The sequence below is a fragment of the Schistocerca americana genome, chromosome X, assembly GCF_021461395.2.
Source record: "Schistocerca americana isolate TAMUIC-IGC-003095 chromosome X, iqSchAmer2.1, whole genome shotgun sequence".
NCBI lineage: Eukaryota > Metazoa > Arthropoda > Insecta > Orthoptera > Acrididae > Schistocerca > Schistocerca americana.
The window spans coordinates 791,706,249-791,994,606 of record NC_060130.1 but is presented as its reverse complement, the minus strand read 5'-3'; the positions used below and the strand labels follow the sequence as shown (position 1 = coordinate 791,994,606).

The 288,358-nt window shown below is 41.3% G+C and overlaps 1 protein-coding gene and 1 long non-coding RNA gene across 2 annotated transcripts; both read right to left on the bottom strand.

Annotated features, from left to right (window-relative positions):
- Window positions 1-127,590: 127,590 nt before the first annotated feature.
- Window positions 127,591-287,317, bottom strand: LOC124555096 (glutaryl-CoA dehydrogenase, mitochondrial-like). Its single transcript, XM_047128893.1, has 10 exons — window positions 287,069-287,317; window positions 275,089-275,118; window positions 213,174-213,308; window positions 210,304-210,537; window positions 203,312-203,441; window positions 169,346-169,565; window positions 150,140-150,369; window positions 141,375-141,535; window positions 141,166-141,288; window positions 127,591-127,963 (listed from the first exon to the last, which is right to left on the bottom strand). The coding sequence occupies exons 1-9, from the start codon at window positions 287,142-287,144 to the stop codon at window positions 141,224-141,226; spliced, it is 1,281 nt and encodes a 426-aa protein (XP_046984849.1). The 5' UTR covers window positions 287,145-287,317; the 3' UTR covers window positions 127,591-127,963; window positions 141,166-141,223.
- LOC124555097 lies at window positions 226,084-226,821 on the bottom strand. The gene is made up of 2 exons (XR_006968517.1): window positions 226,464-226,821; window positions 226,084-226,356 (listed from the first exon to the last, which is right to left on the bottom strand). It is a non-coding gene; the product is annotated as an uncharacterized LOC124555097 (long non-coding RNA).
- Window positions 287,318-288,358: the final 1,041 nt, after the last annotated feature.

Sequence of the window (288,358 nt, the reverse complement as noted above, 5' to 3'; positions counted from 1 at the left end):
TTACCTCGATGAAAACTGTCTATTGACACACAGTCAACATGGGTTTAGAAAACAGCGTTCCTGTGAAACACAACTGGCTCTTTATTCACATGAAGTGCTTAGTGCTATTGATAAGGGATTTCAGATCAATTCCATATTTCTGGTTTTCCAGAAAGTTTTAGACACTGTACCGCACAAGCGGCTTGTAACTTCTTTGCAGATGACACTGTCGTTAATCGAATAATAAAGGCATCAGAAAATCAAAACAAATTGCAAACCGATTTAGAAAAAATATCTGAATGGTGCGAAAATTGGCAGTTGACCCTAAATAACGAGAAGTGTGAGGTCATCCACATGAGTGCTAAAAGGAATTCGTTAAACTTCGGTTACACTATAAATCTGTCTAATCTAAAAGCCGTAAATTCAACTAAAAGCCTAGGTATTACAATTACGAAGAACTTAAACTGGAAGGAACACATAGGAAATATTGTGGGGAAGGCTACCAGAAGACTGCGCCTTATTGGCAGGACACTTCGAAAACGTAACATAACTACTAAGGAGACTGCCTATACTACGCTTGTCCGTCGTCTCTTACAATACTGCTACGCGGTGTGGGATCCTTACCAGATAGGACCGACGGAGTAAATCGAAAAAGTTCAAAGAAGGGCAACACGTTTTGTACTATCGCAAAATATGGGAGAGAGTGTCACAGAAATGATACAGAATTTTGGCTGGACATAATTAAAAGAAAGGCGTTTTTCGTAGAGACGGAATCTTCTCACGAAATTACAATCACCAACTTTATCCTCCGAATGCAAAAATATTTTGTTGACATCGTCCCACAGGGAGAAACGATCATCACGATAAAATAAGGGAAGTCAGAGTTCGTACGGAAAGATATAGGTGTTTGTATTTTCTGCGCACTATAAGAGATTGAAATATTAGAGAATTTTGATGGTGGTTCGATTAGCCATCTGCCAGGCACTTAAATGTGATTTGCAGAGTCTCCTTGTGGATGTAGATGTAGATTCTTTGCTGTGTGGGGCAAATTACCATTGCACTACGCAACACTTGCTTCACAACTCACTTACGCATCTATTATTCTGCCTTATTTGTCGACGTAGCTTGGCTGATGGCCAGCGCTGTCACTATAATACTCCGTGGAGGCCTCCATCCTACTTTCAGCGCTTACAATAAAGATTTATTACTTTTAGCAGAATTCTGGGTAGTGTCACTACGCAGTGTAGTAGGAGTAATACCTCCTATATTTTGGATATATCGGTTTTTCATTCAGAATGTTGTGTGCTTGTGACATGATCGTGTTACGCCTCACGTACGAACAGAAACGTCTACCAGCCCATGTCAGAATTCGACAGTGGCAGAATCAAGAACATTCGAAACTGTGGTTTATCGTTACCCGATATCACTACTTGCGTTGGTTGTCATCCCACGATTGTCACGCAGATATGGAATTAATGTGTTCAGTAGATTTTTATTCAGCGACATGAGGGATCGCAACAATCACATATGTCTGGAGCCCGTGGGACATGCATATTCATTCAGCTGTGCAGGATCACAAAGCAAAGTTACATGGCAAGAACCAGGAAATGGGTTTGCTTACTACACGACAAGTATCCACGCGGAGTGAGAGGTTACGTCAAGAGGACTACGTACTATCAGTGCAGAAACCATTGCTGCTGCAACCCTTGACACATCAGCAGAGGTAGGTAAGGTGACAACCCTGAACACAGGAGTGGCGCCATGACACTCTTTCTGCGTATACCATCATGGTTTTTCAGCATTCCCGTCGCTGTCATACATGCTCCAATACCTGGTATCATGCTATTCAGGGCCAATGCGTAGAGGAAATGTCTACTTCTGGTTCTCATAGCCGGTAACTTGGACAGCAGCCGTTACATTTCCGACTCCTTAAGGTCAGTGATATTGCCTTATATTTGAGGTCTCCAACAGCTGTCAGGTGTCATGTGTCAGGTGTTGCAAGTATGAAGCAAGTAATGGTTTCCCATGAATTAGCATTTCAGCACATAACGTGTCATCTAGCACTGCAGCTGTTTCCTAGCTAGTGGAAGTGGAGCGTTCTGGTTTTGCACAGATATTAATTATACAACGAAACTAAATTTCGTTGAGAGGCGAGCAGTAGAAAGAAAGAAGGAAAGTTCAATAGCCAATCATTCTGTTTTGCACAGCGTGGTCACCAAAGATATTAACTAAACAACGAAACTAGTCTTTGTACAACGAAGACGATGGAGACAAAACGGAACGTTGGGGCTCAAATCCTCAATGACGACAGTATGATTATGTACCGAATACTTCCTCAGTGGGAGAAGGATGGGGAAGAAATTCGTTTGCATCTCATTCAAAGAATCGACCTGGAAATTGCTTGCATCGTTTCAAGTGAACCATAGACAATCTTAACCTGAATGGACAGATGATTTACTCGAACTCTATTTGTATTGGAAGGAGATCTACTATCTTAGCAGAAATAAATTATTGTCCATTTAATGCATCAGACGAAGGGAGTCAAATCTATATTGGCGCTTTGCACACCTATTATCAACATTAATAACTGATGCGCCATTTTAAGATACTCAGGGAAACTAGCAATGAAGTAGTTACACAGACCAAGAACAAACTGGTTTTTTTTTATATCTAAGATTTTAGAATTGATTTTAGCCACAGTTGGGGCATTGAATCAAAAAGTGAAATAAGGCATCCTCTATCCGCTCTTATTTTTTTGATCATAGTTGTTTAACATGCACTTCTACGTGAAATATGCATTTGTAACTCTGGTTTGTGCACTTCTAAATCACATGTACGAGGATTGGTTCCTGTAGGTTTGCCCTATTGCCGGTCTGCTTTCTAATTAGTTCCAGGAATATCCACCAGATGGAGTTGGAGGTTATTTTGTGAGCTCTGACTGTACAGGTCTGAGCGAGATTGATGTTGCATGATAAGTTAGTTACGAAACATCTATGCTGTAGTTTTTTGCACTAGTGTTGTTGAACAGAAATAATATAAGATGAACTTGAAGAAGTTACGTGAATCACCTTGATGTTTTTTCCTACATATGCAGAGAATAAACGCTGAAACGAAACCGATAACCTATTATTGACTTTGTAAAAACTTTTGCAATAAATCTGTAAAACTTGTACAGAACATTTACGATTGTGGACTACCGGGAAACGAAAACGTCTGAAACAAAAGCCACTCCAATTCATGTTGTTTGTGAGGACTGTTGTTCTCCCTCTGATACTAATAATGATGAGAGTGATTATGCGGGTATGGCATTAATTTCTCAGGGTTTAAATCGGGATTAACTAATAACTCACCAGAGATCTCAAGGGAAACTAGCAATGACGTAATTACACAGGCCAAGAACAAACTGTTTTTTTTATATCTAGGATTTTAGAATTGATTTTAGCCACAGTTGGGGCATTGAATCAAAAAGCGAAATTAGTCTTTCTCTATCCACTCTTATTTTTTTGATCATTGTTGTTTAACATGCACTTCTACATGAAATGTGCACTTGTAACTCTGGTTTGTGCACTTCTAAATAACACGTACGAGGATTGGTTCCTGTAGGTTTACCCTATTGCCGGTCTGCTCTCTAATTAGTTCCAGGAATATCCACCAGATGGAGTTGGAGGTTATTGTGTGAGCTCTGGCCATACAGGGCTGACTGAGGATGATGTCACATGACAGTTCACTTAGGAAACAAGTATGCTGTAAGTTGCACTTGTGTTGTTGAACAGAAATAATATAAGTTGAAGTAGAAGAAGTTGTGTAAATCACCTTGATGGTTTTTACTACATATGCAGAGATGAAACGCCGAAAGGAAACCAAAAACTTATAATTGACTTTGTAAAGACTTTTGCAGTAAATCTGTAAAACTTGTACAGAACATTTACAATTGTGGACTATAGGGAAACAAAAACGTCTGAAACAAAGGCTCCTAGGATGCCTGTTGGTTGGGAGGACTGGTGTTGTCCCTCTGATACTAATGACAATGACAGTGATTATGATCTTGTGGCATTAATTCCGTTGGGTTTAAATTGGGATGACTTAATAACCCACTAGAGATTTCAAACCGTCAAAAGAAGCTTCTGAATTACTGGCTTCCAACAAAAATGTACTGGATCAAGGAACCAAAGTTACCTTTTAGCATACAATAGAAAAAGTATGCTACCCTTCTTGCTCTTGAAATGGTTCATTAGATGCAAAATATCCCCAATGATATTGAAATAATTTAAATAAATCTCTACTGTAACTACGTAATAGCTTTAGTACAACAGAACGTCAAGAGAAAATATCTCTTCCAAGATGTGATTAAACAATTTGTGGAATAAAGGTAAATACTCATCTTGTTTCAATGAGAAGTGGCAGCATTCGCATAATTTGGGTATGAATAGGGTCTCACATTTTTTACTAGCCTGTGATGATACTATTTCTTAATATTACTTGATTTATTTCACAATTAGTTTCTCACCCATAGTAAACCATAATACACAGTTTTTTCTTAGTGTCAACTTTTTACCAATCAACATGACAAAAAAATGTAGTCTCATCACCAAAACCTCTTTTTACACAGAAGGAGCCCATTTTCACATGATTGCTGATAACAACAACATTATGTACGATGTGTCACACACAAAATCTTAAAAGTCAACTCAGCTAACAACTATGTCCAATCTGATTTGGGATGCATACAGTTCTATATAACACAAATTGTTGTCCAAAATGTTCTAGAATTTCTTTGTGAAAATAATTATTATGACATCTGTTTCTAGAAACAGTGATGATTTATGCAAAAATTATACCTTTTTAGGGTTACAAAAATGCGATTTGGAAAAGAAATTTTATATATTCCTGAAATAAAATTTAGAAATTTAAAAATACACCACGTCCCATGATTTGTTTACATATTGCAGTATTAAATTATTATGTCTAGCGGAAATGTTTCTGGTGAAGGTAACTGCGGTTTTTGAATACACTGAAGACTCTGGTCTGATGAACAATCAATTACGATTTTCTACAGCTCATATAACATTTGGAATTTTGGTGAATACATGTGATATACGAAAGAAACTGTATATATGAAATGAAATCCAATAAAAAGCTTTAAAGTTAACAATTATTTTTAAATACAGACTTCTGTAAAGTGAAATCTGTAGGATGACCAGTTTTCATAATTTTATGTCTTCTTGGTTTAACTCGCACTAAAGAGGTAAATTTGGAAAAGAATACTATTACATAAATACTTGAAAGTATCGCCTACCTATATAAGAGTCGTAAATCTCATACTATGCGATCTAAATCGGTATAAATGTTAAACAAATGGATGTGGAATCGTATCTTTCGGTTTTGCCCAGGCTGGTGTCGTAACGACCTGTTGATCCAGGAAGCCCTTCATTTTTATTTTTTATACTCTCAAGAACACAATCTCGTGTTCTGCACGAAATTAGCGAACACCTGAGGAAATGGGTCTTCCTGAATGTGTTCTAGATGATCTTCATGTGTTTGTGCACAGCTCAAGGTAAGTTTGAAATTTGTACTAATACACAATGGTAACAAATTCAGTTCAATGTCAGCTGCTCCCTCAAGGGAAGTTAAAGAAGAACATAAAATCATAGTTTTGATCTTTGAGAAGATTAAGTCTCATAAACATCAATGGATGGTTTGTCTACACTTATGAATGGTAAACTTTCTCCTTGGTTTGCAAAGTGCTTCTGGCGTCTTTGGAATAGCAGAGACCAAACACATTACTGTGTTAGAGAAAATAATGGTCTAAGAGAGAAAACATGCACGGAGGGAGAAAGAATATCATTAACGACCCCTCAGTTGGACGAGAGAAAATCATCTTTCCTCCACTGCATATCAAGTTGGGCCTTTTGATGCGATTTGTAAAGGCTTTTGATAAGAACGGGTCACGTTTTGCATACATAGGGAAAAATATTTGAGGAGTTGAGTACGGATAAATTAAAGCGGGAATATTTGACATTCCACAAATAAGGCAACTAAGCATATGAAAACTGCGGAGGTCCGCTACCAAGGAAGATCGGATATGCACGTGGTGCAGTTAACTGCTGGAATTTAAAAATGGACCGCTCCCTAATACACTCAAGAATGTCATAGAAAGTAAGCTTCCTAAATGTTGAGGGACTAGACGTTTTCATCAGTGACTTTTTTATTTAGTATAGAATAATATTTATAGAATACAATAGTAAAACTATTGTTTCATATTTATCCATGGACTCATATTAAAACAGTATAACAAATAAATCACTAAAATCTTGTACTTTAGAATTTTGAGCTCCTTGGTAAATATTAATGAAATGTTTGAATTCATGGGATCAAATTCTCAGAAAATCAGCTCAAAACACTCCGGTGTTATGCAAATAAATAGCACTTTATACGAATATTAATGCTATCTTTTTCACTCAAGGTTAGTTAATGCAATTATTGTAAGCAACATAAAAGTTGGAGCATTTTAAACATTTCATAGGATTTTTAGCCAGCTCATTGTTACACTGATAATAATGTATGTCTTTCCTCGTGAGTATTAACTTTTGCTCTGTGGTCTGTGGTAATGACGGTTAGAATGTAACGAACATTGAATCAGAATTATTACAAAGGGTCACTGTCTTACTTGAAAGGGCAGGGTAGAAAGAAAATGGTACCGCCCTAGGTGGCCGAGCGGTTCCAGGCGCTGCAGTCTGGAACCGCGTGACCGCTACGGTCGCAGGTTCGGATCCTGCCTCGGTCATGTATGTGTGTGTTGTCCTTAGGTTAGTAAGGTCCAAGTAGTTCTGAGTTGAAGGGGACTGATGACCTCAGAAGTTAAGTCCCATAGTGCTCAGACCCATTTGAACCAAAGAAATTGGTCATAACCTTGTTCGAGGAGCCATAACATCCTTTGCATGAAATGAGTTAGAGATACATCAGGAAATGTTAATCTTCCTGAACGAGAGTCCAGCGTTTCCGTGCCTGTGTCACGACGCACATAAAATACAATTTGGGCTCCAGATGTGCTGCAGATATTGTTTATTATCTGTTGTTTGATTCTGCTGAAAGAACAAGTTTTGGGAAGCACTCGAACATGTTGGGTTGGCTACACCAAAACTGGCTACCTCACGTGAACCGGTCAATGCGAAGGCCCTCGTGATAAAATAAAACGTTATAAACTACACAGAGGGCATCCACCGCATTCACCAAATTTCATCACTCAAACCCAGCGAGGTGACGAAGTGGGATGACCCACAAGTCACAGTTAAGAGACCAGTGGTTTGTATCTCAGTCAGTCCATCCACATATAGGTTTCCTGCAGTCTTCCAAGCATAAGCATAGACTGGATAATGATGAGAAAGAAACCTAAATGTAAATGCCATTACTGAGATTCGAACCACAGGTTCTATGCCGTTTTCAGAGGAATCTTATACCATTGTCCCTGAAAAATATTGGGAGCGTCAAGTAGTGATGATGGAAGTGAGTAGTGATCAGGTACACTTCATTCCCAATTTGACGATGAAGGCTCAAAAATGCTGAGATCTGTCACTGTGGTGGCCAGGGGAGATGTGACAACTCAATCTATTGGTCACAATCCAGTCCTGGACTATGTGAGGTGTGCGAACAGGAACCATGTCTTCCTGGAACACAGCATCTACATCTATATGGTTACTCTGCTGTTCACAAGAAAGTGCCTGGCAGAGGGTTCAATGAACCACCTTCAAACTGTCTCTTTACCGTTCTACTCTCGAACGGAGCGCGAGAAAACGAGCACTTAAATTTTTCTGTGCGACCCCTGATTTCTCTTAATTTATCGTGATGATCATTTTTCCCTTTGTAGGTGGGTGCCAAGAGCATGTTTTCACAATCGGAGGAGAAAACTGGTGATTGAAACTTCTTGAGAAGATCCCATCGCAACGAAAAGTGCCTTTGTTTTAACAATTGCCACTCCAATTCACGTATCATGTCTGCGGCACTATCTCCCCAACTTCGCGGTAATACAAAACGAGCTGCCCACCTTTGCACTTTTTCGATGTCATCCGCCAGTCCCATCTGATGCGGATACCACACCGCACAGAAACATTCCAGAATAGGGCGTACAAGCGTGGTGTAAGCAGTCTGTTTAGAAGACCTGTCGCACCTTCTAAGTGTTCTGCCATTGAACCTCAGGCTTTGGTTGGCTCTAGCCACAACATTATTTATGTGATCGTTCCAATTTTCGATATTTATAATTGCAATCCTTTACTATTTAGTTGAATTTACACCCTTCAAAATTGTGTGACTTAACGCGAATCGAAATTTAACGGATTTCTTTTAGTACTCATGTGAATAACTTCACACTATACATTACTCAGGGTCAACTGCCACTTTTCACGCCATACAGATACCTTATCTAAATCATTTTGTCGTTCGTTTTTGTCATCTGATGACTTTACAAGACGGTAAATCAGAGCATCATCTGCAAACAATCTAAGACGGCTACTGAGATTGTCTCCTACGTCGTTACCATAGATCAGGAACAATAGAAGGTTTGTAACACTTCCTTGGGGAACGCCAGATATTATTTCTGTTTTACTAGATGACTTTCCGTCTATTACTACGAACTGTGACCTTTCTGACAGGGAATCATGAATCCAGCCGCATAACTGAGGCGACATTCCATAGGCACACAGTTGGTTAGAAGATGCTTGTGAGGAACAGTGTCAAAATCCTCCTGGAAATCTAAAAATATGGAATCAGTTTGATATCCCCTGTCGATAACACTCATTACTTCATTATTATAAAGAGCTAGTTGTGTTTCAAAAGAATGATATTTTCTGAATTCTTGCTGACTACGTGTCAATAAATCGTTTTCCTTGAGGTACTTCATAAAGTCAGAATACGGTATATGTTCCAAAATCCTATTGCAAATCGATGGTAGTGATACGGGCCTGTAATTCAATGGATTACTCCCACATCCCGTTTTGGGTATTGGTGTCACTTGAGTAATTTTCCAGTCTTTAGGTACCGATCTTTCTGGGAACGACGGGTTGTTTCTAATTGCTAAATATTGAGCCATTGTATCAGCATACTCTGAGAGAAACCTAACTGGTATACAATCCGGACCGGAAGCCTTGCTTTTATTAAGTGATTCTAGCTACTTTGCAACACCAAGGATATCTATTTCTATATTTCTCATCTTGGCAGTTGTTCTTGATAGGAATTCAGGAATATTAACTTCGTCTTCTTTGTTGAAGAAGTTTCTGAAAATTATGTTTAATATCTGTTCTTTAGTGGCACTGTCATTAGTGACTTCACCGTTGTTATCACGCTGTGGAGGTAGGGGAACTCGGGGCAGAACGGGATAGCAGGGCACAATGGGAAATTGCTCTTTTCTAGACTGCACAGTGTTGCAACCTGCTGTATGGCCATGTAACTATTTCTCCGAATGTAAGGGAAGTGAGGCAGCCATCCTGATTTAGTTTGAAGTGCGAGATCAAAGTCAATTGTTGTCCGTCACGTTACCGCTTGCGTTGTTCTAACGTCTGGTGAGTTTCAACGCCAGGTAAGTTGTTAATTGCATACCCTAAAATGACACATTCCCTTAAATTGCATGGTATTTGTTATACTTTAGTTATTTAATGCATTTAAATCCGTTAGTTATCACACTCCATAAAAGTTGTTAACCTTAAAAGTGCTCTTGCAGCGGAACGGGACAGGGCAGAATGGGATAGTGTCCCGTTCTGCTACGTCGTATTTTGATACAAGTAGAAAGCAAACCCAGCCTGGATGTTCATGGATGCCAGACTCTCCCAACCAGCTACGTTCGCCGAACAACTCAGCCTTCCAGATATCGTCCGAGGCTGTCATTCCAATCTCACTAATCTGTCAATATACTCAGCGGAGTACAAGACGAAAAGGAAAAACTATCGTATTAACAGATTCTCCTTATAAGAAGGAACTGCAGAATGCTGTCCAATGTAAACTAGGCCTACAGAAAGGAGGAGGATGCACAAATATAAACAATGTCAGGACAAAGACGTCAGGTGCAGTGCAACTTACAGTAAAAATTTCAGACTGTACACCCAAAATACTGAAACAGTGGACATCAAAGACGTTAAGAAAAATAAATGAAAGAAGTGATGGAGAAGAGGGATCAGAGATGGAGGATGCTGAGTGTCTCTACTGTGGGGACTTCTACACCGTTTCTAATGAGGGCTGGGTAGCATGCCAGAGTGGGCACACAATTCATGTGCTGGCATAGACAGTGAAGATGAAGAGGAAATACTGATTTGTGACTATTGTCGAAAGGGCTAGTAGCTGGTGGTTTGGTGGTTACTAAGCATTGTACATTTTTCAGAATGACATTAAAATATTTTGTTATTTTGAAGAATGACTCTTTAATTATTTAAATTACACATTGCTTAGTCTGAATTGCCTGTTATACAACATTTTGTCATAGTTTAATACGATATTCGTAATTCAAATTCAACGTGTATGCAATAAATTAACAAAAGGTACCCTTACCCATTCTGCCCGTGGGTGGGGCGGAACGCGCAATATGCAAAACTTTCTTCGAAAAATTGTAAAAAATGCAAAATGTATTGTTTTAAGTGATTTTAAAATAAGGTACATTAGGTTACATTACAAGGTGTTTTTTTATCACTTTGAGAAGTTTTTCCTTGTGTTTCCTTATTTTATAGAAATTCTTAAACGTTAAGTATCCCGTTCCGCCCCGAGTTCCCCTATTAATTGCGTCTTGCCACTAGTGTGCTTTATGTATCGCCAGAATCTCGTTGGGTTTTCTGCCAGATTTAGTGACAGAGTTTCGTTGTGGAAATTATTGAAAGCATCTCGCATTGAACCACGCACTATATTTCGAACTTCTGCAAAACTTTTCCAACCTTGGTTATTTTGCGTTCTTTTAAATTTGGCATGCATTTTTCGCTGTGTCTTCAACAGTGATCTGATCCGTTTTGTGTACCATGGGGAATCAGTACCATCATTTATTAATTTATGTGGTATGTATCTCTCAATTGCTGTCGATATTATCTTTTGGAAATCATTCCACAACTGGTAGACTGATGACCATAGATGTTAAGTCCCAAAGTGCTCAGAGCCATTTGAACCATTTGAATCATTCCACAGCTTTTCTACACATACATGATCAGATCGGAAGGGGTGTAGACTGTCTTTTAAAAAGGCGTTAAGAGCAGTTTTATGAGTTTTTTAAATAGATATACTCTGCATTTCTTTTTGATGATTGTAGGAGTTGTGGTATTCAGACAAACAACTACTGCCTTGTGGTCGGTAATCCTTGTATTCGTCACGATACTCACTATTTGTCCAGGATTATTTGTTGCTAAAAGGTCAAGTACGCTTTCGCACCCGTTTACGCTTCGAGTTGGCTTATGTACTAACTGTTCAAAATAATTTTCTGAGAAAGCATTCAGTACAATTTCGGATGATGTTCTATGTCAGCTGCCTGCTGTAAACGTATAATTTTTCGAGCAAATCGAGTGTAGATCAAAGTCACCACCGACTATAATTTTATGAGTGGGGTACCTATTTGAAATGAGAATCAAGTTTTCTTTGAACTGTTCAGCAACTACATCATCTGAGTCGGAGGGTCGGTAAAATGACCCAGTTAATAGTTTAGTCCGATTGTCAAGTATAACCTCTACCCATACTATTTCGCAGGAACTATCTATTTCAATTTCACTACAGTCAACTACTTCTGACAGCAGTAGGAATACTCCACCACCAATTGTATTTCATCTACCCAATCTGAAAACTGTTGGACCTTTAGAAAAAATTTATGCTGAACTTGTTTCCGGCTTTAGCCAGCTTTCTGTACCTGTAACTATTTGATCTTCAGTGCTTTCTATTAGGACTCGTAGCTCTGGTTCTTTTTCAACACTGCTACGCCAATTTAAAACTATAATACCGATCGTTTCTACAACTAACTTACTGTGTTTTACCTACCCCCTTTTAGACGGACGCCCTTTCTGTGGTTCCCTGAGGCCCATTAACCTAAAAAACCGCCCAGTCCCTTCCACACAGTCCCCGCTACCCGTGTAGCAGCTTCCTGTGTGTAGTGGACTACTGACCAATTAAGCAAAACCCAGAAACCCACCACCCGATGGCTCAAGTCAAGGAATCTGCAGCCTACACCGTCACAGAACCGCCTGAGCCTCTGATTCACACTCTCCACTCGGCTCTGCACCAAACGACCACAGTCCATTCTATCGACGATGCTGCAGATCACTATTGGAGAACAAATATTGTACCATGAAATGGATCTGATCAGACAAAATTGACACACAATCCTAGGCAGTAATATGACCTTGCAGAGTAACCATGGGGTCCAAGGAATACCACGGTATGGCTGAATAAATCATCACCGAACCCTCGCCATGTTTCGCTCTTGGCAGCATGCTGTCTGTATCGAAGGCTTGGGACATGCATATACCAGACATTAACTCGCGGAGCAATTGGAAACAGTGTAAAACAAGACTCAGCCAACCAAATGACATTTTTCCATTGTTCCACATTTCAGTTCTTATGGCTTCAGCACCACGTTTTCCTGTTACACCCATTCCAGTCGCTAAAACTTGGTTTCGAAATCACACATTAGCCTGCAGTTCTCTGCTTATGAAGATCCCTTCCTGTTGTTTTGGCGCTGACAGTGTACTCGAGTGCGAAATTGAGTTCTGCAGTGATTATTATAGCTTTTATCCTCTTATTCTTCATCACTGTCCTCTTCAATGATAATCTCCGGTGGTTACTCAATACACACTTTCGTTCGCATTGTGACTCAGAGGACGCGTTTCCGCTCTCATTGTATTCGGTATAAATCTTTGATACGGCGCCTCATGAAACACGAACCACTTCAGCTACTTGGTAACAGAAGCAAATACCATAAAAGTACTGCGAATCTGGCCATTTATGAATTCACTTACCTCTGACATAACACACTTACAGCTACACAGAACACGCATTGAGGGCATTGCACAGGTGCCGTTCGTGATCAGATACAACAGCGCACCCAGCAGGTTTGGCTAGCATCTGCATTTATGTTCAAGCATCCTTTGTATTTCTCGCAGTGCTTCCATGTTTTTGTCCAACACCTATATATCTGGATCCAATGTCGAACACCCTGTATATCAACATCCATACACTGCAAACCACTATGAAATGTATGGTAGAGGGCCCTTCCAAATGAAATAATTACTGTTTCTTCTCCTTGCATTCACGTACGGTTTTCATGAAAAATTACGTTTGTACGCCTTTATACGCGCTGCGGTTAAGCTAATCCTGTCCTCTCGATCCCTGTAGGGGCGTTGTAGTATATTCCAAAATTCGTCTACTAAAACTGGTTACTTACACTTTGTATGTAGATGTCTGCCAGTCCAGTTTCTCCAGAATTTCCGTGACACTGCCCTGCAGATCAGACAAACCTGTGATCATTGCTGTGTCATTTCTCTGTATACGTTCAGTACTCTTGTTCATCCTATTTGGAAAGGATTAGATACACTAGTGCAATATTCTAGGAAGTGTCATATGAGTGTTTCGTAAGCAGTCTCCTTTGAAGACTGAGTACATCCAAGTATTCTACCACTGAAACGAATTCTGCGATCTGCTTTGCTACTGCTGAGCAAATGATATGGAATTATTCAGTTTACAGGGTACGTATATATGACGACTGTTTACGTTAATGAACCCATTAGTTTTTTTCCTACTCACTCAACTACATTTAAAAATATTTTCTATCTCAGGCTTCCGGTTTTTAAAGAGAAGTTCGCCCATGAAATAGAACTGGGTCCTCCAGGGAAAATGATTAAATTTTGCTGCGCTACCTGTCAGACGTAGTACGTTATGGTAGAAATGATCAAAAAAATCTTTGCTGCGTATTGATCTCCTTTGTGAGTCATTGAAAGCTTTAATAATGGGTACTAAAGTTCACTTTTTCCTCTAGAGTTGCAGGTGAGTAAGTCACTATCATTCTCAAATTGTGGTAGATTATTTATGAGGAATTTGTGACATCACAGTTAAACTGCACAGCACCTTGAAGAAGTAACTACATGTCGACCGCGTGTGAACATTACTTACTTTTACTTATTATTCTTACTGCACGCTTTGGGCAATCAGTACCCTATTTCTAATTGCTAATGTCCCAAGAAAATTACTAGATGAGTCATTTTTCAGAGTAAATACGCTAAATATGTTAGTATGTTGTTTCCAAGACTAGCAATTATACGAAGAACATCTACAAGTAGAAATGATCAAAAAAATCTTTGCTGCGTATTGATCTCCTTTGTGAGTCATTGAAAGCTTTAATAATGGGTACTAAAGTTCACTTTTTCCTCTAGAGTTGCAGGTGAGTAAGTCACTATCATTCTCAAATTGTGGTAGATTATTTATGAGGAATTTGTGACATCACAGTTAAACTGCACAGCACCTTGAAGAAGTAACTACATGTCGACCGCGTGTGAACATTACTTACTTTTACTTATTATTCTTACTGCACGCTTTGGGCAATCAGTACCCTATTTCTAATTGCTAATGTCCCAAGAAAATTACTAGATGAGTCATTTTTCAGAGTAAATACGCTAAATATGTTAGTATGTTGTTTCCAAGACTAGGAATTATACGAAGAACAAAAGTAGCTGAACTTCACTGTTTGAGAAACTCAGCAACACGCTTGTTCCAGTTCAAGTTTTCATCAGTATGTAGACACAAAAATCTGAAGCATTCTATCCTGTTTACTGACTCCTGTTCTTGTGCCACGTCTATTGCTGATATTACTCTGTTTATTGTACAGAACTGAATATAGAGTATTTTCCCAAAAATTAAGGGGGAGTCCAATATCCGAGAACCAGTTAATAACCCTTTGAAAAACATCATTAACTATGTCTTCTGATGCTTTCCCTGTAATGGAATTTTTTAAAATACAAGCATCATCTGCAAAAACGTACCAGTTTTGCGCTCAACTTTGATTCCGCAAGGAACTGTTGTGCACAGGGACCGTAGACTACAAGGAAGGAGACAAACACAGCATTCAGTCGCATTTCCATTACTTTTCTTACTCTTGCATATGCGAAGAGCCGGCCGTGGTGACCGAGCGGTTCTAGGCGTTTTAATCCGGTACCGCGCGACTGCTACGGTCGCAGGTTCGAATCGTGCCTCGGGCTTGGATATGTGTGATGTCCTTAGATTAGTTAGGTTTAAGTAGTTCTACGTTCTAGGGGACTGATGACCTCAGATGTAAAGTCCCATTTGCTCAGAGCCATTTGAACCATATGTGAAGACGGCTACTTAGAGCCGAAATCTAGATATGCATTAGTAGTAAAACTAATGGGATCCCGAATGATTGCCGTGTGTCTCTTCTTCGTTAAATTCTGCGAGCATCCCATTTCATTCCTTCAAAACCTGTTACATCCAAGTATTTGTATGTGTTGACAGATTCCAATTAAGACTCGTTGATATTGTAGTTATAAAATACTGCATTGTTTTATTTTTGCGAAGTATGTAATTTTGCATTCTTAGGATTTGAAGCAAGTGTCCAGGTGTTGCATCACTCTGAAATTCTATCAAGATTAGGCTGAGTATGTGTGGACCGTATTTCAGGCACATCTTAATTGTAAATAAGTACACCATCTACAAAAACTTTGAGGTTAATGTTAATATTTTCTGCACTGTCATTAATTTTCAGCATGAACAGCAAGGGCCCCAACACACCTTCCTGGGGAACATGGCGTCCCAGGAGAAATTGTCAATATTCAGGCATGTCACAGGAACGATCGTTTGAAGCAAAAAACTTCATACAGGCATATGCCCTATTCCGAATGATTTTCGAAACAGAACACATTTAATGTACATCATTATTTTCTGTTTTCTTCAATAAATTGACAGCTTCACTCATTTACAACAGTTAGTAAAATTATTAGTTTAACAAAATATCAGCTCAAAAATATAGCACATTCATCTCCAAGTATTATGGTACACGTCACATCACAGCAGATGAACGGTACACAATCAGTGTTCGAGTATCCCAGCGCCAACTTCATTGCGTTTGGTCACTCCTGGAGAACATGTTGTGTTACCTGTCAGTGCCTCAGCATGTTCCCTAATGAGGGTAGCAGTGTCCATGATGCGACCATGCGGTTCATCTCTCGTACATATCTTTCGCTTGTACATCTGAAACTTCATCCAACTTCAAAGTCAAAAATTTAGTGATGTAATACCTGGCGATCTTAGTAGCCTGTTAATTGGACTACTTCGACCAAACCAGCGACTAGGGAAGAACGGCTGAGAAGTTTTCTCGTACGTCTGGTAAAATGAACAGGGTCTCCATAATGGTGGAAGTACATTGCAGTTCCTGAGGCCAAGAGAACGTTCTCAAGCTTTCAAGATGCAAATCATTCTGTCTTGCTATTCGCTCTTCTAAACTGATTGAACCTATGAGCATTTTACTGACCGTGTCACACCAGTGATCGTAAAAAGAACTTGTAAATTGGGTGCCACTGTAGCGTGCAGATTTTGCTGGGGCCACCGATAATTATTGAGTGTGTTGTTGATTACGTTCCATATAAACGTGTCTATATGACCAAAAAGTAATAATGGAAGCAAATGACGATTGTCATATAACCAGTGACAAAATGTAATTACGGTGCTATTGTCGCTATTATGAAGATTGTGAAAAGGTGGTATGTAGAATGGGTAAAAGTAACCAGCGAGGGCGAGGACACAGGTTGTTGCGACAGCGGCGCTTCCCAGGGGAGTGACACGCCAGAAGACGACTTGGCTGCTCTTTGCTCTGCGGTTGCAGAGGCGGTTTTACGTTGGTCTCAACCCATACCCCTCAGACAGGCGGTCGACGGGGGCTGACGTTGTGACGGCGAGTCCCTCCCTGGGTCTCATCATTTGCGGAAGCAGACAGGAGCAGCAAGCCAGCAGGGCTATGACGCCAAGTCTCACAAACGACCGAGTGTGGCGTCAGACACAGCCTGGCCTCGAACCATAGGCTGCTGCTGGCGCTGCCCAGTCGTCTGATTGGCCAGTCTTTGAGTGATTATTGCATGTTGACGTAGAACATGGGCGGTGGCCACATTAATGTTACGGGACCGTGCAAAATTCAGAACCTGTATGCTTCCAAATCACCTACAGATTTATTCACGTATTCTTCCCATTACACTGTATAAGCACTATGAAAAATGTCATTATTTTCTATCCTTCCTGGGGAGCAGTTTCAATGGCCAGCAATGTATTTTCGATCGTTCTTACAATGTGCTACAAGGGTGTCATCAACTATTACCACTGGCGGATTCTGATATCTATTCCAAAAGAATGTTTGCATATATCTCCACGGTTGCCCGGTGTTGCAAGTATGAAGCAAGTAATGGTTTCCCATGATTTAGCATTACAGCACATAACGTGTCATCTAGCACTGGAGCTGTTTCCTAGCTAGTGGAAGTGGAGCGTACTGGTTTTGCACATATATTAGTTATACAACGAATCTAATTTTCGTTGACCGAAGAGCAGTAGAAAGTAAGAAGGAAAGTTCAATAGCCCGTCTTCTGTTTTGAACAGCGTGCTCACCAAAGATATTAACTAACAACGAAACTAGTCTTCCTACAACGAAGACGATGGAGACATAACGGAACGTTGGGGCTCAAATCCTCAACGACGACGATATGATTACGTACAGAATACGTCCTCAGTGGGAAAAGGATGGGGAAGAAATTCATCTGCGTCTCATTCAAAGAATCGACCTGCAAGTTGCTTGCATCGATTCAAGTGAACCATAGACAACCTTAATCTGAATGGACAGAGCATTTACTCGAACTCTGTTTCTACTGGAAGCAAATCTACTATATTATTAGAAATAAATTATTGTTCATTTAATGTATCAGAATGAAGAAGTCAAATCTATATTGCCGCTTTGCACACCTATTATCAACATTAATAACTGTTACGCCATTTTAAGATAATCAGGGAATCTAGCAATGAAATAATTACACAGGCCAAAAACAGACTGTTTTTTATATCTAGGATTTTAGAATTGATTTTAGCCACAGTTGGGGCGTTGAATCAAAAAGTGAAATCAGTCTTCCTCTATCCGCTCTTCTTTTTTTTATCATTGTTGTTTATCATGCACTTCTACGTGAAATGTGCATTGGTAACTCTGGTTTGTGCACTTCTAAATCACATGTACGAGGATTGGTTCCTGTAGGTTTGCCCTATTGCCGGTCTGCTTTCTAATTAGTTTCAGGAATATCCACCAGATGGAGTTGGAGGTTACTGTGTGAGCTCTGGCCGTACAGGGCTGGGCGAGAATGACGTCGCTTGATCTATGCTATAGTTTTTTGCACTAGTGCAGTTGAACAGAAATAATATAAGTTAAAATAGAAGAAGTTTCGTAAATCTCTTTGATGGTTTTTGTTACATATGCAGAGAATAAACACTGAAAGGAAACCGAATACCTATTATTGACTTCGTAAGACTTTTGCAATAAATTTGTAAAACGTGTACAGAACATTTACAATTGTGGACTACCGGGAAACGAAAACGTCTGAAACTTATGTCACTCCGATACCTGTTGTTTGTGAGAACTGGTGTTGTCCCTCTGATACTAATGATGATGACAGTGATTAAGCCGGTACAGCATTAATTACTCAGGGTTTAGACTGGGATGAGTTAATAACGCACCAGAGATCTCAAGGGAAACTAGCAATAAGGTAATAACACAGGCCAAGAACAAACTGTTTTCTTTTTATATCTAGGCTTTTTGAATTGATTTTAGCCACAGTTGGGACGTTGAATCAAAAAGTGAAATCAGTCTTCCTCTATCCGCTCTTATTTTTTTGATCATTGCTGTTTAATATGCACTTATACATGAAATGTGCATTTGTAACTCTGGTTTGTGCACTTTTAATTCACATGTATGAGAATTGGTTCCTGTAGGTTTGCACTATTGCGGGTCTGCTTTCTAATTAGTTCCAGGAATATCCACCAGATGGAGTTGGAGGTTACTGTGTGAGCTAGGCCGTACAGGGCTGAGCGAGAATGACGTCGCTTGATAATTCAGTTAGGAAACGTCTATGTTGTAGTTTTTTACACTTGTGTTGTTGAACAGAAACAATATAAAATAAAATAGAAGATGTTGCGTAAATCACCTTGATGGTTTTTGCTACATATGCAAAGAATAAACGCTGAAAGGAAACCCGAAACCTATTATTGACTTTGTAAAGCAATAAATCTGTAAAACTTGTACAGAACATTTACGATTGTGGACTACCGGGAAATGAAAACTTCTGATAAAAAGCCACTCCAAAACCTGTTGTTTGTGAGGACTAGTATTGTCCCTCTGATACTAATGACAATGACAGTGATTATGCGGGTACGGCATTAATTCCTCTGGGTTTAAACTGGGATGAGTTAATAACCCACCAGAGATCTCAAGCTGGAGCTCATTTTTAGATGATTGCTGATAACAAAAACATTACACACGATGCGTCAAATACAAAATCTTGAAAGTCAATTCAGCTAACAACTATGCCCAATCTGATTTGGGATGCATAGAGTTCTATGTAACACAAAATTTTTGTCCAAAATGTTCTAGAATTTCCTTTGTCAAAATAATTATTAGTACGACATCTGTTTTTACAAACAGTGGCGATTTATGCAAAAATTATACCTTTTTGTGGTTATATATTCCTGTAGCAAAATTTAGAAATATAAAAATCTACCATGTCCCAAGATTTGTTTACATATTGCAGGTTTAAATTATTAAGTCAAGTGGAAATTTTCTGGTGAAGATAATTACAGTTTTTGAATACACTCAAGACTATTGTCTGATAAACAATCAATTACTTTTTTCTATAGTTCATATGACATTTGGAATTTTGGTGAGAAACTGTCATATATGGGAAAAACTGTATATATGAAATGAAATCCAATAAAAACCTTTAAGGTTAACAATATGTTTAAATATAGACTGCTGTTAAGTGAAATCTGTAGGATAACCAGTTTTCATAATTTTATGTCTTCATGGTTTAACTCACACTAAAGAGGTACCTATATAAGAGTCGTAAATCTCATACTATACGATCTAAATCGGTATAAATGTTAAACAAATGGATGTGGAATTGTATCTTTCGGTTGTGCCCAGGCTGGTGTTGTAACGACCAGTTGATCCAGGAAGCCCTTCATTTTTATTTTTTATATTCTCAAGAAGACAATCTCGTGTTCTGCACGATATTAGTGAACACCTGAAGAAATGGGTCTTCCTGAATGTGTTCTAGATGATTTTCTTGTGTTTGCGCACAGCTCAAGGCAAGTTTGAAATTTGTACTAATACACAATGGTAACAAATTTAGTTCAATGCCAGCTGATCCCTCAAGGGAAATGAAATAAGAACATAAAACCACAGTTTTGATCTTTGAGAAGATTAAGTCTCATAAACATCAATAAATGGTAAACTTTCTCTTCTTGTGACTCTGGAATAGCAGAGAAAAAAAACATCACAGTGTTGGAAAAGAACGGCCAAAGAGAGAAAACATGTTCGGAGGGAGGAATAATGTCATTAACGACCCCTTCGTTGAATCATATCAAGTTGTGCCTTTTGAAGCAGTTTGTAAAGGCTTTTGATAAGAACGAGCCACGGTTTGAATATATAGGGAAAAACGTCTGAGCTGAGAACGGAAAAATTCAGGCACGAATATTTGATGATCCACAAACAATGCAACTCTGCATATGAAAACTGCCGAAGAACGCTACCAAGGAAGATCGGATATGCACGTGATGGCAGTTTACTGCTGGAATTTAAAAATGGACCGCTTCATAATACATTGAAGAATGTCATGGAAAAGAAGTTTCCTAAATGTTCAGGGACTGGATGTTATCATCAATGACTTTTTTATTTAGGATATAATAATATTTATATAATACAATAACAACATTATTGTTTCATTTTTTATCCATGGACTTATATTTAAACAGTATAACATATATTTCACTAAAATCTTGTATTTTAGAATTTTGAGCTCCTTGGCAAATATTAACTAATTGTTTGAATTGAGGGCATCAAATTCTTAGAAAATCAACTCAAAACACTCCAGTGTTATGCAAATAAATAGCATTTTACACGAATCTTAATGCTATCGTTTTCAGTCAAGACTAGTTAATGCAATTGTAGTAAGAAACTTCAAACTTGTAGCATTTTAAATATTTCATAGGATTGTTTGCCAGGTAATTGTTACACTGATAATAATCTATGTTTTTACTCGTGAGTATTAACTTTTGCTCTGTGTAAATGAAGGTTAGAATGTAACGTACCTTGAATCGGAATTATTACAAAGGGGCACTATCTTATTTGAAAGGACAGTTTAGAAAATTGGTCATAACCTTGTTCAAGGAGCTGTAATATCATTTGCATGAAATGAGTTAGAGAAACATGAGGAATTGTTAATCTTCCTGAACGAGAGTCCAGTGTTTCCATGGCTGCACCACATCGTACATAAAATACAATGTGGAATGCTGATGTGCTGCTATTATTTTTTATTATCTGTTGTTGGATTCTGCTGAAAGAACAAGTTTTGAAGTACTCGAACATGTTGGGTTGGCTACACCAAAAATAGCTACCTCACGTGAACTGGCCAATGCGAAGGCTGTCTTGATAAAAGAAAACCTTATAAACTACACAGAGGGCATCCATCGCGTTCACCAAATTTCATTAATAAAACGCAGCGGGGTGATGAAGTGGGATGACCCAGAAGTCACAGTTAGGAGATCAGTGGTTTGTATCTCTATCAGTCCATCCACATTTAGGTTTCCTGCAGTTTTCCAAGCATAAGCTTGGATAGGAGACTGCTGAGAAAGAAACCTAAATGTGAATGGCCTGACAGAGATTCGAACCACTGCCCTCCTGACTGTGAGTCCTGTGTCTTCCCACTTCGCCACCTCGCTGGGTTTGTACTTTCGTCTAAGGAAAGGATTATTCTCCTACACAGATATGTGGACGTGATTACGCATGCGCGCGTGTCTGTGTGTGCGTGTGTACGTGTGTGTGTGTGTGTGTGTGTATGTGTGTGTGACTGTGAGCTCGTGGTCATGTGCTCGGCGGAAGGCAGGCTGGGGCGACGGTAGCAGACACGCGAAGGCGTACCTCCAGGAACGTTACGACGCTTTCTCGTGTGTCGGATAGCCAGATGACGGATTTACTACTGTTCCTGTTCCCTTGAACAATCTTATAGTACACAGCCATCTCTGCAGAAGCAGAGAAAGAAGGAGGAACTTCGTAACTTGGTCATTTCTAGCACTAGTCTATATCTACATCTACAGGTCGTGGACACAAATATGGAACAACGTAAAGTACATCTTACCACGCCTAACGCGGCGAAGGAAAAAGCAGCTTCTAGTCACCACAGAACGGCGAAATACAGGTTCTGTGCCGTTTTCAGGGGAATCTTATACCATTGTTCCTGAAAAATATTGGGAACCTCAGGTAGTGATGAAGGAAGTGAGTAGTGATCACGTACACTTCATTCCCAATTTGACGATGAAGGCTGAATAATGCTGAGATCTGTCACTGTGGTGGCCAGGGGAGATGCGACAACTCAATCTCTTGGTCACAAACCAGTCCTGGACTATGTGAGCTGTGCCAACAGGAACCATGTGTTCTTGGAACACAGCATCTACATCTACATCTACATGATTACTCTGCTGTTCATAAGAAAGTGCCTGGCAGAGGGTTCAATGAACCATCTTCAAGCTGTCTCTCTACCGTTCCACTCTCAAACGGTGCGCGGGAAAACGAGCTCTTAAATTTTTCTGTGCGAGCCCAGGTTTCTCATATTTTATCGTGATGATCATTTCTCCCTATGTAGGTGGGTTCTCGCGATCGGAGTAGCAAATTGGTGATTGAAATATCATGAGAAGATCCCATCGTAACAAAAACCGCCTTTGTTTTAATGATTGCCACAATTCACGTATCATGTCTGCGGCACTATCTCCCCAACTTCGTGGTAATATAAAACGAGCTGCCCTCCTTTATACCTTTTCGATGTCATCCGGCAGTCCCATCTGATGCGGATCCCACACCGCGCAGAAACATTCCAGAACAGGGCGGACAAGCGTTGTGTAAGCAGTCTCTTTAGAAGACCTGTCGCACCTTCTAAGTGTTCTGCCATTGAACCTCAGGCTTTGGTTGGTTCTACCCACCACATTATCTATGTGATCGTTCCAATTTAGGGTATTTGTAATTGCAATCCTTAATTATTTAGTTGAATTTACATCCTTCAGATTTGTGTGACTTCCGCGAAACGAAATTCAGCGGATTTCTTTTAGTACTCATGTGAATAACTTCACATTTTACTTTACTCAGGGTCAATTGCTACCGTTCGCACCATACAGATTCCTTATCTAAATCATTTTGTAATTTGTTTTGGTCATCTGATGACTTTACAACACGGTAAATGACAGCATCATCTGCAAACAATCTAAGACGGCTACTGAGATTGTCTTTTATGTCGTTAATACAGATCAGGAAAAATAGAGGGCCTATAACACTGCCTAGGGGAACGCCGGATATTATTTCTGTTTTACTTGATGTCTTTCCGTCTATTACTACGAACTGTGACCTTTCTGACAGGAAATTACGAATCCAATTGCACAACTGATGCGATATTTCATAGCCATGCAGTTACGTTAGAAGACGATTGTGAGGAACGGTGTCGAAAGCCTTCTGGAAACTTAACAATATGGAATCAATTTGAAATCCCCTGTCGATAACTCTCATTACTTCATGACTATAAAGAGCTAGTGTGTTTCAAAAGAACGATATTTTCTCAATCCGTGCTGAATACGTGTCAAAAATGGTTCAAATGACACTGAGCACTATGGGACTTAACAACTGAGATCATCAGTCCCTTAGAACTTAGAACTTCGTAAAACCTAACTAATCTAAGGACATCACACACATCCATGCCCGAGGCAGGATTCGAACCGGCGACCGCAGCGGCCGCGCAGTTCCAGACTGTAGGGCCTAGAACTGCTTGGCCACAGTGGAAGGCAGCTACGTGTCAATAAAGCGTTTTCTTCGCGGTACTTCATAATGTCCGAATACAGTATATGCTCCAAAACCCTACTGCAAATCGACGTTAGTTATATGGACCTGTAATTGAACGGATTACTCCTGCTTCCTGTTTTGGGTATTGGTGTCACTTGAGTAATTTTCCAGTCTTTAGGTACGGATCTTTCTGTGAGCGAGCGGGTGTATATAATTGCTAAATATGGAGCTATTGTATCAGCATACTCTGAGACGAACCTGACTGGTCTACTATCAGGACTGGAAGCCTTGCTTTAATTAAGTGATTCTAGCTGTTTTGCGACTGCGAGGATATCTATTTCTATGTTTCTCATCTTGGCAGTTGTTCTTGATTGGAATTCAGGAATAGTTACTTCCTCTTCTTTGTTGAAGGTGTTTCGGAAAATCGTGTTTAATAACAGTGCTTCAGTGGCACTGTCATCAGTGACTTCACCGTTGTTATCGCGTAGTGATGGTATTGATTGCGTCTTGCCACTGGTGTGCTTTAAGTATGATCAGAATTTCTTTGGGTTTTCTGCCTTATTATTTGTCCAGGATTATTTAATGCTAAGAGGTCAAGTATGCTTTCACAAGCATTTACGCTTCGAGTGGGCTTATGAACTAATTGTTCAAAATAATTTTCTGAGAAAGCCCCAGTACAATTTCGGATGACGTTTTATGCCTGCCGCAGTTTTAACGTATAATTTTTCGAGCATATCGAGGGTAGAATAATGTCACCACCGACTATTACTGTATAAATAGGGTACCTATTTTAAATGAGACTCAAGTTTTCTTTGAACTGTTCAGCAACTGTATGTTCTGAGTCGGTGGGTCGGCAAAACGACCAAATTAATAAATGGTTCTAATGGCTCTGAGCACTATGGGACCTAACATCTGAGGTCATCAGTCACCTAGAACTTAGAACTACTTAAACCTAACTAACCTGAGGACAGCACACACATCCATCCCCGAGGGAGGATTCGAACCTTCGACCGTAGCGGTCGCGCGGCTCCAGACAGAAGCGCCTAGAACCGCTCGGACACTGCGGCCGGCCCCAATTGATAGTTTAGTCAAGTTGTCAAGTATAACCTCTACCCATACTATTTCGCAGCAACTATGTATTTCCATTTCACTACAAGGCAAACTACTTCTCACAGCAATAAATACTCCACCACCAATTGTATTTAACCTATCTTTACTGGAAACTACTAGATCATTAGAAAAAATTTCTGCTGAACTTGTTTCCGGCTTTAGCCAGCTTTCTGTACCTATAACTATTTGAGCTTCAGTGCTTTGTATTAGGGCTTGGAGCTCTGGTTCTTTCCCAACATAGCTACGACAATTTACGACCACAATACCGATCGTTTCAACAATTGACTTACTGTGTTTTACCTGCCCCATTTTAGACAGACGTCCTTTCTGTGGTTCCCTGAGTCCCCCTAATCTCAAAAAACCGCCCAGTCCCTTCCGCACAGCCTCCGCTACCCGTGTAGCAGCTTGCTGTGTGTAGTGGTCTGCTGACCTATTAAGCGGAACCCGCAAACCCACCACCCGAAGGTGCAAGTCAAGGAATCTGCAGCCTACACCGTCACAGAACCCCCTGAGCCTCTGATTCAGTCCCTCCACTCGGCTCTGCACCCAAGGACCACAGAGCGGTACATCGACGATGCTGCAGATCACTATTGGAGAACAAATATTGTACCATGAAATGGATCTGATCAGACAAAATTGACACACAATGCTTCACAGTAATGTGACCTTGCAGAGTAACCATGGGGTCCGAGGAATACCAATGTATGGCTGACCGAATTATCACCGTACCCTCACCATGTTTCGCTCTTGACAGCAAGCTGTCTGTATTGTAGGCTTGGCACATGCATATGCCAGACATTAGCTCAGGCAGAAATTGGAAACAGCGTAAAGCAAGACTCAGCCAACCAAATGACTTTCTTCCATTGCTCCATATTTAAGGTTTTATGCCTTCAGTACCACATTTTCGTGTTATACCCACTACAGTCGCTAATGCTTGGTTTTGAAATTCCACATCGGCCTGCAGTTCTCTGCTTATGAAGACCCCTTCCTGGCTTTTGGTGCTGACAGGGTACTCGAGTGCGATATTGAGTTCTACAGTGACTATTACAGCTTTTGTCCTCTTATTTTCCGTCACAGTCCTCTTTAATGATGACCTGCGATGGTTACTCAACACACACTTTCGTTCGCATTGTGACTAAGAGGGCGCGTTTCCACTCTATCGGTATTCGGTATAAATCTTAGATACGGTGCCTCATGAAACACCAACCACTTCAGCTACTTGGTAACGGAAGCAAATACATAAAATCACCAACAATCTGGCCATGTATGAATTCACTTACCTCTGACATAACACACTTATAGCTATACAAAACACTCTTCTGGCCACGACTGACACGTGCAACGTATTGAGGGCATTGCACAGGTGCCGTCCGTGATCAAATACAACAGCTAATCCAGCAGGTTTGGCTAGCATCTGCATTTCTGTTCAAGAGTGCTTTGTATTTCTCGCAGTGTTTCCATGTTTTTGTCCAACACCCGTATATCTACATCCACTGTCTAACCCCTGTATATCTACATCCATACTCTGCAAACCACTATGAAATGTATGGTAGAGTGTACTTCCACCTGGCCTGTGTGGCCGAGCGGTTCTAGGCGCTACAGTTAAAACTGAAGTGATATCGGGTGTTCCACATGGAAGCGTCCTGGGACCTCTGCTGTTCCTGATCTATATAAATGACCTGGGTGACAATCTGAGCAGTTCTCTTAGGTTGTTCGCAGATGATGCTGTAATTTACCGTCTAGTAAGGTCATCCGAAGACCAGTATCAGTTGCAAAGCGATTTAGGAAAGATTGCTGTATGGTGTGGCAGGTGGCAGATGACGCTAAATAACGAAAAGTGTGAGGTGATCCACATGAGTTCCAAAAGAAATCCGTTGGAATTCGATTTCTTGATAGATAGTACAATTCTCAAGGCTGTCAATTCAACTAAGTACCTGGGTGTTAAAATCACGAACAACTTCAGTTGTAAAGACCACATAGATAATATCGCGGGGAACGCAAGCCAAAGATTGCGCTTCATTGGCAGGACACTTAGAAGATGCAACAAGTCCACTAAAGAGACAGCTTAAACTACAACTGGTTCGTCCTCTGTTAGAATATTGCTGCGCGGTGTGGGATCCTTACCAGGTGGGATTACGGAGGACATAGAAAGGGTGCAAAAAAGGGCAGCTCGTTTTGTATTATCACATAATAGGGGAGAGAGTGTGGCAGATATGATACGCGAGTTGGGATGGTAGTCATTAAAGCAAAGACGTTTTCGTCTCGGCTAGATCTATTTACGAAATTTCAGTAACCAACTATCTCTTCCGAATGCGAAAATATTTTGTTCAGCCCAACCTACATAAGTAGGAATGATCATCAAAATAAAATAAGACAAATTAGAGCTCGAACAGAAAAGTTTAGGTGTTCGTCTTTCCCGCGCGCTGTTCGGGAGTGGAATGGTAGAGAGATAGTATGATTGTGGTTTGATGAACCCTCTGCCAAGCACTTAAATGTGAATTGCAGAGCAATCATGTAGATGTAAAATGCACAGCTCCTTGAAGAAGTACCTACATGACGACCGTGTGTGAACATCACTTATTATTACTTATTATTCTTAATGCTCGCTTTTGGACAATCAGTACCTTATTTCTAACTGGTAATGTCCCAAGAAAATTACTACATGAGCCATTATTCAGAGTAAATACGCAAAATATGTTAGTATGTTGTTTCCAAGACTAGCAATTATACGAAGAACGAAAGTAGCTTAATTTAACCGTTTGAGAAACTGAGCAACACGCTTCTTCCAGTTCAAGTTTTCATTAGTATGTAGACCGAAAATCTGAAGCATTCTACCCCGTTTTCCGACTGCTGTTCTTGTGCCACGCCTATTGTTGATATTACTGTGTTTATTGTACAGAACTGAATATAGTGTATTTTCCCAAAAATTTAGGGAGAGTCCAATTTCCGAGAATCAGTTAATAACCCTTTGAAAAACATCATTAACAATGTCTTCTGATGCTTTCCCTTTAACGCCATTTCTTAAAACACAAGCATCTTCTGCAAAAACGTACAAGTTTTGCGATCAACTTTGATTCCACAAGGAACTGTTGCGCACAGGGACCGTAGACTACAAGGAAGGAGACAACCACAACATTCAGTCGCATTTCCATTTCTTTTCTTACTCTTGCATATGCGAAGAGCCGGCCATGGTGACCGAGCGGTTCTAGACGCTTCAATCCGGAACCGCGCGACTGCTACGGTCGCAGGTTCGAATCCTGCCTCGGGCATTGATGTGTGTGATGTCCTCAGGTTAGTTAGGTTTAAATAGTTCTACGTTCTAGAGGACTGATGACCTCAGATGTTAAGTCCCATACTGCTCAGGGCCATTTGAACCATATGTGAAGACGGCTACGTAGACCCGAAATCTAGATATGCAATTAATAAAACTAATGGGTCGCAAATGATGGCCGTGTGTCTCTTCTTCCTTAAATACTGCGATCATCCCGTTTCATTCCTTCAAAACCTGTTACATCCAAGTATTTGCATGTGTTGAGAGATTCCAATTAAGACTCGTTGATATTGTAGTTACAAAATACTGCATTGTTTTCTTTTTGCTAAGTACGTAATTTTGCATGCTTAGGTTTTGAAGCAAGTGTCCAGGTGTTCATCACTCTGAAATTGTATCAAGATTAGTCTGAGTATGTGTGGACCGTGTTTCAGGCAGCTCTTAACTGTAAATAACTACACCATCTGCAAAATGTCTGAGGTTACCGTTAATATTTTCTGCACTGTCATTAATTTTCAACATGAACAGCAAGGGCAGCATCACAATTTGCTGGGGAACAGGGTGTCTCAGGGGGAATGGTCAATATTCAGGGATGTTACTGGAACGATCGTTTGAAGCAAAAAACTTCATACAGGCATATGCCCTATTCCGAATGGTTTTCGAGACACAACACGTTTAATGAACATCGTTATTTATTTTCTGTGTTCTTCAATAAATTGTCAGCATCACCCATGTACAATAGGTAGTAAATATAACATTATTAGTTTAACAAAGTATTAGCTCAAAAATATGTTTTTTAGCACATTCATCTAAAAGTATTATCGTACACGTCACATCACAGCTGATGTACGGTGCAGAATCAGTAATCGAGTATCGCAGCGCCAACTTCAATGCATTTGTTCACTCTTGGAGAACATGTCGTTTTGCCTGTCAGTGCCTCAGCACGTTCCCTAATGAGGATAGCAGTGTCTATGATGCGACCATGCGGTTCATCTCTCGTACATATATTTCGCTTGTACATCTGAAACTTCCTCAAAACTCAAAGTCAAAAATCTAATGACGTAATACCTGGCGATCTATGTGGCCAGTTAATTGAAGTACTACGACCAAGCCAGCGACTAGGGAAGTGCCACAGAGAAGTTTTCTCATACGTCTGGTAAAATGTAGAGGGTCTCCATAATGCTGGAAGTAAATTGCACTCCGAGTGTGTAAGAGAATGCTCTCAAGCTTTCAACATGCAAATCATTTTGCCTTCTTATTTGCTCTTCTAAAATGAATGAACCTATCAGCATATTACCGATCGTGTCAGACCAAACAGTGATCGTAAAAAGGACTTGTAAATTGGTTTCTACTGTAGCGTGCAGATTTTTGTGCGGCCATCGCAAATTTCCCCATGAACCATGGACCTTGCCGTTGGTGGGGAGGCTTGCGTGCCTCAGCGATACAGATAGCCGTACCGTAGGTGCAACCACAACGGAGGGGTATCTGTTGAGAGGCCAGACAAACGTGTGGTTCCTGAAGAGGGGCAGCAGCCTTTTCAGTAGTTGCAGGGGCAACAGTCTGGATGATTGACTGATCTGGCCTTGTAACAATAACCAAAACGGCCTTGCTGTGCTGGTACTGCGAACGGCTGAAAGCAAGGGGAAACTACAGCCGTAATTTTTCCCGATGGCATGCAGCTTTACTGTATGATTACATGATGATGGCGTCCTCTTGGGTAAAATATTCCGGAGATAAAATAGTCCCCCATTCGGATCTCCGGGCGGGGACTACTCCAGAGAATGTCGTTATCAGGAGAAAGAAAACTGGCGTTCTACGGATCGGAGCGTGCAATGTCAGATCCCTTAATCGGGCAGGTAGGTTAGAAAATTTAAAAAGGGAAATGGATAGGTTGAAGTTAGATATAGTGGGAATTAGTGAAGTTCGGTGGCAGGAGGAACAAGACTTCTGGTCAGGTGACCACAGGGTTATAAACACAAAATCAAATAGGGGTAATGCAGGAGTAGGTTTAATAATGAATAGGAAAATAGGAATGCGGGTAAGCTACTACAAACAGCATAGTGAACGCGTTATTGTGGCCAAGATAGATACGAAGCCCACGCCTACTACAGTAGTACAAGTTTATATGCCAACTAGCTCTGCAGATGACGAAGAAATTGAAGAAATGTATGATGAAATAAAAGAAATTATTCAGATTGTGAAGGGAGACGAAAATTTAATAGTGATGGGTGACTGGAATTCGAGTGTAGGAAAAGGGAGAGAAGGAAACATAGTAGGTGAATATGGATTGGGGGACAGAAATGAAAGAGGAAGCCGCCTGGTCGAATTTTGCACAGAGCACAACATAATCATAACTAACACTTGGTTTAAGAATCATGAAAGAAGGTTGTATACATGGAAGAACCCTGGAGATACTAAAAGGTATCAGATAGATTATATAATGGTAAGACAGAGGTTTAGGAACCAGGTTTTAAATTGTAAGACATTTCCAGGGGCAGACCACAATCTATTGGTTATGACCTGTAGATTAAAACTGAAGAAACTGCAAAAAGGTGGGAATTTAAGGAGATGGGACCTGGATAAACTAAAAGAACCAGATGTTGTACAGAGATTCAGGGAGAGCATAAGGGAGCAATTGACAGGAACGGGGGAAATAAATACAGTAGAAGAAGAATGGGTAGCTTTGAGGGATGAAGTAGTGAAGGCAGCAGAGGATCAAGTAGGTAAAAAGACGAGGGCTAGTAGAAAACCTTGGGTAACAGAAGAAATATTGAATTTAATTGATGAAAGGAGAAAATATAAAAATGCAGTAAGTGAAACAGGCAAAAAGGAATACAAACGTCTTAAAAATGAGATCGACAGGAAGTGCAAAATGGCTAAGCAGGGATGGCTAGAGGACAAATGTAAGGATGTAGAGGCCTATCTCACTAGGGGTAAGATAGATACCGCCTACAGGAAAATTAAAGAGACCTTTGGAGATAAGAGAACGACTTGTATGAATATCAAGAGCTCAGATGGAAACCCAGTTCTAAGCAAAGAAGGGAAAGCAGAAAGGTGGAAGGAGTATATAGAGGGTCTATACAAGGGCGATGTACTTGAGGACAATATTATGGAAATGGAAGAGGATGTAGATGAAGATGAAATGGGAGATACGATACTGCGTGAAGAGTTTGACAGAGCACTGAAAGACCTGAGTCGAAACAAGGCCCCCGGAGTAGACAATTTTCCATTGGAACTACTGACGGGCGTGGGAGAGCCAGTCCTGACAAAACTCTACCATCTGGTGAGCAAGATGTATGAAACAGGTGAAATACCCTCAGACTTCAAGAAGAATATAATAATTCCAATCCCAAAGAAAGCAGGTGTTGACAGATGTGAAAATTACCGAACTATCAGCTTAATAAGTCACAGCTGCAAAATACTAACACGAATTCTTTACAGACGAATGGAAAAACTAGTAGAAGCCAACCTCGGGGAAGATCAGTTTGGATTCCGTAGAAACACTGGAACACGTGAGGCAATATTGACCTTACGACTTATCTTAGAAGCTAGATTAAGGAAAGGCAAACCTACGTTTCTAGTATTTGTAGACGTGGAGAAAGCTTTTGACAATGTTGACTGGAATACTCTCTTTCAAATTCTAAAGGTGGCAGGGGTAAAATACAGGGAGCGAAAGGCTATTTACAATTTGTACAGAAACCAGATGGCAGTTATAAGAGTCGAGGGACATGAAAGGGAAACAGTGGTTGGGAAGGGAGTAAGACAGGGTTGTAGCCTCTCCCCGATGTTGTTCAATCTGTGTATTGAGCAAGCAGTAAAGGAAACAAAAGAAAAATTCGGAGTAGGTATTAAAACTCATGGAGAAGAAATAAAAACTTTGAGGTTCGCCGATGACATTGTAATTCTGTCAGAGACAGCAAAGGACTTGGAAGAGCAGTTGAATGGAATGGACAGTGTCTTGAAAGGAGGATATAAGATGAACATCAACAAAAGCAAAACAAGGATAATGGAATGTAGTCTAATTAAGTCGGGTAATGCTGAGGGAATTAGAATAGGAAATGAGGCACTTAAAGTAGTAAAGGAGTTTTGCTATTTGGGGAGCAAAATAACTGATGATGGTCGAAGTAGAGAGGATATAAAATGTAGGCTGGCAATGGCAAGGAAAGCGTTTCTGAAGAAGAGAAATTTGTTAACATCCAGTATTGATTTAAGTGTCAGGAAGTCATTTCTGAAAGTATTCGTATGGAGTGTAGCCATGTATGGAAGTGAAACATGGACGATAAATAGTTTGGACAAGAAGAGAATAGAAGCTTTCGAAATGTGGTGCTACAGAAGAATGCTGAAGATTAGATGGGTAGATCACATAACTAATGAGGAAGTATTGAATAGGATTGGGGAGAAGAGAAGTTTGTGGCACAACTTGACCAGAAGAAGGGATCGGTTGGTAGGACATGTTCTGAGGCATCAAGGGATCACCAATTTAGTATTGGAGGGCAGTGTGGAGGGTAAAAATCGTAGAGGGAGACCAAGAGATGAATACACTAAGCAGATTCAGAAGGATGTAGGTTGCAGTAGGTACTGGGAGATGAAAAAGCTTGCACAGGATAGAGTAGCATGGAGAGCTGCATCAAACCAGTCTCAGGACTGAAGACCACAACAACAACAATCGAAAATTATGTGTTGTTGATTAAATTCCATATAAACGTGTCTACATGGGCAAAAACTATTAATGGAAGCAAATGAAGATTGTCATGTAACCGGTGACAATATTCAATTACGATGCTATTGTCGCTATTATGAAGATTGTGAAAAAATAGTATGTAGAATGGGTAAAGTAGCCAGGGAGGGCGACGACACAGGCAGCTGCGACAGCGGCGCTTCCCAGGGGAGTGACACGCCAGAAGGCGACCTGGCTGCTCTTTGCTGTGCGGTTGTGCGTGGGTCTGAATCCATACCCCTCAGACAGGTGACAGACGGCGGCTGACGTTATGACGTCGAGTCCCTCCCTGGGTCTCATCATTAGCGGCAGCAGACAGGAACAGCAAGTCAGCAGGGCTATGTCGCCAAGTCTCACAAAGGACCCAGTGTGGCGGCAGACACAGCCTGGCGCTGCCCAGTCGTCTGATTCGCCAGTGGTGCTCCGGCATTGTAGTGCAGCTACGCAGCAATTACCAAGTCCCTGACTCGAATAACGGCATATCCTCAAATTCAGCCTCATTTATACACCATTACTGCCCATTTCTTGCTCTAAAACCTGGTGGCTAGTCACACTGCCCATAACAGAGAGACCTGCTTCAGTGCAGTGGCAACGACCCAATTGCTACATCAGTATGAATTACCACGAAGGAAACTGTCTATTGACACACAGTCAGCATGGCTTTAGAAAAGATCGTTCCTGTGAAACACAACTAGCTCTTTATTCACATCAAGTGCTTAGTGCTACTGACAAGGAATTTCAGATCGATCCCACATTTCTGGTTTTCCGGAAAGTTTTAGAAACTGTACCGCACAAGCGGCTTATAGTGAAATTGCGTGCTTATGGAATATCGGCTCAGTTATGTGACTAGATTTGTGATTTCCTGTCAGAGAGGTCACAGTTCGTAGTAATTGACGGAAAGTCATCGAGTAAAACAGATGTGATTTCTCGCGTTCTCCAAGGTAGTGTTATAGGCCCTTCAATGTTCCTTATCTATATAAACGATTTGGGAGACAACCTCAGCAGCCGTCTTACGTTCTTTGCAGATGACGCTGTCGTTTATCGAATAATAAAGTCACCAGAAGATAAAAACAAATTGCAAAACGATTTTAAAAAAATATCTGAATGATGCGAAAATTGGCAGTTGACCCTAAATAACGAAAAGCGTGAGGTAAACCACATGAGTGCTAAAAGGAATTCGTTAAACTTCGGTTACACAATAAATCCGTCTAATCTAAAAGCCGTAAATTCAACTAAAAGTATAGGTATTACAATTACGAACAATTTAAACTGGAAGGAACACATAGAAAATATTGTGGGGAAGGCTACCAAAAGACTGCGCCTTATTGGCAGGACACTTCGAAAACGTAACAGAACTACTAAGGTGTGGGATCCTTACCAGATAGGACTGACGGAGTACATCGAAAAAGTTCAAAGAAGGGCAGCACGTTTTGTATTATCGCAAAATATGGGAGAGAGTGTCACAGAAATGATAAGAATTTTGACTCGACAAAATTAACAGAAAGGCGTTTTTCGTAGCGGCGGAATCTTTTTACGAAATTCCAGTCTCCAACTTTCCCCTCTTAATGCGAAAATATTTTGTTGACACCGACCTACATAGGGAGAAACAATCACCTCGATAAAATAAGGGAAATCAGAGCTCGTACGGAAAGATATAAGTGTTTGTTCTTTCCCAAGCTATACGAGATTGGAATAGTAGAGAATTGTGATGGTGTTTCGATTAGCCCTCTGCCAGGCACTTAAACGTGATTTGCAGAGTATCCTTGTAGATGTAGAGGTAGAATCTTTGCTGCGTGGGGCAATTCACCATTGCGCTAAGCTATACTTGCTTCACAACTCACTTACGCATCTCTTATTCTGCCCTATTTTTTGACGTAGCATGGCTGATGGCCAGCGCTGTCACTATAATTCCCCGTGGTGGCCTCCATGCTACTTTCAGCGCTTACAATAAAGATTTAAAACTTTTACCAGAATTCTGCGTAGTATCACTACGCAGTGTAGTAGGAGTAACACCACCTTCATTCTGTATAAATGGGTTTCCCATTCAGAATGTTGTTTCCTAGTGAGATGATCGTGTTACGCCTCACGTACGAACAGAAACGTCTACCAGCACGTGTCAGAGTTCGACAGTGGCAGCATCGTGAACATTCGAAACAGTTGTTTATCGTTCCGCGATATCACTATTTGCCTTGGTTGTCATCCCACGATTGTCACGTGATACGGAATTAATGCATTCAGTAGATTCCTATTCAGCGACATGAGGGATCGCAACAATCACATATGTCTTGGGCCGAGGGACATGCATATTCATTCAACTGTGCAGGATCACAAAGTAAAGTTACATGCCAAGTACCAGGAAAAGGGTTTGCTTACTACACTTCAAGTATAAACGCGGAGAGTGAGGTGACGTCTCAAGCACTACGGACTATCAGTGCAGCATCCATTGCTGCTGCAACCCTTGACACAGCAGCAGAGGGAGGTGTGGTGACAACACTGGACACAGGAGTGGCGCCATGACACTCTTTCTGCGTATACCATCACGGTTTTCAGCTTTCCCATCATTGTCATACATGCTCCAATACCTGGCATCGTGCTATTGAAGACCAGTGGGTACAGGAAATATCTACTTCTAGCTCTCATAGCCGGTAACTTGGACAGCAGCCGTTACATTTTCGACTCCTTAAACCCAGTGATATTGCCTTATATTTGAGGTCTCCAAAACGTTATGTTTCACCAAGACTATGCAAGACGGCATGCAACCACACTGTCCAAACCTACCTCTATACAGAGAGCGTACAACTGTAGTCCTGGGCAACACGTTCTCCAGATCTCTCGCCCATTGAATACATTTGGTCACGGGTTGCCAAGAGACTAGGATGCTTGCACTTGACACTACAATTGGCATGTAACTGAAGCAGCATAGAGTGTTGCACCCATACCACTCACACAAGCTCAGTTCAACTCAAAGCCCAGCCAAATGAGAGCCATTGTTGCTGCCAGAAGTGGCAATTCTGTGTACAGCTTGCGCTACTAATATTAATGTGACCACCTGAGAAAAGTCTGAATGAACATGTTTTGCAGCGTGAGATGTGTAGAAAGGGTCAGTGAGGTTCTAGGGGTACAGAGAGGGATGTGGAGTCATGCCGACTCCAGGGCCATAGCCAGCTGGGTTTCTCGGTTGAGGTTCCATGGTGGGATCGAGCTGGTCCCACAGATTCTCAACTAGGTTCAATCCGGAGAGGTTGGCGGACAGGGGAGAACAGTATACTCATCCCGGTGCTCCTCGAAACACGCACATACACTGCAAGCTGCAGGTAGGTGGCATCGAGTCAAGGAAAAACTAAATTCATGAAGGGAACAGATGGATATAAGTATTTTGTTGAAATATTGTGCCTCCTGGATGATGAGATTATCCAGGGAATGCCAGTGAAAACAGTGCCCAGATCATAACGCTCCCTCCTGGTTGCAGGATGTTTCGTTTTATACATTCCTATGGAACATAATACGTGATTCATCTGAAAAAGACAGCTGTCGAGACACTCAGTGACCGCCAGTTGAAGCATTGGCGTGGAAATCACAGCCTTTGCCGCCGATGACTTGCAGTCAGCATGGGTTGCTTGAACCAGCGACCTGCTCCAGGGCTCATACACAGCGAAGTTCGCTGAACGTTCGTTGAGGAGACACTGTTGCTACCTCCTTGGGTCATCTAGGTGGCCAACTGCTTAGCAGTTGCACGTCTATTCCCATATGCACAACTTCATAGCCGTCGTTCACCTCTGTTATGTATGGCCCGTGGTGCACCACAGATGCCTCAATGCCAGGTTTGGATGCTAAGTATACTTTAACCACAGTGGCACATGAACGGTTTACAAAAATAACCGTTTCGGAAATACTTCCTTCCTTGGCCCGAAAGCCAACGATCATTCCCTTTTGGGCATCATATAAATCACTCCATGTCCACATTGCGATAACAACTGCACTGTTTTCCACATTCCCCCGTCACTGCTGGTGGTGTCAGCTGTCACTTCATATCTTTCCACATTGCGATAACAACTGCACTGTTTTCCACATTCCCCCGTCACTGCTGGTGGTGTCAGCTGTCACTTCATATCTTTGAGTGGTTATTGCATGTTGACGTGGAACATAGGCGGTGGTCACATTAATGTTACTGAACCGTGTAAAATTCGGAACCTGTATGCTTCCAAATCACCTACAGACTTATTCACGTATTTTTTCTACTACACTGTATAAGCACTATGAGTAAAATGTCATTATTTTCTATCCTTCCTGGTTAGCAGTTTCAATGGCCAGCAATGTATTTTCAATCGCTCTTACAATCTGCTACAAGGATGTCATCAACTATTACCACTGGCAGATTCTGATTTCTATTCCAAAACAATGTAAGCATATATCTCCACAGCTGCAGGTGTTGCAAGTATGAAGCAAGCAATGGTTTCCCATGAATTAGCATTTCAGCACATACTGTGGTATCTAGCACTGCAGCTGTTTCCTAGCTAGTGGAAGTGGAGCGTTCTGGTTTTGCATAGATATTAATTATACAACGAAACTAATTTTCGTTGAGAGAAGAGCAGTAGAAAGAAATAAGGAAATTTCAACAGCCCATCATTCTGTTTTGCACAGCGTGGTCACCAAAGATATTAACTAAACAAAGAAACTAGTCTTCGTACAACGAAATCGATGGAGACAGAACGGAACGTTGGGGCTCAAATCCTCAACGACGACGGTATGATTATATACCGAATACTTCCTCAGTTAGAGAAGGATAGGGAAGAAATTCGTCTGCATCTCATTCAAAGATTCGTCCTGAAAAGTGCTAGATTCGATTCAAGTGAAACATAGACAACCTTAATCTGAGTGGACAGATCGAACTCTATTTCTACTTGAAGCAAATCTATTATCTTAGTAGAAATAAATTATTGTTCATTTAATACATCAGAATGATGAAATCAAATCTCTATTGGCGCTTTGCACACCTATTATCAACGTTAATAACTGGTACACCATTTTAAGATAATCAGGGAAACTAGCAATGAAATAATTACACAGGCCAAAAACAAACTGTTTTTTATATCCAGGATTTTAGAATCGATTTTAGCCACAGTTGGGGTGTTGAATCAACAAGTGAAATCAGTCTTCCTCTGTCCGCTCTTCTTTTTTTGATCATAGTTGTTTAACATGCACTTCTACATGTAATGTGCATTTGTAACTCTGGTTTGCCCACTTCTAAATCACATGTACGAGGATTGGTTCCTGTAGGTTTGCCCTATTGCCAGTCTGCTTCATAATTAGTTCCAGGAATATCCACCAGATGGAGTTGGAGGCTACTGTGTGAGCTAGGCTGTACAGGGATGAGCGAGAATGGTGTCGCTTAATAGTTCAGTTAGGAAACATCTATGTTGTAGTTTTTTGCACTTGTGTTGTTGAACAGAAATAATATAAGTTAAAGTAGAAGAAGTTGTGTAAATCACGTAGATAGTTTTTGCTACTTATGCAGAGATTAAACGCTGAAAGGAAACCAAAAACTTACTATTGACTTTGTAAAGTCTTTTGAAATAAATCTGTAAAACCTGTACAAAACATTTACGATTGTGGACTACTGAGAAACGAAAACGTCTGAATCAAAAGCCACTCCAAAACTTGTTGTTGGTGAGGACTGGTGTTGTCCCTCTGATACTAATGACGATGACAGTGATTATGGGGGTATGGCATTAATTCCTCAGGGTTTAAGCTGGGATTAGTTAATAACCCACCACAGATCTCAAGCCATCAAAAGAAGCTTCTGTATTACTGGCTTCCAACAAAAATGTACTGGATCAAGGAACCAAAGTTACGTTTTACCATAAACAGAAATAGTATGCTACCCTTCTTGCTCTTGAAATGGTTATCTGAGGCAAAATATCCCTGATGAGCCATTCCAATTGAAATAAATCGCTATTGTAACTATGTAATAGTTTTAGTTCAGTGGAACGTCATGAGAAAATGACTCTTTCAAGATATGATTAAACAATTTGTAGAATAAAGGTAAATACTCATTTTGTTTCAATGAGAAGCGGCAACATTCGCCTAATTTCCCAATCAACAAGACAAAAAAACGTAGTCTCATCTCCAAAACCACTTTTTACACAGAAGGAGCACATTTTCACATGATTGCTGATAATAAAAACATTACACACGATGTGTGTCATACAGAAGCTTAAAAGTCAACTCAGCTAACAACTATACCTAATCTGATTTGGGATGCATACTGTTCTATGTAACACAAAATTGCTGTCTAAAATGTTCTAGAAATTCCTTTGTCAAAATAATTATTAGAACGACATCTGTTGTTACAAACAGTGGCGATTTATGCAAAATTATACCTATTTTTGTTACAAAAATGCGATTTGCAAAAGAAATTTTATATATTCCTGTAATAAAATTTAGAGATATAAAAATCCACCACATACTAAGATTTGTTTACATATTGCAGTATTAAATTATTATGTAAGCAGAAAACTGAAGACTATTGTCTGATAAACAATCAATTACGTTTTTCTACAGCTCATATGCCATTTGCAATTTTGGTGAGTACATGTCATATCCAGCATCCTGGATGCTGGAATGTGCAAGGTATTTCCACTAAAATAAATTTACTCCCTGCAGAACTTGACATGTTCAACATGGATGTTGTCGTACTCTCTGAAACAAAGAAGAAAGGCCAAGGAGAAGAAGAACTGGAGAATTATGTACATATCTGGAGTGGGCTATCAAAAGCAGTAAGAGCCAAAGCAGGAGTCTCCATTATGATAAAGAAATCATGGAAAGAAAGAATCACAATTTGGACATCCATCAATCAACGTATAATAACTGTTGAAATGACATTATTTGCTAGGGAAGTTGTGATTATTGGCGTATATGCACCCACGAACGACACAAAAGATAAGGAGAAAGATACATTTTGGGACACCCTCAGGGAGACTATTGAAAAAATCCCAAGAAGAAAGGAACTGATTATCATGGGAGATCTGAATGGAAGGGTAGGAATTAGAGAATCTTGTAGAATAGTAGGAAAACATGGAGAGGACGAATGTAATGACAATGGAGAACGATTGATTGCAATTTGTGAACAATTTGAATTAAAAATTATCAACACATTTTTCAAACATAAGGACATTCATAAATATACTTGGCAACAGACCACCAAAGAACTTCGTTCTATAATAGATTATATTATCACTAGGCAAACAAGTAGTTTCAAGGCAGTAGACGTCAGATCTTATAGAGGAGCTCAGTGTGGATCAGACCACTATCTAGTTAAAATGAAGTCTTTCTGGCCATGGAAGAATGCAAGGAGTGATACAAGTAACATAAATAAAACGAACCAGACTGAGAAAGATGAAAATTTACCTTTTAATATTGACAGCCTACAAGACGAAAGTATCAGAACACTCTTTGCGGCCAGGATGGAAAGGAAACTGGTTGAATCATTTGAAGGAAGTACAGAGGAAATATATGACTATATAAAAGCTAATGTGAAAATCATAGCAACAGAGGTGTTGGGTAGAAAAGATAGCAACCACAACCGCGCAGCAGAGTGGTGGTCAGAGGAAATAGAGGTCCTCGTTAGAGAAAAACGAAATGCGTTCCTTCAGTGGTTGAATGATAAATCAGAAGAAACAAGGTCAATATACAAGGAAAAGAAGAATGAAGTGATGAAAAAAATAAGGATGGCAAAACATGAAGCATGGGAAAGAACATGTGCCAAGGTGAATAGCAAATTAGGATTTGGGAGAGCAAAAGAAGCATGGTCAGTATTGAAAGGGCTTCGACAGGATACAAAAAGCAAAACTAATCTCCAACTGATAACACAAAAGAAATGGGAAGAGTATTTCCAAAAATTATTAAATGAGGACAGAGAAGAATATCTAGAAGAAGGAACAGGGGAAGATAAAGGACATGAAGATGATGAGACCCATATTTTAGAAAGTGAAGTACTTCAGGCGTTGAGAACAGGAAAGAATGGTAAATCACTGGGACCAGGCAATATCAGTCTGGAGTGTCTGAAATATGGTGGTGACAAAATTGTGAAACTAATAACACAGCTCTTCAACAAAATGATACATGGAGATTCAATACCCAATGAGATGAAGCTAGGTTACATTAATACAATATTTAAGAAAGGGGATCGCAAAATATGTTCAAACTATCGAGGAATTTGTGTTACAAACACATTAATGAGAATTTTTGCGAAAGTAATTAAAAACAAACTGGAAAAAAATTTTAGAACCCAAGAAGAACAATGTGGATTCACAGCTGGGAGATCATGTGTAGACCATATTTTCACATTGCGACAGATTTTGGAGAAACATAGGGAAAAATCAAAAAGTATAGGATTAATTTTCATAGATCTAGAAAAAGCGTATGATACTCTTCCAAGAAACTTACTTTGGAGAGCACTACATATGGCAAACATAAACCCTTCCTTGATTAAAATAATACAACAGATGTATAAAGATAACATTTGCCAAGTGAAAGTTGGTAATAAACTTTCACAGAAATTTAGAACAAGCAAAGGCCTTTTACAGGGCTGTCCCATGTCACCATCATTATTTAAAATCTATATAGATATTAGCCTTAGAACATGGTCTCGTAAATGTAATAGTATGAGATTAGAAATAAGAGATGGAGTTTACCTACATCATTTATTATTTGCTGATGATCAAGTAGTCGTAGCACAAGATGGGGAGGATGCTAACTATATGTGCAATCAACTAGCAGTAACATACAAAACTTGGGGTTTGAAGATTAATTACCAAAAAACAGAATGCTTGACTAATGATTCAGATGAGCTATACATTGAAGGAAAGAAAATCAAAAAGATAAACACTTTCTGTTATTTGGGATCCATTTTAGAAGTCGAGGGAAAATCAGAGTCAGAAATCAATAAAAGAATTAGTAGCGGACGGAGGGTCATTGGGATGCTTAACTCAGTCTTATGGAGCAGGAATGTAATGAGCAGAACTAAAAAATTAATATAGAAATCCATATTAGAGAGTGTGGTTCTGTATGGAACGGAGACCTGGACAATTAACATGAAGCACATTAAAAAATTACAAGCTCTAGAGATGGACTTTAGGAGAAGATCGGCAAGAATCTCCAGGAAAGAAAAGATAAGGAACACCGAAGTAATAAGGAGAATGGAAATAAAAGAAAGAATATATGACGTAATGGATAGGAAGAAATTACAGTGGTACGGGCATGTACGACGAATGGAGGAAGCCAGAATACCAAAATTGATACTGGAGTGGGAACCGGATGGGAGAAGACGAAGAGAACGACCTGTGACCACCTGGCTCCAAAATGTACAGCACACAATGAGGAGAATGGGCGCAGAGGAAGAGGACACGCAAGATCGAAACACCTGGAGAAATATTTTGAGAGTATAGTTTAAGAACGTTTATTGTTTGTATAGTAATTTCAAAGTAAATTATTATGTTGGAGATAAGCCTCTGTAATGAGGAAAAGCTCAAAATAATAATAGTAATAAACATGTCATACACGGGAAAATCTGTATATATGAAATGAAATCCAATAAAAATCCTTAAGGTTAACAATACTTTTTAAATGTAGACTTCCGTAAAGTGAAATCTGTAGGATAACCAGTTTTCATAATTTTATGTCTTCATGGTTTAACTCCCACTAAAGAGGTAAATTTGGATAGAATACTATTTCGTAAATACTTCAAAGTATCGTTTATCTATATAAGTGTCGTAAATCTCATACTTTACGAACTAAATCGGAATAAATGTTAAACAAACGGATGTGGAATCGTATCTTTCGGTTTTGCCCAGGCTGGTGTCGTAACGACCTGTTGATCCAGGAAGCCCTTCATTTTAATTTTTTATACTCTCAAGAAGACAATCTCGCGTTTTGCACGAAATTAGTGGACTCCTGAGGAAATTTGTCTTCCTGAATGTTTTCTACTTGATTTTCGTGTATTTGGGCACTGCTCAAGGCAAGTTTGAAATTTTTACTAATTCACAACGGTAACAAATTGAGTTCAATGTCAGCTGCTCCCTCAAGGGAAATGAAAGAAGAACATAAAACCACAGTTTTGATCTTTGAGAAGATGAAGTCTCATAAACATCAATGGATGGTTTGTCTAGACTTATGAATGGTAAACTTTCTCCTTGGTTTGCAAAGTGATTCTTGTGACTCTGGAATAGCAGAGACAAAACACACCACAGTGTTGGAAAAGAACGGCCAAAGAGAGAAAACATGTACGGAGGGAGGAAGAATGTCATTAACGACCCCTTAGTTGGACGAGAGAAAATCATTTGTCGCCCATTGCATATCAAGTAGGGCCTTTTGAAGCAGTTTGTAAAGGCTTTGGTAAGAATGGGTCACGCTTTGCATATATAGGGAAAAATGTCTGAGCTGAGAACGGAAAAATTCAAGCAGGAATATTTGACGGTTCACAAATAAGGCAACTCTGCATATGAAAACTCTAGACGAATGCTACCAAGAAAGATCAGATATGTACATGATGGCAGTTTACTACTTGAATTTAAAAATGGACCGCTCCATAATACATTCAAGAACGTCATGGAAAAGAAGCTTCCTAAATGATCAGGGACTGGATGTTATCATCAATGACTTTTTTATTTAGGATATAATAATATTTATATAATACAATAACAAAATTATTGTTTCATTTTTTATCCATGGACTTATATTTAAACAGTATAACATATATTTCACTAAAATCTTGTATTTTAGAATTTTGAACTTCTTGGCAAATATTAATGAATTGTTTGCATTCAGGGCATCAAATTCTTAGAAAATCAGCTCAAAGTACTCCGATGTTATGAAGATAAATAGCACTTTACACGAATCTTAATGCTATCGTTTTCAGTCAACACTAGTTAATTCAATTATTGTAAGGAACATCAAAGTTGGAACATTTTAAACATTTCAAAGGATTTTTAGCCAGCTCATTGTTACACTGGTAATAATGTTTTTACTCATGAGTATTATCTTTTGCTCTGTGCTCTGTGGTAATGAATGTTAGAATTTAACGAACCTTGAATCAGAATTATTACAAAGGGGCACTATCTTACTTGAAAGGACAGTTTAGAAAATTGGTCATAACCTTGTTCAAGGAGCTGTAATATCATTTGCATGAAATGAGTTAGAGAAACATGAGGAATTGTTAATCTTCCTGAACGAGAGTCCAGTGTTTCCATGGCTGCACCACATCCTACATAAAACACAATGTTGAATGCTGATGTGCTGCACTAATTTTTTATTATCTGTTGTTGGATTCTGCTGAAAGAACAAGTTTTGAAGTACTCGAACATGTTGGGTTGGCTACACCAAAAATAGCTACCTCACGTGAACCGGCCAATGCAAAGGCTGTCTTGATAAAATAAAACCTTATAAACTGCACAGAGGGCGTCCATCGCATTCACCAAATTTCATTAATAAAACCCAGCGGGGTGATGAAGTGGGATGACCCCGAAGTCACAGTTAGGAGACCAGTGGTTTGTATCTCAGTCAGTACATCCACATTTAGGTTTCCTGCAGTCTTCTAAGCATAAGCTTAGACTGGAGAATGATGAGAAAGAAACCTACATGTAAATGCACTGACAGAGATTCGAACCACTGTCCTCCTGACTGTGAGTCCAGGATCTTCCCACTTCGCCACCTCGCTGGGTTTGAGCTTTAGTCTAAGGAAAGGAGTATTCTCCTACACAGAAATGTGGAAATGATTGCGCATGCGCGCGTGTCTGTGTGTGCGCGTGTGCGTGTGTATGTGTGTGTGTGTGTGTGTGTGTGTGTGTGACTGTGAGCTCGTGGTCATGTGATCGGTGGAAGGAGGGCTGGGGCGACGGTAGCGGATACGCGAAGGCGTACCTCCAGGAACGTTACGACGCTTTCTCGTGTGTCGGATAGCCAGATGACGGATTTACTACCGTTCCCGTTCGCTTCAACAATCTTATAGTACACAGCCATCTCTGGAGAAGCAGAGAAAGAAGGAGGAACTTCGTAACTTGGTCATTTCCAACAGTAGTCTATATCTATATCTACAGGGCGTCGACACAAATATAAAAAAGCGTAAAGTACAACATCTTACCACGCCTAACGCGGTGAAGGAAAATCGTTGCAATTCTAAACAGCTTCTAGTCATCACAGAATGGCGAAGTACAGGTTCTGTGCGGTTTTCAGGGGAATCTTGTACCATTGTTCCTGCAAAATATTGGGAACTTCAGGTAGTGAAGATCGAAGTGAGTAGCGATCACGTACACGCCATTCTCAATTTGACGATGAAGGCTGAATAATGGTGAGATCTGTCACTGTGGTGGCCAGGGAAGATGCGATAACTCAATCTCTTGGTCACAAACCAGTCCTGGACGACGTGAGCTATGCGAACACGAACCATGTCTTCTTGGAACACAGCATCTACATCTACATCATTACTCTGCTGTTCACAAGAAAGTGCCTGGCAAAGGGTTCAATGAACCAGCTTCAAGCTGTCTCTCTACCATTCCACCCTCGAACGGTGCGCTTGAAAACCGAGCCCTTACACTCTTCTGTGCGAGCCCTGATTTCTCTTATTTTATCGTGATGATCATTTCTTCCTATGTAGGTGGGTGCCAAGAGAATATTTTGGCAATCGGAGTAGAAAACTGCTATTGAAGTTTCATGAGAAGATCCCGTTGCAACGAAAAACGCCTTTGTTTTAATGATTGCAACTCCAATTCACGTATCATGTCTGTGGCACTATCTCCCCAACTTCGCGGTAATACAAAACGTGCTACGCTTCTTGGTACTTTTTCGATCTCATCGGCCAGTCCCATCTGATGCGAATCCCACACCACACAGAAATACTCCAGAATAGGGCGGACAAGCGTGGTGTAAGCAGTCTCTTTAGTAGACCTGTCACACCTTGTTCTGCCATTGAATATCAGTCTTTAGTTGGCTGTATCCACAACATTATCTATGTGATCATTCCAATTTAGGATTCTGTAACTGCAATCCTTAATCATTTAGTTAAATTTACACCCTTCAGATTTGTGTGACTTGCTGCGGAACGAAATTCAGTGGATTTCTTGTAGCAATCATGTGAATAACTTCACACTTTACTTTACTCAGGGTCAATTGCCACTTTTCGCATCATACATCTACCTTACCTAAATCATTTTGTAGTTCGTTTTGGTCATCTGATGACTTTACAAGACGGTAAATGACAGCATCATCTGCAAAACAATCTAAGGCGGCTACTGAGATTGTCTTCTATGTCGTTAATATAGATCACGAAAAATAGAGGGCCTATAACACTTCCTTGGGGAACGCCGGATATTATTTCTGTTTTACTTGATGTCTTTCCGTCTATTACGACGAACTGTGTCCTTTCTGACAGGAAATCACGAATCCAATTGCACAACTGATGTGATATTCCATAGCCACGCAGTTAGGTCAGAAGACGATTGTGAGGAATGGTGTCGAAAGCCTTCTGGAAATCTAAAAATATGGAATCAATTTTACATCCCCTTTCGATAGCTCTCATTACTTCAGGAGTATAAAGAGCTAGTGTGTTTCAAAAGAACGATATTTTCTGAATCCCTGCTGACTACGTGTCAAAAATGGTTCAAATGACTCTGAGCACTGTGGGACTTTAACAACTGAGGTCATCAGTCCCCTAGAACTTAGAACTTCTTAAACCTAACTAACCTAAGGACATCACACACATCCATGCCCGAGGCAGGGTTCGAACCTGCTACCGTAGCGGTCGCACGGCTCCAGACAGAAGCGCATAGAACCGCTCAGACACGGCGGCCGGCCCCAATTGATAGTTTAGTCAAGTTCTCAAGTATAACCTCTACTCATACTTTTTCGCAGGAACTATCTATTTCAGTTTCACTACAAGGCAAGCTACTTCTGACAGCAATAAATACTCCACCACCAATTGTATGTAACCTATTCTTTGTGAAAACTGTTAGATCGTTAGAAAAAATTTCTGCTGAACTTGTTTCCGGCTTTAGCCTGCTTTCTGTACCTATGAGTATTTGAGCTTCAGTGGTTTGTGTTAGGGCTTGGAGCTCTGAATCTTTCCCAACACAGCTACGACAATTTACAACCACAATAGCGATCGTTTCTACAACTAACTTACTGTGTTTTACCTGCCCCATTTTAGACGGACGCACTTTCTGAGGTTCCCTGAGTCCCACTAATCTAAAAAAAAAACGCCCTGTCCTTTCCACACAGACCCCGCTACCCGTGTGGGAGCTTCCTGTGTTTAGTGGACTCCTGACCAATTAAGCGGAACTTGGAAACCGACCTCCGCGGGCGCAAGTCAAGGAATCTGCAGCCTACACGGTCACAGAACCGCCCGAGCCTCTGATTCACACTCTCCACTCGGCTCTGCACCAAAGGACCAGATTGCGTTCTATTGACGATGCTGCAGATCACTATTGGAGAACAAATATTGTACCATGAAATGGATCTGATCATACAAAATTGACACACAATGCTTGCCAGTAATATGACCTTGCAGAATAACCATGGGGACCAAGGAATACTAGGGTATGGCTGACCTAATCATCACCGAACCCTCGCCATATTTCGCTCTTGACAGTAAGCTGTCTGTATCGTAGGCTTGGGACATGCATATGTCAGACATTAACTCGGGCAGTAGTTGGAAACAGTGTAAAACAAGGCTCAGCCAACCAAATGACTTTCTTCCATTGCTCCATATTTAATTTTTTATGGCTTCAGTACCACATTTTCCTGTTACACCCATTGCAGTCACTAATGCTTGGTTTGAAATTCCACATCGTCCTGCAGTTCTCTGCTTATAAAGACCCCTTCCTGGCTTTTGGTGCTGACAGGGTACTCGAGTGCGATATTGAGTTCTGCAGTGACTATTATAGCTGTGGTCCTCTTATTTTTCGTCACAGTTCTCTTCAGTGATCATTTGCGATGGTTACTCAACACACACTTTTGTTCGCATTGTGACTAAGAAATCGTGTTTCCGCTCTCTTTGTATTCGGTATAAACCTTTGATACGGTGCCTCATGAAACATTAACCACTTCAGCTACTTGGTAACAGAAGCAAATACCACAAAATCACGAACAATCTGTCCATTTATGAATTCACGGACACTCTTCTGACCACGACCGACACTTGCAACGTATTGAGGGCATTGCACAGGTGCCGTTCGTGATCAAATACAACAGCGCACCCAGCAGGTTCGGGTAGTATCTGCATTTATGTTCAAGAATCCGTTGTATTTCTCGCAGTGCTTCCATGTTTTTGTCCAACACCCGTATATCTACATCCATTGTCGAGCCCCTGTATATCTACATCCATACTCTGCAAACCACTATGAAATGTATGGTAGAGTGTACTTCCACCCAGCCTGTGTGGCCGAGCGGTTCTAGGCGCTACAGTCTGGAACCGCGCGACCGCTACGGTCGTAGGTTCGAATCCTGCATCTGGCATGGATGTGTGTGATGTCCTTAGGTTAGTTAGGTTTAAGTAGTTGTATGTTCTAGGGAACTGATGACCTCAGAAGTTAAGACCCATAGTGCTCAGAGTCATTTGAACCATTTGGTAGTTCCAACTGAACTAATTAGGGTTTCTTCTCCTTCCATTCACGTACAGGTTTCGAGAAAAATGACTGTTTATATGCCTTGATACTCTCTGTAGTTAACTTAATCTTGTCCTCTCGATCCCTGCAGGGGCGTTGTGGTATATTCCATAATTTGTCTACTAAAACTGGTTCCTGACACTTTGTATGTAGGTGTCTGCCAGGCCAGTTTCTCCAGAATTTCCGTGACCTGTCCTACATGGTTACTCTGCAATTCACACTTAAGTGCCTGGCAGAGGTTTCATCGAACCATTTTCATACTACTTCTCTACCATTCCACTCTCGAATGGCGCGGAGATAAAGGAACACCTAAATCTTTCCGATCGAGCTCTAATTTCTCTTATTTTATTATAATGATCATTTCTCCCTACAAAGGGGGGTGTCAAAAAAAGATTTTCGCGTTCGGAAGAGAAAGTTGGTGATTGAAATTTCGTAAATAGATTTCGCCGCAAAGAAAACCGCCTTTGTTTCAGTGACTGCCACCCTAACTCGCGTATCATAACAATGACACTCTCACCCCTATTGCGCGATAACACGAGACGAGTTGCCCTTCTTTGCACTTTTTCGGTGTCCTCCGTCAATCCCACCTGGTAAGGATCTCACACCACGCAGCAATATTCCAGCAGAGGACCGACAAGTGTAATGTAGGCTGTCTCTTTAGTGGGTTTGTCACATCTTCTAAGTGTTCTGCCAACAATGCACAGACTTTGTTTCGCCTTCCCCACCATATTATCTATGTGGTCTTTTCGATTTAAGTTGCTTGTAGTATTTAGTGGAATTGACAGCCCTTAGATTTGTGCGATTTATCGTATACCCAAAATTTATTGGATTTCTTTTAGAACCCATGTGGAAGACCTCGCACTTTTCTGTGTTCAGTGCCAACTGCTACTTTTCGCGCCATACAGAAATTCTCTCTTGATCATTTTGTAATTACAATTGACCGTCTGATGATTTTACTAGACGGCAAATTACAGCGTCATCTGCAAACAATCTAAGGGGGCTGCATAGATTATCACCTAGATCATTTATGTAAATCAGGAACAGCAGAGGGCCTATGGCACTGCCTTGGGGAACACCAGGTATCACTTCTGTTGTACTCGATGATTTACCATCTATCACTACGAACTGTGGCACTAGAGCAATATTCTAGGAAGGGTCGTATGAGTGTTGTGTAAGCAGTGTCATTTGAAGACCGAGTACATCCTAGTATTCTACCAATGAAACGAATTCTGCGATCTGCTTTGCCTACAGCGCAGCAAATGATATGGAATTATTCAGTTTACAGGGTACGTATATATGACGACTACTTACATTAATGAACACATTTATTTTGTCATACTCACTCAACTACATTTAAAAATAATTCCTTTCTCAGGCCACCAGCTTTTAAAGCGAAGTTCGCCCATGTAGTACAACTGGGTTGTCCAGGAAAAATGATTCTAATTTATATTTAAATCTTGCGGCGCTACCTGTCAGACATAGTATGTTATAGTACAAATGACCAAAATTTTTTTGCAGGGCATTGAACTCCTTTGTTAGCCACTGACTGCTTTAATAATGGGTAATAAAGTACATTTTTTCCTATAGTTTTGTAGGTGTGTAAATCACTATCCCTCTCAAATTGTGATGGATTATTTATGACGAATTTTACTAGCGGATATATGTATTGTGACACTACAGTTAAAATGCACAGTTCCTTGAAGAGGTACCAACATGACGACCGCGGGTGAACACATATTATTCTTACTGCTCGCTTTTGGGTAATCAGTACCTTATTTCAAACTGGTAACTTTCCAACAAAATTATTTCATGAGTCATTATTCAGAGTAAATACGCAAAATATGTTAGTATGTTGTTTCCAAGACTAGCAATTATACGAAGTACAAAAGTAGCTGAACTTCACTGTTTGAGAAACTCAGCAATACGCTTCTTCTAGTTCAAGTTTTCTTAAGTATGTAGACCCAAAAATTTGGAGTATTCTACCCTGTTTACTGACTCCTGTTCTTGTGCCGCTTCAATTGTTGATATTACTCTATTCATTGTACAGAACTGAATATGGTGCATTTTCCCAAAAATTTAGGGAAAGTCCAATTTCAGAGAACCAGTTAATATCCCTTTGAAAAACATCATTAACAATGTCTTCTGTTGCTCTCCCTTTAATGGCATTTGCAAAAAGTACCAGTTCTGCGATCAACTTGGATTCCACAAGGAACTGTTGTGCGCAGCGACCGTAGACTATAAGGAAGGAGAGAAGCACAGCTTTCAGTCGCATTTCCATTAGTTTTATTACTTTTGCATAGGTGAAGACGGCTATTTAGAGCCGAAATCTAGATAGGCAAAAGTAGTAAAACTAATGGGGCGCGAATGATTGTCGTGTGTCTCTCCTTTCTTAAATTCTACGATCATCCCGTTTCATACCTTCAAAACCTGTTACATCCAAGTATTTGTATGTGTTGACTGATTGAAGTTAAGACTCGTTGATATTGTAGACATAAAGTGCTACATTGTTTCCTTTTTGCGGAGTGCGTAGTTTTGGATTCTCAGCACTTGAAGAGAGTGTCCACCTGTTGCATCACTCTGAAATTCTATCAAGATTAGACTGAATATCTGTGAATCGTATTTCAGGCAGATCTTAATTGTAAATAACTACACCATCTACGAAAAGTCTGAGGTTACCGTTAATATTTTCTGCATTGTCATTAATATTCAACATGAACAGCAAGGGCCACATCACACTTTCCTGGGGCACAGGGTGTCCCAGGAGGTATGGTCAATATTCAGGGTTGTTACAGGAACGATCGTTTGAAGCAAAAAACTTCATACAGACATATGCCCTATTCCGAATGATTTTCGAGGCAGAACACATTTAATGTACATCGTTATTTATTTTCTGTATCCTTCAATAAATTGCCAAATGGTTCAAATGGCTCCGAGCACTATGGGACTTAACGTCTGAGTTCATCAGTCCCCTAGAACTGAGAACTAATTAAACCTAAGGACATCACACACATCCATGCCCGAGGCAGGATTCGAACCTGCGACCGTAGCGGTCGCGCGGTTCCAGACTGTAGTGCCTAGAACCGCTCGGCCACTCCGGCCGGCAATAAATTGTCAGCTTCACACATGTACGCATGTACAACAGTTAGTTAATATAACAATATTCGTTTAGCAAAGTATCAGTTTAAAAATATGTATTTTTAGCACATTCATCTCCAAGTATTGTACACGTCACATCACAGATGATGTACGGTGCATCATCCATGTTCGAGTAACCCAACGCAAACTTCAATGCATTTGTGCACTCTTGGGAGAACACGTTGTGTTGCCTGTCTGAGTGCCTCAGCATGTTCGCTAATGAAGGCAGCAGTGTCCATGATGCGTCCACGCAGTTCATCTCGCGTATTCATCTTTTGCTTGTTCATCTCAGACTTCATCCAACCTCAAAATCAAAATAGCGTAAGGCCTGGCGATCTTAGTGGCCAGTTAACTGTACTACCACGACCAATCAAGCAACTAGGGTAAGTGCTGTTGAAAAGGTCTCTCATACGTCTGGTAAAATGTAGAGGGTCTCCGTAATGCTGGAACTTCATTGTGTTCCGTGTGGCCAAAGCAACGCTTTCAAGCTGTTCAACATACAAGAAATTCTCTCTTGTCATTCGCTGTTCTAAAATGAGTTCAGATGGTTCAAATGGCTCTGAGCACTATGGGACGTAACATCGATGGTCATCAGTCCTAAAATGAGTGAACCTATCAACATGTTACCGATCGTACCGCACTAAACACTGCTCGGAAAAAGAATTTGGAAATTGGTTTCCACTGTAGCGTACGGATTTTCCTGTGAACATCGATAATTATTACGTATGTTGTTGATTACATTCGATATAAACGTAGCTTCATCAGTGAATAGTTTTAATGGAAGCAAATGAAGATAGACATTCAACAAGTGACAAAATTTAATTACTGTGACATTGTCGCTAATGTGAAGATTTTTGCACATAGTATTTGAAATGGGTAAAAGTAACCAGCATGCAATGTTAATCACACAAGTGTTCGTGGGACACTGATACGCGCAGAGTGTCGCCATATGCTTGTAGTACGAAGGGCGTTTGAAAATTCCGTGCAAAAATAAAAACTACTTACGTGTTTGGGGTAAACCTTTTTTATTCTTCGACAAAGTCTCCTTTTAGATTTATACACTTCGTCCAACGCTGTTATAATTTGTGGATCCCTTAACGAACGATTGGAATTGTCCAAGACTGCAAAATAGCTATTAGTTGCTGCAATCACCTCCTTGTTTGAATAAAATATTTGTCCCGCCAGCCATTTCTTCAAATTGGGGAACAAATCCTAGTCCGAGGGAGCCAAGTCTAGAGAATAGGGGGGATGTGAAACGAGTTGGAATACTGTTTCCAATCATTTAGCGACCACAACTGCTGAGGTGTGTGCTGGTGCATTGTCGTGGTGGAAAAGGACTTTTTTGCGGTCCAATCGCCGGCGTTTTTCTTGCGGCTCAGTTTTCAAACGGTCCAGTAACGATGAATAATATGCACCTGTACTAGTTTTACCCTTTTCCAGATAGTCGATGAGGATTATCCCTTGTGAATCCCAAAAGACACTCGCCATAACCTTTCCGGCCGAAGGAATGGTCTTCGCCTTTTTTGGTGCAGATTCTCCCTTGGTAGCCCACTGTTTGGATTGATGTTTGGTCTCAGGAGTACAGTAATGTATCCATGTTTCATCCACAGTGACGAATCGACGCTTAAAGTCCTGCGGACTCTTCCTCAACAGCTGCAAACCATCCTTGCAGCACTTCACACGATTCCGTTTTTGGTCAAGCGTGAGCAATCGCGGAACCCATCTTGCGGAAAGCTTTCTCATGTCCAAATGTTTATGCAAAATATTATGTACCCGTTCATTCGTGATGCCCACAGAACTAGCAATCTCACGCACCTTAACTCTTCTGTCATCCATCACCATATCATAGATATTATCAATGATTTCTGGAGTCGTAACCTCCACAGGGCGTCCAGAACGTTCAGCATCACTTGTGCCCATATGGTCACTCCGAAAATTTTGAAACCACTTATAAACTGTTCTAATTGAAGGTGCAGAGTCACCGTAATGTTTATCAAGCTTCTCTTTAGCCACACGAAATTCTTTTTCGTCCATGTTTTGACAGTCACTTGAGTTCCTTGATTCACACGAATGCGAACCACAAAGAAATAGACCAATATGGCTGAAACTTGGTGTGCGTTCTTTCCAAAGATGCTACTAATTAAACATGACCTCGATACGCGCCTATGGTGCCACCTCTCGGACTCTGCAAGGACTTTTCAAACGCCCCTCGTAGGGCTAGGCCGTGCCATTGCAACAATGTATTGCTGTTCCTGTACAGGTTGTTGAAATACGTGTTCATATGAAAAATGGGAATTTCGAAGAATGCCTGTTTCATGCAATGTGCTGAAAACTTGGGTAAACACTCTATGACTAGGAATTCCACGTGTCGCAAAGCGCCGACGGTATTCTTCGATAGCCGTAAACATACACTATATCTACACATTCTACATTAGTGTATTTGTGAGGCATTTTAGCCAGTGTATGTACGAAAAAAGTTGACCAGCACTTCTCTCTGATACACTCTCACTCCATCGCACTATTTCACTTACTACAAACCATGGGCAACTGCACGTTCAACAGGCTAGTTTAATGGCAGAAAGACATCCAGAGCAAACAGGTTGAAAGCAACGAGGCAGGTTGGCCTAGAATGAAACGTCAAAGATGCTGGCTCGGTAAGACACAGCGCGCGCCACCAGCCCAAAAACAAAACTACATTAAATGCGTATTATCTCAGAAACTGGTCTCAATGGGGCATATGTCCATATGAACTTTTCTGCTTTAATTGAGTGTTTCTGTCACACCCACGAATATAGAGCTACATTTTTGTGTACTTTGGTAAATTGGGCAAAAAACCGATATCGTCTCTTGCTCACCGACCTACATCTATATCTACATCTACATCTACATTTATACTCCGCAAACCACCCAACGGTGTGTGGCGGAGGGCACTTTACGTGCCACTGTCATTACCTCCCTTTCCTGTTCCAGTAGCGTATGGTTCGCGGGAAGAACGACTGCCGGAAAGCCTCCGTGCGCGCTCGAATCTCTCTAATTTTACATTCGTGATCTCCTCGGGAGGTATATGATTCAAATGGCTCTGAGCACTATGGGACTTAACATCTGAGGTCATCAGTCCCCTAGAACTTAGAACTACTTAAAACTAACTAACCTAAGGACATCACACACACCCATGCCCGAGGCAGGATTCGAACCTGCGACCGTAGCAGCAGCGCGGTTCCGGACTGAAACGCCTAGAACCGCTCGGTCACAGCGGCCGCCTCGGGAGGTATAAGTAGGGGGAAGTAACATATTCGATACCTCATCCACAAACGCACCCTCTCGAAACCTTGACAGCAAGCTACACCGCGACGCAGAGCGCCTCTCTTGCAGCGTCTGCCACTTGAGTTTGCTAAACATCTCCGTAACGCTATCACGCTTACCAATTAACTCTGTGACGAAACGCGCCACTCTTCTTTGGACCTTTTCTGTATCCTCTGTCAACCCGACCTGGTACGGATCCCACACTGATGAGCAGTACTCAAGTATAGGTCGAACGAGTGTTTTGTAAGCCACCTCCTTTGTTGATGGACATTTTCTAAGGACTCTCCCAACGAATCTCAACCTGGCACCCGCTTTACCAACAATTAATTTTAGATGATCATTCCACTTCAAATCGTTCCGTACGCATACTCAGAGATATTTTACAGAAGTAACTGCTATCAGTGTTTGTTCCGCTCTCATATAATCATACAATAAAGGATCCTTCTTTCTATGTATTCGCAATACAGTACAAGTGCATGACACCTACCGATTTCAACCCTTTGGGAAATCGGTACCGACGCATCTACAGGAACCAAGCACACTGCTCTGCTAACGATACCGCGGTAGAATTTGCGATGGAAAGTAGCAGTGGTCCCAATTTGCCCGCCCAACACAGAGAAAGCCAGAGACAGCTGAAGATTCACTCAATAGTTGTCACCCTCAGAGTGTGTTAATGTTCAAATGGTAATACAATTTAGAACAAAAAGAAGAAAAAAAAGAGAAAAGAAAACGATGCACCGCGAAGGAATTATCCCAATGGGACGGAAATCGGTAGATGTGATGCACATGTACAGATGTTATAATTTCAGAGAAATTGAAGATTTACTCAAGTGAAAGAGCTTCACAAACTGAGCAAGTCAATAACGCGTTGTCCACCTCAGGCCCTTATGCAAGCAGTTATTCGCTTGGCATTGATTGAGAGAGTTGTTGGATTTCCTTCTGAGGGATATCTTGCCAAATTGTGTCCGATTGGCGCATTAGATCGTGAAATCCGAGCTGATTGGAGGGCCCTACCCCAAATGCTCGAAACGTTCTATATTTGGGAGAGATCAGGCGACGTTGCTGGCCAAGATAGGGTTTGGAAAGCGCGAAGAAAAGCAATAGAAACTCTCGTCGTGTACAGGCTGGAATTATCTTGCTGAAATGTAAGCCCAGGATGGTTTGCGATGAAGGGCAACACACGAGGCGTAGAGCATCGTCGATGTTCCGCAGTGCTGTAAGGGTGCCGTGGATGCTGTAAGGTGCCTCTTACGCGAGAAAGACATTTTTACCAGTTTTAATAAGTTATTGTCTCTTATTGATTTATCACGATAGTTAGGAAGTGCTGTAGTCCGTAGCCGGCCATGAGTCGGAGAGCATTTCACACGCTGGCTGGCTAGGTGACGAAGCGACCATATGTCGCCCGTAGTGGGGTGGGGCTCGGCGCTGGACCGTAGCAACAAGCGTCAGCCTGGGAAATATACATGACGGGAAGTACCGCCATCTTGGCGCCAAAGTCACCGAGTTTGTTTATTTATATTTAATAATTAAAGTCATTTATGACAACACGAATACTAGGAGGAGCCTCTGGATGTTTAAAACTATTTATCATAATTTTGCCTCGTTAAAATTCACACCTGTTCATTAACAAAAATAGTTCAAATGGCTCTGAGTACTATGGGACTCAACTGCTGAGGTCATTAGTCCCCTAGAACTTAGAACTAGTTAAACCTAACTAACCTAAGGACATCACAAACATCCATGCCCGAGGCAGGATTCGAACCTGCGACCGTAGCGGTCTTGCGGTTCCAGACTGCAGCGCCTTTAACCGCACGGCCACTTCGGCCGGCGTTCATTAACAAATGCATATCTTAGTAAGTACGAACTTGATCGGAAATCCACGAACTGTGACGGGACTAGTAAGAGGTGCGGACTGCGCGCCAAAGTCGGCAGTCGGCGTTAAGAGCTCTTTCTGTCTTGTTCGATGGTAGCCATACTCTCGGTTACGAGTAGTTTGTGACATGAGTGTTTCATTATCGATCTGGTAGGAATAAAAGTGATATTACGGCTTTCTGAATGTTAATTTCGAGTAAATAGATACCCCAAAGTTGATCGATAGCAATTTCAGATAATTAGCTTCCACCGACAGAGACATCCAATGCGCCAATGAAGAATCTGCATGGGACGAGATTTACGAGAGCTGCACCGCGCACAGGTAGGAGGAAATCCGACGACACGACCCACCTTGGTGCATCAAGGAAGGTCCGACTTACACTCGCAAATTCCAGGTGAAAATGCTGATCAATCATACTGTACGACACATATACCACCCTCTACGGACTCGCGGCTAAGCTGAGTAATAACAGTATCAGGGGATCTTGCAATGCGAGGGGATCTTGCAATGCCGACAGAAGGAATTCCCCTGTCGGGCCGTATGGCGGGCAACGGTCATGTTTGTGTCCCACTGATGTCCACGTGGTCTCAAGACACGTCTTCGACCTGGCATCTCATTGACTGGCGCAGAATTGTCTTCAGTGATGAGTCTCACTTCGAACTGAGCTACGACGACCAGAGAAGACGTGTCTGGAAACGCCCCGGACAGTGGTGGGACACCAGCCTGACTGTCGCCCACCATATAGCCCGGCAAACAGGAGTAATGGCCCGAGGTGCCACTTCATTTCATAGCAGGACCCCTTTGATTGATATCCGCGACACTCTTACAGCACAGTACTGTAACCTACTTCCTTTGTTTTCGGGTTGCATTTCCTTAGGATTCTTCCAATGAATCTCAGTCCGGCATCTGCTTTACCGACGATCAACTTTATATGATCATTCCATTTTAAATCACTCCTAATGCCTACTCCCAGATAATTTATGGAACTAACTGCTTCCAGTTGCTGACCTGCTATATTGTAGCTAAATGATAAAAGATCTTTCTTTCTATGTATTCGCAGCACATCACACTTGTCTACATTGAGATTCAATTGCCATTTCCTGCACCATGCGTCAATTCGTTGCAGATCCTCCTGCATTTCAGTATAATTTTCCATCGTTATAACCTCCCGATATACCACAGCATCATCCGCAAAAAGCCTCAGTGACTTCCGATGTTATCCACAAGGTCATTTATGTATATTGTGAAATAATGAGCATTTACTTGTATTTACATTTTCATGACATTTACCGATTTCCGTCTCGTTCAGATGATTCCTTCGTGGTGCGTCGGTATTTTTTTTTCTATCTTGGAGTGTCCTCCTGTGTCTCCACATAGCCGGCCGCGGTGGTCTAGCGGTTCTAGGCGCTCAGTCCGGAACCGCATGACTGCTACGGTCGCAGGTTCGAATCCTGCCTCGGGCATGGATGTGTGTGACGTCCTTAGCTTAGTTAGGTTTAAGTAGTTCTCAGTTATAGGGGACTGATGACCACAGATGTTTAGTCCAATAGTGCTCAGAGCCATTTGAACCATTTTTTTGTCTCAACATAGAATAACAGCAGCCTAACAGCGAGTTGACTGAAAAGCATAAGTTGTGTGTGACGATGCTGCAACTCCAATTCTGGTGGTGGCGCCGGCCGGGGTGGCCGAGCGGTTCTAGGCGCTACAGTCTGGAACCGCGCGACCGTTACGGTGGCAGGTTCGAATCCTGCCTCGGGCATGGATGTGTGTGATGTCCTTAGCTTAGTTAGGTTTAAGTAGTTCTCAGTTATAGGGGACTGATGACCACAGATGTTTAGTCCAATAGTGCTCAGAGCCATTTGAACCATTTTTTTGTCTCAACATAGAATAACAGCAGCGTAACAGCGAGTTGACTGAAAAGCATAAGTTGTGTGTGACGATGCTGCAACTCCAATTCTGGTGGTGGCGCCGGGCGGGGTGACCGAGCGGTTCTAGGCGCTACAGTCTGGAACCGTGCGACCGCTACGGTGGCAGGTTCGAATCCTGCCTCGGGCATGGATGTGTGTGATGTCCTTAGGTTAGTTAGGTTTAAGTAGTTACAAGTTCTAGGGGACTGATGACCTCAGCAGTTAAGTTCCACAGCGCTCAGAGCCGTTTGAACCATTTCCAATTCTGGTTTTTTAGTATAATTACATCAGTTAGTGACCACCAGTGTTCCATTTACCAACAGGCTATCAATTACAGCATAGGGACCCGAGCTACAAGAATTTAATATGATTTTTCTAGTTGCAATACATCTCTTTGTATTGAAAAATACCTAGACGTAATTATTTTATATAGGTTTATTTTGCTTAACTTTTCAGTGGATAGCTGACACGAACTAAGTCAATATGTAGCCCTGCGCTCCTTCGTGTCAAATTCCCAGCGCTCAAACACGTGGTACTTCAGTTGTCAATATTGCCAAGATTTAAACGACTGGATTTTTATTTAGCGTATGGCTGATACAGACATATCATAAAATTAAATTACGTATACATATGTACATATTAACACACAAGAAACTTTAAACGACTGGTTTTTTATTTAGCGTATGGCTGATACAGACATATCATAAAATTAAATTACGTATACATATGTACATATTAACACACAAGAAACTTTGAAGTTTAGCACCTGAGAAGATGTTAAGCAGGCGCACATCTGTCACTGCTTCTCACCGACCTTTCCATTCTTCAAGAGGTTTGAAATCCTTAGCAACCACGACAGCAGCATCCCACAGAGTTGGATGGCGTGATTTCAGTCTCTTGCGATTTAAAAGTGGCAGGTCGCTATGCACGGGCAGGTTAGAATTCCTGCAGATCTTGTGGAATTCTCTCGCAAGAGCAATACTTCTGCGTAGATCAGGAGGCATTATACCGGTTAACAGTGGAAGCCAATAAACAGGAGTAGATCTCTTGTCCTAGGGGTGGGAAATTGCCCCTAAAGGGGGAAGAATCAGCAATGATCAACAACATGAGGATGCAGAAGGCAATGGAAACCACTGCATTAAAGACATGTAACGTGTATCCACAGGACATGTGGACTGTAATTGAAGAAGTGTCATGATGATCTCTTCATTGGCAAAAGATTCCGGAATAGTCCCCCATTCGGATCTCCGGGAGGGGACTGCCAAGGGGGAGGTTACCATGAGAAAAAGATTGAATAATCAACGAAAGGATAAAGTTCTACGAGTCGGGGCGTGGAATGTCAGAAGCTTGAACGTGGTAGGGAAACTAGAAAATCTGAAAAGGGAAATGCAAAGGCTCAATCTAGATGTAGTAGGGGTCAGTGAAGTGAAGTGGAAGGAAGACAAGGATTTCTGGTCAGATGAGTATTGGGTAATATCAACAGCAGCAGAAAATGGTATAACAGGTGTAGGATTCGTTATGAATAGGAAGGTAGGGCAGAGGGTGTGTTACTGTGAACAGTTCAGTGACTGGGTTGTTCTAATCAGAATCGACAGCAGACCAACACCGACAACGATAGTTCAGGTATACATGCCGACGTCGCAAGCTGAAGATGAACAGATAGAGAAAGTATATGAGGATATTGAAAGGGTAATGCAGTATGTAAAGGGGGACGAAAATCTAATAGTCATGGGCGACTGGAATTCAGTTGTAGGGGAAGGAGTAGAAGAAAAGGTTACAGGAGAATATGGGCTTGGGACAAGGAATGAAAGAGGAGAAAGACTAATTGAGCTCAGTAACAAGTTTCAGCTAGTAATAGCGAATACCCTGTTCAAGAATCACAAGAGGAGGAGGTATACTTGGAAAAGGCCGGGAGATACGGGAAGATTTCAATTAGATTACATCATGGTCAGACAGAGATTCCGAAATCAGATACTGGATTGCAAGGCGTACCCAGGAGCAGATATAGACTCAGATCACAATATAGTAGTGATGAAGAGTAGGCTGAAGTTCAAGACATTAGTCAGGAAGAATCAATACGCAAAGAAGTGGGATACGGAAGTACTAAGGAATGACGAGATACGTTTGAAGTTCTCTAACGCTATAGATACAGCAATAAGGAATAGCGCAGTAGGCAGTACAGTTGAAGAGGAATGGACATCTCTAAAAAGGGCCATCACAAAAGTTGGGAAGGAAAACATAGGTACAAAGAAGGTAGCTGCGAAGAAACCATGGGTAACAGAAGAAATGCTTCAGTTGATTGATGAAAGGAGGAAGTACAAACATGTTCCGGGAAAATCAGGCATACAGAAGTACAAGTCGCTGAGGAATGAAATAAATAGGAAGTGCAGGGAAGCTAAGAAGAAATGGCTGCAGGAAAAATGTGAAGACATCGAAAAAGATATGATTGTCGGAAGGACAGACTCAGCATACAGGAAAGTCAAAACAACCTTTGGTGACATAAAAAGCAACGGTGGTAACATTAAGAGTGCAACGGGAATTCCACTGTTAAATGCAGAGGAGAGAGCAGATAGGTGGAAAGAATACATTGAAAGCCTCTATGAGAGTGAAGATTTGTCTGATGTGATAGAAGAAGAAACAGGAGTCGATTTAGAAGAGATAGGGGACCCAGTATTAGAATCGGAATTTAAAAGAGCTTTGGAGGACTTGCGGTCAAATAAGGCAGAAGGGATAGATAACATTCCATCAGAATTTCTAAAATCATTGATGGAAGTGGCAACAAAACGACTATTCACGTTGGTGTGTAGAATATATGAGTCTGGCGACATACCATCTGACTTTCGGAAAAGCATCATCCACACAATTCCGAAGACGGCAAGAGCTGACAAGTGCGAGAATTATCGCACAATCAGCTTAACAGCTCATGCATCGAAGCTGCTTACAAGAATAATATACAGAAGAATGGAAAAGAAAATTGAGAATGTGCTAGGTGACGATCAGTTTGGCTTTAGGAAAAGTAAAGGGACGAGAGAGGCAATTCTGACGTTACGGCTAATAATGGAATCAAGGCTAAAGAAAAATCAAGACACTTTCATAGGATTTGTCGACCTGGAAAAAGCGTTCGACAATATAAAATGGTGCAAGCTGTTCGAGATTCTGAAAAAAGTAGGGGTAAGCTATAGGGAGAGACGGGTCATATACAATATGTACGACAACCAAGAGGGAATAATAAGAGTGGACGATCAAGAACGAAGTGCTCGTATTAAGAAGGGTGTAAGACAAGGCTGTAGCCTTGCGCCCCTACTCTTCAATCTGTACATCGAGGAAGCAATGATGGAAATAAAAGAAAGGTTCAGGAGTGGAATTAAAATACAAGGTGAAAGGATATCAATGATACGATTCGCTGATGACATTGCTATCCTGAGCGAGAGTGAAGAAGAATTAAATGATCTGCTGAACGGAATGAACAATCTAATGAGTACACAGTATGGTTTGAGAGTAAATCGGAGAAAGACGAAGGTAATGAGAAGTAGTAGAAATGAGGAAAGCGAGAAACTTAACATCAGGATTGATGGTCACGAAGTCAATGAAGTTAAGGAATTCTGCTACCTAGGCAGTAAAATAACCAATGACGGACGGAGCAAGGAGGACATCAAAAGCAGACTCGCTATGGCAAAAAAGGCATTTCTGGCTAAGAGAAGTCTGTTAATATCAAATACCGGCCTTAATTTGAGGAAGAAATTTCTGAGGATGTACGTCTGGAGTACAGCATTGTATGGTAGTGAAACATGGACTGTGGGAAAACCGGAACAGAAGAGAATCGAAGCATTTGAGATGTGGTGCTATAGACGAATGTTGAAAATTAGGTGGACTGATAAGGTAAGGAATGAGGAGGTTCTACGCAGAATCGGAGAGGAAAGGAATATGTGGAAAACACTGATAAGGAGAAGGGACAGGATGATAGGACATCTGCTAAGACATGAGGGAATGACTTCCATGGTACTAGAGGGAGCTGTAAAGGGCAAAAACTGTAGAGGAAGACAGAGATTGGAATACGTCAAGCAAATAATTGAGGACGTAGATTGCAAGTGCTACTCTGAGATGAAGAGGTTAGCACAGGAAAGGAATTCGTGGCGGGCCGCATCAAACCAGTCGGTAGACTGATGACCAAAAACAACAAGCGTTGCATGATGACTGTTCATCCAAACAGGTGCACAATACTCAGCACTTGAGTACACCAAGCCCAGAGCTGAAGATCGCAGGGTGGTTGCTGAAGATCACCAGGTAGTTCCACATAGCTTATGTTGTTTCGAGTCCTCAACTTTTGAGCTAAGTTAAGAAGATGTTGTTTGAAGCGTAGTGTACGGTCCAGGATGACTGGTTAAACTGGTTAAAGGAATTCTGTGAGCGTGAAGTGAATTCGATGTCGTGAAAGGCCTATTTCTTACACGCTTTATTTCACCCAAATCAGGATCCATAAATTTTTTGCCTTTCTTGTCATCAGGCTCACATTTTTGACCTCTTGAAGCTGGGCTAAACCATTCTTAGACAACGTAGTGCAGGAAGTGCGCAAGATATTTAGGAACCCATGGCGTCCGACAGACGGCTTATTGACTCGTGGCGGCATAGCAAAAGTCACGCGGCCACTGTGAGTGTCTTAGAGGGAAATTCGAAAGTCATGTAAAAAAATGGATTACAAAAGCACAAAAGTACACTATCTGATCAAAAGCGCCCGGACATCTATTGATGGACATTAATATGCGGTGTGTCCACCCTAAGACCTCCTGATGGCTTGAACTCTGCTTGAGACACTTTCAATGAGGCGTCTGAATATCTGTGGAGGAATGACAGCCCATTCTTCCTTAAGAGCCGAAATCAGATGCTGTAGCTGTGTTGGACACTGGAGTATGGAGTGAAGTCGACGTTCTAACTCGTCTCAAAAATATTCCATCGGCTACAGGTCGGGATTCTGGGCAGGTCTGTACATTTCAAAAACGTTATTCTCCACAAACCATTGCTAGACAGATGCTACGTCGTCATTATGATAAACCAGTCGTCTCTTCTGAACTGTTCCTCTGCTGCAAGCAGTACACAATGCGGTGACAGGTAAAATCTATTCATATCCTCCCGCATTCATTGTTTTCTTAACCGCAATAAGGGGGCCACATTCTAATCACGGAAAACACGCCCATACAATGACACCATCTCCTCCGAACTTTACTGTTGGCACGACGCATGATCGCAGGTGACGTTCTCTGGGCATTCGACACACCCACCCGTTCACTCGAATTGTCATAGAGTGTAGGGTGATTAATCACTCCAGATCACTCTTTTCTAGTCACACACTGTCCATTCACATCGCTCTTTACACCATACCAAGCGTTGCTTAGCATCGAATACAGAAATGTGTGGCTCGTAAGGATCTGCACGGACATTGTTCCCCATTGTTTTTAACTCCCTATGCACACTTCTTGTGTTAGCTGGTAGCGCTCTCGACTCATGAGTGATTCCTTCCGCTGGTTTAATACGTTTTTTTTTACAACCTTCTTCCACAATGCTCGACGGTCCCTGTACATCAGTACATCAGGTCTTCCTGGTCTTGGTTTATCTTTGGTAGTTCCTCTGAATTTCCACGTCGCAATTCACTTCATCAACAGTCGACTTCGACAGTTTTAGAAAGGTGGAAATGTCACTGTTTTACTTCCAGTGACTGGTCAGTGCCGTCCACTGTGGCCGAGCGGTTCTAGGCGCTTCAGTCCGGAACCGCGCTGCTGCTGCGGTCACAGGTTCGAATCCTGCCTCGGGCATGGATGTGTGTGATGTGCTTAGGTTAGTTAGGTTTAAGTAGTTCTAAGTCGGCGACTGATGACCTCAGATGTTAAGTCCCATAGTGCTCAGAGCCATTTGAACCAATTGACTAGTCAATGGCCGAAGTCACTGAACTCTCTGAGCGACCCATTATGCTGTTCCTGTTCCTCTACTGAAAACACAATACTGTCTACTTCCTTTTATACAGTTGGTTCTGCCTCTCATGACATGTAATTTGCAATTCTGCATTACTTCGGAATTTCCAGATACTTTTTATCAGATAGTGTGTTTTTTACAAAAACTGAGTATTTTTAGTGTAGTAATTACACCAATTGTAAAAATTCCAAAAATTTTTCAACATCACTATTTCAACACTGTAACGGATTTACCCATATAATTGCAGAACAAATTACACAACTTCTGTTGCGGCTGTATCTGCCACTGTGGGTGCATAACAAAAATGTACTAGCGAAGTAAAGCTAGCTCTGTAATAATACTTTTTTTTGCTTTCTGTGTAATCTATTTTTAAGGACTACCATAAAAGACGAACGAATAGAACTAAAGGGAATAGCATAATTGCCAAACGAAATTTCGTATGATTTCATTGTAAGCTTGGCATTTCACTAAATCATAAAGCCGGCCGCTGTGGCCGAGCGGTTCTAGGCGCTTCTGTCCGGAACAGCGCTGCTGCTACTGTCGCAGGTTCTAATCCTGCCTCGGGCATGGATGTGTGTGATGTCCTTAGGTTAGTTAGGTTTAAATAGTTCTAAGTCTAGGGGACTGATTACCTCAGATATTAAGTCCCATAATGATTACAGCTATTTGAACCATTTAAATCATAAAATGGGTAGTAAAATTTTATACAATCAAATAATGAAATGTAAATGTTCCGTTATAGGCTTTCAGTGCGAAAATGGTTCTACAGTGCTGTTTTTGCAGTTAGTTACTGTAAAATCTGCTCTGGTGTAGTCCATAGCATGAGTTCAGCCTGTAAAGTCCGACTCATATTACATTTTGGAAACTATCTGTGATAATTCGGTTACAGAAGTAAGTATAACTGTTCCTCGTTCCTACTCATAGGTTCCCTAAGAATGAAAACCGAAGGCAGCTTTGGATACAGGCCCTGAAACGGAAAAACTTTAAGCCATCTGCGCATACGCGCCTTTTTGCATATACAAGTGAGATTATAATAAGGTGAGAGCACCTATAGTCAACACATGAAGAGAATTTTTTTCTGCCTTCTAATACTATTAAATAAATGTTGGCTCCAAAATTATTTTCTGAAGCTTAAAAGGCTCACCTTTCATGTAAAATATCGTTTTTTTTTTTTTAACTGATAGTTTAAACTTTTGTAAAAATAGTAGGAACTGAACCTTTGAAGCGCACCTAAAATCGATACTCTAAAATGGACCTGCTCCTAAAGTCGACAATTTTGGCACCTATAGTTGACATAATTCCCATATCCCATTTTCTTTTATAAGTGACTAGAGCTCAAAACGCGGCGAATCCAATATTTAAAGTTTTGACAAGAGCCCACTCTTACTGTTTAAAAGAATTTTAACGACACTTTACTTTAATTGATAGTTTATAGTAATTTCGTCCCGCTGCCCACCAGAGGGGCGTTCGATGTATTTGTTAGATTTTATAAATGGTACTGTGGACAAATCCAAGTCAAATGTAGTTCTGACATAATTTTTCGCAAATAAAAAAGTAATTTTTGTTGGAAGCGTTTGGCAGTCAAATGAGAAATGTGGGTAAAATACGATAAAAACATAGGATGGCAGACAGCTGATTTGAAATCCCGCCACGTTTTGCCAACAGTCACGTGGTTTATGTTGGAGACACACCAGCTCTATAGCTTCTGCACAGCAATACCAGTCTACTAGTATCTAAGGTCGAAGACCATGACTGACTTGAACAGTTTTTAGATTAGCATAATTTAATACAGGTGTAGTCAAACAGCGCCCCAGCCGCTCTCTTGCCTGGCGATCCGAACGCAGCGGCGAGTGAGGCTGATGTATGAGCAAGAAAAGGCTGCAACGCCGCGAAGGTTTGTCCAACGTGAACGACAGAAGCGAGCGACAGCGCGTGACGTCACGCTACGCGTCGCTCCAGGGACAAGCAGCAGCATTGGGCCAAAAGCTCGGCTGTCCTGCGTACGAGCGACCATGTCGCGCTACAAGACTGCTGCTTCCGACCAGCTGTTTCTATAAAATGGTTCCCCTAAACTTTAGAATACTGTAGCTGGAGAGTGAAGCTACAAACTTAACTTTGCTTAGGAAAATAAACCGAAAAGGGATGCTGTGCATGAAATTTACTAAGGGAGGAAGCGCCATGATTTATACCATCAACTACGAAGATCACCAGACAATTCTTCGAATACACGTGAATGAGCAGAGGAGCATTTGACTATCTCATAAATAAATTAAACACGAATGTTTTTTACATGATCAAGAACTTTTAACAGCCGATAAATACGGAAGAATGACTGACTAGCCTAAATATCAAGAATAAACGTACACAAAATAGACTGAGCTGTGGTGTAACGGTAGCGTTCCCGTTTTGTGAAAACAACTGTGGAAGGGTCGTGGGTTGACCCTCAGCACCGCCAAAAGCCAGCCCACCTCGAGAAAAAAGTGTGCAGTGAAAGTGAATAAATGCAATAGAAAAAATGGTTCAAATGTCTCTGAGCACTATGGGGCTTAACATCTGAGATCATCAGTCCCCTAGACTTAGAACTACTTAAACCTAACTAACCTAGCTGGCCGACGTGGCCGAGCAGTTCTAGGCGCGACAGTTTGGAACCGCGCGACCGCTACAGTCGCAGGTTCGAATTCTGCCTCGAGCAGGCTCCTTAGGTTAGTTAGGTTTAAGTAGTTCTAAGTTCTAGGGGACTGATGACCTCAGCAGTTAAGTCCCATAGTGCTCAGAGCCATTTGAACCTAACTAACCTAAGGACATCACACACAGCCATGCCCGAGGCAGGATTGCAACCTGCGACCGTAGCAGCAGCGCGGTTCCGGACTGAAGCGCCTAGAACCGCTCGGCCACAACGGGCGGCCGCAACAGAAAAGATAAAGTGTTCCTCCTCCCGTCACAAATAGTCAAGCAGTAGTCTAAAGTGTTTGTTCTCAGTGAAATCAGTGCTACAATGTGCTCCCCACTAAACATCTGTCATGCTCACATCCAAATCAGAGTCAAAAGTACCACCAGTGTGTTCTAAACGCGTGTTTGTTAAAAGAGACAGCATTCACTTCCTGGCATGGAGTGTTGCATAGCATTCATGTATACTTCATTATTTGTACTACTGTATATTCTTTTAGGATACAGGCATTACTTAGTGAAAATTGCCTATTAGAAAAAAAGTCCTGCCGCTTCCTATATTTTAACTGACTGCGCCACAATACCGTATACTAAGTTTGGTATAAGTTATACTGTTTACACTGCATCGCGAAGTATATTTTTAAGGTCGTTCCAAAGTACTTGATCTTTAAGTGTATACGCACCTATTCCAATATATCACACACATTAAATTCCTAATAAATTACAATGAACAACCATGAAATTTTACAGATATTTGATGTTGCGAACGTAATTCATCAGCAACCAGTGTTAAGGCCAAGCGTTTTAATTATTCTTAATAGTCTGTAAAAGTAAAGGATACAAAATATTTGAAAAGACAGTCAAACGTCTTGTGAAATGATTTTCTAAAAGTATGAAATAAAAAATATTAGAGAAACGTTTGATGCACTTCATTTTCTGTTCATGATTTCGAGCATCATTCAAAGGCACGTAGAACGTTTCTCTGGTCTATTTATTTCTTTTACACAAATTATTTCACAAAATATTTGACCGATTTCTTTCGTTTTCTATTTTCAGTTTTATTCAGAAAGCATAATCATACTTGACTCCTCGTTTGCTTTCCGAAAGTCTTTTGTTCTCAAAAGTCCTAAATATGGCACTTGATGCGAAGGAAGCCTTTTTGACATTTAAATACCGCACCAATGTATCTTTTTATGTGCAAAATAGCTAGGCCTTGAACTGATTACCTTTTTGACACTTCAGTTACACAGCTTGGCAGCTGCCTTTCGTGAAATATTTCAATTTTTCCTCAACTCATTAATCAAGTTTTCCTTAATTACCCTGATTACTTTAAAGCAGTTAAATATTTTCATGCAAAAATAGCTCTCACGCTGGTCACTTTGATACCCCATTTGCCTGTTTCTCTCTCTTTGTTTGGCTACGAACATTCGGACAAAACCACAAGATGTAATTTATAGGGAAGCTTGTTTTCGTCTGCTCGAGCTTTTACAAAAACGTATCGAGTGTTAATCATATGATAAAATAGTCCTTTCTGCGTGCTGTCATTTCCATAAAACGTCGTTTCGATATCTTGAACCGTTCATGAGATTCGACGATTTTTACCACCACTTGATTCCCGAAGCGCAGGAAAGGATTCAGACGCGCCGCGAGCGACCCGTTCGCGGATATAACAACCAATGCCTCGATAATGAAAAGAGGTATCATTCTGATCTCAACTTTAAATACAATTTAGATATATTGGTAACATTTCATGCGCAATAATGTATGGCTTGAAATGAACTATACGGAAAGTCTTTGCAATGTGTTTCTACCTCTGCAAATTCTTAAAAATTTCGTGCAGCCATGTATTCAGTTACGTGCAGCACAGTAACTATGACGAATAACGAAAATAAATTCAGACGTTTATCGAGCAAAGATATCAAACTATAACATGCGGAAGAATCAAAGTTTTCTTAAAATCGGATGATACGTATTCCATAGCTGCCATCGCGACCGCTCCACTGCTTTGCCGAGTACGAAACGTGGCTGTCGCTCTGTGTCGCGCGTCCTGCAACGACGAGATTCAAAGACGTTTGAATTCAAACGTCGCTATAGTTCAACTCTTTTATCTTGGCGGTTCGCGCATGCCCGCCCAGACGCGGGAGATTGCTGCGTTGCCAGTTGTACGCGCCAAGAGAAGCAGCGCCATAGTATAGTTCGCAAACTTACGTTTCGGGGGGAGCGCACAGTTTATGAAGTAAATCCACCACGGCCGCATTAACCCTTTTGCTGCTACAGCGACGTGCTCCCCGCATTCCGCGATGTGCGCGATTTTATCATCATTGAACTACTCGCCTCTGCAGACACATGGTGTTTCGACTGCTTTGACACACTTTATCACTCGATTTCACAAAAACTATTTGGCCCAAGAATTTGATTTTTACACATCGTCTTGACTGATACCTTCCCCCCATAAATGACATGATTTTGTTTCGATGTTCAAGGCAGTTATTGTGCAGCATTTGATGTAGTAAACCATTGCACGAAATTTTGAAGAGTTTGCACTGGTAAAAGTCCATAGCGTATACTTTCCGTATGGTCGATTTTAGTTGCCACTAGAAATTTCAAAATATTACATTCAAACGAATAAAATTCATGAAGTAAGACACTTCAATATTGTTTTTAAATAAAGAAAATACTTAGCACCAAACACGGTTTGAACTCGGAACCTTTCGTTTAACGACCTTACACTTGAACCATTATGCTAACGCACCTCGACATTTAATTCGTCTCCCGGAGGACTTTAAACTATCACGCAAAATACCGAGAAACACTGTTGGTATGACTATGAACTACGTTTCGTTGAAGTACAATAGGAAATAAACAATTACCGCTGTTCTTTATTGCGAAAAAGCGGTTAGTGAGAATGATACCAACACCTTTCCTTGCTATCGCTATTAGGAGTCTTATTGTTTGTTTGGTTTAATTAATTAATAGAATATGAAGCAATTGGTATAAAGAATGCTTTTTCCAAACTTTCTACAAAGGAAAGTCTGCTATCAAGACATTGCTTTTGTTCAATTACTTTATTTATGACTGAACATTTCTAAAACTGAAGACACTTGTCTGTGCTCTGCACTGCAGCCAAGCTCTGGCAACGTCGTTCTCTGTTCATTGGCTGACTGTCTTTTGTGACGTCAGATGCGCAGAACGAACCTAAACTCGGCCGCCATATTACTCAATGTTCAGTGGCAGCTGTTTTATTTTACTGTAGTTTGAAGGCCACGTAATGTGCTTAATGCTCCATCGCACTGTTGTGTGTTGGAAAAACATTCATTGGAACATCATTACAAGACTAGCCACAAAGGCAATAAGCTGCACTTGCCTTCTGACAAAGAGAAAAAAAGCCTGTAGCGAAAAATCTGAGTTAAGGCTATACAGAGCAGTGAAAAAATTTTGTATGGTCGACATTATCAATTAACTTAAGTCATTAAATGTCTTAAAGCAAGTGGAGAATCATTTCGTAACAGATATGGCCCTCAAGATTAATGATATGCAACCAAAGTTAATGTTATGGAAAAGCCAGCTTCAGGTTCATGACATGGAACATTTCCCACAACTCGGGGCAGTCATTTGCATCAGATATTATCGACTATATTTCAATAATTCAAACATTTCATTATGAATTCTCAAAAGAGACTTCAAGACGTAGCACTTTGATGATTAATTTCGATTTATTTGTCATTCCGTTTTCGCTTTTGGCTGCTGATGTACCTCGTCATTATCTCCAACTTGGGTTGATAGCTGTGCATTGTTGCTCCTGGCTCAATGACCTGCCTGTCCTATCCAGCTATTTACAAGACTCCTCAAGAGCAATATCCTTGACTGCACAGGATAGCCGCTAAAGTTATGTCAGTGGTTCAACGTGTGTGTGGTTCAAATGGTTCAAATGGCTCAAATGGTTCAAATGCCTTAACATCTGAGGTCATCAGTCCCCTAGACTTAGAACTACTTAAACCTAACTAACCTAAGGACATCACACACATCCATGCCCGATGCAGGATTCGAACCTGCGACCGTAGCAGCCGCGTGGTTCCGGGCTGAAGCGCCTATAACCGCTCGGCCACAGCGGCAGGCATGTGTGTGTGCAGATGGTTTTTTTCTGCTATGAAATCCAAAAAGTCCCGCCAACGTTTGGTTTTAACAGATTTTAATCCGTGTAACTACATGTATTTGAGTGTATCACGAACCATAATTCCAGATATATGACATTCTAAAATCCAAATGTCTATAAATTTATAAACATAGCAACTTAATGTTAAATGCCTGTATGTAAAGCTTTTTGTAGTTAAAGTCATTGTATTACCACTATCTAGCACACTTATTGACTTATGTATTGCTCTGGCAGAAAAACAAAAAGTTAAAAATAAACACTAGCAATAGAATCCTGCTTATAAAAGTATGCTGCAGTATTCGCATATCAGAAGTAATCACACTGTATTGCAAATATGATTTCCTAAGTTACCCACGTGTGCAGTCTTCAGCATATAGTCGGCTCACTCACACACCTGCTCGAAATAGCGCAGTGGCGGATGAAGCTGAGCTGACAGCTGCACTCGCAGAGCGTGAACATGCTCCAGGAGCGCAAGGTTTGGCAGTTCCTATTCTGTATCATTCATACCGATCAGTGCAGTAGGTTGGCCTCGGTAGTGATGTCATTTTTGGTTATTTATCCGAAGTTCCTATTCAGTAAGCTTCTGAGACCTGTTACCGATTGGTCCTCCTGCCGATTTTTCGACAACTGTACTGAGAGGTTTCAGATTTTAATATGGCCCTCTCGTTCGGTTCGGTGGGATTTATTTACAGCTAGAGTTTGGAATTTGATATATTGAGCGGTTTTAGCTTCGGATTTAGTGATTGTGTTACTGAAGAATCACCTGGACGTGTCTGGGTGGAAAGTTAGTTCATAATAGACTATTTTCCTTTGTTAGAAATATGGTTTGTATTGTTACTGTGAATGATTATAACATAGAAAACTATTTCGGTCAATATTCTCACAAAATACCTCTTTTTTTTACGTAATTAATAGTTTAAAAAATCATTAAATGTCGAAACATCGACTGTGCTGTATGTCACATGAGTGTTAGTTGAAATTACTACTGACTTCGCATACTTTTTCCGCAAATGGTTTATCTGTTAATTATCGAAACGCATTTAAAACTTTTAAGTAACAATGCAATGGAATTTTGTGAAACCTGATAGAGGAAACCTTCCAAAATTTCATGTATTTACGGCTTACGTCCACATCATTCAGCAAGGAAGTCAGCCTGTATCTTTCTCGACTGGAATTATGTGGAATAAAGTACTAAATACATGTGAGTTGTAGTAGCCAAGTAACACATTCTGAGACTTCATTAATCATCAAACTTAAGCATTTTTCTGAAATATTCGTTGTAATTTACACATAAGAGCACGCTTTCTCAGTAATGAGTAACTTTGATTTCGTGACTTCCATCTGTTTAAGAAATGAAAGATGACATTCCCGTGTGTGAAACAACTGACAGTGGAATTTATACTTTTTCCTGTCACAAATAATTCACCATTTTTTCTGAATACATGGTGATCTCCGAGTTTGTGGTCAGACAGGGATCTAAGAGCACAACTTAAATTACTGAGAATGAAACTAGCAGCAATTTGCATTATACTCTAGCTTCTCACAAGTATTTATCTGCGATTGAATCCTTAACAACAGTAGACTGAGATGAAAGATTCCCGCCACAATATTTTTAGACTATACTACCACATATGAAACATTTTGAGTCATCAGATGCATGTTATGAACTACAACGAACTTATAAAGCTGAACTCGCCAACTGCTACGAAAAGGCGATTTCTTAATTTTGTTTTTATGAACCAAATCATTGATGTAACATGTAGAGAAGTAGGTACTTCATCATTTGGATCTCTAGGAGCGAGTTACAACCAAGTTCTACGCAACTTCTTATTCTTTGTCACTCTCTTAAACAATGTTTCGGGTTCATGGAAATGTGTTCCGACTATGCAACTAATTGAAGGCAGTTTGTTTACTGCCATACTCTTCTTTTATTTATGAAGCATCTTCACAAATAAAAGAAGCTAAGCGCATATAGCAATAAACAAACTGCCTTCAATTAGTTGCATAGAGGAATATACCTCCATGAATTTTGAAGCAACTACGGAACGCTGGAAAACAGAAAAAATGACAATTTTTGTTTGGGGGGGAGGGTTTTCTATAGATGTATTTGTACAATGTGGCACTACAATCCATTCCTAACCCATATTGCGAAACGTAAAATCCAAAACAAGACATTGATGTGAATAATTTGACATTTATGACAGTTTCCAGAACACAATCAATATTCCATCGTTATCACGCATTCATGGAAGCCCATAGTCAGCGAAATTTGAACAGTATTACATACTCTAACCACACTTTCCGGTACTGTGAAGAATAGCGAGCCGTCTGTCGGCTGCTAGCCACTTTTGGTTTGTGCTGCTGGAGTGCGCATGCGCCGAATTGAGGCAGATTGCTTTTGACGGGTTGGTGTGAGGAGAACTGACAACAGCGTCTCGGTTCGCTAGGACCGTTCGGCATCGCTTCCGAAATGCTTACAGAATAATGTTGAGGTTCTCCTTCGAAAACAAGACAGTTTGGTGCCATCGCGTACCGAACCGATCGGCAAAATGGCGGAAAGATACAGAAGAGGGCCCCAGGCCTGGTTTAATATCTGACAGTGATTTGGATTCCCCCGACAGCCTGAGTATCAATATGGAGGGAAGCTCAGGGTTACTCAGGCTTCAAACCACGGGTGCAACTGGTTCCTGCAGAGGGCGTGGCCACCACTGCAGACACGTCACGTGGGCCCATCCAGACTTGACAGTGTTCCTAAATACCGCGACTCCAGACTTGTGCGGCAGTTCTCGCTATTGCCTGTACCTTCGATATGTGCCATTGATAACAGAATGATTATTGGCTGTGTTTACGTTTTTCGATTCGGTTCACGTCCTGCACTGTCTGTGCCCTCTTACTATGACTTTCGCTACTCTTTGAACTTTCCTTCTACATAGCAGTACACGTCATGAACACCATCGTCTTTGCCCACAGGAACCATCTGTTTATTCCACCGGTCTCTGCGTCACTGTCAGTGCGAGTGATCGCTCGTAAACTGTGTTCTACCTGCGCCAAGTAGGATAGAAAAGTGATGACGTGGGCTTCCTCTCTGAGCACCTATTCACTGTGAAGCATAGATCCTGAGCTTCTAAATTTGTGGACACGGATTTACAGCTCCAAATGGAATAACAACTGCAGCGATAGGAAAAAGCAGTGGTAATTCCCACAGCAGCACAGACGAAAAACAGGAGTTGCTACTCCAACTACTGCAAAACCAAATAGATTCTGGTCCTGATGGATCAATTGGGACTGACAGATCGCCTTGTCACCTCCTGTCAAAGGTGTCATCGGTTGCAGCAAGGAGGGATGTGGGGTCAGCACACCACTCTCTCAGCCGTTATTGACTTTCTTGATCTTGGAGCCGTTACTTCTTATTCAAGTAGCTCCCCAGTTGACCTCACAAGGCTGCTATATCCCGGCCCAGTCCTCCCATAAAGGAAAAATCCCTGGAAGTACTGGAAATCGAAACAGGGCCCCCACATAGCAGCCAGACACACTGACCACTCAGCTACGGAGGCAGACCAATTGTTTAGAGTGGTGCAAAAACTACACACACACTAGGACAACAATGTTTTGATCTTTCTGATGCTTGTGGATTGCTGACTGACTACTGCGCTCGCCTAACCTATGTAGTTGAAACTAGGCTCAAATTTAACATATACACTACGCAGTGCAAGCAAATATACGCAGCATGGGCTGCTGAAATGCAAGGCTTAGCACTTAAGTGTGATTCTTCCAGTAAACGGTGTGGCACATCGTATGCAGTATCATTTATCCTTGATATTATTATACGTCTAGCTCGTGACGGAAAAGTTAGAGAGAAAGTTTTAGAGTCATCTGTTCCACCACTGAGCGATGTGTTAAAAACTACCTAATCACACAAGGTAACAGCGTCACTGCGAGCTGTGTTTCACAGTACTTCTGCTATCAGCCTTATAAGCAGCAGTAGTAGTTGTTGTAGTAGTGTTGTGTACATAGTTCCGCGTAGTCAGTGCGTACACAACTTTCCCAATAGAGCGCGCCCCGCTAAGCACAACAGAGCAGGCGCAGCGCTCGTCCATCTCCGCACTATGAGATGGCGCTGTCTTAGAGACGGACCAAATTCTGCTTCCGCCGATCCGCATATTAATATGTAATGCAGCCAATGAGATTGCTGCTAACATAGAACCTTTTCTCCTCACGGATCACACTCGCGCAGTGATACCTGAACGCTCGAGGTATTATAACGAGTGTACAGACCGCCAATTAGTCAGTCTGCAGTGCATTTGTCTGTACCAGTCTATAGTCAAGTTTCAGTCTGCGCCTAATAAGATTATCATATTCCTGTACATAGCCACGAAGATAAATGTATAGGCACTTTATCAAGTATCAGAGATAAGTAAGAATAAGATTAACGTACCAAGACCAAAGGAACTTCAGATTGTCAATTGTAAACAGCATCCAGAATCAAGTTACATAGTATCTATGATTTTTATTATTTTAATAAATGTGTGTGAAAATTAATCAAGTTCTGTTTAAAGTTGGTCACCGTCAATCTGCTACTCTAAGGGTGCAAGTGGCATTTCTATCGTCTGACCTAATGGCAGAAGATAAACACACCATGATAAGACCACGAGACATATTCCTGACACTCGCCTACTTCGTTAGAGCGACAAGTCAAATAATCTGATGGTGTGTGTACTGAAGGTCTTACAGTACGGACACCACGTCCGCAGCTCGTGGTCGTGCGGTAGCGTTCTCGCTTCCCGCGCCCGGGTTCCCGGGTTCGATTCCCGGCGGGGTCAGGGATTTTCTCTACCTCGTGATGACTGGGTGTTGTGTGATGTCCTTAGGTTAGTTAGGTTTAAGTAGTTCTAAGTTCTAGGGGACTGATGACCATAGATGTTAAGTCCCATAGTGCTCAGAGCCATTTGAACCATTTTGAACGGACACCACAAGTAGTGTTAGTCGCCGTTGTATTCTGTGATCAGCGGATGTCAACCAATCATCATAATCCTTATTACCGAGCACTAGATCGTCTGGTAGTCTGGCGAAGCAGGATTCAGTACTTACCGCAGTAGTTAGCGGTCCACTGCCCTCATTGTTGGTAGACGTGCACAAATTGTTCGCTGTCGGGGTGCCCCAAATTCAGAAGAAGCTCATACAAAAGTTTTTTCCACGTCGTTATCAAAGAGTCCCAGAAACGTTTGTGAAATCAAATCGTATCCAGATTGCGACCAAAGGAATGAACGATGTCGCTGCCCAGTCCGTGACGTCAGCTATTTTGCATGCTGCAAACGGAGAATATAGCAAGTGTCTACCTTGTCCGGCGGGAGACAACAGCAGCAACCAGTGCGCTGCATGCTATCTTGCCAGTGCCAATAACAGCAGCAGACGATGTGCAGAAGTTCATGGTGCAGCTGGAACTTAATGGAGCAGTGGCAGAATTCCAGTTGCACAGAGGCATGAACATTATACGAGAATGCAGGCTTTCTCGGCGAATCTCGATGATTAAATCTTCTCGGGTTGACAGCCGAGTCAATGCATTGGTCTCCAGCAACGTTTCAGCAAGTTTCTATTCACAGACTATCCTCGAGTCCAGTGGTGTGGGAGGGTAAGCAGCACGGCTGCTGTTCCTCCGTCGACCTCTCAGGTTGATTGGTGGCCTCTCGTTGGAATCGGCATGTGGCTACTTCCATCGGTTTTTGAAGTAGGCTTTTGCTGCTTAATCTTCAGGGGCAGGCTTCCGCCCGCCCGAGCGCCACACTTCCTTCACCCACTTCTCCGTGACTCGGTAGACAGTCGCAGGGGCTGAAAATAGGGTGGGCATTAAGCAGACGCAACTTCTTCTCTTTATTCGCACGAAGTAATGGCCGCTATCGACAGGGGATCTCAAGTCGATTCCGTATTTCTAGATTTCCGGAAAGCTTTTGACACCGTTCCTCACAAACGACTTCTAATCAAGCTGCGGGCCTATGGGGTATCGTCTCAGTTGTGCGACTGGATTCGTGATTTCCTGTTAGGAAGTTCGCAGTTCGTAGTAATAGACGGCAAATCATCGAGTAAAACTGAAGTGATATCAGGTGTTCCCCAGGGAAGCGTCCTGGGACCTCTGCTATTCCTGATCTATATAAATGACCTGGGTGACAATTTGAGCAGTTCTCTTAGGTTGTTCGCAGATTATGCTGTAATTTACCATCTAGTAAGGTCATCCAAAGACCAATATCAGTTGGAAAGCGATTTAGAAAAGATTGCTGTATGGTGTAGCAGGTGGCAGTTGGCGCTAAATAACGAAAAGTGTGAGGTGATCCACATGAGTTCCAAAAGAAATCCGTTGGAATTCGATTACTCGATAAATAGTACAATTCTCAAGGCTGTCAATTCAACTAAGTACCTGGGTGTAAAAATTACGAACCACTTCAGTTGAAAAGACCACATAGATAATATTGTGGGGAAGGCGAGCCAAAGGTTGCGTTTCATTGGCAGGACACTTAGAAGATGCAACAAGTCCACTAAAGCGACAGCTTACACTACACTCGTTCGTCTTCTGTTAGAATATTGCTGCGCGGTGTGGGATCCTTACCAGGTGGGATTGACGGAGGACATCGAAAGGGTGCAAAAAAGGGCAGCTCGTTTTGTATTATCACGTAATAGGGGAGAGACTGTGGCAGATATGATACGCGAGTTGAAATGGAAGTCATTAAAGCAAAGACGTTTTCGTCGCGGCGAAATCTATTTACGAAATTTCAGTCACCAACTTTCTCTTCCTAATGCGAAAATATTTTGTTGAGCCCAACCTACATAGATAGAAATGATCATCAAAATAAAATAAGAGAAATCAGAGCTCGAACAGAAAGGTTTAGGTGTTCGTTTTTCCCGCGCGCTGTTCGGGAGTGGAATGGTAGGGAGATAGTATGATTGTGGTTCGATGAACCCTGCCAAGCACTTAAATGTTATTTTCGTTATTCGTCATAGTTACTGTGCTGCACGAAATTGAGTACATAGCTGCAAGAAATTTTTAAGAATTTCCTGAGGTAAAATCACATTGCGTAGACTTTCCGTATAGTTCATTTAAGGCCATACATTATTTCGTATGAAATGTAATCAATATATATAAATTGTATTTAAAGTTGAGACCGGAATGAAATCTCCTTTCATTCTTGAGATATTGGTTGTTATATCCACGGACGGGTCGCTCGCGGCGCGCCAGAACCCTTCCTGCAGTTCAGGAATCAAGTGGTCGTAAAACTCGTCGTATCTCATAAAAGGTTCAAGATATCGAAACGACGAATTTTGTAAATGACAGCACGCAGAAAGGACTATTTTATCATATGATTAACACTCGATACGTTTTTGAAAACGTGTGAGTAGAGCGAAAACAAGACTCCCTACAACTTACACCATGAGGTTTTCTCCAAATTTTCATAGCCAAACAAAGGGTGAGAAACAAGTACACGGGGTATCAAAGTGACCATCATGAGGTCTAGTTTGGCATGAAAATATTTAACTGCTTGAAAGTAATCAGGGTAATTAACGAAAACTTAATTAATAAGCTGAGGAAAAATTGAAATATTTTACGAATAGCTACTGTAAATGAAGTGTCAAAAATTTCATCTGTTCAAGACCAAATTATTTTGCACACGAAAAGATACATTGGTACGGTATTTAAATGTCAAAAAGGCTTCCTTCGAATCAAGTACGTTAAGAAGGCGACAAACGAGGAGTCAGTAAGATTATGTTTTCTGAATAAAACTTGAAACTAAAAAATGAAAGAAATCAGTCAAATATTTTATGAAATGATTTGTGTAAAAGAAATAAGTAGATCAGAGAAACGTTCTAAGTGCCTTTGAATGATGCTCAAAATCATGAACAGAAAATGAGGTGCACCAAACGTTTCCCTAATACTTTTTATTTCATACTTTTAGACGAATCATTACACAAAATGTTTGATTTTCTTTTCAAAAAAATTGTAAGCTTTACTTTTACAGACTATTTAGAGTAATTGAAACGCTTGGCCTTAACATTGACTGCTGATGAATTACGTTCGCAACATCAAATATCTGTAAAATTTCATGATTCATTGTAATTTATTAGGAATCAAATGTGTGTGATATACTGGGATAGGTGTGAAGATCAAGTTCTTTGGCAAGACATTAAAAACATACTTAGCGATGCAGTGTAAACAGTATACATAAAACTTAGTATACATAATTGTAACTGAGTCAGTAAAAATATAAGAACGGTCCAGAATCGAAACCTTTTCTTTCGATAGGATCTAGAGAACTTTATTGGATCAAATTCACTTATTTCTGAGTATACATCTATATATATTTCCCATGTATTTATTTAGTTTTATACATTTAACGGGATCCTACTACCGCCACCAGAAGGTTCCGAGTCGTCTTCGCGTAATGAATGTAAGGGGGATTCCCTCTAAACCGTTTGCTCTAAGGATCACTCGTATGCCGTGAATCATTTTTAAGTGAGCCTACTAGTACTCGGAATGCCCCAATGGGCAAGAGGATCTTCGAATAATGTGGATAAATAGTTCGATAGTCGTGTGCGGTACAATGCATGGTGGCGGAATGCCTCATGAGTCGTTGTCAGGTGGACCCACAGTCCAGAGCGTTTTCGGGAGCGGCTTGCAAAATGTAATACAGCACCATGCCGTTCAGCCAGTTGACGGCGTTAGTTCTCGTAGTGGGAAAGAAAGTGGTATCTGGGTGTAGGAGTTCGTCTGGCGTGACAGACCTAGACCTCTGTCAAACACGTAATCACGAACAATATACACTACCCCTACACCACAGCTAGCATTTGTTCACAGGTGTCAATTTGTTTACTTACGTTTGTATTTAGCGTAGTTAGTCGTGTAGTAGTCATTCCTCCGCATTTATTGGCTGTTAAAAGTTTTTGATCATGTAAAAAAATATATTCGTATTTAATTTATTGATGAGATAGTCGAATGCTCCTCTGCTCATTCACGTGTATTCGAAGAATTTGTCTGGTGATCTTCGTAGTTGTTGATATTTATGAAATTCTCCATGGAGTTTCCTCTCTTTGTAAATTTCATGCACAGCATTCCTTTTCGTTTTATTTTCTTAAGTAAATCTAATTCTGCAGCCTTACTCTCCAGCTGCAGTATTTTACAGGTTAGGGACGCCGTTTTCTAGAAACAGCTGGTTGGCTCTAAGCAGCAATCTTGTAGCGCGACATGGTCGCTCGCACGCAGGACGCCCAAGCTTTTCGCCCGATGCTGCTGCTTGCCACTTGAGTGTCGCATATCCAGAAGTCACTCGCTGCCGCTCGCTTCTGTCGCTCACGCAGGACACGGCCTAACTATAAGCCTTACTTGAAGGCTGAATTGGTGAGGTGTTTTGTCTTTGCGACATTTACTTCTGCTTCTAGAGTGGAAGGGTAATGGTCATGGCATTTTTTGTGGGTCCTGTCGTTTGTGAGAGAAGTGTTTTATTATCCTGGGTTTATCTGGGATTAGCTAGTGGGTTTTATGAATTTTCATGTTAATAGGGGTCTGGGCTTTCGATTCTATATTCTCTTGGGTTGTAGTTACCAAGGGAACTTATCAGCGCTTTCAGGGATTGTCTACCTCTATCGTAGGTAGAATGCTTGGGCGATATTTTTATACCTTGTTTTAAGAGGTTCTATATTGACGGCAGCGTGCAAGTCTGCAGTGGGGAAACTGGAGTCTACGTGTATGGCTCTTTTCTAGGCTCTGTTCTTTGTTGCTTGCACTCTTTTGATATGGGATTTTGCAGTGTAGCCCCATACAGGACAGGCGTATTCGAGGATAGGGCGCACTAGTCTGCATTGGCTGTTCTCTCTGTTTAGAATGGGGTATAGTACGTGGAGCCTTTGACTTTCTTTTGCCCTCAGGGCTTCTATGTGTCTATGCTATGTGAGGCCATAGTCACCCCGAGGTACTTTGTCGGGCCGCCACTCTATGTTGCGCCTGTGGTGACGATGGCTCTGAGCACTATGGGACTCAACTGCTGAGGTTATTAGTCCCCTAGAACTTAGAACTAGTTAAACCTAACTAACCTAAGGACATCACAAACATCCATGCCCGAGGCAGGATTCGAACCTGCGACCGTAGCGGTCTTGCGGTTCCAGACTGCAGCGCCTTTAACCGCACGGCCACTTCGGCCGGCCCTGTGGTGACGGAGGGTGGGGTGTGGGCGGCGGCGTGAAGGTCTCTTCCCTTTCTAATGCGTAAGCATAATTGCTTGTGTTTTTCCACTGTTCAGTGTTATGCGCCATTTCTTGGCCCATCTGCCCGTTTTGTCAAGGATGTTTTTTATCGTATAGTGACTAGGTTCCTGTTTGAGCTCTGTGCAAAAAGGGCTGTGTCATCAGCGTACTGCTCTGTTTCTACCGCCGGTTCGGTGGGGTGTCCGCTGTGTATAGGTTGTATAGGATGGGACCTATGGCGCGACCTTGTGGTACTCCTGCATGGATGCGTCTTTTTGCTGAGTGTGTGTTGTCAACTTTTACTGTGAAACTTCTGCCTGACAGGTAGCTTTTTGTGAGTTTGACTATGTGCTCTGGGAAGTCCTGCGTGTACAGTTTATATAATAGTCCCTCGTGCCAGACCGTATCAAAAGCTTTGGCTACGTCTACTAGGACCATTCCGCAGAAGTTAATTAGTTGTTGTGGGGCAGCATGGCCTCTCTGAAAGCCAAACTGCGTCCTGGGGAGTATCTGCTCTCCTGCTATGTGCTGCTGTATGGGGAGAAGCAGGAGACGTTCATATAGTTTGCTTAGTGACAGTAGCAAACTTATTGGCCTGTAATGTTGTGGAAAGATTGGATCTTTGCCTGGTTTCGCGATTCCAATCACTTCTGCATGTTTCCATTCGTTAGGGAACTTGCGTGATCTCATTGAAGATGTCCGCGATGTGCGTACTCGCTACTGGGGGAGTCGTTTCAACAGCTCGTTTGTGACTTTGTCGTGGCCAGGCGCCTTGCTAGTTGGTAGCGATTTTATGACTGCTACTACGTCTTCTGCGGTGAAGAGCGGTAGAGCGTCATTTTCATCGTCTTCATCGAGGAAGGCGGCCAACTGCCTCCTGCCGATGGTGTCGTGTTCCCTATCCTGTGACTCTGCTGGTTGGAATTGTTTTTCGATGTCCGCGAGCGTGTTAGCCTTGTCAGCAGCACTGAACGTGAGGCTTCGCTCACCGTGCAGAGGGGGCATTTTTTCGCGTCTTTTGGTAAACTGTTTGGTTGCCTGCGAAAGGCTGTTGTCTTCTACTTTAAGAGTGGAGAGACATGCGGACCATTCCTGGTTCCTGTGTTCTATGAGGGCTGCTTTCAGCTCTCTCTGGAGCCTGTTAAGCAGTCTTCTGGTGCCTGGGTTTCTTGTTAAATTTCAATTCCTTCGTGATCGTATTTTTGTTCCTAAGCTCAGTAAGCAGGTGCGGTGGGAGCTGTTTAGAGGGGGGGTCGCTTTCTGGAGGCCTGGGTGTGGCTTCCTGAGCTGCATGTAGGACCGTTCCGATGAGGTGGTGGAGCGCCTGTTCTGTGGTTTCTGCTGTGGGAGGCGGGGTGTCAGCAATGTCCGTGGCCAAGTCATGACGGAATTGCTCCCACTTGGTGTTTTTGTATGAGTACTGACGCTGCTGACGCAGGTCTCGGACGGTTTCGTGTTGGCGAAGAAAACCTTTCGCCAGCCGAGGCTTCCAGCGGCCCGGGGAGTGGAACCCACCCCGAACAGGTTTCAGGCGGTGGCTGATGAGCCAGAGACAACACATAACAACACGATAGAAACACAAACACAGAAACAAGTCACCCACCAACTCCCTCCAATTGTAGCAGAGTTTTCTCAGAATTACGAGGAACTCTTCGAGTTGCTAAAAACAGAAATCGGGGGAGGTGATGACAAAAGAAAAATATCACTACAGGCACTAGATGACTACAATACAGTCAAAACACTTTTCACGAATAAAAACATACCTCACTACACGTGCCTCACAAAAAAACACGAAACAAGAATATCGTCATCAGAGACCTCCCAAGACGACTGTGCCCCCAAGCAATCAGAACAGACTTGACTGCCCAGGGGTACGTCGTCGAGGCCGTGCAGCAGATGGGCAAAGTGGAGAGCAAGTGGCCACTTTTCCAGGTCACACTGCCAGACATCCCACAGAACAAAAGGGAAATTAAGATGGTCCTGGCTGTGCCTGTCAACACCGAGCCACTCCGCTGAAAAAACAAGACGGTGCAGTGCTTCAGATGTCAGGGCCTAATCATATCGCCGCGCACTGCACCATGGCGATAAGGTGCAGAAAGTGCACTGAGGCCCATGACACGAGGTCATGCACACTAAAACCTTCGGAATCACAAATAAGGTGCGCGCTGTGTGGCAGAAACCACACAGCGGGTTACCAAGGTTGTGAGGTCCACAAAAGACACTCACAGCGGGCAAAGGACGCAAAGGACCCCTCCCACACACGAAAACAAGACACCACCACCCCATTCGGACACACAAAGAAACAAACACACACAGACAGGGCTTGGGTAAAACCAAGACCAGACACACCAAGGGCAACATACGCTGAAGTGGTTTCTCCCTCGAGAAACCATGAAAACGTAGCCCTATCACCACAACACCAAACACAGTCACAAGAACAACACTGGGAAACACACAACAAGAACGACCAGATCCACCAAGACAGAGGAAGCTCTAGGGAACTCCACACTCAGTTCACCCTCTCGGATCAGTTGTTAGGCATTATGGTGCAGACCATGAATCTCGTCATGGAAATGATGAAGGAATTTAGGGAGGCCCAGAAGGAGAACACTCAGATCCTCGTTGCCCTTCAGGCAGCAGTCCAGCAGTCGCTCCCCTCTGCGACTTCCACAGCGGTTTCAAATCCCATCATGGATATACGACCATACACCCAAGGCCTGACAATGTGCATCTTTAACGCAGATGGCATTGTTAATCAAGAGGTGGAGTTCAGAGAGCTCATAAAGGAGTTCTCCATCGACACATGCATGATGGGAGAAACCCACCTAAAACCGGGAATAAAAGCGAGAGTCCCCAACTACGTTAGCTACCGTAAAGGCAGGCCAACCCAAGGCGGAGGGATGGCCATATACATAAAAAGAGGGATCCTCCACCACCAAGTATTCTTACCAGCTACCAATAAAATCGAAACCGTGGCTGTGGAAGTAACCACTGCCACCGGACCCCTAACAATTGTTGCAATCTACCGACCCCCACAAGACGAGATAGACGAGGGAGATATAGCTGCTTTAGGGCAAATTGAAGGCAAACTCACAATAGGAGGCGACTTCAAAGCCAAACACCTCGATTGGAACTCTAGAGTAACCTCCAGAGCAGGCGCCAAATTGCGACGACTAGTGCGCGACCACCACTTCAAAACATGGGGTCCGGTCGAGCCCACACATTTTCCAAAAAATGGAGGTAAGCCCGACGTGTTAGACATAGCCCTCACTAGGAGGATCGCGGGGTTTGTGGCCGCAAGGACAATCAACAGAATGTCCTTCGACCATAACCCAGTGATTCTAGAGGTCGATGTGGGAGAATGGGTAGCACTTCCACGTTACCAGACGTCTTACAAACGCACAGACTGGGAGAGATACTGAGAAACTGTCGCCCCTGATATCGCTCGCGCTCCGCCACCTACTGCCGAAACAGTAGAACGAGCGCTACAAGACCTAACAGGCAACATTCCACAGGCAGCGGAAGATGCCACTCCCCCACAAACGGATGGCCCGACCCCGCAAGTACAACTCCCGGAACACTTACTAGCCCAAATCCGTCACAAGAACAGAGTGGCGAAATAGTGGAAGATCACCAGAAATCATGCTACAAGGAGGCTGCTCAATCGTCTGCAGAGAGAGCTGCAGATAGCGCTCAATGAGCACAGAAACCAGCAATGGCAAAACCGCCTCACAGCTCTCAAAGTAGACGATCACACACTATGGCAAGCAGCCAAACAATTCACGCTAGGAAGCCGCCACTGCACGGCGAGTGGGGTCTAGCCTACAGCCATGCTGAAATGGCCAACGCCCTCGCCGACTCTTTCGAGAAGCAGTTCCAGGCAGCAGCACCCCAGGATGAAGAACATGAAGGGGTAGTCCATCGTCAACTGGCTGTCTTCCTCAATGCTGAGGAGGACCCAGAGGACATTGCAAAAGTAATTAGGTCCTTCCCCACAAAAAAGGCGCTGGGATGTGATAGTGTTACCAATCAGTTAGTTAAAAACCTCCCACCCTCGGCTATCGAACACCTCGCGAACTTCTTCAACGAGATTACTCGTTCCTGTGAGCTCCCAGCTTGCTGGAAACACGGGGAAGTGGTCGCGATACACAAACCAGGGAAAGACTCTCTATTCCAGCAGCACTACAGGCCGATTACACTCTAGCCAACTCTCAGCAAGATCTACGAGGGCCTCCTGCTAAAAACCCATACAGGAACATATTACCAGAGAGCAACTTCTGCCGGATTTCCAATTCGGATTCCGGCAGAACCACTGTGCCCCACAACAGATCATGAGAGTGGCTGAAGCAGCCACAGAAGGCTTCAACCACAGAGGCTACTGCAGTATAGTGCTACTAGACGTAGCCAAAGCCTTCGACTCAGTATGCCATAGTGCACTACTCTACAAGTTGTACACTCAAGGGTTCCCCGGGAACAAAGTTAAGCACATCAAAAGCTATCTCACGGATAGAACTTTCTCTTTCAAAGTAGAAACTTCCACCTCCACCAAAAGGCGTATTCGTGCTGGGGTGCCACAGGGATCGGTCCTGGGGCCCGTTTTGTACAATCTGTACACTGCGGACACACCAACGGCCCCCCTAGCGCACACCGCACAGTACGCAGATGACACAGCCTTCTGGACTCGAAATGCGAACAAGGATCTGGTCATCCGTGGGCTACAAAGGGTTTTAGATGACACAGAAACTTGGGCCTGTCACTGGCGCAACTCCATCAACTCTGAAAAGACGCAGATTATGCTGATCACCCGGAGGCTCGAGGAAGGCGCGGACCTTCTCAACGCCCTCCCCTCCACCTTCACCTGAACGGAACCCAACTCCCCTGGCGCAGATCCGCCAAGTATCTTGGCGTAACCTGGGACTCTCATCTTACGTGGGAACCCCACATAGACGAGGTCCACAGGAAGGTCTGTGCTAGAATGTCCATCCTACACCCAATCCTCAACACTACCAGCTCCCTTCCCTGCTCTGTAGGAGTGAATGTTTATCAGGCCCTTGTACGGCCAGTAACGGAGTATGCATGCCCTGTCTGGGGATATGCGGCGAAGCAGCACCTGGACAAGCTCCAGAGGTTGCAGAACTGCGCCCTCAGGAGAGCATTGCATCTACCCCTGGGATTCCCCACAGACGATCTGCACACCGCAGCTGAAATCCCACTCCTGAAAGAGCGTTTCCAATATCTGGCAAGGGCCTTCCATGAAAGCTCTTCCAGATCAGGAAACATCCTCATCCACTCCCTACGTCGGTATGACATGTCCCGCGACAAGCACAAACGCCCATTGACGATCTTCGACGACTAAGTCGAAGAGAAAATCCCTATATCCAATCCCTAATCCTCCTGCCTCCCCCTTAATATCATTCATCTCGCCAACCTCAGGCAAGTAGCAGACACACACAGAACATTCATCACATTACACAGACACCCAAAACTACAGAAATAATCACACACACAAGTAAACACGTGGAGTAAAAGCCAAAGGCTACAAACTCCACTAAACACGTCCCCAAAGAGGGAAAAGTATCAAATGAGAGTGAGTGAACCCGACACTTCGCCTGAAGATGGCAAGTAAGAAACTTGCTGAAATGTTGCTGGAGAACAACGCATTGAATCGGCTGACAACCCGAGAAGATTTTATCATCATAAGCATGACCATGTTTCTGATTAATTTTGACACGTAACAGTGCACTGAATCCTCACAGCTGTCGTGTTCTTGGCGTAGAACTGTGACGTACAATGGACAATCGACCCCATTGCTAGATCAGATCGTAGTCCAAGATCAGTATAAAAATAACGCTTGGCAGCTAAAGTTGGTAGTAGAAACTCTTGGGTGACAACCATCATGTTTGGCCCAGACACGTTTACGGGTTTTGGTTCCCAAATTCAAGATCAAGTAAATCTAGTTTCAACCGTGATTCCAAGGAAGCTGATACATTCTGTGCGCAATACAAGCAACTGTTTGCATTAGATTTAGCAACAGTTTAAAGTCCATGAACCCTTAAAGTAATCAGCAGTACCTTAGATTTCTAAAGCACTTCCAGTGCCTGTTTTCCATGTACTACCAAGTTACAATGCGGAACTAGATAGATTGCAAAGTACGAGAGTAATATCCCGAGTCTCGTATAGCCTGTGGAACGCCCATGATTATAATTACGAAGCCAAATGGATCACTTAGAATGTGTGTCGATTTTAGGTCTACGATTAACGCTCAAACTAATGTAAATCCGTACCCATTCATAGACAAGGGGAATTGTTGAAAAAGTTGGATTGGAGCCACTATTTTTCCAAGGCAGACCTCGTTCAGACAAAAATTTTAATAACTAATACGCCAGTCGCCTTGTATCGTACTGACAGATAGCCGTTTGATGTTGCGAGCGTTCCCACAACTCATTAAAGGTATGAGAAAAAAACCTGCAGAATCTAAAATTTTGTTTTAGCGGCTTCAAGCCCATGGCCTCCATTGTCGCCTTCGTGAATGTAGTTTCTTTGAGCCAATTCTGAAATACCATGAACATATACACTCTCTAAGACAAAAGAAAAAAAAAACAATGTACCATGAAGAAATTATCCAAATGGGATGGAAATCGGTAGATGTGATGTAGTTGTACAGACAAACAATAATTTCAGAAAACTTGCACGATTTATTAAAGTGAAAGAGTTCCATTAATTGAGCAAGTCAACAATGCATTGCTCCACGTCTGGCCCTTATGCAAGCTGTTTTTCGATTTGGGATTGCTTGAAAGAGTTGTTGAATGTTCTCTTGAGAGATATCGTGCCAGATTCTGTCCTAATCAATTGCATAAAAAAGGAGTTAAATTCGAGTTCGGAGGCGCGCCAGAAAGCTTTCTTGCAACTTAAAAAGTGACTTGTGTTGGCCCTTTGCTTAGCAAGGTTCAATCAGGGCAAGAATTTAATGCTAGCTACTGATGAGTGAGATTGTAGCACTGGTGCAGAGCTTTCTCACAAATACGCCGATGGCACTAAACAGCTACTTGCATTTTTTATCTAAGACATTATATGCCCTGCAATGAAATTACTAGCAAATAGAAAAAGAGGCGTTGGCTGTCACATACGGCATCAAGAAGCTTCATCTATATCTCTCGCACTGAGTCTCACCTCTCACTGAACACAAGTCCCCTATTTCTATCCTGTATCCACTTAAAATTTCACGACAAGGTGGCGCAGTGGCTGCAAGATTGGGCGTTATTCCTTAGTAATTACAACTCCGAGATCCATTATCGGCTCACCACGAAAGACTCAAACGCGGACGCATATTTTCACTTGCCATACAACCCGGATGCAAAGTATGACAGGGACGAAGCACTACATTTTGCGTTAGATGCTGATGAGCGACACACCCTCGACAAATTCCCAATTATGGCACGCGAATACCAACAAATACAGGCTTTTGTCCTCTGCTCCACAAAGTGTTATCTGTCGCACAGCGGGCCTGACCAGAACGCCTACCTAAGGGCGCAGACTCACCATGGGGCACATATTTTTCGCTATGACACTGGCTTAGTACTATGTATGTGGGGTGATAATTCTGGCCATGCTCCAGCCCTGCATACTTAAGTTCCTCCACACTGCATGTTGAGCATGTGCAGAATGAAAGCAATAGCGCAGCAATCAAGTGTACTCGCCAAGTCCAGAACTACTAGTCCTCTGTCCACAGTCAGCCAGCCCTGGCCCAGTGATTCAGCCCTGGCCACGCCCTGACCATCCCTGACAAAGTGTACATATTGATCTTGCCAGAACATTCTGAGCACTGTTGTTTCTAATTTCTTACACCCTCTCTAAATTTTCATATGTGGCACAGATAACTACCACAATCATGTCAGCTACCATCTATGCCCTCTCCATCATATTTACGATAGGAAGAGCACATTCCACTGTGATTTCCGAGAACCCACTTTTCAGGATTTTTGTAAATGCAACGGTATTAGAAACTGACCAGGGCCCATCACCATCCAGAATACAATTCGAAAGCCGAGTATATGGCTAGGACCTTCAAAATACAAATGCGCCAGATAATGATGGCAGTCGACTCTGGGGAATCACTCACCAGCTTCCTCGCAACCTACTATTTCGTTGCTGTAAACGGACGTAGTTTGGCAAAACTTTTACATGAGTGCAGACTCTGCACTCTCTTCGACCTACAGTGCTCGACTCAGCCGTCATACTGCCCATACACACAGCCTTATCAACACCTGGGCTCCCACGTGTGGGCTCGTACTTTCGGTCGGAACACCGTGTTGATCCAAGGTGTCGTCGTTGGTTATAGGAGGTGGCAAATGTTTGAGCTTGCAGCCTTCCCGGAGCACATAGTGAGACATCACGATCAGCTCCGGTTGCAACGAGACATAGCACACCCCAGTTCCCCCACTCTGCCAACTGGGCACGGTTCATGCAACCAGGCTGGGAAAAACCTGCCTTACAGGCTACCTACCACGCTACAACCTCTGTCCCCGTGTTAGGCACCAGCAAGGATCGACAATAACCAGTGAGGGCAACTCCCTAAGATACTTCCAGCTCCTACCAACGCCTGAGACCCTCTCGCTAAGTAATTGCCAAAGGTTGACCATTCTCGGAATGAGGTGCCCATGAAGGCTGACCTGTTTTGCCCACCTGGACTACAGCCGTCACCCACTCCCCTGCAGGTACGATTAAGCAGTGCCCCAGAAACAGAGGATCTGCCAGCAATTCCACTAACAGCGCCAATATCAAACCCTACCGATCGCGACGGGGAAATACCGCGGTAGCCTTTTGCGAGTATTCTAACATCTTTCTCTCCTCTCCCTCAACGAAGTCGCCACACGCAGAGCCATTTCCGGCTCTGTGTGCCGACAAAAGGGGGAAGGGTTTAGTATTCGACGGTGATTCGGATTCCCTATCCAGTCCGAGGAGGTCAGAAATTCGGGCTTCATACCACGGCCGCCACCGTCGCTGCATAGATGTCACGGCGGCCCCTTCCACTGACGCGACAGTTCCCGCAAATACAGCGGACGCATATTAGTCCGGTAGCCCTCGCTATTCTCTCTAGCCTTCGATACAACCATTCATAGCAGAGTGATTGATCTTTTCTGTGTTTACGTTTTTCGATTCGCGTCGCTTCGTCGACTGATTGCGTACGCTACTCTTTAGTCTTCATTTCTGGCTGGCTGTGCACATTGTGAACTCTGTTGTCATCGACCACAGGAATCGCCTGTTCGTTCGACCGGTCTCCGAGTCACCGCCATTGCGAATGATGATAAACTGTGTTTTAAGTGTGCTGAGTAGGATAGAAAACATAGAGTATTATTTATTTAGATAACCAGACTGAAATGTGCTCCCATCATCGCACAAAAAAGGCGAATATGTCCTGGGCACTGTTAGGGAACAAGCTTTTCGACTTATCTGCCAGCTTCAAAGACATTTAAATCAAAATAACTTGAAATATTGGCCGTTCTTTTACTTATTAGTATTACTACTCATGTCATGGTAGCGTAATGCGTCGTGTCAAGTAAAGTAACATGATGCCATGTTTTGTATCCCGCCTGGAAGGCGACGCGTGGGTAGGAGCAGGAAACGGTAATACACGTCGGTACTGCAAGAAAGTAAAAGTGGTTTATAAATATATACAGGGCATACATAACTTTGTAATGATGAGCAAGCCTAAACCCGTCGTAAGCAGAGCAAAATATATGAATTGAAGCTGAAGTGAAGTGTCCCGACCGTCTGCTCTTGATCAAATGGGCAGAATCTGGAGCGGAGCTCGTAGATCTGGACAGCACCGACTAGAGGGCGCTGTCGTCGGTGTCTGTCGTAGTGCCAACCTAATAACTTTAATACGCCGTGGATCGTTGCTATCGATACCACACCATGTCGCATAACATGACACATAACATCATGTCATTCAACATGGCAATTGTTACGTCGTGCAATATGACACAATGTGTGATGCATGTGTCCCCACTCTGAGATAATTCCTATTATAGATGTCCCCTACTCTCGGATACTTTCTACTGTAGATTCGTCCTATTCTCTAGAAGCATAGACATTTGTGTCTGTATATTCTTACACCCCTCACCATACATGTAACAGATGGAGAATTTGGGGGAGAAATGGTCCCCTCGGGAAAAAAAACTTCAACCTGCCGACATGCACAAATAAAAGAATTGTTTTAGAGTCCCCACAGGAACAAATCCACCCCTAGAAATTTTATTCCATCCCTCCCCCATGAAAACATGTTTAGCTGTTGCATATATGCTCTTCAGCCATATTATATTATACAGTATATCGTTTACTATGGCTAGCGAATCTCCTGGATTTTGGGCACGGGATCAAGGACTTTAGCCTATAAATTGCAAGATAGAGATGTGCTACCACCTTGCAGCTAAGAGAGTTCACTGCGCTGGGAAGTAGGGTTAACTCGGAAAAAAGCGCGAATACGTCAAGATATTTTGATTTAAATGTCTTTGAAACTGTCACGTAGTCTTTTACCTCCCTAACTCTGTCCAGGACATATTCGCCATTTTTGTGCTCTGACAGGAACACTTTTCGTTCTGTTTCCCAACTTTTACTCTAACATAATTTTGACATTAGACTGATGTAGAATTTTGTTGACTCAGAAGATGACTGATCCGGTATAGATTTTCTTACTGTCTTTCGAACCATGTTGCTTATATCTTAAGAAGGGTAAAAGCTTTCATAAAACAACAGGAAAACCATTAGTTAAATGTATTTGTCTACCTTCATACAAAATGTGGACCAATTCCCATAAGTCTGAGATATAGAAGTGGCGCGTGTAAAAAAACTTACAAAAAACTTGTTTTTGTCACGTAAAAACAGAATGGAGCTAGATTTTTGAAAGTGAGCTTTAAATTCTGTCGTAATGATGCATTTTTTATTTATATGATTCACTTTAAACCGTTTCTGCACATTCAGTTCACGCAAGAACAAGTTCCAAGTGTTGCGTTTAGCTCTACTTTAAACCATCGTATCTCGCCAATGGATAAAGGTTATTGGGTAAAGAAAAAATCGTTTTGACTTTATCCATATATCTGCCTTCGTGCAGAGTTTTAACCCATTCGTACATGTTTAATGTATGTAAGTGGTGCGCTTGGAAAATCTTCGTGTATTTTGCACGTAAAATCCAAACGAAGCAAGATTTTTCAAACGGTTAAAACTTACATTAAACGCCCGATACGCCGGTGGACCAAAATTGAACCATGAGTCTCGTTCCAGTCCGGAGTTATTTAAGAGTGTTTTTGCGCGTCAAATCCGAACGGTGCACATACAAATGGTGACCTTAGATGAGCGTTAAATGCATCCCAATTAATATCTTTTGCAAAAGGAATTAGGCGATTCGTACAATTTGCCTAGGCTCCAGTTCCGGTTCATCGTTCAAACCTTGCTTAATATACTGTAACATAGCTACAGTAAGACAGATTTTCGAATGGCTATCAAATGGCCGCTGGTCCAGGCTAAACCAAACACTTTTTTACCTCATGTTCTTAGCTCAAATAGGAACCGAGCACCAAGACTATTCCCACCCCCACCCCCAAACCGGGATTCTGCGCACGGTATTTTCACGATTACTGGACTTCTTCAATCTTACTATTTCTTTATAATAGGTTAATGTTGCGACTGGCTGATGTATGAGTATTAATGAAGGTAAAGACCCACAAATGTGAATGACTAAAACTAGGAAATAACACAAAGTTGAGTCACGTAGCTATCATTGCAGGAAAGTTTAAAGTCTAGTATTCGGTGACGTTTTCGTCCTTAGTACACCGTGTTTCTACACCGCTTGTGTGCCGAGCGCTGCGTGCACGACTCACCGTTAACTTGAACACTTTGTCCCCGTCGTGGAGTGTCTTGCTGTGAACAGTGGCACCGTCGGCAGACTGCTTCTCGAGCACCCAGCCGCTGGAATTTAGCACGATGAAGCCTTTTATTAAAGCGTCAAAAGCTTCAGTACAGTATTCCATTACTGCAGACGCAGAAAAGAAGACGCCTTAAAAGCAAGAAGCGAGACGCAGGTTTACCACGCGAATGCCTGTTAAACAGAACGCGCAGTGGTTTTAGTGCTCAGTCTAGCTGTATTGTGAATCACATTTCCTTGAATGTCCCTTCCTCTTGCGAAGACCAGCCTTGACTCATGGCTGGAGACGTTGTAGCTTGTCTTGAGCGCGAAGCCACCTGTGAGGCACTATTTCATCATCAAAGCGACTGTGGTCGTGTGCTGTATTATTATGCGAGGTTAACTTAAAAGGTTTGTATGAAACTTTTCTTTAGGTTAATAGATACTTCCAAGCAGACAGAACTAAGTTTGTCGTTCTTAATGGTGCGACACCAAAGGTAGTTAGTTTTCAGTATCTCGAGGTGGTATAATGGTGCCGAGAATACAGAATATCGCAAATTCCGGAACTCTGTAAGTAATATAATGAGAAACAGCGATTTTGCAAAAACCTTAACATTCACTGTGGAAATATGTGCATCTCGTGTTCTATAATGACAAAAGTGATCTAAATAAGCACAGCGAAAACAGACAAACACGTCGATGAGTTCGAGTGTTCAGCAACCACGTCATGTCACAAATTCACCGTGCTCTAGAAGAAAATGTTCGTTGGTGTGTAAAACGAGCAACGGAGGGAATAGTGCGTTTTAAATACAAAGTAACACAATAGTTGAGTGAATGCTGAACAAAAACAGAAAATATGGCTGTATACAAAGGAACGTTATGTTTATTTAGGCCAAAAACTCATGAAGAAGATCTCATCACAGTGTGAACAGATGAACTGATCTACTTGAAACACAACAGTGTTGATTTTTAGAGCGTCGGCTTGGATTCATTAAAAGAATGACTTACGAGGAGAACACGACAAGCGCCATAACCTGTTTTCCTAGAAAGTGGAGGAGGAGTCAAAATAAGCGAACACATGCCTCGGCTTGTCTGTAGATGCTCGTCCGTTTATGAGAAAACGACAGTCAAAGTTTTCGACGTAATTTAGATGTCTTTTAGCCGCGTCAAGTTCAACAGTAGTGGTGGCACACACGCTAGTGTCATCGCTTCGAGCTTTTCCACCCTGTATTCGAAAGCCGATTTTTTTTCATTTATCTACCCATGTCTGCAGAATATTACTACACGAGTGATTTTTCCTACGTATATTGAAGTAGTATTGCCCTTATTCGTCCACAAACTATTTGTCCGTTCAACTAATTACGCAAAATAAATGGATGAGAAAATTATTTGAAATTGTTTTCGGTGAAATTCCTTTAGTGTGTCTTGCCAGGAATATTGGTGATGTTGCGTACTTACACTTTTGGAAAAGTGATCTATCATGCATGGTTTGAAGCAAAATTGTTGCCAACACGCGAAATCTTTATCAATGTTAACGCCGTTTCTTTCTCGAATGAGACTCAAACCAGGAACTGTGACTGTGGCAAACCTTCTTCAGGCGATGCTCATGGTGTTCGTAATTTCTATGTTCCAAATGTTTCTACGATTGGTGTCATTCAAGGGAATGCATGAAATGTTCCTGAAGAATAAGCGTAACAATAAAATATAAGAATGAATTTAAGAATTAATATAAAAATTAATATAAGAATGAATATAATAACTGATATGAGAATGAATTATAAGACTAGGAGAATTTAAAAAGATTTTAAACCCTAAAAAAACAATTCAAACATATATTATATAATAAATATATGACGCGTATTGTAAAACCCAGTTGAATTTTAGATTTAATATAACGCCCTTACGTTCCCTAACCGGATAAGAAACATTCTTGTAGCAATCTTCTGCGGACATGGGTAGATCAATGAAAAAACAAACAATAATCATGTTTGGAACACGCGGCTCAAAAGTGAGAAGCCACGACGCTAGTTGCTATGAAACCGTTTCGGTTTAAGTTGTAACGCACTAAACGGCACATAAACTGTGTCGAAAAATATGACCGTCGTTTCTGAAATACGGTCGGGTATCTACAGATCAGCCGTGACAAATGTTCGCTTATTTTGACCCCTCTTCCACTGAGTGAAGTTTCTATGAAATCAGGTTGAGGTGCCTGCCGTGTTCTCTATGTAAGGAATTCTTTTAACGAATCAAGATCGTCACTCTTAAAATCAGCATTATCTTTTTTTTTTCAAGTAAATGAGTTCATCTATACTGTAGCGCCAAAAAACTGGTTTAGGCATGCGTGTTCAAATACGGAGATATGCAAACAGATAGAATACGGCGCTGCGGTCGGCAACGCCTATATAAGACAACAAGTATCTGGCGCAGTTGTTAGATCAGTTACCGCTGCTACAATGGCAGGTTATTAAGATTTAAGTGAGTATGAACGTGGTGTTACAGCCGGCGCACGAGCGATGGGACACAGCATCTCCGAGGTAGCGATGAAGTGGGGATTTCCCCGTGCTACCATTTCACCAGTATACTGTGAATATCAAGAATCCGGTAAAACATGAAATATACGACATCGTTGCGGACGGAGAAAGATCTTGCAAGAACGGGACCAGCAACGACTTAAGAGAATCGTTCAACGTGACAGAAGAACAAACCTTCCGCAAATTGCTGCAAATTTCAATGCTGGGCGATCAACAAGTGTCAGCCTGCGAACCATTCAACGAAACATCATCGATATGGGCTTACGGAGCCGAAGGCCGACTCGTGTACCCTTGACGATTGCACGATACAAAGGTTTACGCCTCGCCTGTGCCCGTGAACACCGACATTGGACTGTTGATGATTGTAAACATGTTGCCTAGTCGGACGAGTCTCGTTTCAAATTGTATCGAGCGGATGGACATTTGTATGGAGACAACCTCATGAAACCATGGACCCGGCACGTTGGCAGGGAACTGTTCAATCTGGTGGAGGCTTTGTAATGGTGTGGGTCATGTGCAGTTGGAGTGATATGGGACCCCTGATACGTCTAGATACGACTCTGGCAGGTAACACGTAAGTAAGCATCCTGCCTGACCACCAGCATCCATTCTTATCCACTGTGCATTCCGAAGGACTTGGGCAATTCCAGCAGGACTATGCGACACCCCACACATCTTGAATTGCTACAGAGTGGCTCCAGGAACACTCTTCTGAGTTTAAACACTTCCGCTGGCCATCAAACTCCCCAGACATGAACATCATTGAGCATATCCAGGATGCCTTGCAACGTGCTGTTGCACCCCTTTGTGCCCTTCGGATTTATGGACAGCCCTGCAGGATTCATGGTGTCAGTTCCCTCCAGCAGTACTGCAGACATTACTCGAGTCTATGCCACGTCGTGTTGTGGCACATCTGCATGCTCGCGGGGGCCCTACACGATATTAACCAAGTGTACTAGTTTCTTTGGCTTCTCAGTGTATTAACAATTTAATGAGATCGGTCTTATGAGTATTTACCTGAATGAGCATAACAGCCCTTGATGAAGGGTAACAAATCCGGCAGTGAACTGGAACAATCGTTAATGTGTACAGAGCAAGCTTCTAAGAAAATTCAAATGGCTCTGAGCACTATGGGACTTAACATCTGAGGTCATCAGTCCCCTAGAACTTCGAACTACTTAAACGTAACTAACCTAAGGACATCACACACATCCATGCTCGAGGCAGGATTCGAACCTGCGACCGTAGCAGTCGTGCGGTTCCGGACTGAAGCGCCTAGAACCGCTCGGCCACAGCGGCCGGCAAGCTTCTAAGAATCAAAACGGCGTTTTACGTAAATCTGAGAACACTATGCCAGTGAGAAATAAATTCTATGTCCTGGCCATGTATGAAGATCAAGAAATGGTCACTAACAATGACACCTTGAGAAACAAAGCCGTAATTAAAGAACAAAACAGGAATGCTGTAAATGAAGTGAACTGAATTTAGCCTGAGTTATCTAAACCAAACGTTTCTAGTAACGTAGGAACCGCACAAACGAAAGGCACAGCAGTGCTCAGTACAGAGAATACAGAGAAGGACGGAACAGTGATAACTGTGGGGCCAGTCATGGAAGTGGCACGAACGAAATCATAAGAAAAAATCTCTACCTTCATTAGGACTGGGACCGTGTCAGCGTTAGAAATAGCCAACCGTTATTGTTAGCACATTCAAATACAGAGAAACGAGTAGCAAATTACTGATAAAGCTCTACAAGACTGTGTAGAAAATCTAACACACAAATGGTTCAAATGGCTCTGAGCACTATGGGACTCAATTTCTGAGGTCATTAGTCCCCTAGAACTTAGAACTAGTTAAACCTAATTAACCTAAGGACATCACACACATCCATGCCCGAGGCAGGATTCGAACCTGCGACCGTAGCGGTCTCGCGCTTCCAGACTGCAGCGCCTAGAACCGCACGGCCACTTCGGCCGGCTCTAACACACACTAATGTAATAATCATAAACACTCCACTGCGTTATGACTTACCGTCATAGTCGTGTGTCAACAATGAATCTGAGCATAAATATTTGTTTTGCAGGAATTTTAAGAATACTGGAATTATGTATATAAGTTACTTGAGACTCAGAATTCATGCGAATCATGGACTACACCATAAATAAAAAGGAAAACAGCTTTTGGCAGCGAAAATTCTGTTTTAGGACGCCTGGAAATTACAGGCACTCCTAAAACAACTTCTCAGTAGTTGCTGATTACAAACTGATTAACAAAGAAAAGTGCGACGAAAACATTTACGAAAGCCAATACACTGCGTACTGAAACCATCATTGCAAACTACAACAAGCAGCTAATGACAACCCTATCAAGAGGATACTTTCCTTCTGAGATAAACACCAAACGCAGGTCCACCCAAGCACGAATCCAGCAATAAAGTAAGGACAGCGAAAAAGACCTACCAACAAATCACTACGTGATCCATCCAGAATCACCATCGTCACCCACAGAATTGCAAACTAAGGTCAAAATGATCTAAAACAAATTTAACAGCAGCACCAGCATCAGCAAAAACACGGAGAAAGTGACTGAGACCAAGAAGATAAGTAGCGAAATCATAATCAGTAACAACAGCAGCAGACCCTCAGAGAATGGTCTGAGATCAAAAGATGCACAATAGTGAGTCACGATTTTTTGTGATATTTCTATCATGAAACGTATATCGAAAAGATAGAGAGAGGAAGTGTTTACTGTAATCGCTAAAAATATTGTGTCTCTCCAGATCAAATTGTGTCTGCGAAGTTATCTAGACGCAGGTAACCAGCCTAGGTAAACTCAGTCATCGAATTGTTTACCAGCCACCCGATAACCCTGTGACAGTTGTAGAATCATTCAAAGGTCAACTTTCAGCAGCGCGGAAGTAACCTGCTCATTCACTGTTAGTTGGAGTCGACTTTAACCTACCTAGGGTGGGTGTTTATCGAGTCGTTCCCGTTAGCTGGGAGAGGGAATCTAGTGAAGTATTTGATTTGCATACAACTAATTACATTTTCTTGATCATGTACCAGGCATCTACATATTGAGTAAAAAAATCTGAATTCAAACTATCCCAATAAAATTCTTAAAATTTTACATTTCTTCCTGATGCTCGTTGCAAATGCAATGAATAGCGTAATACAAAAGTGCAGTAATAAGCAAATAGTCGTTTCAAGCGTATACCTCCGTTTATCATTCTTTATTTCAAAATGATCAATACGATGACGAACATTTTTTGGAAAACATAATACTTACGTATTGTACTTGACCAAACATCAAATGGAATGTTTTTATTAGTTGCAATCCACAATGAATCCAAATATTACATTTATGTGATCATATGTATCGCTTTGTATGTAGAAAAACTGTATCCTCCAGTATATCAAAATATATAGATCGTCTTCTTTACTAAAGGAACCTTGCCCACTCCTGATACAGTTCACGCTTCTGTAGGTTGCTGCTTCCTGGCAAGACTTACAGAACTTTCTCTGCCACAGATGATGGAAATTTCGTCCATCATAGCGAAAATAGTCTCTCTTAAAATCAGACTAGTCAGCTCTAACCACGACCCACTTAGGAAGCTTAGGAAAAACCGGCCAAACTCCTTCAACTGAACAAAATCTCCTTCCTCCTGCAGGCCGAAAGTGGTCGAGATGACTGCAGTAGCAAACTGTGCATTGGCAGCCAGGAAATCATATGTTCAACAGCCCCTATTTTTCGGTGATGGATAAAGTTTTTCTCCGAGGATAATCAAAATACTGATGCTGAAAAATTATGTAACATGCTTGAGCAAAAGATGGTTAATGTTTATAGTAGTCACATAATACTCCCGCAATTACTGTTCGACAATAAACACTTGGAGTTCATGTATTCATCACACATACATGTACAGGGTGGTCCATTGATCGTGACCGGGCCAAATATCTCACGAAATAAGTGTCAAACGAAGAAACTACAAAGAACGAAACTTGTCTAGCTTAAAGGGGGAAACCAGATGGCGCTAAGGTTGGCCCGCTAGATGGCGCTGCCATAGGTCAAACGGTTATCGACTGCGTTTTTTAAAAAATAGGAACCCCCATTTTTATTACATATTCGCGTAGTACGTAAAGAAATATGAATGTTTTAGTTGGACCACTTTTTTCGCTTCGTGATAGATGGCGCTGTAATAGTCACAAACATATGGCTCACAATTTTAAACAAATAGTTGGTAACAGGTAGGTTTTTTAAATTAAAATACAGAACACAGGACGTTTGAACATTTAATTTCGGTTTTTCCAATGTGATACATGTACCTTTGTGAACCTGTCATTTCTGAGAACGCATGCTGTTACAGCGTGATTACCTGTAAATACCACATTAATGCAATAAATGCTCAAAATGTTGTCCGTCAACCTCAATGCATTTGGCAATACGTGTAACGACATTCCTCTCCACAACGAGTAGTTCGCCTTCCGTAATGGTCGCCCATGCATTGACAATGAGCTGATGCACGTTGTCAGACGATGTCGGTGGATCACGACAGCAAATATCCTTCAACTTTCTCCACAGAAAGAAATCCGGGGACGTCAGATCTGGTGAACGTGCGGGCCATGGTATGGTGCTTCGACGACCAATCCACCTGTCATGAAATACGCTATTCAATACCGCTTCAACCGCACGCGAGCTATGTGCCCGACATCCATCATGTTGGAAGTACATCGCCATTCTGTCATGCAGCGAAACATCTAGTAGTAACATCAGTAGAACATTACGTAGGAAATCAGCATACATTGCACCATTTAGATTGCCATCGAGAAAATGGGGGCCAATTGTCCTTCCTCCCATAATGCCGCACCATACATTAACCTGCCAAGGTCGCTGATGTTCCACTTGTCGAGGCCATCGTGGATTTTCCGTTGCCCAATAGAGCATATTAAGCCGGTTTACGTTACCGCTGTTGGTGAATGACGCTTCGTCACTAAATAGAACGAGTGCAAAAAATCTGTCATCGTCCCGTAATTTCTCTAGTGTGCAGCGGGAGAACTGTACACGACGTTCAAAGTCGCCGCCATGCAATTCCTGGTGCACAGAAACATGGTACGGGTGCAATCGATGTTGATGTACCATTGTCAACACCGACGTATTTGAGATTCCCGATTCTCGCGCAATTTGTCTGCTACTGATGTGCGGATTAGCCGCGACAGCAGCTAAAACACCTACTTGGGCATCATCATTTGTCCCAGGTCGTGGTTGACGTTTCACATGTGGCTGAACACTTCCTGTTTCCTTAAATAACGTAACTATCCGGCGAACGGTCCAGACACTTGGATGATGTCGTCCAGGATACCGAGCAACATACATAGCACACGCCCGTTGGGATTTTTGATCACAATAGCCATACATTAACACAATATCGACCTTTTCCGCAATTGGTAAACGGTCCATTTTAACACGGGTAATGTACCACGAAGGAAATACCGTCCGCACTGGCGGAATGTTACGTGATACCACGTACTTATACTTTTGTGACTATTACAGCGCCATCTATCACAAAGCGAAAAAAGTGGTCCAACTAAAACCTTCATATTTCCTTACGTACTACACGAATATACAATAAAAAATGAGGATTCCTATTTTAAAAAAACGCAGTCGATATCCGTTTGACCTATGGCAGCGCCATCTAGCGGGCCAATCATAGCGCCATGTGGTTTCCCCCTTCAAGCTAGACGAGGTTTGTTCTTTGTAGTTTTTTCGTTTGTTGGTTATTTCGTGAGATATTTGGCCCGGTCACTATCAATAGACAATCCTGTATTCAATTACCATGTCATTATTAACAATTTATGAGAAACAATCAAAATGAAAAATGATGAGACACATGAATAATTAGATTCAAAATGACTCATAAAAAGCGTCATCTCTAAAAGTAAAGGAAAACCAGTTGCAAATCATTTCTACTGTACTGTTGCTTCGATGGCCAAAAAGATTACTAACGAATTAATAAAAATGAGAAAACTCAAAAAATATCTGATATCTAAAGGTAAATGGAATTTAAAATCGTAGAACTGTTCAAGAGTCGAAAAACGCAATAATAAACAAAATTAAATTGACTTACTTATATATTATCTCTTGAAATATTTATCACACTACACACAAAGGCACAAATAAAGGCAAATATGAAAATATGTGGAGGGCATACCACCATACATCAGAATCACTTAAAATCTGATTCAAACCAAGCTAAATAATTATCCCAGATGTAGTGCTAGACAAACAACAAATCGCTAAAGCACAAAACTTTGAATCTTTTTGTGTGACCCAATTACTGAAACCAGTATGTGAAATTTAAATGAAATACCGTGTCTAATCAATACAAAACTAAGAACCAAACGTACACATTCGCCTAAGTACATACTCCACAAGCAACTGTGTGGTGAATGGCAGAGGATAACTTGTTCCACTACTAGTCATTTCCTTTCCTGTTCCACTCGCAAATAGAGCGAGGGAGAAGCGACTGTCTATATACCTCCTACTCGCCTTAATTTCTCTTATCTTCGTTGTACTTACGCGACATGTACATATGGTGACCAGTAGATTAGTTCTGCAGTCAACTTCAAAGGCCGGGTCTCAAAATTTTCTCGTTGATAATATTTTATGGGAGTGGAGCTGTAGAGCTTTCATGAATGTTGAGAACTGCGTTATGAATACACAGCTGTAACAGTATATATTATTAGACATGAAAGATGTCTGTCTAGGATCGGACCATCATGGGGTTCACTGTACCAGAGAAGAACAAAACCACATTTACCAAATTGTGTAACATTAAAGTATGCAGCTGTTACGTGAAACGACATTAAGTACATCATATCTTACATCAATGTAAAAAAATACTTACAAAACCATCTCAGCTTAGCGTTTGCGTAATTGTTATAATAGTTATCAGATATATATTGTTTCATCACTGATAGGAGCTGCATATAATATTGAGATGACAACGGTTATGGGAAAACGGTATGTACATATACAGATGGTGGTAGAATAGCGTACACAAGGGCAGTGCATTGGCCCAGATGTCGTAAATTAACGGACTTTCAACGCGGAATGGTAAATGGAGCTAGACGCATGGGACACTCCATTTCGGAAACCGTTAAGGAATTCAATATTCCGAGATCCACAGTGTCAAGAGTGTGGCGAAAATACAAAATTTCAGGCGGGAAGTACGATGATCTTCTGCGTTATGACAGTGCAGCAAAATTTTGTGCAAGCTGGTGGTGGCCCCATATTGGTGTGGGCTGTGTTCTCATGGAATGGACTGGGTCCTCTGGTCCAACTGAACCGATCATTGGCTGATTATTGTCATATTCTGTTACTGGGAGACCATTTACAGCCTACATCCAGCCATCCTGATTAAGGTTTTCCGTGATTTCCATAAATCGCTTCAGGCAGATGTCGGGGTGGTTCCTTTGAAAGAGCATGGCCGACTTCCTTCCCTACCATTCCCTAATCTGATGGGACCGATGACCTCACTGTTTGGTCCCCTCTCCCAAAACAACCAACCAACCATTTACAGCCATTCATGAACATCATGTTCCTAAACAGCGAGGGAATCTTTATTAACGACAATACGCCGTGCCACCAGGCCGCAGTTGATCGCGACTGGTTTGAAGAACGTTCTGGACAATTCGATCGAATGATTTGGCCACCCAGATCACCTGACATGAATCCCATCGAACATTTATGGGACATAAGTGAGAGGTCAGTTCGAGCAGAAAATCCAGCGCCGGCAACACTTTCGCAAATATGGATGGCTATAGTGGCAGCACGGCACAGTATTTCTGCAGAGGACTTCCAACGACTTAAAAGGAGCTCTGACACGATATTAGGAGGTATCCCATGATTTTTGTCACCTTAATGTATAATGATTGCAGGTTGTAGTAGAAAATGGCAATGACACGGAAGCAAGCGCCTCTTCGTGATCACATCTGTTGGACTCTAGACAACTGCAAAACCATGGCCTGGTTAGGTGAGTCCCGATTTCAGTTGGTAAGAGCTGATGGCAAGGTTCGGGAGTAGCGAAGACACCTCGAAGCCATAGACCCAAGCGGCCAACAAGCGCTGTGAAAGCTGGTGGTGGCTCCAAAAAGGTGTGGGGTGTGTTTACATGGAATGAACTGGTTTCTCAGGTTGAAATGAATCGCTCATTGACTGGAAAGGCTATGTTCGGCTACTTGAAGACCATTTGCAACCATTCATGGAACTTCATGTTCCCTAACAATGAAGGAATTCTTATGATGACAGCGTGCTATGTCACCAGGCCACAGTTGTTCACGATTGGTCTGAAAAAACTTCTGGGCAATTTGAGCGAATGATTTGGTCACCCAGATGACCCGACATGAATCCCATCGAACATTTATGGGACATAATCAAGAGGTCAGTTCGTGCACAAAATCCTGCATCGGAAACACTTTCGCAATTATGGACGGATATAGAGACAGCGTGGCTCAATTTTTCTGCAGGGACTTCCAACGACTCCTTCAGTCCATGTGACGTCGAGTTGCTGCACTATGCCTGGAGAAAGGAGGTCCGACACGATATTAGGAGGTATCCCGTGACTTTTGTCAGCTCAGTGTACGTAACATTATGTTTATTTAACCTCATAGACATTTGTGTGTGGTATACTCATGCACTGAAGAGAGTAGGTCGAAGAGTATTCAATGAAGCATTTAAGGTTCAAAATGGTTCAAATGGCTCTGAGCACTATGGGACTTAACATCTGTGGTCATCAGTCCCCTAGAACTTAGAACTACTTAAACCTAACTAACCTAAGGACATCACACACATCCATGCCCGAGGCAGGATTCGAATCTGCGACCGTACCGGCCACGCGGTTCCAGACTGAAGCGCCTAGAACCGCACGGCCACACCGGCCGGGAAGCATTTAAGGCATTGCAAACATACACCAACTACTGATGAGCTAGTTTGTTAATACTACTTACATATTAACATTTCACATAACGACGAACACAAGATGCATCCATTATGCAACATTAATAATTCAATTAGATACAGGTCGCATTTTATGATTACTGTATAACATTAATGGAAACACAGACAGACACACTTCAGTCTAACCAACTCTGAAAGTTATTAGGTAGTGATCTTACAGATAACATAATCATGACATGCAGTGTCAATTAAAATCTAAATTATTTTTTTATTCCCACGTGGATGCGTATCAACATTTGGTACATAGTTAAATATTTATTATAAGTGATTATAATCATTAGTTTTGACAGTTCTGGTACCTTGTCTGTTTAACATAATACTTATTTATAGTTGTATAGTATATTACAGAAAAAGACGTTTATGTGCTACCATACCATTTACTGTTTCCTGATCTTTGTCATGAAAAGTTATGTAACTATGGATGATTCGTAAATAACACTGTCAGTGCGCCCGTTAGAGGTAACCAATATCTACATCACAAAAATTGTGAGAACACGTGGTGCCCTGACCAATTCTTTCTTTTATGCTCATAGTATCAACTATATCTATATTAACATGTCATTATTTATAAATCACAATGATATATAGTACAGAAACAACACGTAGACTATTAAGAAAATGGAAATGGAAATGAACGTATGGCATCGTTGGCCGGGAGGCCCCAATCGGGGAAGTTCGGCCGCCAAGTGCAAGTCTTATTTCAGTCGACGCCACATTGGGCGGCTTACACGCCGTTGATGAGGATGAAATGATGATGAGGACAACACAAGACCCAGTCCCCGGGCGGAGAAAATCTCCAACCCGGCCGGGAATCGAACCCGGGCCCGCTTGTATGGGATGCGAGCACGTTACCACCCAGGTAAGCAGGCGGACATTATGTTAATGTCACAAAAACAGCTGACATACATTGGCAGTCTGGAGGTTTAGTAAAAAATGTGATGATCTGTAAACCTCTGTATGCATTTGGTACAGCTGTGTATTGCATAATGTAGTTCTTAATATTTATCAGTAGTGTTTCCCGAAAAGAACGTCATCTTCCCTCCTAGGATTCCCATTTGAGTTCACTAAGCATCTGCGTAAGACTCGCGTGTTGATCCATCCTACCAGTAACAAATCTAGCAGCTCACCCCTGAATTGCTTCGATGTCTTCCTTCAATCAGAACTGGTGGAAATCCCGAACACTCGAGCAGTTCTTAACTATGGGTCACAGTACAGCTCTATACGCAGTCTCCCTTACAAGTGAACCACATATTCTTAAAATTCTCCCAGTAAACCGAAGTCGACCATTCGCCTTCCCTACTACCGTCATGACGTTCTAGTGCCATTCAATGTCGCTTTGCAACGTTACGCCTAGATATTTAATCGACGCGACTGTGTCAGACAGCACACTACTAACACTGTATTCGGACGTTAAGGGATTGTTTTTCCTACTCATCTGCATTAGCTTACAATTTTCTACATTTAGCGCAAAATGCCATTCATAACACCAACTAGAAATTTGGTCTAAATCATCTTTTTCCCTCCTACAGTCACTCAACCTTCCCGCACATCACAGCCTCATCAACAAACAGCCGCAGATTACTACTCACACTGTCCGCCATATCATTTACGTATATAGAGAATAAGAGCGATCCTATCACACTTAAAAAAAAATAAAAATAAAAAAATGGCTCTGAGCACTATGGGACTTAACTTCTAAGGTCAACAGTCCCCTAGAACTTAGAACTACTTAAACCTAACTAACCTAAGGACGTCACAAACACCCATGCCCGATGCAGGATTCGAACCTGCAACCGTAGCGGTAGCGCGGTTCCAGACTGTAGCGCCTAGAACCGCTCGGGCACCCCGGTCGTATTATCACACTTCCCTGGGAGACTCTTGTTGATACAGTTGTCTCTGATGAACACTCGCCGTCGAGGACAATGTACTGGATTCTGTTAGTTAAGAAGTCTTCGAGCCACCCACGTATCTGGGAACCTATTCTGTAAGCCCGTACCTTCGTCAACCGTCTGCTATGGGGCATCGTGTCAAACGCTTTCCGGAAATCTGGGAATATGGAATCTGCCTGTTGCCCTTCATTCATGCTTCGCAGGATATCATGAACTGAGTTTCCCACAAGTGATACTTTCTAAATCCGTGCTGGTTTGTGGCCAGAAGCTTTTCCGTCTCAAGAAAATTTATTATATTCGAATTGAGACTATGTTCAATAGTACTGCAGCAGACCGAGGTTAAGGATATTGGTCTGTAACTTTTTTGCAGGTCTGTTCTTTTACCCTCCTTATATACAGGAAGCATCTGTGGTTTCTTCCAGTCGTTTGGGACTTTGCGCTGGACGACACATCAGCGATAAATGCAAGCTAAGTAAGGGGAAATTGCCGTGGAGTACTCTTTGTAAAATCGAATTGGGGCTCGATCGGACCTGGTGGTTATTGGTTTTCAACACTTCCAGCTGCTTCTCAACGCCAGGGATGCCTATTTCTATACCCCCGTATTGGAGTATGTGCGACGGTCAAAAGACGGTATGTTTGTACGAGCTTCCGTCGTGACTGATTTCTTAAACGAGAATTTTAAAACTTGAGCTTTCTTTTTGCTGACTTCTATTGCCCTACGAGACTGCTCAATAAGTGACTGTATGGAAGGATTCGGCCTGCTTCGCGGTTTTTCGTAGGTTCGGAATTTTCTCTGATTCTCAGGAAGATCTTTTGCTAAGGTATAACGGTGGTAATAGTTGAATGCTTCGCTCGTCGTTTTTTCGTCCAAATTAGGTGCTACCAGTGTAAATACATCTAATAAAAAAATATGAATCGAAAGAAGGAAGTGCTATTTTCTTTAGCGAATATCTTTCAGTAAGCACATACTCAACTTAGATACTTAGGTATCAGTAGTTCACAAAAGTCACTCAGAAGTTAAGTCCCATAGTGCTCAGAGCCATTTGAACAAAAGTCACGCACGCAATACTTCACACCGAGCGAGGTGGCGCAGTGGTTAACACACTGGATTTGCATTCAGGTGGATGACGGTTCAAGCCTGCGTCCGGCCATCCTGATTTAGATTTTCCGCCCTTTCTTAAATCACTTCAAGTAAATGCCGGGATGAAATGAAATGAGCGTTTGGCGTCATTGGCCGGGAGGCCCCTCGCGGGGCAGGTCCGGCCGCCATATCGCAGGTCTTATTACATTCGGCGCCACATTGGGCGACCTGCACGCCGGATGGGGATGAAATGATGATGAACACAACACAACACCCAGTCCCTGAGCGGAGAAAATCTCCGACCCAGCCGGGAATCGAACCCGGGCCCACAGGACGGCAATCCGTCACGCTGACCACTCAGCTACTGGGGCGGACAATGCCGGGATGGTTCCTTTGGACGGTCAAGGCCGATTTCCTTCCCCATCTTGCCGTAACACGAGTTCGTGCTCCGTCTTCACAAAGACTTAAAAGCACTTACTTTAGTTCAAAAAGGGGTCCACTACTCAGGAACACTCATCTTCAATAATTTGCCAGCAAACATAAAAAATTTAGTTACAAATAAAGATCAGTTTAAAAGGAGCCTGAAAGACTTACTAGTGGCCAACTCCGTCTACTCCATTGACGAATTTTTTAATAGAAACAAATGATGTATTGTGTATATTCATACTATTAGTATTGTTTTTCAGCAAAAAAAAAAAAAAAATTGACATGTTCCACATCCACGAGAATCTCCTCAGCATGGATCTATGGAACGAAAAACTAATCTAATCTAATCTAATCTCTAATGACCTCGCTGTCGACGGGACATCAAACATTAATCTCCTCCTCCTCCACAATATTTCAGATTTACATGCCATTTCACCTAGAAATAAAAATTAATATATGACCCCTCCTTTAGTGTGTTTGTTTTGATGTACTGATCACTGAAAGAATCATAGCTCTCTATAACTGCAGTCGTTCCCTATCCCCGTTGTGTATTCGGTGAACATATCACTTAATGGGATTGCTGAAGTGGATGGGGGGAACTCAGCTGATTGGAACGGCGCAAGAATGTTGTCAGCAGTGTTATTACTCAACGTTTACCATAGTTCAAAGTGAGCAGTGATGCATGAATGTGGTTTATTTAGAATATTATGAGGCGTAAAAGCATAGTGAATACAGTGAAAAAATGACCAATATTCGTAAGTTTTTGTACCTCATAAACGAATAAAAGCCGAAAATGAGCGTGAGGGAATCGAAAATTATATTACCTGCGACGAAATATCAAAAGACAAGGGCGAGCCAGACTCAGATATATCTACTAAAAATTCCAGTTATTGCACTTATGAAGTAAATACAGACATAGCCAGTACTTCTACTGGCTTCAGGTGCTTTGATGGACGGGATAGTAGTCTCCTGGTCAATATTTCCGACGTCAGAAATAATGTTGAAAGAAAAGGTTGATGATTCCCTGAAGTATAACGTTATATTGAATCCATTGTCACATGACGAAATTATAATTTCAGGAATGATGTAGACAGCATAACTAGATTTTTTCGGTACGGCTGCCTGTCATTATACCCATGGTTGGTTTATTCTAGCTCAGTTAAAGTTGTGTCCTTCCGGCCACGTATAACGCATGGCAGTTATCAAAAGGTTTCACGCATCTGCAAAAAGTGCATACCAGTTCCAAATGGCATAAACGTGCAGCTGAAAACTCAAAAAAAATTGTTAACGTCATGTCAAACAAAACTAAGGGTGCAGAAGAAATCACGAAAGAGAATGTTACAAAATTAGTACAGACTAATTGTGCTAGCGTTAAATCAATTGTTTCTTGCATACTGTTCTGTGCATTACATGATTTGTCTTTAAGAGGGAAAATAAAATTCAAATTCTGTTTCTAAAGATTTATTGCAGTTTACAGTTAAGTCAAGCAGTGGCAGATTAATGAAATTTCGTTGGTGAGAGCGGTTTCCTAGAAGAGAAAGAAAATCCAGGGTTCCTTCCCCTGAAAGCGTATGGAAAAAACTTCAAAAACTGCTATTTTAAGTAGTTTTTATTATTAACAACATCGAAGAAATTCTAAAATGTGCTTTGTCGTAGACCAACAGGTTTTTAATTCCTTGGAATGTGTAGCATTCACATCCTTCTTCTTACTTCTACACATATATATCATTGTTAACATGAAAACCTATTTTGTCAATTAAGAGCTGCTAAGCCAATTAAAAGATACGAAATTCAGATTAGAATGAAATACTCTTAAATTTATAGTTTTTGATATGTTCATAATTACATTTTTGCCAGTTTAGTTCAGAAATATATACAGGGTGGTCCATTGATAGTGACCGGGACAAATATCTCACGAAATAAGCATCAAACGAAAAAATTACAAAGAACGAAACTCGTCTAGCTTGAAGGGGGAAACCAGATGGCGCTATGGTTGGCCCGCTAGATGCCGCTGTCAAAGGTCAAACGGATATCAACTGCGTTTTTTTTTAATAGGAACCCCCATTTTATTACATATTCGTGTAGCACGTAAATAAATACGAATGTTTTAGTTGGACCACTTTTTTCGCTTTGTGATAGATGGCGCTGTAATAGTCACAAACGTATAAGTACGTGGTATCACGTAACATTCCGCCAGTGCGGTCGGTATTTGCTTCGGGTTACATTACCCGTGTTAAAATGGACCGTTTACCGATTGCGGAAAAGGTCGATATCGTGTTGATGTATGGCTGGCTATTGTGATCAAAATGCCCAACGGGCGTGTGCTATGTATGTTGCTCGATATCCTGGACGACATCATCCAAGTGTCCGGACCGTTCGCCGGATAGTTACGTTATTTGAGGAAACAGGAAGTGTTCAGCCACATGTGAAACGTCAACCACGACCTGCAACAAATGATGATGCCAAAGTAGGTGTTTTAGCTGCTGTCGCGGCTAATCCGCGCATCAGTAGCAGACAAATTGCGCGAGAATCGGGAATCTCAAAAACGTCGGTGTTGACAATGCTACATCAACATCGACTGCACCCGTACCATATTTCTACGAACCAGGAATTCCATGGTTACGACTTTGAACGTCGTGTACAGTTCTCCCACTGGGCACAAGAGAAATTACGGGACGATGACAGATTTTTCGCACGCGTTCTATTTAGCGACGAAGCGTCATTCACCAACAGCGGTAACGTAAACCGACATAATATGCACTATTGGGCAACGGAAAATCCACAATGGCTGCGATAAGTGGAACATCAGCGACCTTGGCGGGTTAATGTTTAGTGCGGCATTATGGGAGGAAGGATAATTGGCCCCCATTTTATCGATGGCAATCTAAATGGTGCAATGTATGCTGATTTCCTACGTAATGTTCTAAGGATGTTACTACAAGATGTTTCACTGCATGACAGAATGGCGATGTACTTCCAATATGATGGATGTCCGGCACACAGCTCGCGTGCGGTTGAAGCGGTATTGAATAGCATATTTCATGACAGGTGGATTGGGCGTCGAAGCACGATACCATGGCCTGCACGTTCACCGGATCTGACGTCCCCGGATTTCTTTATGTGGAGAAAGTTGCAGGATATTTGCTGTCGTGATCCGCCGACAACGCCTGACAACATGCGTCAGCGCATTGTCAATGCATGTGCGAACATTACGGAATGCGAACTACTCGCTGTTGAGAGGAATGGTTCAAATGGCTCTGAGCACTATGGGACTTAACATCTATGGTCATCAGTCCGCTAGAACTTAGAACTACTTAAACCTAACTAACCTAAGGACATGACACAACACCCAGTCATCACGAGGCAGAGAAAATCCCTGACCCCGCCGTGTTGAGAGGAATGTCGTTACACGTATTGCAGGTGAATAAGTATCGTAGAAACATAAAAGACAATTATTTTCACAGCATCGAGCAAATCATACAGATGCTGAATTTTTACATTTGCTACTGTACCATTACAATATGAACCCAACAGGACTGATCTGGGGCCAAGTTGCGGGATTTGGCCCGAGAAGTAACAAGACTAAGCTGTCAGACGTACTGGAACTAACGCACGCAGCTTTTTCGCGTCACTGCCGAACGCTTGCGGGATATAGAAGGGCTCGTCATAAAAGTAGAGAAAATGCTGCGCCTGGTTGGCTTCGTGGATTCTGTTGTTGATAGGCTCGTTGCCAACGCAGCAGGTGACACTTCCAGAACTGAAATGCTAGGAGATTACCAGACGACTGACTGTAAGTAATACCTTCAGTGGCTTCAATATTGAACTATACGGTGAAATCCTTCAATACTCTCTGACGTTACACACAACTTATGCAGAAAAATTGCCCTGTGGCTAAGTCAGGAATTTTCATCATTCTTGTTTTTAATTACAACAGTACGTTGGCTGAAAGAGGATAACCTGTTGCGGTTTTCGTCTAGTCGTCTAAGGAACGTATAGTGTGAGATTTGCAGTGTATTATTTCATTCTGCTTAAAATTAAATGACATTCGAAGCTGTATTGCTTCTCTGCTCGTCCCTTTTTACGTGTGAACTGCACCTGAGCACGTCACTGCAGGTTAACTGTACCACCTGACCGGTAAGTCGATGTGCTCGTAATGCACAGCACAAAAGTTCCCTCATTATCGCACTTGACAGTACTCGAGACAGCTTGGCTGCAGTCCCACGTGAAACGGAAGTCCAAAGAGATTCCAGCAAACGCGAACGAAAACATAGTGCTCTGTGTTGTGTCTAGACAAGACAGCCTAGACACAATGACAGGAAGCCGAAAGGCACGCGCTTAAACTCACGCAGGCTGGCGTGAGGTCTGAAACAGGATACGTAATGAATGCTATAAAGAAAAGTACGTAGCTTCGGGAATACTTAACTTTAATCCATAATTGTAGAACATCGCTCTTGATGATACATGCTTCATATAATAAATTATCAAAGCTATGGCGCCTTGCTAGGTCGTAGCAAATGTAGCTGAAGGCTATGCTAACTATCGTCTCGGCAAATGAGAGCGTATTTGTCAGTGAACCTTTCCTTGCAAAGTCGGCTGTACAACTGGGACGAGTGCTAAGACGTGTCTCTAGACCTGCCGTGTGGCGGCGCTCGGTCTGCAATCACTGACAGTGACGACACGCGGGCCCGACGTATACTAGCGGACCGCGGCCGCTTTAAAAGGCTACCACCTAGCAAGTGTGGTGTCTGGCGGTGACACCACACTATGTTTCATCAGTTTTATTCTTATGATGAACGGATAATACATATATGAGTATCCCAGTTGCAAAAGCGGCTAAGTCAGTTTCAAAAGATTTTTGGGAAAAGCAAAAAAAAAAAAAAAAAAAAAACGTAGCCCTGCTGTCACAGCAGTACTACAACGGTGGTTAATATATAAATAAAAAAAAGAGAGAATCATAGCGACCACATCATAAATGTCTCTATATTCCTACATTAACCCCTTATTAGTATTTTTATGTAAAAATTTGTACTTACCCCGTTTTGCAACCGAATGGGCCAGTTAGCTGCTTCTGCAACACCATCGGCGGCCATGATGGAATGCAGTCGGTTGCAAGACCGGCCGAAATATTAATTCCGGTGTCTATCTGGCTATGCCGGTAAGAATGGTAGACTACAGTAGTTTACTAAAATAATGCTAAAGGAAGAAAATTAAACGAACAAAGTGCTGAAATACTGTTTTATTTTAGATATTTAAAAAGATTGAAACCTTTACAAAAAAAAGAAAGAACTAAACACGAACTACTACAAGGTACAATATTAACATCACACAGATTTAATCACTGAATTCAGTCTTAACACCTGTCATGAAAATGAGAAATCTTTGGAAACAAATCTTGGAAAAATGAAATACTGCAAAGAAACGATCACAAGGTAAAATGAAGTGTACAGCGCTTAAGCTAAGTTCGGGGAATCGTCATGTAAGAGCTCAAAATTAAGTCATTCGTCCTCGTCGTTTTGACATTCGTCTGTTTCCATGATCTGCTGCTGCCCAAAAACATCAGTGTAGAATTTTAACTTTTCCTCCTCGGGCCATGTCTCTCCCCAGTGTAGTTTTAAGAGCCGCTCGACGTCTGTAATTTTAGCTTTTTTCAATGGGACGCCTTTTGGAATCTCAGGAAGAATTTCTTTCGTGATACGTTTGCCTCTTTTAATAATTGAAGAATGCTTCTCCTTGCACAAGACATAATTTTCTGTTTGTTGCCTTCGTGATGATAATTATCTTCGACTTTTGAAACTGGAAGTGCCAGGATTCAGGAGCTTTGATGACGTCAGTGGCGATCTTCCTCCAGTCTCTCACTTTGCACTCGTCCAACCCCAAATGCACCACTGTGCCGAATTTTTCCATTATGCCGACGTATACTGCAAGGTTTTCGATTACACTCAATTTTGAAAATTTTCTCTCCATGTTTCCAAAAACTCTATCAGGGTGTATAAAATAATAACCGACGATCGTGAACCAAACTTCAACGCTCTCTACGTGTACTGGAGCAGCGTACAGGAACCAGTACATCAACATCCCAATCACTGTTGTATTCTTGTTTTGCCCGCCGCATCCATCCGAAAAGAGGTGTAATTTGGTGACACCATGCAAATTGGAGTTAAGCAATTAATGATGAAGAGGTGAAGCAATCTGATTTGACCCTTTACAAATTAGTTCCCCAGCCAAACATACGAGGTCACATTGTCTTTCGTCTGACTGCTCGTAGAGGAACCTCGGCAAACCGTGAAATTATATAAGTACATCTGTCTGGAATAATAAGCCGCCTGAACTGGGACTTTTGGAAGGACTAAATATTTCTAGTAGTCGTAACTTAAAAATAGTTGACCTTCGATGTCGTCCTTCAGCCTTTCATAAAAAAACATCGTTCCGAACTTTGTGAGCTGTAAGCAGATGTTCCAAATTTTTCTTTTCCATTGGCCGATTTTCCAAGTAAATCATGCTTTGTAAGGACGAGCATGTAGAGCATGTGTCAATAGAAAGTGCTCCGAAGCCAATATTTAAATTATTGTAGAATATTGTCCGGTAGTAGTCATACTTTACGTCCAGACCAGGAAATTTTTTTCACAGAACATTTCCAACATTATTTTTACATTTAATTGACTGGACAAACATTGGCGATGTAGCATTTTCCCTCTAGAATAGTGACTTTCGATCGGCTTGAATTGTTCAATGTGTCTGACAACTGCATTTTTCCTATCTTCGCACAGCTTCGTTCTTCTGTCACATCCTTTTCTTTCAGCGGTTGCAGGTGAGGAATTGTTCATTATACTCTGTCAAATTTTGTTGAGTCTCATTTTTTTATCTGCAAAATCCCATGAAAGCCGCTCTGCAAACCCTGATGTTTATAGAAACTCCTTCACTTTTTTGGGAGCACAAACTCTGTAATTAGTTGCTTTCTTGATACTTTGTCTGCTGTAGGCTTAGAATCTTAGATGTTCGAGGAGATGACACAGTGACATGCTGTCGAATGTAATTGTTCTGCCATTCTTGGTTATTTTGTTCGTAAAAGTTTTGATAGGTCCGTCTTACGTCCTGCATAGTTAGTTCTTTACATTTTAGCTTTCCAGCAGGATGTTTACAGTTTGAGATATGTAGAAACCCTTTTGGTTGGTACCTACAGATAAATGAAAAATGAAACTGAAAGCCAACTGATAGTAGTTTTATTTCAATGCAATCAGAATTTCGGTGTTTCTATTTCCAAATACGTTGAATTTACAAGAAATGTGTTCCAGAAAAGGTTAGGTAATGTTGCCAGGGCATTAATTTCAACAACATTAAAATTGTAACGAATATTTGAATATTACTCTAAGCAGTGGTCTTTCTTACCTCTTTTTTTTCTCGACGATTCGTTTCCATTGGTTTACATTCCGTCTTATCTTTCTAGAAGTAGAGTTTCTCGTGGCATCTCCTCACTCATCATTAACGCTAATATCAGCTCTATTGTCGTCGGGTTCGTCGAAATGTACTACAATAGTAGAAATTTCCTCTTCATTATCCCTGTCCATTTCGAACTGTGCTACAATGAAACTGCCTACAAAGTCGTTTTAAAATACACAGTGGACCGAGTGTGCTGGTAGGTATTTTTATCGTATAACAATGCCTTTTCGCACTTATAGCAATGGAAGCAAAAACATATGAGAATCTAGAATGAGATTTTCACTCTGCAGCGGAGTGTGAGCTGATATGAAACTTCCTGGCAGATTAAAACTGTGTGCCCGACCGAGACTCGAACTCGGGACCTTTGCCTTTCGCTGGCAGAAGTAAGGCTGTGAGTACCGGACGTGAGTCGTGCTTCGGTCGCTCAGATGGTAGAGCCCTTGCCCGCGAAAGGCAAAGGTCCCGAGTTCGAGTCTCGGTCGGGCACACAGTTTTAATCTGCCAGGAAGTTTCATATGAGAATCTACCCAGTACTGCCAACCCAAACGTTTTAGTCACAAATGGTTCAAATGGCTCTGAGCACTATGGGACTTAACTTCTGAGGTCATCAGTCCCCTAGAACTTAGAACTACTTAAACCTTACTAACCTAAGGACATCACACACATCCATGCCTGAGGCAGTATTCGAACCTGCGGCCGTAGCGGTCGCGCGGCGCCTGACTGAAGCGCCTCAAACCGCTCGGCCACTCCGGCCGGCAAACATTTTAGTCACATGTAGCTAAAAATCGGAACTTTTTAAAAGTTTTACGTGTGACAAGATAATATGCCCGGGTCACCAACCGCACCCTTTGTCGGCGGTCATTATCCCATTAAGACTGCCTCTTATGTAACCGAATAGGATTTGGCCTCTTTTGCAACCTAACGTGTAGAAAACATAGCCGCCTTTGCACCCGTACGCGATTTTCGCACATTTTAAAATACTTAGGACCGTTTTTGAAGCCTGATCGATACATTATTACATAGTCCGTGAAAACCTGTACAAGAAAGTGCCTCTAACTCAATTTTCGATGCTTTTGCAACTGGGCTACTCGTATAAAGGGTGATCACCTAAAACCTGTACCGCAAATATTGCGGAAATGGAAAGTGCTACTGATGCGCTGTTCTCACAGAATGGATTGGTAATAGGAGGTTCGTATTGTTAGCCAATAAACAGGTCTTAATAATAATTCGAAAGAGTATTTTTTGTGCAAGCATAGGTTTTTTAAGTGGGACAATGGCTGTGGATATTAACATATTAAAAGTAAGGTAAACTAGGATGTCAGTGGTGTTTGTTGCAAGATTCTAGTGCGAGTCGCTTAACGAGATATCGTATTTTGAAAAATTCCCACACTGATACTTGGTTGTGCCATTCAGCTTGCATAGTTGCTAGGTATGATGTTGTTATGTTTCCTTACAGTGTACTTGTGCGTTCCTTGAATGCACTGCGACTTGCTAGTCAGTCAGTGTGTGTCAATCCAAGTGTGAGTGGACGATGGTATTTACCAATGCAGAAAAAGTCGCCATGCTCATGGTGTATGGGGAGTGTGGGATGAATGCAGTTCGTTCTTGTACAGTGTATGCGGCAAGAATCATCTCTGGAATTATTTATCAACCTCTTCAACCAGTTACGTGGAAGTTGTACACTACTGGCCATTAAAATTGCTACACCACGAAGATGACATGCCACAGACGCGAAATTTAACCGACAGGAAGAAGATGCTGTGACATGCAAATGATTAGCTTTTCAGAGCATTGACACAAGGTTGGCGCCGGTGGCGACACATACAACGTGTTGACATGATGAACGTTTTCAACCGATTTCTCATACACAAACAGCAGATGAGCGGCGTTGTCTGGTGAAAAGCTGTTGTGATGCCTTGTGTAAGGAGGAGAAATGCTTACCATCACGTTTCCGACTTTGATAAAGGTCGGATTGTAGCCTGCGGTTTATCGTATCGCGACATTGCTGCTCGCGTTGGTCCAGATCCAATGACTGTTAGCAGAATATGGAATCGGTGGGTTCAAGAGGGTATTATGGAACGCCGTGCTGGATCCTAACGGCCTCATATCACTAGCAGTCGAAATGACAGGCATCTTATCCGCATGGCTGTAACGGATCGTGCAGCCACGTCTCGATCCCTGAATCAACAGATGGGGAAGTTTGCTAGGCAACAACCATCTGCACGAACAGTTCGACGACGTTTGCAGCAGCATGGACTACCAGATCGGAGACCATGGCTGCGGTTACCCTTGACGCTGCATCACAGACAGGAGCGCCTGCGATGGTGTACTCAACGACGAACCTGGGTACACGAATGGTAAAACGACATTTTTTCAGATGGATCCAGGTTCTGTTTACAGCATCATGATGGTCGCATCCGTGTTTGGCGACATCGCGGTGAACGCACATTGGAAGCGTGTATTCGTCATCGCCATACTGGCGTATGACCCGGCGTAACGGTATGGGGTGTCATTGGTTACACGTCTCGGTCACCTGTTGTTCACATTGACGGCACTTTGAACAGTGGACGTTACATTTCAGATGTGTTACGACCCGTGGCTCTACCCGTCATTCGATCCCTGCGAAACCCTACATTTCAGTAGGATAATGCACGACCGCATGTTGCAGGTCCTGTATGGGCCTTTCTGGATACAGAAAATGTTCGACTGCTGCCCTGGCCAGCGCATTTTCCAGATTTCTCACCAACTGAAAACGTCTGGTCAATGGTGACCGAGCAAATGGCTCATCACAATACGTCAGCCACTACTCTTGATGAACTGTGGTATCGTGTTGAAGCTGCATGGGCAGCTGTACCTGTACACGCCATTCAAGCTCTGTTTCACTCAATGCCCAGGCGTATCACGGCCGTTATTACGGCCAGAGGCGGTTGTTTTGGGTACTGATTTCTCAGGATCTATGCACCCAAATTGAGTGAAAATGTAATCACATCTTAGTTCTAGTATAATATATTTGCCCAATGAATACCCGTTTATCATCTGTATTTCTTCTTGGTGTAGCAATCTTAATGGCCAGTAGTGTAGTATAACCACTAGACAATGTAACAGAAAGAAACAGGTGATGACAGAAGAGGGGGAAATTAATGTTCTTGCTGCTGTTGCGGTTGATCCGCACGTTAGCTACCACTCAATCGCGCGAGGAAGTGGCAAGAGTCAGGCATGTGTCCTACGCACTCTCCCTTGATATAGGTTCTCTCAAGAGGTGCGCGGAAACGATGATGAGAATCGTGTCAACTTCTGTACAGGGGCATTAAGGCAGGATACTCCAGATGTATCAGTATCTTGTTTAGTGATGAACCCAAAGTTACCAATCATGGAAAGGTAAACTGACGAAACTTGCACTACTGGTCTATTGACAATCCCCACTAGCTTCGTCAGGTGGAACGTAAACATGTGGTGTGGGATAATGAACCATGAGCACATTGGCTCGATTTTCATAGATGGAACACTGAAAGCACATAAGTGTTGCAGCCTCCTAACAGACCATGTCCCACGGATGATAGAAGATATTCCACTGCAGACTAGAAGGAACCTGTGGTACCATGTGATGACAGTCCAGCCCATAGTGCACGAAGTACTACAGCATGTCCTCACAAATTGTTTCCAGGTCACTGGGTTGGATGTAGAGGACTTGTGCCTCGGCCGGCCCATTCCCCGGATTTGATGCCTGTAGACTTTTTTCTGTGGGGAAAGCTGAAAGACGCTATCTAAAAGGACATACCAGTTACACACAATGATATGCAACAACATATTACTACAGCCTGCTTGGACATCTCCGCTGAAATGCTAGCATGTGTGCAGAAGTAGTTACATACCAGACTGGAAGTGTGTATTGCCGCTGCCAGTGGTCATTTTGAACACAGCCTGTGATGGCCAGTTGTCTCATTACTGGTCATAATCCACATACCTAGTGTATGCACTTGTGTTGTTCTTTAGTGTGTGCTACCACTGGCATTGTACAAGAGTCAAGAGTTGTAACTTTTCGAAATACGATATTTCGTAAACGACTCACTACAATCCTGCAAAAGAAACACCACTGACATTCTAATTTACCCTTCTTTTAGATCCTTAATCTCAATAGGCACTGTTCCATTTAAAAAGTGTATGTTTGCACAAAAAATACAATCTCTAAGAATTATTACAATCTGTTCATTGGCTAACAATACGAGCCCCTGATCACCAACCTATTCTGTGAAAACTGCACGTCAATAGCACTTTCCATTTCAACAATATTTGTGGTGCAAGTTTTAGGTATTTTGCCCCGTATAGTATCGTATGTTGTGGGTCAGAGCAAACACGATTTAGTTTCGCCATAAATCAATTTGAAAACTGATGTTGAAGTTTGGGGTAGTGATTCAGAATTGTTAAGTGAGGGAAATTTATCCATATGAAATTCTTAATTGCAGGAAAAAATTATTAATTGAGAGAATAGGGCCTATGATAGGACCAACTGAACATAACGGGGAAAATGCAAAATCTGGAAATGTAAAAACTGGTTTTACTGTGAAGTAATTATATTGTTAGTTTATATGTGTTTATAGCATTGACAAGGTACTAAAACGGCGTTGTGACGACCCGAGCAGATAACAATGTACTCAAAATGTCAAAAATCATGTTTATGTGGAAAATATTTTCCTCCTACTGACAAAATAACCAGGGGTCACCTTGAGGTACATGGTGCACAACCACGCATGGGCAGCACAAAGTGGCCTACCGGCCTTATCGCTTCACACAGTTACCAATTGACTCATGCGGCCATCGTGGCGGCTGGTCTTGCTTTTAGTCAGAGCTGTTTCCACGAAGAGGTTTTTATGGTAAGAAAGTTCTTTGGTAATATCTTCAAGCTGTACTGTGCAATCACTGATACTCCCAGAGAAATACAGTCTGCTCCTCTTACAATTGCCAATTCTGCACAAGCACAGATTGAGGTTTGATCTTGGAGGGGGGGGGGGGGGGGGGGGTAAAAAGTGCAAAGTGCGTGGCTTGCTGTCTCTGCAGACACTCCCCCCCCCCCCCCACCCCCCAATTCCCTTCCGAAACTCATCTTGCATAAGCCACTTTTAATGTGCCACATATGTCTGTGATTTTAATAACAATAAAATATAGTAATGTCTTTAAAGTAATAATGATAATACACTCTACAATAAAACAAAAAAAGACCCACCCTGAAGAATTATCTGAATGGGACAGAAATTTGTAGACATGATATAACGTACAGACAAATAAATTATTGCAATTTTAGATAAACTGGATGATTTATTAAACGGCAAGAACTTCACAAATTGAGCAAGTCAATAATGCATTGGTCTACCTCTGGAACTCATGCAAGCAGTTATTCAGCTTGGCATTGATTGACAGGGCTGAAGGATGTCCTCCTGAAGAATATCGTGTCAAATTGTGTCCAATTGGTGCATTAGAATGTCACAATCCAAAATGGTTAGAGGGCCCTGCCCGTAATGCTCCAAATGTTCTCAACAGGGGAGAGATTTAACCACCTTGTCGGCCAAGGTAGCCTTTGCCAAGCATGAAGATGAGCAGTAGAAACTCTTGTCATGTGCAGGCAGGTATTATCTTGCTGAAATGTAAGCCCAACAAGGCTTAAAGTGACAGTCAAGTTAGTATCAGGTGCCCTGATGAACAGACCATTTGGAGGCCGCTGCAGCACTTTGAGGTTTATTCTTATTTTATGACCTCTGTTAACATAATTTGGCGAGAACAAACAGTACTGTTCTGCAATACTGAACATACAGCCAGTGTTACACAGATTCAAAAACATTGTGTCATTTATTGCAGTATGCAGAAGTCACAGCTGCACTCCATCTCAGTGGTAAAATCATGGCTAATCATGCTCATATAATTGGCTTTGCAGGAAGCCAGAACATTTTGTTTGCGATCATACCTTTGGCAACATTAAAAATTGTCTATAAAAAAAAGCAGAAATCTTCAAGTATCCTGTTCTGTTTCTTTGGTATTTTTCATAAGACAAGCCTTTGTTTATGGAAGGAATTTTACCAATTTACCTCTAGTTTTGGTAAATTTTTGTATGTCAGAAGCAGTATTGAAATGTGATAAGCTGTTGAAGAGGTAAAGGTAAGAATGTTCATAGTCCTGCACACAACAATAATGTTCCTTAAGTTTCAAGTCAAATAAGTAACTTAACAATAGGTATAAAAATTAACTTCTTAAGCATTGTGCATTGTAATACATTATTTATTACATATTCAGAAATAAAAAATTGCATTTAACACATGGAACATGAACAGTTAATTTCAAAACAAAAAGACATCAGGACTTTGACTGTTTCTGCCAGTTGTGGAGCATAATTAATTGACAGGTCATCAACATTCTTAATGTCATCTTCATCTCCTCGTCCAAACCTAGGGCAGGAACCAGTGAATCACAGAATTCTTGAGGATTGGGATTGGTCAAGATTGGTTTTAAATGTAGTAGATTCTTGAATTTTGCAGGTTTAAGGGGCAGTTTGCCATTGTAAAGTTCTCTCAGTATGTTTAGATCACTTTGATTGTTACACTTTCTTGTTTTCTGCGCCTTGATTCTCAGCAAAAACAGCTTTCAAATAGTTTTAAAAGTAGTTTGTCTTGTGAAGCACCAATCTTGCCTCCTTTTGGTCAACTTTTAATTTCTAATTGGTGGTGTTGCCACAAGGCACTTTTTAACATAAAACACACATAAAAGGTCTGTCTAAGTTTCAAATTTGATGTCTATGGCACAAATGATGTTAGTGAAAGGTCATGGTTTGATTCTGGTATTTCTAATGACATCCCTCCAGTCATCGGATGTCTCAGTGTAAGATTTCGCATTGACAAGACCTTTCATACAACAGTGGCCTCTTATAGCAAAAACTACTTTTACAGATGTACGTTGTTTCTGTGCATGAGCTGTGTAGTGCAGAAAATGCATAACCATGAAATTCTTGTTCTGACTTGCATATGAGTTGAGAAAAAAGAATGATGTGTTTTACTATGGGGCTGAGATTATTCTCATCATCTGTCCTCTTCCAGGTGGCACTTTCATCATACATGTAAAATACTGAAGTTTAGTCTGATGATACGTGTATATTAAAAGATATGAAATTCAGTTGACGATGACTGTATACATCAGGTGTGGTTACATTAAGAGTAAGCAGATTCTTTTTTTAATCAACAATAATTGCCTCAAGTTCTTCATGTTTTCCGGATTCTTTATAGCAGTTTCTTTTGACTGAATAAAACTTCGCACTTCTCACCATATGATCTTGTCTTTCCTTTGCCACAAAGCCTTCTTAGCCTTAAACGGTATTATAAATTGCCATGTAGAGACTTTAAAGAAACACTCTGAAATCTGTGGCTCTCAGATAGATGGTTGAAGTAAATATAAAACCAAATAAAATCAACTGTGTGAATAAACTAAATCCATTTTTTTTCCTTCATGAAATCTATGAGAGGAAGTCATCTTTGTAAGTAAGGTAGGTCCTGGGCTAATGAGGCTTCAGGTCCTTTGTCAGTAGTATCAGTAATGACACTGATACCTATGATTTCAATCAATTACAACTGTATATGTCTTTTTCAGGGTAACAAAAATAAATATTGAAGTTTCCATCAAAAATTTCTTGGAAAGTTGTTGAACCACCAGTATGTTCTTTGTTAGACTCAGTATATATTACATATAGTTTGGCTTCATCTAGCCCTTCAGGTAAGCACTCTTGATGTATCCTTTAAAGAATAGTGATATTTCCTTCCTCTCATAGATTTCATGAAGGAAAAAAAATGGATTTAGTTTACTCACACAGTTGATTTTAGTTGGTTTTATATTTACTTCAACCATCTATCTGAGAGTCACAGATTTCAGAGAAGTGTTTCTTTAAAGTCTCTACATGGCAATTTATAATACCGTGTAAGGCTAAGAAGGCTTTGTGGCAAATGGTTACATCCAGCAATATATCACTACCATAAACATGTGCATGTGCCTGATAACAATAAGACACACAATCACTTCCCACTGCATCATACTTTCTGTTGCACCACTGCTGAACTGGAACAATTGTGATCAGTTCACTCAAATACTGAGTCTGTTTGTTGCAACACCCAAGTTTATTTACGTTAGATATAATGTGTGGAGTGCCACTATGAGGACATGACCAAGCACCTTAAGATTTTGCATGAACCGAGGACTGGCAGCCACGTAACATGAGAAAATGTGAAAAGTGTTAATATGTAGTAAAAACCTAAGAAAATGTCCGTTTCCGTCATTTACTATTGAATCGACCTAACGCCAGATCGTCACATTGGTCGCTTTTCTCTCTGAAACGGTTACATTTATCGTCTGCAAGCCCTTGTCGCGTGCTGCGGTATGCGGAGACACTACAAGCAGCACAGTAGAACACAGAAGACGCATCTAAGTTGATGCAATCGGCCAGTAAGAAGAGCAAGATTTCAAGTTTTAGTTATCGATTATTGATTTCCATTTTCAAGAAGGGACGTCGAACAGATGTGCAGAACTATAGACCTATATCTCTAACGTCGATCAGTTGTAGAATTTTGGAACACGTATTGTGTTCGAGTATAATGACTTTTCTGGAGACTAGAAATCTACTCTGTAGGAATCAGCATGGGTTTCGAAAAAGACGGTCGTGTGAAACCCAGCTCGCACTATTTGTCCATGAGACTCAGAGGGCCATAAACACGGGTTCACAGGTAGATGCCGTGTTTCTTGACTTCCGCAAGGCGTTCGATACAGTTCCCCACAGTCGTTTAATGAACAAAGTAAGAGCATATGGACTATCAGACCAATTGTGTGATTGGATTGAAGAGTTCCTAGATAACAGAATGCAGCATGTCATTCTCAATGGAGAGAAGTCTTCTGAAGTAAGAGTGATTTCAGGTGTGCCGCAGGGGAGTGTCGTAGGACCGTTGCTTTTCACAATATACATAAATGACCTTGTGGGTGACATCGGAAGTTCACTGGGGCTGTTTGCGGATGATGCTGTGGTATATCGAGAGGTTGTAACAATGGAAAATTGTACTGAAATGCAGGAGGATCTGCAGCGAATTGACGCATGGTGCAGGGAATGGCAATTGAATATCAATGTAGACAAGTGTAATGTGCTGTGAATACATAGAAAGATAGATCCCTTATCATTTAACTACAAAATAGCAGGTCAGCAACTGGAAGCAGTTAATTCCATAAATTATCTGGGAGTACGCATTAGGAATGATTTAAAATGGAATGATCATATAAAGTTGATCGTTGGTAAAGCAGATGCCAGACTGAGATTCATTGGAAGAATCCTAAGGAAATGCAATCCGAAAACAAAGGAAGTAGGTTACAGTACGCTTGTTCGCCCACTGCTTGAATACTGCTCAGCAGTGTGGGATCCGTACCAGATAGGGTTGATAGAAGAGATAGAGAAGATCCAACGGAGAGCAGCGCACTTCGTTACAGGATCATTTAGTAATCGCGAAAGCGTTATGGAGATGATAGATAAACTCCAGTGGAAGACGCTGCAGGAGAGACGCTCAGTAGCTCGGTACGGGCTTTTGTTGAAGTTTCGAGAACATACCTTCAGCAAAGAGTCAAGCAGTATATTGCTCCCTCCTACGTATATCTCGCGAAGAGACCATGAGGATAAAATCAGAGAGATTAGAGCCCACACAGAAGCATACTGACAATCCTTCTTTCCACGAACAATATGAGACTGGAATAGAAGGGAGAACCGATAGAGGTACTCAAGGTACCCTCCGCCACACACCGTCAGGTGGCTTGCGGAGTATGGACGAAAGATGTAGATGTAGAATGTGACAGAGATTCCGTGGGTTGTAATACAGCTAGGAGAAGCTGGATGTTCTTTCTGCAATATTGCAGAAAGACTTGGCAGGAATGTAGCCACTTTGCATGTCTGTTGGTAGTGGTGCTCACAAGAATGTAAGGTCGCATGAACACCGGGTTCTAGACGGTCACATCACCCTCCAAGAGGGAACATGTTTCGCACATCATACTGCATCTGCAGCTGCAATTTGAGCAGCAGTTGGCACCACAGCGACACAACGAACTGTTACGTATCGTTTACTTCAAGGACAGCTTCACACGAGATGTCCTGTAGCATGCATTCCACTGACCCCAATCACTGTCATTTTTGACTTCAGTTCCGTTAAGCAAGAGGTCATTGGAGGACATGGTGGTGGTCTGGTTCTGCCTTGGTGCCAGTGATGGCCATGTGTTGGTTAGGAGGAGGTCAGTTGAGGGTCTGCAGCCAACCTGCCTGCGTGCTAGACATACTGGACCTACACCTGAAGTTAGGGTCTGGGGTGCAATTTTGTATGACAGCAGGAGCACTCTCATTGTTATATTATGCATCCTGACTGCAAATTTGTTTATCAGTCTGGTGATTTGACCTGTTGTGCTGCCATTCATGAACAGCATTGCAGGGGGTGTTTTCTGAAAGGATAACACTCAACTACATACCTTGTCATTACACAACATGTTCTACAGAGTGTCAAAATGTTGCCTTGGCCTGCTTAATGACCAGGTCTGTCTCCAATTGAGCACACATAGGACATGATCGGATGAGAACTCCAGCAGCATCCACAAACAGCATTAACCATCATTTACAGCATCATCCACAAACAGCATTAACCATCCCTGCATTGACCAAACAAGTGCAACAGGCGTGTAACTCCACCCCACAAAGTGACATCCGGCACCTGTACAACACAATGCATGCATGTTTGCATGCAACATTCTGGCTGTTATACTGGTTACCAGCACTTCACATTTGCAATGGCTTATCTCACACTTACGTGAACCTGTGATCTTTCAATGTTAATATAAGTCTCTTAGTATCGTAGTCATTTTACCAGAACAGTTTTTCTCTGTGACTGTTTCTCTAGAAAGCAAAACAGGCGTACACAATTACTGCATATAATACTGAGGTAAATATTTAGAAATCACTCCTTTTCTCCTCTTCATATCTTTCAGGCAACTATTGCAATATTACCATATTGTCAACATGCATGTGTGAGCATTTTGACTGTTACCTCTTACACCAATCACAAAGTAACTACTGGTGTTACTTTTCATTTCTTATTGATGTAATTAACTGTGTGTGTGTCATGTTGATAAATATAAAACAAAACTAGGTCCCAGCTCTCTGGCAGAAACGTGGCATCTTTTTGACAATATTCAGGCTTTCATTTCAACAGAGTCATATAATAATATAGAATAAAATTTTTAATATGATGTTTTTGGTATTGCACTTTATTGAGTAAAAATAAAAATTATTTATTAACAAATGCATCATGAAAGCATTTTTAGTTCATACAATACCGCAGCAACTTTGGTGTACAGAAAATATCATAATCTGCAGTCTTCAGTATTAGATTCATAGTTACAGACTAGATGTTCATTACTTAAAGCTACAGGACACTCATTATTCCAAAACTTGCGCACAAATGTCTGTGTTGCATCTTCTGATACTATGCTCCATGTGTATTGCATACCTGTACACTGATTTTGAGACAGTACGGATTCTCACTGGAGTTTTTTCCATGTTGGAGGACGATCACAAACTTTCACCATTCATGACACAAATTGGCGCTTTTGGTACAACCTAAAATAAAAGAGTATTTATCAAGAGTGTTTCCAAACTGCTTACATTTATATGCAGTACACTGACACTAATAAATTTTGTTCAAAATATTAGATATTTCATTGAGTTTGATCCTCCTAGTTGTGTCTCTAACATAAATATGACTTTCAAATAATAAACTTTCTTCCAGACAATGTAACTGCCATATAAGAAACAATATTATATTATTAATACTGTGGAGAGGCCAGAAAAATGTGGTTCCAGAAGAGGGGCAGCAGCCTCTTTAGTAGTTGCAGGGGAAACAATCTGCATGATTGACTGATCTGTTACAATAATGTCAGACAATATGGTCTTGCTGTGCTGGTACTGTGAATAGCTGAAAGCAAGGGGGAAACTATAGCCATTACTTATCCCAAGAACATGCAACTCTACCATATAGTTAAATGATGATGGGATCCTCTTGCGTAAAATATTCCGGAGGCAAAACAATTTCCCATTTGGATCTCCAGGTGGGGACTATTCAGGAGAATGTCATCATTAGGAAAAACAAAACTGGCATTCTACGGATTGGAGCATGCAGTGTTAGATCCCTCAACTGGGTAGGTAGATTATAAAATTTAAAAAAAAAGGAAATGCTTAGGTTGAAGTTAGATGGGATGGGGATTAGTGAAGTTTGGTAGCAGGATAAAGAGAACTTCTGGTCAGGTGAGTACACTGTCATCAATAAAAAATCAAATAGGGATAATGCAGGTGTAGGTCTAATAATGAATAAGAAAATATGAGGGTTGCCCAGAAAGTAGTGCACCACATTTTTTTTCTTCAATAATCCTTTATTGAAGATAACAAGAATTACACACATGAAAGAATTGTGTTTCATCTACATACCCTATTTTTCCACGTAATCTCCGTCCCATCCTATGGCCTTCCTCAAGCGCGAAACAAGGGCGTGTATGCCCTGTCAGTACCAATCCGGGTCCTGGTGGTGGAGCCAATGCTTCACTGTGTGAATCACCTCCTCATCAGCAAAATGTCTTCACGAATGGCATTCTTTAATGGCCCAAACAAGTGGAAGTCCAAGGGGGCTAGGCTAGGTGTGTCAGGTGTGACAGACACTGCTGCAAATAATGGAGCTCCACCAAATCACCTTCTGACGACCTCACCCTCCATGCCCAGCAACTAACTGTACTTCTGTTGACAGCATATGCTCCATAGACTGTGCACAAGCATTTGTGAATATTCACCACAGTTTCTTTCTCTGCAGTGAGAAATTCAATGATGGCATGTTGCTGTAACATGCATCTCCTACAGATGCCATTTTGAAACTGTCCTGCGGCTACACTATCTGTCAGAAGCGACAGAATCTTGACGCGCTCTCTCTCTCAGGAGACTTCAAATAATACATATGGAATATTCTGCATTTGTAGCATTGTTTTTGGCTGAGAAAAAAAAATGGGGCTTTACTATCTGGGCGACCCTCATAGCAATGTGGGTAAGCTACTATGCGCAGCACAGTGAACACATTATTATACACAGGATAGGCATAAAGCCAACACCCACAACAATAGTACAAGTTTATATGCGAACTAGCTCTGCCGATGATGAGGAGGGTGAAACAATGTATGATCAGACAGAAGAAATTATTCAGACACTTATGGGAGAGAAAAATTTAATTGTGATGGGTGACTGGAATTCAGCAGTAGGAAGAGGAAGAGAAGGGAAAATAGTAGGAAAATATGGACTGGGGGAAAGGAACAAAAAAGTAATCTGTGTGGTAAAATTTTGCTCAGAGCATATTTTAATCATCACCAATACTTGGCTCAAGAATCAACAATCATGGAAGACACCTGAGATAATGGGAAGTTTCAGATGATTACATAACAGCAAGACAGAGATTTTTGGAACCAGATTTTAAACTGTAAGACATTTGCGGAGCAGCTGTGGACCCTGACCATAACTTATCGGTCATGAACTGTGGATAAAACAGAAGAATAGATTGCAAGAACGATGGAAATGAACACGGTAGAAGACAAATTGATAGCTTGAGAGATGAAATAGTGAAGGCAGCAGAGGATCTAATAGGTAAAAAGACCAGGCCTGCAGAAATCCTTGGACATCACAGGAGATACTAAATTTAACTCATGAAAGAAGAAAATATAAAAATTCGACAAATGAAGTGCCAAAAGAGAATACAAATGTCTAAAACATGCAATTCACAAAAGTGCAAAATGGCTAAGCAGAATGATAGAGGAAAAACGTAAGTCTATAGAAGCATGTATAACTAGGGGGAAGATAGGTACCACCTACAGAAAAATTAAAGAGGCCTTTGAAGAAAAGAAAACTAGCTGTATGGCTATCAAGAGATCAGATAGCAATCCAGTACCAAGCAAAGAACAGAAAGGTAGAAGGAGTATATAGAGGGTCTGTCCATGAGAGATGTACTTGAGGGCAATGTTATAGATATCAAAGAAGACGTGGACGAAGATGAGATGGAAGATATGACACTGTCAGAAGAATTTGACAGAGCACCAAAAGACCTAAGGAGTTGACAACATTCTGTCATAACTACTAATAGCATTGGGAGAACCAGCCATTACAAAGCCCTTCCATCTGGTTTGCAAGATGTACGAGACAGGCAAAATACCCTCAGACTTCAAATAATAAATCTAATTCCACAGAAAGCAGGTGCAGACAGGTGTGAATATTACTGAACTATCAGTTTAATAAGTCATGGTTGCAAAATACTAACATGAATTATTTACATAAGAATGAAAAAAAAACTGGTAGAAGCTGACCTCGGAGAAGATAGGTTTGGGTTTTGGAAAACATTGGAACATGTGAGGCAATATTGACCCAACAACCTATCTTAGGTCTTGTAAATAGGTTGAGGAAACGGAAACCCATGTTTACAGCTTGTGTAAATTCAGAGAAGGCTTTTGACAATGTTGACTGGAACACACTCTTTGACATTCTGAAGGTGACAGGAGTAAACTAAAGGGAGTGAAGGATTATATGGAACTTATACAGATATCTCAGTTATAATAGACCAAGGGCATGAAAGGGAAGCAGTGGTTGAGAAAGGAGTGAGACATTGAGAAAGGAGAGAGACAGGGTTGTAGCATATCCACAACGTTACTCAATGACACTTTTATTTTAGCAATTGTTGGGGCGGGAGCTGCAGTCACTGACTGTTATTCTATGGATACTTACCTCTCTTGTGCACAGAAAATAATGGTGTTTCTTCAAACCACAGTAAATACTCACTTGCAGAAAAAACAACTGTTTAAAATTTACCACTGCATATATCTTCAAAGGAAAAGGAACCAATAATGAAACGTTCTCTGAATGTGCACCACACCTTTTCACCGCTAATACAAAGGTATTTCCACAATTAATCAAGCTATATGTATACACATTTCAATTACTTGAAAAGTGTATCTCATCTGCCTGCATGACATTTGTTTGATTGGTTGATTGATTTGCGGGAGGGAACAAACAGCGAAGTCATCAGTCCCATGCATGACATTTATGTCCATCCATATTATTTTCCATTTGTTGTGTGTTGGCCTGATGCAGCTAAGTTTATTGCAGGTCACTCTAAACAGTATGTATTGTCAAAGTTTTTCATCATCGTTATCACTGAGAAACATGGCACCACACCCTCTCAGCTACTGTTCAAAAACAGTATGAACAATAATGGAAATTCATAAACTGTGAGTTACCTTATTACGTTACGGTATGGGAAGATTTCAACTTACTAACTATAGGCTGGAAAACTCTATAATGATTATGGCAAGCAATAACAACAGGGATTTGTGTGATATTGTTATGAATCCTTATCTAAAATTTACCTTGAACAATTAGTAAGGGAAGTGACTTATAAGGGGAAATGTCTTAAATCTAGTTACAAATTGGTCATAAAATTTTAATTTAGTTAACATAAAACAGAGAATCAAAGCTGATATAGCAGTTATAGCATCACCAGCATGAGTGTTATTAGATATGTTAAGAAAGGCAGATAGATATTTCTCATTAATAAATGTGACAAGAAACAGATTTCAGATTATCTGAGCAGACAACATGAAACATTAATCATTCTGCTGTTAGCTGCCCTAAATGGTTGGTATTCCACAATTTGCACTCTTATAAACGACATAAATTGATGTTACAGTATTCATCTGTGGCATGCTAGTGTAGAATATGTGACAAATTCAGCTAAGTAAAAAGACCCAAACATTGCACATGTTTATTTAAATATGTAAACTAACTTTCAGTTTTTCCATGGTGTGAGACCACGTCATGTGTCAGGTAAAACTGATGCAGAATTCTAGAAATATTTTATTGTTTGTATTAAGGCTTGTGTGTATCATAATATATTGTGTATCTTCAAACATCTGTGAGTGCTGCAAAAGATCTGTACTACAATGTCAATTGCAAACTACATTTTGGCAGCAGAACCCATCATTTAGACAACCACTGCCTCCTGATTTCAGTTGGTACACGTGTGCTAAATGATACATTTTTGAGAATTTTTGGAAGCTCTGAGTGCTGTGTGTAACATATTTGACAATAAATCAATGGTTTTGAGCTATAGTTGTGTACTCTGCAAACTTTAGCAGCAATATATTTTTGGAAAATCATTTCCCCACGTGAATCTGTTAATGAAGAAGATTTCAACAGAAGTTTGAGACAAAGTAATCTTCAACAATTTACTGATATTTAACAAAAGCCACTTTCTTGGGTGTTGAAACTTCATATCTTAAAAAGGAACTTGGAGGCCTTGTAGGGTAATAAATCACGAAACTAAAAAATCCAAGATTAGTTTAAAGTTACTTGTTTATTGTTCAACAAAAACAATCAGTTTTTGAAAAAATAATTTAAATTTAATTGGATAAATAAAAAAAATCTACTCACCAAGAGGTGGCAGAACACACACACAAAAGAAAATTGTAATTAAGCAAGCTTTTAGAACCAGTGGCTCCTTCTTCAAGCAGAAGGATTGAAGGGGAAGAAAGAGGGGTGAAGTAAAAGGACTGGAGAGGTCTAGGAAAAGGGGTAGATTTTGGGAAAGTCACCCAGAACCGCAGATCAGGGGAGACTTACCACACAAGATGAGAAGGAAAGACTGATTGTTGGGGACTGCATCAGATGATATTTGAAAACCTGAGAGCTTAAAGGTGGAACACAGGGTAATATGCAAGACAGAGATTACTGCTTACACATCATGCACGAGTTAATAAGAGCAAAAAGATAAGTACATTGTATGTAACAGACATGGGAGGGGGTGGTGAAAAATAGATAGGTAAGACAATGAAAGATGTAGAAAACTAAAGTGGAGTGAAAAGAAGAGTAGTTACTGTGAAGAAATGCTGGGATGGAAGAAGTTAACATATATTAAGGCCAGATGGTTCGCGAGAACCAAGGACATGTTGTAGTGCTAGTTCCCACTTGCAGAGTTCTGAGAAACTGGCGTCTGGGGAAAGAGTACAGATGGGATGTGTGGTGAAACAGACTCTGAGGTCATGGTTATCATGTTGTAGAGCATGCTCTGCAACAGGATATTGCATGCTCCCAATATACACCCTCTGCCTATGCCCATTCATCCTAATTGATAATCTGGTGGTTGTCATGCAGATATAAAAGGCCAAACGGTGTTTACATACCAGCTGGTACAAGACATGTCATTTCACAGGTGGCTCTCCCTTTGATAGTATATCTTTTGCCAGTTACAGGGCTGCTATAGGTGGTGGTAGGAGGGTGCATATGGCAAGTCTTGCAGTGAGGACGGTCACCGGGCTAGGAGCCATAGGGTAGGGAGATGGGAGCAGACGGAGCACAGGACCCGACAAGAATATTGCAGAGATTGGGAAGGCAACAAAAAGCTGTTCTAGATGTGATGGGTACAATTTCAGACAGAATGAATCTAATTTCATGGTATGTTTTTAGGAAGTCATGGCCCTGTTGAAGTAGCTGATTACACATTAAAGACCAGGATAATACTGAGTCACCAGTGGTGTGCTTCAAAGCTGTTTTTACAGTGATCAGCAATACCAGGATTGGATGGGATGGCCCGGGAAATCTGCTTTTGAACTTGGCTGGTGGGGTAATTAAGTGCAGTGAAGGCTGAGGTGAAATTCTTGGTGTATTGCTCTAAAGAGTTTGCATCTGAACAAATACGTTTGTCTCAAATGCCAAAGCTGTATGGGAGGGAACGTTTGACATGTCAAGGCAAACATATTTGTTCAGATGCAGACTCTTTACAGCAATACACCACCAGTCTCACCTCAGCCTTCACTGCACGTAATTACTTCACCAGCCTAGTTCAAAAGCAGATTTCCCGGGCCATCAAATCCAATCCTGGTACTGCTGATCCCTCCAAAAAAAACAGCTTCAGAACACAACAATGGTGACTCAGTATTGTCCTGGACTGGAATGCATAAATCAGCTACTTCGACAGGTCAATGACTTCCTAAAATCATGCCCTGAAATGAGATGCATTCTGTCTGAAATTTTTCCCACCACATCTAGAACAGCTTTTCGTCACCCCCCCTCCCCTCCCCTCCCCACCCCTCCCCTCCCCAGCCCCTCCCCTCCCCTCCCCTCCCCTCCCCTCCCCTCCCCTCCCTCCCCCCCCAATCTCCACAATATTCTTGTCAGACACTATGCTCCTTCTGCACCCATCTCCCTACCCAATGGCTCTTACCCCTGTGACCATCCCTGCTGCAAGACTTGCCCTATGCACCCTCCTACCACCAACTATAGCAGCCTTGTAACTGGCAAACATATACTATCAAAGGGAGAGCCACCTGTGAAACAACACGTCATGTACCAGCTGTCATGTAAACACTGTTCGACCTTTTACATCAGCTTGACGACCACCAAATTATCAATTAGGATGAATGGACAAAGGCAGAGGGTGTATACATGCAACATGCACGCTCTACAACATGACTATCGCGACCTCGGTGTCTGTTTCACCAAACATGCCATCTGGATTCTTCCTCAGACACTAATTTCTCAGAACTCCGCAGGTGGGAACTAGCACTACAACATGTCCTTGGTTCTCACCACCCACCTGGCCTTAATTTATGTTAACTTCTTCCACCTCAGCATCTCTTCACAGTAACTACGCTCTGTGTGCTCTCAGGTTTTCAAATCTCATCCAATGCAGTCCTCAATAATCAGTCTATCCTTCTCGTCCCGTGTGGTAAGTCTCCCCCAACCTGCGGTTCTGGGTGACTTTCCCAAAGTCTACCCCTTTTCCTAGACCTCTCCAGTCCTTTTCACTCACCCCTCTTCCTTCCCCTTCAACCCTTCTGCCTGAAGAAGGAGCCACTGACTCTGAAAGCTTGCCTAAGTACAACATTCTTTTATGTGTGTGTTCTGCCACTGCTTGGTGAGTAGATGTTTTATCTAGCCAATTAAATTACTGTTTGTTGTTCAGATAAACATTGCACCACCCACATGCAGCCCCACTGTGAATGCTGCTCTCAGGCACTGGGTGAACTACTTGGTGTTTGCAAGTAATTGGAAATTGTCCAGACTGCTATCAAGCATTTGAAAGCCGGTGTGAATGGATGGTTGGGTAGACTTCTGTCAAAGGAGCGTGAACTACTATCCTCTCCCAAGGGTACTGTTCCTTCTCCAGGAAATACAAGATGTCGACAACTAGACTTTGAGTGGTGAGTCAATGGTTGGTCCAGAGGAAGGCCAGGAATGGGAAGAACTTCAAAGTTCTACACTTATCACTTTTACCAACAGGTTTAAGGTGCTGTCTCCCACTGGAATGATAACTGTTGGGGCAGTAGGACTAAAAAAACATTGTTCATTGTTCATTGGTAGCATAGTAGGATCATGCAGTCAATCTACACAGGAAACTGCTTAAAAACACTTCCACATTCCATTTCAAGTGTATGGGGCCCATAACAATTAGTACTGACATGTATATTGAATGTAAACAAGTAAAAGTAGTATGAATGGTCACAGGTTTGTTTAACTCACAGGAATGCTGAAAACCTTAAACTGGCACACACTTGAATATAGATGCCATCTGTTACTGGTAGTGGTGCATACACATCTTGCTGCCAGCCACAAGAACTAGTCATTTTTTTAATAGAATTATTCTTAGTCTCGCAGCCCAACCGAGATGATGCAGCTGTGCCAAATGAGGACACCACATGGGCTTGTCAACAGAGGTTATTAGTCGAGGCCACTGCAGGACAGCAGTTTTGCACACTACATCTCTCCACAGACTTATGGAGGCATGACACCACTGGCCACTCATGTACATCCCCGGCAGCACAGCCAACTCCTGCCCAGGGGGCAGGAGGTTTCTTCCCATGCACACCAGCCACTGCCAGACAGGGGGCCTAGTGTGGTGGGCACCCCTGCTGTGATGTCAGCAGATGGTACTTGGGGCCACAGAAGCCATAGCAGCATAAAATTTGCACAATGATGGTGCAGAGTCCATGCAACCAGCTTATGTAACAAGGTCACTGGCACGATGTAGTGCCGCACCGGCAACAAGGGTTGTGCGGGCAGACAGCCAAGCAGAATTCGGCAGCCAGCTGGACACTGACCCTATGCATCAAGCAGTTCAGATGTGTCAATAAAAGAACTTGTTACATTTGCAGCTGCCGTCCTCTGCCATCTGGGCTCGACCTCAGCTCCACCACCCATTTGCAGCATCCTGGCTTCTAGCCACCGCACCCTGCACCACGAGCACTGTACCTTAATCAGTCCCACAATCAGCAATTATTTTGTCAACACATCAGTGAAAAGATCTGTGCTCAGCTGTTAAAATAAACGTGTATGAACTTCCTTGTGTAGTCAGTCAGTGATAGGTGTAAATATGGATAAGGGAGACATGATTGTTGAACCTGTTAGAGCGCTATCGATGAGTTATCCTGCCACTGTCAAAAGCCCATTATATTCGGTAACTAACTTGGCCAACTAGTGTTATTATCTGGAGAGAAAGTGGACTGATTGGATGAGTATTACTCATGAAATTATTTTTATAAACTGCTGATACTACGAAAAAGTGTGAGAACTGATCATCAGTTGCGTGCAACTTAATCTGAATAAATAAGGAAGAGTATCAAAATTAAATCAATGGTGTTACATCCGTCCCTGAACTGTGAGAACACCAACTAATACAATTTCAGGATCTGAGACTAAATTATTTATGCACCACTGAGGACTTGCAGCGACACTGCCAGATTGGTACCTTAGTAAGGTGGACTTTATTATTATTACTACTACTACTACTACTACTACTACTACTACTACTATTTTTATACGCAAACTATCTATGAACTGAAGTGACATGTAAAGGAAACGGGTCAGTGCTGGCACATCAAGAGTCCCAGAATCACTCCTCATCAATACGTACTTGTCAGAAGTACAAACAATGGCTTTACTGTGTTCAGGTGTGTCTTTATTGTTTCTAGATTGTTTTTGTTGTGAAAAACGTTCAGTCATAAATAAAGTAAAAGAACAAAATCAATGTCTTGATAGCAGACTTTCTTTTATAGAAAGTTTGGAAAAAGCATTCTTTATACCAATTGCTTCATATTCTATTAATTAATTAAACCTAACAAGTAATAAGACTCCTAATTCAGGTGATAGCAAGGAAAGGTGTTTGTATCAATCTCACTAACCGCTTTTTCGCAATAAAGAACAGCGGTAAGTGTTTATTTCCTATTGTACTTCGACGAAGCTTCAGTAATTCATAGTCATACCAACAGTGTTTGTCAGTATTTTGCATGACGTGTTAGACTCCTCATGTAGTTACATTGTAAGATGAGCTGCGTTAGCGTAATGGTTAAGGTGTTGGGCTACTAAGCAAAAGGTTATGAGTTCAAACCTTGCGCGGTGCTTAATATTTTCTTTATTTAAAAACAATATCGCAGTGTCTTACTTCACGAATTTTATTCGTTTGAATGCAATTTTTTGAAATTTCTAGTGCTTTGTCTCTTCATTAACCCTTTCGCTGCTGCAGACACGTGCTCCCCGCATTCCACGCTGTGCATGATTTTGTCATCACTGCACTGCTAGCCTGTGCAGACACATGGTGTTCCCACTGCTTTGACACACTTATCATTCGATTTCACAAAAACTATTTGGCTCAAAAATTAGATTTTTACACATCTTCTTGACTGATATCTTCCCCCCATAAATGACTTAATTTTGTTTCGATGTTCAACACAGTTATTGTGCAGCATTAAATGTAGTAAACCATTGCACGAAATTTTGAAGAGTTTGCAGAGGTAAAAGTCCATAGAGTATACTTTCCGTATGGTCGATTTTAGTTGCCACAATGTTGAGAATGAAATGTGGACAAGATACCTAAATTTCATATAAAATTTACTGTATAACAACATCTCATTTAATTTAAGTACCACATAGGTGTCGTATGTAATATTGAGAAATATTCCATCTTGCGCGACTGTAACAAAAGTTTTATTTACACTGGTCAAGTTTGGCTTTATTTTAAAGCACTTCAATCAATGAAAGGTATGGCACATACACAATGGTACTCATGTTCTCTTTCTTGTTTTTGTTCCACAGTTGCAGTTTTACCAATGGTATTGAAATATATTCCTCTTCCGCAACTGTAATAAGCGACTTATTTAGACCAGACGCGTTTCTCTCTTTTGAAGCGTCTTCAGAGGACAGTATTTTGTCTCCTCCATTGCCACGTCACCTTTCATAGTTTTGTGCTGCGGTAACACAATATTCAACGTTTGTGTCAGCTGATCAGTGTTTTAGCAAATAAATGCTGTTTGTGTGTGCCACACACAAAAATTATATTTGACATAGCTCAGAACACTTCACTGATAGATGGAGTCCTAATGTTTTTGTAAGTCCACAGTTTTGTTTAATGTATTTTGTCTACTTCCTTTTGATCGCTTGAAGTGCTTTTAAATAAAGCCAAACATGCCCAGTGTAAATAAAACTTTTGTTACAGTCGCGAAAGATGGAATATTTCTCAATATTACATACGACACCTATGTGGTACTTAAATTAAATGAGATATTGTTATACAGTAAATTTTGCATGAAATTTAGGTATCTTGTCCACATTTCATTCTCAACGTTGTGGCAACTAAAATCGACCATACGGAAAGTATACCCTATGGACTTTTACCTCTGCAAACTCTTCAAAAATTTCGTGCAATGGTTTACTATATTTAATGCTGCATAATAACTGCGTTGAACATCAAAACAAAATTAAGTCATTTATGGGGGGAAGGTATCAGTCAAGAAGATGTGTAAAAATCTAATTTTTGGGCCAAATAGTTTTTGTGAAATCGAATGATAAGTGTGTCAAAGCAGTCAGAACACCATGTGTCTGCACAGGCGAGCAGTGCAGTGACAAACGCGCACAGCGCGGAATGCAGGGAGCACGTCTTTGTAGCAGCGAAAGGGTTAATGCGGACGTGGTAGCTTTACTTCATGAACTGCGCGCTCCCCCCTAAATGTAAGCTTGCGAACTATTCTATACTATGGCACTGCTTCTCTTGGTGCGTGCATCGTGTGCAACTGGCAACGCAGCAATCTCCCGCATCTGGGCGGGCATGCGCGAGCCGCCAAGATAAAAGAATTGAACTATAGTGCACACATAAAGTTACACAGATGTAAACACACCTTTACAAGCAGGTTAGTTTACATGCACCTAACAGTAGTTTTGTCAGAGAAAGTTGTTGTTGCGTCAAAAGAAAACTTCACCTGATAAAACAATAAATTATGAGACAGAATTTCTTCCCAGTGCCTATTTTCTGGGGGCAAAACTGTTAGTACGGCCAAAACATATAAAATTATACAAAAATACCCTAGCTTTCAAAACTATCTGCTGCTGCTACTGCTGCTGGTGTGTGTGTGTGTGTGTGTGTGTGTGTGTGTGTGTTTTGTATGTTCCACATCTTCTCCTAAACCAGTGGACCAATTTCAACCAAACATGATATACATATCCATTACTGTCAAGCAACAATTGCTGAGGGGTAAGAACCACCTACCCACCACAGTTCAGGACATATGACTTCATTAACGCTGAGATGCATGAAAAACTGCTACATTGTGCATGACATTTACATTTTTTACTCCTTTGCTACTAACTCTATTCACAACACATTTTGCAGACACTATCCACAAAAGCTGCTGAATGTAACTATAAAATTATATCATTGTATGATATACAGATCAGGAGAAACTTTTGCATCATGCATGACATTTAAATAAACTTATTCTTAAGTACTAAAACACTCCTAGTCAAGTCAACTTAAGGTAATCCCTTACACCTGCTTGTGCTTTTGGCATGTTTGAACTGTGAAGCACAAACGGCATTAGACGAAAACTATAGCTGCCTACAGAGATATGGAGAGGCATTGCCACAGTGATGTTCACAAAACTGCACATCTCACACCAAGTATACTGCTCAAATACATACAAGGTTTCATTTCTAATAGAAAATTGGCAAAATTAATATCCACGCAATGCTGGGTTTGTCAGCTAGTAAGTCTATAAAAATCAGCAGCAGGGTGCAGTGCTGTTTATGAAAGAAGACAGTATATTGAACATTTCAGAAACAGAAGTCAGTGTTTCCAGTAAATGTTCAGTATTTATGAGAAATAACATGTTCTTACGTAGTACTTGAAAGTCAGTAATAAAAGTTAGTGTGATCTTATAATCTTTTAAATGAACAGATGCATCACCCATGGGGCAAGTGAACAGCAGATCTATTTCCTAATTCTTGTCAGTAAACTTTTACTTGTGTTTTCTCTTTGTATCAAACTGATGTTAGACATATGATTTATCTGTGGATAAACAATAAACTAAACAATTGTGGCTTCATACTTCTACAAACATTATTCATTGTATAGGAATCATAGCCAGAGTTAGGAAATTGTATGTCCTGTTTTCCTCATTATATTTTCCACACACAGTCAAACATCAGTTCAGTGTCAGTTATTATTAATAAATTTTATGGACAGAAAACTAGAACTAACAGTGTTGACATAAAATTTACACTTCATATTGCAGGTAAGTGTGGCTTGGTGGTAAAGTGCAATCTTTGGATTGGTGACTGATTTACTTTTTCTATTCCAGGTAAACTTTGAGTAAAACACACTGGATATTCTCATTCAGAATACAGCAATAAATAAATAAATATGTACAGTATTATTTACATATTTTAGAATCACAGAGAATAAGTATTGTCACACATACCTCAGAAAATACAGCAATGCATAAATATTCAGTAGCAACACAATATTTAGTCCAGTTTTTAGCTAAATGCTTGTATTCCAGTTATAGCTCTCCCAAGAATGAGAGCATGGATATCGTGAGTACCTATAACAGATTGATCAAGTGCAGTTGTCCATTATTTGCATTCAGGAAACAAAGAGGAAAAAGACAGAAAAAGTATATGACCTTACCTTCATATGTATTGACTGATTCCAGATTCAGAACATGTCTAATAATATGATATTCATCAGAAATGCCATTCCCACCCAACATGTCACGGGCAGTGCGTGCAATGTCCAAAGCTTTTCCACAGGAATTACGTTTCAGTATTGATATCATTTCTGGAGTACACCTTAAAAGAATATGTACAAAATGAAACTTTACTTATATGGAGAAAATGAAGATGGTTTAATATGTAAGTGAGAAAGTGAGGAATTTGTGTAAAATCTTGAGAACAGCTATTTTTATTATATTATTATGAAACACGCAATAACAAATGGCTTTTCATGTAAGACAACTTTTGTTGGTGAAACTGAAGCATATAATTAGGAGACCACTCTTGCATCACAACATCCAGTTTCATACTACACCTAGTCACCTAATAGATAGCTGCCTCATCTTGACATACAAGACAGCTGCATATTATCAGAACATGGAGTCTCCATGTCCCCAATGCATGGTTAATGACACCCCAGACCAATTCAACTGAGATTATGTGCAATCAGGACATCAAATATCCCTCAAACCACTGTAGCGTGATTTTGACCTGTTGGTATGGATTGTGTTTTCCTGGGAACGCCACATCTGGTAGGGAGACCATAAACTATGAAGGAGCATATGTGACTAATAAAAATACTGGCATATTCCACAGCTTTCATAATGCCTTCTATAACAACCGCAGGTCCCAACAAGGTCCATGTCACCTTTTCCGAACCTTCATCTGAGTTGCCACTCTGCTACTAGGAAATTCACTGATCATATTTCAAACTCTAATCTCTAATAGGTTACAATATAATTAGTTTGCTTTTGATAAATATTAGTGATATCAGAATATGAACATCCAATAACCTATGCTGCTTTTGCAGTAATCATTTCTAGCTTCTAAATTATCAAAATGTGACCTCTGTTGAAGTTAATCAGCAGTTTTCTGTAATCTCAGAATACGGAGTACACTGAATGACTTAATTGCACTCTTGGCACCTGTCATGCCATGAGTACATTAATTTGAGATAGTTGCTGTGTAGGAAAGAGAGTGGTCCTGTTTTCAAAGTGAACACTTCGACATGCCACATGACTGGCAGTCATCAAATTTTGTACTGGTCATTGGCATAACAGTTGAGAGCAGGATGTTAAAGATATGCAATATTAGCATATTTCATCAAGATCAGATGATGTGTATATGGCACGTGAGACACTCCATTTGAGGCTATGCAATTGATGGGCTTTTCATATGCCACTCTTTCAAGGGTGTTCCTGAGGACTTGCTTATAGGGAAAATAACTACCACCAATGTCATAAGTCACGAGAAATAACACAGTGATGAAAGAGATTGCCACTAGCTCCATTAGTTAGTGCAGGTTGTAAGATTTAAGTGGTGGGCCACAGCCAGTTCAATGCAGAACAACAACAATGTCATTTTTTCCTCTGTCATTCCTTAGCTGCTTCAAATTTCATGGAGGTACGTTTCAAAAATGTAAGTCAATGAAAGTTAGATTGTTTATGCCATATACGTTTCACTTCTTTTATTCATGAAGCATCTTCAGTGGCCTGTAATACATTTTTCTTTTTATACATAAAATAAATGTATTATGTAATAGTTACAATATGTTACTATGTTACATTTCGTCATGTTTTTCTCTTGTTTTTTAGATTACAAACAACTTTTATTACACAGATCTTGTGAAGTTCAATTATCATTTGATGTTACTTCCAATTTTCAGTATTGTTAGTCCATATGTGTGGTCCTGTAGCTGTGTTCGTTCGGTCCCCATGCTCCAGCTGGCCGATTTCTGGCAGTTTTTTCACCCACATTTATTACAGCACATTACTTGCACTTTTCATTTTGTGATCAATATGTGCTTGTTTACAGTATGTGGTATTGCCAACTATCACCATGTGGTTTATCTTTTGTCTTTTATGTGTGGTTTCATATTTTTCATCTGTTTTGTGTGTGTGTATTTTGTTATGTGTAAATGTTACATTATTTGTGAGAGCAGTCTTCTTTTTCCTTAAGTGAATAAGTGTGTGTGTGTGTGTGTGTGTGTGTGTGTGTGTGAGTGAGACAGAGAGACAGAGAGAGAGAGAGAGAGAGAGAGAGAGATGGGGAGGGGGGGGGGGGAGAAAGAGTCATCAATTATTTACTCTGGTTAATGTTTCTGATTTCTGTTTATTATTGTTTTAGTGGCTAACATGATCAGAGAGTTATTGATTACATTAATTAGGTCATTAATTACTTTCTTTTTCATTGCATGGGCTCTTTGTATGTGAAAGTTTTTTCGTAATGTCAGAAGTTTTTTGTTGTGACTGTTCACTCTTCTCACATAAAATTATTAGAGTGAACGATCACAACAAAACTCCTCATATTAGAAGAAAACTTCCACATGCAAAGAGCCCTTGCAATGAAAAGGAAAGTAATTAATGACCAAATCAACACAAGCAATAACTCTCTGATCATGTTAGCCACTAAAACAATAACAAACAGAAATCTGAAACATGACAAGAGTAAATAATTGACGGATCTCTCTCTCTCTCTCTCTCTCTCTCTCTCTCTCTCTCTACACACACACACACACACACACACACACACACACAATAAATGAAAAATGATAAATGTGGGTGAACAAACACCAGAAATCGGCCAGCTGGAGTATGGGGACTGAATGAATACATCTCCAGAACCACATATGGACTAACAACACTGGAAATCATAACACCAAATGATAATTTAACATCACAAAATTTGTGATACAAACGTTGCATCTAATCTAAAAAACAAGAGAAAAACATGACAAAATGTAACATACTAACATTCTGCAACTACTACATAACACATTTATAAAAACTAAAACTTTGTGGTCTGCCTTATGGCAGGTCTTGTCATGGAGGAAGCCTCATCAGAGAGGTCCACCCCATGAGCGTCTAGGGAAGTGATTCCAGTGGTGGTTTCCTGTTGCCTTCCACAGATGATGATGAAATGATAATGAAGACAACAAAACACCCAGTCCCTGGGCAGAGAAAATCTCCAACCCAGCCAGGAATTGAAACCGGGCCCCATGACATGACAGACCGCGACGCCGACTTCTCAGCCATCAGGGCGAACACACATTTATTATATGTATAAAAAAGAAATATGTATAACATGCCACTGAAGATGCTTCACAGACAAAAGAAGCAAAAGGCATATGGAGATAAACACACTGCCTTTCATTTAGTTGCATAGATGGAACATATCTCCATGAACAACAATGATGATTGGTCAGCACCCACAATCATCCTCTCACTATAATGTGTAGAAGTCACCACTCTCACATGCTTATTGAACATCAAAGAGCATGGATATTCATATCATCACTGGACACTGACAGTAAAGAAAGTTACCTGAACTGACGAGCTGCAGAACACACTGGTACACTCTTATGGCGGGGTACAATTACACCAAAAACCAGGTGAGCTGTTTTTCCAAAAGAACACCATTCAGGCCAGTAGCAGTGGTATAACCATATGGTGGACATGTACGTGGAATGAAATGTGGTTCCTGGTATGACTAACATTGTTCCTCACTGGTGAATGATACAACAACCTTCGGCCCAATCAGGTGCACACTAAATCTCTCACCTCCCTCTCCAGGTGACTTGTACCTTTAGAAAGACATTCCCTTATCCAGTTGCTCCCAAATTGGAACACTGCATGAAATGAGAAAGTTTTCTGGTCCTCCAGGTCACCTGACCTTAATCATATTGAGCACATATAGGATACCATATGTATGTTTCTTGGATCCATTTCTGGCCAATTTCTGTGTGTTGTGGTCAACAGTTGAGTAGTTACGGATCAGGGTGGCTATCTACACACACTGTTTCACACAGCCCGAGCAATGACATGTCACTGCTGTCATAAGGCCAAAACGTTTTGCTAGATGCTATTAGGTTATATTCCTCATTACTCCATAATACCTCTGGTATTATGACATCCCCCCTGGGTTACTAGGTGAGCTCAATCTTGACAGAAGGATGTTCATAATATTAATATTATAGGCAATCGGTGTGTGAGGAATTTTCTTAAGCTTGGTCTTCAGTTTTTCCCAATACCCACCCGTCATCCGTTTAAATTTGTTGAAATACTCCGAGACAGTCACTGTGTGAAATGTACTAACTTATCTCATGTTTAAAACAATTTTATTTTAATAGTAAAAATTGCACAATTTAAATTGAGTTTGTTGTATATAAATCAATATCTTGTAGGAATGAGTCATTTTACATTCCATCGCAAATTATTTTGTGAATATTGTTATGGCATCAAAATTTATAAGGGTTGTTTTTTTTTTTCTTTAACACATTAGAATTACATAAATTCTTCTATACAACAGAATGAGGTGTCAAGGAGAAACTTTCTCAGTTTGTTCTCAAATTCTGCTTTGCTGGCTGCCAGACATTTTATATGCCTCATTAAGTGATCAACAATTTTTGTTGCAGCATTACACCACCCTTTCTTTTGCTAAAGACAACCTTTATGGGGAGTAATGGATGTCATTTTTCTTTGTGGTATTGTAATTATGTACATCATAATGTACTGTAATGAACTGTAATGGATTATTTACAACAAACTTCATGAGGTAATAAATATACTGTGAAGCAGAAGTGAGGACGCCCAACTCCTTAAACAAATGTCTACAAGGTGATCATGGGTAAGCTACCACACATTATTCTTGTTGATAAATAATTAAACTTTAAGTGTTTCATGATACAACACTGGAAAATTCTTACTCTTATCAGTAAGTATGACAAGCACACTTTTAGGATCCATTTTAGAAGTTCTGGGCATGTTATTCATCTGCAAATGTGTCACATGACACACGAAAGTCATGTTTTTTTATCAGCAATCACATTAAAGGACATTTTGAAGTTTTCAACCTCAGATGATTTTCACGAGTATTCATTTTACAGGGTGATTATAATTAAAGTTAAACTTTCAAAACACTGTAGAAATAACACCACTAGTCAGAATGATGTCAAATTGCAATGGAAAATTATTGGAGAAGGGGAAAAACGTATGGCAGATGAAAAATATAGTATGAAAATTGATCAACAGATGGTGCTTCACGTGACAGAATAGGTAAATGAAAACACCTGTCATGCGCACGACACATTGAAGTTGGTATAAACACTTCAGGTACACGGCTTTTCCTCCTTTCGCATCTGCGATGTTCGCAATGACTGTCTCAATGCAGAATCACGCTCTGCTTGTGAAGCTGTATTACAAGAACGATGACTGTGCACACATCATTCTGTGGAAGTACTGGACACTGTAGGGTTTTAAAAAAGGTGTTGGTCCAATGACTGCCGTGGGTCTGGAGAAAATTATTCATAAATTCGAAAATACGTGTTCTTTTGGTGAGCAACCAGATAGACAAAGGAAACAAATTGATTCGAAGTCAGTGGAAGCAGTGGCCACAGCAGTGCAGGAGGAGACAAGTGGTGGTGTGCAAACGTGTAGTGCATGGAGAATTGCCTGAACATTGGACATACCCATGAGCATTGTGCGTAAAATCCTACAAAACACTCTTCTTTGCTACACATTCAAAATTACCCATGTGCACGAGTTGCTTCCTGTTGACCTGCCAGCAAGAGAGACCTTTGCTTGCATGGAAGTGGACAATGATTGGCCAGGGAAGATTTTGTGGAAAGATGAAGCCCACTTCCATCTGACAGGGTATGTCAATACACAGAGTTTTCGAATGTGGGCAAGAGAAAATCCACACGCAAATCAACCGGTTCCACTTCATCCTGAAAAGGTCACTGAGTGGTGTGGGTTTACGGCATCATTTATCATAGGGCCATATTTTTTCGAAGAGACAGGTGCTTCTGGTAAGTGCTATGAGTGTCTCTTGCGCAATCTAGTTATTCTAGCTCTCCAAAAGCCTGGATGTGTGGATGGGATCATTTTTATGCAAGATGGCACACCTCTGAACATTGCAAATCCAGTTAAGCAGCTGCTGAAATGCCATTTCAGAATTGCTAGAATTATCAGCCGCCATTTTCTTACAGCCTGGCCATCCTGATCACCTGATCATAACCGTATGACTTCTGGCTGTCCAGCAGCCTGAAAGATGATGTGTTCAGTGTTCCGACTGCAAACTTCGCAGCATTGAAGGCACACACTGTGCAACACATTCTGAACGTGACTCCGGAAACACTTCCATCAGTTGTGTAACATTCTGTTCCTCAATTTCAACTTGTTGCAGAAAATGGTGGACAGCATACTGAACATTTTTTGGACCAGTCACACAGAAATTAATAATGTGACCTGATTTTGATTGATGCTTTTTGTACGGTTTTTGGTCTCAGGACAATTAAAAACTGATGTAAGTGATGCTTTTTATGTGATTTTTGGCCTCAAGACAATTAAAAACCAATTTTTCCCATCCAATGTGATATGAACTTGCCGTGGTGGATGGGCTTACGTAACTAACAGTATCACACCTGTACACGCATGCAAACTGAGTAGTTAAGTTTGTTTAACGTCAAACGTACACCTTAGGCATTGTTGTACGATTCATTTGTCATTTGTAGTCGACCACTATTAAATTATAATGCTTACAGTGCCATCTATTGCTACATTTTGCAACTATTTATTTTCCGTCTGCCATATGTTTTCCCCTTCTCCAATAACATTCCGTTACAATTTGGCGTCATTCTGACTAGTGGTGTTACTTCTACAGTGGTTTGAAAGTTTAATTTTAATTATAATCATCCTATATTATATCTTGCATGATTATCCAATATTGGCCTTGCAGGCCATTTTCAAGCATTGTAGGTGTTGATGTGTTGTGCAGTTACCCTGTTATTAAACAGTGCATACAGCCGATCTGAAAGCCAGCACATGACGTGCAAGTATGGCTGTGGTACCCCATGTGAACCAAATACGCAGTTACATAAATTAAATATCTAGGTGTTAAGTTGCAAAGCAATATCAAATGTAACAAGCACATGACATCAGTTGCAGGGAAGGCAAGTGGTCAAATTTGTTTTATTGCAAGAAGTCTCTTTAGTATGGCTCATCTCTAAAGGAGGCCACATACAGAATACTTCTTGAATACCACTAGAGTCTTTGAGACTCTACCAGGTAGGATTAGAGTACATCGAAGCAATTCAGAGGCACGTTGTTAGATTTGTTATTGATAGGTTCAATCATTATATGAGTATTATGGAAATCCTCTGAGAACTTGAATAGGAGTCCCTGGAGGAAAGATGACATATTTTTAGTGAAACACTATTGATAAATTAAGAGCACTTGCCCGCGAAAGGCAAAGGTCCCGAGTTCGAGTCTCGGTCGGGCACACAGTTTTAATCTGCCAGGAAGTTTCACTATTGATAAAGTTTAGAAAACCAGCATTTGCAATTGTCTGCTGAAGAATTTTACGGCGCCCAATGTACATCTTGTGTAAGGAATATGAAGTAAACATAAGGTAAATTTGGGTTCATACACAAGCAATTAGACAGTATTTTCCCCCTCACTCCATTTGCGAGTGGAACAAGGAAGAGAATGACTCGCTGCTGTGCAAGGTAACCTCTGCCAAGCACCATAAAGTGGCTTGTGGAGTATTTATGTAGATGTAGATGTCTACATCAATTTATGGAAGTAAAGGAAAACATAAATAACTTTGAGAGGATCTGAACTCTCCTCCATCAAATTTGTGTCCAGTTCCTGTAATTAGTACTCTTCCTTGGGAACTTTGCAGTGTAATAATGAACCTCAGAATATACTGTAACTAAGTACATGATTTCACAGTACTCTAATCAAATGAGTCATTTAGTTTACAAAGGACTTACTCACTGAAAAATATAGTAACATGCTAGCCATTTATATGATCGTCCTTTAATTAATATTAAGCTATCTTTAATCTCCATTTTTCAACATACATTGATTTATACTTAACTATATGTGCAATGTCACATACACTTTACAGTCTTGTACATTCAGAAATTTTTCAATTGTATACAAGCAAAATGGCACAGTGTAAGACACTCAACTCATTCGGTTCAAATCCCCACCTGTACATCCTGATTTAGGTTTTCCTTGATTTGTTTAAACAGTTTAAGGCAAATGCTGGGAAAGTGCCTTGGAAAGGTACTTTTAAAAGGGCACAGCTGATTTCCTCTCCAACCTATTTCTAATGACCTCATCATTGACAATGTTAAGCTCTAATATTCCATCCTTTTCCTATGGAGATGGAGATGTCAAGCAGACATGATTTCAGTTTGCGTTTGAAGTTAATTATATTGTATATTAGATTTTTCACATACTTGGATAAGGGGTGAATTATTTTTGGGACTGCATAACCCACTGCTTTCTGCATCACACTAAGCCTGAGTGAGTTTTGTTACCAGGAATTTCTGAGTTGAAAGTGAACATCTTCATTACCAAATGAATTACATAGCATTTCTTGTGTAACTTTGAAAATTATGACATAAAAGTAGTTACAAGTCAATGTGTCTTTATAGAGGCAGTTAATACCACAGGACAGAATTCTAGGATGAAAAATGTAATTTTTCTTTGATATACCTTATATTTTACCCTTATTTAAAAAATTTATTTTCAGTAATGAACAAGTTTGGATTATCTAAGTTTTTTTCAACATATTTCAAATTAAGTTTTGATTTGATTGAATATGTAGTTTTCTCTTTGTGATTAAAATCAGCAATATTACAAATTCTTATTCCTCAAAAATTAGTACACTTACAAATTCTTATCCTTCAGGCGACCCACATGAAGACATGCTTGAAGACCTATTGATATTTCTGTAAGCATATCTGCTAATTTCTTCTGAATGAGCTGGGTGGCTGCTAAAGGCCGTCCAAACTGGTGACGCTCTAGTGTATATCGACGTGCTTCTGCTAAGCAAAACTCTGCTGCACCCAGGGCTCCCCAACCAATACCATAACGAGCATTACTAAGACAGGTAAAAGGTCCCTGGGGAAAAAGGGCACAAAAAAAGAACCTTAAGTTACAACAGATCCAACACTTACAATAAAAATGTGAAATATGGAAGAGTTTATTTTGAATATAAATAGAACACACAGAAAAATTTTATCATCTTCACTTCAAACATCAGGCCTTTTTTAGTTTTGCCTGTTACAGTATGCATCAATTCCTCAGTATTCTTCGAGTTCATTATATCCACATTGTGTAAACTGTATGAACCAAATGAGTATTGATTATATAATCCAATGTGCCTCAACTAAGAATACATTTGCCATGTTTACCAAGATTCATCCACAAGATAACAGATCGTAGGGATGAGAGGTTTTTTTTTTTTTTTTTTTTCTTTTAGGCTTTGAAGAATAAATTGGACCAGCCATCATAAATGAGTGTAATGAATACAACTTTAATCTACGTGACAATCTGATTGTTGATTTGGAAATTATGTAAATATCTGGAGATGTGTGTTAAGGTCAGTGAGAACCTAGGGATGAGAGTTACTTTTTTCTTTTAGGCATTGAAGAATAAATCGGATCAGCCATCAGACATGAGTGTAATGGATACAACTTTAATCTATGCGACAATCTGATTGTTGATTTGGGAATTATGTACATATCTGGAGATGAAAATCTAGATTATTCCATGATTGAACTTAGAACATCCAAAGTGATTGTGTCAACAATTTGCTTACAGTACTTCATGAAATCGGTGCTCAGCTGCAGGATGATTTGCCTCATAATGGGGAAGAAAAAGATAATTTGAAAAAGAGTAGCAACATAATTGTACAAATTTTCTCACTTTAGATGAAAGAGTAGTGTCTCAAACTAATTGTATTTTCTTAAAATTAGTAGAAATGGTCATACATATTGCAAATCTTTAACTGGCAATACAATTATAGAAAATAATTAGTTTTATTTCCTACAGATGAAATTATGCTGTTTTGATATCAGCCTGTAAAAGCAGACATAAGTTTGTATCTTTCAACTTTAAACCTGCCTATCTCCTACCACTTACTTTTCAAAATATTTTGGAAGACTATTTATGATCAGATTTATTGACATGTTGCAATTCCTTTCTGATTCCTTCCCAATTTGGTTTCCATATAAGATACTTCACAGAGGATGCTATAATCATTTACAGGAATAAAATACTTTGTTAACAGTATCCTCTGAGAATCTTTTTGAATTTTTGGACCTCTTCCAGGTTAGACTTACAAAATTAATACAGCATGGGAAATCAGATAGTATAGACTCTTTCAGTGTTTTACCCTCAACCTATTCTTATCTTGATTTTTCATTAATGGCTTTCCAATGATGGTAAATAATCAGGCAGCAATGGTTGCCAATAAAATAGCTGTACAGATCAAGTATTACTACTACACAACACAAGCCACAAAAATGTCAAATTTGTTAATACTATTTTATAATAGTGAATGACACTGTAAGTCATTGAAATGAGATAAATGTGCTGGAAATTCAGAACATACAACATGTAAAGTTCCTATGTAGCCAAACAGACAATTAAATTAGTAGCTTATTGATAACTAACTGAAGCAACAAAGTTTGCTCCAAAAATTATTTTCTGACAGTATGACAGACAAGTGATTCTGTTATATTCTTTGTGTATTTCTATCATCTGCACTAATGAAAAGAATTTACATTTCATAGGCTATAGTTAAACAGAAGAGGGAAGTTCCACAATTGTAATGGGCTTGTCTCTCTCATACAAATGGCAAACATGAAAAAGCCAACACACATTACAAAAAGATGGGTAGAAAAGGACTTGCCAAAGGTGGATGTACCAGAATTAAATAATGCTAAATATACAATTATGTACCAGTTTCTGAGAAGACATAAGAAAGGAAAAGAAATACGCCTGATTGGCTGACTTTGAAGTAAAGATGCTGTAAATACAATAAATAGCTACAAACCCACAAATGAATCCATTTCAAAAATTTACAATCACAATGTACTATCTTTGCATGACAAGACTATGAAATACACAGCTCTTTTTTTCTTTTTATTTAAACATCAAGTTCCATAGGACCAAATTGAGTAGCAAATCTCCAAGGTCATGCAACATGTCAGAACATGAAATTACAACATACAAGTAATAACAGATAAAATAAAATGTATATGAACTCAAAAAAAGACAAGCCATAAGTTTGAGTAAGCACAATCAACAGTGAACAGGGGTCAACAAGAGGTTTGCGAACTTATTGCCCACACTGTGCATTTCTGAAGCACAGATATCTTTTGAGAATGATAAGAGTTACCCCAAAATATAATACCATATGACATAAGACTTATGTCATAAGTGAATGAAAATAAGCAAAGTAGACTAACTTTCATGTTGAACGATCACTTACTTCAGATACCGTTCGAACAGTAAAAATGGCATCATTAAGTCTTTGGACAAAATCCTGAATGTGGGCTTTCCATGACAGTTTACTATCTATCTGAACACCTAGAAATTTGAACTGTTCAGTTTCATTAATCATACGCCCATTCTGTGAAATTAAAAACGTCAGGTTTTTTTTGAATTGTGTGTTAGAAACTACAAAAGCTGCGTCTTACTGTGATTTAGCATTAGTTTATTTTCTACAAGCCATGAACTTATGTCATGAACTGCACTATTTGAAACTGAGCCAATGTTGCACATAACATCCTTTACTACCAAGCTAGTGTCATCAGCAAACAGAAATATTTTAGAGTTACCTGAAATACTAGAGGGCATTGCATTTATATAAATAAGGAATAGGAGTGGCCCCAACACTGATCCCTGTGGGACCTCCCATTTGACCGTACCCCACTCAGGCTCCACATCACCACTATTCTCAACACTGTGAATAATGACCTTCTGCTGTCTGTTGCTAAAGTAAGAAGTGAACCAATTGTGAGCTATTACCCACATTCCATAATGGTCCAATTTCTGCAGCAACATTTTGTGACCAACACAGTCAAACACCTTAGTTAAATCAAAAATATGCTTAGTACTCGAAACCTTTTGTTTAACACATCAAGTACCTCACAGAGAAAAGAGAATATAGCATTTTGAGATGTTAAATGACTTCTAAAGCCGAACTGTACATTTGATAGCAAAATGTGTGATATAAAATTATCAATTATCCCTACATACAGAGCATTTTCAATGACTTTGGCAAACATTGATGGCATAGAAATAGGTCGAAAATTGTCTACATTATTCCTTTCTTCCTTTTTATAAAGCGCCTTTCCTACTGAGTACTTTAATCAGTCAGGAAACTGACCATTCCTAAACGAAAAATTAGAAATATGGCTAAATACAGGGCTAAGATGTGCAGCAAAGTACTTTAATATTCTGCTAGGCACTCCATCATATCCATGAGAGTCCGTAGTCTTCAGTGATTTAATTATTCACTCAATCTCCCCCTTGTCTGTATCACTGAGAAATATTTCAGACATCAATCTCGGAAAGGCATTTGCTAAGATTGTTATATGATTTCCTGTAGAAACTAAATTTTTATTTAATTCACCAGCAATGCTCAGAAAATGATTGTTAAATACTGTACATATATCTGATATACAAGTAACAGAAACTGACTTTATATTGCCAACCTTGTGCTGCTGACCGGACACTTACTTCACACCTGACCATATGGTTTTAATTTTATCCTGTGAATGAGCTATTGTATTTGCATTCCATGTACTCTTTGTCTTCCTAATAACATTTTTAAGCACCTTGAAGTACTGTTTGCAATGCACTACTGTAGCTTGATTGTGACCACTTCTAACGTTTTGATATAATTCCCGCTTTGTTCTACATAATATCCTTACCCCACTAGTTAGCCACCGAGGCTGCCTTTTACTGCTAGTACCCTATTTAGCCCCCCCCCCCCCCCCATGAACCATGGACCTTCCAAGTGGGGAGGCTTGCGTGCCTCAGCGATACAGACAACGGAGGGGTATCTGTCGAGAGGCCAGACAAATCTGTGGTTCCTGAAGAGGGGCAGCAGCCTTGTCAGTAGTTGCAGGGGCAACAGTCTGGATGATTGACTGATCTGGCCTTGTAACACTAACCAAAATGGCCTTGCTGTTCTGGTACTGTGAACGGCTGAAAGCAAGGAGAAACTACAGCCGTAATTTTTACCAAGGGTATGCAGCTTTACTGTATGATTAAATGATGAAGGCGTCCTCTTGGGCAAAATATTCCGAAGGTAAAATAGTCCCCCATTCGGATCTCCGGGCGGGGACTACTGAAGAGGACGTCATTATCAGGAGAAAGAATACTGGCATTCTATGGATCGGAGTGTGGAATGACAGATCCCTTAATTGGGCAGGTAGGTTAGAAAATTTAAAAAGGGAAATTGACAGGTTAAAGTTAGATATAGTGGCAATTAGTGAAGTTCGGTGGCAGGAGGAACAAGACTTTCTGTCAGGTGAATACAGGGTTATATATACAAAATCAAATAGGGGAAATGCAGGAGTAGGTTTAATAGTGAATAAAAAAATAGGAGTTCGGGTAAGCTGCTACAGACAACATAGTGAACGCATTATTGTGGCCAAGATAGACACAGAAGCCCGTGCCTACGACAGTACTACAAGTCTATATGCCAACTAGCTCTGCAGATGACGAAGAAATTGAAGAAATGTATGATGAGATAAAAGAAATTATTCAGATAGTGAAGGGAGACGAAAATTTAATAGTCATGGGTGACTGGAATTCGATAGTAGGAAAAGGAAGAGAAGGAAACGTAGTAGGTGAATACGGATTGGGGGTAAGAAATGAATGTGGAAGCCGCCTGGTAGAATTTTCACAGAGCACAACTTAACCATAGCTAACACTTGGTTCAAGATCCATAAAAGAAGGTTGTATACATGTAAGCAGCCTGGAGATACTGATAGGTTTCAGATAGATTATATAATGGTAAGACAGAGATTTAGGAACCAGGTTTTAAATTTTAAGACATTTCCAGGGGCAGATGTGGACTCTGACCACAATCTATTGGTTATGAACTGTAGATTAAAACTGAAAGAACCAGAGGTTGTACAGAGTTTCAGGGAGAGCATAAGGGAACAACTGACAGGAATGGGGGAAAGAAATACAGTAGAAGAAGAATGGGTGGCTTTGAGGAATGAAATAGTGAAGGCAGCAGAGGATCAAGTAGGTAAAAAGATGAGGGCTAGCAGAAATCCTTGGGTAACAGAGGAGACACTGAATGTAATTGATGAAAGCAGAAAATACAAAAATGCAGTAAGTGAAGCAGGCAAAATGGAATACAAACGTCTCAAAAATGAGATCGACACGAAATGCAAAATGGCTAAGCACGGATGGCTAGAGGACAAATGTAAGGATGTAGAGGCTTATCTCATAAGAGATAAGATAGATACTGCCTACAAGAAAATTAAAGAGACCTTTGGAGGAAAGAGAACCACTTGCATGAATATCAAGAGCTCAGATGGAAACCCAGTTCTAAGCAAAGAAGGGAAAGCAGAAAGGTGGAAGGAATATTTAGAGGGTCTATACAGGGGCGATGTTCTTGAGGACAGTTTTATGGAAGCGGAAGAGGAGGTAGATGAAGATGAAATGGGAGATATGATACAGCGTGAAGTGTTTGACAGAGCACTGAAAGACGTAAGTCGAAACAAGGCCCCGGGAGTCGACAACATTCCATTGGAACTACTGACAGCCTTGGGAGAGCCAGCCCTGACAAAATTCTACCATCTGGTGAGCAAGTTGTATGAGACAGGCGAAATACCCTCAGACTTAAAGAAGAATATAATAATTCCAATCCCAAAGAAAGCAGGTGTTGACAGATGTGAAAATTACCGAACTATCAGTTTAATAAGTCACAGCTGCAAAATACTAACGCGAATTCTTTACAGACGAATGGAAAAACTGATAGAAGCCGACCTCGGTGAAGATAAGTTTGGATTCCGTAGAAATGTTGGAACACGTGAGGATATACTGACCCTACGACTTATCTTAGAAGAAAGATTAAGGAAAGGCAAACCTATGTTTCTAGCATTTGTAGACTTAGAGAAAGCTTTAGACAATGTTGATTGGAATACTCTCTTTCAAATTCTGAAGGTGTCAGGGGTAAAATACAGGGAGCGAAAGGCTATTTACAATTTGTACGGAAAGCAGATGGCAGTTATAAGAGTCGAGGGGTATGAAAGGGAAGCAGTGGTTGGGAAGGGAGTGAGACAGGGTTGTAGCTTATCCCCGATGTCATTCAATCTGTATATTGAGCAAGCAATAAAGGAAACAAAAGAAAAGTTCGGAGTAGGTATTAAAATCCATGGAGAAGAAATAAAAACTTTGAGGTTTGCCGATGACATTGTAATTCTGTCAGAGACAGCAAAGGACTTGGAAGAGCAGTTGAACGGAATGGACAGTGTCTTGAAAGGAGGGTATAAGATGAAGATCAACAAAAGCAAAACGAGTATAATGGAATGTAGTCGAATTAAGTTGGGTGATGTTGAGGGAATTAGATTAGGAAATGAGACACCTAAAGTAGTAAAGGAGTTTTGCTATTTGGGGAGCAAAATAACTGATGATGGTCGAAGTAGAGAGGATATAAAATGTAGAATGGCAATGGCAAGGAAATCGTTTCTGAAGAAGAAAGATTTGTTAACATCGAGTATAGATTTAAATGTCAGGATGTCATTTCTGAAAGCATTTGTATGGAGTGCAGCCATGTATGGAAGTGAAATGTGGACGATAAATAGTTTAGACAAGAAGAGAATAGAAGCTTTCGAAATGTGGTGCTACAGAAGAATGCTGAAGATTAGATGGGTAGATCACATAACTAATGAGGAGGTATTGAATAGAATTGGGGAGAAGAGGAACTTGTGGCACAACTTGACTAGAAGAAGGAATCGGTTGGTAGGACATATTCTGAGACATCGAGGGATAACCAATTTAGTATTGGAGGGCAGCGTGGAGGGTAAAAATCGTAGAGGGAGACCAAGAGATGAATACACTAAGCAGATTCAGAAGGACATAGCCTGCAGTAGGTACTGGAAGGTGAAGAAGCTTGCACAGGATAGAGTAGCATGGAGAGCTGCATCAAACCAGTCTCAGGACTGAAGACCACAACAACCCTATTTAGGACATTCTAATGGAAAGCAGCTCTCAAAGAGCATCAGAAATGTGTTAAGGAAAGCATTATATTTGTCATCTATGTTACCAGCACTATAAACATCCTGCCACTCTTGTTCCTCGACAAGGTTTAAAAAATTCTCAATTGCTTTTGGATTAAATGGTTCAAATGGCTCTGAGCACTATGGGACTTAACTTCAGAGGTCATCGGTCCCCTAGAACGTAGAACTACTTAAACCTAACTAACCTAAGGATAACACACACATCCATCCCCGAGGCAGGATTCGAACCTGTGGCCATAGCGGTCGCACGGTTCCAGACTGTAGCGCCTAGAACCGCTCGGCCACTCCGGCTGGCTTTTGGATTAACTTTCCTGCATAGTTTGTAATTATATGTGACATTTGTTTGAGTACAAAATCCTTTTAGTGTTAAAATTGGTGCATCATGGTCTGAAAGGGCATTGACCCTTTTACTAACAGAATGCCCATCTAGTAATGTAGAATGAATAAAAATGTTGTTTATGGCTGTGCTACTGTTCCCCTGCACCCTAGTTGGAAAAACACAGTCTGCATCAGATCATATGAATTTAGGAGATCTACCAACATCATTTTTCTTGCACTATCATGTACAAAATTTATACTGAAGTCACCACATACAACTAATTTCTCGTACTTCCTATAAAGTGAACAAGAACCCCCTCTAGCTTGGGCAGAAATGCTCTGAAGTCAAAATTAGGGGACCTATAAACAAAAACAATTAAAAGTTTAGTTTCACTAAATTCAACTGCAACTGCACAACATTCAAATATCTGTTCAGTGCAGTGCCACGATACATACCTCTATGGACTCAAAAGGAATACTGTTTTTTACATACATGGCCATTCTCCCACCCCACAATGAAATCCTTGAAAAACAGCCAGCTAACCTGTATCCTGGTAAAGGAAGCCTTTGAATTGTCAAATTATTTAAGTGGTGCTCCAATATACGAATAATTTCATAGTCAACATCTATAAGCAGTTCACTAACTTTATCTCTAATAGCTTTAATATTCTGATGAAATATGCTAACTCCTTCTCTACTTGGAAACATGACATCCTCTGAAGGTGAGCCCTTAGAGGGACTTCCTTTAAGCAGGTATATCCATCAGCTGACTTCATTCAAAAACGGTGCAGCTCTAACACCAACTACTACAGGAATTTTTCCAAGAGCGTCCTACCACCACCCACTACACTGTCACCTACAAGCTTTGCCAGTCTCCCCTTCCCATACCTGTTGAAGTGCAGGCCATGCCTAGTGAAACCCCATCTACTGATAAACTCAACTGGCACCACTGCAATGTGACCCATGCCCTCTGCCATCAGTGCCCTCTCCAGCCCAATGTTAACGTGCTTAACAGCTGCATTAAGATGAGGCTGATCATGATGCTGAAACAGTTGCATGAAATGCAGATTGATGCCATCAGTTTGAGTAGCTATCTTTATCAGGTCACCACCTACATCACATTCCCTGTCCCTATCAAGGCTATTCCCTGCACCAGGTCTAATTTGGTGCGTAGCTTTGTGTATGTAATTAATTTCCTAATTTATTTTGACCATTCCTAGTTAATATCTTTTGTTATGGAGTGAAATCAGTAATTGTTTCAGGACTTAAATTCTATTGTTTACTTATAAACAAAAATAAAATCTGTAATAATTATAAACATTTGGAAGAAGAACTACTAGAATCCTTTAAGTATTTACTTGGCTCTATTCGAAAACATGTTAGCAAAGCCAGCACTTATTTAATTCCAAAATAATTACCAGATTGGTCAAAAGCATTGTTTGCATAACTAGATCTGCTAATTTCATTATTTAAACAAATAATTTGGCCTAATCTTTGTGGTAGAGAGAACTGTTAAAAAGGAGGAATTTTTCGATCTATTCATATAATTGAATGAGTTATGTTTTAATTGTAATTTCTGTAACTTAAAACATCAAAAAAGTATAGTCTCAGTGCCTATTACTGTGAGGATTTATAAAGCCCCTATTTTTGGTCCTGAGACAGTCCGTCCACGGCCAATTTTCAGAGGGAAATTATGTACTGCTTCAAGTAACAACAATGCATCAAATTTAACAGTGGAATTAGTGTAACACAAATAGGCCATGTGTTAAGGCAATGACAATGTCTGTTCAAGTTATTTGAGAAATAGTGTCACACATACCTTATTCTTCTGCAAGAACTGTGAACTGTGTGGTTAGGTTTATACTGCTCATAGATGTTCAACAGCAAACTATCATAGCAGTATGCTGATGTTTGCCTGCAACCTATTAATGAGGCTTATCAAAATTTACCAATAGTGAGCTATGTAATGTTGGGGGATGTGGACAGTGACAGTAAAGAACTGTGAAACACAACTGTGCAACTGTTAGCTATATTAATTACAGTAGGCAGTGTTGAACTTCCACCCTCCACCCCCCCCCCACCCCCTATTTTTCAGCCAGTATAACAATGCAGTACGTCACACCAAGGACCAATGAAGAAACAAAGCAGGTGAACGTCACAAGCTTTCAGCCAAGTGCTCATTGGCCTTTTTCAAGAGGTATGACTGCCAGTGGGCTGCTGGTACACCCTTATATATGCTAGCTGCCAGCTGATATCACTGGTGCTCACAGCCTTGCCATATATGGGCATAATTTGACTTGGCATTCAATATGTACACTTCAACCATGTGATCCCTGGATTCCACATCATTCTGAGCTGCAGGAGGCCATCTCCATTAAGGGCGTTATTGGTGATTTTTATTTCAGTGGCTTATTTAATTACACAGTCCCAAAAGCCATTAGTGTGAGCCACAACAGTGGTTTCATCGAATTTGATCAGGTGACCGTTTTCTAAAGCATGTTCAGCTAAAGTCGATTTCTCAAAGTAGTGTATGCGATAAAGCCTCTTGTTTTTCTGTCTGCATTGTTCTACCATTCATACCGATTTCCAACATATGACTGGCCGCACTCGCAAGCCATCTTGTAGACCCGAGGTATTCTGCAACCTACTCCATCTCTAACTGGTCTCAGGACTTCCGAATATTTATCAGAGACCTGAAGATCAATTTGATTTTGTGTCTTTTCAGTAGGTGGCTTGTCTTGCTCAACATGGACCCACAGAATGGCAAGAAGACATGTTTCTTTTCCTACTTTTTGTCGGTGGTCTTATTGTGATTCTCACTTGAAAGCACTCCATTTATTTAATGAATGTTGTAACCGTAGTTCCTGAAGACCATACTGTCACCCTCATTAAGATGAAGATGGTCAGTCTGGTTGATAAAATCATTAGACCACAGAGCTGTGGTCAAAATGCACAATAACCCTGAAAGAGTGGTTTGGTGTGGGGCGGTAGAGGGGTGACGTGGACCGCGGTGGCCACCGTAGGGTTGTGGACCACTCTGGCTGCGGCAGGGATGGAGCCTCTCCGTCGTTTCTAGGCCCCCGGTTAACATACAATACAATACAATACAATACAATACAACACAACACAATGATAATCATTTATGAGTCACTGCAAGCTTAATATCAGTAACATGTATTGTCTTAATACAACTGGCCAGAGCCAATAGTTTTTCTTATTGCACAAAAAAAGTATTTCATTCTCCTCCATCTATTTTTCTCCTTTTCACATCAAAACTAAGAATATTCCTGTTACTGTCAACTGGAGATACTATAAACACATTTTTTGTGTTTTCTTGATTTTATAAAGTGTGGTCAGTTATGTTGTTGTTGTTGTGGTCTTCAGTCCTGAGACTGCTTTGATTCAGCTCTCCATGCTACTCTATCCTGTGCAAGCTTCTCCATCTCCCAGTACCTACTGCAGGCTACGTCCTTCTGATTCCGATTAGTGTATTCATCTCTTGGTCTCCCTCTACGATTTTTACCCTCCACGCTGCCCTCCAATACTAAATTGGTTATCCCTCGATGCCTCAGAACATGTCCTACCAACCGATCCCTTCTTCTAGTCAAGTTGTGACACAAACTCCTCTTCTCCCCAATCATATTCAATACCTCCTCATTAGTTGTGTGATCTAACCATCTAATCTTCAGCATTCTTCTGTAGCACCACATTTCGAAAGCTTCTATTCTCTTCTTGTCTAAACTATTTATCGTCCATGTTTCACTTCCATACATGGCTACACTCCATACAAATACTTTCAGAAACGACTTCCTGACACTTAAATCTATACTCGATGTTACCAAATTTCTCTTCTTCAGAAACGCTTTCCTTGCAATTGACGGTGTACATTTTATATCCTCTCTCCTTCGAGCATCATTAGTTATTTTGCTCCCCAAATAGCAAAACTCCTTTACTACTTTAAGTGTCTCATTTCCTAATCTAATACCCTCAGCATCACCCGACTTAATTCGACGACATTCCATTATCCTCGTTTTTCTTTTGTTGATGTTCATCTTATATCCTCCCTTCAAGACACTGTCCATTCCGTTCCACTGCTCTTCCAAGTCCTTTGCTGTCTCTGACAGAATTACAATGTCATCAGCGAACCTTAAAGTTTTTATTTCTTCTCCATGGATTTTAATACCTATTCCAAATTTTTTCTTTTGTTTCCTTTACTGCTTGCTCACCTCACCAAAAGTCTTGTTCCTTCTGCCACCGAACTTCACTAATTCCCACTATATCTAACTTTAACCTATCCATTTCCCTTTTTAAATTTTCTAATCTACCAGCCTGATTAAGGGATCTGACATTCCACACTCCGATCCGTAGAACGCCAGCTTTGTTTCTCCTCATAACAATGTCTTCCTGATTAGTCCCCGCCCGGAGATCCGAATGGGGGACTATTTTACCTCCGGAATATTTTACCCAAGAGGATGCCATCATCATTAACCATACAGTAAAGCTGCATGCCCTCAGGAAAAATTGTGGCTGTAGTTTCCCCTTGCTTTCAACCGTTCGCAGTACCAGCACAGCGAGGCTGTTTTGGTTAGTGTTACAAGGCCAGATCAGTCAATCATCCAGACTGTTGCCCCTGCAACTATTGAAAAGGCTGCTGCCTTTCTTCAGGAACCATACATTTGTCTGGCCTCTCAACAGATACCCCTCCGTTGTGGTTGCACCTACGGTACGGTTATCTGTATCGCTGAGGCACGCAAGCCTCCCCACCAACGGCAAGGACTATGGTTCAAAGGGGGAGGTGGTTAGTTATATAATTGATATAAATGGGTTTCTGTATATCATTCAGGTTCTTAAGGGCAACTGTAGCCTCAAAATGAATGGAAATCGTGTTTATGACATGTTTTAACAACATTGTGTGTAAAGTTACTCCATTCAAAGAGTACATGCATATTCAAATGCAGAGATATGTAAACAGGCAGAATATGGCGCTGCAGTCGGCAATGCCTATATAAGACAACAAGTGTCTGGTGCAGTTGGTAGATCGGTTACTGCTGCTACAATGGCAGGTTATCAATATTTAAGTGAGTTTGCACGTGGTGTTATAGTCGGTGCACAAGGGATGGGACATAGCATCTCCGAGGCAGCGATGAAGTGGGGATTTTCCCATATGACCATTTCACGAGTGTACGGTGAACATCAGGAATCCAGTAAAACTTCAAATCTCTGACATCGCAGCAGCTGGAAAAAGACCTGCAAGAACGGGACCAACGACAACTGAAGAGAATAGTGCAGCGTGACAGAAGTGCAACCCTTCCACAAATTGCTGCAGATTTCAATGCTGGGCCATCAATAAGTGTCAGTGTGTGAACCATTCAATGAAACATCATCAACATAGTCTTTTGGAGCTGAAAGCCCACTCGTGTACCCTTAATGACTGCACGACATGAAGCTTTACACCTCACCTGTGATCATCAACACCGACATTGGACTGTTGATGACTGGAAACAAGCGGATGGATGTGTAAGGGTATGGAGACAACCTCATTAATTCATGGACCCTTCATGTCAGCTGAGGACTGTTCAAGCTGGTGGAGGCTCTGTAATAGTGTGGCGCGTGTGCAGTTGAGAGTGCTATGGGGCCCTTGATATGTCTAGAGATGACTGTGATAGGTGACACATACGTAAGCATCCTGTCTGATCACCTGTATCCATTATTCATGTCCACTGTGCATTCCAACAGACTTGGGCAATTCCAGCAGGACAACTCGACACCCCATACATCCAGAATTGCTATAGAGTGGCTCCAGGAACATTCTTTTGACTTTAAACACTTCCACTGGCCATCAAACTCCCCAGACATGAACATTATTGAGCATATCTGGGATGCCTTGCAACGTGCTGTGCAGAAGAGATTCCACCCTCTCATACTCTTATGGATTTATGGACAGCCCTGAAGCATTCTTGGTGTCAGTTCCCTCCAGCACTACTCCTGACATTAGTCGAGTTCATGCCACATCATGTTGTGGCACTTCTGCATGCTTGCGGGGGCCCTACACAATATTAGGCAAGTGTACCAGTTTTTTGGCTCTTCAGTGTACTTTGCAAGATATTTGGGAGTATTGCCTTATAATGGATAACTTTACACATGTTTGGAAATTTTAAATGGAAAGAAAACAGAAATCTGAAGTGGCATGACACTTTTCATAGCTTTATTGACTTGTTGGAACCTATTACAAGGATAAATGGAATATGGCAAGTCATTTAAATTTTAAGCTTTTATTATGTAAATTGAAAATAATGTTTCTGCTGTGTCTGGATTACGAGTTTCTCACCTTCACTTTTATAGTATTTCTATAGCAGGATGAGGCACTACTAACCTTGATTTCACTTCAATAAAGACTGGATACGTACATAAAAGATTGCAGGTGTTCTTTGAACTACAAAGATCATCTTTGTAATACCACAGGTTCATCAAGTAGCCCCTAGTTATTGATTTTGGAGATATCTCCAACATCAGGCCATACAAATGTCTATGTTGAGTCACCTGTCATCTTCACGAACTTAACTTGAATCTCATCATAAGATAGCACTTGTCCAATAATTTCCTCAGTATCCTTATTTTCTGCTTTTGTTTGCAGTCGTCGTAAAGTTACCCCCACCCAAGCAAAAGTCACACACCTTTGCTTGTTTTCAGCTTGCTAGTAAAATGTCTCCACTAAAAAAGTGTTTCACCTACTGTTCCACATAACTATGACATGGCAATGACAGTTTCTAAGCAATGTAAAAATACGTAAAGATACTCACATCCAATTAACTGCATTTATCATCCTGCATCATGATGTATGAACAACACTGTCATGATTTTTCAATCCAGTAAAGTTCACTATGTCTTATCTAAGCAGCCATTTTACTCAGAATTTCCAAAACAGGCCATGGGCGGCACCCCACAGAACTTAATGGGAAGTGTGTAAAGTAACCCAGGTTGCATAATTTAACCCAGTTTATGGTACATCAAATTCAGTCGTTATCTTAAAACCATTGCAGAGTATACCCTTGTACGTTTCATCCTCTCAGAAACTAAACTCTGCTTATATTCTGCTAAACGCAAAAATAGTTTTATACATAATCACTATCATGAATTTGAATATTTTATTTCCATGCATTCAAAAGACAGCAGTAGATTTTAAGCAACTTTCTCCTTCTCTGAATTTCTAATTCCTCTGAAGCACACATAAATTTGATAATTACTGAAGATTTTTGTACCCAAATGTACAAAAAACTTTGGACAAAAACAGAAGGCATTCAGCCTGATCCATCTATTTGCCATGCTTTCTGTCAAACTACAGCAAGCTGTAGTCTCAAAATAAAATGGCACAAAACCTACAGCACTGCTCCCTGTCTAGCACTGCTGCATTTGCATTCTCACAATGAGTGGCTTTTGGATATTAGTGAGATCATGAAAACCAATCCTCTGCAACAGTTAACATGTTCATCTGATGATTAGATTATAGTGTATGTTTTAGAGTTCAGTTGTTACATCATATTTCAAAAGAAAATATAAAACTGACAAGAATATTTAGAACATACAGAGTGAATATCGAACACACACAGGTGAGTACAATAGTATTTCTATATGAGAAGGAAAGAATTAGGGTTCATACCCAAAGGGTTTCAAATTAACAATTGCCAAGGTTATTTCATATGTAGAGACCGCATTATACAGGGTGAACCAACTCCACAGAAAAACATTCACAGGCGGTAGTATGGATCAAAACAAGAAAAAAAGTCTAGCAAGCATGGGCTCCAAAACTGGTACCTTAAGAGCTACGAGCACATGGTCATCTTTGCTACTGTGAAACACATCACTTGTACTGAACAAGTGCTCATAGCTCTTAAGGTATGCATTTTAGAGCCTATGTTTACTAGACATTTCTTTCTTGTTTTGTTCATGCTACTACCTCTGAAAGTGTACTGGTGGAATTATGGTTCACCCTTTGTAGAAGCAATGTTCAGCAGTGTATGAAGAAAATGTCAGATCGCAAGAAAGAAGTGATTCCATGATAACTAAAGAGGATGACAAAAACATATGCACTGATCTCAGTTTGATGTATTTAATAAATAGACATTTATACTATCTGTAGACGGAGGAAAAGCATTTGACAGTGTTGACGGGAATACTCTCCTCAAAATTATGAGTTTATCAATGATAAAACACAAGGAGTGAAAGGTTATCTAAAACACGTACAGGCCAGAGTCAAAGGACATGAAAGAGAGGCAATAATTGAGAAAAGAGTGAGACAGGATTGTAGCATATACCCTAAGTAACTTTATCTGTAAATTGAGCAAGCATCAAAGGAAACCAAGGAGAAACATGGAAAAAAGAATTTAAGTTCCCAGACAAGAAACTTTAAGGTTTGATGATGACACTGAAATTATACAATGTAAAGCAAAGTATTTGCAAGATCAGCTGAATGGGGTGAACATTGTCTTGAAAACAGGATATAAAATTAACATCTAAGAAAGTGAAACAGGAGTAATGGAGTGTAGTTGAATTATATCAGGTGATGATTATGAAATTAAATGCTGAAAGTAGAGAAATCATACTATTTGGGTAGCAAAATAACTGATGACAGCAGACGTACAAATGACATGAAACATAGACTGGCAATAGCAACAAAAACTTTCCTGAAAAGCAAGATGATGTTAACAACAAATACAAATTTAAGTGTTAGGGAGCCTTTTATGAATGTATTCATTTGGAGTGTGGCGTCATGTAGAAGTGAAATGAAGAAAATAAATGGTAAAGAGAATATAAGCTTATTTGGTGCTACAGAAAAATCCTGAAGATTAAATGTATAGATTGGATAAGTAACAAGGAGGTACTGAATGGAATTAGACATCAAAGAGCTTAACATCAAAACTTGCCTAACAGAAGAAAGAGATTGATTAGACACATCCTGAGGCATCAAAGAATAGTTTAATTTGGCCTAGAGGAACGTGTCAGGGGTAAAAATTGCAGGAGGAAATCAATGTTAAATACAGTAGGCAGGTTTAAATTGATGTAGGGTGCAGTAGTTATGCAGGTAGTAAAAAGTTTATACAGGAAAACAAGTCAGTCTTCAGACTGATGAATTCAACAATTACAATAAGCACTCTGTATTACTCGGCAAGGTGAATCAGTTACCTGGCTGTAATGGGAACTACTTGGCGATGTGACTTGTTACAGTAACGTTCCAGTCCATATCAGAGTGTGAGCACAAAAAGGGACTGCAGAAAATACCTTTGTGGAAAGTCATGACTACTTGCTATTAACATCATTAATATTACAGGCAATGAAAACGAGGAAAGTGTGATAGTGCTGACACAGAAGGTGATAAAAGATGCATTCAGTTAGGGAATGGTGTGCAAATTACAGAAGGAGGGATATGATGCCAAGTGGAGTAGGACATCAAGTATGTGCCCCAAAACAGAATTGGAGAAATGCATACAATAAATATTTCATTGATGATCTAAATAAATTGCTGCAATATTATGGCCATGGAAGGAAATACAATCTTTGCAGAAATTTCACAGCTGTTGTTTCACTGAATTAGCCTTCCCTACTAGAAAAGAAACTCTAAGAAAAACTGTTCCATCTATGGGATTTGATTTTAGAAGTTGCTAGAATGAATGATTCATGAACATACTGGCAAAAAAGCCTATGATATCAGACTTTTAAAAAAAATTTATAAAATGAAGCATTAGCATAAAGTGACCAATGGTTTACTTAGATGAGCCATGGATCCATACATACTACACTGTGAAAAATATTGCAAAGTGGCAATGTGTGAACAGTGTCATCGGACAACAGTGCCAGAGAGCGTTTCATTGTTGTGACTGCAGAGTTTTATTTTTTGTTCACATTTCCTCTGTGACTACAACAGGAAAACTTCAGACTATCATGTAGAAATGGCAAAAAAACTACAAATCTGTAGAGACAAAGAAAACCAAACTTTCACATTAATTACAGAGCAACAAACACTTTCTCTTTATTCAATTGGTAAACTCTTGCAAAAAATGTCCCTTCTTACTGCTGTCATGCCATCTAGACCTAAATCCTACAGTACTATTATGAAATCTTGCAAAGATAATCATGATCCATCACACATCTTACTCTCTAACCTGAAAAACTTAACAGCTCATGCTTCTGCTGCTAATAAATAAATGTTGTTTGTCATCTAGCTTGGTGCATACCTTTTGATGTAACACTACTTTGGTGATTTATGTATCAATTTTTCTGGTTATAGTTGGAGGGCAGCGTGGAGGGTAAAAATCGTAGAGGGAGACCAAGAGATGAATACACTAAGCAAATTCAGAAGGATGTAGGTTGCAGTAGGTACTGGGAGATGAAAAAGCTTGCACAGGATAGAGTAGCATGGAGAGCTGCATCAAACCAGTCTCAGGACTGAAGACCACAACAACAAGTTGGCATTACAAGGCTAAGTGGGTTTCCTTCCAAACCTTTCCACCCACGAAAAATTTGAGATAGTCACTGGGAATCAAACACAGGACCTTGGCATTACTAGCCACAAATACTAACCACTAGACCACAATGTCACTATGCTTATGTGGCTGTCACATTATCTTTTACTGCTGTGTCCTTAGAAGACTTGATAGTATACGTATCATGCCAAAAAAGTGTGTGATGATGAGTGGAGGAGACACACTTTGATGGCCAAGGAACTGAAAATATAAATAAAATCACTCAGCACAGATTCAAACAAAAAGTCAGCATTGTCATCCTTCAGTGAAACAGCAGCAAAGAATCAACAGATACACACGTAGAAAATAGCGATGTCACTGGGGAAGATAGTTTTCCAGATATTGCCCTTCTTACTGCTGCCCACTGTGAGCAGCCAAGGTGAGATATACTACGTGTCCCAATTCCGGTCTTATTCTAAATGGGTACTTCATTTAGATGTGAGTATAGACATTTAGCGTGTGACAGCACTCCTCTTGTAACAGTACTGGAAGGTACACCATTACTACCTCCCCTCCTTGCTTATAGGGCATGAACACAGGGGCACCAGCACCCTGGCCAGATAATTGGATTGCTTTGCTGGGTAAAACTTCAGCTAAGGGAATTAAAATACACTCATCTATGGAATCTAAAGGAAGTTCTAGACATTACAGGCATAATAAAGAAGAAAATTGTAGAAAATAAAGTAACTTTTGCATCTGTTGCCTAAAGATGCTTCTACTAGAATAAAGAAATTTTTCTTGCTGTTCTGAGTTAATACATACACAAAACATGACACTTTGCCGTCACTTGTTCCTACCAACACACAATTCTCATTTAACAAAGAATTAAATACTGCTCTTGGTTGGTGTCGCAACGTAGTTGTCAGTCTCACACATTGCAATTCTTGACTGAATTACTCTGCCCATATTCAGTATGTTCTGGTATAAGATTAGGGATTATGGTAGTGAGTTATGGTGACACATGACAAAAACAAAATTCAAGCTTACTTTGAAACTGGCCACACCAGGAAGAACGTTTTCCTCTGGAACTTCAACTTCATCTAAGAAAATCATTCCTGTAGCAGATGCCCGAAGTGAGAATTTGCCTTCTATTTTGGGTGTTGCCAATCCTTTGGCTCCATTCCTTTCCACAATGAATCCTCGTAACTTGCCGTCTTCACATTTTGCCCAAATAATTAAAATATCTGCAACTGGGGCATTGCTTATCCTGAACAGACAATAAGTTACATAAACATAGATGCAGTATTACAAGTACACTTTTCAAATCAAAAGAAATCAACACAATGGAAACTCATCATAGATAGTATTAAGGAACAAGCATATGACAATATGATGTGTCTGAAATACCCAAATATAGCTACAGGTATGCACTATTATGCATGCCCATTCGGTTAGCTGTGCGGTCTAATGCACTGCTTTCCAGGTAGGAGGCATGCCGGTCCCCAGCACAAATCCATGCAATGGATTAGTGTCGAGGTCCGGTGTGCCAGCAAGTCTGTGGATGGTTTTTAAGGCGGTTTTCCATCTGCCTTGGCGAATGTGGGCTGGTTCCACTTATTCTGCCTCAGTTACACTATGTCAGCGATTGCTTCACAAACACTTTCTCCACGTACGCATACACCATCATTATTCTACCATGCAAACATTGGGGTTACACTCGTCTGGTGTGATATGTTCCTGGGGGAGGGGAGGTGTCCACTGGGGGCTGAACCGCACAATAACCCTTGGTTCGGTGTGGGGCGGCGGTGGGGTGAGTGGACTGCTGTAACCTGTTGTGGGATTGTGTACCACTGTGGGCTATGGCAGGGACGAAGCCTCTCCATCATTTCTAGGTCCTCAGTTCCATACAATACAATATTATTATGCATGATTATTAACATAGAAAAGCACCCGTGTAGGATTTTTATAACATAAGAAATGATATTATTATTATTATTATGATTATTATTAACCTTTATTTGTCTATGATACCTTTACAGCCTTGAACATTGTAATTACTGCACACTTACAATGATGATATCATGTCGTACATATAAGGAATACATAAGCTAAAATAGAAGCACATTAGATGCCATTATATAAACATTCAACGCCACTAATACACTGCAACATTCAAAAGTAATACTACTGATAATGGAGTTCAGAAATGTCTGAGTGGATATAAAAGTCTTTTAATTAACAGCTGTTTCAACTTCCTCTTAAAGAAATTTCCACAGAGCTGCTTTACATTATTTGGCAACCTATTATAAAATGCAAAAGGACTTTCATTTGTAGCACTTTTCTTACTCAGTATCATAATAACAACACCTTATGAGACCTTAGTTTCTCCCAGTGTATAGAATGTCGTCACCCAGCTGCATTCCTGTAAGTTATTTGAATACACCTTATTCATGTATTGCATTAATAAAATCTCTATTCATTATGCTTATTGCATCATTCTCTTTTACAAATATAATTGTCATAAGCATATACCTTTATTGTATAGTCAATAAATTACACTTAACATAGTCCCAACATGACTAGTATTTGCTTACAGTAGTAATAACCATAACTAGTATCTTCTGAAGCCTGAATATTTTATCCATGTAGACTGTGGGTGCTCCAACCCAAATTTCAGTCTCGTGTTGTAAATGAGAAGGGTTAATCCATAGAGCATTTGTTTAATAATAGGAGGAGTTATATATTTTTCAGGTGTTTTAGTAACCAAATATTTCAGCTAGTCTCTTTACAGATGTAGCTGACAGACTCTTTTCATGTAAGACACTCATCAATAACAATGTCTAAAAATTTATGTTTATTGGATGTTTCAACTGTAGACAGTGATTCAATATTTATATACACTTGAGACTGGTTGCAATTGAGCACCAACTTTATCACAACAGTCTTGGCCTTATTCGGTATAAGTTTATTCATGATCAGATGTTCCATGATTAGTTCAAAGTTGTCTTTATTGTTTTGGAATGCTATCTGCTCATTGCGGCTGAGGATAATAAATGCTGTATCAGCAGCATAGTTCACTAGCTTTAAGTTTTATGATCTAAGAATACTTCCCTGGGAACTCCAAAGTTGAGAGTCTTGTATACTGATTTTACTGTGGGGCATTCTTACTTCCATTCTTATAAGATAGTTTAGCATACTGTCTCCCATCTCAGAGATAACTTATGAATTTTAGTGATACTGCTATTATACCGCTAATTTGGATAAAAGTACTGTATGATTTATAGAACCAAATGCCTTATGCAAATCTAGAATTAATACTTGCAACACTTAATACAGTGAAAAACCATACTTCAACATAATTGTTTCTTTTGTATCTGCACAGGCACGACAATGTTGCAAAACATAGCCATCAGCACAAATGTCACTAATCTAGCCAACTGTGGGCACTCAACCCGGGAGCCTGGAAGCTGGACCGCAGAAGAGGATAAACTCAATGTGCAAGTTGATCTATGGGGGAACAGGGAGTCCAAACACCATGTAGAGACACAAGGAGAAAAGCACAAAATGCAACCAGCATGAATTACCAAACAAATAACATGTGGAAACAAGAGCATGCTGCAATGTGGAAGTCAGGTCAGTGTTAGTCGATCACTCCATAGGAACTCACTGGCCCCACCTAGCGTCCCTGGCAAGTAAACACCTGAGTCAGCAGTTCTGCCCATATGACACTCCACACATGACGTCCATGATAGCTTTCTGCACTACTCTACCACAGAACCCACTGCAGTTCATCTGTGTCCATACATTTGTCTGCTGGTGGGGATACCAAAATTTCAATTGAGCAACACATTATTGGCTAGTTCTACAGCCCTGAAGGTTCTCCTTGGTACCCAAGCCACAAAACATAATATCTTTATTTATGCCAAAGCAATGTTCTTCTACATGCACATTGATACAGGTATTTCAACGATTGGTGGTCTATTAAAGATTCCCTTACCTGAAATGAAGTTCAGTACATTTGTATCATCTGTTCTATGCAAATAATTGAGGTTCAAAAAATTTTGAACTCAGGTCTACATTATTCATGTAATGTCCTGACAAACTGACAATTATTCTGGTATATGTTTCAAGTTTCCTGTTGTTGTTGTTGTTGTTGTCTTCAGTCCTGAGACTGGTTTGATGCAGCTCTCCACGCTACTCTTTCCTGTGCAAGCTTCTTCATCTCCCAGTACTTACTGCAACCTACATCCTTCTGAATTTGCTTAGTGTATTCATCTCTTGGTCTCCCTCTACGATTTTTACACGCCACGCTGCCCTCCAATGCTAAATTTGTGATCCCTTGATGCCTCAGAACATGTCCTACCAACCGATCCCTTCTTCTAGTCAAGTTGTGACACAAACTCCTCTTCTCCCCAATTCTATTCAATACCTCCTCATTAGTTATGTGATCTACCCATCTAATCTTCAGCATTCTTCTGTAGCACCACATTTCGAAAGCTTCTATTCTCTTCTTGTCCAAACTATTTACCGTCCATGTTTCACTTCCATACATGGCTACACTCCATACAAATACTTTCATAAACGACTTCCTGACACTTAAATCTATACTCGATGTTAACAAATTTCTCTTCTTCAGAAACGCTTTCCTTGCCATTGCCATTCTACATTTTATATCCTCCCTACTTCGACCATCATCAGTTATTTTGCTCCCCAAATAGCAAAACTCCTTTACTACTTTAAGTGTCTCATTTTCTAATCTAATTCCCTCAGCATCACCCGACTTAATTCGACTACATTCCATTATCCTCGTTTAGCTTTTGTTGATGTTCATCTTATATCCTCCTTTCAAGACACTGTCCATTCCGTTCAACTACTCTTCCAAGCCCTTTGCTGTCTCTGACAGAATTACAATGTCATCGGCGAACCTCAACGTGGGCTACAACCCCGTCTCACTCCCTTCCCAACCACTGCTTCCCTTTCATGCCCCTCGACTCTTATAACTGCCATCTACTTTCTGTACAAATTGTAAATAGCCTTTCGCTCCCTGTATTTTACCCCTGCCACCTTTAGAATTTGAAAGAGAATATTCCAGTCAACATTGTCAAAAGCTTTCTCTAAGTCTACAAATGCTAGAAATGTAGGTTTGCCTTTCCTTAATCTTTCTTCTAAGATAAGTAGTAGGGTCAGTATTGCCTCACGTGTTCCAACATTTCTGCGGAATCCAAACTGATCTTCGCCGAGATCGGCTTCTACCAGTTTTTCCATTCGTCTGTAAAGAATTCGCGTTAGTATTTTGCAGCTGTGACTTATTAAACTGATAGTTCGGTAATTTTCACATCTGTCAACACCTGCTTGCTTTGGGATTGGAATTATTATATTCTTCTTTAAGTCTGAGGGTATTTCGCCTGTCTCATACATCTTGCTCACCAGATGGTAGAGTTTTGTCAGGACTGGCTCTCCCAAGGCCGTCAGTAGTTCCAATGGAATGTTGCCTACTCCCGGGGCCTTGTTTCGACTCAGGTCTTTCAGTGTTCTGTCAAACTCTTCACACAGTATCGTATCTCCCATTTCATCTTCATCTACATCCTCTTCCATTTCCATAATATTGTCCTCAAGTACATCCCCCTTGTATAGACACTCTATATTCTCCTTCCACCTTTCTGCTTTCCCTTCTTTGCTTAGAACTGGGTTTCCATCTGAGCTTTTGATATTCATACAAGTGGCTCTCTTTTCTCCAAAAGTCTCTTTAATTTTCCTGTAGGCAGTATCTATCTTACCCCTAGTGAGATAAGCCTCTACATTCTTACATTTGTCCTCTATCCATCCCTGCTTAGCCATTTTGCACTTCCTGTTGATCTCATTTTTGAGACGTTTGTATTCCGTTTTGCCTGCTTCATTTACTGCATTTTTATATTTTCTCCTTTCATCAATTAAATTCAATATTTCTTCTGTTACCTAAGGATTTCTACTAGCACTCGTCTTTTTACCTACTTGATCCTCTGCTGCCTTCACTACTTCATTCCTCAGAGCTACCCATTCTTCTTCTACTGTATTTCTTTCCCCCATTCCTGTCAATTGTTCCATTATGCTCTCCCTGAAACTCTGTACAACCTTTGGTTTAGTCAGTTTATCCAGGTCCCATCTCCTTAAATTCCCACCTTTTTGCAGTTTCATCAGTTTTAATCTACAGTTCATAACCAGTAGATTGTGGTCACAGTTGATATCTGCCCCTGGAAATGTCTTACAATTTAAAACCTGGTTCCTAAATCTCTGTCTTACCATTATATAATCTATCTGATACCTTCTAGTATCTCCAGGATTCTTCCATGTATACAGCCTTCTTTTATGATTCTTGAACCAAGTGTTAGCTATGATTAAGTTATGCTCTGTGCAAAATTCTACCAGACGGCTTCCTCTTTCATTTCTCTCCGCCAATCTGTATTCACCCACTATGTTTCCTTCTCTCCCTTTTCCTACTCTCGAATTCCAGTAACCCATGAGTATTAAATTTTCGTCTCCCTTCACTACCTGAATAATTTCTTTTATCTCATCATACGTTTCATCAATTTCTTCGTCATCTGCAGAGCTAGTTGGCATATAAACTTGTACAATTGTTGTAGGCGTGGGCTTCGTGTCTATCTTGGCCACAATAATGCGTTCACTATGTTGTTTGTAGTAGCTTACCTGAACTCCTATTTTTTTATTCATTATTAAACCTACTCCTGCATTACCCCTATTTGATTTAGTATTTATAACCCTGTATTCACCTGACCAAAAGTCTTGTTCCTCCTGCCACCGAACTTCACTAATTCCCACTATATCTAACTTCAACCTATCCATTTCCCTTTTTAAATTTTCTAACCTACCTGCCCGATTAAGGGATCTGACATTCCATGCTCCGATCCGTAGAACGCCAGTTTTCTTTCTCCTGATAACGACATCCTCTTGACTAGTCCCCGCCCGGAGATCCAAATGGGGGACTGTTTTACCACCGGAATATTTTACCCAAGAGGACGCCATCATCATTTAACCATACAGTAAAGCTGCATGCCCTCGGGAAAAATTACGGCTGTAGTTTCCCCTTGCTTTCAGCCGTTCGCAGTACCAGCACAGCAAGGCCGTTTTGGTTAGTGGTGCAAGGCCAGATCAGTCAATCATCCAGACTGTTGCCCCTGCAACTACTGAAAAGGCTGCTGCCCTTCTTCAGGAACCACACATTTGTCTGGCCTCTCAACAGATACCCCTCCGTTGTGGTTGAACCTATGGTACGGCCATCTGTATCGCTGAGGCACGCAAGCCTCCCCACCAACGGCAAGGTCCATGGTTCCTGTTAATAATCCATAATTCTTTCATAAGGTACAATGTATTCCCTTCCACAGAGAAGATGCAAGCAATAAGAACTGAAATAGACCAGCAATAACTTCAGCATGGACAACACCAACACCATCAACTACTTCAGTAACAACTAAACAAACAGGAGAGCCAATAAAAAAGTTTGGAATAATGCAGTCGCCAACAGTCTTAGGAGATACAAGCTTTAGTGTCCCTACTACCATGTCCATTGTCATTTGTGCCATTCCAAGAAACACAGGGGCTTGAGACTCTTACAGGCAATACCAAAAGCAACATTTTGAGGTGTTCCAGGTGCATTGTGTGAATGTATGTAATTCACTTTTGTAATGGTTCTGCCACACATCTGTCACTGGCAGAAAACTTGAGAGGCTATCGTTTCTTATACCAGGTAAACTCTTATATTATTATGTTAATTGCTAAATAATATTTTAACATTTTATTTTAGACAGCGAAAATAACCACTAAAGTTTTGTACTATTCTGAACCACACAATGATAAAATTACTGTCATAACAAAGCAGCAAGAATGGGGACCAATGAGAATATGTTGGGGGCAACAGAAAGGGAGAAAAGACATGGGAGTGTGTCCTCTGTGGCAGAAACAAACAGAAGGCTGTCAGAGGTGGGAGCTTTCCACTGTTTATGGTCAAGATACAGGACAGCAGTAGCAGCCAGCAGGGGGTCTTCAGCATGGACTGGTGAAGAAGGACATGGCACTTGATCCCACATAACGCTGCCACTGAAGGTGATGCAGCCACTGCCATTATGGACACACCATCCAGAATTAGGAGCTCATTCAACTGTTAAGCCCTAGTCTCCAAGATTACAGGGGTAATAGTCTCAAAAGGCCAAAATGGCTGTCATTTGCTATGCTACACAAAGGAAGCATCAACTACCATTTTGTAAAATGATCCCTGTTGCTTCAAAGACTTGCTGTAAGGACATTTTATTAACTGAACTTAATGCTGTAGCAGTGGTTCAGAAATTCATTTATGTAAGCTACCATGTTTGCTGAGAATACGTAAGTCACAAGATATTTGAACCTGTGAGTTATCATCTCCCAAGTCACCGTAAATTAGTGACTCAACCCCTTTTGCAAAATTTCTTCTAAAAAATATAGTACGGAAAGATATCACAGCAGCTATGGAGTTTAGTGGCATCATCTTGCCAAAAGTGCTATGAAGACAACACAACTAACTGAACTTCCCAACTACATAGAACTGTAACCACAATAATTTAAAAAAAATAGAGTTTACTGTTTCATTTACCTTTCACTTGATTAACTCTGTCACTATTAACTTTTTACTGGACTGTATACTGAACTCTTATTTTTTCTCAATACTATCTCAGAAGCAAAACTGGTAAGAAACTTGTATTTTTCATCTTATTCATGTATATGTTTGGACTCAACTTTTCCCATGAAGTTGAGTGTCACTTGTCAACACTGTTGGCCACAGAACTCAGGTTACTGTGGAGCAGAGATATGAATGTATCAAGTTTTCCTTTGCAGGAAAACAATTTCATAACTACTATGACCAAATGTGAGAAGAGCAAGGGAGGTTGTAGAGAGTGAAAGTGATGGAGGTTGAGGCCAGCCTGTTGCCAGGGGCAGAGAGGTTTTTGTATGGGCATTTATGAACCCAGTGTTGTGGGAACACAGTATAGCACATATCTTTGTAGAACTAGCATTTCTATTGTTAATAACTTTTCTCATACAGCTCAGGATAATAAAAAAATAACTACTAATTTTCTGTCTAAAATAAAACATACAATCTTATTTTGTAGTAAATATTATCTTAATTATCTCTTTGTCTGCTGTGTAAAAGACTCAAACTGTTGTGACAGTGCCACGACATTTAACAGTGCCGCCACGACAGTACGCGCAAACGGCGATAGAGGCACTCCACAACTCGGCTGAGCGCGGGAGCGCCACCTAGCTACGAACGGCGCCGGCTGCATGTCACGGCACGGTAGTCGAATAAGAGATACTGAGTTGTTATCATGTAACCACCTATTGCTTCTAAGTGAGTGTGTTTGAATATCCACGCAATTATTGGGGATTAAAGGCTATAACACTTTTTGGCGACGAGGTTGGATATTTTCACTGCGTTGTGGATTTGTGTGTTCGTGACGGGGCAGACATGGAACAGCTTATGTAAGCGCTCATTGAACAACAAACACAGTTGACGGCTGCTATTCAGGCATTGTCAACATCGCTTACTCATCGTCTGCCTTCCACTTCTCCGCCTCCATTCCCTGCTTACGACGAGGCCGCTGAAGACTGGGAGGATTATGAGAAGCGTTTGCGGCAACACTTCTTGGCTTTCGGCGTTGTCGACGCTCCTATGTGTAAGTCGTTATTTCTATCTTGGATTTCCCCACGGATCTATCAGCTGCTATCTCAGTTAGCCCCTCTGCGGGAACCTGCCTCTCTGTCCTTCCAAGAAATGTGTGACTTATTGTCTAACTATTACCGAAAAAACACCCACGTCGTTGCCACCCGCGTGGCGTTCTACCAGTGTCGTAAACAGCCCCATCAATCTTACCGGGCTTGGGCGGCGGAACTACACGGTCTGAGTAGGAAATGTCAGTTTGTCATGGACACTCATCATGAGTCTTATGCTGATTCAATGGTTAGGGATGCTATTCTACGGCTTGCTCCTGATAAAGAAGTTCGGCAACGTGCCCTACAACTGCCAAACCCGTCGTTGTCGGAAGTTCTAAGCATCGCTCAATCCTCTGAAGTGTCTCACACTGCTGGCGCGCAAATAGATGCGTGGTGTGATGTAGGCGCTGTACAGTCAACTTTCGATCCGGACAATTTGCCTGTTTCACAGGAGAACGAAGATGTGGCGGCGGTTCACTCGCGTAAGCAACGACGCGTTGGGCCGCAACGCTCGCAGTGACAACAGCAACCACGGAAGCAGGTTCGTTCCGCACTTCCTTCTTGTCCACATTGTTTCGTACAGCATGACAGGGCCGTGTGTCCAAAATGTTGGGCCACGTGTAATTCATGTAGGAAAAAAGGCCACATTCCTTCTGCGTGTCAGTCCCCTAAAGTTCCTGTCGACGAGGACGAGGCATCAGACATGGATGTTAACTGTGTGCTTTCTCAAACAAATAAGTTGTTTGTTACTGTTCGTGTTCTGGTTAAAGACATTCGCATGCAAGTGGGCACTGGCTCTGCAGTAACTCTCATTAATTCTCGCACGTATTTGGAGTTGGGCTCCCCTCCCTTGTCTCCAGTTACGCGAAATCTGAGAACTTATAATAAACAGAAAATTCCTATCATTGGCCAGTTTGATGCTTCCACTGCCTACAAGTCTGTTGTTAGGCCCCTCACATTTTATGTAGTGGATCATGCGGGCACTGAAAACCTGTTCGGTTATGATGCTTTCCAGTTGTTCGGGTTCTCCGTTGATGATGATGTGCACCTCATATCTGAGGATATTCCATATCAACAGCTGGATGGATTGTGTTCTGAATTTTTGTTCGTGTTCTCTGCTGGTCTGGATCGTGCCAAGGATTTTGAAGCCCACATTACTCTTAAACCTACAGCTCGCCCTAAGTTTTTCCTGGCACGCCCTATTCCGGTAGCGTTGCGTGCACCTGTCAAGGCTGAGATAGACAGGTTAACAGCTTCGGAGATTCTCCTTCCTGTTACCTCCAGCGAATGGGCATCACCAATCATGGTAGTTTCTAAACCAAACGGGAGTCTGTGATTGTGTGGTGATTTTAAAGCCACTGTCAACGCTCAGAGCCTCATTGACACTTATCCTCTTCCCTGTCCTGAGGAGTTATTTACCAAGCTCACTGGGGGCCAGTTCTTTTCCAAACTTGACTTATCAGAGGCGTACCATCAGTTGCCATTGGATGCTTCTTCTAAGGAATTTCTCGTCACAAACACTCCTAGTGGGTTGTATCAGTACCAGCGGTTACCATTTGGCGTCGCTAGCGCGCCGGCCATTTTTCAGCGGTTTTTGGAACAGCTCACGGCTTCCGTTCCTGGCTGCATAAACTATCTGGATGACATTGTTGTCACGGGGGCGTCCACTGAGGAGCACCTTCGCAATTTGCGTTCACTGTTTCGGGTTTTGCATTCGGCTGGGTTGAGGTGCAATCTGGACAAGTCACAGTTCTTCCAACCCTCCATTGTGTATCTTGGTTTCCACTTGTCCCGTGAGGGTATACGTCCTCTACGTCAGCATGTTGCGGCCATTAATGCTCTACCCCGGCCGTCTACGGTCAAAGAACTTCAGGCGTTTCTAGGCAAGATTGCTTGTTATCACAAATTCATTCCATCCGCGGCGGCGGTCGCTCATCCTCTGCATCAGTTGTTATGAAAAAACGTCCCTTTCTGTTGGTCCGACGAGTGTGAGCAGGCTTTTGTCCGCCTGAAGGCTTATTTGCAGTCGGCGCCTTGTCTTGCCACATTCCGTCCGGATCAGCACTTGGTTCTGGCGACTGACGCGTCACAGTATGGCCTAGGGGCTGTTCTCGGAACGACCCATTGCCTATGCTTCCAAGACCCTCAACGATGCGCAACGGCATTACTCTCAAATCGAAAAGGAGGTGCTCGCTATCATTTACGCTCTAAAAGTTCAGCATTTTTTTGTATGGTTCTAAGTTTCACCTCATCACTGACCACAAGCCGCTGGTCTCTCTGTTCAGCCCATCGGCGTCGCTTCCGGATAAGGCAGCTCACCGCCTGCAACGTTGGGCCTTATACTTGTCTCGTTTTCCCTATGAGATTCACTATCGCCCCACGGCCCAGCACGCCAACGCTGACGCATTGTCGCGATTGCCGATGGGCCCCGACCCAGTTTTCGATCGTGATGAACTACTCTGTTTCCACATTGATGAGGAAGAGCGTCGTGCGGTTGAGGGTTTTCCACTCACAGGTTCACAGGTCGCGTCGGCTACTGCACAGGACCTGGTCCTGCGTCAGGTGATCGGTTTTGTTCAATGGGGTTGGCCGGACAGGACCCAGGGCCGGGCATCGGATCCCCTTGGCAACTACCATGCCTTGCGCCTTCGTCTGTCTGTTCGTGATGGTGTTGTTCTTCTGGCCACGGATGGTGCATCTCCATGGGTCGTGGTGCCAGCCTCTCTTCTCAAAGATGTTCTCAAACTGTTGCATGAAGGCCATTGGGGTATTTCTCGGACTAAGTCCCTGGCCCGCAGGCACGTTTATTGGTCCGGTATTGATTCGGACATCGCCCACATGGTTGCTGCGTGTGGTCAGTGTGCTCAACAACTGGCTGCACCTCGTACAATGCCCTCTCCGTGGCCTGATCCAGCGCAGCCATGGGAACGGGTGCACGCTGACTTTCCCGGCCCCTTCCTCGGTACTTATTGGCTACTGTTGATTGACGCCTTCTCGAAGTTTCCGTTTGTTGTTCGATGTTCGTCGTCCACCACTGCGGCGACGACGCTGGCTTTGTCCAAAATCTTTGCGCTAGAAGGTCTTCCATCCACGATCGTCACGGACAATGGCCCTCAGTTCTCTTCGCAGGCCTTCCGTGATTTTTGTATTGGACAAGGGATTCATCATGTTACAGCACTGCCCTTCCATCCGCAATCGAATGGGGAGGTCGAGTGCCTTGTCCGCAGTTTCAAAAGCCAGATGAAAAAATTCCGTAGTGATTTATCCACAGATGATGCTCTGTTGCAATTTCTGAGTTCTTATCGCTTCATGCCTCTGGGTGATCGCAGCCCTGCTGAACTCTTGCATGGCCGCAAACCGCGCACTCTACTGCACCTGCTTCACCCTGTCAGGCCTTGTGCTGTGTCCCCTAGTGCGGGAAAATACTCGGTGGGTGCCGACATGTGGGCACGAGAGTACGGATCTCACCCTAAATGGATTCCAGGGGTGGTCAAGGCTCTTCGCGGCCGCCGGCTTTGTGAAATACATACGGACGACGGCATGGTTGTTCGTCATTACAACTAGATGCGCCCACGAGTGGTGGCCACGCTGGTGCCACCGCCCCTTCCTTCGCCTCCACCAGCCCGAGAAGCCAGTCCTGTCGCTGCTGCTGATCTACCGTACATGTTGATGCAGCCGCCGTCGCTACCATTGCCGAGTACACCGGAACCGGCCCCAGTTGCGATGCCGCCTTCTCCGGGACCCATCTCGCTGGAGCACAGCCCGGAGTTTTCACCCATCATCTCATCCAGCAGGCACGTTCCACGCACGAGCTTCCGTCCTGGGCATTTTCGACCATACTCTCGTGTCTCTCCGCAGGATCTTCTCGGGGCCTCACAAGAGACCATGGATGTCTCCGCACTGTCCATGTCTGCAAGGAAGTGAGTGTTTTTTTTTTTTTTTTTTTCAAGAGGGGAAAAGTGTTGTGACAGTGCCATGACATTTAACAGTGCCGCCACGACAGTACGCGCAAACGGCGATAGAGGTGCTCCGCAACTCGGCTGAGCGCGGGAGCGCCACCTAGCTACGAACGGCGCCAGCCGCATGTCACGGCACGGCAGTCGAATAAGAGATACTGAGTTGTTATCATGTAACCAGCTATTGCTTCTAAGTGAGTGTGTTTGAATATCCACGCAATTATTGGTGATTAAAGGTTATAACACAAACCCTTCCATCTTCATACTCTTCATCAATATTTTGCCACATTTGATAACTTTTGAGACAAAAATTAAGTCAAAATATAACAGAATCGTTACAATTTCTTGTCATGGATAGAGACACAAATATTTAAGGTACTGAGAAAATATACGCCATTAATGAACCCAGTCTTGTTGCCTATGGCCTATTCCAGTCATATGTCAACAAGAAAAGCCACTTTGTTGTATATCAGTGCCAGAAGCATCAGGGGCAACTTTATGAGGTACTATATTTGTGGTTTGACCTGTAAATGCCATTTGCATGAAACAAATGAAGATCTTTGTATAAAATGTTTTCAGTTATCTTGCCATGTGAAATCAGAGTAAAAACTAAAAATTTTGATGATTATATCAATCGACTTCATCAACAGTACCTAACAGCAACCAGCTGATGGATGTAATCATTAAAACCTAAATGTTTTACTATAATTTCAAGCAGCAAAAAGACTAAAAACACCAGATTCTATATGTTTAAATTCTGAATTTGAACAGTCCTATACAAACTTCCTAATGCACAGTGGTACTGTCCATTTTAGGAACTCTGTTGTGAGTAATTAAAACTAGATGATCACACAGTAGACGACTATCATACGGATTTGGAAGTTGCAATGCCAGGAGATCTGAAAGTAGAAGTGCCGTACAGCTCAAACTGCATCATTTCCCTCACGTTCAATACCATCAACAGCCTATAACAGTACACACCTCATTGGCAAGCCATGTGGGTTGATCATCCATAGCAAAAGAGGCTACTCCCAAAGAAAGCAACAGAGTGACAACACAGCAAAACTGGTTTGTCACTTATGTACATAGGATGTGACAATCTAACTTGAAGACATCTGTAGACCACATAAATTTAAAAATCCTCAGCTATTTGTGATCTCAGCCAGTGTGGACATAACGCAGTCACTTAGTCAGCTTTAATGATTATTGCAAACACAAAACTATGTTCCATTTGGAAACTTCATTTCATTTGACCCCATAATTAGGGATGCTGTTAAGTCAGTGTCCAATGCAATTCCCTTCTAAGTATTCAGAAACCTCTGCCATTAATTTGCTATGATTTTCTCACCTGGATCAGGGTGTGCTACAAGTTATGAAGCCAACCATGGACCTTGGTGCAGTGGGATGGCTTGTGTGCCTCCAAGATACAGTTACCTGCACGATAGGTGTAACCACATGTGAGGGGTGTCTGACTCAGATTAACATAGGCCTCCTGAAGAGAGATAGCAGGTTGTTCAGTAGTTGTTGGGATGATTGATTGATCTGGTATTGTAATATTAACCAATATGGCCTTTCTATGTTGGTACTCCACTGGCTGAAATCAAGAGGAAACTACAGCTATTAGATTTGCTGAGGACACACAGTTCTATTGCATGGTTTAACGGTGCTGGTATCCCCTTATTTAGAGGGCCAATAATTCGATAGCAATAAATGGGAAATGGGAAAAATAGTGGGAAAATATGGACTAGAGGAAAGGAATGGAAGGGGAAGCAGCCTGGCAGAATTTTGCACAGAGTATAGTTTCATCATTTCCACACTTGATTTAATGAAAAGAAATTTGTATGCAAAGAAAAGACCTTAAGACACAAGAAGGTTTCAGACAGATTATATAATAGTAAGGCAGAGATTTCAAAAGCAGGTTTCAATGTGAAAAATATTTCAAGGGACAGATGTGGACTCAGACCATAATATAGTGGTTATAGACTGCAGATTAAAACTAAAGAAATTGCAGAAAAGCAGGAAATTAAGGAGATGGGGCTGCCTAAGTTAAAGGAACCAGAGGTGGTTGAGAATTGCACTTGGAGCATTACGAATTAACTGAAACAGGCAGAAGGAATACAGTAAAAAATGAAAGGGTAGCATAATGAAAGCAGCATAGAATTATAAAGGCAAGAAGAAAGGCCCAGTAAAAATCCTTGGATAACACATGAGATATGGAATGTAACTGACCGAAAAGAGAAAATACAAAAATGCAGTAAATGATGGTGTCAAAAGGGAATGCAGATGTGTTAAACATCTGACTGACAGAATTGCAACATGGTAAAGCAGGAATGACTAGGGGAGGAATATGAAGCTGTAAAAGCATGCATGACTACAGGAAAGACATATGCTGCCTAAAGAAAAATCATAGAGACCTTTGCAGAAAACAGAAGCAGCTGTATGGATGTCAAGAGCCCAGTTGGCAAGCTACTACCAAGTTAAGAAAGGAAGGCTGGAAGTTGGAAGGAATATGTGGAAGGGAAATAAAGTTGAAGACAATATTATAGAAAGGGAACAGGAAGTAGATGAATACGAGATAACACATGTGATTCTGCAATAAGAATTTGGTAGACAGCTGAAAGATCTAAGCCGAAACAAGGCACGTAGGGTGGATGACAATCCCTCAGAATTACAAAGAGCCTTGGGAGAGCCAGATATGAAAAAAAACTAGTCCACCTTGAGTGCAAGATTTGTAAGAAAAATGAAATATAAACTTATTTCAAGAAAAATGTAATAATTCCAATTCCAAAAAAGGCAGGTGCTGGCAGGTGTGAATATTACTGAACTATCAGATTATTATTATTATTATTATTATTTCTTTCCTTTCTCAGACGTTATGTCTGGTTAAAAATGGAAAGTGACGCGGACCTTGATCAAGTGTGACTTCCTTTTAACTGTACGGTATATGTTACATTGCATTTAGGAACTTTTGGGTAATTGAATATGTATCAATAATTACAGATTTCTGTAGTTGTATATATACATTTGGATGTAGCAGTATTGCATCGATGTACTGGTGGATATTGTGTGGTATGACTCCTGTAGTTGATAGTATAATTGGTATAATGTCAACTTTATCCTGATGCCACATGTCCTTGACTTCCTCAGCCAGTTGGATGTATTTTTCAATTTTTTCTCCTTTTTTTTCTTCTGTATATTTGTTGTATTGAGTATGGATATTTCGATTAGTTGTGTTAATTTCTTCTTTTTATTGGTGATTATGATGTCAGGTTTGTTATGTGGTGTTGTTTTATCTGTTATAATGGTCCTGTTCCAGTATAATTTGCATTCATCGTTCTCCAGTACATTTTGTGGTGCATACTTGTATGTGGGAACATGTTGTTTTATTAGTTTATGTTGTAAGGCAAGCTGTTGATGTATTATTTTTGCTACATTGTCATGTCTTCTGGGGTATTCTGTATTTGCTAGTATTGTACATCCACTTGTGATGTGATCTACTGTTTCTATTTGTTGTTTGCAAAGTCTGCATTTATCTGTTGTGGTATTGGGATCTTTAATAATATGCTTGCTGTAATATCTGGTGTTTATTGTTTGATCCTGAATTGCAATCTTGAATCCTTCCATCTCACTGTATATATTGCCTTTTCTTAGCCATGTGTTGGATGCGTCTTGACCGATGTGTGGCTGTGTTAGATGATACGGGTGTTTGCCATGTAGTGTTTTCTTTTTCCAATTTACTTTCTTCGTATCTGTTGATGTTATGTGATCTAAAGGGTTGTAGAAGTGGTTATGAAATTGCAGTGGTGTAGCCGATGTATTTATATGAGTGATTGCTTTGTGTATTTTGCTAGTTTCTGCTCGTTCTGGAAAGAATTTTCTTAAATTGTCTACCTGTCCATAATGTAGGTTTTTTATGTCGATAAATCCCCTTCCTCCTTCCTTTCTGCTTAATGTGAATCTTTCTGTAGTTGAATGTATGTGATGTATTCTATATTTGTGGCATTGTGATCATGTAAGTGTATTGAGTGCTTCTATGTCTGTGTTACTCCATTTCAATACTCCAAATGAGTAGGTCAATATTGGTATAGCATACGTATTTATAGCTTTTATCTTGTTTCTTGCTGTCAGTTCTGTTTCCAGTGTTTTTGTTAGTCTTTGTCTATATTTTTCTTTTAGTTCTTCTTTAATATTTGTATTATCTATTCCTAGACATTTATAGGCATCTGTTTTATCCATCGCTTCTATGCAGTCGCTATGGTCATCCAATATGTAATCTTCTTGTTTAGCGTGTTTTCCCTTGACTATGCTATTTTTCTTACATTTGTCTGTTCCAAAAGCCATATTTATATCATTGCTGAATACTTCTGTTATCTTTAGTAATTGGTTGAGTTGTTGATTTGTTGCTGCCAGTAGTTTTAGATCATCCATGTATAGCAAATGTGTGATTTTGTGTTGGTATGTTCAAGTAATATTGTATCCATAATTTGTATTATTTGGCATGTTGGATAGTGGGTTCAGAGCAAGGTAGAACCAGAAAGGACTTAATGAGTCTCCTTGGTATATTCCACGCTTAATCTGTATTGGCTGTGATGTGATATTATTTGAATTTGTTTGGATATTAAATGTGGTTTTCCAATTTTTCATTACTATGTTTAGGAACTGTATCAATTTAGGATCTACTTTGTATATTTCCAATATTTGTAGTAACCATGAGTGGGGTACACTATCAAAAGCTTTTGGTAATCAATTTATGCGTAGTGTAGCGACCTTTGTTTAGTTTTAGCTTGATATGTCACCTCTGCATCTATTATCAGTTGCTCTTTACATCCTCGTGCTCCTTTGCAACAGCCTTTTTGTTCTTCATTTATAATTAACTTCAGTCATTACACAGAAATTAATAACACATACAACACAGAACAAAATTATAAATGAAGAACAAAAAGGCTGTATAAGTGGGAATGCATTTACATCGATTGGACGAACATTATGAAAACAAACACTCGAAACCGACGTTTCACGTAAGTCACATGCAACGAAAAATCTGTAACGCAACCATCTGTGTGTGGCGTGTTTATAATTATGTTTTATTTATATTTTAGGACAATTAATCTATAAAAACACACCAAATGTCAGAAAGAAATCATGTAAACTGTTTGATGATGAGTCACAACGATTCGAAACCGGTAACGGTTTCCTTTGAATAAAGGAACTCAAAGTAAATTTGTGGCTGGTTGCTGTCCTAACACCATCAACATTTGTCTTCAAACAACAGCCACGGTCTCCAACATGTCATCATATGACAAAATTGCATTAAGCTGAAATTTTTCTTCTATATCTAACATGTGTGTCACTTCGTGTTCTATTTTTGCTTGTTCTGGTGGTTGTCTTAAGATTTCGTTTTCCTCTGATTGTTTAATTGATACATGTTGTTCTTTGTTTATTTGCTCTGGGATGTTTGAGTCCATTACTGTATTTTCTTCTTCTTCTGATTCCACATTATTTTGTTCTAGTATTTGTTGTACTTGTTGTTTGATGTTTTCTAATTCTGACTGCGGTATCCTGTTATTTTTCATTATTACACGGATCTGATCAGCTAGTCATTGTTCTGTTAAAAATTTTAATTCTGGGTATCTGGTAATAAATGTTGCATATACTTGTGATCTGTATCCAGTTGTGTTGGTTCCTAAGTTTGTTGCTTGGTAATAACAGAACATGAGGTGTCGGTTAACTTCATCTGACCATCTCATCCTCTGTCTTTGTTTTCCTTCTAGAGTGGTTGGAGGAAGCATATCCTGTAAAACACCTCTATTTGGATTTAAATCATTTTCCGTGTGGCTAGCAGTGTCGTTACCATTGTGGACGGGCATAGGGTTCAAGCGTCGTCCCCGACCATGACAGCGCTTGTTTGAGGCTTCATTAGTTCTGTCCTGAACCAACTAATCACACTAAAAGGGGGGTTAGCTCGATTAGTGGTTTGTTCTTTTTGTCGCCTTTTACGACTGCCAGAACATACCAGAGGCCTATTCTTTCCCCGGGCCTCCACAGGTTTTTTTATTATTATTATTATTATTATTATTATTACTATTATTATTCATGTATGGGCCCAATAGGACTACGCAAGGTACAATCCATCAATGTCACTTTTGATGGTTGGCCTCCCCTTTGTGTGTAAATTTGTTTCATACTTTCAGAATGACGTCTCTTTCTTTCAGCAGATCACGATGTTGCAGTCCATTTTCTAATTTCCCTCTGACCAACTTTCCAATCAAATATCTTTTGCCTGAATGTTTCTCTACATGTAATGTCTGCCTGAGTTATACCAGCTACTTTAAGATCCTCCTTCATTGCAGAAATCCATTTAATTTGGTCAGTTATGGCCTTATTTCTGTTTTTGTAGAGTTCTACTATTTGTTTTGTCAACCTAGTGGGTGCCATTCTTTAAATGTGTCCATAAAATTTAAGTCTTTGTTTTCTCATGTCACCATGTATGCCTGTGTATTCTTCTATTTCCTTATTACTTCTCAGCCTATAAATATCTCCAGCAGTAATTTTGGGCCCTAATATTTTCCTAATAATCTTTCTTTCTTTTGAATTTCTTCAATGTCCCTCTTTCTATTTAAAATTAACATTTCTGCCCCATAAAAACATTCAGGTTTGACACAGTGCTGTAATGCCTAAGTTTACTGAATTTAGAAAGTTATTTTTTTGTTATAAATATTTTTTGTTAATCTGAATGCAGTTGCCATTTTTTGACAGCGATCTTCATTTGCCACTTTTTTCAGATTGATTTCTTCTATGGTTTCCCCCCAAGTATTTGAACTGAGAAATCCTTTTTAATTTTCCATCTTTTGTGGTCACAAATTTTGGTGCTAGTTTCATGCATGTCATATATTCTGTTTCTTCAAATGATATTTGTAGTCTTACTTTTTTCTACAACTTCGTTAAGAATTTAAATTTGTTTTTGACCTGTGGTAATATCACTAGTTAAAATTGCCCGATCATCTGCAAAGGCGAGGAAATCTACTCTAATATTACTTCTACCTAACTTGATTGATTGATCTATATTTTGACTTGATGTTTGCTATCGCCATTCTGTATTTACCAGTTAAACAGTAATTGGGAGAGTCCAGCTCCCTGTCTAACACCAGTTGTTATATCAAATGTTTCAGAAATTTCTCACATGAATTTAACTTTAGAGCTAGTGTCAGTTAATGTTTCCTCATTAAGTGTGAGAGTTTTATTATCTAGCCCTTCTTCCTATAAAATGTGGAAAAAGAGATTCACGATCAACTGAGTTGTAGGTCTTTTTAAAATCCACAAATGTACTTACAATATTGTTACCAGAAATTCTTTGGTGCCTAAGGATTAGTTTTAAATTAGGAATTTGTTCTGGACAGGATCTGTTTGGTCTATAGTCTCTTGGTATTCACCAGTTTTAGGTTCTAACTGTCCTTGGGCTCAATCAAGTAAACATTGCGAGAGAATTTTGTATGTGACCAGAAGCGGAGAGATTCCTCAGTACTTATCAACATTGGCTCTATCCCCTTTTTTATGCAATTGATGAATCAGGGCAATTTTCCAGTCCTCAGGTATTTCCTCAGATTGCCAGATATGTCCTATTAGTTGAGTGATCTATTTTATAGTGTTAGGGCCAGCTGATTTTCAGTAGTTCTGCAATTATACCATCTTTTCTGTAAGCTTTATTGTTCTAAGTCTGTTAATTTGTTTAATTATTTCAATTTCATCAGGTTCTTTAGAATTAGCGTTGGTGTTATTTTGCTGTGGTTGGAATTTATTCGGTGGTTCTAGACAGCTTAAAACTTTTAAAAATAATTAGCAAGTGCCTTACAATTTTCCTGGTTGTTAAGAGGCAAACTGCCATTTTCATTTCTGAAGCAAAGACTTTGAGGTTGGTAACCAGTTAGTATTGTTTTGAATGTCTTATAAAAGTTTCTTGTATTGTTCTTTTGGAAGTCTTTTTGATTTCTAAAAGTTGGGCATTTTCACAGTTTCTTTTAGTCTGTCGGATTAATTTAGATGTTCCTTTTATTACAGTTAGAAAGGTGTTGCACTTAGTTTCAGTTTTGTTACTATTCCAATTTTTAATGCCTCCCACCAAGGGTGTTTTTGTTTCTTTCAAAGCGGAATTAAATTTTGTGCTGGTTTGATGAACTTTTCTTTTAGGCTTTGCCAATTGTTGGATTGTTTTTTGTCAAGCTCACTTGTTAGGTTTGAGGTTATTTTAGCAGTGTCAAATTTTGGGATAACATTTTTTGTTTTGAAGAGTTTTTGAGAATGAAGTTTTACTTTTATTCATGTTAAATAATGGTCAGAATCAAGATTAGCCCCTTTCCTAACTTTGAAATTTAAAATTTCTTTGTCGTTAGGGTATGAAATTGCTACATGATCGATATGAAATTCCCCAATAAATGTATTGAGCTCCTGTCAAGCTTTTGTTTAGAAGGGTTCTTTTTAAAATGTGCTGATGTGATTTTAAGGTTAAAATTTTTGCATGTTTCAACAAGTCTTTGACCATTTTGGTTTGTCTACTTATGAGCAGGAAATCCATCCACCATTTTCTTATATGTCCTTCTCTTTACCTAGTTGAGCATTAAAAGCACCCATTAAAATTTCAGCATGGTTTGAGGGAATTTTCGAGATGATGCTTTCTAACATTTCCCAAGCTTCATTAACTTATTCACGTTTTTTACAGTTATCTTCGTTGACTGGCATATGGCCATTAATTAAAGTGTACACTTTATTTGCACACTTAAGAGAAATTGTTATTAGTCTATTATTAATAGGTTTTACTTCCGTCATTGAATTTAAAATATTTTTGGAGACTGCAAAAGTGACTCCCAGATGTGGTGTATTCTTTTATCAGTTTTACTTTTAAAGAGACAATAATTGCGAAAATCTATGGTGTTATTGTCTGTCATTCATGTTTCTTGAAGTGCCAAAATTTGAATCTTCTGTTCTTTTAATGTATCTCCCAATTTATGAAGTTTACTTGGTTGCAAAAAATGTATTTATGTTGGTTTTAAGTTGGTGAGAGGACTCTGACTTCCTCTGTTGAATCACACTGCATTTTAACCTGGCTACCCCAGAATCTGAAAGACCAGTCATGCTAGAAATACTGTCAGTGGATTGACGACCTGGTGTAATATTGTGATTATCAAACTGCTCCATGATGATTGTACCTGGAATCAGATGGGGTTGAGTAGACTCACTGAGTGAACTCAAAGTGTTAAGACTGTAAGGGTTAGTTCCAGAATATAAATTTCAGCCACACCACTGGTGAGCAGACACTGACCACTTTGTGCTTGCTACAGGACAAACACACAGTGGACTTAGTTTTATTTTGCCTTGGTCCAGGACTGCTTATTCTGCATTCACAGCTGTCTACCATATCTGATGGAACGTTCGCTATCCGCCACCTGTGACCTGTCCAATATCGTAGGCAAGGTTGGCTTCTTAGACTTTTAGTTACAGTCTTGAAACCTGAAAATCAGCAACTGACAGTGGCTGAAGGAGAAAGAATATAAAATGCAGACTGGGAAAAGCAAGAAACATGTTTCTGGAAAAGAGAAATTTATTAACAACAGATACAAATTTAAATGTTCAAAAATCGTATTTAAGTGTATTTGTCTGGAGGGTAGCCTTGTACAGAAGAAGAGAGCAGAAGCTTATGAAATGTGATGCAAAAGAAGCAATATTTAATTTGTAAAAAAAAAATGTTATTTCAACATTTTTCTGAGCATTTTAAAAGTGTGAATACAAGTTTTGCTACAGCTGCAATAAAAGTTCTGTCATAGCAGTCTCAAAATCTGTGGTTCTGACCTTTTTTTTTTTTTTTTTTGCCACATGTACCAGTACAGAGTACCAGTACATACCATCACAAATCAAGCACTGAACAGATGTATACTGAAAATTAGATGGATAGACTGAATAGCAAATGAAGAGGTACTGAATCAAATTGTGGGTCGGGGGAGAAATCTGTAGCACAACTTGACAACTTGACAAAAAGAGGGGATCAGATGATACATTATACCCTGAGGTATCATGGAATTGTCAATTTGGTAATGGAGGGAAGCACGGCGTGTAAAATTTTAGGAGACCAATGCTTGACTACAGTGAGCAGGGTGAAAGGATTTAGATTGCAGTTTATGTAGAGATGATGTACAGGTGATCTAATGACATATAAATTATGCTTATTTATATTTACAATGAAGCACCTTTCACAATAGGCCTACACAGATGAACAACTGCTGTGTACTGGATACCACAGATTTTTTAAACTATATATAGAGATGTAATAACAGTGGTGAGAAACTGTAACATTCATACCACAAAAAAAGCTTTTACTTTGATATGAAAGAGCAAGATTTAGTTTTGATGACTGTAAGAAAATGGAAGACAGATTCATGTAGAAACTGTTTCGATAACTGTCATACATTGATTTATCCATGAATATAAATTGGAAATAAATACAAATGTTCCCAATGGAAAAACCAAGACTCAAATTGCTCAGAATGAAAATGCTTAAGAAAGAGAGATGGGACCCAGGAATCTAGTTGTTTCACATTCTACCGAAGAGTGTATAAGACATCAAACATTAGGAGATTTTCTCAAAGACACTAGAAATTATTTAATGCAGAAATAACCTTATACTATTAAGATGGTGTAATAAACTAAATTAACTTGTGAGGAAGCAAGCTGGTTTCAATTCCCCTCTTGTTTTGCCATCTGCCTCCTTAAACTAATTACCATTAACATACACGAGTATAATCTGTATTTTCATATAAGAGAACAGTTGGCCCTCTGTTTTAAAGAATTTAACACCAGATCTAATTCTGGGCTTAGCTTTAGGTATGTAATTGATTTTCTCATTTATTTTGACTATTCCTAGTTAGTTCTTTTGTTATAGGGTCAAATCCGTAATTGTTTCATAACTTAAATTCTACTGTTGAAATATTAACAAATATAAATTCTGTAATAATTGTAATCATTTTGAAGATGAAACGCTAGTATTCTTAAAGTATTTATTTGGCAAAACCTGCCCTTCATTAATTCCAAAGTAATTAACAGTTTTGTCAAACGTATTGTTTACATAACTATATATGTTAATTTCATCATTTAACCAAATAATTCGACCTAAACATTGTAGTAGAAGAAACTGTTAAAAAGACAGAATTTTTCAATTTATTCAGTTAATTTAATGTGTTAAGTTTTAATTGTAATCTCTGTAAATTTAACTTCGAACAATGTGTAGTTTCAGTACCTATTATTGATAAGGACCCGATTTTTGGTCACGAGGCAGTCAGTCCACAGCCGAGCTTCAGACGTGAAACCTATGTTGGTTAGAACAACAACAATGCTTCAACTTAACAATGAAATAAGTGTTACACCAATAGGCCATGTGTTAAACCAATGACAGTGTCTGCTCCATACGTACCTGATTATTCTTCAAGAACTGTGGACTTTGTGGTTAGGTTTTACTGCTTGTAGATGTTCAACAGGAAACTATTGTAGCAGTATGTGAATGTTTGCCTGCAACCTATTAATGAGGCTTATCGAAGGTTAAACAATAGTGCACTGGCCATATCACTGTGTTTTATTGGGGGGATTGTGAACAGCAAAAGTAAAAGACTGTGAAAAGTAACTATGCATCTGTCGGATACATTATTTACCATAGTCAGTGTCCAAATTACAAACGTCATTTTTCAGCCAGTGTAGCAACACAGTATGTCGACACCAAGGACAACAAACAAAGAAATAAAGTAGGTAGAACCGTTACAAACTGAGTAGTCATTTTATTCATTAACGTGTATATACTGAGTTAACATTTCCACATGAATGAGACCAAATTAAAAATAATCAGTCACTTAATCAATCAGTAGAACAATTTAAAGCTAATGGATTTCCTAGGAAGTCAAATCTCACCAATATATTAACACACACAGCTCAAAAACTCTTTCTGAGAATGGAAACTGAGCTGCAATTTAAACACTGCCTAAGAACCACCAGTAGAAACTACAGTAATGAAAATATAAATCACTTTCTCCATTACTTCAGCAAAGAAAACTGGAAAAAGATTTACAACTGCAAACACACGGATGGAAAAATTAATATAAAACTTAATCAGAAATTTTTCCTACTATTTTTAATTGTGCTTCCGTCCAACACAGAGCAAAATATACACAAAGAAAACAAAAAATAAATGGATCACTTCTGGAATTCTGGTATCCTCAAAAGATATTACTACACAGGTTGTCCCAACAACTCACGTCACCAGAATTTGATACTTACTGCAAAACCTATAAAAATATCTTCAAAATGGTTGTCAAACAAGCAAAAATAATGGCAAATGACAAATACATAAAAAATTCCACCAATAAGATGAAAGCCATATGCCACTGGCAGTCCCAAGCCCGGGGGCCTCATGTTGCAAGTGATGAGGAAGGAGGAGGGGGAGGAGTAACACCTCGTTAAAAAAAACCTGTGTCCATCTGGCTCCAGATGGTAGAACCCTGTAAGTGCCCCTGCCTAAGGTTCCTCAGTGAAACCTGGTCAACGCGCTCGAAGGTGGAAGAGGAATCCGATTCCCAATGGCAGAGAGAGCAGAAGAGCCTAGTGGAGTTAACCATGAATTAAAAATCAAATCAAAATCCAAAAGCGTCTGTTCTCAAATTGGGCACCTTTTGGTCAGCGTCTGTCTCCATGTAAGGGGCAGCTGTGAATAATCCTCCAGGGTTAACAACCTTGGTTGTAAAAAATGGTGGCTCTAGAAGTCACCATCAGGACTCAAAGAATTATCAATCATGAAAAAGTGTGATGTGAAACTAATTAGCCCAGGTGGTCAATCCACCGCACATTAGTGCGCAAGCAGACATTTTGATTCTGATGATTCTGCAATGTCACACAAAGATGAATCGGAACGTCTTGGAACCTCAAACAAAATAAAATACAGGAAAGCAAACTACTTAGCAACTTTTAATGCAAATTCACTTTTGAATGTGGGGAAACTTAAGACTCTAATGTACACATTAAATGAACATAGAATATTCATTATGGCTGGGCAATGGACCAGGTTCTTGGACGAGGACAGCTTTGAATCAGGAGGATTCAGGATACTTAAGGAGAAGACAGGGACAAGAGTTATGAAAAATGTTCCCCACCTTGGGACAGGTTTCGTAATTAACAAGAAAGTATAGGCTCCATTATAAGCTTTGAGTCTGCCTCTGAAAGGCTATCCACACTCACGTTTAAGTCAACCAACAAAGTATATACCATTGTAAATGTTCACGCCCCTATAAACATTGACAACAAAAAAAATAAGGAGAAGGTGGAACTATTTTGGAACAAACTAGATGACATGATCCAAAAGGATCCCCAAAAAACATATCATCATCTTTCTAGGGGATTTTAACGCCCAAATGTGGAGAGAGAAAAGGTCGAGGAATGTAGTGGGGAGATACCTGGCACATAACAGGATGAATCAAAATGGTATCAGGCTCATCGAATTATGCCAGGCGCACAATTTGGTCCTGAAATCAACTAGCTTTAAGAAATTACCAAGAAAGCAGAAGACATGGGTTTCACCTAACCATCTCCTGGGAGAATTCCAGTTAGATCATGTTGCAATAAAGCAGAAATTTCGTAAGGAAATCCAAAATGTTAGGCTTCTCAAAGGGGCCAACCTCGATTCTGACCACTATCTATCTAAAGTGAAACTGAAGATCATCCCCAAGAATAACTTTCATAGGAAAAACCTTGCATGAAGGAGATATGATCCAGAGAAAATAAAGGTGAAGAAGGAGGAATGGGGCAAGTTAACCAGTGACCTAGAAGACCAGGACTGGAAACAGATGGAGAAGAGTCTTATAACCAAGGCAGAGCAGCTTGGTCCTGTTACCAGGATGAAGAAGCACAGGTGGTGGAATGATGAGTGTGATAGACTACTTGATCTGAGGAAGAAGACGTGGCACATCTGGCAAACCAAAAAGGATGAGAGTGCCTGGCAGCACTTTGTGGAAACTAGAAAGATGGTGTCCAAGGAGGTCAAGAAAGTTAAGAAGGAGCAAGAAGACCAACTGCTCAGGAAGATAAATGACGAATTTGCTAAGAACAACATGAGAAACTATTATTGGATCTTCAGGGAGAAGCTAAACAGATATGACCCCCCCCCCCCACCTCAGGACAAAAAAGGGAACATAGGATAGTAATAGGGGCAACTGTAAGATACTAGCAAAATACTTCAAGGAACTTCTAAACTGTGAGGAACTACACCAAAAGATGGCGTTCAATGGTGGACCGAAATCATCCCCCAACCCAGGCTCTAAACCCCCACCTGTAAGTGAGATCCAAGCAATACTAAATCATAACAGCCCAATTATGGAAGTATGCAAGCAAAAATGAAATTGTCTTACTCCAGAAACTTTTTGAAGAGATATGGAAGAAAGGAATCATTCCAGAGGAATGGAAAATGGCCCTGATACACCCTCTTCACAAAAAAGGTCCTATATCTGACCCCAATAACTACAGAGGGATTTTCCTGGTGGATGTGACCTACAAGATATTGTCCAGAGCTCTACTTAAAAGAGTAGAATCCTAGCTGGATTGCCAGATTGGGGAGTATCAAGCAGGGTTTAGGAAAGGAAAATCTTGCCCTGAACAGATCTTAAACCTCAGAAACATTTTAGCATATCAGAAGCGGAGGGCAAAACCATATATATTGACTTTTGTAGTCTTCCAAAAAGCTTGTGATTCCATAGACAGAGAGTCGTCGTTCAATATTTTGGAGGAGTTTAGCTTGGATGACAAAACTCTAAATATCATCAAGGAGACACTAACGAATACGTCCTCTAAAGTCAGATTCATGGGCGAATTGTGAATTTTTGTGAATTGTGTTTTAATCATCTCATGACGTACATTTGCAATCCATTTGGTTTGCGTACAGGAGACATGTCAAAAATTTATAAAACAATTACAATGATTTTTACATTAATAAGTAATAGCACTATAATAAATAACAGCACTATAAGGATAACACATTGTACCCAGCTCAAATTTCCCATTTGTCCTGCATGAATTCATCCACTGAGTAATAACACTTCAGTGTCAGTACCTCATATAGTTTTCTTTTAAGTGAACCTAAATTCACCTGCATCAACTTGTTCCCTTTTAATTTATTACAAATTTTCATTCCCATGTATTGAGGTCCCTGGGCATACAGTCTGAGGCGGTGGATGGGGAGCATAAAATTTTCTTTGTTTCTGGTATCATGTGAATGGACAAAATGGTTTCCCTCAAATAATTCATGTCTGGTGTACAAAAATATAATAATCTCATATATGTGTAAGGATGGCAGAGTTAATATTTTAAGTTTTCTAAATAATGGTCAACATGATTCTTTGTGATTTGCAGTGCACATATTTCGTATGATTTTTTTTCTGTATTTTTAGTATCCACACTATGTTTGTCGAGTTACCCCAAAAAACATTACCATACCTATTAATCGTTTTTGAAGTAGCTTGTATATGCTACTTTTCGTGTGTCCATGTCAGTTGCATTGCAAATGCAAAGCTGCTCAGTTTATTTGCCAGGTATTCAATGTGTGCCTGCCAGCTCAAATTTTTATCTACATTTAAACCTAAGAATTTGACTGAGTCAACTTCTTGCATACCTTGGTTGTTGTGTACAACCTTAATCTGCTCACATTTTGACTGTTTGGTTCTGAACTTTATCATGTGAGTCTTAGATATGTTTAGATTCAACCCATTTAGCTGAAACCAAGTTTCTAAGGTACTGAGGGTACTGATCACAGATTTGGGATCTTTAACTAAGACAGAAGTATCATCTGCGAACAGAACTGATGGGGAACTGATATTTAATGGTAAGTCATTAACGTAAAAGAGAAATAGGACTGGGCCTAATATGGATCCTTGTGGAACACCCTGAGATATTTTTTTCCAGTCAGAAAAATAATATGTGCCATTTGAAGAAATGCTAACTCTCTGCTTTCTGTTGGATAAGTAGGAGTTAAGCCATTGTAGTGCACTGCCGCTAATGCCATACTTTACAAGTTTGTAAACAAGCAATGCATGGTTTACGGAATCAAATGCCTTTGTGAGGTCACAGAAAATTCCTGCCACCTTATTTCTCTTGTCTAACGATGTGCTTATTTTCTCAATGAAACTTTTTACTGCATTGATGGTGTTTTTACCCTGCTGAAAACCAAATTTATTGTTTAGAATAACAGAATATTTTGCAATGAAGTTTTGGATTTGTGCAACAGCAAGTTTTTCAAATATTTTAGATAGGACTGGGAGAACGGAGATAGGATGATAATTTCCCATGATCTCTCTTGATCCCTTCTTGAAGAGTGGTTTGACTTCAGCATATTTCAGTACCTCTGGGAAACAGCCCTCTTCAAAACACTGATTTATTGTCTTTGCAATTCTATTGTGTACCACTTTAATAACTTTGGTGGGTATTCCATCCCAACCTGCAGATTTTTTGTTTCTTAATGTTAGAATAGCATTTTCCACATCCTCCACAGAAACTTTTGAGAATTTCATAAAGTTTTCAGAGTTTTTGCCTAGGCCAAAGGGATTTACTTTGTTGTGATAATCTCTTACATCTACATTAGACTTTGCTACATTTATAAAAAAAATTCATTAAAGTACTCTGGCATTTGAGCTGGATTTACAATAGTATTTCCTTCAATGTCAACTTTTGAAATTTCTTGGTTACAGGCTTTAACACCTAACACAGATTTAATGACAGACCACACAGCCTTTGTCTTATTTTTATGATTTAAACTTAGCCTGTTATTTGCCAGTTGTTTTGCTGCCTTGACAACTCTTTTAAATATAGTTTTATAGAGTCTAACATATTTAATGAAAGCAATATCTTCATTACATTTTAGTTCTCTGTGCAGTTGCCTGTGAACTGTCAGAACCTTTTGAGATGAGAACAGGGGTCCGACAAGGGGATGGTCTCTCACCAGTGTTGTTTAACTGTGCACTCGAAAAGGTTGTGAGGCAATGGAATGCAAGAATGAGAGGGGAATAAGACTTGGAACAAAAAACAAAGGAATCACAATTAAGTGTTTGGCATTTGTTGACGTCATGGCGCTGCTTTCGGAAACATGGGAGGAAGCTAAAGAACAAATCGCCAAGTTACAAGAGCAGGCAGGGAAGATAGGACTTAAGATTTCTTACGAAAAAATGAAGATTATGACGAATATAATGGTTACTCCTAAGAGAATTAAAGTAGGGGCTCAAAAAATAGAGTTGATTAGGAGTTTCAAGTACCTAGGGGAATGGACTAAATGGAACAACCTTGAAGGGAAAGCAATAGAAGCAAGAAGGAATAAAATGGAACTAGCTTTCTCGAAAACCAAAAACACATACAATAAGAAAGCCCTCTCTTGGAAAATCAAAATAAGGCATTATAGCACAGTAATTAAGCTGGAAGCACTCTATGCAGCAGAGACACTAGTCATAGGGAGGAAAGGGCAAATGGAGAAATTGGAAATCAAGGAGATGAAAATTTTGAGAAAGACCATGGGTCCCAAATTCTGAAATAACAAACAAGTGTTCTATAGAAACAAAGCCCTGTATGCAAAGTCGGATAGACTCTCAAAAACCATGAGGAAAAGGAGGATTGATTTCTATGGACACATACTCTGAATGAATCCCAACAGACTAACTAAACAAATCTTTGACTTCTTTTACAAAAAAAAGTACTAAACCCAATTGGTTTAAGGAAGTGGAAAAGGATTTGAGACAACTCCAGATTACCGAAGACATGTTAAAGAATGGTACAGCCAAGACCGTGACCAAAGTCAAAACTAAGAGGTTCCAAGTTAAGATCAACACCAGGAAACCGATTCAGATATCAGAGGAGGAAAGAAAGAAGAGATCAGATAGAATGAAGAACTATTGGGAGAAAAAGAGAGCACAAGCATCAAAGAAGTGATTGATCTGATGTACCCCAAAGATGGGTGATTTGAAGTGAAAAAGAAAAAAGACTAATAAATTTCATAGAAGAAATTCCTTAATACGCAACATGGATTCCAAAAATCTAAATCTACTGAGATGGCTATTTTTGCATTCCTAAATGAAGCCTTAAGCACAACAGACAGCAAAGAGCATATTTCAGCATATTTTTAGACCCCTCTAAATCATTTGATGCCATCAATCACAACATGTTGCTTAAGAAACGTGAATCTGTCAGTACTAGTGGCCCAGCCTATGAATGGACAAAACCATGTCTCCAAAACAGAGAGCAATTAGTTGAGCTTGCTATCCAAGAAGGGAACAAGATAAAGTCTGACTGCTCAGAAAAGCAGAGCATTAGGTACGGTGTACCACAACGCTCCATTCTAGGACCAACTCTGTTTCTACTCTTTGTGAATGACTTGGAACCAACCAATCCATGCCATAACTACATAAAATTCACAGATGACAGAAATTTGATAATAAAAGGAAGGACCAGAGAAGAATTACTGCATGAGATTAAAAAGTGTACCACCCACAATACAGACTGGTTTTCTTGAAACAGTTTAGTAATAATTACAGAAGAAAAACAGTTACTATACACTTACACACAGTGCAAAATAAATGTCCACCAACACCAGACATAGAGTTGTTTACAAGGACTCTTGAAAATGTAAGTTCTACAAAATTTCTTCAAATATGGAACAAGAAGACCTAAGATGGGTTCAACATGCAAAATACATTACAAATAAATTGAATAAGATTTGTTATACTATCAAAATTCTTTCTGGTTGCACATCAAAAGAGACACTAAAAATGTACATTTTGCCCAGGCAGAATCCTTATTGTGATATAGCATAATCTTTTGGAGAAATACATCTGCAAGCAGAAGTTGTTTTATATTCCAAAAGAGAATTGTAAGAGCCACAGAAAATGCTGCTTCAAGAAGCTCACGTAAGCCCTCATTTAGGAAACTTAACACCCTTCCGCTACTGTTTCTGTATATCTTAAAAGTGATACTATTTCTTAGGCAATTCTTAGAAAACAGCAACAATCTTGTATCAATTAACCAGACTACCCATCTGCATAACTCAAGGAGAAAGTAGGATATACATGTTCAACATGCATACACAACACTGAAACAGAATGGACCACAACAAACACAAAACAGACTCTACAATAAGCTAATTAATAATATTAAAACAATAAAAGACACTTCAAAATTTAAAACTGCTGTCCATAAATATTTATTGCAAAAGTGTTGTTATAGTATAGATGAATATCTTGAAACATAAAAATCTGTTGCCAAATATTAAAAAAAGAATGACTGAAATGTTAATCAAAAGATTTACGTAAAAAAAACCTGATTGAATTATCTGTGTTAAATATCACGTATCAAAGCCGAATTTTCAGCTGTGATAATATTAAGTCTAAATCAATGTAAATATACTTGTATGATTTAAAAAGGTGTATTGCAAATCACAATGACTTGTCCAATATCATATTGTATACTTTGTACAACAAATGATTAAAATGACCAATAAAAAATGAAATTAAATGTCTCTGCATTGGGAAGTTAATTTTATAAATACTTTCCTTGAGATTGTTACTGAAAGTCAATGTAAATTTTGGTGGGAATTAGATTGTTATAACTTTCATGTATGGCTACATGCTGGCCACTTAGATGAATGTCCGGGAGTTCTGTCTGCCCCATGACTCCTCCTACTTACCACAAGTGTGTGTGTGTCTGTGCGTGGCTGGCCGTGGTGGCCGAGCGCTTCTAGGCACTGCAGTCTGGAACTGCGCGACCTCTACAGTCGCAGGTTCGAATCTTGCCTCGGGCATGGATGTGTATGATGTTCTTAGGTTAGTTAGATTTAAGTAGTTCTAAGTTCTAGGGGACTGATGATCTCAGCTGTTAAGTCCCATAGTGCTCAGAGCCATTTGAACCATTTGTCTGTGTGTGTGTGTGTGTGAGAGAGAGAGGGAGAGAGAGAGAGAGAGAGAGGAGAGAGAGAGAGAGAGAGAGAGGGGAGGGTGGGGGGAGGGGGAGGGAGGGAGGGAGAGGGAGGGAGGGAGGGGAGAGAGAGAGAGAGAGAGAGAGAGAGAGAGAGAGAGAGAGAGAGAGAGAGAGAGAATCGGGGGGGGGGGGGGGGGGGGGGGGGGGGGGAGAAGAGAATGACATTCAATTGAAGTATTACTTCTATGCTTCTATTTGTTTGGAAACATAAATATTATGATGTTATTTATTCTGAGAACTTTTTTCCTTGTGGATTGCCAGATGATGAACAAAATATTCTAGTAAAGCACTCGCTTATTGCACAGTACCTTTAAATATACAAAATTTCATATTTTCCACACAAAAGCAGAGATTCGCAGAGTCAAATACCTCACACAGATAATATGAAAAAAAAGCTGAATTGGTAATTCCTTGGACTTCAATGACTTCTTGACCTCTGCATATTACATACATATATTCATCTTCAATTCCTGAATCTCCTTTTCTTTGGCACAAACTGTAAATTCTATGCTTGATGACTGTCAGAATATCTAGTGGATACTTGTAGATGAAAGCCTGAAATTTGTTGCCTGTGACAGATCAAAATAGGCATGCAAATATTGCTGTGCAAAACTAACAATGAATCATGTATTAACATAAATACAAGTGCCTTTTTACAGTCCAAATTTGCCTTTCTTGTGAGGTTTTGTACCTGTAAATCATTCATCTTGTCACACTTTCTCTTCACTGAGAAATAATACTATGCATATTTCAGTGATATAAGTAGTGTTGCACTGTTTTGTGATTATTAAACATCAGATGAGCTATTTGTGTCTGCAATGATGTTCACCACTGGATAATTAAACTTTTGCGTTTGCTGTAGATTGTCTTCTGGTAATAAATGCCATGAAGCACAGCAAAAATTAAAAGGCTGAAACACAGTACATTCTCACTAGTATATTGCACATGTGCCCCACCCACTCACTCACTCACTCACTCTCTCTCTCTCTCTCTCTCTCTCTCTCTCTCTCTGCAGTAGCTACATCATTTTATTCACAGAGAAGATAAAATATAGGTCTCATAATATGTATGGGTTTCTGCAAAGCATGAACAAATTTTACATCAACGTAAATAGGTAGACAATGAAATGTTAAATCAGGGCAATTTTTTGATAATTTCACACACAATATGCAATGACAAACTTGCATTACAAACATGAACACCACCAGCAATACTATGCTACATACCTAGTAACACACGTTTCAAATTACTAATAAAAATTACTGAAAAATCCCCACAGCAGTGGCCAACTTACCATGTCTTGCTTCCAGTAAGGAAATATGATTTAGTAGCCACTGAGTACTTTGCTCTCGTTTGTAATCCAGCTATATCACTTCCATGGTCTGGTTCAGTCAGGCCAAAGCAACCAATAAGCTCACCTTTTGCTAAAGAATGGAGAAACAGACTTGTACAGGCAGTTACTCACGTATGTTAGAATGTGTAAATTAATTCTGAATATTTTGTTTTTAGTTTTTTTTTTTCACTCCATGTGTTGTTAACTGTAATAGACACAGTCATGAAAAAGTCTTCTTGTTAGCCAAGTTGTGTCACTAAAATCTAGAATCTAAGCTTTTCACAACCATCTAAACAATGAAAGTCATGAGGAAAATGGACTGTTAAGGTTTACGGATTACACCATCTACAACAAGGTGGAGGATACAAAGCTTTTGAAACGCAGAAGACGAGGCAGGCAGTTTGAATGTCCATGGAAATAATGCTAACAGCTGAAAGATGGGGTAACACCCAACCATCAATCTCCACTCAAACCAAACATGCAAGAATGAAACTTACCTGGGCACCAGTCCATATGCCATATCTTTTAAAACTGTTTTCACACAGTCCAGCATGCCTCTCAATGTGCAGTATCCACTTCCACACTGTGTTAAGCAAATAACCTGGGTTTCAGTTGAAGTTACTGTTTTAAGTTTGAATTTCTGGCAATTCTTCTGCTACAGAGTTCCAGTATAAAACATTCTGACACAGAATTTTGGTTCAAAAAAAATCTTTATTTGTGCCCATTTTCCATGTTGATCTACACGCAAAATTTCTTTTAATTATAAGTGGCATACATATTCCATGTATGGAACTGTTTAGATAGTCTGGCTGGTATGCTGTTGCATACAGTTTCTCAGATTCTTCAATTATAACAAAGCTTTTCCTTCAATTTTGTACACAAATGCTGTTTAATTTATCAGGCACCAGAAATATATATAATTCAAGCCCACAAAAACTATATTGATTAGACTGCCACAAGTACGGCTAAACATGGAGTGGAAAATGTACACGACATACAAAAGATGTACATGGACACTTCTGCAGGAACAGATCACAATTCAAACTCAGAGAAATCAAGATCCTAGCCAACACAACTTCAGCGTAGATCTCCATAACAGAAAGAAGCATAATAAATTCAAACTTGTGACAATAAACTCAACTGGAGCTGACATTCGTTACTGGGTACAGCATGGAGGTGGGCACAGGACACAGTACAGGCATGTCAGACTGAATTAAAACAGTTTCAGTGTAAGAAAATGAAGGTACAGGTTAATGCATCAGAAGCTGCAAGGTCTTTTGAGATGGTGCACAAGATCAGTTAGGAGAAAGATGGGCATTACATTGTGTCCTTTTATGAATCTTGAAAGTCATACCACATTCACTTTCTCAAATGCTAAAGTAGATGACAGATCAACTGGTAAAGTTGCAGGCGCAACTTTTTCAAACAAACCATCTGGCATTTGCCTTAAGTAATTTGCAAATACCATGAAAACCAAAAATCTGAATGGGTAGGAGGAGATTTTATACCCAACCTCCTTAGTGTTACTCCAGTCTCTTAACCACTGTCTCACCTTCTTCAGTGCTTCCAGAAGAACAGTAATGGGATCAGTGCTCATCTTACTGTCAGTTCTTTATTCCTTGTCCAAAAATGGATGTGCTGCTGTCCTCTGGCTACTGTACAAGGAAACACCCAAAGTGGTGGCTGGGAAGGCAAAGCTAGTTCTCCCACCCTTCATGTTTCTTTTGTTCAGTAGGTGCCAATGGGGAGCATTTCACATAGTATGTGATTCTAAATGCACACTGTTGTCACAATGACATTTCTACCACAATCTCCAGCTAGGTAGCATCATAAGAAGCAAAGGATACTGAACAGATATCCGTCATCGGTTTGTGTAAACATACTGTTCCTGGTTCATGTTGTCCTTGGCTTTATCATTTTGTTTCAAGACACACAGTATCAAATGAAGAGTCATATACACTGTCTACAAATTTCTTTGTGACCTTAGAGATAATCCCAGAAGAGATGAAATCCTGCCATCACCACAGGTTGGGCAAAAAGCTATGTGTTAGTACACTTTGAATAGTGCAGTAACACGTGCAGCTCCATGGGGATAACAAATATATGGTGAAGAAAGGTAGTTTCAGTCTCTGAAAAAAGGTATTAGTCAAAGTACAACAGCCAATTACTTGTGCAATTTCCAGAACAAACTTGTTCAGTACGTTGATTTACAGTGCTAAGATCATGGTGAATAACTGACATATCAACTGGCAGTAAACATCCTCAACAATTGGATTACCTAAATTATCTTAGATTTTCTACTCACTGAAAGCCTCACAGCCATTTCACCAAACCCTCTTGGAAGAAAGGAAGAGAGATTAGAGTTTAATATCCTATCGACAGTGTGGTCGGTAGAGATTGAGCACAAGCTCAGATCACAAAAGGATGGGGAGGAAATCAGCCATGCCCTTTTTCATAGGAACCATCTCAGCATTTGCCTGAAGTCATTTAGAGGAATCACAGAAAACCTAAATTTGGAGGCATGGGCATGGATTTTAACTGTCATTGTCCAAAATTTGAGTACAGCATGCTAAACACTGTACCACCTCACTCGGTGCCACTCTTGGAGAGGATTTGATACATTAAAATATCTAAAATGAGCTGTCAACACAGACTACCAACACACTATTTTAGACCAGCTGACTCATCATCTCCAGTCACCAGAAAAGAATTAGAGTTGGGATGGACAACAGTTAAAATGCCTGTGTATTATTAGAAGAAAAGACCACTGGTTTCTAGAAAAGAAAAAGACTAGAACAACTTGAAAGTTTAAATCTCAATGCCAAAAGAGAAATCTATCTCAAGCCCTGGTTCTACTCATTAAAGTTAAAAAGATACATTTCAAATAGATGTAAAATACATGTTGCAGCAAAGAAACTGAAATAAAGAGCAAGCGGTGGCAACAGAAAGCAAAGGGACTACAAGAGTTATCTGATGCGAGAGGCCTATGATAGTCACAATGTTTACGAAAGATAATCACAGCATCTGGCTCAATTATTGAGGCACATATCTGGTCTTCATCACAGGTAAAACCTTTGCTCAATATTATTGAACACACTTGAGAGTGTCTTGACGAAAACAGTCCTGGAATCTCAGTGTGGCTTTAATTTCTCAAGAGACATCAATGTCAGAAGAATCCTCTTGGAACAATGCACCTCTGTAAAGGACATGGAAAACAGAATCTGTACTACCCATGCAGCCTTTGGACACATCTGCCATTGGGTCTTCTCAATAATGATCTAGGAATAAGCAATAAACTGATAGAGTAGCAAGTATTTATTGTTTCATTCCTGCAATATGGACATGAAAACTGGACTCCTCATTGCTGTTGCATCATAAAACTGGAGCAGGTACACATGTCTGAACAATTACAAATTTTTTGAAGATGGATAGTTGGCTCAGCACAGAGCATCAGAAATGACTATGTAGTTAATACCATAATGTAACAATCAGAAATAATGATACAGGGGCATCATACATCATGCAGACCACATGAGAGTACAGCAAATGACTGTAAGAATGGCATTACATTGTGTCCTTTTATGAATCTTGAAGTCATACCACATTCACTTTCTCAAATGCTAAAGTAGATGACAGATCAACTGGTAAACTAGGTTTTGCCCTTTTGCGTGTGTATAAAAAACAACCAGTTAAAATGTGACATATTACAATCTGTACACCACAGGCACCATGCATTACAGGAGGAATACATGTGTTAGGAGACAGTACTGAATCTAGATGCACATCAAAAGGATTTTATTCCACCCCAGTGGCTGCAAGGACTTACGCAATGGCCAGGTTGCAGCTTGTTGTCCCTCACGTCCAGTCACTCTTTCTTCCTATGTCTCAACAGTAATATCAATGGTTATAGGGGAATGTTACATTGTGTCTCAGCAGATGTTAAGCAGGCATCCTTGGATGTAGCGCACACTACTTCATTGCCTCCTGTTCACTAGTACCTGGGAAGAATATCATCTCTTCCCCTAGATGTTGTGAAGAAACGAGGACACTCTGCATATTCTGCACTGGTTTCTCTGCTGTGCACCGGCACTGAACGGCTTGCAGTGTACTGAGGAAATCATAGTAATTTTATAGCTAACACACATCTCATCTGGTCCAAAGCATTGTGAGATGTCACATCATAGTGTAGTGGTTATCATAATAAGCAGGTGTTTTCTCACAAGCCACAGGTAATGCCCAAATATGACTTCGAGAAGGTTTGTCTAATAATGCAGTGCCATTAAACTCACACTACTTCTTATACTCACAATACCTCTTATATTCAATACTTACATTGAGGAAGCTATAGACAAGTTCATGAAACTACTGTGGTGGGGATTAAAGTTAATGGGCAGAAGATAGAAAGATAAACATGCTGTGTTACACAGATTACAGTGCCGTAGTCACAGAAATGAAAGAATATATAGACAAGTTCCTCTGAACTACGGAAATAATTTTCTGTAATCTGTATAGTATGAGAATAAACAAGAGAAAGACTAAAGTGATGGTGTGCAGCAGGATCACCAGGGATGGTAGAAGCTGGAAAGAAACTGGGAGCAGAATGCAGCAGGCTAAAACTGCATTAAATTTGAAAAATAACATCAGTCTGAAAACAAATAAATGGATCATGAACAATTTGTTTGGAATGCAGCCCTATACAGGTGTGAAACTTGGACACTAGGAAAACAAGAAAAAAGATGGCTACAAGCCCAGGAGACTTAGTGCTACAGAAGGATAATGAAGATCAGCTGTAGAGGTATAAATACTAATGAAGGGATGCTGAGAAGAGTACAGGAAACCAGATCCCTCTAGAGGTGCATGCAAACAAGAAGAGACAAACTCATAGGCCACATTTTAAGACACAATAACATCATTTAAATAACAACAGAAGGAGATGTTGAGGGGAGGGATTGCTGGGAATGACCAAGGACATCACAAATGCAGCACATTATGAATGACGGGATGTGCTACATACGCAGAAATGAAGAGGCAATGAAACAAACGGGGGTATGGCATACTGCTGCCAACCAACCTCAGGATTGAACACTAAAGAAAAGACCCACTGAGTGGATCATATTATGACTACATCCATCAAATGGCTGGTGCATCTACTCCTCAGTTTTTAGGTCACTTCTGAAGACTTCCCATTTCATCATTACCTTATTAAAGTTATGCTACCACATGTAACCATAGTAGGCAAAATTTCACAACATTCACAGATCTACAATGCCACCAGCAAAAACTTCTAACATCAAAATTTTTTGCTGCTCTTAAAGTAATGAAGCCCACAGCACTATGCCAAGATTTCATTAATACATGCATCACAATACTGAAGTGTGCTTTACACTACTATTCTATTCATAATTCTCAGATTTGTCCACTTATTGCCTTTGATCTCACCACCAAACACATATGCCTTTGATCTCCCCAACAAACACATATTGCCAAAAACTGGCACACAAAACCAACTCTCTGACTGTTCAAAGACAACAAGTCTACTGTCCATCTTAAATCAGTGACCACTACATTTCATTACATAAATACTATTATTACTAATAACATGTGACAATAAAATACCTTTCAACATTGACATATACAACAACCTTAACAACATTCATAGAATACTCTAGCAATAGCAAACAAAAACTTAATTATAAATAGACTACTGCAACATATAATACAGGCAACTTCAACACAACAATATAAAAATAAATGTGCATTACTCAATAATTGACTTGGAATTAATGAATTTTGTAACAAAAGTGTGCATGACTGTACACTCTTACAGCAGATATAAACACATTTTGGTGTGTTTTGCACTATTAACAATATGTAACTGGCCATGTTATTTGACTGAATTGGAAGAATACATCTCTGGCTAATGTCAATATTAGACATCTCTGGCACTACAGCCAAATGGTCAGTCTTGGGTGTTAAGTGTGTCAGAAGAATTCTAAAGGTACATGTTAATGTAAATGCGTGTTACTAGGCCTGCCGTCGGGTAGACCGTTTGCTGAGTCTTTCGATTTGACGCCACTTCGGCGACTTGCTCGTCGATGGGCATGAAATGGTGATGATTAGGACAACACAACACCCAGTAGCTGAGTGGAGAAAATCTCCGACCCAGCCAGGAATCGAACCCAGGCCCTTAGGATTGACATTCCGTCACACTGACCACTAAGCTACTGGGGGCGGACAGAGAACAACTTATTCAAAATAAAAGGAAACGTACTGAGTCAAGTGTGTGCAAGCACCCCCCCCCCCCCCACCCACACACACACCCTCACATTCATACCACATCACATCATATAAAGACCAAAGAGGAGAATTATTCTGGAATAGATACAGGAAGCACTCAAACCTGTTGCACGCAAACATCATTCTGTACGAGTTGCAAATATAATCGACCCATATGTGTGGGTACATTATAAGATGAAAGTAAATGATTACTGTATGAATAGAATTTAATACATATGGGTTTTATATCATTTCAGAATTTATCATTGACCTGTTATCTGCAAATTAGCTTTTTCACATAATTACTGTCTATTGACTTATATTTTAAAAGAATGTGCGTAATTTCTGACTTTTTTTTTTTTTTTTTTTTTTTTTTTTTTTTTTTTTTTTTTTTTTTTTTTTTGCAAAGTGATAAATATTCGTAAACTATCATGTACAAACACAACATTGATGTAATAAGCATTCCTGTCACGTATTCAAACAAATAAATATTGTAGATAAATAAATATACTTGCAAATCTGATAATATGCATTTTGTGCTTGTCTATCTATTTACTGTTAATAATGTTTAAGTTATAAGGAAAGTGATCAAACATATTTAAAGCTGTTGGCAACAATTCTACTATATTTTTCTCAAATAAAATTTACACTTAATGAACAAACAAAACATAGCTTACCCAACTTTGGAAGAAACTTGTCCTTTTGTTGTTGTGTACCAAAATCATGAATTGGACCCATAACTAGGGAAGACTGCACACTCATGGCAGATCGATAACCACTATCAATCCGTTCCACCTCACGGCACATCAGTCCACTAGCTACATTGGAAATACCAGCACATCCATACCCCTGAATGGTAGCACCCAGAATTCCTAGTTCACCAAATTCTTTCATAATCTCTCTGTCAAATACTGGAATGAAATTATGATCAAATTGTTGTAGTGACTTTCATTACAAGGTGGATCAGTTTCTGTAAACTAAATAAATTTATACAGTTAATCAAATTAATCTAGTACTTATCTACTCACAAATTCTTTCACTTTTACAAAACCTGTATTTACTGTACTTCTACACATCTAATACTTTTGGTACTTTTCTACAGCACAACATTTGCAGTGGAAAAGAATCATACCTCAGGCAACCAAATCAAATGTAAAATTAATTAAATGTATGGTGTTTCTCACTTTATGCAGCAGCTATGTTGTTAATAGAATGACATTAGATTTGGTATGGAAGTGGTCATGCGTCCAATATAATTGCATCACTGTACGTCTGTACCTATACTCTGAGAATAACAATTAATTGTATTTGAAAAGTACTTTTTATTGACCCATATATTAGGGTCATTTCTTGTTCCATTCGTTGATGGTGGTTGTGTCATGTTATTAGACTAGCTTTATATTCACTTTTTCTGTAGGTATATAGGGCATGCAGAAATTCTCCATGTTGTTGTTGTGGTCGTCAGTCCTGAGACCGGTTTGATGCAGCTCTCCATGCCACTCTATCCTGTGCAAGCTTCTTCATCTCTCAGTACCTACTGCAGCCTACATCCTTCTGAATCTGCTTAGTGTATTCATCTCTTGGTCTCCCTCTATGATTTTTACCCTCCACTCTGCCCTCCAGTACCAAATTGGTGATCCCTTGATGCCTCAGAACATGTCCTACCAACCGATCCCTTCTTCTAGTCAAGTTGTGCCACAAACTCCTCTTCTCCCCAATCATATTCAATACCTCCTCATTAGTTGTGTGATCTAACCATCTAATCTTCAGCATTCTTCTGTAGCACTACATTTTGAAAGCTTCTATTCTCTTCGTGTCTAAACTATTTATTGTCTATGTTTCACTTCCATACATGGCTACACTCTATATAAATACTTTCAGAAATGACTTCCTGACACTTAAATCAATACTCAATGTTCACAAATTTCTCTTCTTCAGAAACGCTTTCCTTCCCATTGCCAGTCTATATTTTACATCCTCTCTACTTCAACCATCATCAGTTATATTGCTCCCCAAATAGCAAAACTCCTTTACTACTTTAAGTGTCTCATTTCCTAATCAATACCTGTTTTCAGAAATTTTGTTGCATTTTTTATGTTTGTTACAAATTTGTTTTTTCTGCAGAAAAACTTAAGCTGGTTCTACTGGCTATTTATTCAAAAAGATTAATTTGTTTTACAGCATATGTCACATTACCAGAGAGTATAGCAAAGTCTTCTGCAAATGGAAGACAGTTTATTCCAATATTTTTGTTTTGTCTCCCAATCTTACTGGTGAAATCTTACATTCATTCAACTTTTCATTCCAATTCTCACTGTTTTCTTCTAAAAAACAATTAAAAAGAACTGGGTACAGGCCATCATCTAGCTATATACTTCTGTTTATTTTAACAGAACTATGTATGTCTCCCAAAACTTCACTTTAGATATTGAGCCTTTAAGTGTTACACAAATTACATTTGCTAGTTTAGACTTTACACCTAATTATTGGATAATTTTATTCATAGCTTCTCTGTCAACAGAATCAAAAGCCTTCCTGAAATCAAGAAGCATTACCACAACATTTTTTGTATTGCATAATCTGTGACAAATGACTGACTTCAGATTAAATATTCGTTCAGAATATGATCTGCCCTTCCTAAAACCACCTTGATATTCAACTAAAAGTCTAGCCTGTGTCATTTCTACACTGTTTAGTACGATCTTGAAAAATATTTTATATCAACCAGCAGCAAAGGACCTCTGCTATTGTTAACATCTTGTTTACTGCCTTTCTTATGTTGTCAATTTATCAAGGCTATCTTTCACTATCTTGGCCTTTTTTTGTTTTTCAGATTTCTTCAAAGATTAATTGCAGCTCATTTTTTTTATTTTTGGTACAGACAATTTGAAAAATTCATCTGTAATAGCGTCTTTGCCACTAGTTTTATTGTTTTCTAAGGTCCTAATTAATTTTTCATTTTCTTTGATACTCAGAGGAAAATCATGTAGACTTTTCTGAGTGTTTGAGAATTCCAGCTTATGGATTGCTTTCAGACAGTTAAGAAGCTCATCAAAATATTTTGCAAGTATTTTCCAATTTTCAGTGTTGCTCAAGCCAAGTTCACAATTTTCATTTATGAAACAGACACCTGGGGTTTGGTATTCTACGAATATTTTATAATACTCTGAATGCATATTAGTCATGTCCTGAATACAGTTTATCAATAAGAAATTGCATAAGAGTTCTTGAAATGATCCTGTTTCTGCCACTGCCATGTAAGAGATCTGGACTTAAGCTCAGAGTAACACTCTATGGATATATAATATTGAAGAGTAAAGAAAGGAACAGATGGGAGATACATTTTTGTGGGCAACATTTGGTCTGGTTTATCTCCTGTATCCTATTCAGCTTGGTAAACAGTGCAATGGCTAGTGCTGGCATGGCTTTCCAATTTACATAACCATACCAACCTCTCTGTCCACATGAACAGTCCCATCTTAAAAGGAAATTCCCAGGAGAGAGTACAACTTATTATGAACATTTGATCAAAGAAGTGAGAGTATACCTTCATTTCTATGAGCAAGAGTAATACGAGGTGCCAGCTTCTCACTGCAGTAAGCTCGGACAGTGTCTCGTATGCTGATTTCATCTTTTGTAAGCTGTGACTCAAGGTTCAGTGGATCTTCCCAGGAAAAATTACCTGTAAATTAAAAATATACGGTCTAAATAAATTGTTTTACAAATGTTAATTGCAGCTACATGTCACCTCCAATTTCATGTTGAAATGCTTCCATTTTTAAATCACTATTCAACATATTGCAAATAAAAGAGAAATCTATAATTATGTATGTATCACATAAGGTAGTGATGAAATGTGTGACTCAAGGAAAATGACCACGAAATATTTAAGATATTGCCACCACCCTTTCCAGTGTCGGACCAAAAATTAGTCATGATCCAGCTATAGCAAGACTGGAACAACATTTCATCTCACATCAAGTATCGGATGATGCTGGGTGCAAAGCTTTCCTCATCACTAATGTAGGGCCAGAGATATTTAAATCAATCCAGAGGTGTCCAGAACTTGAACCAGTGACTCTTTCCTATTCTGAAATTAAGAATAAATTAGGATCACATTTCAAGTCACAATTCCTTGTTACTGCAGCCAGGTATAATTTGTGTTTTTATTTTTAACAAACTGAATCAAGACTATAAAGAGTCGATAGCACAACTACATGGTTTAATCAGAGATTGTAAATTTCAGTGTGAAAGTTACAAAAAAAATGTGTGGAAAGCCTAATACAGATTCTCGAATTAGAGATTTGCTAATCAAACACTGGAAAATGCAGAAAGGAATTTAACAATATTATGGAAAGGATAGTTGCTACTGTGCGCCACACACACACACACACACACACACACACACACGAGACTGCAGTCTCTGGCAGCGGAAGCCGTATGGCTTAGTATATCAGTGTCCAAGAAGTCGTCTGCCAGTGGGGTAGGAAGACAAAACTTTAGTGACCCTGCAAGAAGCAAATCCAAGAGCCAGCACTGAAAATGCCTGAGACAGAAGTAAATGGGCAAACACATGCAATCAATTTTTGTGTTGTCACAAATCTGTTTAGTCATGATTCATGAACTGGAAATGTTGATCATCTCGTAATGTTTTATGTTTATGAATTTGTATATTTTTGTCTTCTTCCATGGGCTTAAATGGCCTGTTTATGGGCAATAAATGATGATGATGATGATGATGATGATGATGATGATGAATGATGAGGTTTTAACTGTAACACTTAGCGTTAATTAAGTGCTGCTAAAATTTCAAATTGAGACAGGCTGATCAATTTCAATAATTAAGGTACAGGTGTACCAGAAATTAGGGTCATCAAAATTAACAAAATTTTGGACTTCATTGTTTAGTTACAGCAGCCAGCACATCCCGGTCAAAGGTCAATTTACAATGTACATTGCAAATAAGCAATTTACCAAACAGGCAAGATTCATAGTTGTCAGGTCACTTAATGCTACAAATTTGCTGGGCTTTCATCTCTTCAATACACTAGGCTTCACAATTCATGAAAGAGTGAATCACATTTATACTGACATTTCGACAAAAAGGTTACAAAAACTATTGCAGAAATATCATTATATTTTTTTCAGAAGCAACAAGTAGCATTAAAAATTACAAGGCACACACCATGTTGAAGCCAAACAGTGTCCAAATTTTGCAAAGCATGCAATTTCCCCTTTGTAAAAGAATAAAGTTAAAAAGGAGCTTGACCACCTGGAACAAAATGGTATCATAGAATCCATAACCAATGGTCAATGCTGCCATTTTTACTACTCAAACGGTATCTGAAGTAAGTGATCGTTCAACACAAAAAGTAGTCTACTTTGCTTATTTTCATTCGCTTGTGTCATACGGTATTACATTTTGGGGTAACTCTTCCCATTCTCAAAGGATATTTTTGGCTTGGAAATGGGCAGTTCAGTCAATAAGTGGTGTACATTCACGAACCCCTTGTCGACCCCTCTTCACTAGTCTGGGTATTCTGACATTGGCCTCTCAATATATATATTCTTTACTGTCATTTCTTGTTAACAATATCACCTTATTCCCAAGAATTAGAAGCTTTCACTCAGTTAATACTAGACAGAAATCCAATCTGCATTTGGATCAAACTTCCTTGACACTTGTGCATAAAAGGTGTGCAGTATACTGCTGCATCCATTTTCAATTAGCTACCACAGGAGTTCAAACATCTTAGCAGTAATCCACACGCTTTCAAATTGACACTGAAGAGCTTCCTCATGTGTCACTCCTTCTATTCTGTCGAGGAGTTCCTTGAAAAATTAAGCTGCTTCCTATGTTATATTGTTGACTGCATTTACTTAAACTTATGTCTTGTTCTTTTTTGGGTTTGTATGTATTTTATTTTATCTGTTATTACTTTGATGTTGTAATTTCATGTCAGCATGGTGTTGCATTGTGCTTTAAAAACCACATAAGACCACAATGTGCTCAAATACGTACAGGAAGAACTCCTTGGCTGGTCTCTTTTTAAGGATCTGATGATTTCCATGCAGCCAGCCATGTGGAAGACTTACAGATACAGCCAACAGCTGCCTCCAGCTTTGTCTCCAGCAGTGGGGCCAGCTGCAGCTAACCCATGAGATATCCCTGAATGTGGACATCTTGCTTCGACTCACAGACAAATGTATGGAAATGGACATGGTAGGATAGCTTTGCTGACCAACCCCTCACCGAGGTTTCAGGTATGGTTTTTCCCGGTACTGCAGAAAAATGGGAACAGGAGCAACATTTGTGCACCCACCATATTCACATGTCAGGAAGTGAGGAAGCATCAAGCTTATGAAGCCAGCTTCATCAGCTCCTCCCCCCCCCTCCACACCAATCATTCCTCACCCCTCACCCCTCACTCCTCCTCCCCCCCCCCCCCCCAAGGGGAAGGATACTGTGTATATAGCCATACGGCAGATAGCAATATCACAAAAGGGTGCTACCAAGCACACACATTTCATGTCAGGAGCCTCAAAAGCAGCAAGCAGTCACCACCTAGCTGACACTCACATATTGGAACTAATTTATACTTCTACTACAGGTCCTTCAAAGCATCAGATCCATCTGTTGTTAGTGATATCAGTCATCACTGAGAGTGCTCTCATCAGGCAGTACTTTCTGTTTTCACCAAAGAGATTGTAGATGCAAGATTATTCTGCCAGCCACCTTGGCTTTTAGGAACTAGACTTGCTTTAGTGGACATAAGATTGCACTTCCCATTAAGTTGCTGCATATATCTACACCTACAGTATTCCCTTATGATTCTTCCTATAGCACAAAGAACATTTTTTTTTAGCTGTTTCAGAATGGTCTGATCGCCCTACCAAGTCATATTGTAACTCACCCGCAGCTCGTGGTCTATTGGGTAGCATTGCTGCTTCTGGATCATGAGGTACTGGGTTCAATTCCCAGGCAGGTTGGGGATTTTCTCTAACTAGGGATTGGGTGTTTGTGTTGTCATCATCATTTCATCATCATTATTTGTGACAGTGGCTACATTGGACTGTGTAAAAATTGGGACTTTGTACAGGCACTGATCACGGCATAGTTGAGCGCCCCACAAACCAAACATCATCACATTGTAACTCAGGAGATGCTTAGCCAGGTTGAGAGTGGTGCTTTGGAATGCTTTTCAATTCATTCACTTTAATTTTAAATGTCATTTGACTCCTACATATGCTAGAGGCACTTGATAATGAGGCTTCATCCCTGAATCTAGTTCTGACTACAGAAATTAAGTGTAGCTGTAGAAGAGTTTTCCTAGTTTGTGTGTGTCTCAGGGACAAACCAGTTATTAGCAAAACTGCTCCTACATCAAATCTGACAGTGGGAAAATTGCACTACCACACTAATGTTCACGTGACATGTACATGGCACAGACAAACTGTGATTCATCATTCCAAAAGATGCTCTTCCAATGTTGTATAGTATCCTGCCACAAATTTTGCACTTCTGTAAATGCTAGTGAACTTCCAGTATTGTGATCCCTGAATTAGGTGCCATAGCTTTCTCATGAATGCAACCCCTAAAATCTCTTGACAATTGCTAAGAGTACTGGCATTACTCTCCGATCAAAAGTTCCAAGTCACCAAGATTGATGTTTTATAACTCCCTGTTATTTCCATTTTATCACTCCAAAACTCATTGTTGAATGCCATTTCTGAAATTCTCCCAAAATGTCAAAAGTAGAAAGACTGAATCCATGGGCACCAATAGTCATGCATTTTGAGCCACAATTGCTTCTTCTTGAGTACCCATTTGACTGCTGTGGCTAGTATAAATTCTTTTAACGCTGATGTAGCATACATAGATTCATTGCAAGTTTGTTTGGGTCTTGCAATCTCTCCAGTTACTTTCCGGGGCATGTGTTTGGTTATTAATGGCAACCTAAGTATATGATAAAGTTTAGGTGTGTGCACAAGTATAAAGTGTAGAAACTTAATTGTAATTAAGACGCTTGATAAAAAAATTTAGTATATAGTGCCTGAGACACTTGCAGGAAATTTCACAGAAAACTGACTAATCACAAAGCATTGGTTTTTCAGCACCTTTTTTATTCACATGCTAAACAAGATCTTTGCTGTTGTCTTATGGCTATTAAGTCTGAGATGATCAGTATGGTTATTCAAGGAGGATTTTCCTCATGGCAGAGACAGACGTTAAAGAATGCTGCAGCTCTTCTTAAACAACTGCTGCCTCTTGTCTCATGGTTTCAACATTCATAGCAAACAGGAGCTTTTGCATAGCTTCTGTTTACTATCTGCTGTATTAAGGATGCAAGGTTGTGGTGTTTTTCCATGACTGGTACAGCTACATCATTCATAAATCTGTCAAACTTCTCTCAACCTACTCTTTTCTGGTGCTTTGCTTCGATATGTTGGTACCAAATGATCAAGCTTTCTGTTCTGGCAATATCCTCCACAAGGAGTGATTAACTCTCACATCCTGCTTTATCTTTCATCAGATAAGACACTTAATCTTCTTCCATCATATTCAGATTCATTGTGTGGAATAGCTCCAAAATACTTTTTGCATACAATTGTACATTCATTTGAAGATATTGCTCCCAATGGTCCAGATGTTTTTCTGTCAAGCAGACTTCCTGCTGACTCTCATCAAAAGAATTCTTAAATTTAACTTCAAATTTCTCCCAGCTCTTGAGCTTATCTTCATTGTTCCTGAACCAATAATGTGCTCCACTGTCCATGTCAGAATATGGAATGGTAAGTCACATCATACTAGCCCTCCTGTATACGGAAAACACAGATAAATAATTTATGTGTAACTGGCTCATCAGTATTAATGTACTCATTGGTCTCTTGCTTGGGGGAGCAATGCCCAGTTATCATTCAAGTTTCTCACCATGAAAGTGATAGCTTTTTGATAGCCACAGTGGTGCTGATGGTCTGAATAACCCAGAAGTTACACCAAACTATGTCATATTGATACCAGAATCATATACAGAATAGAGGTGCAGGATCATCAATAATACTTAACAACAACTTGTGTGTGTGTGTGTGTGTGTGTGTGTGTGTGTGTGTGTGTTTTCTAATAGAGACTCAACCCTACAATCCTCAAATCACCATTCTGTACTATTTCCACTGTGCCAACCACTGCCTGTAAGCTACCTTACCATAAATGGCTCATGTCTCGCCTGACCAGTGCCAAAAATGCCCACACCCCCAACCGCTCCCTCCTTCCCCCAAAATGCTTGGCCACCTGGAGGCCCTACTTCTGTCACTTTCATATCTGACCAAGCACTAGATATACCACAAATCTAGATAAAATTGGTGGTGATGAGCAGGTGCGTTCCCACTGTAAATTTGAGTGTCAGTGACTCTAGTATCTAATTCGATGTTTCCTCCTTTGATACTTTTTTTTGCAGTGGTCTGAAAATGCTCCTTTCAGTGGGATGGGAAACATACTGTTTTTGATACTACAATTGGTACGATATGATACATAATTTGTTTAACCATAAGCTTTTTTGCATTTTTGCGTACTGTGCTGGGAAGATCATTCCAACCACTCAAGTGGTTTTAACCTGACGTATTATTTTGCTTATATATTGTTCTTTTACTTCCTCAGATTCAAAGCGCTTATCTGTGTAGCAATGTACTGAGTTGGTAAGTGGGTCTGTGTCTGGAATTTTAGTGTCAGTTGCGGAAATAAAATGTTTTCTATGAATTTTACGGTGCTTTGGCCTTACCTTCATGTCTGATATTTATTGCCTTCCCATTTGTGATAGTATGTGTTTTGTGGCATTTGTTAATGAGGTTCCAGGAAGTACAGCTTACGTTTGGTAGTTTGCTATCAATTCACTGCGAACTTGTTTCCTACGGTTTAGGACTTCCGAATTGAAACTCTCCTTTGCAGTCATATATTTTTCTTTGAAAATGTATGCCCTAGATGACTTTTACAGTACACAGAGGTCATGGATATTCTGTATGAGCTTGACTAATCTGCTTGGTAGTTTCAACCTCTCTCTTTTTTCACACTGATTATGAATTGTTTTTGTTTTAATTCGACAACAAGAATTAAAATATCTCAACAGAACTGAACAGAATTCATTTTATTTATTATTTGATCCTTCTAACTGGTAGACAATGTCCCAGTTCTATCAAGCTAGTATATGTTTTAGTGTGATTATGTTCATAGTGGTTAGGCTTCGTTTCTGTTGAAGCATTTTTGCAATTCCTGGTTTGGTTGGTTGGTTTGGGGAAGGAGACCAGACAGCGTGGTCATCGGTCTCATCGGATTAGGGAAGGATGGGGAAGGAAGTCGGCCGTGCCCTTTCAGAGGAACCATCCCGGCATTTGCCTGGAGCGATTTAGGGAAATCACGGAAAACCTAAATCAGGATGGCCGGACGCGGGATTGAACCGCCGTCCTTCCGAATGCGAGTCCAGTGTGTAAGCAATTCCTGGAGCCTCCATATTTAAGTAATCAACTTTCTCATAGTAATGATCAGAGTAGTGGAATTATAGGTTACTGAACTTAATACTATCTTCATCATATTTGCTAATTATTATCTAATGTGTCCCACTGGAGGATAAATCTGTTACTCCAGTGTCTGAAATAACTACATTTGGGTGATTATATGAATTTAACATATTCAATAATTTTAAATGACAACAAGAATAGAATAAATGTTGCATATGATTGGTATTACTCAACACACAATATTTTATCATAAAGTTTCAACTTTGTTAGTATAATTCATCATTATGGTGTTTAGCATGAGTACAATGCTAGCTTCTTTATTTATGAACAAACCTTATTTGGGTTTGTTTGTAAAAAGCTTTTCTGCTACCAGTCATGATTTTTCTTTATTTATATTTTTGTACATGATGAGTTTCAGGAAATGATTCCTATTTCCCCACCTTTTTTATATTTTTGTTGTAAATGGTCTATGTGTGACAAAATGTTTATACTATTTCTTTCTTTAAAAATTGTTATAACATATTAGTTTAGCGTGGAAAGTAGTCAAGGTGACTCAAAATCATGTCTGTATAACATAAGAAAGATTTATTCTTGGTGGAGATGGCCTTCAGGCAATAGAGAAGAAGACAGTCGAGAAGACAACTAGAGTCAAGTGGGAATAGACATTTTCTGAGTAGTGCACTCAAGGGAGCGATTTAGGACACTTTTACGTGAGTTCTTGAAGAAGGCGGACATGCCTGTGGTACACTGCGATATTCGGTTGTATTGGTGATTGATTGTGGGTGGTGAACAGCCACTACAAGACTAACTTCAGCAGCAACTCTAACTTTCACAAGGTCTGAATGTACTCCAGTGTAGAACTTTCAACTTTTCTGCTTGCATTTTGGAGCTGAGAATAAACAGACAGAGTGTGAGTTCCTACTTGTTATCCCTCATATATTAATGTGTACATAATTATGCTGAACTTAGAATTATTTTGAGCTGGTGAATATTTTGTGCACTGTGATCACAAACTGGAATTAGGTTTTCATGTCTTGGATGACTATTTAGCTTGCAAAAATTTACTGCATTTAATAAGGTTATTTTATGTCTTTATTGTACTTTGTTATTAAAGGACCATTTCTATTTATTTGAGATTTACCTTCTTGAATAAACATTATGCACCTAATTCTCTGATGTCGGACTACATCAATTACATACATTAGAACAGAACCCTTTTTCTTAATTATTCATTTATCTTTAATTTATTACTTCTGTTTCATTAATTTGCAATTCTAGCCAATGCATAGACTATTCAACTGTAGGATCACATCTACAAGTTATAGCTGCTGGGCATGAAAGCAGATGTGTGGAGCGACCCTACGATATCATTGAGCTGTGTATAGCCAAATAACCTTAGGTATGAGTAACCACAGGTAAAATCACAACTGATTTGCTCATATAGGATGCTGGTTACAAAACCATCTACACAGGGCATAATATCCATTAGGTAACATCACAGAATGGATGCTGTGAGAAGGAAAGACTGGAAACTGACCAAACATAACAAAATGTGTTCTCGGTGTTTTTGGGAACAGAACACACACTGAATGTCAGTTTTATCTGTCTGTATTAAGGAAAACCGTGGATTCATAAATAGCCTTTTCATATCATGTACTTCTCTTCTTGGATCTTCAAAACAAACAACAAAAAGAAGGTTACTTTCAAGAGGTGAAATGCGTTGTATCGCTGGATCAAATATGCATTTCAGACCAGAAAAAGTTTGGAAATTTCTTTCTGGTGGTGTTTTATTCATGAAAGCACTATAACATTTTATATTTAATAAAACTGTTGTGTGCACATGACAGAACTAAAGAATAAGAAACAATCATCAACAATAGCCTGCTACTGTTTTGGGGCATCTAACATGGCAGTGCTAGTTTCAAAGCTACGTATAGTGTAAGTCTGTAGCACTATCTCACCTTATTATACCTCCATGGGTCAGCAGGCATGGGGCAAAGTGATACATCCATTCCATCCATTGGCCCCATGTCATGTGGGTGAACTTTAGTGGCAGATTTAAGGACTGCTGTTGACCGTCTCAGCACCACTTGTCTTGGCTCGCTAATATGTACTGTGTGCTCTCCAGTGGATTTATTTACAACAGCCTTGTGATACCTAGCTATTTTCTGAACATTGATTTGAGCTGTGATATTCCTCGTCTTTGATGTGTGGCTTGCACATTAACATATAAATTTCCCTAATGTGGTGTTGTCTCCATTCTCCATTCGACCGCATGTTGTGCCTTCCGTAAACGACCAAAAACACGTATGGGCACAAAATATGTTGTTGAAGAAGCAGACTTATAACAGAGATGATAAAGATTGTTTGGAACTACAACCCATCCCATGCCAGAATAGGACTTACCAGGTCACTTTGCTGAGTGTCGCAACCAAGATGGCAAGCAATTTTCTGAGCTCTGGAAACAACGGCTCAATCAGCAGCAAAAGCCCATATAGGAGCTGATGGATCTGGCATGTTTATAGTTTATTCCTGCAGTCGCAGCTTTTGAACCATTTAATGAAGCTCAAGAGGACTGAAAAATGGACTAAAAACATTATGCACTTCATTTCCTGCAATTGACAAAGTGCCCTGTGAGACAGTCGCTTTTTTATTATCTGCAAACCCATAGCTCTAGTGTCTTGTGCAAAAATTGGCTCCTTTTTCTGAACCATAAGCATTGCCCCTAACAACTATTAATTTGTAAACAATAAAAATGGCATGTTCAGTCATAAGAGGTTGAAACTGATTTCATATCTCTTATAACCGAGGCAGCCATTTTTCTCGATTACAATACTAATATTGTGGTTGTTGAGCACATAGTTCCCAATGGACTCCAGCATCAAGAACCATTAACTTGCTTTAAACGAACATTTTCCACCAAACATACATGTGGTGGCCGTTCATTTAGAGTTCCTTTAACACTGTAAAGAAACATCAGAAAATTGTGCACTGTGGATCACAATATTGCAGGGCATGAGTAGAAAATGTAAGTTTGTATGTTCTCATGGAAAATTATATGCAGAATCATTAACATGTGATGTAGTGACCAGATTAGCACCAGACAGTGAAGTGTGTGCTGAAGCATTAAGACAGTCAGATCCAGTTGAAGTTTTACGTACTGCCAGGGCTTTTGAAATTTTACAAGCACCTCAGGCACCCAACTGTCACCTCAACTGGCAAATGTGGTACAGCCAAGTCTGTTTGATGGTAAAATTGCAAAAACATTTCACAGTTCAAATGGAAATGGAGTGGTGCTTGCCCGACCTGTATGGCATCAAAACCCCGCATCATCACAGATTGCCATCTCGGTCTCAATGAAATTTTCATAGACTGCCCAGTTGCCTGGATTCTCTCTCTTTAAATACTAGACATAGTTGCCCACATTATGATGATCTCTGAGAATAGTGTTTTTGCCAGGGTCATATAGCTGACATTTGTCACAGCCAACCAAGCCAATCGCAGTCAAGCATGCCAATTCCAATAAATGACATCACAGATTCGAGGGTAGCATGATGTAACTCTATACTATTATCCATGTTTCATGGTATTCTAATTTTATTCCTTTTTGATACAGGGGCCTCAGTCTTAATTATTAATCAACCTCTGTATGTCCAATTGAGGCCACTACCCCTAAAAATTCTGATACTAGGCCAGTTAATTCCTTCCTCTCCTTTTACAGGCAGAACCCTCAAAGAAGAACATTTTCAGCCTCAGTGCATATGCAGCATTTTGGATTTCTACCCATCTCTTAGTACAAAAAGTTCATAACACCAGCCCATATGCAGATTCTTTGTGTCTCCAATATGCTCCGTTTTTTTCTGAAGATTTGAGGAGGTCGTCTTTTTTTTTTTTTTTTTTTTTTTTTCTTTCTTTCTTTTCTTTTGGTGACATTGCATTAAAAGGCTAGGTTGTTCCAAAATTTTTGAAGCCCAACAGATACCTTTAGCTTTGCAGGTTGAAGTTTAAGTAGAACTAAACCACTTAGAGGGGTTAGAACTGTTACAAGTGATGTGCCAGATTCCTTATAGCAGATGGGCATCACCTCTCATCATTGTTCAAAAACCAGTTGGTGCATTACACCTTTGTGAGGACTTAAAAAATATGATAAATGCTCAGTTGATAGGGAACTCACATCTGTGTCCTGATGAATTATTTTCAAAAATGGCAGAGGATCAATATTTCTGTAATACTGATCTTTTGGAAACTTATTTTCAGCCTCCTTTGGATGAGGCTTCTAAAGGCTTCTGCTGATAAATACTCCTTATGGTTACCTTTCATCACTGCTTGTGATGTTTCAGAAATTTCTAGAACAAACTACTACCAATATTTCACAGTGCATCAATTATCTGGATAGTGTCACAGTACAAACAAAATGAAGCAATGTTTCCAAACTGCTCCATGTCTAACTTTGTATCAGCCTCATTTACCACCTGTGTTACTACGTACATGTTACCATACGGCATCAGGTCATTCTATGGCATAAGTACTTGTATGGTTCGGAATGGCCTGTCGCATTCAAAGGAAGGAAGGAAGGAAGGAAGGACAATCAGGATGTAATGTCCAGTTGAAACTGAGATTGTTATAGTTCAATTCTTTTATCTTGGCGGTTCGCGCATGCCCGCCCAGACGCGGGAGATCTGCGTTGCTAGTTGTACTCACCAAGAGAAGCAGTGCTATAGTATAGTTCGCAAACTTACGTTTAGGAGGCAGCGCGTAGTTTATGAAGTAAAGCGACCACGGCCTCATTAACCCTTTCGCTGCTACAGAGACGTGCTCCCCGCATTCCGCGCTGTGCACGATTTTGTCATCATTGCACTGCTTGCCTGTGCAGACACATGGTGTTTCGACTGCTTTGACACACTTCACCATTCGATTTCACAAAAACTATTTGTCCCAAAAATTTGATTTTTACACATCTTCTTGACTGATACCTTCCCCCCATAAATGACTTAATTTTGTTTCGCTGTTCAACGCAGTAATTGTGCAGCATTAGATGTAGTAAACAAATTGCACAACATTTTGAAGAGTTTGCAGAGGTAAAAGTCCATAGCGTATACTTTCCGTATGGTTGATTTTAGTTGCCACTAGAAATTTCAAAAAATTACATTCAAACGAATAAAATTCATGAAGTAAGACACTTCAATATTGTTTTTAAAATAAAGAAAATATTAAGCACCAATGAAGGTTTGAACTCTGAACCTTTCGGATAGCAGCCACACACTTGAGCCATTACGCTAACGCAGCTCGTCATTAAATATACATCCCGAAGGACTTAAATATATCACGCAAAATACCAAGAAACACTGTTGATATGATTATAAATTACTCACGTTTCGTCGAAGTACAATAGGAAATAAACAATTACCGCTGTTCTTTATTGCGAAAAAGCGGTTAGTGAGAATGATACAAACACCTTTCCTTGCTATCGCCTGAATTAGGAGGCTTATTGCTTGTTTGGTTTAATTAATTAATAGAATATGAAGCAATTGGTATAAAGAATGCTTTTTCCAAACTTTCTATAAAAGAAATTATGCTATCAAGACACTGCTTTTGTTCAATTACTTTATTTATGACTGAACGTTTCTAAAACAGAAGACACTCGTCCGGGCTCTGCACTGCAGTCAAGCTCTCGCAACATCGTTCTCTGTTCATTGGCTAACTGTGTTTTGTGACGTCAGATGCGCAAAACGAACCTAAACTCGGCCGTTGTCATAAATGACGTGCACTTTAGAGATGCAGCAGAAACTCAGAATGTTTCAAGGATGGGGAATGAAGATGGCAATACCCTTTCAAAGGTACTATCTCAGTATTTGCCTTGAACATATTGATCTCAGCAAAAGAAAATTATTCACAGTTAGAGACAGAAACATTAGCAATTATCCAGGGTGAAGCAGAAGAAATGCAGATTTTTCACTAGCGAATGACTTCTAGTGTTTTATTTATAGAAAAAAATTACATTAAATAATAACACTTTTATTGCAGTTTTTAAATCTACATACATTAATCAGAATCAGAAAATAACATGATTAAGATGATATCCTTCCTGTTGGATGCAGATTCAGAGCCTCTCCTCAAAGTTCTGCACAGCTTCTTCCAATATTTCATTCAATACAGCTTTAGTTTCTCGATGAATGGAAATTTTCAGGTCATCAATTGTTCAAGGCTTGTTCACGTAAAATCTGGATTTCAGGTAGCCACACAAAAAGCAGTCATAAATGATACAGCGTACAGGCCAAGAAAAATCTCCAAATTGTTAAGTGACGTGTTGATGAAACATTTAACTAACCACTTCCACAGATTCTCTTGCTATGTGAGCTACGGCACCATGCTGTTGGAACCCCATTTCTCTCATGTTCACCCAATGCCTTTCCAGTTCTGGATGCAGAAAGTTGTTTAACATCATGATGTAGTGCACTGAGGACACAGTAACTACAGTTTCTCCCTCTTCAAAAAAGTACGAAGCAACAATCCCTGTCTTGGAGACACCACACCACACTGTTACTTTTGAGCCATCAAGTGGCTTCTCTTATGCCCTGTACCAACAAAAAAATGTTCAAATGTGTGTGAAATCTTATGGGACTTAACTGCTAAGATCATCAGTCCCTAAGCTTACACACTACTTAACCTAAATTATCATAAGGGCAAACACACACACCCATGCCCAAGGGAGGACTCGAACCTCCGCCGGGATCAGCCGCAGAGTCCATGACTGCAGCACCTTAGACCGCTCGGCTAATCCCATGCGGCCCTGTACCAACAGTTCTGTACACTGACATAGATGGAAATTTGGCTTCATCACTCATCATTATTAGGAAATCAGCATTTTCTGTATAAATAGTGTATATTATGCTACAAAATTCTGTGTGTTACACAAAATCTCTTTCAATTATCTGCTAGGTGATCATTATTTTTCACGGAAGAAATCTCAGCTCATCATCAAAGATGCGATGAAGCGAATGATGTAACATACCCAGCACTATGGCCTGCTGCCTAGTGGATTCTTCCAGACTAGCAAGAACTGCCCTTTTCAGTCTGTCTGCAGTCTGTCTTCTGGAGCTTTGACTGAGTGGGAAGACCAGATGGTTTTTTCCTTCATTGCAGGTGCAGTATTTCTAAATCTCTGAACTCATTGAAATAGTGTGTTTCAATATGGGATTGCACTTTGATCTACAACATTAAAATTTTGATAGAAAAGATGCTAAATCATGACAACAGAATCATTGTTTCTAAAAAACTGCTCAGCAGCAAACACAGAATGCTCCAGGTTCCACAGCGACTGAAACAGTGTTGACTAAGCTGCCCGCAAGAAGTCACTAAGGACTACATCCCAAGCCCCCACTGAGTACTAGTGGTTTGAGAAAAATACGTTTCCTCTTCTCCACCCAGTATTTGGTATCACATTCCAGTGCAAGGGAATTTTGTGGGTCCATTCCATGGGGCCATGTGTTTTATTTTGATAGACGTGTATTCTCATTTCCCACACATAATAAAAATGGAAGAGACCATGACAGAAAATACCACTAAGGTTTTCAACAGTTTTTTGCAATTGGAATGGAATTAGGCATGTTACACCACCTCCGTTTCACCTTGCATCTAATGACATGGCTGAGCAGTTTGTGAAAAAATCTTGACAACTACTCCTATCGATTCTGACCTGATCTCCTTTTTATCCTTGTACCGGGTAACACTGTTGTATGAGTAAAACAAGGCAGATCGTCTGCATGGACAATCTCTTCATTTCTTTCTAGATTTCTTCCATTCTCCATTAGCACAAGAAGAAGAAGAAGCAGCTAAGGTGGGTTCAACATCTGGTCACACGTGTTCACACTTGTTCTGCCTGGGTACACGTCTCCTCCTCCACCCAGTAAGTCTGCCAGCTGGTCCTGGTGGCTACACCTACATGCATACTTCGCCAGAACCAGCTCTGTTTTCACAGTCTAGGACAAGCTGTGCCTCTGGATCTGTCACATCAGTGGAGTCAGCCTGGCTCGCCCATTCCAAGAACTGACAAGAGCAGACATAGGGTCTGGTTCCAAGCCAACATCCCAGCCGGTGGATGCTTGGAATTCCCAGTTCTATAGCTGTTGTCCACCACCCTTATAGATCTGGACCCACATGATATACAGACGGATCTCCAGTTCGTGCTCGGTTTGATGTCTGACCCACAGCCCACTCAGGAACCAGCAGCAAGCTGCGGGTCTGATCCACTGTTGCCTCCTCCATCTATGGTGCTGGACTCAGGAGTGGCTCCTCTACCACCAGCAGCATCAGGAGCCACACCCCAACCTATGCAGCATACCATGCTTGCCTCATCCTTCGTGCACCTGCCAGGATGGTTCTGGCCCTATAAGCTGATTCAAGGATGGAGGGGTTACAAGAGCATTGGGTGAACATGAGAGGGAGGGATCTTGTAATCCCTCTAGAAATATTACTAGATCAATCACTGTAGTTATGCACACATCCGGCGAGATTGCTAGGTATGGAGTTGAGTGATACATCTTTCAGTGTCAGGTGGATGAGACCATGATGTCTAACCAGGTTCTGAGATTTGTATGTGGGCATGCTTTGTCATGTTGGAGCAAGATTTGTTTTGAATTCTTGCCAGAATGAAAATATTGGAAATTGTTCTTGAGTTTATTCAGAGATTTCACATATGACTGTGAATTAAGCGCTGACCCTTTTGGCAACACATACATGAGAATGACACCATTGCTAGCCCAAAAGCCTGTCATCAAAACTTTGCCAGCAGAGATAGCTGACTTGAATTTCTTCTTTTTTGGTGACTGCTGGTCACGTCACACCTGTGACTGCCTTTGGGTGATTGCGAGTCATACCACACCTGTGACTGCCTTTTGGTTTCTGGCTCGAAGTTATGCACCCAGATTTCGTCACCTGCAATGATCAGTTGAGCTCATCTTGAGCACATCTTTGAATATCCAAGATCTGGCATTGCACATACATTTCCTATGCTCACTGACAGCAGTAGACCCAACTGTCGAGTTGTGATCTGGTGGTCTGAATGAATAACTGTAATCACACAATTCACCATGTTGGGAACAGTGGATGTGATAGGACATTCCGAACTAACAATATAAATATGGACATCATTTTTTCCTTCTGAATTCTAATTGATTATTTACAATAAATATCACATGATACAATACACTGATGAGCTAAAACAATACGACCAACTACTTAAAAGCGTGTTGGCCCACCTTTTGAACACAAAATGACAGGGATTGTGTGTGGCATGTCTGGTACCAAGTGCCACGGGTTTTAAATCCGCACCAGATGGCATGGAACTCTATGACCACAAGAGGTCTCTGCAGTAGGCACACCATAAGCCGTGGCTGCGCGTGCTCCTGGCCCCGAGTCTAACATGAGGGTGCCACTGTGGAGCATGTGGTCCCAGCGGCCAATAGCGACATACCTTGTCATGTATTTAGGTGGCTGCCTCTCACTCAGTGAGACAGTCTGGTATTCACATTGAGTCAGTTGATATCTCGCTTACAGACACTGTGTTTATGTTGCATGTGCTTACTTCCCGTTTATGAGTGGATGTTGTTTTGATTTCGTGAGGTAATCTCTTGTGACCCCATTCCTTAATACTTTGTTGTTGATCTTGGTGTCTTGCCTGGTTGCCCGTCTGTCGAGCTTGTCCTTCCATTCCCGTTCGTCCGTCGTGTTTGCTCACGGGTCGCTCCCGTTCGGTCCTGCCATGTTTCCGTTGGCGGCAACCCCGCGAAGATTCCTGTCATGGTTACAACAGCATAGATTCAACAAGTCATTGCTAGGTTTCTGAAGAAGGCACCAGAAGTCAACATACAAGTCACTAAAGTCTGTAAATCACAGGCTGGTGGCTTGTTGCTGCAGAGCTAGAACTTCCTATCATTCCAGCAGTGTTCCATATGGTTCACATCAGGCAAATTTGGTGGCCAAGACATCATCAACACGAGTTCACAGTCATGCTCCCCAAATCACTGTAGGATGATTCTGACCCTGTGACATGGACAGTTATCCTGCTGCAGCATGTCATTACCATCACATAAGAAATCAAGTATGAATAGATCCAGCTGGTTTGCAATAATGTTTATGTAGTCCGCAGCTGTCTTGGTGCCTTTGATCACCACAACAGGTCTCACAGAATGTACCCTCAGAGCAGCAATACTTCTGCCACAGGCAATAACATAAAATATCTGACAAGAAGCAAAGTAACTTTTAAATCTAACCTAAAAATCATTTCTGCTTTCATTCATTTTTTTTATTTAAAAACTAGTAGGCTGCAGGCTGTAAAAAAAAAGCTGTAGTTTTTTAAGTGTAGCAGTGTTCATTATTGTTAACACCAATTGTGTATAAATATCCTATAAACTGACTCATTCCACATCATTTTGATAAGAGAATCATTCAAATGATCTGCCTAACATGTATCTAACTAACAACCTCTCATGGTGTGGTGCACATTTCCTGCAGCCATTTGCCTAGATGAAAGAGTATCCAGAATTGATCATTGAGCTAGTTTAACAAGAAATGTGGTCCATCCAACGAAGCGCAATGTTTCCATTGAATTACAGTCCAATCAACAACGACCCCATGGCCACTGCAATCACAACTGATGATGCTGTTGGGTCAACATAGGAACGGGAAGGGGTTATCTGGTGTGGTGTCAAACATTCAACTAAACACACTGAATGGTGTGTTTCGGAACACTTGTATCTTTACCAGAACTGCACTTTGTCATCATATCTGCCACAGACCCTGCTTTATGGAGCACGCAAGCCTCCGACCTCCACATCCTGTGATAAGTTGCGGACGTTCAGCAACTTGTCACCTACTTGTAGTTTCACTGTCTTTTAACCAATTTGTACAGGCTGCTACTGGCAGTGACAGAAAATTTCTACACACGAATGGTAAACAGTCATGCTACAACTGCTACCAGAGTGTACCATGTGAGGAATATTAAAGAGCAAAGTGTACTGTTACTGTATATACAAATAGTTGGTTAGTTGGTTGATTGGGGGTTAAAAGGTCTAAACAACAAGTTTATCAGTTCCTTGATCCAGTTGTAGTTCATCTGGAGTTAGCAACATCCACCCAGAATATGCTCTGATGATTAAAGTATGTACGAGCGGTAAAATTGAGGCCTGATCCATTACAGTCAAGACGTTAAAGAGTACTCCAGATTCAAAACAGTGCTACCCCGAAAACAAAAAATACGGTGTGACAGGAAAGGAGGCAAACTACATCTAAAAGCAATTAAAACAAAGTAAATAAAAGTAGACCCGCCTGGCTATCTGCACGGTCTAATGCGCTGCTTCGCAAGTGGGGAGGCATACCAGTTCCCGGCACAAATTTGTGTCGAGGTCCAGTGTGCCGGCCAGCCTGTGGATGGTTTTTAATGTGGTTTTCCATCTGCCTCGGAGTATGTGGGCTGGTTCCCCTTATTCCATCACAGTTACACAATGTCGGCGATTGCTGTGCAAACACTGTCTCCACGTACACACACATCATAATTACTCTACCACGTACACATTTGCAGTACACTCGTCTGGTATGAGACATTCCCGGGGGGTCCACCAGGGGCCGAACTGCACAATAACCCTTGGTTCAGTGTGGGGTGGTGGTGGGGTGGGTGGACTGCTATGGCCTGTTGTAGGGTTGTGGACCACTGTGGGCTACGACGGGACAAAGCCTCTCCATTGTTTCTAGGTCCCCAGTTCAATAAACAAGACACACACACACACACACACACACACACACACACACACACACACACACACACACACAATGAAAGTATGAGCTGGTCAAGGAGGTAGGGTTGGGGACCCCAGACCTAGCATGCAATGGGAGATGCGCCAACCCAACCACTTCGGCACTACTCTGAATGTAGCTTAAATCTGATATCTGAGAATAAAAACCACTTTCATGGAGAAAATGGACAACTAGTTCAACCATCCATGAATTGTTCACCAATATTAGAGGCAAGGAGTTCAGAAAACCATGCTCAGTGTCGAGGGCCAGAAGGACAGGGCATTCCACCGGGATATGGGCTACTATCTGTTAGGCTCCACAACCACAATGTCGGTATGGTTCTTTACACAAAATAAAACTACAGGTTAGCCCGGTATGATCAATGTGAAGGCGACATAGGATAGTGGATTCATCCGGAAGGAACTTGAGGAAGAGGGCCATGCAGCAGTAGTCTCCTTGACTGTGCAGAATTTATTGGAGGGGGCAGCAGCCCGCCAGATGTAGTTCCATCTCTGAGTGAGGTGAGGTCTTACTTGCATCTGCAAATCTGCACTTGGGGTCATCAAAGCAAATTTTGAATGGTTAATTGCTCCTTTAGCCAAAGGGTTAGCCAGTTCACTCCCTGGGGTACCCTCATGACTTGGGACCCAGAGAAAGACAACTGAGCATGCAGTACAGCTAAGTTCAGTGAGGTCATGAATAGCAGAGACCACAGGGTGACAAGAGTAACATTGGTCAGTTGCCTGAAGAATGCTCATTGAGTCACTACATATTAAAACATGGTAAAGAAAGGCCTGTTAATAAAATGGAAGACTCTGTTAATTAATATCAGCTTTTCCATATAAACACTAGAGGTACCCAGCAACAAATTGTGTTCCTGACTTGCAGGATACGTAAAAGCTTATCCTGTATTATTTATGGTTTTAGAACCATAAACATTAAAGGTGGTTGCAATCTGCTGAAAAACTGAACATAACAGACACCGAAACATCATGGGTATGACTATGACTTTATGAACTTGAAATAGTTCGGTCCTAATTTGTGGCCTAGAGATCAGCAATGGAAGGGAAGGGAAGGGAAGGGAAGGGAAGGGAAGGGAGGGGGGAGGGGGGGGGGGGGGGTTGGAGGTGAGAAAACACTGGAGGCCCAGGCAGAGCAGCATGAGGTGCATTCTAAACAGTAATCCCACCCGAGGGTGTGTATCAAGAGACTGAAGTCCCTTTTATGCAAAAAGAATGGGATACATTGACTGACCATGGAATTGTAAAATGGCAAATGCATAGGAATCAAGAGTTGGTATAGTCAAAACTGAAGACTAAAGATTCCCACATCAGCAAGGAGACTGTATAAGGGACTAGACTGGGAGGCACCAGTGGCCAGTTGCATGCCACAATGGTGGACTGGGTCTGACAGTTACAAAGCAGAAGGTTCTACCAAACCATAAAACTAGCCCAGTCTGAACAAGACCAGGGTCCAGTACACACAAAGAAGAGTAGCGTGATCTACACCCCAAGAAGTGTGAGAAAGGAAGCAGAGAGCATTAAGCTTCCTTGTACAGCTAGTCTTTATTTGATGAATATGGGGTAGTCAAGTCAACTTTTTATCAAAAAGGAGGACAAAGAAAAAAAAAGGACTCTGCAACAATGGCCAAGTGCTGGGTGCCAAAGTAAATTTCTGTGTCAGGATGGATCATGGTATGACAAAAGAAATACATGAACCACGTTTCGGGAGGAAAGAACTGGAATCCATGGGAAAGAGTCCAAGAGGAGGCCCTTCATCAGATGGTGTCTTGATGCTGGCGTTCTGCATGCAAAAGTCAACAACATACAGTGCAGGGGTGACAAGCAGACTGACAGAGGTCACAAGCCCATTGATGGTGATGGGGAAGATTGTGACACTCGGTACAGAGCCCTGTGGGACACCACTTTCCTGGACTCATGGAGAGCTGAGTGAAGTGTCAGCTCTAACCCAGAGGAACTGGTGGGATAGAAACTGACAATTAAAAACTGGTAGGGAGCACTGAACGTCCGACACGTAGGGTAAGTTAAATGTGATTATGCCAATTAGTGTCATGTGGCTCATGCAGGTCAAAAGAGATTGTGATGAGGTGTTGGCAAATAGAAAAAGCCCACTGGATTGCTGTTTCCAACGTAAACACAAGTTCAGCTGTGGATCACCCCTCCCGAAAAGAACACTGACAGAGTGACCAAAGGCCACAACATTTGAGAGCCCACCACAATCTGTAGGCAACCACCCACTCAAGCAGTTTGCAGAGCACATTGGTGAAGCTAATCAGTTGGTAGTTGTCTAGAGACATTGGATTTTCCCCTCGCTTAAGGTTTCTGGTGATGATGCTATCTCACCATAGTGAAGGGAAGGAATCTTTGAGCCAAATACAATTGAAGACTTTAAGTAATATAGCCTTTGAGTGATGTTCAGGTGCTGGATCATTTGATAATGAACTGAACCAGGACCTGAGGCCATATTGTGAGAAGAGGCAAGAGCCAGAGGCATTTCCCTGTCAGTGAAAGGTCCAGTATGTAATTTGGCTTGATGGGGGGGAGGGAGGGGGTGAAACATAGTGGGATGTCTTCAACTTGTCATTTATGCATCAGAAAGGTTGCCAGGTAAGAGGATGATGCTGATGCTGTCACAAATTGGGTTGCAAGGTATTCAGCAAGAACCAATATGCATCGGTACAAAGACCATCCTGAAGGACAAGATCCAGAACAGCTGTTGATAATTGGCAGCCCATAAGAGTACAGAGCTTGGCCCACATCCAGGAGGAAGAGATACATATTCCCAAGGAGGAAACAATGTTTCCAGCATTCCTTTTTAATGTGCTTAATTGGATACTGAGCCTTGGTGCAGGGTCACCTAAAAGTGAAGAGGGTGGCATATGAAGAATGCTATGGGCAGCACTGAAATGGGTAGGAGTGGCTTCACTGAGGAGACCCAGCTCATGATCATTCAGAAGTTGGTCAATCAGAAGACCCCACCTAGACAAAGTAGTACCTCCCCCCCCCCCCCCCCACACACACACACACAGGAGGTGGTGCACATTGAAATCTCAAAGTAGAATAAAACTGGAGGAAATCTGATGCATTAAGGTGGTCAACTCAATAACGGTAAGTGGATTGCCTGGAGGTAAATAAACACTACAAATGGTGATCGTTGAGGTTGTATACACCCGCACCAGTACCAGTACTGCTTCCAATGTGCTATGAAGTGCATCTACTCACTGCTGACATCTATGTGAACCAATGTGCAGACTCCTCCTGATGCCTTCTAGGGGTCAGCACAGTTCAGACAGAATACACGATAACCACTGAGCATTGTGGAATGGTCACCAATGAAGCATATTTCTTATAGAGCAACAAAAATTGCAGAAAAGAAAGAAATATGGTGTTGTAGTGCCAGCATGTGACGGTAATTACCATTACAGTGCCACTGAATGATAACATGACAGGTATCCAGGTTAGGTGTGAAGAGGCCAGGAAGGTTAGCCTTCAGTGGCCAAGATTCTTGCACGGCCTATCTGCAGTGACCATGGGACCAGATGAACAGCAGGCAGCACTGGGACCCACTGGCTGTGGCTTCTTCAGCCACTGGCTTCTGTCTGGCCTGTCATCTGCAGGTTTCAAGGGAGAGGAGTCCCAAGAGGGAGCCCTAACACTGGCCCTTCATCTTTTCTGGGTGGGTCTGGGATGTAGATCCCAAAGTTGGTGCCATGTGAACAAGAGAGGAGGGTGGTGGGATATCTGGTTTGCAAAAATTTCTTTCTTACAGACTAAGCAAATCAGTGAATGAGGAGTATGGTGTGCTATACAACTGACACAAAAAGGCAGTTGTTTGCAAGGACTACCTTTGTGGAGTGATTGTCCACAGTTTCCGCACTATGGGTCTGCTGCACAATGAAATGACATACGACCCAAGTGTAAGCATATGAAACAGCTCATGGGTAGCAGGACATGAAGTTCCACATCACAACTGTACACTATGACCTTAAATTTTTCTGAGGGGTGGGGGAACTTCCTTTAAAGACTAAAATGAAAGCACCAGTATCTGTTCGATTATCCTTGGGGCCAGCGCAAAAGTACGCCTCACTTTTCAATATTAGCACTTGGCTCCTTGTCTGTTTGGAGTGCGAGGTCTCTGAAAGATGACTACTTGGGCCATATTCAAACTTTCATGTGGAAAAATGGTCACTGATATGTCACCCAGTCATTTACACACCTGAAGAGCACTAGATCGTGCAGCACAGAAGACTTTAATCAGTAATGAACCACAGCACAATTTTTCCAATGACTCTTCTTCTCCCAATTTATCTTGAATATATTCCACAAAAAATAACATGCTTTATCACAGTAAAAGTACCTCCATCTGTTCAAGCACATACTAAGTATTGGATAAAGTGTTTCCCTGCCAATCATCTGCACTGTTCCTCTTCCCATGGAGTAGCCTGCGTAGGGAAAGCCACAGGATTATAACTGCCCGTATTGAAATTTCTATAGCCATCTGATGAATCGACCAGATCAGAATGATCATTGCTTTAGTTTAATTTGATACGTTTCATGTGCAAAACATCTGCCTTGATGCCACTGACTCTGATCCAGGGCTCTAGCCATGGGGGCCATCCACCCGCAGCAGAGGCCCTCTCCCGTGACAGCCATTGCTGGGAGTCCTGATGCCCCAGGAAGACAGGCATCTACTCCTTCGCATGCGTGGGGAGCTAACAGCTCAGGCATCAGCAATATGATCCCTACGGTGTGAGGGAGCTGTACTGAAAGGGTACATAATGAATCCCCTACATCGGATTGGCTACCACATTGGCTTTTAAGCCCATAATGAGACTACACAGGTATTGTGTGCATGTGATCTTGTACAATGCACGCAGTACATGCTATTTACGATGTTCTTCCCAAGACATTCTTGAGAATGAATGTCACCCTTGCACCAAAAATTACTTTAACCAAAAGGTTTTGTAAAGTAAATGAATTAAATGTGAGAAGGGAAGGCAAAACCTAGAAGATAGCTGGGCTAACATCAAAGGCCCCAATCATCAGAAAGTAAGTAAGAGAAGGAAGGACAGTCTGACATGAGAGACTGCAGCACAAGAAAGGAAGCAGGTGCTGCAATAGCTTGGGGCCTTGCACTCGCACACAGATGCTCATGAAAGAGTCATGAACCCCCTGAAGGAGGAAAACAAATTAATTGCAAACATATCTTTATTAGCTTATGAAGAAAATTGATTTTAATAAAAGAAAAAGCAACTGCCCAAAATGTTACAATGTTCTATGATATTATTCACTTTTGACTTCAAAGGAAGGAGTATTGGTGTTTAACGTCTCATTGACAATGAGGTCATTAGAGACAGAGCACAAGCTCAGATTGTGTCAAGGATGGGGAAGAAAATTGCCCATGATTTTTTAAAGGAACCATCCCAGATTTTGCCTGGAGTCATGGAGTGATTTACGTAAATCACAGAAAACTTAAATTCGGATGGTTGGATGTAGATTTGAACCATCGTCCTCCCAAACGTGAGTCCATTGAGCTAAGCCCTGCACCACCTCACTTTTGGCCTCAAAACAGATTTTCTACCTGCATTCTTGTATATCACATAAGCAGTATTTTGGAATATTATGAAAATACGGAAATACAGTTGTGAGATTATGCATCTATTGATTCCCAATTAACAAAGTATTCAATATATATTATGGAATACAGTAGTCAATCATAGTGTGTTAAAGTGACAAAGTTACCTGTTTCTCAACAGTATCTTCTAGAGTGGACGGTGGTCGAGAATAAGTGGCAGAAGGAGTCGTTATACCAAATGGGGAGGTCTGGTGGGTGGTGGGATCTGTCATTCTGTGTTTGCTTTGAGGACCGTTTTTTTTTTTTCAGTTGCTATCAGGCAAAAATACATGCAAATATAATTTCCTTAATATTGGTATTACAATACATGAAAGCTGAATTAAATAATATCGATTAAAGTAATTTTTCAATTACCAGTTAGTTTAAAAATGGGGTCAGAACAACAACAAAGAAAGGAATACAAATGCAAAAATGCTTTTAAATACAATTATGTAAGAATTAAGAGTTTATAACAGTCAAAAGCCACTATAATGTTAGCAGTCTCGGAGTCAGTACATTCGTATCAAGTGGACTAGTTCAGACCCGAGCAAAAACTCTGACAAGGAAATTTCTTGAATTGACTTGCCACAGACCAATTTTTTAACATTTATTATGGCATCCACAATTTAGCTATCTTTAATTATTCAGTTGATGAAAATCTCTGTGTGGTCTTTTCACAATTAATGCTAAGCTGTTAATACTGTCAAACTATACAATAATATTTTCAATAATATGAAACTTCTACATCTACATCTATATCTACATCCATACGCCGCAAGCCACCTGACGGTGTGTGGCAGAGGGTACTTTGAATACCTCTATCGGTTCTCCCTTCTATTCCAGTCTCGTATTGTTCGTGGAAAGAAAGATTGTCGGTATGCCTCTGTGTGGGCTCTAATCTCTCTGATTTTATCCTCATGGTCTCTTCACAAGATATACGTAGGAAGGAGCAATATACTGCTTGACTCCTCAGTGAAAGTATGTTCTCGAAACTTCAACAAAAGCCCGTACCAAGCTACTGAGCGTCTCTCCTGCAGAGTCTTCCACTGCAGTTTATCTACCTTCTCCGTAACGCTTTCGCTATTACTAAATGATCCCGTAATGAAGCGCGCTGTTGGATCGTCTCTATCTCTTCTATCAACCCTATCTGGTACAGATTCCACAATAGTGACCAATATTCAAGCAGTGGGCAAACAAGTGTACTGTAACCTACATCCTTTGTTTTCGGATTGCATTTCCTTAGGATTCTTCCAACGAATCTCGGTCTGGCATCTGCTTTACCAACGATCAACTTTATATGATCATCCCATTTTAAATCACTCCTAATGCGTACTCCCAGATAATTTATGGAAGTAACTGCTTCCAGTTGCTGACCTGCTATATTGTAGCTCAATGATAAGGGATTTATCTTTCTAGGTATTTGCAGCACATTACACTTGTCTACATTGAGATTCAATTGCCATTTCCTGCACCATGCGTCAATTCGTTGCAGATCCTCCTGCATTTCAGTACAATTTTCCATTGTTACAACCTCTAGATATACTACAGCATCATCCGCAAAAAGCCTCAGTGAACTTCCAATGTCATCCACAAGATCATTTATGTATATTTTGAATAGCAACGGTCCTACGACACTCCCCTGTGGCACACCTGAAATCACTCTTATTTCAGAAGACTTCTCTCCATTGAGAATGACATGCTGCGTTCTGTTATCTAGGAACTCTTCAATCCAATCACACAATTGGTCTGATAGTCCATATGCTCTTACTTTGTTCATTAAACGACTGTGGGGAACTGTATCGAACGCTTTGCGGAAGTCAAGAAACACAGCATCTACCTGGGAACTCGTGCCTATGGCTCTCTAAGTCTCGTGGACGAATAGCGCGAGCTGGGTTTCACATAATCGTCTTTTTTGAAATCCATGCTGATTCCTACAGAGTACATTTCTAGTCTCCACAAAAGTCATTATACTCGAACATAATACGTGTTCCAAAATTCTACAACTGATCGACGTTAGAGATATAGGTCTATAGATCTGCACATCTGTTCGACGTCCCTTCTTGAAAACGGGGATGACCTGTGCCCTTTTCCAATCCTTTGGAATGCTACACTCTTCTAGAGACGTACGTTACACTGCTGCAAAATCGAACTGGTATCCCATCAGGTCCAGTGGCCTTTCCTCTTTTGAGCAATTTTAATTGTTTTTCTATCCCTCTGTCAGCTATTTCGATATCTACCATTTTGTCATCTGTGCGACAATCTAGAGAAGGAACTACATTGCAGTCTTCCTCTGTGAAACAGCTTTGGAAAAAAAGACATTTAGTATTTCGGCCTTAAGTCTGTCATCCTCTGTTTCAGTGCCATTTTGGTCACAGAGTGTCTGGACATTTTGTTTTGATCCACGTACCGCTTTGACATAAGATGAAAATTTCTTAGGATTTTCTGCCAAGTCAGTACATAGAACTTTACTTTCGAATTCATTGAACGCCTCACGCATAGCCCTCCTCACACTACATTTCGCTTTGCGTAATTTCTGTTTGTCTGCAAGGCTTTGGCTATGTATATGTTTGCTGTGAAGTTCCCTTTGATTCTGCAGCAGTTTTCTAACTTGATTGTTGTACCACGGTGGCTCTTTTCCATCTCTTACGATCTTGCTTGGCACATACTCATCTAACGCATATTGTACGATGGTTTCGAACTTTGTCCACTGATCCTCAACACTATCTGTACTTGAGACAAAACTTTTGTGTTGAGCCATCAAGTACTCTGAAATCTGCTTTTTGTCACTTTTGCTAAACAGAAAAATCTTCCTACCTTTTTTAATATTTCTATTTACGGCTGAAATCATCGATGCAGTAACTGTTTTATGATCACTGATTCCCTGTTCTGCGTGAACTGTTTCAAATAGTTCGGGTCTGTTTATCACCAGAAGGTCTAATATGTTATCACCACGAGTCGGTTCTCTGTTTAACTGCTCAAGGTAGTTTTCAGATTATGCACTTTAAAAATATTTCACTGGATTCTTTGTCCCTGCCACCCGTTATAACGTTTGAGTCTCCCAGTCTATATCCGGCAAATTAAAATCTCCACCCAGAACTATAACATGGTCGGGAAATCACAAAATATTTTCCAAATTTTCCTTCAGGTGCTCTGATGCAACAGCTGCTGAGCCAGGGGGCCTATAGACATCCAATTACCATGTTTGAACCTGCTTTAACCGTGACCTTCACCCAAATTATTTCACATTTCGGATCTCCGTCAATTTCCTTTGATACTATTGCACTTCTTATCACTATAAACACGACTGTCCCTTCACTGTTCAGCCTGTCTCTGCGGTATACATTCCAATCTGAGTTTAGAATTTCATTACTGTTTACATCTGGTTTCAGCCAACTTTCTGTACCTAATACTATGTGGGCATTGTGACCATTTATTAATGAGAGCAGTTTTGGGACCTTTCTATAGACGCTCCTACAGTTTACTATTAGCATATTAATATTGTTATTCCCTTTTGCCTTGTTGCGTCTCAGGAGGCATCTTGTCGGGCCTAGGGAGGGAATTCTCTAACCTAAAAAACCCACATGTGCACTCCACACGTACTCCGCTACCCTTGTAGCCGCTTCCTGCGTGTAGTGCATGCCTGACCTATTCAGGGGGCCCTACATTTCTCCACCTGATATCACCCCAGATCTGCGCAGAATCGTCTGGGCCTCTGGTTTAAGCCTTCCACTTGGCTCCAAACCAGAGGACCGCAATCGGTTCTGGGAACGATACTACAAATAGTTAGCTCAGATTCCACCCCACGAGCGAGGCTTCCGCCTTCACCAACTCCGCCAACCGCCTGTGTGAACTGAGGATGACCTCTGAACCCAGACAGCAGGAGTCATTGGTGCCAACATGAGCAACAATTTGCAGTCGGGTACACCCAGTGCTCTCTATCGCCACCGGCAGGGCCACCTCCACATCTCGGATGAGACCACTCCGGCAAGCAGACAGAGCGAACACTGGCCTTCTTCCCCGACCTTTCCGCTATTTCCCTAAGGGGCTCCATCACCCACCTAACGTTGGAGCTCCCAATCACTAATAAACCCCTCCCCCCTGCTCGGACCTTGCTGAAGGAGCAGCCCCATGTCCACTCACAGGCAGAGCAGGCGATGCCACATGGCCAGCCTTCACATTGACCCTCCGCCTCGTGCGCCGCGAACGACGCTGAACCCGCCACTCCCCTTGGGGAGAGGGTGGCCCAACCGCACCCGGTACCCACGAAGATGTCTCGACAGCAGGGTCAGTGGGTGAAGCATGTAACACCTGGGGCATACCATGCGACCCACCAGACTCCTCATTGCCGCTACACTCCGAGGCAGCAGCCTGCAGATGGCTGACCACGGCCATCAACATGTTCAGCTGTTCACGAACAGTGATCAGCTCCTCCTGCATCCGCACACAGCAGTCACACATCCTATCCATCCTGAGAAATCAACAATTTACTGTAGAGAGTTAATCAACTTTTAACTAGACTGCTAATTCACTAAAGGCGGCTGATGGCTGACTAAACTGTGGTTACTAGACACTTCTTGTTGAAAACAATGAAAATAAGCACTACCTGTCTCTGGACTGTATTCAAAACAAACACAAAATCTATGGAACACTATTACTAGTACTCGAAAATTAAAGCTTCCTAAAAGCAAAAACACATGGAAGAAGAAGTGATAAGTAAGAAAAATACAGTTAATACTTAAATTAACGTAGCTCGCTGCACAGCAGATGTGAAGCAGACAGCAGTTACGACGACAAGTATGCATGTCTCCTTGGGGACCATGTCCACCCCTACACAGCATGGCAATTCAATGTGTCACACAGCTTGCTGTATATCTGCATGGTTCAATAAGTATCAGGATGAGTTTACCATATGCCCCTGGCCACCAACCCCCAAAGTTAAAACCCAACTGACAATCGGTGGGACCATCTCGATCAGGCTGTTCACACAATGGGTCCTCAACCAAAAAACCTAGCACAGATGGCCATGGCACTGGAGTACGCATGGCTTCCCATGACTATTGGTACCTTCCAGAACCTCACTGACACTCTTCCTGCATGTCTGCACTGCAAAAGGCGGTTATACAGGCTTCTGACAGGAGAGTGCATTAATGTGACTGGACAGCATACAATTCACCACTAAGTACATAGTTTAAAGTATCATTCTTCTACTGATTCTCAAGTATTTTGCATGAGCAGTATACCACAGCTTCAACACATTTTCAAAATGTTTTTGTATACCACCAAAATCTATTGTTGTATTGTCTACTTTATATGTTGAAACCAAATCAAATGACCATCTTCAGTTGATGAAATTTTACTTCTGCAGTAGGTAAAATCCTTGGAGTCAAAAACTATAAAACCTCAGTACATCTAAACTGCCACCTTTAGCTTTAAACCAGCACAGCAAGCAATTTAAAATTTTAAACATGTACAAAAATAATTCCTTTTAATGCTAAAGCATGACAATAGCTTTAAGGCATCAAACTGTCCAGTTCTTATAATCATGACACACACATTTTCCTACAATATTATTGGGCACATCACCTTTTAAATCTATCTAACTTTCATAATCATTTGATTTTGTTTCACCGTAGGACAATGTAAGTTAATTTTTCTTTTTCTGTACTTACATTGTACATTCATAAACTTGCCAAAGATTATTTTTTTCATGTTGAAACTTTTACGTTCCTGTTATGAAACATATTTAAATATTCATTATATCATACAGTCAAAATGTCAGTTTCAGTTTCCACAAGAAAATGGTTTCAATACAAAAGCCAAACCCGGTTGTGGAGTAAAATGACTTTTTAGCAACTGGAGCGATGCTTGTTAATTCATATTTGCAGAAGAGCACTTCCCAAAATAAAAATATTACTCTTGTACTGCTAAAAAGTCACTTGCACAAACTGTCTGTCTCTTAACATCATTGTTTGCATCCGACATCACTACTACCATGTGAGCATTGACAGTGGCAAGTTACAACAGTCCTAGAGGTTGAATTCTCAAGTACTGCTCATAAGAAGGGGGCCCTTATCAGCTGAACAATCAAACAGGTTTCAACAGTCTCCATCAATTTTGCAAAATCTTAACTGCACTAGCAGCAAAAAGAATGCATTTACATAGCTGGTCAGTTCCTTGTGTTGGTCTGAAAAGAGCACATTGCCAAGCTGGCAGCTGAAAGAAGACGCCATGGCCAAGCACTGAGGTGAGGATACAGAAAAAAATAACTAATAAGATATCACACTGGGTTTTATTCCCATTTCTATACCTACAGTAAGGAGCTGAATTACAACTACTAGAAATGAAGTTCAGGTTAAGAACAGGGGGTTTCACAAGCTGGACTTGACTTTTTTCCAGTGTTTTGCAGATGACACACAATATTCCCTTAGTTCCTTATTGTTTCACACAAGAATTATTGAAGTAAGCTTATCAAAACTGACTATCGCATTAAATAGTGCACCACCTGCAGTTCTATATGAATCAGTTACCAATTCTAATTTCACTTTCAGTCTATCTGCTGATGATGTATTGAATTAATTCTGAACTGCTTTGACTGTTGACTGCTTGAATGTCACCAACCCTTGTGTTGCACAACATCCAAAGCTGAATGCACACAAACACAAAGCACTTCCCTGTTGTCATAAATACTCACTACTGTGTATTACTTAGTACCATAACTAATTTAAAAACTAAGGGCTAATTCTGATGGAAGACCTAGAGACAGTGATTAAAAAACTGCAAGTAATAGATGTGGCAAATGCCACTTATTAAATGCAAGTTAACTACACAAAGTCTGTTTATAATTAGGTAGTCGTGGCACAAGGAAAACAATTACAAACATGAAGAATTCAAGCTTGTCTTGTGATCAATCCATCGATAGCAAGCATGGTTTCACAGCCAGTAAGCAATCTAATTGGAAACCCTACACAACAAGCAATCCATAATCTACAGCAGTGTATCTGTAAGCAGAGACACTAAACAGTAGTTTATGCAGAACTGGCTCTATTGGCATGGTTCACAATTGTTACATAGAAGCTTGGCAGTCATGAAGCAAAAATGACCAGAAGGTGTACCAACTCAACCAGCATGTCTAGGTAATGTAAGATAAGCTCACTAACATTTCTCCAACATCCCCAGTGGACTCCAACCATGCTACAACAAGAGCAGCCATGGAGATAAATTCTAATGTAGAAGCACCGAGTAGTTGTTCCTGCTCACAGTGTTTCAGATGGGGCCTACCATAAGTATTCAATATCACATCAAGCTGCACAATCCTGAATATATACATTTCCTCATTTTGCCTTAAAGCTAATTTTATGTCTTAAGAGGGGAAATTATTTATATGCTTGTCAAGACACTCAATTTACTTATGACAACTTCCAATTTCAGAATAACTATCTGAGAAGGTTTCTTATCTCTTGGAATGAATAATTGAGTGCATACCTGTCAGACCTGCACATATTCAGATACTAATAACATAAGATAATTATATTTGTTCCACTGGAAGTGTCAACAGACACTCTGTCTCTGAGGAACATACACCGACTGATGGTCTATACAGGGTGAGTCGAAAAGGATTTCACAACTTTGGAATCATATAGAAAATTATTGGGATAACTTACAGAATCAGCAGATATGTCACTTTGTAGCAAATGACCTCAAGTCTTACATAAAAGCGTCAAGTGTCATTTTAATTTGATGTGACTACCATTTGTGATGCAACAAACATCCCACCAGTAATAAATTCCTTCCCACATCTGTTGCAGTAAATCATGTGTAGCTTCTCCAATGGCAGTGTAGATTCAATTCTTCAGGTTGGCTAAGTTGTCTGGTACGGGAGGAACATACACATGGTTGTTAATGAAAGTACAGAGAAAGAGAAAGAGGAGGAGCTTAGTGTTTAATGTCCTGTCAACAACAAGGTCATTAGAGATTGAGCACAAGCTCGGATTAGGTAAGAATGGGGAAGGAAATCAGATGTACCCCTTCAAAGAAACCATTTGTCTGAAGCGATTTAGAGAAATCATGCAAAACCTAAATCAGGATGGCCAGACACATGTTTGAAATGTCGTTCTCCCAAATGCGAGTCCAGTGTGCTAACCACTGTGCCACCTTGCTCGGTCCCAGAGAAGGAAACCCAGTGGTGTCAAGTCTGGGGAGCGAGGCCACCATGTGACTGGCCCTTCACGGCCAATCCACCATTATTCTGTGACAGCTGTCAGTATATCCATATAATTACTAGGTGTACAGTAGCTGAAGAATCTAGATAGAGGAGCTTTGGTGTCAATTATGTAAGACACATATTTAAAAGTTCTTTACGTATAAATATAGTAAGGTTAATGTCTTGATATATGACATAACACACATTTTAGTAATTATTGTTAGTTGCAAGTGTACCCTACAGGGGTCACACATTGCTGTGGTCATGAAAAGGAAACCAAAAAGTAATACAAAATACGACAACCATTCATTCAAAATGTTATAATTAGCATGATCTGTTTGCTGAAGAAATGAGTGGTGAGCCATGTGATTTATGAAAAATAAGGTTGAGAAGTTAGTTTATTAGTAACAAGGAAATCAGTAACAGACATCTGGAAGGCATTACCCCAATCCTGGACAGATTTAGGAATAACATGGATAATCCAAATCCGGATAGTGCAACAGCGATTTGCGTTGTGTGCCTTTTGAATAGGAGTTCAGTATCTTAAACACAGTTTTAGTCATAATGAAGAAATTCATTGCAAGGAAAAGTTCATTTTTAACTTGAGGTGATACTGTAACAATCATGGACTTACTATCTATAAATATTTAGGCAAGTCAGTTTGCTGCTACAAATGGATGATAATGTAGAGTAGCTGTCAAACATCCTGCTGACAAATAATTCATACTTTTTATTTACAGAAAACACAAGTTACATAACAATGAACTGTTCTAGGTCAGACACATTATTGATTCAATTGAAAAAGTTAGCTGTTCTGGCTATAAACGTTTTAATTACTTAAAAAAATACTCTGGAAACCGAATTCCACTAGTGGAAGATGATAGCTCTTTCACTTTGCCATTGAAATTGCAACACATTGTCATATAGCAAATAACAAAATTTTACTTATTGTGCTTAAAAAGTAGAATAGGAACAACACATGATAAAATTGGTAAGCGATTTGGAGGTGTACAGGGTATGAAATTTGGTACACAGAACTGCCACTCTCACTGCAAATGACACTAAACAAAACTGGCATGGAATCGAACTGAAATGGATGATAGATATGATTACATCAGTTCATGTTGTTTCAGTCAACCATCGCCCACATGGACAGAAACCAAAATACAAGCAGTACATTGTTCCTTCCATTTATTCAGGTGCCCAATGGATTCCTAAACACCAATAAGTCAGCAATACTTCAGATATCCATTGGTGCTTTCATGACACACTGGTTAGAACCCAACAAAATGGCCAAAAGGATTCAACCAAGTCACCAAACAAAAACGGAGGGATGACATGATGAGTTTGGCAAATGTCTACTTTTAATTGGATTGCACAGCCCATCAGTGGTTTGAAAACAATAAACACAAGCTCAATAACTGGCACAAGCTCCAAGCCAAACTGTTGAAATCATTTGGCAACAATCTGCAGCAAGTCAACGCAGCAGAAGGATAACTGAAGAACAGGGTACAGTGTCACGAGCAAATGACAGTCCTACACACATTATGTTTTGGCTCTGTAACCACAATGTGAATCTGAGGCTAACAAAATCTCATGCTTGATAAAAGGAGTCGTAGAAGACACGTACAAAGCCCTTCTGGTAAATGATGTCACATCAACATAGGAATTCATCAAAGAGTGCCAGTGTATTAAGGAAACCCAACAGAAAAGAGTCAGACAAAAGAGGTAAGGTTGACTCCTGAAAGTACTCCTTAGGGTAGTTCTGGAATACCACCATGACCTCATCTCTCTCATATGTCAGGTTGTAAGAAAAGACATTCAGCATTTTATGGAAACCAGAATTGTCAAACCAAATGACACATAGCAGCCATTAATGTTGACTCCACACATCTGGAGGTAATAGAGAATGTTGAAGAAGAGACATTTCAATCATAAGCCCCAATTCCAGTCATCAGTCGAATGCACCAGGAAGAATGGACTTGGCAACTCAGACTTAAGCCGCAGCCATCAAACGATGATCCAGCACCTGGATCACCCAGGTACAACCAACTCCTCTGCGAAGTAAAATACCCTGCAAAAGAACAAACATTTGGAAGACGGAGGACAATACACCAGTGTATTTCTACTATGGATGCCCTGGACACATTGTACACTACTGGAGAGAAAGAAAAAGATTTTTCGATGACTACTACACTGCCAGATTTCTATGATCACAACAATTCTATTCAAACCAGTCAACCACAGATAATCATAGTTGACCTGTATGATGATGTCCGTCACTGTACCCAGAATGAGGTCAGTCCCCAATGTGCAATAGCCAGACCCATCACAATACAGAGGTACCGGCCACTCGTCTAGCTGCCAAATTCAGGAAAACTAAACAAGGTGACCTATGGAGGTGAAGCTGCCGCATCAACAGCCACTTAGTGTGGGGACTAGTTCACTCAGGGGCTTTATTGCCTGTAATGTCAAATGCTTATCATCACCAGCTAATGAATTCTATTTAGTCACTCAAAAGCAACTGTGTTGAAAGTCGCAAATGGGAAATATGTCCAGTCAATAGGAACACATATTCCAAAAATAACTATCAATGACAGAATATAGCACTTTGAATTTTTTGTTTTATGAGAATGTTGTCATAATGTTATTCTTAGATGGGACTTCCTGCAGGCATCACAAGCATGATAGACTGTGGAAGATCATCACTCCAGAATGATTAAGCTGTTTGAACAAGCACACACAACAGAGATTGCTCTGGGCGACTGTTCACCATTGAAGACGATGTATTCCCACTGTCATCACCAGGATGAGTTCCAGTCATCAATCTAGATGCTTAGTTAAACTGTGAAGCTTTTGCTGATTGTAAAAAGCCACTCAGGTTCACAAAAGAAATCTACATGCTAATGTCGATCATAAGCATTGTAGATGGATGAGGAGAACTTTGTATCACTGCCACAAGCAGCCATAACTCAACCCTCATCCCCCAGACAGTTGCCGGTGGAGTGTTCGTTGCTGTTAGACATAGTCCATATTGCAGTGAAATTGAAGTAGATAGTTTTTGTGTGATAGGAGGGGTGGAGGTTATGCTTGACAACTAAAATAAATTAATAATTGGTTCCTTTTACAACCCCTCAACTCAGGTGATACAGTTACTGAAAGGTTCAAAGAAAACTTCAGTCTCATTTCAAATAAGTACCCCACTTACACACTTATAGTTGGCGGTGACTTCTAACTACCCTCAATAGTTTGTACTGTTGTCAGGTGACAAGCCAGGTGCAATCAGTCTGGTAACATGATATTTCGACAGTGTACCTTGCCACCATCTTCAAACAATACCAGTAGTACAAGTGTCTTTGCTACATTCTGCCCCATTTGTAATCTTGTCACCCCCACCCCTTCCTCCACCGCTGGTTGCAGGCTGGGACGGATAGAGTGGTGGTGGTGGTGTGTGTGTGTGTGGGGGGGGGGGGGGGGGGGGGTGGCACCGTCAAATGCTGGGAATGAACACTGGTCCTATGCTGAGAGTGAATCCAGTGTCAAAGTTGATCAGCCTGTCAGCCACTCGGGTTTCAATAGCCTCCTTCAGAATGCAATCAAAGCATGATGAGATCTGTCTTAGTACTTCTGTTTCTTCATACTTCAAGGAGTCTGCAGCCACAGATTTTGTTGGTTGCTTAACTTCAGTGTGTCTTCTGTGTTCCTTGCATTTTTCTTTGATTGTCCGTACAGTCTCCCAGATTCATGCCTTAGTGCATTTACATGAAATGTGTTAAACACCTGGTTTGTGGAGCTCCAAGTCATCTTTAAGCATACCTAATAGGGCACGTATTTTAGGAGGGGGACAGAAAATGCATTTCATTTTACATCGAGCCAGGATTCCGCCAATTTTGTTTGACACTTTGCTGACATATGCCAGATATGGCACTGTCCTCTCCTCCTTGTCATTTTGTGTCTGCTGCGCTTGTACTTTCTGCCTGAAAGCATGTTGGATTTGTCTCTCATCATATCTGTTCTTCTTGAAAATACGTTTAAGGTGGTTAAGCTCCCTTGGTAGGCTTTCTATGTCTGATATGGCATGGGCCCTCTGTACCAGTGTAAGTAGCACAACCTCACACTGTGAAGGATGATAGCAGCTGGCAGTGTGGAGATATAAATCAGTGTGGGTGGCTTCCCTGTACACACTGTGTCCTATAGTGCCATCCATTTTGTGCTTGACTAAGATGCCCAGACAGGAGAGTTCGTCATTCTTTTCCATCTCCATGGTGAATTTGATTCAGATAGTCCAGATGTTGGAGAACCTCCTGAAGTCTTTCACTCATATGTGACCACACCACAAACATGTCAGCAACATATCTGAAAAAGCACATAGGCTTCAGTACAGCTGTTTCCAGAGCTTTCTCTTTGAAGTCCTTCATATACAAGTTTGCCACAACTGGTGACAGAGGGCATGCCAGGGTGACACCACCCATTTCTTCATAATAGTCTCCACTAAAGAGGCAGAATGTTGATGTGAGAACAAATTTAAAGAGGTTAGTCATTTTCGGGTTGAATTTCTCCCTGTTCAACTCGATGGAATCAGCACTCTGGGAAAGAGGGATACCATACCAATATTCACCATAAGGTCCTGGCCCCTGAAGCATAATTCTTGTGCTTGTTGAATGAAATGTACAGAGTTCCTGATGTGGTGCTGACATTTATTGACATAGGAGCTTAATACTACTGTTAGATGTTTGACCAGCAGGTGCACTGGTGTGCCTATGTTGTTTACAATAGGACACAGAGTGACACCTCATTTGTTAACCTTTGGTAAGCCATAAAGCCTTGGTGGTGCAGTAGCTCATGGTCGAAGCTTCTTGACGATTTCCTTCAGCAGGAACTGGGGCAGAAGCTCAATAGTCTTCTTCTCCTTCTCCTTCTCCTTCTTCAGTCATGTCCCCCTCCAATTTTCTGTATGCTGGATCCCTGAGTAGGACACACATTTTGCGACTGTACCCTGACAGCAGTAGTAGTACAGTGGCATTTCCTTTGTCTGCAGATAGAATGAGTATTTCAGGATCATTCCATAATTCTCAAATGCCAGCTCTTTCCATTCTCATGATGTTTGTCCCGGAGGGGGAGGGAGGGGGGAGGATGGCACATTTCGTGGTGTATCTCTTCCGCATTGTCATTAGGTAGGGTGGAAATTACACTCACAAAATCTGCAAGTATAGTAGTTGATGATGGTGCGAAGTTGATTTCCTTTTTCAGAACTGATTTTGCACACTGTTAATCTATTTCCCCATGAGGTTGATTATGGTTCATGCTTGCTCTTCTTATGGCTGTTGTTCTCTTGCTGCCAGATGTTCAAACTTGGAAACTTGTTTGGTGGTATCACTGCTTCGAGATTGGACTGCATGAGCCCAAGAAATTGTGCCTTCCTAAGAAACAGTATTCACTCCTTCCAAACTAACTACAAGAGTAGACCAGATGTGGTTTAACAGCTCTACTAAAGAGAGAGCCTGCACACCACTTGTCTGTCCTCTTGTGGAATATACAGCAAAATAGTTCAAAGAAGGGCACCTCATTTTGTATTACTTTGAAATAGGGGAGAGATTATCATATGTGATATGCAAGTTGTGTGGCAAACATTAAAACAAAGGTGTTTTTGTTGGGGCAAGATCGTTTCGTGAAATACCATCACTAACTTTCTCATCCAAAGGCAAAAATATTTTTTTTGTCACACACCTACACAGGAATAAATTATCATCAAAATATACTAAGAGAAATCAGAGTGCATACGGAGAGATTTAATTGTTTGTTTTCCCCATGCGCTGTTCAGGAGTGGAACAGTAGAAAAATAGTCTAAAGGTGGTTCATTGAATCCCATGCCAGGCACTTAACTGTAAATTGCAGAATAGTTGTGTAAATGAAAAGGGATGTGTGTAGCGACAGCCAAACCACTCCAGGAAGTGCAGCTCAGGGCCATCAACCAAGAATTGTGCTCTGCTGTCACTACTGATAACGTAGGGGAGGAAGCACAGTAGACCCGCCAATAGGATCTCACCTGACCAACAATGTGAGTGAGTGTTAGACGTTCTGTGCCAATTATTGGATGCTTTTAAATCTGGACTGGAGAAGAGACAGGTCAAGCAGCCCACGCTTAAACACTGTGTGAGCATTTGGAGATCATCCACTAATTAGCTAATGCTTGTTGCCAGCTTAACAGCACATAATTCTGGAGGAAGTGGAGATGATGCTGCACAATAACATCATTCAGCCTTCAGAGAGTTCTTTGTTCTCTGCTGTAGTCCTTGTGAAAAAGAAGGATGGCACAGGATGTTTCTATGACAACTATCACTGACTGAACAAAATCACAGAAAAAGATGTCTAGTCACTGCTGTGGATGGATGACACCCCAGAGTAGTTGAAAGGAGCAAAGTATTTCTCAACTATGGACATGCGGACATGATACTGGTTAATCATGGTAGACAAAGCTGACAGGAAAAATATGCATTTATAATTCCCATTGACCACTACGAGTTGAAAGTTATACCGTTTGGACTGAGTAACGTTCCAGCCACCTGCAAACATATAATGGTCACAACCTGCTCTGACACCTTAAATGGACAGTGTCTCTTTGCTACATGGATGACACTGTCGTTTTTTCAAAGACATTTGAAGACCATATAAGATGGCTGACAACCGTGTTGAAATGTGTTCAGACTCCAGGCCTCCACTCGAATCTGAAAATGTTCCTCTTCACCACACAAAAAATACAAATCTTGGGACACCTAGTTAATGACACTGGAGTCCATCCTGATCCAGAGAAAATAAGAGCAGTCACATATTTCCTCAGTGCTGGGCATATTCTTGACAAACCATTCAGTTGTGACAGACTAGTGCTAACTCACTAGGCTGAAGGCTCTGTCGGGTCGACTAGCAAGATGGGCACTGAGTAGCTTCAGGAGTACATCACCACAGTGGTATACAAAAGTGGATGCAAACACAAGGACGCAGACTTCCTTTCAAGGAATCCCATGGCAGAACACAGCAGTATGGACAAAATCTCAGTAATTGCTGCATTAAATGGCATCACTGCTGAACAGTGGAGAGAGTCAGCATTGCTGAAAACCATAGAAGTTTTGAAGATTGAAGAACTGACCAAAAGAGAATTCCAGTTAATAAACAGAACCTTGTATAAGAGGGACTATGATCCAACTGGGTGGAAATGGCTGCTTATCATCCCTGCTATGTTGACAGTTAACCTGAAGCTATTACACAAAGCGCCAATCTAGGGTTCGTGAAGAATCTGGACAGAATCCAACACAGGTATCATTTGCCAGGTGTCCACTGATCCATTTGACACTATGTGAGCTACTGTAAGGAACACCAGCAACAGAAGAATATGCTGCAGTTGCCTCTGGGGCATCTTGTGCCAAATCCACCACAGTAGCAACATTCCACGAACCTGGAATTGACCTCTTGGGGATGTTCCTGAAGTCAACAAATAGAAATCAATGGATTACAGTCTGCACTAACTACTTCACCTGCAATGTTATCACCAAAGCTGACTGCCAAATCTCTGGAAATTGCTAGATTCTTTGTAGAAGACATCATTTTGAGGCACAGAGCACCCTTGCTGAAGATTTCTGAATGTGGAAATGTTTTCCAGTCAAGAGTAGTATCAGAGGTAATTTCACATTGAGACATCATTCACAGGTCAAAATTACCTACCATCCACATGCAAATGGCCTCACAGAAGGCTTTAATAAGAAGTATATCAGATATGCTATCAACGTACATTGATGTCAAACACAGAGACTGTGATACAATACTGCCTGTCGTGACATTTGCATACAACTCAGCAGAGTAGGACACTGCAGGCTTCACACTGTTCTTTCTGCTCCATGTTCACAAGGCTGAAACGAACAATGGATGTCCTGGAGAAAGATCAAGAGTGCTGCAATGCCAAGAACTGGCCAGTGAGATACAGCCCCAGAGACTTGGTATAGGTTTTTATGCCTGTGCAGTAAGCAAGGCTATTGGAAAAGTTACTGAAGTGCTACTTCAGGCTGTATCACATCCTTTGCTGCTTGTCTGACATCACATACAAAGTTAGGGATTATGTCTCTTCATCAAGAAGACAAAAGCACAGAGAAATTTTCTGTTTTCTCCTTATAAAGCCCTCTTATGCTCCTGAGGCACAGATCGACATTGTTGGCTTCCCATTTGAGGAAATTTAAGGCCTACTTGATGATCACAAAGCTTCAATGGGAGTAGCTACCTTTAATGGTCACCACAGTGAAGATGATGTGAGAACTTGACCAGAATGCAAGGGGCCTAGTGAGAATTTCTGAAACAGCTAGCTGACATCATGTGGGTTGCCAGTTCAAACAAGACCACCAGGTAAAGTACTTATCATTTCTGAAAGGTTCTAGATATGTCATATGTTTTTACATTCTGGAATATTCTATGTTTGTATAGACAGAAGCATTGGCCATCCAGGAGGTCAGCTCTGCTCTATTCTTGCTGCATGCTGGGGTGCAACATGTAGACGACATCCGAGATGGTGCACTCCAGGCAACGTCCTTCATGAAAAGGACATCGAAAAGTCTACACAAACAAAGACCGTACTGGATCACAGCGATCTCTAATGGTGCCCACAAAACAAAAATGGCATTTTTAAACACCAACTGACAAGGCACTTTGGCTCCAAATTAAATAATTTGCAAATCAACATAAAAGGAATCTCCAAAGACAAATGTGAATACCTAAGCAGATTGGCAACTGATAATACCACTGACATAATAGCTCTTCCAGAAACTCACCAGCCACCAGAAGCTCCTGAAGTAAGAATTAATATTGCAGGATATAAGCTGATAGCACACATATCACCTACTAACCATGGGTCAGCTGTATACATCAGGAACACTCTCAGTCACTACAGAATAATTAAAGAAAAACAGCAACATGACGTTGAAACAATTGCCATCGACGTTAACAGTGTAACTATCATCACTACTTACAAACCATCCAAAACAACCTGGGTAAATTCTGTACTTCCCACCTTCCCTCTCACTTTAACAGCTGGCATACTAATTGGTGCTACAGCAACACCGATGAAAATGGTGAAAAACTAGCCCAGTGGATAGAAAAAGAAGATCTCCATGTGAGCTATGATGCCAAGGACCTGAAAACTTTCCAATCAGCAAGATGGAACACAAACACCAACCCAGACTTGTGTACACTTAGCAAGGACACTAATAACATCCCTCTACCCCATACAAAGAAAACATTAAAGAACTTCCCAAACAGTCAACACAGGCCTATGCTAATCACCGTGGGTATATAATTCCCCCTAGTAACCTCCATCAGGAAACTATGCAAATCGGCCACAGTATACCAAAGAAATCAAAGACAATATTCAATGGATCAAACCTAAAGTAGAAAACTACAAATGATTTATTGGGATGATAATCAGTGCTGCTAAGAGAAACATACCCCGAGGCTGTCGTAAGGGATATATACCTTACTGGGACGAAGTCACTGAAGAGCTATACAAAGAGCACAGCAAGAGCATTGATAACAAAAAGGGAAAACAAATACTAGAATCATTAAACCAAAAATGGAGAAACAGATGGAAAACATTAACATCTGAGTTTAACTTTACCCATTCCAGCAGAAAGGCATGGTCCCTACTAAGGTAATTGGGCTCTGCTTCTTCTAAAACTATTAGTGAACCAACCTTACACGCCTCACAGATAACACAACACATTAAACAACAAGCTGAAAATGTTCCTCTGGACCGAACAGCTGCAGTTGAAGCAAAGAAAGAGTTGGACGAAATGGCCAAAAATCTGCAACCTCACCCCTATTACTTGAACACCTTCGCAGAGCTAGAAATAAAAGAAGCCATTAGGAGCCTCAAAAATTGGAAAGTTGCTGGCACAAACGGGATCTTCCCAGAATTCATCAAACACCTACGGAAGAACGGCACACCTTGGCTAAGAAATTTCTACAACCACATTCTCAACATTAGGAAGATCCCACAACTGTTTAAAATAGCTTGCACTATAACAATACTCAAACGAGGTAAATCACTCAAAGATCCAACAAGCTATTGCCCAATAGCATTACTGAGCACAAGCTACAAATTGCTGGAAAAACTCATACACAACCATATACACTCCTGGAAATTGAAATAAGAACACCGTGAATTCATTGTCCCAGGAAGGGGAAACTTTATTGACACATTCCTGGGGTCAGATACATCACATGATCACACTGACAGAACCACAGGCACATAGACACAGGCAACAGAGCATGCACAATGTCGGCACTAGTACAGTGTATATCCACCTTTCGCAGCAATGCAGGCTGCTATTCACCCATGGAGACGATCATAGAGATGCTGGATGTAGTCCTGTGGAACGGCTTGCCATGCCATTTCCACCTGGCGCCTCAGTTGGACCAGCGTTCGTGCTGGACGTGCAGACCGCGTGAGAAGACGCTTCATCCAGTCCCAAACATGCTCAACGGGGGACAGATCCGGAGATCTTGCTGGCCAGGGTAGTTGACTTACACCTTCTAGAGCACGTTGGGTGGCACAGGATACTTGCGGACGTGCATTGTCCTGTTGGAACAGCAAGTTCCCTTGCCGGTCTAGGAATGGTAGAACGATGGGTTCGATGACGGTTTGGATGTACCGTGCACTATTCAGTGTCCCCTCGACGATCACCAGTGGTGTACGGCCAGTGTAGGAGATCGCTCCCCACACCATGATGCCGGGTGTTGGCCCTGTGTGCCTCGGTCGTATGCAGTCCTGATTGTGGCGCTCACCTGCACGGCGCCAAACACGCATACGACCATCATTGGCACCAAGGCAGAAGCGACTCTCATCGATGAAGACGACACGTCTCCATTCGTCCCTCCATTCACACCTGTCGCGACACCACTGGAGGCGGGCTGCACGATGTTGGGGCGTGAGCGGAAGACGGCCTAACGGTGTGCGGGACCGTAGCCCAGCTTCATGGAGACGGTTGCGAATGGTCCTCGCCGATACCCCAGGAGCAACAGTGTCCCTAATTTGCTGAGAAGTGGCGGTGCGGTCCCCTACGGCACTGCGTAGGATCCTACGGTCTTGGCGTGCATCCGTGCGTCGCTGCGGTCCGGTCCCAGGTCGACGGGCACGTGAACCTTCCGCCGACCACTGGTGACAACATCGATGTACTGTGGAGACCTCACGCCCCACGTGTTGAGCAATTCGGCGGTACGTCCACCCAGCCTCCCGCATGCCCACTATATGCCCTCGCTCAAAGTCCGTCAACTGCACATACAGTTCACGTCCACGCTGTCGCGGCATGCTACCAGTGTTAAAGACTGCGATGGAGCTCCGTATGCCACGGCAAACTGGCTGACACTGACGGCGGCGGTGCACAAATGCTGCGCAGCTAGCGCCATTCGACGGCCAACACCGCGGTTCCTGGTGTGTCCGCTGTGCCGTGCGTGTGATCATTGCTTGTACAGCCCTCTCGCAGTGTCCGGAGCAAGTATGGTGGGTCTGACACACCGGTGTCAATGTGTTCTTTTTTCCATTTCCAGGAGTGTATATAAGGCTATAGATGAAGTAATACCACCATTCCAGGCAGACTTCCGCAATAATCATAGCTGCTGCAAGCAAGTACTGGCTTTGACATCATACATAGAAGCTGGCTTCCAAAGAGGACTGAAAACATCAGTGGCATTCATGGACTTAACAGCTGCCTACGATACTGTTTGGCTGGATGGTCTCATGCTGAAACTGAGGAAAGCGATCCCATGGCTTCGGCTCACAACTGTCCTGAAGAACATGCTCACCAATTGCAACTTTAAAGTGACAGGTGGAATGGACGTCGGTAACACTTTTAAGATCACGAATGGACTACCCCAGGGCTCAGTCTTAGCACCACTACTATTCAACCTCTACACCAGCGATACGCCTGACACAGTGAGCAAAAAATTCGGATATGCTGACGACCTGGCCATATCAGTTCAAAGAAAATCTCTCAAACAAGGGGCAAAGACTTTAACGGATGACCTTGAAGGTCTTAACAAATACTACAGAAGATGGTGTCTGCACCCAATCCCTTCTAAGGCAGAAGTCTGAACTTTTCACCTCAACAATAAAGCCGCCAATGAAAGGCTGACCACGTGATTTGACCAACAGAGAGTGAAACACAACTTCCATCCTAAATATTTGGGTGTAACACTGGGCAGGGCCCTAAATTACAAAGAACTCCTTAAAAGTGTCAGTCAGAAGCTCAAAACATAGAATAATATTATTAGGAAATTGGCGTGTACTTCCTGGGGTGCAGATGCATCAACTCTACGAACAACAGCAACATCAATAGTCTACACCACTGCAAAATACTGTGCTGCTGTCTGACAGAGAAGTCACCATACCAAGATGATAGTTGTGTAGCTACACCATACCATGCATCTTATCGCTGTGACATTAAAATCTACCCCAATACAATGGCTCTCCGTCATCGCCAACATAGCGCTGCAAAAAGTAAGGTGGCAAAAAACATCTGTTAAGGAATGCGAAACAATGACACAAACAGATGACGAAAAATGCCTACCTATTCAAGACATCATTAGAAATTTACCAAATCACCGATTGAAGTCATGAAACCTGATATGCAATAACAGCAACATAAGAGGAGAGGAAAGCTTTAACCTTGCAGACACTTGGAAAAAGGAATAGGAGAACTCATTCAGTAATTGTTACCTTATAACTGACCCCTCAAAAGCACTAAAAGGGATCAACTTTACTAGGAAAGAATGGTTTAACCTCAACTGTACCTGAAGTGGCTACACTAGATGCAAGGCCATGCTCTATAAACGGGGATTTGTAGATAACCCAAGCTGTGACTGTGGAGCACCTGAGCAACCTCTGGACCACATCACAAAAGTGTGCCCTGTTATAACCTTTAATTCACTAATAATTTGCGTGGATATACAAACGTAGAAACAATAGTGAGTTTCATGCTACCAACTCCGTACCTATCACTCAACTGCCGTGCCGTGACATGCGGCCGGCGCCGTTCATAGCTAGGTGGCGCTCCCACGCTCAGCCGAGCTGCGGAGCGCCTCTATCGCCGTGTTCGCGTACTGACGTAGCGGCACTTTTAAATCTCGTGGCACTGTCACAACACTTTTCACCCCTTGAAAAAAAAAAAGACACTCATTTCCTTGGAGACACGGACAGTGCGGAGACATCCATGGCCTCTTGGGAGACCCCGAGAAGATCCCGCGGAGAAACACGAGAACATGGTCGAAAATGTCCAGGACGGAAGCTTGTACGTGGAACGTGCCTCCTGGACGAGATGATGGGTGAAAACTCCGGAGCAGCATCCATAGGTGTCGTGGACCTGGGGGTGTGCTCCAGCGAGATGGGTCCCGGAGAAGGCGGCGTCGCGACTGGGGCCGGTTCCGGCGTACTCAGAAGTGGCAGCGACGTTGGCGGCAGCAACACGCACGGGAGATCGGCAGCAGCGACAGGACTGGCTTCTCGGGCTGGTGGAGGCAAAAGAAGGGGCGGTGGCACCGGCATGGCCACCACTCGTGGGCGCATCTGGTCGTAATGGCGAACAACCATGCCGTCGTCCGTCCGTATTTCACAAAGCCGGCGGCCACGAAGAGCCTTGACCACCCCTGGACTCCATTTAGGGCGAGATCCATACCCTCGTGCCCACACGTCGGCGCCCACCGAGTATTTTCCCACACTAGGGGACACAGTACTAGGCCTTTTTTTTTTGGTGGGGTTTAAGGGCGCTCAACTACTGACGTCATTAGTGCCCAGTCACTGTTGTTAGAGCACATGGAATCTAGTAAAACTCAAGGGGAGGGGGGGACATCAGAAAGACCTGACAAAGATGCAGATAAAATAAGTAAAAAGGTTAGATGTCTTTGGACAAGAGAGTCAAAGTTATAAAACGCAGAACACGAGCAGCTGCTCGAGCGTCATCAGCTAAAATATCCGGTAAAGTAGATGGCAGGGACAGGACAACACGAGATTGACTAAGGTGGGGACACGACAATAAAACATGGTGCACTGTTAATGCCTGACCACAAGGGCACTGCAGGGCTGGGTCACCGGAGAGCAGGTAGCGGTGGCTAAACCGGCAATGCCCAATCCGCAACCTAGTCAGAAGGACCTCCTCTCGCCGAGATGGTCAGGAGGAGGTTGTCCAAGCAGTTGGGAGCGGTTTTACTGCCCGGAGCTTGTTTCCTTGGAGGGATGACCAAGCATCCCACCACAACGACACAAGCCTCTTACAAACATCCCCACGAACGTCAGATGACGAGACACAATGGGAGGCTGGCCAAGGCAGGAGGACTGCAGCCTTGGCTGCAGCATCCGCAGCCTCATTCCCAGGCACTCCTACATGTCCGGGAACCCACATAAAGCTGACAGGAGAACCATTATCAGCGAAAGAATGGAGGGACTGCTGTATCCGCTGAATCAAGGGATGGACCGGATAGGGAGCTCCAAGGCTCTGAAGAGCACTGAGTGAGTCAGAGCAGAGTACATACGATGAATGGCGGTGGCGGCGGGCATACTGAACGGCCTGATGGAGAACATTGGTCGAGGAGCCGGTATTTAAAGGTGGCGGCCCCGACGACAAAGGCACAGCCGACACCATCGTCAGTTTTGGAGCCATCGGTGTAAATAAAGGTGTGACCGGCAAGTCGAGCACGAAGTTCGACAAACCGTGAGCAATACACTGCAGCCGGAGTACCCTCCTTCGGGAGTGAGCTGAGGTCGAGATAAATATGAACCGGAGCCTGGAGCCAAGGTGGTGTCAGGCTCTCACCCTCTCTGAAGGTGGTAGGGACGGCAAAATCCAATTGTCGAAGCAGGCGACGGAAGCGGACTCCGGGGGGCAGCAGGGCAGACACATACAACCTGTACTGACGGTCGAGAGAATCGGCGAAGAAGGACTGGTAAGAGGGGTGGTCGGGCATAGACAACAGCTGGCAGGCATACCGACACAGCAGTACGTTGCGCCGGTAGGTCAATGGTAATTCAGCAGCTTCAGCATAAAGACTCTCGACAGGACTAGTGTAGAAGGCTCCAGTCGCAAGATGTAACCCCCGATGGTGGATGGAGTTGAGACGGCGTAAGAGGGATGGCCGAGCAGACGAGTAGACGAAGCTCCCATAATCCAGCTTCGATCGGACTATGGACCGATACAAGCGAAGCAGGACAGTGCGATCCGCTCCCCAAGATGAACCACTAAGAACTCTGAGGACATTAAGGGAACGTGTACAACGGGCCGCCAAATAAGAGACATGCGGAGACCAACACAGTTTCCTGTCCAACGTGAGCCCTAGAAACTTAGTTGTTTCCACGAATGGGAGAACAACGGGACCGAGATGTAAGGATGGCGGAAGGAACGCTTTATATCGCCAAAAGTTGATACAAACCGTCTTCTCTTCAGAGAACCAGAAGCCATTTGCCACGCTCCATGAGTATAGGCTGTCTAGACAACGCGGAAGGCAGCGCTCCAGGAGGCATGTTCTCTGGGCACTGCAGTAGATCGCGAAGTCATCGACAAAGAGAGAGCCTGAGACATTAGGTGGAATGCAATCCATAATTGGATTGATCGCGATGGCAAAAAGGGCTACGCTCAAGTCGGAGCCCTGAGGCACTCCGTTCTCCTGGAGGAAGACGCCGGACAATACGGAACCCACACGTACCCTAAACTTTCGATCCGTTAAAAAGGAATCAATAAAAAGGGGCAAGCGACCGCGTAGGCCCCACCTGTGCATAGTGCGGAGGATACCTCCTCGCCAACAGGTATCATAAGCCTTCTCCAAATTGAAGAACACGGCTACCGTTTGGCGCCTTTGCAAAAAGTTGTTCATGATGAATGTCGACAAGGTCACAAGGTGGTCAACAGCGGAGCGGCGGCGACAAAAGCCGCATTGGACATTGGTAAGTAGCCGTCGAGATTCAAGAATCCAAACTAACCGGGCATGAACCATGCGCTCCATCACCTTACAGACACAGCTTGTAAGAGAAATGGGGCGGTAACTAGAAGGAAGGTGTCTATCCTTCCCGGGTTTGGATATGGGAACAACGACGGCGTCACGCCAACGCATGGGGACCTGACCTTCGGTCCAGACGCGATTGTAGGTATGAAGAAGGAAGCTTTTGCCCGCCGGAGAAAGGTGTGCCAGCATCTGAACGTGAATGGCATCTGGCCCCGGAGCAGAGGACTGGGACAGTGCAAGCGCACATTCGAGTTCCCGCATAGTAAAGGGGGCATTATAAGTTTCCAGATTCAGCGAGTGGAAGGAAGGTCGCCGAGCCTCTTCTGCCTCTTTCCTGGGAAGGAAGGCAGGGTAGTAATGGGCGGAGCTTGAAACCTCCGCGAAAAACCGGCCGAAGGCGTTGGAGACAGCCACAGGATCAACGAGGACCTCATTACCTGAGGTCAGGCCACGTACCGAGGAGTGGGCCTTAATGCCCGACAGCCGGCGCAGGCCACTCCATACGACAGAAGAGGGAGTAAAACTGTTAAAGGAGCTGGTGAAAGAGGCCCAACAAGCTTTTTTGCTGTCTTTGATGACTCTACGGCATTGCGCTCGGAGTCGTTTGTATCCAATACAATTCGCCAACGTAGGATGGCAGCGAAAGGTGCGTAAAGCACGTCGTCGAGCACGGATAGCGTCTCTACAAGCCTCGTTCCACCAGGGGACGGAAACGCGACATTAAGAAGAGGTAGTACGAGGAATGGAACATTCGGCAGCATTGATGATAACAGCCGTGAGGTATGCGACCTGACTGTCACAACTGAGAAAATCGTGGTCCGGAAAGGTCGCCAGGGAGGAGTAAAGTCCCCAGTCAGCTTTCGGTATGTTCCAGCTCGAGGGACATGGGGATGCGGTGTGGTGCAGGAGACGAACGACACAGGGGAAGTGGTCGCTCGAATAGGTGTCAGAAAGGACATACCACTCGAACCGACGGGCAAGAGTGGTAGAACAGATCGAGAGGTCCAAGTGGGAGTAGGTATGAGTAGAGTCCGAGAGGAAAGTCGGGGCGCCAGTATTGAGGCAGACAAGATTGAGATGGTTGAAGACATCCGCCAAGAGTGAGCCTCTTTGACAGGATGGAGGAGAGCCCCAAAGGGTATGATGGGCATTGAAGTCGCCAAACAATAAAAACGGCGGGGGAAGCTGAACGATCAGGTGCATCATGTCAGCCCGACTAACAGCAGATGACGATGGAGTGTAGATGGCACAAACTGAAAAAGTAAAAGCAGAAAGAGTAATACGGACACCTATTGCTTGGAGTGGGGTGGTCAATGGGATGGGATGGTAATAGACATCATCCCGAACGAGCAACATGACCCCACCATGAGCTAGGATACCGTCCACAGGGGTGAGGCCATACCGCTCCGAGGTATAGTGGGTAAAGGCAATACGGTCAGTCGGGCGCAACTTGGTTTCCTGGAGACCAAGGACGAGCGGACAGTGCAGGCGGAGGAGCAGTTGTAATTCCTCCCAATTAGATCGAATACCTCTTATGTTCCAATGTAACAAGGCCATTGCTAGTCAAAAAAGAGGGGGAACGAGACGGGGGAAGAGCTGGTCACCTCGACGGCCGCGGAAGGCCAGGTTTCGAGGGAACAACGCTACAACCGGCGGGAGGCGGATCCTGTTCCATCGAGTCATCGCCAGCTGCGGCCGCTGTCCCTGGTTGTGTAGGAGGGGCAGCATCATTTGCCGACGAGAGGCCAGCTGAGTGCCTGGCAGCAGAGTGTCCCGGCGAAACTGAGGACGGCCAGGAGCGGTGACTCGTGGATGGAGCGTCAGACGAAACGCGCCGGGGTGGAGAGGGGGATAGAGACTTCTTCTTGGAGGCCTTCTTGGAAGTCCGAGGAGGCACAGGGACAGTGGGCTGGACCCGAAGAAGGTCCTCACGCGCGGGGTCCGTTTTGGAATACCGGACCTCGGAAGCTGGGGTCCGGAACATTTCCCCGATGGACGCCTGAGAAGAGGATCGCTTCTCAGGCGGCGGGGGGGGAGGAGGAGGAGGAGGAGGAAGGGTGGCCACTGGGGCAGAGGGGGTGGGGGCCACGGGGGAGGAGGATTTGGAAGGGAGGGATTTGGGAGGCGGAGGCAGAGACCCCGGATGGGGGGAGGAGGCGGAGGGGGGACAGGATAGGTGTGAGGATACCGCGGAAGGAGTGGACACAACTGAGGCAAACGAAGTGGTCAACGACACGGGATGGAGGCGGTCATACTTCTTCCTGGCCTCAGAATAAGAGAGCCGATCCACTGTTTTGAGTTCTTGTACCTTCTTCTCCTTCTGATATGCGGGGCAGTCTGAGGATCTAGGCGAGTGGATGCCAGGACAATTAACGCACCGAGGTGGCGGGGTGCATGTATGTTCCTCACGAAGAGGAAGTCCACAATCGCCACAAAGGGGCTCAGCCTCACACCGTGACGACACGTGCCCAAAGCGCAAACACCGGAAACAGTGCATAGGAGGCGGGACGTAAGGTCGCACGTCGCACCGGTAGCACATCACCTTTACCTTCTCCGGGAGAACATCCCCCTCGAAGGCGAGGATAAAGGCCCCGGTGTCGATGCAACGGTCTTTGGGGCCGCGCTGGACTCGCTGGACGAAATGCACGCCTCGGCACTCCAGGTTGGCCCTGAGCTCCTCATCAGGTTGCAGCAGGAGATCCCGATGAAAAATAACCCCGCTGCGTCCTATTTAGTGCCAGATGCGGGACAATGGACACTGGGATGTCCCCTAGGCGGTCGCACGCCTGGAGCGCCGCCGACTGTGTGGCGGAGGTGGTCTTTATAAGAACGGACAACGAACGCATCTTACTGAGAGCCTCGATTTCCCCGAAGATGTCCTCAATGTGCTGAACAAAGAACATGGGCTTGGAGGTGGCGAACGTCCCCCCATCGGTTCGAGAACAGACCAAATAGTGGGGGAAGTACTTCGCCCCAAGCCGGCGGGTCTGTCCCTCCTCCCAAGGAGTGGCCAAGGGGGAAAGGGCAGGAGAACCAGAACTAGAAACAGTACCTTTCCTTTTGAAAGACTCGGCCACAGAGCGACCTGATACGTGTTGGCGTTTCATCTGCGAAACGTCCGCCCCGATACCAACCACTCCGACCAGGGGCTCTCCCCAGGGGCACCACCCAGCCTCAGCAAGTGCCACCTGGCAGGATGACCGTTGCCGGGAGTCCTGATGCCCCAAGGAGACGGGCATCTACTCCTTGGCCAACGTGGGGAGGGTGCAGCTCAGGTATCGGCAGTACGATCCCTATGTTGTCAGGGGGCTACAACCTAGAGGGTACATGACGACCCCACCACAACGGGCTGGCTACCGTGCTGGATTTCTGGTGCCATGGAAAATCCATCATGATCGTAGGTGCAGATGGGGACGCACTATGGGCGTAACTTGTACAACCCATCAGGCGTTTAGGCCCAATTTGAGGAATAGTGGGTATGGTTACAACGCCGGTACAATGCTGAGTGCCAAGGTCTTAGTGCACTGAGGACCAGTGGTACACCACGTAAGGCGTCCTTCCCCAAAAGGCTCGTACTTCTGTAGAATTTTGAAAAATGGAGGTCAAACCCCAAGGGGGACCATCACATGGAAGGCCGAAACGGTTGAAACTCCTTTTAGTTGCCTCTTACGACAGGCAGGAATACCTCGGGCCTATTCTTACCCCGGAACCGCAGGGGGGACAGTACTAGGCCTGACAGGGTGAAGCAGGTGCAGTAGAGTGCGCGGTTGGCAGCCATGCAAGAGTTCAGCAGGGCTGCGATCACCCAGAGGCGTGAAGCGATACGAACTCAGAAATTGCAACAGAGCGTCATCGGTAGAAAAATCAGTAAGGAATTTCTTCATCTGGCTTTTGAAAGTGCGGACAAGGCGCTCAACCTCCCCACTCAATTGGGGATGGAAGGGCGGTGCCGTAACATGATGAATCCCTTGTCCAGTACAAAAATCACGGAAGGCCTGCGAAGAGAACTGAGAGCCATTGTCCGTAACAAGCGTGGATGGCAGACCTTCTAGCGCAAAGATTTTGGACAAAGCCAGCGTTGTCGCCGCAGTGGTGGGCGACGGACATCGAACAACAAACGGGAACTTCGAGAAGGCGCCAATCAACAGTAGCCAGTAAGTGCCGAGGAAGGGGCCGGCAAAGTCAGCGTGCACCCGTTACCATGGCTGCGCCGGATCAGGCCACAGAGAGGGCATTGTAAGGGGTGCAGCCAGTTGTTGAGCACACTGACCACATGCAACGACCATATACGTGATGTCCGAATCGATACCGGGCCAATAAACATGCCTGCGGGCCAGGGACTTAGTCCGAGAAATCCCCCAATGGCCTTCATGCAATAGTTTGAGAACATCTTTGCGAAGAGAAGCTGGCACAACGACCCGTGGAGATGCGCCATCCGTGGCCAGAAGAACAACACGCTCACGAACAGACAGACGAAGGCGCAAGGCATGGTAGTTGCGAAGGGCATCCGAAGCCCGGCCCTTGGTCCTGTCTGGCCAACCCCGTTGAACAAAACTGATCACCTGACGCAGGACCGGGTCCCGCGCAGTAGCCGACGCGACCTGCGAACCTGTAAGCGGAAAACCCTCGACCGCACGACGTTCTTCCTCATCAACGTGGAAACAGAGTAGTTCATCTCGATCGAAAACCGGGTCGGGGCCCATCGGCAACGCGACAACGCGTCAGCGTTGGCGTGCTGAGCCGTGGGGCGATAGTGAATCTCATAGTGAAAACGAGACAAGTATAAGGCCCAACATTGCAGGCGGTGAGCTGCCTTATCCGGAAGCGACGCCGAGGGGCTGAACAGAGAGACCAGCGGCTTGTGGTCGGTGATGAGGTGAAACTTAGAACCATACCAAAAAACGCTGAACTTTTTTAGAGCATAAATGATAGCGAGCGCCTCCTTTTCGATTTGAGAGTAACACCGTTGGGCATCGTTGAGGGTCTTGGAAGCATAGGCGATGGGTCGTTCCAACCCATCCTCATACCGATGGGCGAGAACAGCCCCTAGGCCATACTGTGACGCGTCAGTCGCCAGAACCAAGTGCTGACCCAGACGGAATGTGGCAAGACAAGGCGCCGACTGCAAATGAGCCTTCAGGTGGACAAACGCCTGCCCACACTCGTCGGACCAACAGAAAGGAACGTTTTTGCATAACAGCTGATGCAGAGGATGAGCCACCGCCGTAGACAGCCGGGGTAGAGCGGTAATGGCCGCAACGTGCTGACGTAGAGGACGTATACCCTCACGGGACAAGTGGAAACCAAGATACACAATGGAGTGTTGGAAGAACTGTGACTTGTCCAGATTGCACTTCAACCCGGCCGAATGAAGAACCCGAAATAACGAACGCAAATTGCGAAGGTGCTCCTCAGTGGAGGCCCCCGTGACAACAATGTCATCCAGGTAGTTGATGCAGCCAGGAACAGCAGCCGTGAGCTGTTCCAAAAACCACTGAAAAATGGCCGGCGCGCTAGCGACACCAAATGGTAACCGCTGGTACTGATACAACCCACAAGGAGTGTTGATGACTAGAAATTCCTTGGAAGACGCATCCAACGGCAACTGATGGTACACCTCCGATAAGTCAAGTTTGGAAAAGAACTGGCCCCCAGCGTGCTTGGTAAATAACTCCTCTGGACGGGGAAGAGGATAAGTGTCAATGAGGCTCTGAGCGTTGACAGTGGCTTTAAAATCGCCACACAATGGCAGACTCCCGTTTGGTTTAGAAACCACCACAATTGGCGACGCCCATTCGCTGGAGGTAACAGGAAGGAGAATCCCTGAAGCTGTTAACCTGTCTATCTCAGCCTTGACAGGTGCACGCAACGCCATCGGAATAGGGCGTGCCCGGAAAAACTTAGGGCGAGCTGTAGGTTTAAGAGTAATGTGAGCTTCAAAATCCTTGGCACGACCCAGACCAGCAGAGAACACGGACGAGAATTCAGAACACAATCCATCCAGCTGTTGATACGGAATATCCTCAGATATGAGGTGCACATCATCATCAATGGAGAACCCAAACAACTGGAAAGCATCATAACCGAACAGATTTTCAGTGCCCGCATGATCCACCACATAAAACGTGAGGGGCCGAACAACAGACTTGTAGGCAGTGGAAGCATCAAACTGGCCAACGATAGGAATTTTCTGTTTATTATAAGTTCTCAGATTTCGCGTAACTGGAGACAAGGGAGGGGAGCCCAACTCCAAATACGTGCGAGAATTAATGAGAGTTACTGCAGAGCCAGTGTCCACTTGCATGCGAGTGTCTTTATCCAGAACACGAACAGTAACAAACAACTTATTTGTTTGAGAAAGCACACAGTTAACATCCATGTCCGATGCCTCGTCCTCGTCGACAGGAACTTGAGGGGACTGACACACAGAAGCAATGTGGCCTTTTTTCCTACATGAATTACACGTGGCCTAACGTTTTGGACACGCGGCCCTGTCATGCTGTACGAAACAGCGTGGACAAGAAGGAAGTGCGGAACGAACCTGCTTCTGTGGCTGCTGTTTTCGCTGCGAGCGCGGCGGCCCAACGCGACGTTGTTGACGTGAGTGAACCGCCGCCACATTGTCGGTCCCCTGGGAAACAGGCAAACTGTCCGTGTCGAAAGTGGTCTGTATAGCGCCTACATCACACCATGCGTCTATTTGCGCACCAGCAGCGTGAGACACTTCAAAAGATTGAGCGATGCTTAGAACTTCCGACAACAACGGGTTTGGCAGTTGTAAGGCACGTTGCCAAACTTCTTTATCAGGAGCAAGCCGTAGAATAGGATCCCTAACCATTAAATCAGCGTAAGACTCATGATGAGTGTCCGTGACAAACTGACATTTCCTACTCAGACCGTGTAGTTCCGCCGCCCAAGCCCGGTAAGATTGATGGGGCTGTTTACAACACCGGCAGAACGCCACGCGGGCGGCAACGACGTGGGTGTTTTTTCGGTAATAGTTAGACAATAAGTCACACATTTCTTGGAAGGACAGAGAGGCAGGTTCCCGCAGAGGGGCTAACTGAGATAGCAGCTGATAGATCCACGGGGAAATCCAAGATAGAAATAACGACTTACACATAGGAGCGTCGACAACGCCGAAAGCTAAGAAGTGTTGCCGCAAATGCTTCTCATAATCCTCCCAGTCTTCAGCGGCCTCGTCGTAAGGAGGGAACGGAGGCGGAGAAGAGGAAGCCAGACGATGAGTAAGCGACATCGACAACGCCTGAATAGCAGCCATTAGCTGTGTTTGTTGTTCAATGAGCGCTTGCAGAAGCCGTTCCATGTCTGCCCAGACACGAACGCACAATTCCCCAATGCAGGAAAAAAAATATCCCATCCTCGTCGCCAAAAAGTGTTATAACCTTTAATTCACTAATAATTTGCGTGGATATACAAACGTAGAAACAATAGTGAGTTTCATGCTACCAACTCCGTATCTATCACTCAACTGCTGTGCCGCGACATGCGGCCGGCGCTGTTCATAGCTAGGTGGCGCTCCCGCGCTCAGCCGAGCTGCGGAGCGCCTCTATCGCCGTGTTCGCGTACTGACGTAGGGGCACTTTTAAATCTCGTGGCACTGTCACAACATGCCCTACCAGGAAATTCAGTGGATCAGAAGAGGACTTCATAGAAGCCCCACCTCGAGCTATGAAGTGGATCCAAGACCTGGACATCGATGTGTAACCAATAGCTTCTAGTCTCACATAATACATGTCATATTTCTGTGTATCATATCACATTGACCACTTGCATGTATAAGAAATATTTTATTCACTAGTTCATTATTTTAAATATATCTGTATGTATATTCCTTTGCATTGTAATGACAATTTTTGTGTATGTGCTGCCGGCAAGTCATTTGATAAATATTTAAATTGGTGTCTGTAATAAACGTGCATTCAGTGCTAAGTGTTGCCCTTCTTTGGCAGTCCTGCTTTTGAATTTGGACTCAATTCTGATTATGTGACAATACCGAGGAACCATGAACCACAGTCTTCATAGGCCACAATAGTTCCACTATTGAAATCTGACACATTCTGGAAGACATTTCTCCTTCTTATACATGTCCTAACAAAGTATTCTTACAAATAACAAACATGAAACTGTGATTTCCCAATGAGAAAACTGCTGTATAATTAATTTGCTACCTACTTTATGTGTGTGTGCCAATATGCTCATTATTTGTGTATTCAAGAAAGTAGTAAATTTCATGCCAATCTGTTGTTTGTCGCAGGCCATTTTCATGGTTTTGTAATTTTAATCGCCAGCTGATCAAAATAGCTTTCATGCATGCACCTTGTCATAACCAACTTGGACAGTGAGATGGCACTGCAAGCTGTGAGTGGCCACCACAATACAACTGGCAGAAAGAAGCCATGCTCTCAGGGCAATCATCGGATCACCTGGTGGAGTCCTGTGGCTGACCTGCCTGATATAAGCAGATGCTCCACTGGGTACCGCACTTCCCATTGGCGCTATATGATCTGCCTATTACGCCAGCCGCTGTGTGATGACAATTACCGCCTCACACCCAGACTACTCATGGACTATGTGATTATGTAATACTTCTTTACCACTTGTCTGTCCAGTGAATATGGAATAGAGTGTTAGTGAGTGTAAACCCCAACAGTGACAACTAGTATTTTCCGGACCTGTTGAGCTTCAATTACACTAAAATATGGACCCAAAATTGCTACACCAGTGACTGGCACAACAACAGGTTCAGCGACAGTTGGACAGGCAATTAGTGGAGCAACAGCATCAGCAGTTGGTTTACAACAACAGTTGTCAGCGTTGTCTGTCACGAGATGCCTCACCTGCAGCTGTTCCTCCGTTTCCTTCCTTTGTGGATGGCGTTGAGCTGTGGGACACATATTTACAGCACCTCAACCACCATTTTGTGGTGTAAATGATCAACACCAGTCGAAAGTGATAAGTTTATTTTTCTTCCATGTTCCTACCAAGCTGTGTTAGCTTTGCTCCACAAGTTGTCTCCTACAGCAAACCCTGATACTTTGTCATTTCCCAATATTTGCACTTTGTTGTCAGACCACTACGGAAGTCAGTCTTGAATGGCACGTGCAATATTGAGTCATTAAGCTTCACAGCCTTAATCGTCGTCATGTTTTCACCTGCTCAGGAAATGCTTGTCGAAGATTGTATGCTGATTCTATGATTAGGGAGCCTCTATTTCAATTTAAACTGGATATTTATAAGTGTGCACACAAACTATGCACCATGCAGATCCTTCCTTGGACGAAATTCTTAAAATCGCTATAGAGCTTTCTAACTGGAGTAGTGAGTGGACTGTACAGGGGAATCTCTTTTTACTACACTGGCTGTGACGGCCAGGCCAGCAGTACACATGTCGCAAGCATGCACCAGGAAAACTGGAGCACACCCTGGAATTCTGAGTAAACAACTTGTGCCTCACAGTCATTCTGAGTTGCACAATGACACATCAATTGTTCCCACTAATAGTTCCTTTTTGGAGGTTGTGTCTCCTTCCATGCCTGGCAGGCACATGGGGCAGTGCCATCTTCGCTCATGTCCTCAGTATTTCTACTGGCATTTGCACGTGTGCTGCCTACACCAGTTGGCTATCAGTTTTGCCATGTCATTCACGGTGACATTGCTTCCATGTGCCATGTCGTGCCTGCACAGTGGATTAGTGACGTGGCCACGCACACAGTATCATCTTTTCCAGCTGACTCCATTCACACCATTGGCACTGTCTTAGCCTGGCATCAGGGAAACCCTTCAAGCTCCTACTCATGCAGCATGTGATGGGTCAGGTGGTACCTTTCCAGGTAGATGCTGGCACATCTGTAACCATTTCAGAGTAAGGTCATGGCCTGTGGCTGTGGGTTTTCAACAGAAGTCTCATATAAAAATGTGTCCAGCATGCTTCCATTTTTGATGGTTTGTTTTGGCACAGCGGAAAACGTTTTTGGGTTAATGCCTTCAAGTAATCTGGGTTTTCCATTTCTGAGAATGTGTGTTTAGTCTCCCTGAATATTCTGTTTTAAGGTATTCAATATTTGATGACCTCATTTTCGAAACCGTTTGCTCCATGTTTGGGTCGGGCAGTATCAGTCGAGGTACACCTTCAACTGAAGCCATGTTCGGCCCCATGTTCTGCACTGATGCCCCCGATTCCTCACATTCTCCAGGACACAGTGAAGATGGAACTGGACAGGTTGATCACCCTTGATGTGGCTGTCAAAGTTTCTTCCAGTCAGTGGGCTTCACCCCCCTTCATTGTCAAAAAACCAGATGACTGTCTCAGTCTGTGTGGTGATTTTAAGGCTATGGACAACTAGACGATAGTAGATTCTTTTCCAATTCCATGTCCAGAGGATCTGTTCTCCAAACTACAGAACAGAGACTGTAACAAAAAGACTGATCTGTCAGGCACACATTTACGGCTGCTGTTACACACAGATTCCTGTGACCTTTGACTTGTACAGATATAACTGGCCTCCATTTGAAATCACTAGTGCCCAAGCTCTTTTTCAGTGCTATTTGGAACAACTGATTCAGAGCATTCCCCCATGTGGCAGTTATTTAGATGACACCAATGTGACAGGCACCAAGCACCTCCAGAATTTGCACTACTCATTTTCTCACTTATAGTCCAAAGGCCTGAAATGTAACCTCAGTAAGTGTAAGCTTTTCCAGCCCTCAGTGGAGTACTTTGGCTTCCTACTCTGCAAACAAAACATCTGTATGACCAGAGACCATGTGCAGCCATCGATAACATGCCCCACCCCCAACTCTGGAAGAACTACACTGCTTTCTGGGGAAGATTTGCTATTATGGTTGCTCACTTTATGTGGTCACCTGTGTGCGAGGCAGCATTTCTTGCACTAAAACAGGCTCTGCAATTTGCACCATGCCTCATCCCGTACTCATCGGGAAAGCCCTTCTCTTTGACACTGATGCCCCACAGCATAGACTTGGCATGGTGCTCTCACGCCCAGACCCCAATGGCTCTGAACATCCCACTGCTTTCCTTTTTAAATCTCTAAGCCAAGCTAAGCGCAACTTCTTATGGATATTGTCTACACAGTGAAATGTTGATAACTGTCTGTACAGTGTGAAGTTTCAATTTATCATGGACCACAAGCTATTATTCAGGTTGTTTGGTACTCAGTCGAAACTCCTGGACAAACTTGCACAAAGGCTTAAGTAATGGGCAATGTTTCCACCCACATACACGTACAACTTTCTCGACAAACCTTCTGGTTGCCATGCAAATACCAAGGGTCTGCCTCATTTGCCGGATGGCCCGGACCCCGAGTTTGACATTCAGGAAGCCATTGTTCATTATTTTTCAACTAGACTTTGTTGACCTTTCAGGAGTTCCCCTCAATGTGCGGCTCAGACATGGGTGGACCCAACACTCTGTTGTCTAGTGGAACTGGCATGGTTGACCTGAAAGATTGCCCAATGACACCCATGGCATGCTGGAGACATACTTCGCCCTCCATCCTAGCTCTCCTTCTGTAATGGTGTTCTCCTCCTCCAGACAGAACAAGACTGGTCTCTAAAGTCATTATTCGGCCAGCCCTGCACTCAAAGGTCCTCGATCTCCTACGTCCCAGTCACTGGGCTGTTTCCTGTATGAAGTAGCTGGCCCTTTGGCATGCCTAGTGGATGGCCACCGAAACCAATATCAGTTTGATCCTGTACCACGTATGCCTGCAAGCAGCTAGCTCACTTCCCCCCCCCCCCCCCACCCCCCCTCCCTTTTTCAAGGTTTTTCTGCCCTGGCTCCGCTCTTGGGATTGTCTTCACATTGACTTTGCCAGCTCTTTTATGATGGATGTGGCCCATTGTGCTCAACTCATTCTCCAAGTTTCCTTGTATCCAACACTCCCCTCTACTACGTCAGCAAATGTCATTCGGGCCCCGTTTCACATCTTCGCAACTGAGAGTCTCCTATCAACCACTGATCCAGACAACGGTCCCCAGTTTGCCTCTACATAGTTCACTGTTTTTGTGAGCACCAAGGGATCACACACTTGCTCACTGCCCCATTCAACCTGCAATCCAACAGTGAGATGGAACAGAGGGTACAGGTTTCAAGGAGAAGATGTCGGCCATGGTACACTTTGCTTCTACAGATGAGGCCCTAAGAACCCTGCTAAGTTATTGCATAGTCAGCTGCTGTGGACTCTCCTTACACTGCTGTCTCCTCTAGGATCTTGGCTCCCGTGCCTCACGCCTGTCACCGGTTCCAGCTTGGCATCTCGGTTTGGGCGTGATTGTTCGCTGTTCATTCTGGGTTCCTTCTCTGGCAGTGCCAACAGAATCAACTACGCTCCATATTGCCACAGTTGGCGTCTTCAGCCATGGACGTCATGTCACCTCACCCTCTCCTGACTCTTCTTCATCCACCAGGTCTGCCTTGCACCAGCTAGCCCCTCAGTGCCCAAGCGCTCATAGACTGCACTCAGGCACTACAGTCTGTCTCCGTTCCAGTTCCAGCAGAGGTGGGTCTATCTCCGCTGGCTGCTCCATGCACTACCACTGCTATTGACAGTCCTGGGATTGTCAACATAGACGTGCAGCCTACCTCGGACTCAGCCCCACAAGGGGCCCTCACACCCCCGTACCAATAATTGCCCTGCCACCAACTTATCACAGTTGGCACTGAAGGGGCTGCTTCTGCCACTGTGTCCTATGTGCCACCTTTGGGATGGGGGGAGAGGGTGATGTAACCGACTCGGACAGTGAGATGTAGTTATCAGAACTGTCTGAAATCAATCCATACTTGATGCCTGCCGCCTGCATTGCCGATGCTGCTGTGAGCGGTTGCCACAAGATGAACACTGGAAAGAAGCCTTGAGGCAACTGTTGCATCACCTGGCAGGATCCAGTGGCTGACCTGCTTGGCATAAGCGGGCGCTCTGCCAGGAATGCCAGTTCCCACTGTTGCTATGTAAGATATGCATTTTATGCCAGTCGTCTTGTGGTGACAACTACTGCCTCATAACCGGACTACTCTTGGACTGTGTGATTCTGTACTTCTTACTCACCATGTGTCTATCGAGTGAATACAGAATAAAGAGTGTTTGCAAGTGTAAACCTTAACACAGCCGTAACAATTTCATCTCCTTCATCTAGATACCAGATGGATAATTTATTTTTGAATATATATGAATATGAAATCTACAAGACCTGTATGTGGGGGTACATTGAGGAAATTGGAGAACTGTTACACTGTGAGAAGCAAATATTATAAGTTTGTCATTACCTTTAGTTTGGCTTCGTTCAGATGAGAGGACTGATGATACAGAATAAATTTTGTCTTAAGGAAAAATAAAGTCATATAAAATAAATAATATCACACTAGATACATTTAACGTTAGAAAATCAGTTCTTGGGAAATGCTTACCGGACATCATTTACATTCTCTTTTATAACAGCACCTACTAAAACAAAACAAATTTCATAGACATAACATACGAGTTCTATTTTCCATAACCTAGTATGTTTGAATAATACTCTACAGGACTGTTCCCTGACAGATGCTGAAAAAAGTGTCGCAGAAGAAAGCAATATGTGCAGCACATCATTTTAAACTTATATAATTATATAAGGTCAAAAAATCAACTGAAATTTCTATCATTAACCCACACAAAACCTGGATAAATTCTGTCATGTGATGCATGTGATTAAAGCTGTTATTTGTAACTTTAAACATAAAATTAAAAAGAAGGTTTTAAGTGTAGCCCAAACACATGACAAAATGAATCATTCATTGTATGGCATTTTTATTGAGTATTAACAGCCTTCCAAGAGTGAAGATGAAGGTTTGACAGGAAACACAAACCAATTATCCCGATTTTTCAAGTTTAAGAAACTGCTACAGTACTTCCTCACATGGAACAGGTAATGTGTCGGGCATGTTATATGAAATATTGCAACACAGTACCAAATTACCAAAGCCTGCCTTCTTTGGAATTAGAATTATTACATTCTTCTTGAGGTCTGTGGGTATTTTACCTGTCCCATCTATCTTGTATACCAGGTCGTTCAAATGGCTCTGAGCACTATGGGACTTAACTTCTGAGGTCATCAGTCCCCTAGAACTTAGAACTACTTAAACCTAACTAACCTAAGGACATCACACACAGCCACACCTGAGGCAGGATTTGAACCTGCGACCATAGCGGTCACGCGGTTCCAGACTGTAGCGCCTAGAACTGCTCGGCCACTCCGGCTGGCCTATACCAGGTGGAATAATTTCCCAAGGGCCTCAATAATTACGAGCATATGTTGTCTATTCCGGGGACCACATTTCCTCTTAGATCTTTCGGAGCTCTGTCAAATTCTTCTTGTAGTATCACATCTCCCATCTCATCTTCATCTACTTCCTGTTCTCTTTTCTTTCTCTTTCTCTTGTTCTCAAGACTTGTTTCCCTTATATAGACCCTCTATATATTCCATCCACCTTTCCCTTATTTGCTTCGACTGGCTTGCCTCCTGAGCTCAAAATTCATAAACCTGCTTTTCTTTTCTCCAAAGGTCTCTCTTAATTTTTCCATAAGTAACATCAATTTTTCCTTTAGTCAAGTATGTTTCTGCAGCCTTATATTTGTCCTCTAGCCATTCTTGTTTAGTCATTTTGCATTTCCTGTCAATCTCATTTTTTAGATGCCTGCACTTCCTCCTTTTGCCCAATTCATTTGTTGAATTTTTATATTTTCTCCTTTTGTCAGTTAAATTCAATATCTCCCAAGTTATCCAAGAATTTCTACTAGGCCTTGTCTTTTTACCAATGCAATCCTGTGCTGCCTTCACTATTTGATCTCTCAAAGCTACCCATCTGTTTTCCACTATATTCCTTTCCCCTATTTCAGTACAATAATGTTAAATGCTCCCTCTGACACTTTCAACAGGCTCCGATTCCTTAAATTTATCCAGGCCTCATCTTCTTCATTTTCTACCTTTTTTATATTTCTTCAGATTTAGTCTGCAGTTCACGACCAATAAACTATAGTCACAGACTCTAGCTGCTCCTGGAAATGTCTTACAGTTTAAAATCTCATTTCGAAATCTCTCTCTCTTACCATCATAAAAATCACTCTGAAACCTTTCTGTGTTTCCAACTCTCTTCCACATACACAATCCGCTTATATCATTCTTAAACCAAGTGTTGACAATGATAAATTATTCTCTGTGCAAAATTCTACCAGATAGTTTCCTTTTTAATTCCTTTACCCTAGTCCCTATTTTCCAACTATTTTTCTTTCTCTTCCTTTTCTACTATCTAATCACCCACCACAATTAAATTTTCTCCTCCTTTAATTTTACCTCATCATACATTCCTTCAGTATCTTTATCATCCATGGAACTTGTTGGCATAGAAAGTTGCACTACTGTGTCACCTGTTGGCTTCATGTCTATCCGGGCTACAACAACACATTCACTATGCTGCTCATAGTAGAGTATCCATGTTACTATTATCTTACTCTTTATTAGTCCTACTACTGCACTACCCCTCTCTAATTTTGTTGCTAAGCCTGGACTGACCTGACCAAAAATCCTGTTCTTCCTGCCATCACACTTCACTAATTTCCACCCTATGTGACTTCCATCTACCCATTTCTCTTTTTAAATTCTCTAACATGTGGTTAAGGAACCTAACATTCAACACTCCAGTACATAGATAGCCAGTGTTGATTTTGCTAATGACGACATCCTCCCAAGTCATCCCCACATGAATATCCGAATAGGGTTCTATTTTACCATCCGAATATTTCGCCAAACAGGATGCCATCATCATTAAACCATATCTTAGTGCTGCATACCCTTGGGGGGAAAAAAGAAATAGCTGTAATTTGCCCTTGTTTTCAGCCATTTGCAGTACTAGTGCAGCGTTGGTCACGTCAGCTAAAGTTACAATGTCAGATCAGTGAATCATCCAGACCCAAGGTGATAGCTAGAAGCTACATAAGAACTATGCATGTTAGCAGCGCTGGTTTAAGGACCAAGTGACCCAAGCCGCTGCATAGGGTGTCAAGCTGAAATGGGTGCCAGAGGCACCTCAACTGTAAGATATCTACAAAGGACATATCGCAATTAGTGGCAGCCACTTGGGTACTAAGCTACGAAGTTAAGGGCACACAGGTGCAAAATTTGAACATAATGGGTATCACAATTAGTAGCAAAAACTGACATGATTGAAAGCATAGAGGCAAAAGGTGGGAGGGTGCAGGAACCAAACAGCAAGTCACTTGTGTGGAAAAATGTTCTTGAACGGGCCCTACATGTTAGCCAGAAATCGCTGAAAAATTCAAGTCACGGGCTGAGGCAAGAGCCTGAAGTAGTTCCCTGTCAGTGAAGGGTTCATATATAGTATTTAGCTTGGTAGGGAGTGAAACATAAAGAATATTTCTTCCACTTGTAGCTTCTGCAGTAAAAAGACAGCCAGATAGTAAGGCAACACTGATGCTGTCACAAAGTGGGCTGCAAGGTATACTGTGAGAACTGATGAATCGCTAGAGAGACCACCCTGTAGGGCAAGACCTGGAACAGCCGTTCAATGCTGGCGAGCTTCATCTGTGGAGGATGTTGTTTGAATCATTGCAGGGTTCATCAGTAGTCCTGAATTGCTATTGCAATGCCTTTGGTCCCCCACTCCACCTGCCGACGGTAGGGGCTGGGGGGACACTTTTAGAAAGGGAAGCAGCATGTCCAGCGGTGTGGTTGATCACTCCAAGACACCTTGCACAACCTCATCAATACAATCTGACAGACAGGCAGTGGATATAACACCAGAGGCATATAAAGGCTGGTTGGCTCTGCAAAGTGCCCAATGTAATAGTTGGTCTGTCAGCCAGCGGCAAGGAAATGACAGATCACCGAAAGTGGTCATTGTCACAAAGGTCGTCCTGCAGTCACCAAAGAAGAAAAGTCACAACATTAAGAAAAGAAATCATTAGATCGATAGCTAAAATGGTGTCACGAGCAGCACTGAAGTGGGTAGGAGAACCATCACTGAGGAGGCACAGACCATGGTCTGTAAGAAGCTGGTCAATTTGAAGGCCCTACCAGATGAAGTGGCCCACAGGGGGGTCATGTGCATTGTTGTATTAATGCAGTCAATTCAACATATGAAAGCGGCCTACCTGGAGGTATGTAAACATTGCAAATAGTAATTGCTGAGGTTGTTTGACCTTGCACCACCATTGCCTCCAGCGAGGTACAAAGGGGTAGCCATTCACCAACAACATCAGAATAAGTCAAAGTACAGACCCCTCCAGATGACCTCTTGGTACCAACATGGTTCTGACAGAACACACAATAACCACAGGGCATAGGAGAATGGTCACCAGGGAAATACGTTTCTTGAAGAGAAGAGGAAATAAAGTGTTGCAGTTCTGGCAGGTGACAGTAGTACCCATAAAAACTCCACTGACTGATCATGTGACTGGTGGCCAGGTTACACATGAAGCGGCCAGGAGGGCCAGTCATGCTGCAGTGTCACTGCCTGTCACCAGTGGGATGGAATCACATCCATAAGCCCCGGCTCAGAATTGGACTGTGTGGGGGGATTTGGCATCTCCAGAGGGACCAAAGGAGCCTTACCCTGATTCTTATTTTTCTTTTCCTCTGTAACCTTCGGTGGGCAAGCTTCATTCAAGGGACTATCCACATTGACAACAGAGAGAGAGGAAGAGTGAACAGCCCTGGGATCCACAGTATCCTTGTTTGGCATCAGGGCTCAGGTCAGGGGGTTGCTGAGGAGAGGGATCCCATGAGGGAGTCCTGTCACTGGTAAATGCCCAAGAACAAGAATGCTTCTCTGCCAAGTGTGGAAGTGGTTCCTAAAGAAGGTAATGTGGCAACCATGGGAAAGAAGAGTGGCGGGAGATCTGGTTTGGTGAAGGCTGAGATGGGGTATAGTCATGGTATTAGTATAACTGATCATCATAGCCGCAGTATGTAGACAGGCATATTTTTTCTGTGCCTCAGTATATGACAGATGGTCAATATATTTGTATTCTTGGATCTTCTATTCTTTCTTGAAAACTGGGCAAACTAGCAAACTTAAAAGGTGATTTTCTGTGCAGCTGACACACAAAGGTGAATGTTCACAGAGACTATCTTTGTGGAGTGATTGGCCACAGTTGCCACATTATGGGTCTGCTGTACAACAGGATTATGTATACCAGACGATAACCATCTGAAGCATCCCACAGGTGGTGGGCCAAACAGTTACACATCACACCTGTACATCATGATCTTAACCTCCTCTTGTAGGGCATTCCCTTCAAAGGCTTGAAGGCATCTGTATTTGTAAGATTATCCTTGAGTCCTTTTTTTAACATGTCTGGTAAGATGTACACCTCGACACTCGACATTAGTCCAGTGTTCCTCATCTGTCTGGATTGTAAAATCTCTGTGAAAAATGATTCCTTGGACCATGTTCAATGTTTTGTATGCAGCAGTAGCCACACATGCCACCTATACGATCACATGCCTGAAGAGATGTAGATTAGGCAGCAGAGGAAGTTTTAATTAATAACGAACTATTCCACATTTTCCCCAGAGACTCAACTTCCCCAAATTTGTCTTGCATTTCTGACAAAAAATAATTCTTTCATCGCAGTAAAAGTACCCCATCAGTCTGTATACAGGCAAAACATCATGAGGTCATATCTCTCTGCATTATAATAATCTTTCCCACCTGAAGAGACTGCTGGGGCCTTTGGGCCACGAGCATAAGAAAGTTTAGTTTCCTTCATGTGTGAATCTTCTGTCTTGGTACCACCCACCCCAACTGGGGGCTCACCTCACATGTGTCACACAGCCACAGCAATGGTCACCTGGCCAATAGACTGTTGCCCAGAGTCCCCACGCCACAGCCATGATGGACACAAACTCCTTGGTTTGCATCAGGAGTTCCCAGCAAAGGCATCAACAGTGTGATCCCTCCATGGTCAAGTGGCTACCACCATGCAGGTACTTGACAACTCCCCAAAACAGAATGTCTCCCCCCACAATAGAATGGCTACCATGCTGGGTTTTGGGTGCAGTACCTTTGCAAGAAAGGAAGGGTTCAAAGAGAGAATGACACAACAGGTGGAATATATGCTGTGCTGAGCAACCTTGCCTGCATAATTTGCACCACACTTCTGTAAAATTTGGAAAAGAATTAGCAAGTCAAACCCAGAAAGGGGACCATATAGGTAAGAATGAAAAGTTATAGAATGCGATAAGGGAACAAAACGAGTATTGTATCCAAAATCACAAACCAGATTCTACCACAATTGGTACCAAGAAGACCATCCAATGGAAAGGCAGAGAGGAAAGAAGAATATAGAAGGACACCCTTGCAGCGCAGAAAGGGAAGTAGGTCTGTAGGGGCGGGGCCCCGTGGGGCAAAGCAAGCACTCACAAAAGAGATGTGAGCCCCGTGAGGAGACAGGAAGCTCAACAACAAATTTAAAATTCACAGATGAAAGTTTCCCAGTGGGAAAGGAAGGAATGGAGATTAATAAGAGTTTAACGTCCCATTGGCAGTGCAGTCATTAGAGATGCAGCACAGGCTCAGATTATGAAATGATGGGGAAAGAGATCAGCCATTTCCTTATCAAAGAAACCATCCCCGCATTTGCCTGGAATGACTTAGGGAAATCACAGAAAACCTAAATCTGTATGGTTGGACAGGGTTTTGAGCCATCAGCTTCCCAAATGCGAGTTCAGTGAGCTAGCCACTGTGCCACTTCGCTCGGTGTTTCCCAGTTGGGATCTGTGGACAGGTAGATTGAATCCATTGGTATTGATTTGTAATGTGATGATGATGTGGCATGTTACGTCCTATATGTATAAACAGACAGAGAAGAGAATACTGACAACATTTATTTTGCTTCTACATTATATTTTGGAATGTAGGTAATGGTGACAGACTACTCTCAAGTGCAGCCCAAAATCTAAGTTATGTTGGAAAGTAAACGTTTGCGGGTGAATTGGCAAAGATGACTAATGTGAATACAGAATTCTAATTGTGGTGACATGTTGATCTGTAGCAGAGCCTGATGTTAAGGTTAGGTTGAAAGATGACAGTTTGCTTGCAGGCTGGCAAATCCAACAAATGCAGTCTCATGACAATAATAATAATAATAATTTTTTTGTGCTACATATTTTACATAAACTGGATTTTGATGAGTGGTTTATGGCTCATATTTTGATGATATCATGGGTCACAGGAGGCAAGTGACAGTGGCAGAATTGCTTACAGAATACTGACACCATGAGAAACATATTTTACATCATCAACTCAGAACCACAGACATCCAGGTTTTAAGACATCTAGGTTCTGATCAAAACAAAAGATTTCCGATTCAAAATTTCAGCTTTATTTTCAACTTTTGCATATTTCAAAACTACTCCTTTTTCCATATTAGCTTTACATGAAAATGATAGTTGAAAAAAAACATTGATACTTAGCTTTTCAATCCCTGTGATTAACTGTGAACAACTATCTAGTTTTTCTGTTTCTGTATGAGATTGTTTCTTTAGGATTTTTCTGTATTTTATGATTCATGCACTTATAAAAACCAACATTCTGAGCTGGATAGAAATGAAGAGTGGCGATGAAAATGTAAAAGAAGAGAATTTGTAGTTTGAGCTGGAAATTGTGTTTCTGGTGCAGGGCATTTAAAGCTAATTCCTTAACACAGTGGCTTCAGTATATTTAAATGGTGCTTCTATGTACATTCTTTAGTAAAGCATATCTGTATGATTTTTATACACTTGGCAATGTCTTCACGATTTGGGTTTTGTTGATGCTTATTATGAGTGCTTATCTGTATGTTTACAGTCATTTTAAGAATAAAAGAAATATTTTTTCTGTGTTTTACTGTATCAATGGTGAACCTCTAAACAAGTAACAGTTTTTTAACTGTGTAAACATGATTTATCTAATTTCATTATACAGTATATGCCATGAACAAAATAAACATGCAAATCTGACTGTAACCTAAAAAAATATATCTTTCTCTGACTCCAGTAATCACAGACATTCCTGTATTGCTGCTTGTTAGCTAGTAATCTACCCTGTCTCTCTTGGTTAGTACTTCGCCATTTCTCAACTGTGGCAAAAGATATAGCATAGATATGCAACATTGTTGTTATCAACACCAACCAACTCAGCTCTTTCAATACACAACTGACTGCAGTGTTTACTAAAGGCCAGTTATAGCATTGTCATACATTCACAAAACTCACTCTATGTATATTGTTGCTACACCTATTCCAGCCAGTTAATCTTAAATGCTGTAATCCAAATCATACAAAAGATTCCCAGGTTCTTTGTGACCTGTCTAACTTTGATACTAGCTTTCACAGCATTTGTGACCTGATATTCTCCAAACAACTTATCTTGCATCAGCCGTCTTACACCCCACCCATAACTGCTCACCTAGTGCAAGACTCTTATTACCTTATCTTGCTTCCAAAGCATCAGTGTCATTCCTATAAATCTGCTGCATCCTACATTGCTATCAAGGTGGCTGATATTAATTCCCTTCTACTTCATGTAACAGGAGAAGCTTTTTCCTAACAGAAGTTTCAAATGTGAATTTTGCATTTTTCTATCAGTTTTTACTTGCTGCCCTTTGTCAGTTTACACCATATCTTTTCCACTCAACCTATCTAATTCAAAATACTCAATTTCTAATTCTGCCTTAAGGATATAAAGATTTCTTCCCTGTCTCATAATAATCCTGTCACACCTCCAAAACCTCCTGATCCGTGGGAGAACCTTACCAAACACTCTACTAGCCTCGCCCCTCGCCACGCTAGTCACCAGAGTGAAAAGTGACTCTCAGTCTTAGTGTATTATTGCCAAACTGAATCATTTATGGTAACATCCACATTTACCACACAAGATGCTAATTTTACAGTAAGGGAAAATGGTAATGGCCCATTAAACTGCCCAACAGCTAGCAATGCTTATTGATAAGTGCTGCCATTTAAGTTATGATATATTTTTAAAGTTACCTGTCAACATTTGCAACTTACATTTTTATTATTATAACTGAACTAATTGTAGAAAGGTAGGAAATTCAGGGGAGGACATCTGGATAAATTTAAAGAACCAAAGGTTCTTGAGAGTTTCAGAGAGTGCATGAGGCAATGTCTGACTGAAGCAGGGAAAAAGAATATAACAGAAGACAAATAAGAATCTTTTAGAGTTGAAGGAATGAAGACAGCAGCAGGTCACACAGGTAAAGAGAGAAGCCTAGTAGAAATTTCTGCATACTACAGGAGATACTGAATTTAATTGGCAAGCAGATGAAAGGAAATGCAGGTGTCTAAAATATGAGCTTGACAAAAAAATGCAAAATGGTTAAGCAGGAACGGGTATAAGACAAATGCAAGGTTGTAGAAACATGATTTACTGGGGGAAAGACAGTTGGTGCCTATAGGAAAATTAAAGAGACCATTGGAGAAAAGAGAAGCAGGTATACGGCTACCTTACATGGCAGGCCAATACCAAGCAAAGAAGGGAAAACTGAAAGGTGGAAATAAGTGAAGATGAAATGGGAAATACAATACTGTGGAGCACTGAAATATGTGGAGCAGACAACATTCGCTCAGAGTTACTAAGATGCTTGGGAGAGCCAGCCGTGACAAAACTATTCCACCTGGTGTGCAAAAGACATGAGGCAGCAGAAGTACCACATCTTCAAGAAAACTGTGATAATTCCAATTCCCAAGAAGGCAGGTGCTGACAGGTGTTTATGCCATTGAACCCTCAGTTTAATAAATGCAAGATCCAAAATGTTGACAAAAATTACTTATTGAAGAATTGAAAATCTGTTAAAGGTTAACTTTGGGGAAGATCAGTTTGGATTCCAGAGAAATGTAGGAACATGTGAGGCAAAACTGCCCCTGCAGCTTGGCTTACCACGTAGGTAGAAGAAAGGCAAGCCTACATTTATAGCACTCGTAGATTTAGAGGAAGTTTTTGATAAGGTAGCAGAGATGAAATACAGGCACCAAAAGGTGATCTACATAAATGAGGCTGCAGTTATAAGAGATGAAGGGCATGAAAGGGAAGCTAGAGTTTGAGAAGGGAGTGAGACTGGGCTGTAGTGTATCCCCAATGTTGTTCAATCTGTACATTGAGAAAGCTGTGAAGGAAACCAAGGAGAAATTTGGAAAAGGAATTTAAAAAGTTCAGGGATTAAAAATAAAAACTGACATTTGCTGATGACATAACAATTGTCGGATGGCTAAGGACTTAGTTGAGTGGAAAGGACAGTGCGTTGAAAATAAATTATACGATGAACATCAACAATTATTAAAACAAGCTAATGGAATGTAGTTGAAGTATATGCAGCAATGCTGAAGAAATCTGAATAGGAAATGAGACACTAACAGTAATAGATGAGTTTAGCTGTTTGAGCAGCAAACTAACTGAGGCTGGCTGAAGTAGGGAAGATATAAAATCCGGACTGGCAACAGCAAGAAAAGCATATCTGAAAAATAGGAATTTGTTAAAATATAATATAAATTTAGATGTAAGAATGTCTTTTCTGGAGGCGTTCCTGTAGAGTGTAATATAATATAGATGTGAAGCCCCAACAATAAGCAGTTCCAAGAAGAAGAAAATAGAAACTTTTGAAATGTGGTGCTATAGAACAATAGCAAAGACTAGACGGGTATGTCTAATAACTAATGAGGAGGTGCTTAATCTAATCAGGGTAAGAAAGAAGTTTATGGTACAACTTGATTAAAAGAAGGGATCGGGTTGATAAGAGAGACCCTGAGTAATCAAGTAATAGTTCAATGACGGAGGTGTGGGGAGTAAAAATTTTACAGGAGACCAAGGCTTGAATACAGTAAGCAGGTTCCAATTGAGGTTGGTTGTGATAGTTACCCAGAAGCCAAGGGGCTTGCACATGATGAGACTACTGAATCAATCCAGTCTTTGAAATGGCGACCTCGACCATGTTTATTATGAATAAATGAATTCCTTGCAGTCTGTTGGTTTAGTCAAAAGCTTTACTTTTTATAAATGTAATCTGCAATCAGGCTGTTCCAACGAAAATGTCTGCTGCAGACAATGCACTAATTTTATGTCTCCAGTGGAGTGTTGAACTATGCGAGGTAAAATTTTTAGAGTAGTGGGGAAAAGGGAAATATGTGGTTGATATAAGAGTAAGATGGATATAAATACACTGCATATAAAAATAGATTCATAAAAGTTTCAAATAATGAAGGAAAATATTTTGATAACGTCAGTTTATCTTTGAGATGGATAAATCGAATTACATGGGAATTATGAAGGAACATTGTTTAACACCTTTTAAATGCCGAGATAACTAGACACAGATTATGTGATAAATTGGGAAAGAATGATATGGAACCCCCTCCCCTCGATTTGTCCATGGAATAGTTTTGGTATTCACCTTAAGTGATTTAGGTAAATTATACAAAACTTAAATCTGAATGGTCAGCAGGGAAGTTAAGCACTATTCCTGCATTATGAGTCCAATGCCTTAACCATTACCAAGCACCATTAAGTTACCCTATAGGAATAAAACTGTACAAAACATTGATGATGAAGTAGAACAATTTCATGAATGGCATCTGGAATCAGGAAGAGTACTACTGCCATATGGCACACACAAAACTAATGTTACTGCATTTTCAACATTGAATCTACCCGCAATATAACAAAACATCAAAAGCACATTGTTTGAGAATCAGCAACAACTGAATGATAGTTTCCTGGTTTCATTTTATTCCACTAATTAGTGTTCGTGGAAGATAACTTCAATGGTCTTAGTGATGATGCTTTCAACCCCAACGCAACCAGTATGTCCGCGTTTGTTTACTGTATGGGCAACTCATTGCATATGGGTACCGATAATTACGAGTAAACTGCACGAAATGAAACAGGCTATAATAATTTGGCTTACGCAGTTACAACTGTTACTCTAGCTATATGATTAAGAACAGAAGAAAATCCATAATCTAGAAAATGAACAAATTCATTGATTGGATACGACCTGGTTAGTACCAGATGACACAGAGGATTGAACGAAAATCTGTACATCGTTAATGTTAACGATGTACAGATTTCTGCACGTGACGTCTCGATTACTTACAAGGTACTCAAATCCGAACATTTAACAGTACGCAACGCGGAATTACTGGCATGAATTTTCAACTAACGATCGTAGAACTTCATTTGAATTTACAAAGGATACATCTTACTTGTTCAGCTTGAAAAAACTGTTTACGAATAAAACTACGAATCACTTTATTCAGAATTGCAGAACACATTTTGACGATATGCTACTCTACTACAAGAAGCTCAGACGTTTACATAATCTCTTTAGCTCAACGTGACATTCTCATAGAGATAACGAAGCTGTTGTTTTTCGCTCAGGGCGAAGTACAATTTCAGAAAATTGCCACTAACTCTTGTTGATATACGGAGTTGCCAACTTAATATTCTCGCGGTTTTGTCTTCAAGGCAAATGACAAGAATGGAACCTAATATTTAGGTATTTTAGAGACTGCCAACATAACACAAATTCGGTGGTGGTGAAGGTGGCAGTAGTAGTAGTAGTAGTAGTAGTAGTAGTAACAGTAACAGTAACAACAACAAAATGTTACGCTGCTTTACATCTGCGCAGAAGAGCATTGCGTGTTGACATATTAGGGCAGAATTCGGATGGGCGCAAACCTGGAAATTGGAGGTTTGAGCAAAACTGCGTACATCTGTGGGTGCAACTCGCATCGGCATAGACAAATCGTAGTGTATGGGCAGCCAAACACTGCGAATCTGGCGAGCGAGAAGTGTTTCAGTCAGCTGTTTGTTCAGATTCCAGATAGTGTGTTTCGATTTTGCGTACACAGTTAATTCTATAGTTGATATGCTTCAGTGTTTTAGGAAATTCATTGCTGAATTTTTTTAAGTATGTAGGAGTCATCCACGTTTGTGGACAGTTAAGACAGCTGCTTGCAATTATTTAACAGAGACAACAAGAGCAGTTAATCCTATGACATACAGGGGAACTGTAATTATAAAAAAAGAAATCTATGTGGACTAAGTCAAAATCATTCATCTGCATGCTCTGGATTTAGAAACATCACTTCCTACGATGACCTGAATACAAGATTGCTAGTAAGGCCAATCCTCACTGCTCGCTGCTCGTCACGTCATGTCACTGGCTTTCTGAAGAACTTGCGGAAATTAAAGAAACCATGCTCATATTGAACCAGATGCATAACCATGGCTGTACCAAAAGGAGCAGAGCAGACAGAGAGCATTTATAGGTCACATCTTAAATGCAAAAATTTCCACAAAGCTAAGCGCCTTCCGGCAAAAAAAGAAGAAGAAGAAAACTAGCATGCTGTGTGTATGTGGTTTAAGGGCGCTCAACGTCGAGGTTATCAGCAAAAAATAGTAGTAGAAAGAGTTGCTAATAAATGTAAGGCAGTATGGCAAACAACAAAACATGGTGACACATCAAAATGCGCACAAGCAGCTC

Coding starts and splice junctions, on each gene's coding strand:
- LOC124555096 (XM_047128893.1), bottom strand. CDS start 287,144: ATGTGTTCTGCAATTCTGAATAAAGTGATTCGTAGTTTTATTCGTAAA. Junction 213,309..275,088: donor TGAACGAAGCCAAACTAAAG/GTAATGACAAAC, acceptor TTTAATTTACAG/GTAATTTTTCCTGGGAAGAT. Junction 169,566..203,311: donor CTTACTGGAAGCAAGACATG/GTAAGTTGGCCA, acceptor TTGTCTGTTCAG/GATAAGCAATGCCCCAGTTG.